This window comes from Rhamphochromis sp. 'chilingali' (assembly GCF_963969265.1).
Source record: "Rhamphochromis sp. 'chilingali' genome assembly, chromosome: 6".
In the NCBI taxonomy this organism is placed as follows: Eukaryota; Metazoa; Chordata; class Actinopteri; order Cichliformes; family Cichlidae; genus Rhamphochromis; species Rhamphochromis sp. 'chilingali'.
This window is the reverse complement of record NC_137933.1, coordinates 23,636,723-23,919,707: the sequence shown is the minus strand read 5'-3', so window position 1 is coordinate 23,919,707 and position 282,985 is coordinate 23,636,723. Positions and strand designations below refer to the sequence as shown.

Genomic DNA, 282,985 nt, shown 5'->3' with positions numbered 1-282,985 from the left:
CGCCCTCTGTGGAAATGTTTGTCCGCTGCAAAAGGCAGGTAAATGGATGTCATGTTTGTACTTTAGGCTATGGACTCTCAGTGTGCTGTGCATCTTTATAAAGTTTGAAATAATCCAAGAGGACAATAAAAATGTCGGATATTAAGAGTAAACGAGAGGATGACACTGAGATGCAAGCAGAGAAAAGAAGCGTTAAATTTACGCCAAAAGGTTTGGATTTGTATATAAAGACATGCCAAGAAAAGCGCAGTTCAATGTGTAAGCAAGCATCTAAGTACATGGGGAAATTTTCCGCTTTAATGACCTCACATGAAAACGTTAAGGAAGTGTCTTCTGAATTTGGGAAGTTTATTAAATGCTATCAAGATGCAAACGCTTTGCAAGAATCCTTTTTAAGTTTGCCACTGCCAGAAGATGAAGTGAAAAGGCAAGTTGCACATTTTCAGTCGAAGGTGACAGCATTCTCTGTTTTTATGGACAAAGTAAAGGTTTGGTTGCAGGAGGCGGGCGAGCCGTATACTGAACAAAACAATACTGTTCGCAATGATAAAGCTGTTGAAAGTTTGGATGAAATAAAACCTGAAGACAGTGTCTCTAATATCTCAAGTGTAAAACCACCTTCAAAAACCTTGTCACAGCAAAGTCGAATTTCATCAACATCTTCCGCATGCATTAAAGCTGCGGCTGACAAGGCAGAGCTCATGGAGCGACTGGCTGCATTAAAGAAAAAACATCCTATCGAAGCGCAAGAGGAAAAACTGAGAAAAGAAAAGGAGACATTATCCTTGGAAACAGAGCTGGCAGTCACTAATGCAAAGCTTCGTGTCTTAAAAATAAATTCAGTTTGTAGCTCTGAGCATTCTGATGGAATGAACTCTTATTTTGAAAGAGGGCACGTACAAGAAGCGCCTAGTTTAAATCCCTGTGCCGATACATTTGTTCCAACATCAAGAGATTACTCTGGTATAAATTCTGCATCTGAATCACAAGTAATCGTACCTAGACAAAGTCAAACCCAACATCAGGTTGATGATTCAGCTCAAGTGACGCAGCAAACACAGCCTCAGTCTCCTACTTTGACTGGGAACTGCACGAAGGAGATTGTAAATATTATGCAAAAACAAAATGACATCACTACTTTGCTTGTAAAACAAAACTTATCTTCTGTCCTCCCCGCCAGAAACATCCCTGTGTTTGATGGAGACCCTTTACAGTACAGATCATTTATGAATGCCTTTGAAAATGGAGTGGAAGTTAAAACTGATAACTGGAGCGACTGTCTGCATTTTTTTAGAGCAGTTCACTAGGGGGCAGCCTAGAGATTTGGTGCATAGTTGTCAGCATTTACCTCCTGAGCAGGGCTATTCCACAGCTAAAGATCTTCTTGAAGAACATTTTGGGAACGAAAATAAAATTGCCTCTGCATATATGGAGAGGATTGTGAGTTGGGTACCTATTAAAAGTGAGGATGTGAAAGGTCTACAGTCATTCTCTCTTTTTCTTCAAGGATGTTCGAATCTAATGCAGCAAGTTGTTTATATGAAGGAGTTGGATTTGCCCTCAAATATGAGAATGGTTGTTATGAAACTTCCATACAAATTGAGGGAAAAATGGAGAGTTGTTGCCTATGAACTGCAGGAACAAAATGGTTACAGAGCAGTGTTCACTGATCTGGTTGCCTTTATAATAAAACAGGTAAAAGTAGCATCAGATCCAGTGTTTGGCAACATCCAAGACTCACAATCTGGAAGCAGCTTTAAAGCTTCAAGTTCTACCAAGCAAAGGAGAAAAGGAAGTAGTTTTGCCACTAATGTCAGTACAGTGCCAGGAATCAAAGCTCAATCAACTGGAAGCAGAACAACTTCCGTTGTTCTGCGTAGTTGTTTGTTTTGTTCACACAGCAACCATTTACTAGAGAATTGTAAGCAGTTTAAAGCTAAAACGCATCAGGATAAGTTGACTTTTATCAAGGAAAGGGGAATTTGTTTTGGTTGTTTAAAAGTTGGTCACACAAGCAAAGACTGTAGGAGTCGTTTGGATTGCGACGTGTGTCACCAAAGGCACCCAGGGGTTCTTCATATAGAGCGAAAGGATCCAGGTGCGTCTTCGGAACAAACTCAACAGAGGACAAACTCTAATGTCAACTTTTCAACTGCAACCACTCAGACATGTGGGTATATTGGGGCTGGTCATGAAGTTGATGCAATTTTTTCTATAGTTCCAGTTCAAGTTAAGAGCCAAAAGAGTAATAAAATTGTGCAAACTTATGCGTTTTTGGATCCTGGAAGTTCAGGTACATTCTGTACAGAAACTTTGGCAAAAAGGCTGAATGTAAAAGGTAAAAAGACCAATATCTTTTTGAGAACAATGAGTCAAGATAGGATTGTTAGTACACAAGTTCTGTCTGGTTTGGAAGTGTCTGGTTTGGAAGCAAATGATTTCATGCCATTGCCAGATGTTTTGACTCAAAAGACTATGCCAGTTTTTACAGTTAATATTCCCCAGCAAAGCGACATCGATCAGTGGCCTCATCTTAAACCTGTTAAACTGTACAACGTTAATGCAGATGTGGAGCTACTGATAGGCACTGATGCTTCCAATGTTTTGGAGCCATGGAAGGTGATAAACAGTGTGGGAGGTGGACCTTATGCTGTAAAAACAAAAGTTGGCTGGGTCATAAATGGTCCCCTGCGCACTGGAAGTAACAGTGGAAATAAAACCAACTGCACTGCTGTAACAGCCAATAGGATTTCCGTTGAGGGTCTTGAAGACATGTTGATTAAACAGTACAATCATGATTTTAATGAAAGATCATCAGCGGAGCAGACTGAAATGTCTAGAGAAGATCTGTGTTTCATGGATATTGTTAGTAGTTCAATAAAGCTTATTGGAAATCATTATCACATTGATTTGCCTTTCAGGAGAGAAGGTTCCAGTTTGCCAAATAACCTCTGTGTCGCGGAGCAGCGTCTCCAGAGTCTCAGACGGAGATTTGAAAAGGATACTCATTATAAGGATGAATACACTAAATGTGTAAACAACATGCTTGAACGAGGATATGCCGAGTTTGTGCCTGTAGATGAGTTGCACAAAGATGATGGAAAGGTGTGGTACATCCCTCATCATGGAGTGTATCATCCCACAAAGGGCAAATTAAGAGTTGTATTTGACTGTGGAACAACTTATAAAGGAGCATCATTGAACAGTCAGCTTCTACAGGGACCTGATCTCACAAACTCGCTGGTTGGGGTTCTGATCAGATTTAGACAAGAGCCTGTTGCATTAATGGCGGACATTGATTCCATGTTTCACCAAGTGCACGTCTCAGAAAAACATGTCAACTTTCTCCGTTTCCTGTGGTGGCAACATGGCAACACTTCAAGGTCTGCACAGGAATGCAGGATGAAAGTGCATTTGTTTGGAGCTGTATCTTCGCCAAGTTGTGCAAATTGTGCATTATCATCTGCAGTTCTCTGTAGAGCATAACAGTTTCCAGCTGAAGTGGTTGATACAGTCAAAAGAAACTTTTATGTGGATGATTGTTGTGATATTTTGATACCATGATAGCATTTACAGGATATTGTTTTATAGTTGATATCATACATGAAACTGTTACTCAATAAGGCCCATTTACTAGTTGTTTTTCTCTTTCTCTCTGACCCAAGAATTGATGTGTAAGAATCACAGGCTGGTACCCCAAGGTCGAAAATACCACAGAGACGAGACCACTTCCTTACTCCCATCCTCCCTTCTTTATCTCTTAGAAAAAGGCTCGTTAAAGGCCAGGTGGTTTGTTTCAGAATTCACTAATGAAAGAACTCTGTATTCTATGTCTAGGAGTGTATTTTGCTGGGATGATCATAAATTGTAGCTGAACTGATAAACTACACAAAGGATACTTCTTTGCTCACAAGGCAGGAAGACGTTTCCTTATTTGGTCTGTACTGGTTTGAACTGAGAACTTGCTGACACACGAACCTTTTTTTCCTCTATATAAGCTGTTATGTACTAAATAAACCTTTGAGTCGATTGGGAAGGCAACCTAAAGCAGTCTCTGTTTTCTTGTTCTCCCAAGCTGCTCCCGAGCTCGTACTAACACGCTGAATGGCATACCTGAGTGTTACTTTAAATAATTAGGAATCTTAGAAGGAAAGGACAGAACTCTGCTTATCGCTCGTGCCTTGGAGGGAAAACCGGGATGGACATTTTTTTTCCTTCAATGATTGTTTGAAATCTGTTGCTTCAGAAGAGGAGGCAGTGCACATGGTGAAGAGGCTTTCAAAATGGATCAGCAACAGTCGCACAGTGCTCATGTCAATCCCAGAGGAAAGAAGAGCAAAGGAAATTAAGGATCTGGATTTGGACACAGATCAACTTCCAGTTGAGAGAGCACTGGGTTTACAGTGGTGCATAGCAACAGACAAGTTCCAGTTCAGAACCTCCCTGCAGGACCGTCCAACAACCAGAAGGGGCATTTTGTCTGTGGTCAGCTCACTGTATGATCCTTTGGGAATCTTGTCTCCCTTCAGTATGCCAGCTAAACTGTTGCTACAAGAGCTTTGCCGACAAAATTTGAAGTGGGATGAAGTTATTCCCCACTCTCTTTCCCAGCGGTGGCGTGATTGGCTGGAGGATCTCCAGCTGATTTCAAAGTTTAAAGTGGAACGTTGCATTAAACCAAATTGCTTTGGAAGACCAGGCACAACTTCATCATTTTTCTGATGCAAGTCAAGATGGGTATGGAACGGTGTCATATTTAAAGTTGGAAAAGAATAACGTCACGCATGTTGCTTTTATCCTGGGAAAGGCTAGAGTTGCTCCTCTCAAGCAAACTACAATTCCCAGGTTGGAATTGACGGCTGCAGTTCTTGCAGTTCGGGTGGACAGGCTTCTGCAAAAGGAGCTGCAAGTCAGGTTGGAAAAATCAGTTTTTTGGACTGATAGCACAACAGTACTGAAATACATCTCCAATGAAACCAGAAGATTCAATACTTTTGTTGCAAACAGAATTGCTGTTATTCGGGAAGCAACAGATGTGAATCAGTGGAGATACGTTTCTTCTAAGGAGAATCCTGCAGATGACGCATCCAGAGGTATGAGAGCTGGGGATCTCCTCAAATGTAGGAGATGGATAAAAGGGCCAGAATTTCTCTATGAGTCAGAAAAGGAATGGCCTAAACTGGATGTGGAGTACAGTGTAATTTCTGCAGATGACCCAGAGGTCAAAAGGGACCTGACAATGAATGCCATTGTGAGAGAATTACAAAATCCTACCAGCTATTTTATCCTCTACTTCTCGTCTTGGGCAAAACTTAAAATCTCTGTAGCCTGGCTTTTAAAGATGAAAGAGGTCTTGGTGTTGTTGGCACAGAAGAGGAAAGAGTTGCTTGCTGCAGGTTTGAATAAGAATGATCCGGAAGGTCAGAAAGAAGTGGAGATAAGAATGGAAAGATTTAAGACCACTTTGAAGAAAGGAAATCTCACTCCAGAAGACTTGGCAAAGGCAGAACAAGCTATTCTTCAATATGCACAACAACAGAAATTTACGACTGAAATGGCTTTAATCCGCAATGGCCTCAAAGGAGTCTCTAAGGGAAATTGGCTCTACAAACTTGATCCAGTGTTGGATGCAGGAATCCTCAGAGTGGGTGGCCGATTGAATAAAGCAGCCATGCCTATGGAATTAAAGCATCCTGTAATTTTGACAAAAGATATGCATGTGTCAACACTGATTTTACGCCATATCCATCAAAGGTTGGGACATGCAGGAAGAGCACACATGTTGTCAAAACTAAGACAAAATTACTGGATATTAAATGCAAATTCTGCTGCCAGGAAAATTATCTCTCGTTGTATCACGTGTAGACGCAACAGAGGAAAGTTTGTTGAACAAAAGATGGCGGATCTGCCTGAAGAGAGAGTCCTGCCAGACATAGCTCCATTCACAAATGTTGGAGTGGACTATTTTGGACCTATAAGTGTTAAAAGAGGACGAAGTCTCCTTAAAAGGTATGGAGTTCTTTTTACCTGTTTCACCAGTCGTGCAGTACATCTGGAGATTGCATGTACACTTGATACAGACTCTTGTATAAATGCTGTGAGGAGGTTCATCTGTAGACGAGGCCCAGTTACGACCATCAGATCTGATAATGCTACAAATTTTGTTGGGGCGAATCGAGAGTTGAAAGAAAGTTTGACTGAGCTGGACCATGCCAAAATTCAAAAGGCTTTTGTTCAGGATGGCATGAAATGGAACTTCAACATTCCAGCAGCCTCTCACCAAGGTGGTGTGTGGGAGCGTCTCATTCGTTCAATAAAGAATATTTTAGCCTCAGTTCTTAAGGAGCAAGTTCTGGATGATGAAGGACTCCACACAGTCTTCTGTGAGGTTGAAGCTATAATGAACGACAGACCCATTACTAAAGTTTCAGATGACTCAAATGATCTTGAAGCACTGACACCCAATCACTTGTTGTTGCTGAAAAATAAACCAGTTTTTCCACCAGGACTGTTTCATCCAAGTGATTTGCATGTCAGGAAAAGGTGGAAACAGGTACAGTACATGGCAGAGTTGTTCTGGAAGAGATGGCTTTCTGAGTACCTACCTTTGATGCAAGAAAGACAAAAATGGATGAGGACTAAAAGATGTCTTATACCTGGAGATGTTGTTTTAATTGCAGACGCTACAGCTCCAAGAGGATCATGGATGATGGCGAAAGTCTTAAATGTAAACCAGGATGCAAAAGGCTTGGTGCGTTCTGTGAGACTACAAACAAGGACCAGTGTTTTGGAAAGGCCAGTGACAAAACTTATTTTGCTACTGGAAGCCTCATCGTGAAGAAAATCATCAATGAAAATTAAGGATTTGTTTAAGGGAATAGCTCCTCCTTTTGGGACTTTAAAGTAATTGTGATAGTATGCACAATTAGGGGCCGGAGTGTTGGAGCTATTTGTTCTTTATTTTTTATTATTTTGAAATTAGTTAAAGTTTGTTAGTTTATTTATATTTTGGGGTTTATTTGTTGGTTAATATTTTGTTTTAAATGATTTGTTTTGTTTGTTGTTATTTTGTTAAATTAGTCAGTAAGAGCTGTAGGGCCATTTTGTTTCTATAAATAAAGAGACTGGTATAGGACCAGCATGCATTTGGGGTGGGCCTATGGTTTTTTTTTTTTTTTTTTTTTTTTTTTTTTACCAGAGCAGGAGAAGCAGTAGGAAGGATCTTGTTATTGCTTGCCAAATGGATAAATAAACCAAAACTCTCAACTAAAAGGTTTGGACAATGGACTTCTTTTGCCTGCGTACGAAATATTACCTCAGTGCAGCAGTGGCTTGTGGACTTTAAGTTGTGGGACGTTTGATCATTCAAAAGTAAAGGAATTGCCACTACAATTAATAATCTAAATGACATAATAAAAGTGCTATGAATGCATTTCTGTTATAAGCTTTGAGTATCATGCTAAATAAAGTTAAGCAGTTGCGTTGAAAAAAACAAAGAGGAAAAACTAGGGCACGGTCGGTCGCCTAAGTTCTCTCTGTGTCTCATGGGAGTTGTAGTCCATAAGTGGTGCACTTGATGAACGCAAAAATAATTGTTGTTTAAAACTTTAACATGACAGGTTTATACGTGTTTACTATCGCACACAGTAGCAAATATCCATTTAGCAGAGGATAAAGCCAGAGTACCTTCCTGTCGCCTTCCAGCTTTTCGGAAACTTTAATGAAAGACGATCTCGGAGTGGAGTGGAGCCCGGAAGCAGGGCGGGACCTCTGCTCTGTATAAACATGGCCGTTAAATCCTTTACAGCGTCAGGTACTGCGTTTGGCTGAATTAGTTAGACTTTGAGGAAGTCGGTAAGGTTAACTAAAACTGTAACAGGTGTAAAGAAAATGTAGACACGCAGCCAGTGCGTCTTATCTTTTTTTTTCCCTTAGTTTTTTTTTCTGTGCATGGGAGCGATATTTATAAACTTGATATAGTACTTTAAGCTAGCTAGCTAACACCGAGCTAACGCCGACGTCTCAGCGTCAACTTCTGTCAACTTTGTTCTGCCAGCCAGCCTCATCTGCTACTTGACTACTTCACAAAATGAAGGACTGCCGTCGCTTGCCCACAGTGTCTCAATGAATGTTTTACACACGGATATCTTGGATTTGCTCAGCTAAGGGCTGACCTAGAAACTTTCTCCAAGATTTTCCCTTGGATAGTTTTTATTATATTATTTTTAATATTACTGGCAGCAGGATATCGTTTGCCAGGCGTCCGTTTGGGAACGTAAATTACATAAACAATGTTTCCTGCCAAAGTCACGAAACCGACCTTCAAGTGTTATCTCCCTCCTGCTCAGGTATGTACGGGCTCATGATCGATAATGGTACAGCATATTTTGGTTAGCGCAGTAATTGCCTGGGTTGATTAACACTTTGTTAACTTGCTGTTCTACGTGTTTGCGCATTGTCAGATAAGTAACACATGAATTGCACATTAAGCATCCATGCCAGCGGAGGTATCTTCTTTCTGCAGCACCATCGTACCATAAAATAGGGAAGCACTTCACCACATTGCTTTTGCTTTACGGTTATATATGTCAAGTGAAGTGGCACAAGCAAAGGAAAAAAAGCCCCCCACCCATTTCTCGTATAAATTCGAGAAATGAAACCTTTAACAAACATACAGCTAATGTGCCACCATTTTGAAAAAGAGAAATAATTACCCAGCGGTTGGGCGTCTCATGTTTTGCCTACAGGTGTATGCAGCTCTAGACAGAGGGTAAGTGTTTGCTTACAGTCGCTGGCGGAGCAACCCAAATAAAACCAGTGCTTGTCTGAGAAAGGCCAACACAAACATTGTACAAGGGTTTTAAAGTGTTTTGTATCTGTGTGACTTAAAAAAAAGTCGCTGTTTTCAAGTACATAATAAGGATGGCTGTGCTCTTTTGATTACCGAGCTGGTGATGATAGTGTTTTTGTGTATCTTGATTATTTAAAACTGGGCATTTCACATTTTGGGTGAGGCTAGAAGTGATGCACTTAACAATAAAACTTCAGCAGGATGGCAGTTCTTCATCAAGTTGTACTGAGTTGTTGTTGTTGTGGGGTGTGTGTGGGTTTTTTTTTTTTTTTTTTTTTTTTAAAGTAAGGTTTTGATCATTTTTTAAAAAAAAAAACTTTTTAAATTTTGCTTTGTCAAGCATTTAAGCGCAGGGATCACCAAATGTTAGTTTTAAAATAAAACCATAACTGTGTATAATATGAGTATAAGCAGTAACATGTAGAAATTTTAGCCCAACGTGTAAAAGTAATTCCTGCAGCTGAAACTTAGTGTTTTAACCTCACATCCATTTACTCAATCTCAAAGAGTAGAGTTTTACTTTAAGCACACAGCCGTCCCGATACTAACAGACTGTCACAGCATCACAGGAAAGTTTTTAATAAGCATTTGCTGACAGCTGTACATGCTTGGTACCTAATTTTGTAAGCAGCAAAAATTAGGCAATGGTATTGTTACCTGGGGCATGCTGATGGTGTTTATGAAACAGTAATTTGCCAAAACAGCAACAGGATGTTCAGCTTGAATGCTAGGAGAGCACAGATTAATTTAAACTATGATTTGCGGGGTTCGGACATTGTAATAACACATTTGACCGGCAGGTTTTACTCTCTTACAGTGTAAAGATGCATAATTTTAATTGTTTATTAACTAATTAACTGTAGAGCTGGTAAATGACTAACTAAGATGTGGTGTATGTGTGTGTCTGTCTCCAGACTGATGTGAAGAATACAGTTGAAAAACCTCTTAAAAAGTTGGAGGCAAAGTTGCTTTCAGGTAAGTTTTTTTTTTTTTTTCTGCATTAGAATAGTTGTCACTAAAATTTGTTTGATCACAGAGAAGTTAGTTTTCATGTTTACACGGTGTCTCATATTTTGCATTCATGAGTTGTGTGCTGTGTATAATCTGTGAATGAGCAGTTTTTCATTAACTAAAACGTTTTGTGCTTGGTTACAGAGGTTTACTGCTTTAAGCAGAGAGCAGGCAGAATTATCTAATAGTTATGCCTGATTATTTTTCTTAGTGACTTCAGAAATGTGAAATAGTTGGTCCAAAATGAATGAAAAATGAATGGTTTTGTTTCAATAGATGCAGATGAAAGAGACATTTTATCAAAAGCAGCTATTCTATTTCAGTTCACAGTACAAATTGATACCTTGGGTGTCTGTGAGAACTGAGCATAAGGTTCATGAAATGGAGAACTAGAATGAATGTTTCTGCTTTTTATTTTTTGTTTTATTCTAGTAAACTATTTGCAACACAGGGTCGGTGGTGCATTTCCTTAGACGGCTATCTAGTGTCAAAGTCTCAATACTTGACTATTAAAGTTTGTACAATGCCCACCGCAGACTGACTTACTGGTAATGGCTCCAGGCAGTTTTTTTTTTGCACATAGACTGTATATAAAAGACTGCCCCTCTTCTGGGTCTGAAAAGGGAAGGCGTTGTAGAAATGTCCTAAACTTGCAACCTGGTTGCTAGGAAACAAGATGACATACTACATGTGCAATGAAAGTTTTAATGAAGTCTTACTGTGCTTGTTCTTGTTTTTATCACAAGTGGGTCATTTTAGCCTTTTGGCACGTGGTTGATAGGCGATACGATTGTATCATAACATCTAGTCAACTGCACTGCAGCAGGTGCTCTGGCAGAAATTCCTCTTCATAACTATTTATAAACGTCACCCGAATGGTGTTTTGTCCTCTGTCAACATTTTTTTGTTAACAGGAAACAACAGCCTTTAAACTTAGAAGCTAAAGTGGATTCAGCTTAGGAATCTCAACCGTTCAAGATGTGCCTACTGATGCAAATATTATCATTACAATGGCAGACTGTAGTTGTATCATTAACTGAAACAGCAGGAAAGCCTTTAGTTTAGTAGTTTCAGTATTATCTGGGAGCTTGTGAGCCTTGTGGAAATGGCTTGTCATGCTCTTTGTATAATATACTGTAAACTGAGCCTAATTTTGGTTGCAAGTTTTACTGTTTTGTTTTTTTTAATGAAGTTCTTCAGAGCTACTGTTTTTCATTTTCAGTCATGTGACATGTAAAATTGTAGTTTAATAAAGTGTAGGCTAATTTAGGTCACAAGTAAGATGACAGATTTAACTAACCTGATGTACTAGTTAGGAGGTAAGTGTGGTATTGCCTGAAGGCTGTTGGTTATTTCCCTTTTTGAATTGTGAGCAAGACAGACTAACAGGTTACATGATTAGCTTCCCTATTTTTAACTGTGCATTCTCAGTTGACTCCTCTGAGGCAGGGCTTTGAATTCGCCTCTAAAGAACTCCACCCTCTGTAACAGTTCTCATCTTTTTAAAATTTGCAGACCAACCTTTTATAGCCGGATTCACGTGAAGGTACAAAGTCTGCATTGCTCATGTAAATGGTGTATGAAAAACGCTGACCCATTTAGATATGGGAGAACTGAGGGTTACCGTCTCACTTGTTTTTTGCAGACATTTAAGAGGTGTGTGGAGAGAATTGGCTTTTAGCGCCAGCTTTTTAAATTGTTTAGTGTTTGCTTTAGAAGCACATCCTTTTGCAGTCATACATGAGAAACGTGATCAGATATGCAAGAGTGATCTCAGTATCTTGTTGGCTCAACTAATGTACTTTCTAAGGAAAGTACCCCAATGCTTGCTGTGTTTTTGTTTTTTTTTTAATCATCGTTTGTAAAAACGTAAAGAAAATTGATGGAGATGGAGACATCCTTTTGAGTATGAAGACATTTGCCCCTCCAAAATCCAGCGGTGGAGGGCCTGAGTTAACTCGAGTTCCATCAGTCATTGGGTCTAACCCTGATCTAAAACGTTAGTTTCTCATAAAGCATAATAATGTTAAGTATTTCTTTCTTGTACTCTTCCTTCCAGTATTATGAAGTACAATTAACCTTGTTAGACTGGGTGGACTTGCTTTTTAAATCTGATGTGACATCATTGTTAAAGCATGCAAAGACTTGTAAAAACGCAGATACTTTATTAAAGTCTTTACTTAGTAAGAAGTTAATAGCATTATTATAGCATTACTGCTGTCTACTTATTAGTTTGCGGTAAAGTTTGTGGGATTATTTTTAATTGATGTGTATCAGCATGCATTGGTGTACTTTGCAAGCTGTGACTATTTTCCTTCTGCACTGTCAGCAAAACCCAGATCTGAGCTACTGCTTCACCATCCATCTTAACATATCAAGTAGCAGTAGATGGGGAAAGTAGCTGCAAGAAATTGTAATGATTTTTATTTATACAAGAGCTATCATGCACGCACAGGCAAAAGAAAATGCACTCTCTGGATATTGTTTATAATTTACAATATATCACATGAGTACGGCTGTGAATAGAGTTTTCAGGTACTCGTCTTGATTAAAGTCCATGTTTTTATGACTCACCTGTGTCTGCGTATACTTCAAAGTCAGCATTGTTTGACTTGTGATATGATTGTTTCATTTTCCCTCTTCTCTAATTTATCTAGGTCAGCTTAAGTATTCAGGCTTCTTTGCTTTCCTTTGTCCTCCTCTGATGGCCATTCATAATTTAACTTAAAGGTTGTGTGGAAATTTTTTTGCAGTGTTAATCTTTCCCAGTATAAGAAGCATAGAAAATGATTGTGTAATTAAAATTTTAAGCAAGGTCTGCATGTATAATTATAAGTTCAAGAGATGGTATATGCAATTATGGAGTATGCATTTTGTCCAGAAAAGTATTCTGTCAGAATTTACTGTTTATGAATGTATGTAAATATAAAGCATAAATAAAACAGTTTGATGCTGTATTGTAGGGCTGCTCGATTATGGCAAAAATGATAATCACGATTATTTTCACTGAAATTGAGATCTCGATTATTTGACGATATTTATTTAACCCTTTAAGACCTACTATAGAACCAAGTCCGCCAGAGCTTATATTATTTTTTTTTTTTACATGTTGTAGTGCCATTTGTGGGAGCATTTCAAGTTGCTATGCAACTGTTATAGCCCATATTTTAAATAATATGTATGCATTAAGTCCATAGTAACTACATTAATTGCAAAAAAGTGCAATAAACTAAAAAAAAAATTGAAAATCGTTTTTGTTTTTTACATATATTTCTACTTGGAGAAATTTAAGGGTTTATCCCTCAAAACTTTAAATACAAAAAAGTTGCAAAAAATAGTTTACAACAACAGGAAATTTATTTTGAGTGTCTTCATAGTTTTATTTTGGAGATACAGCAATTTTTATATACTGCAGGAAAAACAAAAACAATCCTATGATGCAAATTTGCAAAGAAAACAGCAGGTGCATCAAAATAAACTATTTCCAGCAGTGCAATTCGAGTTCTAAGCATCACAGAAACTATTCAGAAAGGTCAAACATGACCAGTATAGGCTTTTAAGGCCTACGAGTAAAAAAACTACAATTTCCGCGAAAATGACGTCACTTCCGGTTTCGGCCAGGAAATGGCGGATATGCGGTAGTTCGTGCTGACGACTGTTTCAATGTGGGAAGTGTTACGAACAGCTGATCGGATCGGCAAAGCGTGTTTCTGGAATATTGTGTTTTTGTTCCTGCAAGCGCTTTTTATGCAGTTTTTGTAAAGCTTTATGTGGAAGGAAACCGTGACCGAGGACAAGCTGATGGCATCAGATGTAAGTACAACTCCTCCGGGTTATTGCGCTAGCTTACACGGTTCAGGTTCTACAGGGATTTAAAAATAGTTACGCAAAACGGAGCATGCTGCTCTGACCGGCTTTAAAGGGTTAACAATGACTTTAAAAAATAATATAAAATAGTGTGCAACACCACTGAAGTTTTTTTTTTTTTAAACTCTCTTTTCAACCAACAGCAGTCACTCTCCTCTCCAAATAACTTCTGCTTAGCTTTCCGAGCTTCCCTTGGGTCCTCTTAATCAGCGGTCTCCAACCTTTTTTGCGCCACGGACGGTTTATGCCCGACAATATTTTCACGCACCGGCCTTTAAGGTGTCGCGGATAAATGAGGGAGGGGCTAATAATCGGCTCAGTCATTTTTAATGATCGTTGAAAGCCCAGATCGTAATCGTGATTAAAATTCGATTAATTGAGCAGCCCTACTGTATTGCAACATGATACCTTTCTAAATTGATGTCAGTATAGTGGAAATACACAAGCTGTTTTTTGGACTTCCTTTGAGTTTCCAATTTTTGTTTTCTACTTGTTTCTTTGAATTGCAGCAATAACCTTTGGATTTACACTGGTCTTTTTGCTCATTTATTTGTCACTAGGTGAGATAGTAGTTAATGAGGTGAACTTTGTGAGGAAATGTATCAGCACTGAAAACAACCAAGAAGGCCTTTGGGGGAAGCTGATATGTACCAACTTTAAGGTGTCCTTCATTCCTCAGGACACTTCACCAAAGCAGGTATTTGAGTGGATTTCTTAGTAGCAGTTAAGCTATTTAGAGGAAAAATAGTGTGAAAATTCATTTTTGAGGTTCTTAAGAGCACCTAATGTTCGTTTGTCTTTTGTTTTTTGTTTTTTAAGGGGGGCAAATTTCAATTATATATTTGGATGTGATATATGTTAGTATCGCCAGCACCATGCTGCAGAATAGATTGAATACTGTTACTTTACAGCCTTCTTTCAAAGAGGAAGGAAAACTCGTGTACTTTCCTGCTCTACATTGTCAGTGATATCGCACAAGAAGTGAGAGAACAGACGTCATTTCCACCTATGTGGCAGATTGGCGACTTGATAAGAAAATGGAACTTGATCATTGCTTAGTCTGGGAAAGTTAACTCAATATATCAAACAGCCTTTTAAGACCGTTTTCAGTTAGTTTTGGGGGCTAATACATTTTCTGCAACACATCAAACCTACTTTTTTGTTTTTCTCCTTTCACTACAGAAGTCCACGTTGTCCCACCTGCTGCTCGGAGAGCATGACATCCCCCTGACCTGTCTGGAGCAAGTAGTAACAGGTATCTCATTACAATTCCAAATTTTAGGGAAAGAATTTTAAGGAAAAGCTTTGATATTTTTTTTTTTTTTCATTTCTTTTCTTAATGTTTGTGAGGAAAATATTCTTGGAATTCCTTGAGCCCAAATGAAATGTCTTGAAATCCCATTAGAGCACAGAATGTGAAATTTATTAATGATGTTAGGCCATCATTTTGTGCATTTGGCAACTGTGTGGTCACAAACACAGAAGCTTTGCCCACTCATTGTATAGGAGCACCTAGTGTCATTCCCTTTTTCCTGGTCAGTGATCTGATAGCAAATGATCTCATGGCTAATGCAGTGTTTAGCAACAATGCTACCCAGCTTAGGATTAGCTTTGTTTATATATCTCACTGCAGTCCATTGCTGACACTGTGAGGGTGTCTGTCCAGAACAAGGTTTATTGTGTTATGAGGGTTTGTTTTACCCAGCTTGTTTTTGAGCTGTATGACCTCGGCATCTAAGGACACTATCACTGTGGGACAAGAGCAAATATAAGGGCATCGGGAATAAAATAAGACCTTAATGCTGGTTCACTTATAAAATCAAATACTGGTATAAAATTAACTGCAGACATGCACTGTGATAGATGTGACAAAATGCTGTCAGCAGCACCGATGGTACAACAACACAGCGTCCCAGCACTACCCACAGGGCAGCCAAATAAAAATATCTGAATAAAATACAAATCTGAGCAGTTAAAAAGAAAGAGATGCATATATTTAATGAAATCTGGTCTTTTGTCATTATTTAATCTGAATATTGTGTCAAATCATTGTGATTTGCTCGACCCTGTTCCTCTTGTCATTATGCCATCAGTGTCATCATGCGGCAATATAAAGTAGTGACTTTAATAAGTTAGGTTGCTAAGGAAAGTAGTTCAAACGGCTTACATGGTGCTGTTGTATTATAGGAGAATGAGTACTATTAGAATCCAACTAAAGTTAGCATGCCCAGCTAATCAGGCTAAATTGTTTTAACCATGTTTGTTAGGTTCTTCATAAGAATCTAGTGAAATAAGCACAGTAGAACTCCATAACAATTACTTAAATCAAAGAGGCAGCAACAGAGACAGGAGAGAATGGGGCCAAAGTTTACCAAGTATCAAGTGGTGTCCTTCATTAGCAGTACACTCCACAGAATAGTAAATTTTTGGAAATTCAGTCATCAAAAATTTGTTTTCTTTTTAAGTTTTGTGTTTATTCCTTTCAGTGAATGATACAAAGGGAAAGAAGAAAGTATTGGGCTCCAACCAGAAGCTGAAGTTCAACCCCACTGAGCTCATACTGTACTGCAAAGACTTGCGCATGATACGGTTCTGTTTTGAAGAAGCTGGACCTGAAAGTGCCAGAAAGGTCAGTGAAACAGAAACATCTGCATGCTTTGAGTCAGAATGCCCATTTAAGCTGTTTAGGAGACTTTACTGGGTACATAATGCTAGTTTAGACCCCACACTGACATGTGACCCAAAAGTTTGATATAGTGGATTGAGGTCTGGGGACTACGTGGGCCTTTTGTCTGCAGAAAGGGCATGTTTTATTGTGGGTACATCGTGGTCAACATTAGGACTTGGCTAGGATGTGGCATCTAAATGAAGCTTGGTTGATGCTGTGGGGCCTGAATGGTGTCAAGAGAAATGTCTCCCTCATCATTACACCCCTACCCTCAACTGGGATTGTTCATACAATGCAGGGTTGAATCACACATATTAAAAAAAAAAAAAAAAAAAATTCTGATTGTACTATCTGTCACAGAGACTCATTGGACCAGGTACCAGGTTTTGTTTGAAAGGATTTTAGGACCCCCCCCCCCCCCCCCCCCCCCCCCCCCAGTATTATTTTCATGAAGAGTGATGGACATGGGGATCTTGGGAATTTTGGCAATTGTAACATGGTTAAACATTTAAAGAGTTAATAAGCATTTGAACAGGGTACCTAATGAGACACTCTTAGTATTTATTTTCTCAGAGCAAACAGGAAATTGTGGGTGGATATTTGAAGTGCTAATAAATTATATACAGTAACCAAACAGGATATTGAAACTACTATTAAACTATGATAATACTGAACAACTGTGCATCATATCAGTGATATGTTGGTAGTGACGGTAGCAGCATTAAGAAAATGAGCAATGGCTACCTCATTTCCCACATTCACCATTTTCACCAAAGTTTACTGCAAGTAAAACTTTGACTTGTCACATTAATGTAGGTGTCAGATTTAAACAGTTGTTCTTTAATCATAGCCTTTAATCTTTAATCATAGTTCTATTCTTTAATCAAGCCTATAAATGTATGCCTTGTATCTGAATAACTATTTAGAAATAACCTTTTGGTTTTCTAGTCTTCGATTTAAACGTTGGTTATTGTTGACCAAACGTTTTCTTTCCCATACTGACTACATACCCACATTAAGTTTCAAGTTATGACCACATCCTCTGTGACAGCAATATTTATATTAGACCAGGTTTTCTGTGTTTCTTTGTCAGCCTCCGTTAGAATAGGAACTTCTCAATTAGCATATTTGCTGAAGGTACAATACGAAAGGACCCTGAGAACAATACTCAGTCAAAGCAGAGGAAGCAGAATTTGATCCTGATTGTAGGAACGACTGGCAGTGTAACTCTGACTCATCTCCTGCACAGAGAACAGATGGTTCATTATTGATGCCCAGCTCATTTAGTAGAGCTACAGTTTGGTAGGCACCAAGTAGGCCCAGAAGCACAGTTGTGGAAATATACATGTTCTGTTTAAGGTTGATTATGTATAGAGCACTAAAATTAAAAATGTCTCCCCTCCTGCACTCCTTGTGAGCTTATTTATGGACACCATGTATGTAATTACAGCGTAAAACAGGACTCGGTTCTTTTTCTGACATATGGAATTATGCCAGCCTATAATGGCCCATTTTGCCATAGGAAATTACAGAGTGTGGAGCAGCCTTTGTATCCGCACACACACACACACACACACGAGGACAGACGCACGCACTTGTTCTGTGCCCTCTAGTATCATTCACAGCTTTAGCTCTGAATGACTTGCTTTGTATGACTAAAGTTGAGCCTCACAGAGATTCAGCTCTGAACTCAGAGCACTAGAATGTGTGTTAGACATTTTCTACCCCAGGGTTGACTGCTTGTGTTGCTATTATTTAAAAAAAACATGCCTCTGAGTTAATGTTAGCACTTGGATAAACCTGGACTGGGAAGTTATGATGAAACCTAATCTGCCTTGACAATATTTATTATACCTCTCACTTCTACTTCTTTTGTACTGCATATCCCATAGTACTTAGTAGTTCTCTTTTTTAATTATAGGTTTGCCTGGCTATTGCCCACTACTCTCATCCAGCTGATCTTCAACTGCTGTTTGGCTTTGAGTATCAAGGACGGCGATACCATGAATCTAAAGGTAACGCCTGTGGATTGCTATAGTTCTTTCACTGTTTGTAAAAGACCTGCCATATTATTTGAAAGTGATAAATGTTTTAATTCCATGTATAAATAAGTGTATATGTTTTTTGTTTTGTTTTTCTCTCAGAGGAACGAGTCAATGGTTCCACCCCGAGAGGATTACAGACCCCCATTTTTGACCGTTCCTCTGATTGGGATCGGGAAATCAAGAGAACGAATGCTTCAGAGTGGAGAGTGTGCTCCATCAACCAGAGTTATACCGTCTCATCAAGGTTTTTATTTCATGCATTCAGTCCTACTTGTTACAAACTTCTTTTAAAATCATTTTTTTGATGACATGTGACATAATGTGCCTTTTCCACACTATATTGAGGTACCTGACAAGAAAAACAAAAACTAACATGTCAGTCTGGTTTTGACAAAACAGTCTATTCATCTCAGTTCAGCAGCATTATCGCCAGAGATGGTTTCAAAGCATAGACAGTATATGGTCGTAGCCAGAGTGATATTGCCCTTTAGTAAGCCTGGAGAAGAGCGTCTTCACTGTTGTCATCTTGGTAGTTTTGTAATAGGACATGACGACAAAGGAGTGGCTCTGACTTGCACTGGCTAAAAACTTAGTTTACATGTCCTGAGACTGGAAAATCCTCCCTTTTGACTCTGTGATTTTTCAAAATGAACTTCATGTTTTATTCAGTATAACTGGAGACTAGCCATTGAGTTGTCAAGAAAGTTTTCAAGATCACAGAGGAAGGGAGCCAAATTCTGTTTTCAGTCAACTATTATAAAATCTAGTCTTTTAACCAAAGGAGTCGCCCCCTGGTGTTCATTACAGAGGATCAACTATTCACCAAGACAAACACACAACATGGGCCTGAAATAATCCAAAGCGATAGCAAAACAGTTCCAGTCCTTACAAGCTTTCACATTTATACTATACTACTTGAGAAATTTAATAGACCACCTGTCATAAAACCAAGAAAAATAATTTATTTAAAAGTAAGAATGACATTGTTGTTTATTTGGCAATTGACAGACTGAAGTCCCATTTTTATACCCAGATTTAAGCCAGCACGCTGGACTTCTCTGCAGAGTCATCAAGTGTAATATTCAACCACTAAAACTAATTTTTCTTTTCAGAAATATGGGTAAATAATTGTAATTTGTCATCTAAAAAGTGCTTCACCTTTTTCTGCTTCTTTATAAAACTGTAAATGACATAATTCAAGTATATAACAATAATTGTAGTTTAACATTAAAAATATGATTTTAATAAAAGGGCTTGCACATATCGGTTGATTAGAAACATAAACAAATATTTTGAGATGTTGTTTTTTTCCAATACTATTAATTTAGGGCATCTGTGCCATATACCTTTATTAGATGGTGGTCTAATAAATTTGTTAACCACTTATACCTTTTATTATTATTATTTTTTTCACTCTGTTTTGGGTTAGTGTCTTAGTTGTTATTTACTTAATCCGCTTTAAATGAAGTCTTGTGTTTGTTTCATGTGTTAACACCAGTCTCTCTCTCTCTCTTTTTTTTTTTTTCTTTTTTCTTTTCTAGTCTTCCAGAGCACATTGTAGTCCCGTCATCTCTGACAGATCAAGATCTGATGCAGTATGCATTATCATTCACTGATCGTCGCATCCCTGTGAGCATCTACACTCTAACAGAGCGCACGTTTATCGGAAGTCTCCAATAAACGTTATGCTTCCAAATATAATTTCCATTTAGGTCATTATTTAACCTGCAGTGTCTTTTTTTCAGACAAAGCGCAGGCCCACCAATGGAGTTATCCCACTTATTGTTTAATTTAACTGATCAGAGCCTCACTATTACTTTGTTACTGATCAGTGACTGTTTAATTAATGTCTGTTTTTTGCAGATGTGGTGCTGGAGTCACTCCAATGGGAGTGCTCTTGTCCGGATGGCCAGCTTAACTGATCCATTACAGCTAAAGAAGACTGAGCAGAAGTAAGACTATTCAGATTCAGAACCTAAATTGAAAATGATTTTTTTTTTTTTTAATAACTCTAGCAGATTTTCAGCTCTCAGTCCATTAAGAAAGTGCTACTTTAGGAGAAGGAAATACAAGTCTGAACATTCAGTTTCTGCTCAGGTTTTTGATATTTAAATTGTTTACATTAGTCAAGTGTGCATCTTGTCATCACTGTCTGTGGTGTTGTGTTGTAGAATCTTTGCCGCTATCACAAAAAGCCACCCACAGCGCAATGAACCGTTTAGATCGGATCTGGACAAGAGTCTGCCTTCTATCCTGGACATCCAGAGCGCATTTGTTAAACTGAGGCAGATATGTATCCTAGGTGAGCTCCACTGCAGCTTATAAAAGCAGTGTAATTCAATGCTCTGCTGAAAAAATGCAGGAGACTTAATGGCATTGGCGTGTACAGTTTTATACATATAAACGTACTAATGTTTTTTATTGTGCAGATCCGTTTGAGGAGTCTGAGGAGAGGTGGCTTTCAACCATTGAAAACTCTCGATGGCTTGAATATGTCAGGTATGTAAACAAGCTGACAGTGCATGACTGTGCATTGTAAACTCAAGAGGGTCATATAAAATTTTAAAGGGACAAATTTAAAGTGCGCCATAAGGCTGCATGTTTGTAGAGTCACAGTTAAATCTAGAATATAGGATTAAAAGGTGCTTTTTAAAATGATTTCTTTACACTTTCATGTTTGCACAGGATTATTTAGATGCAGAAAAGACTAAAGGTATGATAACGGTTGACAATAAATATCAATGCAGTTAACATGTTTGTTTCTTTTGTGACCAAAGGGCCTTTTTAAAACACTCTGCTGAGATGGTCTATCACTTAGAGGGAGGGAATTCCTCTGTCATTCTTCAAGGTAAACTCTTTTTGAGCCTTATTTTGTAGTCTTCACTCCTGCATGTGGAGTTATGTTTTTCGATCATTTATTATATTACAGCTAAGTTTTTCTTAAAATGTACAATAATATGCATTTAATGTATCAGTGCCACATAAGAGTCTGTGACTTATTACTCCTTTGTTCTGCACCTGCACAGAAGAGGAAGACCGAGACCTAAACTGTGTAGTATCCGCATTGATGCAGCTCATGTTGGACCCTCGCTATCGCAGCCTCATTGGCTTTCAGAGTTTGGTGCAGAAGGAGTGGGTGATGGCTGGCCATCGCTTCTTGGACAGATGCAACCACTTGAAGAAAAATGACAAAGAGGAGGTACTTGATTAATGTAATTTAAATTAATCCAACTATTCAAGAGATGTGACTTGACACCCCTGCTTCCTGCATCTGGTTTTTTTTTTTTTTTTTTGTTTGTTTTATGGGTAAAGTCCCCACTGTTCCTGTTGTTCCTGGACTGCGTGTGGCAGATTATGAACCAGTACCCAGCAGCATTTGAGTTCACAGAGACCTATCTGACAGTACTGAGTGACAGCATGTGGATCCCACTGTTCAGTACTTTCCTGTTCAGTTCATCCAAGCAGCGTGCCCAGCACTTGATGGTGAGGGATAGATTAATGTTTATGTATGCACTTGCTCTGGATAAATGTAATCATCAGTGGAAATGCCATAATGAGCAGTAAATGCAACTGTGTGTATGTTTGTGAGAGAGGTCTGTCTGTGGAAAAAATAAATAAATGAAGAGGAATAATGAATTGGAAATGAATAGAAAAGAAGGAAAGCATAACTTGAGGATGTGTCACTGAATGCTTCAGACTGTAATTTCCTTCTGTGCGTGCCAGATAATTGACAGGAAAGAGTACAACAAAAAGAGAGGATAACATTTAACTTGTGGTCAAGACAAAAGCAAGTTGTGGACCTTTCTTTTCTTTTTTTCTCCTTCTTACTTTCATGTATTGAAACTGTTCCGCTTTGGAAGCTGCTTTTTATAGAGTATAGTAGTTCTTATTACGTACAGAGTCACAGGGTAACATTGTCTTTACTCTGCAGGACTTTGCCAAGCACAAAGCCATCCCTCAAGGAGAAGACCAGGTTGTGTATTTCCCTCCAGTTTGGGAGTGGTCACAGCAGTTCTCAACTAAAGATCAAACCCTCTTTAACAACCCCATGTATGTAGGCAAAGGAGCTGCCTGTGTTCAGAACGGTGAAGTGAAAACCTTCAAACGCAAGGTACGCAAAGCACTGAGGTTCACCAGTTTTCAGGATTCGAATTAGCACATTTACATGTGCATGCTCTCTCTCTCTCTCTCTCTCCCCCCCCCCCCCCCTCCCTCCCTCCTTTTTTTTAAACTGTCGTTAAGAGGTTGACATCTTAAGATTTTTAAAGTGGCAATTTTCTGACAGTCAGATTGTAATTACAGAATTCCTGTCATTTGAAGGGAAAGTTTCACAGAACTCAAAGAATGCAAATACAGTAGTCTCTCTTCCACTTATCTCTTATTTATAGAAGTCAAAGGACATGTAGGTAAATTTGTATCGAGTCACCTTTGTCCTCTGAAATATCTGTAGTAAATGTACAGAAGGTGGATTATTAAACAGAAAATATACATTTTAAATTGTCATTTTTAGAGTCTTTGCAGTACAGCCTGTCACAGAGAGAGTCAAAATAGTCTAATTCTCAGTGTTTCCTCTTTTTGTAGCAGAAAGCCTACAGTTCCACATTACGAGGGACGCCCACAAATCTGCGTAATGGGGTAAAGGGTGGGGAGGAGTCCCTGACCCGACGAAGCTCTCTAGCTAACGAGTTGAAGTCTGAGCTGACACCAGTGAAAGACTTAAGTCCATCTGAGCGCTTCTTCAAGGACTGGTTCTCTCGACCCGCTGACCTGCAGGGCCTGCTGATTCCCTTTCTCATGCCCTCTCATATGGCTTTTTGGAAGCTCTTCTTTCTCCGTTGGGTTCCTGAAGCCTGCATCTCCAAAGGAGGCCCAGTCACCACCTACCACAAGCTCTCCCAGCTGGTTGATGAAATTGAGATACTGCAGAGCCAACTCAGGCAATATAAGGGAACCAGTCCAGGCAACACACCACTCACCAGCTCAGGTGGAAACCCTACAGACCAACGGAGGATGTATTTTCAAGCCAGTTCTCCTGATGACCCCTCTACACCTCCAGAATGCCTTACATCTTCCTTTCCTTTCACCCCAACGGGCAACCTTTCCCGCCGCACTGTCCAAGGGACTCCCATTAGCAAATTTCTGAATGGTGCAAGGATCTGGCTCTCAACAGAGACTCTTGCTAATGACACCGTCTGAGGACGTAGGACTCACTTTTTTGAGCCTAGTACAGGTTTTTCTAACAACTAATCATCTTATTTTCTCTTACCTCTTTCTTAAATACCAAGAACTAAACTTAGAATTAGAAATATATGCCATTTTGGACTTATACTGAATTATTTATAAGCTAGAACTTGCGCCATTGATGCTGCATCCAAATCTGAGGTAATTTCTAGAGTAATGTCTGTAGCACTGAAAAATACAGTTGAGGAATTCAGTCTTGTAAGCACATCATTATTGGCCTTACCATGAGCTCTTGTATGACTGTGAAAGATCATAACTTTTAAGATGGATGTATTTTTATTTTTTGTCATCCATCTACTTAAAGAGTGCTTTTTAATACACCTTTTCTGACATTTACCTCTGATTTACTGTATGTTTTAAAGCAATAATGGAATGAGATATATTTGTGATAGTGCTATGAGTTAAATTGTTATTTCTTTGAATTCTTATTGGTCAATAAGACGTCTCACTGAAATGGAGTAATGTTATATGAACTTTAAAGAAAAATTGCCCATTTAGTGTTGCAGCAGCAATGATGCTTTTCACTGAACACTGACTTCCAAGTAGTCAAGTTGCTTGTGCCTTCATGGAGATTTAATTGAAGATTATTTTTTTTAATTTATATTTCAGAAAGAGGAACAGAAAATAATACTGCTAACATGTATTATGCGTCAAAAAAAGATCTGCCTTGGTTGAATGTAATGGTTTTTTTGTTTTGTTTTTCCTCTTGCACAAACTTACTGCTGTTTGCTACAAGTGCCCATATTTTAAGGGTTGTTTTTGTTTTCGGGTTTTTGCGATTGGTAGCAAATGGTGTGATTTCAGGGTCTAACTGTAGATTAACTCTATTTTTTTTTTTTTTTTTGAAGCAGCAATAAGGACCTGTATTTTTAGTCTGCGGGGAAATGGAGCTGTGAGGACTTCAATCTGTGGTAGATATTTCCTCTTTTCTTACGAAGCAGCTTTATTAAACTTAGAGGCCTTCTGGTAAGGCACCAAGGAGAAATTCTTCAGAATAATAGTAGCTGAATGGTAATTTTTTTTTTTTCTTTCTTCAAAGTAAAGGGATGGACAGATGCTATGACTCAATCCAGTCCCTAGTTTGGTAAATGATGAATCAGATATCAGGCACGGAGTCCAAGCATTCAGAGAGCATGACACAGTTTCAGGGCAGCACATTAGCAAGAAGTCATCTGGTTACTGCAAAGCCTCATAAATGCATGTGCCTGTAATTTTGACTTTGCAGGGTTCAGTTGTAGAGAATGAAAAGTTTAAAAGCATGAACTGCACACACTGTTCAGCATACTGTATCCTTCCTCATTTCTCTTGATACATTTACTCTGCAGAGACTAATGGCAGCATTCGAAAACAAGAACTGAAGATGTAGTGCTAAACATGCCCCGCTGTTCTTTGTGCAACTGTGTGCTGTCTTGGCAAGTTTGGGGAAAATGTCATCATCAATGGCATCAGTAAAAGATCACTGTGTAATTCCTCTTTAAAATGTTAAAATGCCGTTTATTGTCAAACCCTTTGTCATTCGCAGTGGTCCTGCGATGCTGGATTGATCAGTTTCCAGTGATATGAGGGTTTTATTCTGCAATAACTAGTTCAGGTGTTTCTGTAGTGTATAATGTGAGTGCAAAACTGCTCTCCCAACTGCTATTAATTGCACAGTTTACTCAGTATATAGGATAGATTTGTTAAATATAATTTTTGGCAAATATTATAAATATTGTATATGCTTGAAAATTTCCAATTAATATTTTTGATTAATGGTACTAAATAACTTTTATCCTTGATTTAGTCTCTATATTTTATGAAGAGATATTTATATGCTGTGTTATTTTTCCACTAATTCACAATGTTGCACTCTGCTGTAAGTGTATGATGACCGTGCTTCTTCTGTGGCACCGTTTGATATCGATTAACAGCAGATGTATTTATTCAGATATGCAAATGTTCTCTAAGAGGGATGGAGCAGCTGCTGGACGTCCTCTGTGCCTTTTTTTTGTTTGTTTGTTTGTTTGTTTTTTGGGAAGATTGACCATTTTTGTAACTTTGTTCTAAATCTGTCGGCTTATCTTAGTTTTCTAAAACCTGTTGATTTGTACCAATTGTGTAAATTTAGTTAAATTTGGAGGTACTGCACTGAAGCTTTTTTTTTTCATAACAGAAAATACAGCTCAAATATGTACTAGTAACCAATCATTACATAAGTTTGCAAATGAAACTGTGTTCTGGCTTTTCTATGACATGTTCATGACAATAATATGTCTTTATCACAGCTAATTTGAAAGTATTTGTTGTGGCATGAAAATTACCAAGTTGATATTCATGGGGAAAAAATCCATTAATGCAAAATGAGGAAAACAAACCATTCCCCCCCCCCCCCCCCCCCCCCCCCCCCAAACAAACACCTGCTGGTTACCAATGGACACAAAAACTTTGAGTCCTCAAGTAGAATAAAAAAGAGCTGCCTAAGAGCCAGCGCATTTACCATCCTCGGTATGGTGTCATTAGTTATACATGGATTTTAAAGACTTTATCTTAGTAGGATACATTCATAGATTTGTTATAAACCCTTTTAACATTATTTGTTTATTTTATTTATTTATTTATTTAGGACAGTGCATGTTAATGAACATAAATGTAAAAAAAAAAAAAATTACATGAATGTAAACATACCAGATTATAGCCAAGGGCTAATTTCCATCTGTTGTCCTTAAGCATAAAAATAGACATAATAATTCATAAAAATTCATCATTCATTCATAATACATTGTTGATCAACTGTTGATCAACAGATAGCAGAGGTCAAACACATTAGGTTGTCAAATAACATTATTTTATGTAGCACTAATTACACTACACTTAATAGCATGTTGACATGGAGGCATTACATTTTTGTGTACTTCCGTAACAATGAAACTAGTGTGTGAAATGGCACAGCTGGAATACAAAAGGAGAAACTATATCTGAGATTGAGACCAAGCCTTTTAAGGAGGCTGCACTTCAGCTTAAGTGTCTCTCTTTAATCTTGGCTGAGGTTTTCCTGCAAGAGCATAACTCTGATTACCCAGAGTGCCCTTTGACAGTGGCTCAGAATAAAATTGCTGATTACAACAGGTGAGGTGCAGTAGTGGTTAGTTTAGTGTCACTAATGCTGCTGTTACGCAGCTCCAGAACTTTTCTCAGATGGGTTTTTTTGTTCAGTAATGTTGTCTGGACCCGGAGTTGTGGTAGGAGATAGTCAGAGAACTTATAATCATCATGGAATTTCTTAGAGAATATCTGCAAAACCAAACTTGTTGATAGAAGTATAACCTGGTGAATAGCTGGTTTGACTGATGATTCTGAGCCTTATTTTTTTATCTAAAGGAGACCACTGAAGTTAATTTGGAAAAAGCTTGGAAAACAAATCCCAAATGCATGCCTTGGAACCTTTTAGATGATTGCAGAGTAATGAGAATTGCTTTTAGATGGACATCAGTCAACCACACTACAAAACCAAAACAATGGATAACCAATGGATCTTATGAGATACCCTCATTGACTACTAAAAAAACAAAATTTGCAGGATAAGAAGCAAAAAAAAGTCAACATTGTTGTCAGTTTTGCATGATGTGCAGGATCAAAGGGGCCCTGAAGTAGCACTGTTGTTACTGATTTCATTGTTACAGGCTGTCGGCTGATTGTTGAAACATTACACAAACTTCTAAGATGAGCTTAGGCTAGTGTGTTACAAAGTTTCTTTTTTTTTGAAAATACAAATTTGCTTGCTTTTATAGAGCATACATTCTTTCAGTTCATAGAAGTAAAAACACTGGTATAACTACCAGCATCAACAAGAGTTCTGCTCCACTGTATCATCTCACTGACAGATGCCACGGTAAGTCAGCTGTGTGCAATGTAAGGGAACTGGAAATATCACCGCTTGCGTGTGAGCTTTACCTTTGAAGAAATGTCTGAAAAACATTTCTTCTTAGAGTCTGTAAAGGCCTTGTGCTGGGGCTGGCACCTTTCAGATGTTTCCAGCCAATGTGGACACACCTGCATATTTTTACTCTACAGTCACATGCCTTTTGTTTAACTCAAAGGTGGATTATCAACAAGGCAACACTTTCTGGTTTTCAGAACCTCCATGTTCGCTGTTTGTCAGTTCAGAGAATTTGCTCTTTTCATGTAAAAGCAAAGCCTTTGTTCATATTTTTTTTTCAGTCAAATCAGCATCTGCAGAGGAGATGACACAAAAAAAAAAAACTGCAGATCGTCATTTCAGGACAACAGGATTATGTACTGCTACTGTTTTTGAAATGAAACGGCTATTTTACTGCATCAAATGATTAAAGGTACCAAAACAAACGTATGAAGCATAAGCATTTAACTATTAATATACATAGGCTATAAAAATGACTAAAATTAATGGAGGGTTTCTGATGCTACAGAAAATATGAAGTTACTACCCAATTGTAAATTCTATTTGGTGCATGTCTTCAGCTCCCCCTGCTGTGTGACACTTCGTATTGTACATTTAATTAATTTATACCGAGGTTATTAGAGTTCACGACACCCAAATTAAATAGTAAGTGGGTATGAAAAAAACTGAAAATCCCAAAAACTAGACGTTACAAAAACATGTATTTATATAAATGACTGAAATAAGACACACCAGCATGCAGGAAATGTATTTAGTTTTTCTCAATTTGATCACATCTGTGAAAAATGGCTGGAATTGATTCACATGTTTACTGAGATTGGGATGTCTATATGACTGTAGATAAAATAGTATATTGTATACTATACCGGTTTTGACCCTGTCAGATTGTACCCCTTATAATATAACAATATAACTTCAGTCATATCTCTGTAAAAACTAAAGCTAAGGCAGACACTGATCAAAACAAAGCAATAACAAACAAAATGAAATGAAAATAACTGATACTAATATCTATATGTGCAATAAAGTGAATGAACGCCATGTTTTTTGGCTTTGATGTGTTGTGTTATTGCTGTTATTTTGAAAAAACTGGAAAAAATCTGCCAGAAAAGCAATTGTGAGTATCTGTTCGCGCAGCATTAAAAGTAATATTATATTTTTCATGTGCAAGTAGGATAAAAACTTCGTTCTGCTGGTAGTAGTGCACGCCTAATCTAAGGGAGTAAACGTAGTGACGTCATTGTTGAGCGCCTCTGCTGGCCTTCGAAATGGGCTCGACTCCTGAGCCTTGATTACTTCAATTGTCCCCTCCGAATATCAACTTTTTAATAAAGAAACTCCTGTTCGCGATGACATTTGGAGGTATGTGTGCAGGTCGAGACGAAGCACGGGCGTTTATTAGAGGCTCCCCGCGCGCTGCCATCGTAGTTATGAGCTGATGTGAGTCGAGCAGGGCTGGAGTCAGTTCATTTAGCTTTAGCCGTGGGGCTAACTAGCCTGAACCTCTGGGCTGATGCACAGTGATAAATTATAGCGATAGGCGTCGTGGCCTCGTATAACATTAGCTACCATTTAAACTCGTCGGCTACGCTTGGTGTTGCACTGCGAAGTGTCACACTGTCACTTCTTTCTCCTTAAAAGTAGGAATTCTAGTAGCTAGCTAACTTTAGCTAAGTCAGCTAACGGTAAACAAATTTCCCTGGAGTGTAGCGATAACAGGAAGAAAACTCTTGACTTGTTACAGCATTAGTTGAAGAGATGTTTCTAGATGAAAATTCACATTGTTTCCCGTATAGTCATGCTGAAAGAAGTCTGGATTCTGGACTTTGATTTATTTATTTATTTTTAAATATAAGCTTTTTCAAATTAAGTGTGTGCTAAATTAGCAAATGTGCCTTTTAGGAGCTGTCCAAAAAAATCTGTCAGCATGTTTTAATCTCTTTAGAATGGGGTTGTGTTTGTATAGTAAACAAGCTGATATGCATTGCAACAGTTATATTTCCAACTTTATTACTACTCAAGTAGACATGGAACAGCTTGAATGTTTACTGGAGGGGGGCAGGGAGTGTGTGAATTGGATGTATTGCACTTAATTGCAGTGGTTTTATTGTATTAAAATGTGACTGTAAAAAGTAGTTAATATAAAAAAATGCTAAATTTTTGAAAATGGGGCATTAAATTACATTTTGTCTGTGTGTAATAAACAGTAATGAGTATTCATGTGTTAGTACTATGTATGTATATATATGTCAAGCAGCTTAAGGGTTTGTTTTCCCAGTCAAATGGTTTATTTTTGCTTCTACAGATAGACATGATCAAAGATGATTAACAAAATTCTGCTCTTAGATCAGCATAGCTGTACCTTTCAAAGTGGACTAATTTTTGCCCATTTCTAGCTCCATATTTTCTTTTACGATTCTACTACAGTAACTTTGAATAATTCAAAGTTATGCTAACTGAACTTGTCAAACAGAGATAAGAGCAGAAAAATCTGTTTGAAATCAAGAGTTTTGGGTAGTCTGAAGCCTGAGATTTTTTTTGGTTGTACTCAAACTGATCCTTTTCTTTCACCTGAGATCAAGTACAATTACGCATACATTCAAAAACAGGCTCAAAAACTTTTTATTCAGACATTGTTTTATCATATTTTGCCGTTTTTACTTCCTGAATGCATTGCAAACCTGTACTGGGATTTTATTTATTTATTTTTTGTCTTCTGTGTTGAGCACATTGAGTTTGCATATAATAAATGTGCTATATAAATAAAATTGCCATTGCCACAGCAAATACCCTAACCTGGTTGTGTTTAATATGCACATTGTGACTTTACTAGTATATATGAATGACCAAAAAAAGGAAACCATAAGAGGTTTGCTTTAGTGCTTTCTTTCTGTGGTTGAGGGTAAACTAACACAACTTGTGGCCGACCATAAAGCCTAAAAATCAAAGTTTTAAGCACTGATGCAATGAGACAGTATTATGTGTCTTATTTTATTGTATTTTTCTTTTCAGGTAGTTTGGTAGATGAGGTGAACCAGGTGATTTCAGAACTGGTTCCTGTGCGGGCTGACTGGCTTGCAAGTTTCAGTTCCTGTGCAGTACAATAAAGCTACTGGCTTTGTCTGAGGATAGCAATGAAACCAGCTCAGGAGCGTAATCAGGAGTGCCTGCCTCCTAAGAAAAGGGATCTCCCAATAAGTAACAGCAGCAGTGGAGCTGGAGGGACAGTGGGAGGTGGGGTTCCAGTCGGAGGGGCTAACAGCGGAGCTGGCAGTGCTGCTGGTGGTATTGCAGAAGAGGAAGTGGTTTCCATCCAGAATTGTGGAGCCAGCAGTGAAACTCAGGGAGGGACCCCCTCTGGAGAGTGGCTGCGAGCTCAGCCAGGGCTTCATTATGGAGTGGATAATTCTGACAGCATACCGGCAGTGCCCGTTGACCAGTACAGTATGCTCTACAAAGTGGCCCTTCCATCTGCTACCTACTCACCTACCAGTTTACACCCAGTGTTAAGCCACATTTCTCCAGCCTATACTGTACACTCTCCCCTCCTGCAGCATCATCCTGGCATTCCCTATCCCCCTCTTGGTTATGCACAGATCCCTCATTCTTCTCTCCAGTTTGTCAGTTCCCCTTATGCAGCAGTACCTTACGCGCTCCCCCCTGGTTTTGTCCCAGGATCATTAATCTCTCCCTCAGGGACCATCCCGCAGCCCCATGCTGTGTCCCACCTTGTTCCCTACCCATCTGTCATACAAGAAGGTGTTGTTTCTCCACCTCCTCAGGCCCAGGTGGCTGCTCATACCTTTGCCAAAGTTGCAGCTTCCAGTGGTGTCCCACTGATGCTGCCCTCAGAGCAAGCTGCCCAGCAGCACCTTGGTACTGTTGGAGTCCTGCCTGCAACAGAGCTTAGCTCCCGAGGGATGCCCATCTTCTGCCACCCTCAGGGAGCAAGGGGTGCCACTGCTGTCAGAGACTGCCACAGTTCCCAGCAGGAGAATGAATTGGAGGTGAATGGAGGGGACAAAGAGCAGGGAGCCAGAGAGGTTGTACCAGACTCGGTCTACACTGCCAGAAATGCACGTCTACCACAGGTTGCATCCAGCTCAGCATCACAGGAGCACAGCCAAGACAAAGTCCTGCAGAACCGAAGACTGGAAGAGAGAAGTTCTCCTGGTCAGCGCAGCACTCCGGACAGTGACCTGGAGGTGAGACACACTGATGGCTTTCTAACGTACCCTCTAACAGTGAAATGGTGATTTAATGCCTCTTTACAAGTTAATGCACAAAGAATAAACCAAAGTTAACAGTTAAATAAGAAGAGCCAGGAGTGATATAAGACGGTGTGTGACATTGTTCCATGTTACAGCTTAAGTTTTGTGTTTTACATGTACACTGAAGGGAAGCGTCACCTGATGCAAAGAAAATCTCACATTTGAACATGGCAAGCAGAGCATGACCAATAGAGAACACTTGAAGGGTCTAGAAATGATGTCCATGCAGATCAAACCATTTTACAGCCTTTCTGTAAAAGAAGTCAGAGGGAGCTCTATGGTGTCTGTCTTTTCTGACATCAGTTAAAAAATAATAATTTTGTGGTTGTTGTCTGGCCTGAAATCTCTTGTTGGAGAGGTTGAAGATTTAGGAACTCAATAATTAAAAGCCACTCATATTTTACACATTTGGTTTCTTCAGGCTGCTGTGAGGAAGCGTACCAAAAGCCATTTTTAAGTTGTTCTGTGAAATTAAGTTGTTCAAATAACTACTCATTTATTTATTCAACTCTCAGGTGCAGCAGGTGGTTGGGCGTTTGGTTTCCTCTAACCAAAGTGGTATCGGAGCACGGAAAGAGGTCTCCTTTGCTCCCTTGAACCTCTCTCAGGGTGGCCACAGAGCCAGAGATGTCCACGGAGAGAGTCCAGGTGTAATTTCCAGCCGAACGGCGTATGCGGCGCAGAACGCGAGTTACAGTGATCACAGAGTCACCGCCCTCCAGCAGCAAGCAGGACAGCCAGGCCACGCTGTCATGCTTGCCAATGGGCAACCGGTACTTATTCCCTTGGAGTGTCATCCGCATCAGCAACCACAGCAACACTACCCGGGACAGGCTAATGATGCCTCAGCCAGCCATGCCTCTACCACACTGGCCTCCCCTAGCCCAAGCTTTAAAGCCTCTGATTCTTCAGCCAGAGTGTGCCTCTCTGAAAGGGTGGAGCCAATCACAGCTCAGCAGCAGCCTCTCCCGCAGCCTCCAGTCCAGCCTACAGCAGATGCGACTCAGGCCTTAACTTCAAGCCTTGCTCCCGCACCGGCTTCTTGCAACCCATCGCACTTCATGAAGGGGGCAATTATTCAGCTGGCTACTGGGGAGCTGAAGCGTGTGGAGGACCTGCAGACTCAGGATTTTGTGCGTAGCGCCGAAGTGAGCGGAGGGCTTAAAATCGACTCAAGCTTGGTGATGGACATCCGCGCCAGCCAGCAGAGACCCGGCCTGGTTTCACTTCATTTTACTGTGGGGGAGCAGCAGAGCAAAGTGACCATCGACGTGCCCCCGGAGCACCCCTTCTTTGTCTTTGGCCAGGGATGGTCATCTTGCAGCCCCGAACGCACGGCCCAGCTCTACGGCTTGGCCTGCCATCATCTACAAGTTGGTGACATGTGTGTGTCCATCACCCTGCAGCAGCAGCAGCAGCAGCCACCGCTTCCTCCACAACAACAGAAGCAACCACAGCACCATCATTCACAAACGCAACAACAACAGAACCTGTCCAGGACTATAAGCAAAGCCAATGCTATATCAGGACCTGGTCACCAGCTAATGGGGCCTCCAGCCCCTCAGCAGTCACGGCCACCATCTCATTTCAGGTTGGACCGCATTCACAGAGAAAGACAGAAGGATGGAGAGAAAGATTTGGCCGATAAAGAGGAAGCCACACAGCTCGGGGCTGTAGGCCGCACTGAGTCGCCCATCAGACCAAGTAGGACCTCAGGAGAGCATCCAAGGAGCCAGAGCAGTTACCACTTGCACACAGAAGGCTCTGCTTTTGCAGAGGCAGGGATGGGAGCAATGCAGGCTGCAGTAGGTGCCTCACAGAGACGCTGGTCCTCGCCTGGCCTCCGAAGATACAATATGAAGGGAGACGAAGGGCCACGCCCTCAGATAATCAGCTCCAGCCACACAAGGCCTTCTTTCATCCCACAGGAGGTCAAACTGTCCATTGAGGGGCGCTCTAATGCAGGGAAGTAGCATCACATTTGGTAGCAACTATAGATGAGACTGCCACAAGTAAGAATGAGTCTGACAAGGAGAGAAAGAGGGAAAAAAAGAGTGTGAATGTATCCTCAGAATGTTTGAGATTTTGCACACCTAAAATATACAAAAAAATGACCAGATCCTTGTCTGTCTGGTGAGAAGTTTGATTTTGTTCGAATGCCACTCAGCCAAAAGATGCAGACCTTTCGGTCTCTAGCCAGCTGAGTTCATGGCGACGGGGCGGGGGGGGCATGAAAAGTGGAGCAGAAAGTATGTAGCTGAAGAAATGCCTACCATAGAGTCCTTATACGCTGCATTTCTCTTCCTCCCTCCCTCCTCCGTCTCCACTTCCTCTTAACCATACTTGGAGGTTTCCATTGCATTCAAATCACTCTAGCTTCCTTTTTGACCAGACCGTCTCTTCAGAAGAACACAGACTACAGAAAAATAATATACGTGTATCGCAGTGAAACTACCAACCCTGCAAATCGTGATCTATTAAAAAGATCACCGCCAGGGATCTTTAATCTGCTTCACTGCTAAGATCCTATTTCTATGAAAAGCACCCCCCCCCCCCCCCCCAAAAAATAAAAAATAAAAAAAATAGAGTAGAATTGCAGACATCAGCAGCTCCTTTGGTGATGTTGGCACTGTTGATGCTTTCATCAGTGTATGTTACATTATGCTTCTCCTGCAGGAGTCTGAAACCTCTGCTGTCAGCAGAGATACTCTCTCCCCTCTCTCGTTTCTGCAAAGATCTCGTCTCAGGCCAAGTGTGGCATGTCCCACTTGTCTTACACTGAAATAGCGATAAATCAATCAGCTTGTTTGTTCAGCAATCAATTTCTCCTTCTCCAAAAGCCATTCACCATCATACTCTCAGATTTAGGTTGATGGCCCCAACGTAGATTTACAGAAATAATAAGCGATGTCACGCATTCCACTATTAACTTTCCCCCATGTAGGAATCATTTTACTTCTGAATCATTTTACTTCTCTCCTCACTTCCTCATCACCCAAACTGGTCGAGACAGATGGCCACGCCCCTCAGCTGGGTATTGTCAGGCTTCTTCTCGCTACTGTCACCAAGTCCTTGCTCATAGGAATTTGTTGCATGACCTTTTACATTAGTTAAATGATTTAATTTCCCTTCCAAAGTCATGGCCTCCTCTCCTCACTTTACCTCAGAGCTTTCACAACCAGACTGGGGAATTTAGTTTTCTCTTGTGAACTTTGTAATTAAGGAGGAGGCACCGCCTGGTCATCACTAAAGCCACCTGTGGGAATGAGCCAGCAAGTTGTTTCTCTTTTTGCTTCGCTGGCTGCACTGCCACCTACAGCCCAGGAGTCCGGAGTTGGAGGGTGTAGTAGTTTTTTGTGTATATGAGTGGGGCCGTGATGTTCTAAACTTGACTTGCTCAGTAACCAGATTAAAGCAATAGTTATTTTTATGCTATGTGGCTTTACTGATCCGTATTGCCCTCTCCCAGGAACTTCTTGTGGGGTGTGGTAAATCTCGATAAATGTGCAGTGTGAGATCTCACCCTCTCATCCCTTGACTCTTAAAGGCGATGCACTCTTTTTAATGCTCATTTTCATTAATTTAGCAATCCTGCACAAACAAAGCCTTTGGAAACTTTCTCAAGAAGTCATTGTCCAAACATGGATTTTTCACTTCACTGATATTTTTTAATTTTTTTTTAATGGATTTACTGAAGTGCACATCCAAGAGATGCCCGGCTCTAATGAAATCACAATCATCATCAACTTCTTTTTTTTACCTTTTAAAGTGTACGTTTTGCATTGATACTAGGCTGTCTTTATTCCAGTGGTTCCTAAGATTGTCTTGTGTTGCACATAGCAGATGTCACATTTATTTCATACTGACCTTTAAATAGGAATCACAGTACAGTAGTTTATTTTTTTAATGAAGGGAATAGGTTTAAAGTATTGTTGTTGGGGTTTTGTGGCGAGAGGAAAAAAAACTGACTTGCGTTTCTAAATCTGTTTACAAATTAGCCGACATAAATGCTGCAGTTTCTTCCTTTTGTCTTTCTTACAGGAGAAAAAAAAAAGAATCAAAAAAGGGTGTAATTAAAAATAAGTGCAATTAGACCATACATAAAATCGTAGTCAGACGACATTCCTCATTCAGACATTCCCATCAAAAAGTACTTCTTTTGCCATAGATATCTGGACTTACCTTTGGCAAGTTACTTAGGAATATTTCATGTATCTTTTAAATTCGACGTGCTCTGACAGCAGCATCAGTTGTGTGGTTGTTATTGTCATGTGTGCTGTTATGGACTAGTTTGTTTGTGAGGTCCAGACACTGTTGTGTGTTTCCCTTATATCCTCGTGATTCACTGAACTTCTATCAGCAGATAGAAGGGGTCATGAGATTGAGCCTGAGCAGTTTTAAAGGATGGGTTCACATTTTTCTTTCTCTCATGCACACATATTACTTATTCCTCCTATCCATTCTTGCTTGTATAAAGATTCCCTCTCAAAGCTACAGCGGTCTTTCAATGCAGTGTTGTGGAATAGTAATATTGGGCTTCAGGAGTCATATGGCAAAGTCGCACATTAAAATAACTTTTAGACGTTTAAAATGTAACAGTCGTGCCATATCTATAAAAATAATACTTTAGTTTATTGCGTGTGCAGTTTCTTTCCAAAAAGTATTAACAATTGTAGGGATGTGGAAAACAAAATCTGTAACTATAACTGTTAGACAGTTATTTGATATTTTCAAGTGTGTATTAATAATATGTCAGTATTTCTTTTCTTTCTTTAAAAAAAAAAAAAAATCATGGTTATCCTAACACCCGCATATCATGCTTGTTGGAGATACACATTGTGATTTGTGAAAGTCAGACTCCTGAAGACGCCAAGTTGTGGAGAATGATGAAAGAGTGAGACTGTGGGTGCACGCGGTAGAGATGAGCGTCTTCTAAAGAGTGCTGGGGCTCAGCCTTTAGAGACAGGGTGAGGAGTTTGGTTTTTTAGAAAGGGCACAGAGTAGAGCTGCTACTCATCGACGCTGAAAGGACGAAGTTCAGGTTGTTCGGACATGTGGTCAAGATGTCTCCTGCATTCTTGGTAAGGTCCAGGTGTGTCCTACTCGGAAAACCCTTACTGTCCTTCCAGAAGAGCTGGCCATGGAGAGCCAAGTCTGGATGTCTCTGTTTCGCCTGCTGCCCTCACATCCCACTTAAATGTCAGTGTAGGCCTGAAATGAACCTTTTTACAGCCGGTGTGGACAGGAGGAAAGATTTCAACTAATAACTGTCAAACTTGATATGGACAGGTTAGTCAAACTAGCAAACATGTGAACCCAGACTTTTTTTTTTATATCTGATCATCTGATTGGAGTTTTTCATCCTGTAAGCAATATACACAATACCTGAAAACATTTCACGTAGTCTTCTCTATGCAGTAACCTCAGTATTGTACCCTTCATTGTCTTAACTCTGAAGCAGCGGGGCAGGTCGGCGGATGCAGTCGTTCCACGCTGATTTTTGCTTTAAATTACTCTTCTAATAGGAATCTAAGCAGTGTTTTGCTTTACCACTTTGTATTTTATGCTCAGTGATTCTCATCGATGTTTATTGTCCTGCGACGCCACACACTTTGCCAAATAGCAATGCATTCGTCCTGCATTACCATGGCGCGATTGCTGCTTCTGCATTATGTGTAAGGTCAGGATTCAATTGACGACATTTAAATGGTGCGAGCAGTGCCACCTGTGACTTTTTTCTTTTCCCCCTCTGCTTTTGGGAAGTATCCACTCAAATAAAGATGTCTAATGATCCACATCACTGATCGTCTGTTGCTGTAAGTAATTGCACTAAATGTCCTCCTTTACAGTGTTTGAAATCTGTTGGTAGTTTGAAGAGTTTCAAAATGTAAAGCACACAAAAAAATCACGGAGAAATCACAGGTTGTGCGTTTCTGTAGATAGCTGTATTTTTTGTATAGATAGCTTCGATGATGCTTGTCGTTAATGCCTTAAATTCTGCTTTGTACAATATGTGAAATTGAAACGATGCTCCAGGTAGGCTCAGCGTCCCAGTTTCAGGTTGAATAAGAGTGAATCAGAAATGACAAACATTCATATTTCGATGTCTCAAAGGTTGACTGTGGGCTTTCTTTGGGACATGAACTCTGCAACGTTTTGGTTTGGTTTCATTTTTCTTTTTAAACACATTTCTTATTCCGTTTTTAATAGATTCTTTAGGCTCATATTTAACATTCAGATCCTTTTTTTTTTTTTTCCAGTATGTGGGAATGGAAAGGAGGCTTTTCTCTGCACTTTTTTTGTACACAAGACAGCAAAAGGAGGGCAATCTATTAATTCCTCACATGCATAGACAGATGCACAGTTGTTTTTATTGTTGTTGCACAGAAATTGTAGGGTTTTTTTTTTTTTCTTTCCTCCTTAGAAATTAATGGGTGGTGTTTGGTGTTTTGTGCTCTGACAGTCTGAACAGCAGAGGCGGGTTTGGATAAGTGAGAAAGGCTGCATAAAGCCAAAACTTTTCTATCGGTGGTAATGTGACTATTTTTTTTTCTCTTCAATGTTTTGTGGCGTTGCTCGATGGGATTTCTATGTGAACTACTTCCTGTTGATCCAGTATTGCAAAGGTGAATTTAGGACGGTTTTGGTGCCGCTGATGTCGAATTAAATCAGGAGAAATGAGAACGGTTAAAAGTTTTAAAAAGTCTGTGTATTTTCAGATATGACTTTGTACTATTTTTTTTTCCTTCTGCACACGGTGACACTGCTTTTTATGTGACGCATAACTAAAAACAAAACAAAAAACAGCATCTTTTTAAATGCCTAAATCTGCAAAAATATATGCAATTATGTAAATGTAACATTCAATCCTCAAGTATAATCCAGGTTGTATGAACTTTGTATAGTGAGTTTTAATATCGTATGGCCGTACCAATATGTATTGATCTTAATCAGAAGCCTTAGAGTTGTCGGCCCAAAGTGCTCCCTTAGAATATCCTACACCTACCTGACTTTAACAAAGCATTACTATCTCTATTTTGTTGCGTTTTTATTTGTATCCTTTTTGAATAAAATAGATTTGTACTGTATATTTGTACCTCTCTGTGAACTACTTAGAGCGTTTTTTTTGTTTGTTTGTTTTGATTTGTTTTGCTGTTTTAATTCTATGTACTTTAAGGACACAAAGATATTGTATTTTTATTGTTACAGCTAACTTGGAGACATTGCATTTATCATGTTTGTTAAGTAAACACAATATAATATATATATATAAATATATATACAAATATAAATATAAACAATTATCCAACTTGTGTGCTGTGATTCTTAGTCCTGTTGTGCATTTATTATTTTAGAGAAACTGGTGGCTTCAGTTTCTTTATTGTAGGTTCTATACACCTACAATAGTATATAAAAGATCTTCTCAGGATTATACGGTATATATATATATATAGTCCTTTTGGTGAAAAAATGCTTTTAATTATAGTTGTGGTCAGAGGTTTACACGCACTCATCCCATCATGGCCATGAATGTTATGGTAACTCGTGGCTTTTTTTTTTTTAAACTGTTCTTTTTTCAGAGCATACAGCTTTCATGACCAGCTTTAAGAAGTGGGTGCACACTGGTTCTACACAAGCTACACCCACTTTAGAGGGAGGTTATTTTATCTACTTTATATTTTGCTGCTTGTGAATAACCCATTTTACAAGTTGATTGTCACATCTTGACCTGTAATGTATAGCTGGTAAATATAGTAGTATACAATAAGAGCTGCTGAACAAAAGTGCTCATGTCACATTGTTACACAGTGTTAGTGTAACCCGTTCATGCGTTACGCCTGTTGTTCTGCGTTGTGTTCTGGCGTGAAAGTAAGAGGCAGGAGACAGTACTGAGTCTTTGGCTCTTTACTGCACATCTGCAACACAGAAATATGCGTTCGATCTGTGTGTGTCATGCGACTGCCAGTACACCTCTCCTCCGGCCATGCTGAAAGGAGCTGAGCCTGCAGCTTCATTAATGTACATTAATGTAATGAATCAAATACAACAAATTGTTTTAAAACATTAACTTAAGCTCTCAAAAACAAAAAGCACAAAATAAATAATATGTCACTGAAAAAACATCAAAACAACTTATAAGAACAATAAATGAAAGACTGCATCTCCAAAACATAAGAACATCTCCATACCTGCAACACAGAAATATGCGTTCGATCTGTGTGTGTCATGCGACTGCCAGTACACCTCTCCTCCGGCCATGCTGAAAGGAGCTGTGACCGGGGCACACATGCACGCGCCTACGTCACCACGCAGCGCACACATGCACATGAACGCACACAGACTCGGATCACACAGGTAGGAGAGTGAGATGCAAAAATGACATATTTAATCCAAAAAAAAGAAAGTGTTTTGGGTGAAATTCACAAGTATTTAACACATATGTTACATTAGCTTAGTTTTATATGTGTTATAAGCCAAATTGTATAAAATGTATCAATTTACTTTCAGTAAATGGAAACATTCAGAAGATACACGTCTGTACACAGCTGTCCAAAGTAAAATGCACACAGGTAACTCTATTATGTAATCTAGTTATTTGGGATTTGAGCGCATTTGGTACTTGCACTGGTTACCTCACATAGTATATCACAATAGGTCCTGAAATTTGTTTCTCCTTTTATTATGTCTGTTATTTTGCAGGACATTTCTTGTTTGTGTTTCATCATTTCCTGATGGTCTTGGGGAGTATATCATAGCTGGCTATTTTGATGTCGGCGTCAACTACTACCCTGTCCACCATAATGTTTATGAATTTCAGTCTAAGCGTGCATGGTGCCCACTAAAGTCCTGAGTTGTTATGAGGATACGTGCGTAGACCTACATTTTTTAAGTTTGGCACTCAGTGATGATCTCACTCTGTGCTTAAAGTTTAAGCTATTAACCTTTACAACTATTAGCACTTACAGACAATTTAGAATTGCCAATTAACCCAGTGTATCTAAAAATAGGGGTCAGGTTCTCCTGGGAGGACAAAGCCACTTCAGCTAAAACAATGAATGACCAGGGTGGTAATGCAGCGAGTTTAAGTTGAACTAATGATTCATGTATAAACACAATTTGCAGGTGAGATTGTGCTTTTACTTTAGTTTGATTCTTGAAACCTAAATGCTTCCCCTTGTTAATGATTAATGAAGACAATGGGCTGCAGGGGCTCAAGGTTTGGAAACAACAGAACTGATCTTATGCAGTGCTTTGTAGGAAAAAAAAAACAATGCAAAAAATGTAAACAATGCTGCAAACCAACATTATAATAAATTCAATGTTTATTTCCACATTCTTATCCAGGTTTCGTCACGGTCTGTACATCTGTTATTCCAGTAACAGAGGATGGCGTCCCCCAAAGTGCCATCCAGTCAGAATGCATTGATATCACAACTAGCATGTTGTCATTAGCAGTTTAGCTCATTCATTTGGCCTTGATCAGAAAGACTTCTTTTGTAAACATGGACATTGAGAGAAAATCCTGATAGAATATAGAAAGGCCAACATCTTGAAACATTTTTCGATTAAACTGTAAAAAACAGGCAGGCATAAACAAACAGAACACAAGCTCATGTTGAACCATTCTAGGACGAGTGCAGTTTCAGGACATGCAGTGTTTTTACCTAATCCACACTGAGAGAGCGCTGCTGCCAAAGAACAGCGCCACGTCAGAGTCCACAGAACTTCCTTTCAACTAGTAAGTGAAGTTGTAGGACAAACAGGGTCACAGCAATTTCAAAGAGCAACCTCTGAGAATACCCAGTATTCATATTCTGAGAGAAAGAGACGACACCTGAAGCCTTTGTTGAGAACACTGATCTGCCCTTGGTAGAGTGTATAATGAGAAGGATGGCAGTGAAACCCTGTTGCTTTTTGTGCTGAACTAGGAAGAGGAAACATCTCTCAAAAAAAGACAAAAATGTCTCTACTAAAAGTCCCAAAACTGCCTAAAACTGTTCTGTTTGCATGACAGGTCTACAAATGATTCTTATGGGCTGGGGTGCCGTATCCAGGCCCTGAGCCCTCTGAGTTAAACTGCCTGAGTAGCTGAACTGTTTGCTTTGAAGTCTGTTTAAAATTGAGGTCGCATTCTGCATAGTTTCAGTGAAAAGTGAATTAATTTCCTTTAATAAATAACATCTGTTGCATAGAGGTTTGATGCACTCCTAGAAAAAAGCCTCTGAGGATAAAACCAAAACTCCCTTTAATTTTTTGGTCTTTTGTTTTTTCTTCATTAAACCTGCTGGAACTAACAGCCAGGTGGGTTGCGGCTCGTCTAGGAGTGACTCAAACAGAACCGCTGCTCGTTCTTCTTTAAAGAGTACTTCTGAAACTGCTCATTTGACACTGTTAAATGTTTCCATCTGGATAAGCAAAGACAAGAAGTGGAGGTAACAGGCAGGAAATTAAACAAGGGTTATCCAACCATGGCCTCTAATTTTAACATTTTGTAAATCAACAAAACACCTCAAAACACTTTTACAAGAAAAAAAAAACAGATATATATATATATATTCACATCATATTGCATAAATATGTGCTGGAATGAGGTTAATGAATCTCCTGGTATGGGCTGTATGTGCCGTGAAGTTAGCCCCAGTGCTCAGTAACAGATGAAGGAAACAAACAAAAAAAGTGTTTAGAACAATTTCCACTTGTCATGTGACTCCATAAAAGTGACTTGCAGATATAAAACATAATTTAAGTGGTACTGTTTACACATCTTGAAGGTACTGCAGCCTTACAATACATGTGGATGCTACACAAATTGCACAAAGCAGAGGTTGCATTATCTATGTACGATTTCCCGTATGACGGTAAAAACCCACCATGTCGGAACCCGCTCATGAGGAAAACAAATGCATCTTTTAGGGCAGAATTCAAGTAATGCGACAAATTCTGAGGTCAACGGGTAACATGTTGTGTACTGTTTCTTTGCAACCACTTACAGGAATAGAATATTCCTCAATGCAATGAGCCCAAACATATAAGAGGTAACTAATGTATTTTACAGTACAATAACAGCAGCACAGACTTTATGACTTTACTTTTTTGTTGTTTTTTAAGAGCCAGAGAAAACCTCTGTAAAAGAAAGTCAAAATATAAATGACATTGGCAAAAATGTTCGGAGCGTAAAGACGCGAGAGTCGTATCTTGGCAAAGAGAATATACAAAGGTGGACTGCATTGAGATGTAAAACTCAGAAATAAGAGGAATGTAGCTCAACACTGAACACGTTCAATAGGACATTCATTCAAACTTTATGTCAGAATCTATAACGCCTCTTGTTTTTAAAATCACTTGTGAATGTGTGTGTCCTATTAAAGTGCCTGAATGATCAATACAAACATAACAATGTAAAGAAAACAAACAAAAATGACCTGCATCCTCGGTAGTAGTGTACAGTACATATAGAGCTTTGGAAGCTTGGAGTTGGAACGCAGTAAGCCACAGGACAGAGGGCGCGTCCACGGCGCCAGCTGAGGTAGTAGTTTGACTGAACACGAACTTCCCAGGGACCCATGGTAGCAGCTTGAAGAGAGGTGTAGCTACCTGGAAATCAGAGTCACTGGGCTGGCGGAGTGGACCAGAAAGGAGAGGGGACTGTGGCTACAAAGTCCCCTCTCCTGTCACTGAAGGTCCATGTGCAAATGATTTTTTTTTGTCCCCTCAAAGGAAGTGTAACTGCTCCTATGAGTATGAACTGTGTTAAATCTGCTAGTCCACTGACGCAACAGATAAAATCTCTTTACAACATGCTCTTATGTCATCATCCATACAATAAGAAACATTCTCATCCCTGTTCCCAAGGTTTTCTAGGCTGTTTAAAAAAAGACGTTGAAGAAGTTTTTGTTGTATTTAACAAAGCAGCTTGTGTGCGAAGCTGTTCGACGCAGATCGAGCTGAGAGGAAACCAGCTAGGAATGGTTCTCTGTGAACAGGCAGCCTGATGGCGCAGTGCAGAGGTTAATGATGCTGCGAGAAGCCAACTGGATTCTGCCCTCACCCGATTGGCCTGGACCCACTAGGGCAGCTTCATGAATAGACCATTATCAATGGAGGGGACAGGCATAGGGCAGGGAAACTGGAAGAGACTCATGTCTGCTGTGAGGGCAGCCATGGCTGCAGGATCGTGCTCTATCTGTGTCCTCAGAGCAGGGTCAATCTTGTCCAGCCGTCGCTTGATCCTCTTTGCCTCCCTCTCGCGGATCAGCCTGGCCTGCCTCTTCTCTGGTGTCTCGTTGGCCCTCTTTAATCGCATGGCCTCCCTGTCCCTCTGCAGCCTGCGTGCCCGCTGCTCCTCCGTTTCCTGCATCCTCTGCATGCGCTTGGCCTCGCGGTCCCGCAGCCGCCTCAGCTCCCTCTCTTCTTCTGTCTCACACGCCCGCTTGTTCTTCTTTGCCGTGCGCTCACGCTCCAGACGCTGCAGTCGGGCCTCCAAGGGCTCGTTCTTCCGACGCAGAGCCCATTTTCGCATCGGTGACTGGGCCGCCACTAGCTGCTGATAAGCCACGCAGCTGTTGCACACCAGCAGCACTCCGGCAGGATACACTGGCATAGGGCTCAGGATATCAGGGATAGGAGGAAGGCCTGAAGAGGAGGAGTTGAGTGCATCAGGGATTGAGGCGAGGGATGGCCCTTCAGAGAGGAGACTATCGGGCAGTGAGGGAAATGCGGGTCCCTGGTCTGTGCACGGTCCTGATCCTGGCCCAGGGCCATGACATGGTCTGGGGCCTTGACACTGGCTTGAGATATGACCCTGCCCTTGGCAGGAACGTTGGGCTTGACATAGGTTGGGATTGGGGTTAGTTGCTTGACACGGGCAAGGACCCTGACACGAACTGGGACTAGGGCCCAGTCCATGGCAAGAGTCAGTGCAGGGGCCCGGGCTGCTCATGGGGCTGCTCGAGAGGGACTGGGACATGGAACTGGTGTCCCTTCCCCCAGTAAAATCCATCCTAGTTGTGTCGAGGACTTCTTTAAGCTTCTCCCTACGACAGGAAACATGAATCAGGTAAACATCCTTTTTTTTTTTCTTTTTTTTTCTTTTTTTTTTAAGTGGTCTGGACTCTTCCAGGGAAGCATTAGATCCCTGATAGAAAGCTTGCTCCTGTCTAAATCTTTAATGTGGGGATCATAGAGCCTTTCACTTGAGGTCTCCTAGACGAGATTTGTTTCCTGTTAAAAATAAACGTATTCATTTTATACTGCGTCTAAGTAAAATGCTTTTAGCTCTCTCACCGTCACTATAAACTAACTTTCATCTGAGTTTTGAACAGCTGGTGGGGTTTCTGTGCACACAGCCACAGCGTGCCTGAGATCACGATATCTGTGATATACTCTCTCGCTTACGTTACACAGAGACAAGAGCAGGAGGAAAAAAAAACACTAAACTATCTGAAACTAAGTGTTCAGAGCAGTCTGAAATCCGAGATTTCACCCCGCAGGGATTTTTTTCCACCAGCCTGCAACAAAGGCTTCATACATCAGACTGACAGGCATTGTTTTTGCCTTGAATTTTTGTTAGCCTGGCTCGTATGGTCACATATTTTAGGCAACAGTAAAATTTAGCTTCTGTCAAGCTGCGATGAGTTACATGACTTGAAACCACTTTGCTGCAATGGGAAGAGATGACTGATTCCATGTTAGTCGTTTCCCAAACCTTTTTGCTTCAGAGAGGAATAAGGGCCATGCGTCAAATGAACTCTGGCTAGCTCTCTGGAGAGAAGTTTAACAGGCTGTTAACAGCCTCAGAGGAGGTGACTGTTCAGAAAACACTGGTTGCCAGATGCTGGTTATGTTACTTTATTGTAGCTGGCTGGAACAACATGAAACAGCTTTTCCACGTACATCTAAGATACACCTTTTTTTGTCTCTCTTTAGAATAACAAGTATTTATGTTTTATTTTTCCAAACTTAGCAGCAAATGCTTCTGCCAACTGTAATGCTTCATGACTTTTCTCTTCTCTCCTTTTCATCACTTCACACTGCTTCTCCTTCTACAATGCGTCCTGACCTTGTCAGTGCTGTTTAAATTAGAAATGTAATGGTAGTTGCTAAGCAACACGCAAGTTTATTTCCATTAAATCTGTCATTGCAGTACTAATTTTATTCATCCCTCATGCTCTGCATTCTGTCTAATCCCACACTTGGAAAACCATTGCTCTTTCTCATTCTATTATAATGTATTAAAGAGAAAATGTGACTTCTTTTTACTCAATTTATATTTTCAAAGGTTCGACAAAAGAAAAGGTTTGTCTTTAAAAAAAAAAAGAAAAAAAGTAGCATGCAGTTTTTTATGTTTCTACATTACACTCCTGCCAGAATCAATTTTTAGATACTAGAAAAATTAAAAGGCCTCATTTTAAATAGCTCATCCTTCTGAATCAGTGGTGTCTTTTCACCTTGTCATAAAGGGACCACATATGAGATATTGTTTTAAAATTTTTTAAGATAAATGACATAATTAAATAATAAGCACTAAATAAACACAGAAACTTCAGGACCCAGTTAGTATAATTTTATCACAACATCTATATTCAATCTGCATTTAAGACCTGAGATGAGAGCTACAGCAGAGATGAGCTCAACCTGTTAAAGTTGTTGGTGTCTGTGAAGCGTGCACCACAGACAGCGCAGTTGGAGAGGCGGTCCTCGGAGTGGATGAGAAGATGGCGTCCAAGTGAGCCGGGCGAACTCAGGGCTCGCCCACACACTGGGCACACATAGCTCTTGGTGTTGCTCATCATAGTCGTGTGCTGTTACAAGACAGCAAACAGAGATGAGAAAAGCAGCAAACTTAAAAGATATAATAACTTTGTATTGCAGGCGATTATCAGTTTGCAATATGTTTGCAAAAGAAAAAAATAACAAAGGAAATATACATTTAAAATATTATGAACTTGAAAAGTAAAATTATAATATTTAAATTCATGTCTGCAACAGTTATAATTGATGCTGTGGTTGTTATGCATGGTAGTATAAATGCAAACAGCATACAGAGTTTAAAAAACAAAACTATGCAGCTATATGACAAAGTAGACAGATTGCAGAGCAGATAGGCTGCTGCCACACGGCTTTGAAAATTGCATTTCTTTTTTTGGTTCTGTACTAGATCGGGGCAGGTGAGACGATGTTATTCTCACCTGGTAGACATGGGAGATGAGCTTATCTGGGCTGCTGAAATCCAGCGGGCAGAGAGGACAAACAAAGTTGTTGCTGTGCTCTCCCCCTTCCTCGCTCTCCTGAGGAAAGTCAAGAACCATTTAAACTCGTTTCAGAAGCACATTAACACTACATTCAAATGATTTTACACCTACATCTTACAGTTGTAAATCACAAATCTGAATTCTGAGTTATTTATTAAATTAAGATTTCCAATTTGTATGATGGCAGTTAAAACGTAAAAGAGGCCTTGTTTTGGTCTGAAGCATTTTCACAAGTGGATGAAGATGTGTTGAGTGTATGACTGAGCAAAATTCCCACAAGTCCCGGTGACTCACTGACAGTGACATCACACTGTGTGCTGAGACAGATGTGACTCACAGAACATTTTCAAACAGAAGGTGCAGGCAGAAAACATATTGGTTGGACCTGGGGGTGTCTAATAACTCAAAGGGCACTTTTGAATAAAAATATTGGGCCAGACCTCTTCATCTTTGAATCCAGGTGTTCTCGAACCATTGCACAGGTCTAAAAAAATCAAACAGCCATATGGTCTGCCTTTACAAACATTTGTGAAAAAATGGTTTGCTCTCTGAATTCATGTGTGTTGCTGTAAAATGACGCCAGCGTTGCGAGGACAAGTCCGTTCATGAAATTTCTTCCCTCACAAACAGTCACGATCAGCTGTAAGCTGTATTATTGCAAAGTGGAAGCTTTTAGGAACCACAGCAACTCATCTGTGAATGTGACAGATCATGTAAAGTTACAGAGCAGTGCATAAAATTCACCAACGCTCTGCTGATTCAGTAACTGCATGTGGTTTCATGGCATGGGTTTCCATGGCTCCTGTAAATGTACTAAGTAGGTAGCCCACTACTCCCCCCACACTTTTACTATATTAGTGATGTCTTTTAACTGATTATTTATCATTTTCACTTTTATCTTTTCAAAGTAATAAAACAAAAATGTCAAAAGTTTATTATGTTAATTGTTATTTTGCATACAAATAGAAAGATTTTGGTGAAATATCACTACTTCCTTTCCGGTTATCTCAGGAGAAATATCTGCAATATTCTCTAGCACAGCACATTAGCTTTAAATTCACAGATGCATGAACCTAATTAAACATCATAAAACTGGAGCAGATGACAGGGTGGGCATCTAGATGCAAATTACGGTTCACATTGACTTGTTTTTCATGCACGACTGATGGATGAGAGTTGATAAATTCTTCTCACGCCTACCAACTCGTTTATAAACCACATATTTCATAATCAAACAGATGCAGGGCAGATACTTGTCTTCATTTTTTTTTTTTAATCTCTGTCGTGTTTTGTTTGTGTGTTTATTCCACACCACAACGTTACCAGTATGGTCTCTTCTAGTGTAATGCATAAGTTGTGTTCAAACTAATTGATGATGTGCCAAGAAGTTGTTTTCAAAGACGTACACAGTGAGAAATAGATAAAATTATTTTTCCAGTTATGAGAACCTTACCACAACCTTTGTGCGTGTTCCTTTTTTGTATTTGTTAGAATGAAATAAACATTATTGCCATTCAAAGCACCATCATAACAAACACTGGAGTGAAGGTGTCTAAATTAGCAGCCCTCTCACCTCTTTGACTCCTGCTCCTTGTAGGAGACACTGCGTTCTCTTGGTGGTCATGTGGTCGTCAGCAGAGGTGTTGGAGGACGAGTCTTCGCCGTGGTTTTCTGGGTCACTATCGCTGTCTTCTATGGAGGCAAACACAGCCCTATCAATACGGACAGACAACAAAACACAGGGCAGGGCTTATTCTCACTAACACCCCTCATTCCAAGGACATTCCTACAGAGTCCAACAGTCCTTCCCTGACCCTTCCCTCCATCCTGTACCTGAGAAGCTATCCTGCCCTTGGACTTCCTGGGAGTTGTTGCTGCAGCATTCACTGTCCTCTGTGAATTCGTCTCTGCCATCCATGTTAATAGTGTGCTGGAGTCCTGTGATGGTTGAAGTGTGGAATGGCCCTGAAGATAGAAAGACAGTAGAAGGACCGTCGGTAAGATTCTTGAAAAGTTGACTTTCTCACTTGTGGTACATGTAGAAAAAGCCAACAAGCTCTTTCAAACTAGGCTTCAAGACAAGACTGGAGTTGACCTTCTCATAGTCTTGAGACACAACCATAAGACCCGTCATGCCAGTATTAACAACATGTTGGAAATGGACACCAACAGAAACTGTACTACAGGCTAAATCAGCACTCCATCCTTCTAAGATTGGGAGCTACATTCAGCAAAGGAGAGTAGGAGTGGGCCTGTTTCCAGATAGACCCTTGTGGAACAAAGGAAAATGGCGAAAGCTGGTAGTTTTAGAACTCCAGTGGCAGGAGGCGGCTGCAAGATTTGCTAATCTTAGAAGCCCAACAGCAAAAGTGGATGAAGTGGGAAATATTGAATAAAGGGACAATCAACTGGAAACGCACTCAGGCACATCATGACTTTAATTAAAGTGAGCCTTTGTCAAGGCAGGTATACTCAGAGACACAACCAGGTGCTGAAGTCTCTGTCTATCAATGCCAAAAGAGCAGCACCACTGCCACTTTAAGAACAATGACAAAAATACCCTCCATCACTGACCAGGAAGACTTTTGAAGGAGGTTGTTACTAGAAAATGTTCTTTGATACAGGTCAACAGCTTATAATCCCATCAGAAATAGTTGCTTCTGCCCAAAGACCAGATCTGGTACTTTGGTCCACCACTCTCTGTATTGTCTACTTTATAGAACTAAAAGTACCATGGGAAAAAGCTGTGACACACTCAGCTGAAATCAGATGCAGAGCATTGAGGCTGGATAGCAACAGTTTAGCATTCCACAGTTAAACTTATTAAACACTTGGAGATGCACAGCCAAACCCTATGCCACCACCTTCAAGGTGATTCCAGGGAGTGCTTAGCGCTGCAGTCAATGGCTGTGGATGGGGAGGAAAGACCCCAGCTGTGCGCCAAGATGTTAGGGACAAACACCCACATCTGATTCGCCTGTGGTGGACCTGCCCCGGTACAGGGTGTACAGGGAGTGCAGAATTATTAGGCAAATGAGTATTTTGTCCACATCATCCTCTTCATGCATGTTGTCTTACTCCAAGCTGTATAGGCTCGAAAGCCTACTGCCAATTAAGCATATTAGGTGATGTGCATCTCTGTAATGAGAAGGGGTGTGGTCTAATGACATCAACACCCTATATCAGGTGTGCATAATTATTAGGCAACGTCCTTTCCTTTGGCAAAATGGGTCAAAAGAAGGACTTGACAGGCTCAGAAAAGTCAAAAATGGTGAGATATCTTGCAGAGGGATGCAGCAGTCTCAAAATTGCAAAGCTTCTGAAGCGTGATCATCGAACAATCAAGCGTTTCATTCAAAATAGTCAACAGGGTCGCAAGAAGCGTGTGGAAAAACCAAGGCGCAAAATAACTGCCCATGAACTGAGAAAAGTCAAGCGTGCAGCTGCCAAGATGCCACTTGCCACCAGTTTGGCCATATTTCAGAGCTGCAACATCACTGGAGTGCCCAAAAGCACAAGGTGTGCAATACTCGGAGACATGGCCAAGGTAAGAAAGGCTGAAAGACGACCACCACTGAACAAGACACACAAGCTGAAACGTCAAGACTGGGCCAAGAAATATGTCAAGACTGGTTTTTCTAAGGTTTTATGGACTGATGAAATGAGAGTGAGTCTTGATGGGCCAGATGGATGGGCCCGTGGCTGGATTGGTAAAGGGCAGAGAGCTCCAGTCCGACTCAGATGCCAGCAAGGTGGAGGTGGAGTACTGGTTTGGGCTGGTATCATCAAAGATGAGCTTGTGGGGCCTTTTCGGGTTGAGGATGGAGTCAAGCTCAACTCCCAGTCCTACTGCCAGTTTCTGGAAGACACCTTCTTCAAGCAGTGGTACAGGAAGAAGTCTGCATCCTTCAAGAAAAACATGATTTTCATGCAGGACAATGCTCCATCACACGCGTCCAAGTACTCCACAGCGTGGCTGGCAAGAAAGGGTATAAAAGAAGAAAAACTAATGACATGGCCACCTTGTTCACCTGATCTGAACCCCATTGAGAACCTGTGGTCCATCATCAAATGTGAGATTTACAAGGAGGGAAAACAGTACACCTCTCTGAACAGTGTCTGGGAGGCTGTGGTTGCTGCTGCACGCAATGTTGATGGTGAACAGATCAAAACACTGACAGAATCCATGGATGGCAGGCTTTTGAGTGTCCTTGCAAAGAAAGGTGGCTATATTGGTCGCTGATTTGTTTTTGTTTTGTTTTTGATTGTCAGAAATGTATATTTGTGAATGTGGAGATGTTATATTGGTTTCACTGGTAAAAATAAATAATTGAAATGGGTATATATTTGTTTTTTGTTAAGTTGCCTAATAATTATGCACAGTAATAGTCACCTGCACAGATATCCCCCTAAAATAGCTAAAACTAAAAACAAACTAAAAACTACTTCCAAAAACATTCAGCTTTGATATTAATGAGTTTTTTGGGTTCATTGAGAACATGGTTGTTGTTCAATAATAAAATTATTCCTCAAAAATACAACTTGCCTAATAATTCTGCACTCCCTGTATTGTAAGCAAAAAGTCACAACACCTAAAGATGCTGAGAAATACAAATGAGGATGTGTCCCTAACATATCCTGGACATTGATAGAACAATAATCTTATACAGAGGACAACTACTACCATCTGGTTCTATGCGTCAAAATCTTGGGCCATAATAGTGTGCCTTAATAGTACTGCAGGTATACTTTTTGTGCAGTTAAATATTAAAAAGCCATGACTGACAGTCACTGGCCTTCAGCCTGACTGCAGCTGTTGTTGGAAGGAGTTAAAAATGCCAACATGTTGCCAAGGAAGCTAAAGAGGCACCTGGAATCCTGACATAACTTCAGAGAGAAATCTCCACTTCAGCAGATGCTGGATCAGAACCAGGGACAACAAGACTGCCTGTTGGATTGTGTATGACAGAATCTGATGAGTTTAGTGCAGCCTATAGTGAAGCACAAAAAGAACTGAAGGCTTTTTGCTCAAAAATATCTTCATCTGACTGCACAATCAGAAGAACTGATGATATTCCAAATGAGGCTTCTTTTATAGGTATACCTTGAAATTTTGTCCTGCCTTGGGCACAAAAAGAAAACGATTCTGAGCAACTGTCTCTACCCATACATTGTACCCGGCATATGAAAGCTTTATCTCCATAGCAACTTCATTACAGCATCCGCTACTGTAGTGTATCACAAGAAGGTATAAATCTTTAAATCTTTTAATAGAAGTGGTTTCACCTATTGCTGAAGTTCCATGGTTTGATCACACTTAATGTGGATCACGCCATCCAATTACAATTAAAAAATCTTGAGATTATTGCAGAAATATAACACGCTAATGAAAACAAAACCTATAATCAGAGCAAAACTGATAGAAAGCTGTCCCAGAGAGTAAATTATTGAAACCATTCTACCTTTTTCTTAGCACTCTGGGGGCGCGATCAGCTTGAGAAGAACTTCTTAGCAGATTCATCTGGTTTTATATGACCTATACAACAAGCAGCAGGATTCATACAAAAGCAGCGAGACAAGCCCAGTTGCATATATGCATGCACATTTACTTCATTTGCATCCCAACCCCCACTATTTTTACACACATATACAATCACAGATACATGCTAGCTGTTCCGACAGCCATGCTGCAGTCCCACGGGGGTAGCAGCCTGCACTGTTATCCTCCAGCTAACTGCCTAGCTGCTCCGTTTCTCTCTCTCTCCTTCAGTACCACCCACACACTGAACAGCCTGGCTCGCCCTCTGTCCTCCCAGCTTATATATGGAGCTCTGTCTACTTCTATATCTTTACCATCAGCTCCGAGGGGGAGGATAAAGCTTTGCACCATGACAGCCCATATGTAGCTCATTTCACTTGCCGCGATGCCACACTTTATTGTACACAGCGGCCCTTTTTGGCTGCAGGATGCGATGCAATCCCTTCACTTTTCTTCTTATTACACTGGACTCCGCAAACGCTCATTCAACTGCCAGCACTGCTCCTTTGGATGCAGTCTTGGTGAAAACTCCTCTGGCATTCACACATAGGAACATCACCACTTGAGATAGCGAAAATTAATGATAGCTTAAAATCCAATTTTCTTCCCTTGTGTGCTCCCTCTCCATTTACACAGATCAGAAGATGGGAGAGAGAGATCCTGACTTCAGTTACCTGAGACTGGCAGAAGTAATTACAGCATTCATCACAATCCTGAGGTACTGTGCACGGTGCACAGACACACACTTTCTCTTTTATTGTGTGTGTGAGCAAGACAGAAGTATAATCTTAAAGCTAGTCATTTGGCTACTTGTGAGAAGTTGGTATGTGAACACAGTTTGGGCACTTTTCCCACAGAAATCCAAGCATTCGTTAGAGTGGGTCCGAGTATTGAACTGTGAACTACTACAACAGGCTGGCTTCTCGGCACATAGCCAATGATTGATGTGTGAGAGATACCCATCCCCCCACCGCTACGGTTCTGTCTGTACATCTGTCTCTCCTTGCTCCCCCCCGCCGCCACCATCACCACTACCCACCCTCCTCGCTCCCTCAGTCTCTAGCACTGCGATGTTATCTCTGAGTCTGTGTGTCTGTAGGCAGGAGGTGACGCAGTGTCTGACTGAATCCAGACAAAGAGACAAACTCATCAGCCAAGAGACACACACAAGAGGGAGAGGGCTGGTTGGGGGTTGGGGGGGGGGGGGGGGCAGGCCGGGGGTGGTAGGGTGACGGAGGGGTAGCGCGCAAAACAAAACAGACAAAAGACAGAATGCCAAAACTCTACTCAAACACAGAGCAATGGGGGTCCTGTTGAATTCAAAGGCCCCTCCTTCTCCTTTTCAGCAGCCATCCCCTCCAAAAATGCACACATGCAGACACACAACACTGTCTGAATCTGCAGAAGTACTGGGGCCCCCCCCTCTTACGTCCACAGACTTTCTGGAGAACAAGGACGGTGGGCCAGACATCGGATCAGTTCTCACCACGAATAACCTACATGTTTAGATTAGGATTTTGCTTCAACTACAAGACTGACAAACACCTTGTAGCCACACGAGACTCAAAGTTGGATTCATAACAGCCCCCCCACCTGAGAACTCAATTTCATAGTTGGATCAACAATACATATATAATGTGAAATATTCTGAAATAACACCTTATTTGTTATAATTAATACTAATAAAGGTTTTCAGAACTTCTACATTTAGGTACAGAAAAATTATGAAACCAAAGCCTCACATATACTGTTACACAAATATACTGTACTTCCCTGACAGGCATCCACTTGACACCACGAGGGTATGCACCACCACCTCCAAACAAAATACTTTTATGTAATGCATAAAAATCTTGAGTATTGTTGTACATCAAACTTAACAGCTAGACAGACACCGCTGTTGTATCATTGTCTGGAATTCCCTGTGTGTGTGTTTGTGTGTGTGTGTGTGTGCGTACTACTGAGTGTGTGCATTTGTGTGTGTGTGTGAGCATGTGCATGTGTGTCAGCCCGCCTGCCTGTCAGACTGTCTCCCTGCCTGTCTGGTCTGTCAGTCTGTCTGGTCTGACCCACTCAAAGGGGACAGCTCTTTGAATGCAATTCATACCTCACAAGAAAAGACAGGTAAAACAAATCATGGTGAGGAAGAATGAAAGTTGGTGTGCAAAAGGTGTCCTTCTGCACTCACAAGAATTTAAAAAACAAACAACATATTATACAACAGTCTTGGGGCCTCCTGAGGCCTTTCGCTCACTCTCAAAGGTGTTTCAGAGCAACAAATGAGCTCATTAGCTCACAGGGATGACTGCGGTCTGCAGCAAGTGTGAGATGCATTTCTCCAGAAGTTTAAACAAACTCTTTAGAAAGGAGGGTCGCAGCATACTTCAGTAGATTACACTGGGCAATCCCCTTCAGTGGACAAAAACTAGCTTAAGATAAGAGGTCAGCAGGGTAAGCACTGACAAGAGCATCCTGGTAGAAGATGAGTCACCAACAAAATATCTACATTAGAGGGTCTCCCAAGAGCTCCTGAGATCTGCTTCAATAAATTTATCTGTGCTTTATAAAAATATGACACTATTTTAAAATAGAATTTGGTCAACAAATGTCAGTAATCCAGTCAGTATGCATTACACTGTAAGCGACCAGTAAGCCCAAGGTCCCTTCTTTAAATGGAAGAAATTACTATTTAGCTAAAAAATTATTTAACAGATGAGCAGCAAACCATCACATATAAACAACAGAAACCAGATGTTTGTTTATTCAGATGACTGCTTACCATTAAAATAAAATCTTAATTAAAATCTGGGATGGAAAACTAAGATGTTGAACAGAATTAGAAAGTAAGCATGAAAAGTGTTTGTGTAGTAGAAAAATATTAGACGTATCATTCAATAAGGGAAGAAAGGGGAAATAACAGAAACACTCTTGCATACAACACAAGGGAAGTCTTTCTGCTTGTGTGCTCAGTAATGCTCTCCTGCAATCTTGTCCTAAATCTGAGCTGTCAGAGAAAACTGAATCAAGTGCACGCATAGCTACTGTTTGTACAAGCTGAAACCTCTGTCCCTTCTGTTCATGGTTTAGTCATAGGTGGGGGGTTTTTTGTTTTGTTTTTTTAAATGCCTCATACTTTTTTTTTTTTTAAAAGAGCAGATAACTGACAAAAATAACATCTCAAAACTGAAACCAGAAACATGGTTAGCCACAAGCCTTGATACCTAAATTAACTGAAAGATTCTTTCACACAACATTTCTAGTCAATATAAGCTTGTCGGCCTTAAAGGAGAGATATTTATAAAAAATATTTTAAGCCTGTAATCAGCACCAACAAGTAATAAGCTCCACTATTAAAATACAAGTGATAGTGGCTACTTAAATTATTTTTAAAAATGTACCAGGAGTGTGCTCTTTCACATATTATGTAACACATTCAGTTATTTGTCATTACATGCTGCAATAGTGTAGCTTGCATTGTTATAAGCTTGTGTACCTGTATGTGTGTGAGTACTTTGGCAGGTGTTTGTCTGTCTGTGGGTAGCTTGTTGTTGTGATTTGGCACTGTATAAATAAAATTGAACTGAAGTGAAAGACAGTGCCAACAACAGTACTAATCACACACACAAAACTTTACAGATGAGATCTAAATGAGGCCGAGTTTGAGATTGTGTGTGGTGCGGCGAGTATTTGCATTAAAGTGTAGTAATGCCTTCTGATCACCAGACAAGGTTTTTCCTGGCTCAAAATTGGCCTTTTGGGGATGACGCCACATACAGGTAAGGTGAGAGTATTGGGTATCTTACATATCTTAGTTATTTTTAAACAACTGATAAATGAAAAAGCGAGTCGGGTTAAAGACTAAATTTAACCCTACATAAAAACTGACTGATAGTTTTATCACTGTGCGAGTGGTTTTTCTGTGGTGTGGTAAACACTAAAATTATGCTGGAAAAACCTTGCAAGATGGTCACTATTGATTTTCTAGTCTGTTGAGTGCATCTGACCTGAGCTTGCTCTCACTGCATTTATTGCCCATTTTATGCCCGTTTCTTTTGTTTTCATATACCTGTAAATAATAACTGTGGTCAAGTGGGACCGCACTAAGATTGGATCAAAGTGGCTGCATCACCCGTCAACACGCTGGCATTAAGTATGCATGGTTATTACTGCATTATTACCAAGCATGATAGAGTAGCTATTATTGGTTTCTACTTGTGATTCTGTGTGTGTCATCATGGTAAAATGTACCATAGAGATACCTCAAACTGAATTTCGAAAATGCTGACAGTTGTTTGTATATGTGTCTGTGGGCAAATTTTTCCAGTGCAGTAATGTCACAAAAGCTGTAAGGCGCTGACACAAAACATTACATATCTGTATTCTTCAGCGAAATAACGGTTAAGTCAGAAGATGGGTGTGGTCCAACTCATGAGTGCTGAATACTTAGTACTAATGAGTCTAAATGTCAGTATTCTGGCATGTGTCACAACTTGTGTGATCCCACTGCAAGATGGTCTCTAGTTATAGGGCTCATGGGCTGGATCACACAAGTTTACCAGCTTGGCATCAACTACAAACCTGCCACATTTCATGGCTTTATCTGTTATTTTGGCAAAACCTGTTCCCAAATATACACATTTTGGCACATTCCAAAAAGGTTTTTACCTTCAATACAAAGAAAAGTCACCAGGACTGTAATATTTAAAAACCCCCAAAAAAACCCAGTAGTCTTGGTAAATGGGGGTTGATTTACTCAAACTTAAAATACATGTTTGTTTATCAAATAATCAAAGAATTCTGATAAGGAAGTTACCACTCTTTGCATTGGCTCTATGTGGACCAATCACACTTACAGCCACCTCACAAAATCCAACTTCCACCCATGAAAAAACAAACAAACCCAAAACTCAATGCATGCACAAAAGCACCTGCCAAAATACTCAAAACTAATTCTGTGGTAGTTCCTGCAACAGTAGGTGTCCTGGGACTGCATTTTAAAACTATGATACACATGCATATCTTTTTGGACAATCTTCATAGAGTTAAAATACTCCCTAACCCCTTACCCTCACATTAACCATCACAATTAAAGTGCTAACCCTAACCTACCTCTACCTCAAAAAATAAATAAATAAAAACAAAAAACAACTTTTGAACCCCAAACTGCCTTTTGCCTAATTCCTGGTTCTTTAAAAGCTGTCTGGCAACACAAATATCATTAGTTACGATGTTTATATCCTACAAATATAGATAAAACAAACAAACAAACACACACGGAGAGAGAGAAAACTCACAATGCTTGCCTCGCAGCGTGATCATGTCAACCGACCCAAGTATACACGGATAGCGCAAGTGTCATCAATAAAACTCGTGAAATAGTAAGAGAGACAATACCTGAAATACCTACAGTTAACTTTGAAGGGGTTGGTCTGTTTTCGCCTGGACATATTACTGCCCAAACCGGTTGGAAAAATTGAAAAAAAGAAAAGAAAAAAAGAATATCCTAACCCCGGACGGTCCAAGTATGTTCAGAGGGAGCAGATGATGAAGAAAATAATAATATAAAAAAATCAAATCGTTTAGATCAGAAACTGGGTCGTTTTCGGAGATTAAAAAATAAAAAAACGGGCACATTTAAGAGTCACATTCTTGCGGTCTTTTTTGTTGTTGTCTTTTTTAAAAGCCCCTTCTTCAGCCGATTATCGGGTTAAGACGATGTCCAAGCCCGGACAGAGAGACTCCGAGCAGCTCCGAGCTGCTCCGATCCCGATCCGCTGGCACCCGCGCACAACTGCAGCGCAGCACGAGCTCAGCTGATATCTAAACGTAAAAGGAATGAAGCTAACGTCGAACAGCATTGTGGGATGTGTAGGGACGCAGGGGAGTTCAAGTGAAAGATACTATGCTGCATTCAGGTCGTGTGGGAGAAAAAAACCCGACCATGTTCAAATATCAATTTAAAGTAAGTAAATTTCTGTGGGCGGTTTTGACGAAGCAATGATTCCTATTTAACTTCATAAGCTCTGTAACTATAACCTGACAATGACACCTCAACTAATAACTAATAAATATCCATCCAAGGACTACTCAGCACATCACATCCCCAATAAACACTATCATAAGAACTCACCTACGCATCTGAAATCTACCGAAAATAAATGAATAAATAGATAGATAAATAAAACATAAAAACAAACCCATAATCTGAAAGGACCTTGAAGGATTAATGTGTCAAATCATATTCTTAGGTTAAATTATTGTTCTAATCATATTCTTGTATTATGAATATTGTTATTAAATAGAAAGGGGAAATTAATGTTCAAGCAATTATTTTGCACTTACACATTTGATAAGTCAGTTACACTTTTGAGTTCATGTTGCCATTAGACAAAGAGTACAAACACAACATACAACGGGATGCTGCATCCTGTCACAGTGACAAAGTAAACTTTTTTTCCTGCTGTATGGCCAAATGAAGAAACTGACAACATACAGAAGCCTTCTAGAGTGATTCTGGACAACCAAATTTAAAAAAGAAAAGTACAGTATGCAACAAATAAATAGCACATCTTTAGATTTACAACAAACAAAAAACTAAACTGAAAACTGCAACGACTCAGTTCTGTTTAGTACAGATATACACTCAGTATTTCTGTAACTTACATTATACAATATAAGTCTTTTGTTTTACACAATGAAATTATGTGAGAGCGGCAGTCCAGGGAGTGTGCTAGGGCCTCATAGGAGAATTTTTACAATAAATACACACATAAAAAAATATATTCAATTTGGCATTTTTCGATTAACAGGGATATATTTTTAAGATTACCACTAAAGTGTATAGATAAACCTATAGGATAGAGGTACTTTTATAGGCTAAATAAAATGATCATCCAGTCCTTCACTTTCCTTGAGTGAAGTGTGTGTGTGTGTGTGTGTGTGTGTGTGTGTGTGTGTGGGGGGGGGGGGGGGGGGGCAGTTGTAGCCTATCCCAGTCAGAGTCAGGGTATACCATGGACAAGCTGCCAATCTATTGCAGGGCTAACCCATAGAGACAACTATTCAAACTCATATTCACACTTGAAGCTAATTTAGGATCACCAGTTAATCTAACCCCATGCATGTCTTTGACCTGTGGGAGGAAGTTAAGAGTTTTCGGAGAGTGAACCCACCATACAGATGTGGAAAGAACATCCAGAAAGGCCTCAGACTGAATTTAAACCAAGAAGCTTCTTGCTGTGAGGCGACAGTGCTATTTCAAATAATTAAAAAAAATACATGAACATTTACTTTTTATTATGCATATATTTTTTATTCTAAAATGCACAGAGATGCCTCCACTGATTGGACACTGACAAAGCTGAGAGTATTTTTCTGTTACAAAAGCCTTACTATTTCTGAGCCTCTCGCACAGTTTGTGATACCTTTGTGCTCCCTTTAGCCATAATAGGAAGAAAAAGTAGTGCTACAATTGATCATGACACTTGTAATTTCATTTTCAACTCTCTTTCTAACTGCATATCCTACAGTCAACACTAGATGTCGCTACAAACCGTTGGACTGTCAATGTCATAACATTGCATGTAGTCGTCATCACTGACTGCCACGAGTAAACTGACCGCAGCACCACATTGACCGGGTGAAAATGTACTCTTCCGCACGCTCGAGCAAAAATATGCCATCTCAACATAATAATCTCGTCAGGTCATGAAATCGCCTTTGTGAGGCAAGTGGCAGATGACACACATTCAGACGCAAACGGCACGTCACGTTATGCACTGTTATTTAGATATCCAGTCAGTGAGTACAACGGGATAACATCAGCTAGCTGGCTAATGATAACAAGCCTAACGTTAGCCCATTATAGTTACTGTGAGAACGATGGAAGCGAACAAGCCACACAGCAATTAGTAAATGATAAGAAAGGGTTGAGTACAGTCACCTACCTACATCTCCCATCATAATGAAGACATAATTCAACTATTACCCATGTTGTCCAGTGAACATATGAGGCAGGAGTCTCGAGTAAGGGGCACAGACTGTGATTAAGTCCTCCCGTACAGCTAACGTTACTGTACGCTGATGATAAACATGAGCTCTTCTTTCGCGAACCCCTTGCGATCTGTCAGTGTAACCCTCCGCCTGCGGTAGATGTGCTGAGGCTGGAGTAGCCACCATTTTGCATGTCTAGTGTGTTCCTCCCTCCATTGCTAATAGAGACGATTCCAGTCATTTTCTGGCATCATTACGGCTAGTAAGTACATCCTAGCAACAATATGTCGGCATAAATTTGGGAAAATGGCTTTGCCTGTGAGTAGTTGTCCGCGGTTTGACTGTATTTACGTTGACAACTGTCACTGTGGCGCTGCATAGGAAGTCGCAGCCCTTAGTGCACCGGGGCTGTGCTAAGTTAGCTAGCATGTTTAGCATAGTTATAGTCTTGCTGCACTAGGGATGTGTAGCTCAGCAGTATGCTGTGTCCACTAAATCAAAGTCATCAAGGCAACGCGCAGTGACAATGTATTATTTCCTGTCTTTCTAACTAGCGGGCACAAGTTGCATTTAATTCAGAGAGTATTCGGTTAAGGTAATGAAGAAGCAAGCTAATGGTCAGGTGGCTACGTTAGCTTGATAATCCAAATGCCTCAAGAAGGCCTAAACTGCATTATGTCCTGATCAATCGGCGATCAGAGCCAGGTGTAATGGCCTGCCTCTGATTGTATACAGCTGATGATGTAAACTTTAATGTAATACAGCGCCAGCTAAGATGAAGCTACTCCTGTAGTGTCATCATGATATCTTGCCCTTTTAAGATGCTACTAAATTAGCTAGTTGTTAGCTGGCTCTTCAGAGGTGTGATTTGCGTTTTCTAAGTCATATTAAACATGTGACACTTCACGGCGTGGTTATTAATACAGTTAGACTTTCCTAATATGTAACCAACTGTAAGCGTTTAATCCATAAGTTAGCGTTTAATTGAAATACCAAGGAAGCTAACGATAGCTAGCTTGGTGTTCTGAGGACGTGGACTTGGGTTTTTGTCCAGTTTCGTGAGATGGTTAATTAGTGTTGACAAGCTGTTAAATGAGAAGGAAATACCTAGACACGCGCTTTTTTGTTTTTATAACTGCGTTATCAACGTCCGAGTTTAATTCATTTTCCAGGATCACTTTACATGTAAGTGTTAAGGAAGTCAGGTGCAAGTAGGAAGTGAGCAAATGAGGTGACGTACAGTATGGGTGATTTCTCTACGGGTTTTGACAGGAGCTGTAAATTACGCCTCCACAAGCTTAGGTCGAAGTAAGCTCTTCAGGTCCACTGTTTGTGGCACCGACACACAAAACCAGTCTTGATAAACTACAAGCCAAGTGTATTGCAACGCCTTTGACGCGCAGTTTACTTTATCTGTATGCTTGACGTGGGCTTTCGAGGGATTCCGGACCAACTGTACTGATACGTTTGAAGGCCTAATGAAAATCAACCTGTTAAATGTATAATTTTACTTTCCTCACAGTCAAGTCACACGCAGTACTGTAGATTCCAGCCATATTCAGTTCCTACTGGCTTCACTTTATAAAACTAAATATGCAGTATGTTGTCCTGCATTACCTTTTCTGTTCACATGTATTGTCTGTTATATGGGGTAGATTATTGTTATTAGCTGTAGTTAGGTGAGAGTTAATGATAAAAAGTCATATTTAGTTGTAGCAAAGGAATAGCCAGGATGCATTATTATAGAACGGCGCATAATGTTGTGCTTGAAACATGCAGTTATGACCTTAATTAAAAACATTTAACCTTTACCTCTAATGGCAGTGATGCCATGCATAAAATGCACTCGAGCAGGTGCATTATAAGCAGGGTTAGCGTGCATTAATCACACAGCACTGAAACAACTTAACATGATCACTGTGTCTGCATATCAGTGCCCCACACAATGTGAAATCAGATAGCTCCAGGCTTTGCCTCAGGGCTATTTAAGATCTTTTGGTTTGGTTTCCAGTTTAGGATTCATTTTGACTCCACATCAATGTCATTTGGCCAACCTAAGTACTGAGTGAGTTAGCACTGTCTCTGTATCTTGTTTGGACAGAAACTGATTAGTCTTTATGGTTTTACCCTAAGTAAATAGCCGCACAAACTTAGTGATAAATAAGGTACTGTAAATGCCATTTGTTATTTTGTCTTTTTTCCTCCTCATTTTAGCATTGGGGTTGTTGCACATTTTGCCTCTGATTAGTTTTGAGCAGGAAAAGCTTACCAAAGACCCGTTCTAAGCAGGGCTAGTTTCCAGCAGGCTTTGTCAATTTGCAGGCTGACAAAGCTAAATTAAGAAGTGCTTAGCTTAACTGACTCCAACTGATGGTGAAGGCACACGCAGACCTTTGTAGATCTCCTGTGTACCTTCAGAGTCTCTGAACTTAAAGTTGATCTCATTATTGGCTCTTTGATGGCTCTTTTGATCCTCAGTCAAAAAAAAGCAATTTCTCTATTTTCAGTGTTGTCTTCAGCAGGTTAAGATTTTTTAAGTGGTAGAAGAAAGGCGTGGTAGCTGCAACAGTAAAATGACTATTTGGAGTTGCACATAGATGTAGAAATCGGCAGGCTTTTTGATCTGTCTGATCTCTGCATGTTTGCTAAGAGAGGAAAACAAAATCTGGAAAACCATAAAGGTCTGGAGTGAGTACATGTAAAACACCCGACAGAATATTTTGACTATTACGAGTGCTTCTTCCCCATACACAAGTACGGTACTCAACATTTGAATGTGCACATAGGAACCAAGGTGTAAATGTAATCCATGTCAAAGCTGATACTCACGTTTGAACTTCAGTGTTTAGTTATTTGTAGCTCTGTAAAGCCGAGCATCTATAGTTGGTTATAAAAGAAGCAGTAGAATAGTCTGTGTTGGTATTATTTAATTTAGAACGTCTTGATGTCTAGCTGAATGGTGAGAGGAAGAAAAAAAACAAAAACCCTATGCAGTCTGCCAAAGTTTGCCAGTCACAGCTCTGTATATGGTTCTTTTTGGAGCTGTCTGACCTTTTTGTCTACTTTAAATGTGCAGTTCTTTAAAAAAGGGAAAAAAGACAGCATAAATGGATGTTACATCATGCTTTCTATTTCTACCCATACAGTGCTTGTGGCATTTAGGAATATAATCTAAAACCACAAAAAAAAAAAAAAAAAGTGGTTCTTTGTGTCTCGACAGGGTGACTGCTCCCTGTGGTAAATGGGAAGTGTTACGTGCTTTTTAACCTGTTGCTGGTTGTCAGGCTCTTTGAAAACAGATTTGGGTTAGCTCTTCTATGAATGTTTCAGTGTATGCAAAACATGTCAGCAGATGCATGCGATAACTCATAGTGTTAGGCTTTTATATGGTCTGAGGAGTGTAAAAATGTCCAAAGCAATCTGGATGCAGTATAACAGCTGTTCTTCTTGTATATAAATATTATCAGGGTTTATCCTAGCTCGAAATGGGCCTTTGAGGGGTTGTTGCCTTACAAAATAGAAGTTGCTCCATTTTCTTGTTATTTCTGGTTATTTGGTAAAGGAAAAAACAAAGTGTTGTTTAGTGAATTAAGCCTCCCGAAACTCATTTAAGGCCAAAAACCTTTGATAAGAACAGAAACAATTTTACAAAATTTGGTCTTTGTAGTGAGGAACAATAAAGTGAACTAAAAGCTGTCGCTCGACAAGTGTTGAACAAGCTTGCTTCCCCACCGCAGTTTCACATTCATCTGTGGATGAGAAGGCAAACTACACTGTTCATCTGAAGGCAATGTCAGTAATTTGCAATTAAAATTGATATTTTGTTTGTAGAAGAATGTGCTGCTGTTTTGCAACTGCAAGAATGTGAAACTGTAATTTAATCAGCTCTCAGCAGTGGCTGGATTTACGTTCTTTAATGTGTACACATTTGATTATGAGCACAGCAAGAGTCGGGGAGCCATGATTAATGGAGCCCAACACTGGGTCCATTCAGTGCAGGTAATTTAAACGGTGTTAAGATGAACAGTAAGTCTCTGGCTTTATTAAAGTGTGGCCTTGCCTGACCACCCTTCCTATTCTTCTTTGATCAAAGTGAATTCTTAGATTGTCCACAAGCCACCACCTTACTCAGCAAAGGATGTTCTCATTCCTCGTGTGTGTGTGTGTGTGTGTGTGTGTGTGTGTGTGTGTGTGTGTGTGTCCTTATTTCCTTCAGACTGGCATAATTTCAGAGGATTTCCTTTGATCCCACAAGTGTTAGCGTTAATAACGAAATGTTAAGGAGTTTTTTCCGCCCCTCTTTATTCATTCAGATGAAAAAAATCTAGCTTCTGCTGAATACTGGCCAATGTAATCAGGTATATTGTAGACAGATGTAAAGTTTGTATTTGGTTACATAAAAGCCTGTTCTAAACAGTCAGAGATTGTACATTTCTTGTTACACTGACAACATATGATTTCCATAAGACATGACAGAGCTGTTGTGGATAAATCAGAGGCTTGATTTCATTATGTGTTCGTGTAATGATTTAATAGAGCCACACGGTTGATCTGTTTTTCTTGTTTCATACAGTGTCACTTATGGTTCATTAAGATGTTTGAGGAGGACAAAAGTCAAAAACTCAAAAGCAAATATTTATCGTGACAGCAGTAATTGCCTCTGAGGGATAAATTCTCTCTTGACTACAAAATGAATAAAAAAATATGTTAAATTACTGTGTGTCACTGTTTTATAAAACTTCTTTTTTTCCTGCTAGTATGAGATTGTTTATGAAACAAAAATATAATCATTTTTGTTTTGTGAATGTTATTAAAATCCTTGTGCTTATCAAGATCGGCTATTTCCAAAGTCAAGAGTGCTGTGGCCCACTTAAAAACCAGCCGATCTCAAATCTTCAAAAACAAGCGAAAGGGTGTTGGCTGTAAATTGGTAATGCTAACCAGTCATATGCAGGCCAATGTGTGACAAACCTACCACTTGGACACAAACTTAAGTGCAACTTAAATTAATTCACTTACTTATACTGCAGTCCACCTGCAGTGCCTTCACAGCCTAGCAGCGGTCCCTGGTCCACACTTTGGGAATCGCTGATCTAGACAATAAAACCAAGGAAAGCCTGTGACTTCTAACCATCTTTTTACTGTATGCTACTCGGTTAAGGTCGTAGACATTATTTTATAAAGCACTAATCGATGCAGTCGCACATTTAGAGGACTGACAGGCTCATTAAACTTGCTGTTCTCACCTTCTGCAACAGCGGTGCACACCAAAAGTGACGTCATCTGCTGGCGCGAACCGTCCTTTTGTGTTTTGGCCGGTCATGCACCTCTGTTTCTGTAGCTTCAGGGTTGAAAACACGAATTTACGATCATGTGGGTTTTTTGTTTGTTTGTTTGTTTGTTTTTTTAGTATAATATTGTATCTGTACAGAAGTTTGTTTACAGATTATACTGAGGGAAATGTTGTATCAGTTTGAATGAGGCTTTCAAAGAGACCGTGAGGAAAATGAGTTTGTCTTGAAAAAAACTTTGGAGCAAAAGAAGGAAAAACTCAGATTTCTTTTTTCCAGATTTTGACAACTTCTCCTGAACCAGTGCTGATGTGAAGGTTATGTCTGAAAAACAGGAGTGGTGCCTCAGTGCATGCCTCTGGCAACACGTATTGTATGTGGAATATTGCATTACTCATGCCCTCAGTGCTGGTATAAATTGTATGGAACTGTGGCGAAGTCACTGTTTGTGTGCAACACAACCAATACGTGAGATTGTTCCTGAAAAATGTTGTGGATCTGCTAGGCCATCAGCTCTTTGCTCTGGTTCATATGTCAGAGTGCATTATGTTCCCACTTCAGCACTGCATAGCTGGAGTTGGATAGAGTTATGGCTTTGCTCATCAAGTAATTACCATAATTTCTGTTGCAGTAGCAGCTTAATTATGTCCTGCATCCTACTACATAAAAGCTTTCCATTAGATGGGAGACAAAATGTACCTATTGCTCAGTAAAACACCACAATTAATAACTTTCCAGTTTATTTGACAGTTAAAATTAAGGTGGATGTTAGAAATGTGTGGTCATTAGTTAAATTACCTGAATAAACCTAGTTAAAAACTTGGTTTTTAACTTAAATATTCTCTAAAATGTTATTGTGTTAAATTCAATTTGGCTGAGCATATTTTGCAAGCCTCCCGTCTGCTCCAACAACCTGACATTTGCTGGGCTGCATATTAAATAAATTTAACTGACTTTGCTCTCAGTCTCTGTGCTGTAGTAATCATTAAACCCCGGTCATTTAAGATAATTTACTCACTGGTACAGACCGGAATAGCTCTCTCCTAACATGTTAAAAAAATCTCAGACCCTGCCAACGAAACGGTGTTCTGTGTTTGTATAAAATGAAAGTAGACTTGATAAAGTATGGATAATATCCGGGTGAGTTTCCTCTAGAGGATGGCAAAAGCTTCCCCGAGGTTTGTTGCATTGGCTCACAGCTTTCTTGTAATATTCATATTAGTGCTAGATTTGCCTCATCGAAGAGTTCATTTAACATGCAGTTTGCAATTCATGTTTTCATCTTTGTAGCTCTTGGATCTGTTTTGGTAAAGTGTAGTTTCGGGTAATTGGTAGATGCAAACACATAAAAGTTGATTTTCAAGCAAGCATGTGCCTTCATAAATATTTAAACATCTTTCTGTAGCTTGTGTTTGCTTAGAAGCTTCTGTGCGCAAGGATTGAATTTCACCATTTCTTCTTTGCCTTTGCATTTTTATTTTTTTTAAAAGATCTAAACAAAAGAGACAGTTTCCACCTAAAGTCAAATCTTACACAACATTGATTTTTTTTAATTAGTCTGTTTTACTGGAAAACTGACAAATACTTTTTATTCCTAAAAACATAAAATCCTTTTGTTATTCTTGCTACCCAAGTAAAATTTATGATTGTAGTTTCAGCGAACATTTTAGGAAGTGAAGTCTAGACTGTTGATTGGTACCTGTAAAACCTACATTTCTGCCTACATGCACAGCAGCTAAAACCCTTTCTTGGTTTCTAGTATACGTTGTCATATTTTAGGTAAAAAAAGTGACATACCATGCTGCAGACTGGAGAGTTCTATATTTGTCTTAAATTTCAGAATTGTAGCTTTTCTCCATTAGTGAAGTCTGTCCTGATGCCAACTGGTTTCCTTTCTTTGTGTTTTCCAGAGAATGCCAGCTCCGATCAGACTGCGGGAGCTGATCCGGACTATCCGGACAGCACGGACCCAGGCAGAGGAGCGTGAGATGATCCAGAAAGAGTGTGCTGCTATCCGCTCGTCCTTTAGAGAGGAAGACAATACGTACCGTTGCAGAAATGTCGCAAAGTTGCTTTATATGCACATGTTGGGCTACCCAGCGCACTTTGGACAGGTATGTTTGGTTATGTTGGGGGGGGGGGCAGTATGTATACAAAGGAGTTTTAAGTTTGCACCTCTGAATAGTTTGATGATGCGGTTTTTTTCCTTTTAGTTGGAGTGTCTGAAGCTGATTGCATCCCAGAAGTTCACTGACAAACGAATAGGTTATTTGGGAGCTATGCTGCTTTTGGACGAGAGGCAGGATGTCCATCTCCTAATGACAAATTGCATTAAGAAGTAAGTGGAGGCTACACTGGGTTAAGACACGCACACTTAAATTTAAAAAAAAAAAAATTTTTTAGTCCAGTACTTAAAATATGAGTTTATGGTCCCCTGAACACAGTTGAAAACCTTCTTCATCGACTTCTTCATAGTCTTCATAAGATTGTGAAGTATTCATATGCTCCTCTCTGGTATAGCATATAAAGTGACTCTTTGTTTCCGTGACTTATTTGACTCTCTTCTCCCACACCAGTGATTTGAATCACAGCACACAGTATGTCCAGGGCCTGGCGTTGTGTACTTTAGGCTGCATGGGTTCTTCAGAAATGTGTCGTGACCTGGCAGGAGAGGTCGAGAAGCTGCTTAAAACGTCCAACTCCTACTTAAGGAAAAAGGTGAGCTTTACTCTTGTCATGTTTTAATTATCTACTACTACTACTTTATTAATGTGTTGGGGGTGAAAGGTAGGTATGTGTGCTGAGCACTTAACACCACACCCAACACTTAAAAAAAAAAAAGGAGAGATTGTGTGAACGGCTTCAGCATATCTTATTTAAATATTTGTATATTTGTCTACAGGCGGCATTGTGCGCCGTACATGTCATCAGGAAGGTCCCAGAACTCATGGAAATGTTCCTTCCAGCAACAAAAAACCTGCTGAGCGAGAAGAACCACGGTAAGTGTAAATGGTTTGTCGGGATGCAGTTGCTGGCTCATGGGGAAATGCGGTTGTCCTGCACAAAAACGGAGTGTGTCCTCTTTCCTGCCACTCATATTGGTCTGTTCATAACAGCTGGGCAGCTGATGCCCTTTCTCTGTTGTCCTTTGCAGAGGGTGGTGGAATTAATGAGTCTGTCAGATACTCCAGGGGCTTGTGTGTTATAGCATACAGAGGATATATCAAAGGAAAAGTTGTTTTGGCTTTTTTTGTTGTTGTTGTTGTTTTTCTAACCCTTGTGTTGTCCTCGGGTCAAAAATGACCCGTAGGTGTATGGCAAACAAGTGTATGGGAATCCCGAGGACAGATAAAATAAGTTGTTCTTAACATTTTGTGGCAGTGCAGTAATGTTTGCTTCTCATTATGCAGTTGTATTTTTATTTTATAAGTTACTGCTCTGTATTGCAAGATAGATTTCTACATACACAAAGCAATGTCAGGTATTGGTACTGTGGACTTTCCTATGCAACCACAATCATGCATATCGTTAACAGACCATGTGTCTGAATGTTGCCAGCACCCAGTCAAATCGATAATGTGACCAAGTTTCTAACTTTCAACATTTATTTTTATAATGTGACATATTTACAACTGTGTGGCTTGAAAACACAGCTGCCACTGCTTTCCACTGATGTCCTTAAGATTAGTTTTCAGCCTTGTAGCAATAATATAAGGTCACAAGGGAATGATTAGCCTGTTGGATATATTCAAGTCAGAGGCATGGTGCTGTCACCTGTTACAGTTACCATATATGGCATATTTTTCTGACTTGAGTCTCTGTGTGACTGCTCACTGTCCATCAAAGTGTTTAAATACTGATTTGTTTTGTTTTTTGTAGTAACAAATGGGTGATTCATAGAGCAAAACAACTCACGCTAGCATTTTCCTTGAAAGTGGTGTCATCCTGTCATCGTTTGGTCCCCCAGGTGTTCTCCATACATCAGTTGTCCTCCTCACTGAGATGTGTGAAAGAAGTCCTGACATGCTGGCCCACTTCAGAAAGGTACAGATTATTTTTTAAAGGACCTTAAAGAAGTTACTTATGCACTTGTCTTAAGGCCTACGTCACATTTCATTCTTCCTTTGCCTACACTTTTTCTTTTGTTGTAGCTAAGCTAGATAAGCATTTTAACTGTTTGAGAGGTTTCCTCGACATTCAGAGTATGTCTTAGTCTTTTTATCTCCTACCACTGTCTTTTCCTCTTGTATTTCAACTGCTACCAACTGTACCTTTCCCTCTCTAGGTGTAACAAAACTATGCCAGAGACCTCACTCCTCATGCTCATGATCTGAACATTATTTTTAAGCTCTCTGAAAGTGAATGATTTCCAGTTTTCCCCTCCCTAACATCTACCTCATATTTTTTCTGTCATTTGTCTTTGTTACAATTCCTGCATTGTGTTAGAATGAGAAGGTAAGAGTACATTCTGATCTCATAGCTGGTGCATGCTGTAAATAGTAATCACTCCTCACAGTCACCTCAAATGTAATCAGATTTGTGTTCAGTAATGTCATGTTGTGTTTTAATTTAGAAATCTTTTAATTTCTTTAACTTGTACGGTGATCATTACTGTCGGTGTTTTTGAATCTTATAAAGAGTTCTTGGTCCATTTGTCAGATACATTTCTCACTATTGTTTTGAATGTTTTTGAATTTTTTTGCCAAATAAGCCACTCATTTGATCAGTGTCTATTTAGAGGCAGTCAGGTTGGTGTGTTTCCACGTAATTGCCACGGGTGTTGTCACCAGTGAACAATGTTTTCACTAAATATCACTGTGAAAAGGCTTGGAAGCTTATTTTGTGACATCAGTAACTTTCTTAGCTATTTTTGACTTTTGAGAAAGAGTTTGGCAAAAGTTGCACTGGGATGTCATGTTAAGGACAAACTCAGTCTTCTATTTAAAATTTCCTTTTAATATCCTACTCTGATTTGGATTTGCTTTTTTCTTGTCGTACCTTCTGCAAAAAAAGATCTTGTCAAGTGAAATGGCCTGGAAAGCTTGATGTAGCAAAGCAGCATGAAAATAAAATTGGAAAGCAAAAAGTTCTTCTGTCATCTCAGAACTGTTAACTGTTATTTACATGCTGCAAGCTTCTCACCTTAATTTTTAAGAATATACAACAACTGGGCTTGCATGCACTGTACTGCTAAACAAATTTTTGTCTATATAACTTCTGTTCCTTAAAGGATACGAATGAGGTAAAACACACAAAGTATGGGATATCACACCGCCACATGTCCTGGCTGAAGATACCTTTATTCACGGCAGATCAGTGATACCAAACTGTCATCACAGTCAGCCCTCAGTTCTTATGCTCTTCACCTTACTAAGAACACCAAGTCAGGAGAGCCAGCTACTGCTAGTTAACTTTGCTGTCTGCCGACTTGAAGTTGGCTTAACCGCCTCTGTTGGTTTTGGCTATCACTGTACAGTTGGTGTTGTAAGCTGCCCGTGTAGTGCTAATTTCGAGTTTCCCTGTGAAGCAGTTTTTTGCCTCTTGCACAAATTTTAGTTCTTCCTGCACATCAATTTAAGTTCTGGCTTCCCTCCAGTGAAACACAAAAGTAAATGTATCCCATCCCTATTACACTAATAGGCATGGTTGAAAATGGTACCCAGTTTTCTGATTTAGTGCTGTGTAAGATGCCAAACTATTTCCCAAACTGTCATGCTTTGATGGCCAGTTGTTTTTTGTTTGTTTTTAAAGCCCTGAAAAACTGAAACTATGTAGGATAGATGATATTAATGTGATGGGAAGTTTCCTGCTTTAATGCACTTTATGTTAGAATTAATTTAAACTAGTGCTACTACTCTTTGCTTAGCCATGCTCAAAATCATAGCAGTGTGTATGCAGAGTTTCTTTTTCTCTCGAAGCCAGATGTTCTAACCCAATACATTTGTACAGTCAAGTTTTTGATTTCACAATCTCAATTAGTCACACACGTTTTAACCATATTGCTCTGCATCAATAAACAAGAATCCCAACCCCTTTTGCATTGCATAAGAACTTGCTGCTTTAACTGAGAAATCGTTAACTTCAAACATTAATAGTAGTGTTACACACATTAATGATTGAAAGAATCATATTTCAGAGAGTTTAACAAAATATTGTGACACCTCTTCTCGTTTTTTGTAGCTTGTTCCACAGTTGGTGAGAATCCTGAAGAACCTAATAATGTCTGGATACTCTCCTGAGCATGATGTGTCAGGCATAAGTGACCCTTTCCTGCAGGTAAATCTCACTTTTTTCATTATACAATTACCCGGTACAACAGTTAACCATCATTAGAATTTAGACTCACTGCACTCTTTATTAGGTACACCTGGCTAGTATCAGGTTGGAGCTCTTTTGACTTCAGAACTGTCTTAATTCTTCATTGGACATATTCAACAACGTGAGTGTGGTCATAAAGGGACGGGCGTGGCCAGCAAAAATGAGGGAATCCTGTTAGGATTCCCTCCCCTGGTGTTTTTTTTTTGTTTGTTTTTGTTTTTGTTTTTTTGTTTGTCTTTGTCTTGCTTCTGTAGCCCATCTGCTTCAAGGTTTGACATATTCAGAGGTCATTGGTGTACTTGGTATCTGAAACAAGTGGTTATTTGAATTACTGTTGCCTGACATGTCTGGCCATTCTCCTCTGAACTCTGGTATCAGCAAGACGTTTTTACCTAGAGAATTGTAGCTCACTGGATTTTCAGTTTTAAAAAAATCTTTCTCTGTAAATCCTTGGGAAGTTTGTGTGGGGAAATCTGAGTAGAGCAGTTGCTAAAATACTCTGCCTGGCTGGCACCAGCAAGCAGGTTTATAGTTATTTCTTCCTCATTCTCACACTTGGTATGAATTTCAGCAGGTTGTCTTGACCACAGATGCATTGAGTTGCTGCCAATGATTGGCTGTTGAGAGAAAATGGCAGCAAGCAAGGAGCGGCTTGTGAGTAACAATAAAGTAAATCACATTTGACAGGACTGCTGCTTCTTCTTTTTCTTAGGTGCGGATATTGAGACTACTGCGAATTTTAGGCAAGGGTGATGACGACTCCAGTGAAGCAATGAATGACATTCTTGCGCAGGTTGGAATTGGAAAAAATATTGCTTAGATTTAAGTCCTCACATATTAAGTGTTGTTCTGACAAATCCACGGTCTGTATACTTGCAGGTTGCTACAAACACAGAGACGAGTAAAAATGTAGGCAATGCAATCCTGTACGAGACTGTACTGACTATAATGGACATCAAGTCTGAAAGTGGACTGAGGGTGAGTTCATTTTAGGAAAAGGTTATGAGAATCTTTTTGAAAATTTTAACTCATCTGAATGCTTGTTTCTTTCTTACAGGTCTTGGCCATTAACATATTAGGTCGCTTCCTTCTTAACAATGACAAAAATATAAGGTAAATAAATTGCCTGGAGTATTTCACCTTGAAGCCATCGATTTTATCTAAAGTTTGATTAAAACCTGTCGACATTTCTTTAATCAACTTCAGATATGTGGCATTGACATCTCTACTAAAGACCGTACAAACGGACCACAATGCAGTGCAGAGACATCGGAGCACCATTGTGGATTGTTTAAAAGACCTGGACGTGTCCATCAAGAGGTGATTCACGGTGCTACACATAACTTAACATGTCATGCTGTTTTGGGGGTTTTTTGCCTTTTTTTTTTTCTGACCCTCGTCTGTTTTTCATTACTGTGTAGACGTGCAATGGAACTGAGCTTTGCGCTTGTGAACGGCAACAACATTAGAGGCATGATGAAAGAGCTGCTCTACTTCCTGGACTCCTGTGACCCTGAATTCAAAGCAGACTGTGCATCAGGAGTGTTTCTAGCTGCTGAGAAGTATGACACTGATACAGACTTCACCACACTTTACAAGTTTAGCCACTGCTACTTTGTTGAAGTGTAAAACACATGCTGGCTGACCTTGTCATGTTCAAGGTTGTTAAAGTTTTCTGGGTTTCACTTTCTCTTTTTTTGTGTGTGTTTTCTGTACTTTAAGCATGAAAGGTTCTGGTTTGGTACTACTTGGTACAAGTTAAATGTATCTATATGAATTAGAAAATCTAGTATATATCTTTCTTTTTATGGCCAGCACAGAAATGCTGTATGATGATACAATGAGTGATCCATCGTCTGACAGACTTTGTTGACACCTTTATTCTCTGACAGCATTTATCTCCTAGCAGTCGACGCTCTTCTGAATTTAATACATTTACATTTTTAGTCCATTGCTGGGCCTAATGGGTGTATTGTTTATCTTACAGATATGCTCCTTCAAAAAGATGGCACATAGACACCATTATGAGAGTCCTGACAACCGTAAGTAAAATACACAAAACTCTAATCCCTAAAAAGTCCTTTGATTGTTGTTTAGTTCACTAGTAGTTTGTTCGCGTTTCTCATTGATGTTTCTGCTCATCCTTCCAGGCAGGGAGCTACGTGCGAGACGACTCCGTTCCTAACCTCATCCAGCTCATCACAAACAGCGTGGAGATGCACGCCTACACAGTACAGAGACTTTACAAAGCTCTGCTGGATGACATCTCACAGGTTCGTCTCCGTGTTTGTAGCAACCTGCAAGTTCTCGCAGCATTTCTTGTTTGGGTCATGCTTAGATTTGTGATGTCTCCATATTTTTTTATTTATTAATTTTTTTGTAGCATACATTAATAGAATGTATTACATAACAAAACTTTGGTATTTCAAACTAGTGTGAGAGGGTGATTTCTATTTCTGTGTTGTGTAGCAACCTCTAGTGCAGGTAGCATCCTGGTGCATAGGAGAGTATGGGGACCTGCTTGTGTCTGGGCAGTGTGAAGAGGAGGAGCCAATCCAGGTACACAAACATCTCAAGAGCATATACAAAAACAAGATTTAAGATGATATAACCTGCTCATGAGATTTTCTGTTTTCCTCTTTTCTTTTTGAACAAAGGTGACTGAGGATGAGGTTCTGGACGTGCTGGAAGGCCTCCTGGTGTCCAACCTGTCCACACCTGTGACCCGGGGTTACGCCCTTACAGCTATCATGAAGCTGTCTACTCGCTTCACTAGTGTAAAGTGAGTAATGGCTTTTTAAACTTACAGTGGCTAAGTCTTTCTTTTGACTTACTGTCACATGATCTTAAGATGGTTACATGTGTTATTCAGTGCAGCATTTCCTTTGAGACAGTTTGAAGGGGTTTTCAGTGGGCCCTAAATATATGAGTGTTTATTATTGGTAATAAGAAATAATAAGACATAGCGTCATAATACATAAAGCACTTGTGTCTCACTTTTTAAGCTCGAGTGTGTTTGAAAAACAATCCATGTTTTGAAAATAATAATAAAATGAAGTAAGAAATAAAGTTTGTGTAATAACCAGCTCTACCTTCACTTTTTGTTTCAGTCGAATCAAGAAGGTGGTCTCGATATATGGCAGTAGCATCGATGTGGAGCTTCAGCAGAGAGCTGTGGAGTACAATGCGCTTTTCAAGAAATACGACCATATGAGGTGAAACTACTTTACTAGGGAATTACTCATATCTGTGACGGGCACATTGTAGCACTGAGTAGATTTAAGGGCGGGGAAAGAAAAGGGAAAAAAAAAAGCTCAAGTGGTTGAGTTTGGTCTGTCTTTTGTCCTTGTTTGTTCCCTGACAATAGGCCAGCTCTCTTAGAGCGAATGCCCATTATGGAGAAAACTGCTTCTAATGGCCCCACAGAGATTGTACAGACTAATGGGGAGGCTGAGCCGTCTGTTGTGGAAGCAAAACATCCACCACCCGTCACCCAGCCAACCAACCAGGTAAGAACTGTTTTCAGCCTTTATATTATCACGAAAAACACACGTCTGTAGTCAAATGAACAATTAACAGGATAGATCTATTTGTCTTAAGTTTCTTTAAGAAACCATATTTTTATTGAATTTAGAACCAGCTTCATTTAAGTCTGTTGATGAGTATTTTATTTTTGTAGTATCATTAAAAATGGTATACATGTACTTATCATGTTAATGTCTTGTCCCCATTCCACAGGCTAATGATTTATTAGACTTGCTGGGTGGTCACGATGTGGTGCCGGTAATTCAGACCACGGTGCCCACTAAGCCAGCTTCAGCAGGAGGAGAGCTGCTTGATCTACTGGGTGACCTCTCACTTAGTGGTAGAGTACTCTGTTTACACATTTATTACACCCTTTATTTATTTATTTTTTTAAGAGCCTGCTATAAAACTTGAGTTTGACTTTTTGTTTAATGAACTAGAAATTGCACTTGCAGTGATTACAGCAGTACTTGAAAAGTAAAGCAGATACCCAAAATGTTGGACCATGTATATCAGCATTCTCACTTGCCACTTTTATTCCAGCTATGTTTCTAAAGTTATGATTTTTCTGTGATTGTGTGACTGGATAATAATAATAATCATGTTAATTCTGAACACAACACATGCTCAGTAATGCTGCAATGCCCCCTTAAACCCCTTGAAAATGACACATCAGTAATCTCTGCATATCATCATTCTGTGTCCATGTCCTCTTAAACCCTCGTATGTTGCTTCCTCCTTCCCAGGCGGTCCAGCCCCTGCTCCTGCAACCTCAGTGCCCTCTTCCCAACCCGCTTTCCTCTTGGATGGCCTCACCTCACCGCCCCTTTTTAATGACATTGCAGCTGCAGGTGAGAGTATGTTTCTCACCTTGACCATCCACTGCCACATATACACAATTTTATGACACAATCCTTACATAATACAGCACTTGGTCATTTTTTTTTTTTTCTGGACTTACCCAACCTGTGAAGCGTTAGTACTTTAACATCTACATTTTTTAATCATCTGCTCTCTGTATAGGTATCCCTCCTATGACGGCGTACAACAAGAATGGCCTGAAAATAGACTTTACATTTGAGAGAGCTAACCCCAACCCCAACATCGCGGTTATCACTATCCACGCATCCAACTCGACAGAAGCAGACATGACCGATTTTGTTTTTCAGGCTGCAGTACCAAAGGTGAGCAGCCCAACACGGGTATTATGTGACGAAAGTGTAGTTAATTCCTAATCACGACAGTGTTCGTTTTCATTTAGCTCCATTATGTAAATGGGTTTCCACTGACATTAGGCTTATTCAGTAACTCACAGTGCCAATAATGTGCTTGTTCTGTAGGCTGAACCTGCATGAATGTTGTAAATATTGGATCTGTAAGCTGGAAACACTGAGCAGTCAGTGCTAGTGGGAATTAATTATTAATAGACTTGCAGTGTCTTTGGTATGCTGTTTTTCTCTGTTATCCGCAGTACTCTCAACTAGTTGTGTTTAATTATTATTTAATGCAGGAATGCTTATTTTTTTCAGATCACATGACACATTGCTGTTAGTACTTTAATTAATATTTATGTTGTGGTAACTGTTGCTGTTACTGGATCTTTAGTAACTGCCCTGTGGTCTCTTGTTTACCTGATTTATCTTCAAACTTCTCAACTCTTCAAATAGTATTTTTCCATAGTAATGGGCTTTTAAAACAATACTGTTAGTTTCATGGGGAAATGTACAGTTTTTATATTCTAATGTTGACGTTCCTATGAGTGTAATTTAAGTGAAGTCTCACTATGCGCTCTTGTTTTTGTAGTCTTAAAGTAATATCCGGTTATGTTGATTTAAATAAAACCAGGGTTTCTGCCCGCATACTGCAAAGGGGGGGGCCTAGTGGGTGTAAGTTGACCACCCACCTTGCATATGTGCCATGGAATATTTTACAGTCATCTTATCTAATGAATAAATTTGATAAAGTGGTGATGAGTGGCTTCGAGTGACCATCGATCAGTTGCTGTCTAGTGTCCGTATTTTAAGCTGCTCTTATGACCCCAATTCTTCTGTGGTATCATTAAATTTTCATCTAACTCGCCGTCCCCTCTCTGTTTGTCAGACATTCCAGCTGCAGCTCCTTTCCCCTAGCAGTAATGTCGTCCCAACACTTAACCAGGGAACTGTCACACAGGTCATCAGAGTACTCAACCCACAGAAGGTGAGTTTCTTTTTCTCAGATTGTAATGAATACATATTTGTTTTTGTTTTTTCTTTTTGTCCTCATGAGGAGTTTCCTTTTTTATAAATCCATCCACCCCTCCCAAATTTCAGCAACAACTACGAATGAGGATCAAGCTGACGTACACCCACAAAGGCTCGGCTGTGCAAGACCTGGCTGAGGTTAATAACTTCCCCCCTCAGTCCTGGCAGTGATGAGCTGCTCCTGTTGCTCTCAAAAGCCCCAAGCAAGGGAACTATGAAAACGATTTTCCTTTCACCTCCCACCTTTCTTCCAACGGCCCCCCGTGACATCAGTGCAGACAGCTGCCCTCAAGTTGCATGGGGAGCAGCAAAGCATTGAATACAGGAGAAAAATGCAGATGTTACGAAGACCCTATTGACTATTGACATCACACGAATAATTGGGTAAACATATCAATCAATGAACTTTTCTTATTTGTTTTTCTTAATTGGTTTCCTGATCTCTTTGATTAGTATGTTTCTCTCACACACACCCTTTGCCCGGCACCGACATCACCCACAAAAGCACACACGCACACCATTCACTGTGGTACACTTTACTTCTCTAGTCACTGTAGAAGAAAAGTGTTGCCCACTAATAAGCACTGCAGTAACCATAGTTTTATTTGGACTTGCAGGTGGAAACCCTGCTCCCTTGATACTTATGATTGGCTTTGCATTTGGGTGTTTTACCTATGAACCTTCAATCCTACAAAGGCAGCAGGAAAAAAAAAGCTTTGAAAGGTCTATTCAGTGCAGTCACACACTTGTTGGGTAACCTCGTTTTTGATCCGCCACATCATGAGTGATATAACTTGTCAGAGTTGTATTCATTTTGAATTACATTAATTTGCTTAAAGCATGTTTGAGCATCGTTAGGATCACAATCACACCTGGACTTCGTCTTTTCCGACTCTGACTGTAGGCCTCTTTATCCTATGTTTCTATAGGGAATCGTCTGCGTTAGTTTGTCACATTAAGAACAAACAGATCCAAGATGCTCACTTTGATCACCTGTGGCTAATTTCATAGAACCTACTCAGCTCTTATCTCATCTGTAGTAAAGCAGCAGCTTTTAGATCAACGTAAAACATTCAACTGTTCATTGCTTTGCTTCGTCTGAGGGTGTTCATTCGTTAGAGTGGATATAATCCAGGCCTAAAAATTGATCTGATAATAAGTTTGTGTTTTTAAACTCTTCCTGCATCTGTGTCCCGAGTCTAGATGAGTTACATTTCAGATTTATTTATCCTGGTTGAACGTGGTCACCATGCACATACATGTAAATTAAGCTTGTTATGAATGTAGTTACATGCACTGAATGCTTTTATTTCCCCTTAATTCTTTTTTTTCATGTCTTCTTTGATGGGGATGCTCATCTTACTGGCACTATTTGTGTGAAAGTCTGTTTATCTCTGCAGTAATTTGACTTAATTTATGCCTGATATCAAAGTGATGTGCCTTTCTGACTTAGCTAGATAAAAGCCCCTGAATTTATTGAGTTCTGTATGAGCTTTGTTTGTAAGTCTGCTTGTGTGATGGTCCTGTTTTCAATCTGAGGGGGTAAATGGTCCCGGTGGATTAGAATGGGTATGTCACTTGATTTGATTTAGCCTTTTCACTGCTTAGTCTAATGACGAGTTAAAAATCAGTCACCCCCAAATCAGTCTCATGAGCTCACGAGGATGTCAGCAGTAATGTTTTTCTAGTTTTGACACATATGTATTTTAATCTTCTTGGTTGTTTCTTTACAGTGTGGCAGATTTCTCCCCCCCCCCCCCCCCCCCCCCCCCCATTAAAATACCTGATGGATGATGATGACTAAACAAACAAAAACAAAGATAATGGCAGCTAATAGATGTAAACTTTTCTTAAGCTGGCATCGAGGTTTCAGGTGTTTTTTGCAAACTATTAATGTACAAATATCACTACAACGCCCCCTTTTAAGTCAACAAAAATTAAAATGTGACTTTGAATCACATACTGGGACAGGTTCTTCTTTGGTGACTGTTTGTTTGATGATTGGAGTATGATTTCTTTGCTCTCGTCCTCTCCAAATCAGAATTCTGACCATGCTGTTGGGGACGGTAACCTTAATACCTCACAATGCTCTTTCTTTCTGTTAACCTTCAGTGGCAGTATATTGACATCTTGCTTAGTCACGAGTTAGAATCCAGGGGGAGCATCTGCATGAGAGAAACTAACAGTAGTTTGTGCATCTCATTACTTAACCTTAGCAGCCCTGTGACGATGCTGTGCTGATATCTTCATCAGGCTGTGTAATTATTTTCACTATGCTTCACTGTCTTCTAACTTCTGTGACCAAATCAGAGAGACTATTAGCTTTGGAAATATTTTTGAGCTATGATATGTGTATATGGAGAAAATAATTTCAGTTTAACTTTTTTTCTTCTTTTCTGTTGTTGACAAATGCTATATTGGCTTTTTTTCTGTACATATTGAGGGCTTTTACAATTTTTGTCTCTTGTACTATCTTTCATCCTTTTTTTTAGATGCCATTTTCTAAAAGAAAATTCCAATTATTCACAATGTATATTGTCTAAATAGATCTAGTCAACATTAGTCTATTAAGACTTCCCTGTATCATCACTCATTCATTGTAAAAGGTATTTGATCTGCTGCCTGTACATTGTATATAGTTGTAAAACGAACGCTGATCAGATTAAATAAAACCCACATGAAGACTTAAAAAGATTAGCTAGAAAGTATAATTGTATGCATATATGTACAAAAAGAATCTTAAGAAGGATGCAATTGACATGCTGATGATTTACTATTTGTCATGCTTCATTCATGATGTCGTCTTTTCTTTTACGATGATACTTTGAGTCATTGGGCCACATGATGGGGTTCCTTTTTTTTTTTTTTTTTTTTTGGATGTTGGGGGGAAAAAAGGGTTAAATCTGTCCTAACAGATGTTGTATGGGTGATGTACTACTGAGAAACCTAAGCACAGTGCTGCACAGAGGCAGCAGCAGAAATGGCACCCTGCTCCATCTGCTTCTCTGCCCCTCAAACACCTCATGTACCCGTGGCTTCCTGTGGAAGAGCAGCGGCTTATTTACCAAGAAGCTGCTCTTCCTTCTGGCCTTATGTGCACTCTTTGACAATTCACCTCTATTAAACGCTTTTCAATCTGCAAATTGTTTTGTGAAATGAAGCCCCCCCCTCTTTCTTCATTATTCTGGTGTGTGATCTCTCTTAGCTGCCTGGTTGTCTTTTTGTTTTTGCATCTTCCCAAACAGTCAAGGCCCTTATCAGTGCCACACAAAGGGGTTTTTCAGCTCACCACGATGGATATTTTGTGCGCTCGCTGTATTCAGAACAACACAGTGCTTTCTTTTGGGTCCTTTTTTTAGTCCATTATAGCATGGCACAACTTTCAGTAAACGCTTTGTGATCTCCAATATACCAGTTAAAGAGAAAACGATCTGGGTCCTTGCTATTCTAAACCAGACTTTAAGTGGCTGTAAATCAAGGCAGGACATGATGAACAGCAGTGGGTGGATTCTTTTTGTCTGAGTCTTTATAATTTTGTTTTTAATCCATTTCTGCTGTTGAAGAACTAAAACAAAACTGGGGCAGAGGGGAAAAAGCCTGTGTAGCTGGCTAATAACCACAAGGGGGAGCTGTGCAAAATGGAAGGCTGAAGGGATGGGAAAGGAAGTTTGATACTCCTACTGTTCCTGAATGTTTTTGTGTTGTTTGTATTGTCTTACTCAACCAGTATGTACCCTTGTCCGTCACATTAGATGGTTTATTTTGATGATTCAGTCATTCATGCTGTTTAAAACCTACAAATGGAAATGAACCCAACATAAGTGCTTTGGACACTGTAACTGTAAAAGGAAGAGAAGAAATGGAATCAAGTACTCATCAGAGGTGTGTGTGTGTGTGTGTGTGTGTGTGTGTGTGTGTGTGTGTGAGAGAGAGAGAGAGAGAGAAAGAGTCATGCCCGAGAGGATGTGATGGTGTGCGACATGTCTTCTGTCTACATAGGACATGATTTGTGGCTGCAATTGCTTTCAGCTTCTGAGCTGCATGTGAAAACCAGTGTAAATAACACCATTTCTACTCTCGATCTAAGACTCTTTTTGAAGTGCTAGAAAAGTTCCAATTATACAAATCTGTCACACCACCTTCATGGGTCAGTACTAACATGTACAATAAGGAGTTGTTGAAATAGTGCTCACATTGCTCTCGATGTTTTTAAAGCATCTGTTATTTGGTTTATTGATTATTGCTTTTTTTGTTCGTTTTGTTTTTTGGATTTTTTTTTTTTTTTGTTGTTGTTGGGGTGAATTCAGTGTGCAAAGGGCTTGGGAAAGCGTCTGAATTGCCACCACGTTCATGAACTTCCCCTGTTGAATTAAAAAAAAAAAAAAAAAAATGCATCTGCTGTATTTTGAAAACCAAATCTGTACACGCACACACCCGAACTCCTGACCTGCCCTGACTGAAAACAAAACTGTATCTGATTAGTTGGGGGAGGGTGAAGGCATGAGGTTCACTTTTGACTCGTATGAACTGTTATCACAGTTCTGTGGCTTCAAGGTGAGTGTGAATGTCAGACTGAAAATATAAAAGGATGACTAAAGATGAAGAGTTGTAAACTATTAAATGGGATATTTTCAATTTATGCTGTGTATTGTCTTTGGGTTGGAGAAAATGATCAAGCGAATAAAAAGTCAAAAATCTACACGAGCTACGGTAGTTTTCTTTTGTGCTTTGGGGTCTTGTGTGTAAGAGTCTACTGAAAAGAAATGCTGGGCTTAAATTATTCATTTAATATTTATACCAAGGATGGATCATTTCTAATTGTTTTATGTCCTGTTTATCAAATGTTGAAAACTGGGATAAGAATGAGATATAAATAGAAATGAGTTTATTGCTATTATAATCACCTAGATTTTAAAAATGTTTTGTGCTGTTAATATCGACTCAAAGTATGAGTGGATCTGTGAGTGCTATGTATCTGTTTTTAATCGGCATTTAATAACCATGACTGGACCTGGGATAAAATTAAACTGACCTTTATGATATAGAGGGGAGATTTAAGAAAGCGCCAAAAGGTATGTTTCTAATGTTTCAGGATCCTGGCATTTGTGCCTTATTGTGAGGGAGTTCTACAAAATGAAAAGTAAATTGTAAGGCATTCAGAATTGAAGTTCTAGATTAGTCAGCATATAACACTTGGATTTGTGGCCCCTTGAGTAAATTGCTTACTCAAACCCTCTGGCCAAAATGAAGCGTCTACTGCACAGTTTCTAAATGATTGCAATCAAGTGAAATGATCATAAAGGTGTCAAAGAGCAATCTAAAAAGGTATGGGAGTCATTTATCTATCATCATTTCTTAGGTTCATATAGTAAGACAAGAAGATCAGGTTATTTGCTTTAGAAATGACTTTAACTGTAAAAAAAAAATAATAAAAATGTGTCTGAAGAGAAGCCTTGTTTTGTTTCCGGTTTTCAGAAATTTTCTCCTTGTTGACTGGGTACTTTTCACTCACGATTTAGTCACGTGAAAGGGTTTTCACAGGACTCCAGGCTGCCTAATGAAAATCTAAATGCACAGTTACTCCCTCCATAGGAATTAAGAGTGTAAGTAGCAGGCAGGTGCTGCTAGCATTTGATCAGTGTGATCTGGAACATTCAGGTGTGTGACGATGCTACAGTCTTGCCAGGAATGTGTATCACTTCAAATTCACTCGAAAGTCAGACTCTGTGATGCTCAGGGAAATTGTAAAACAAAAACAAACAAAAAAAACCCAAGACCAGCATCTCAGACTCTACCTGCCTCAGTCAGCATGATAAATGATGAAGTCCAGGACAGTAGTTCATCACAGAAGAGAAAGCCTCTTCTCTTTAAGGAGGGCATGACGCCACACTTTAGATTTGCAAAGTTGCATCTGAACAAAAGTGTGTGGTTATAATGCACAGTGCAGTGTTTGGTGAAAAACAGATGCAACATATCAGCACAAACACCTCTCATCAAATATCAAGCACGGCGGTGGAGGGATGATGATCCGGGCATGTTCTGTAGTTGCAGGACCCGGGTAACCTGCTGACAGAGATTTAGTCAATTCCTCTCAATGCCACAGTATTCTAGAGTCAACTACAAGGCTATCCGTCTGGCGGCCAAAGCTTTGCTAAAACTGGGTCATGCAACATGGCAGCACAGCAGTGAATGTACAGCAGAAGGGCTGAAAAAGAAAAGAATCAAGGTGTTGCAATGATCCAGTAAAGTTCAGACCTCAATAAGATTAAAATGCTGTGACTGGAGCTTAACGCTGTGCAAAAATGAATGCCAGCAAACGTTAACGATGTGCTGTGGATATTCAGGAAACCTCAATAGCTATGTGTGATAAGGTTCAATCTAAACCCACCCATCCATCAAATCAACCTTTTCCACTTACCCAATTCAGGGTCGCGGGGGAGATGCAGGATATCCCAGCAGTCACAGAGCGACAGGCCGGTCACACCCAAAGTCACGCGCAAAAACCGTAATGTTTGTGACACAGCTCAGAACAACTGCTTTTAAACACAGACTGTAAACCCATCACGAGACACTACAAAAACATGAACCCATGTCTGACACACCCAACAGATAAATGCATTTTTAAACATTTTCTCCCTATTTACTTAACGATAATGAAAAAAAAAGTTTTATCCACAGACTAATAAGAGCCTTTCTTTCTCCCCTCTCATTGAATAGGTGCAGCAGAGGGTTAACGCTTAATGACACGCCCTGCAAACACCTCTCGTGTTTTTATGACTGCATCAAGTGGGAAAACTTGCCTCATCATTATTATGAAGCATCCCCTTCAGAAAGGCCTATTGGCTGCTGAATAATAAATACCCTGAGCCCGCCCATTTCATGTTTATTGATCAGCTCTCCGGGGCCTATCTGACAGCAGTCAGATGAGTCGGGATATGGCGTCGCTGCACCGACACAGGATGAATTTTCACCTCTCCGTGGGAATTTACAAGTCGCGCGCCGGGACATCGCTTGCTTTTTGTCGCCGTTAAAAGGGATCACACATGGCGATGGAGGACGAGGACAATAACGCGGAGGTCGCTGCGACCAACGTCCGAACGGGCATCAAGAGAGGAGGTGATGTCGGAGATAACGGGGCTTGCATAGACAGGCAGCCGGACACGGTGGTCCACCAGGCGGGGCTGAACCAGACTGCGGGTCGCGGCAGCCGCAGTGGTCCCGGAGCTCACGCTGCGACGGGGATCCGAGTGCTAAAGGCAGGTCATAACCAGAGGGAGCAGCCGGGGGGGATTTAAAGTGATCGACAACTGTCATGTCAAGGTGGTTACATCGCAGTAGGTGCTCGGAACAGGGCAAAGTGCATCCACAGATACGCGCGCATCCTTCCCAGCAGTGTTATGTAAATGCTGTGATATCGCGTCTAATTGATAATTGATCCGAGGCAGTCAGGAATGCACCGGAGCCGGTAACAGCGGCAGACCACACACTACAGGCACTCATAGCTCGCATATACCCAGGCCCGCTGCTGAACAGTTTTCTTAGAAATTTTTAGGGGAAGACATGATGAGTAATGACACGCAAGTCCCCAAAGCAAGAGACACGCGCGTACATACAGAGAACCTCAGCTCTGGTATTTCATTTAGACTGTGAGTATTAAACGTTTATTATATTTAAAAGAGGTATTTGAGGATTTGCAATGAAATAGGTAATAAGTATTAAACACCTTGATGTTTGCACCCAGAGCATTAGTTTCTACCTGCCTGTCAGCATCAATACAGAAAGGTGAGTAAGTGAATTCTTTTCACAGTTATAGGTCTCAGATATAGATTAAAGTAGAGGTACTTCCTTCTGAGTCCGGACAGCTTGTTCAGTCACATTCCCACAGTGACACACATCCATACTGGGGAGGTGCCCAGGACATCTGTAGTCCAGTGGGGTGATTCCACAGCTTCATCAGACACACCTTCACAGCTGCGGACAAAGAAGACATCTGCACTTTACTTTCTCTGTGACCTCTTCGTTTAAATCAACCGTTCGCCTGATCACAGCCTTAGCTCTCTAACCTCTGGAGCAATGCTGCTCCAGGTATGATCCATTGTGTGGATGTTTATTCTTGACCTTGAGAATAGAGGCTTATATAGGATGCGACTTTGTTACCGTAAAGAAAGAGTCTAAGAAAAGAAACAAATTAAGCCGTCTGTTGGGCATTAAATGAGAGGATTTGCCAAGTAATTCATCAGATTAATCAAGATAAAATTACCGTTATTTTAACAGGAAATCAGTCATTAAATCAGTTATTGAGTAACAGTACCAAATACTGAGAAACTGTGGCCAATGCTGTTCAAAAACCCTACCAAAAACGATCAGTTATCACACTTTTTACTCTCAGGCTTATCGAACATGGAAGCCAGTGCAGGCTGAAGATGACATCATTTAAAAACAACAGCAATGATACCTGTTTGTCACCAGAACGGATGCTCTCCAGACCTTTGATATGTTTCTTTGTACTGATTAGATCTAAATGCATCCCACGTGATAAACTCCAGCCTCACCAAGAACTGCTGTTACTGATATTTTATCGTTCAGGAGAGGATTATTCTTCATTGATGTCTGTTTAAGAGTAACATTAGGCTACTCCACATCCGGCTAATGTCATCACGGGCGATTAGTGAAAATAATGGTGCTGTGGTTTCTCTTCAGCAGTCACACCGTCCACCCTCAATGCGAACGAATAAACTTTAATGGTTGACTTTAGTTTAGGGAAGAGCGAACATTTCTATGAAGATTATCCAATTGGTAACTACCAGTGCAAATTGATTTGTGGCTGGATTAAACCCCCAGCACGTCTGGGAGAGTGTGTAGTTCATCTTGAACCACTCTCTGTTTCCTCAGATGCCCTTTGGCTTTCATGCTATGTTTTTGATTACAATCTGTGTGTGAGAAAGACTAATATTCTGTGTTTTTCTGTGTTAGCAGCGCAACATGAAGCGGAACGGGAGTCGAAGCTGCGTGACGAGAAAAACCAGGTTTGGATCACGAGAGCGGGACTGGCTGAAAGGGGACACCCAGCGGGGCTGTGTGTGTCTGTATGGGGGAACAGTAGACCCTCAGCCACCTGCCTCTGGCACACAGGCCTCCTCCACCCCTCAGACAGACCTGCAGTTGGTGCTCTGCTCCACCAGTACCACAGTGGAGGAGCTGTGCGCTCAGAAGAAAGGACACGCACTTTACGTTCAACTGCACGGAGACCTAGTGAGGTAAATTTAAATCATGTCGAATCATGGTGACAAAGTTGCATTCAGCAACTGCAGAGTAAAGAGAGTTCAGTCCACATCAGCTACTCAAGATGGGGCCAACACATGCATCAGGCATCCAACAGCTTCATTAAATAAATACCAATTAATCATGTTAAGAAAATAAGAGACAAATCAAAGCACAAGAAGAATTATGCAAATATAAGCACGTGAAATGGGAGCTTGCTAAAAATGTATAATACAATCTCATCCTCAGTTAATGCAAAGAAGGTAAACACACCACTGAGCACTTGCTGCAGTTGCCCTATCATCCCGCACTCCCACAGCTCCCCACCAAGGATACGCTCAGGGAACATGTCTCTACGCCTCTCACCACTGTACAAGACATGCGTAGACCGAAATAGTAATTGATGATCTGTGAAAGGATGAAAAGCTGGTTCACTAGTCCGTGACCAGGAAGAATTCAGTTCCTTGTTTGCTTCCCTTGGAAAACCTACGTGAAGACATAAAGGAGCCTAAAACGAGAGCTCAGCTGTACAGCTTAAGCCTGAATGAGTTATGGCTCATTCTGTCTGAGCGCTTCTGTCTGTTCAATTTTTTTAAATGAATAAGAAAGAGCAAAATCTTATAAAAAATGTGGGGAACCAGCAAAGTGCCAACAGATGCATTTAGAGCAAAGAGTTGTGAATGATTGTGTTAGTAAGCAATAACTGGTGGGAGATGGTGCCACAGATGTGCTGCAGAGATTATGCTGGAAACATGACTGGAGGTCGGTAATCACCTCACATGCTGTTAGCCAATAGTAGCATATGAAACAATGTCTTTATATCTTTGCTGACTGAGAGCTGCAGGCACTGGAGACGGATGCAGAGTGGTAATAAATGAAAGGCTTTTGGTAAGCCTGTGGATGGGCCCTGTTGGTTCAGTTTATACTCCAGCAGTAAAGCAGTCTGGTCTGCCAGTGAGTATGACTGAGTGGATTTAAATGTAATATTAAAGTCTTCAACTTCCAAAAAGAAAAGAAAAGAAAAACAGGATAATGGCGAGTTAGGAGAACTGCATAAATAATTAAAAAAAACATAAATTGTACAAACTGGCAGCACATACGGTAAAGACAAGTTAAATGTATTATGTGCATATGAACTCCAGTAATGTTTGTCCTCAAACGGTCCTTTAGTAATATATTTTCTCATCCCTATTTTATGACCTTTTGGATGAACCTTCTGTGCATAAAAAGGCTTCATTACTTTGATAATAGATGCATTCGTTCTATAAATGGTTATGTGAAGCATACGACGCAGCTGTGAGCTATGCGGCTTTTCCTGTTGATTTTCTTTTTAGAGCATGTAGTTACGTGCTGCTTACAGGAAGGCACGTTCGGGGCTCTTTCCTGCTTGCATTTTCAGTTCAACAAAATCCCTTTACAGATAAATTTACTGAGGCAGTAGAGTTGATGGAGGACTTTCATCCTGTTGTTCATCCCCTTTTGGACCACTTATGTCTGTCAGCGTCACAGTGCAAACAGGGTGAGCGAAGCAGTCTAGTGTTCTTTTTCCCAGCAAGAGGCTTTTCCATCCATGAGAGTTTCCAGGACAGATGGGATATGCAATCCCTTCAACATGTTCTGGGTATAACCGGAGTTTCCAGAACATTTCCAAAGAGATGATCCCACACATCTTAACTGGCTTATTTCCAGTAAGTTAGTAGCTGCATACCAAAGACCTCCTTTATCAGTGAGCTCACTCAGAAATGTAAAATAAGCTGGATCTAGTAGCTCAACTCAGTCCTGAGGATAAGTGATACAGGGCCATTATCTTGAAGTTAAAATCTTGATTAATCGAAAGGCTTCCTGATCAAGGGAAATGGTAAAAACTGTCCTAATCTAGCAGCAGAAGAAGGCAGAAGGAAATTTTTGGTAATACTGCCCTGCAATAGCTAAACAGCCCTTTGGTGGAGTGGTTAGCACTGTTGCCACACAGCCAGAAGGTTTTCTGTCACTCTCTGTAAGGTCTGTGGTGGTCTTGCAACCGGTCTATTGTGTAAATGGACTGGTTCTTATCTTGCACTCTTCTACTCGAGCACTCAATATGTCTCACCCATTCATACAAGCACTTTCTTCTACCTAAGTTCTTTCTATCTAACATTCAAGTTGACACATTTGACTGATTTTCATTTCAAACAAAACACAGTTCAAGAATAGCAACTAATTAATATGTTTGCACATTTCGGTTTATTCCTTTTTGTGCTAACGACTAATTTTTTGTTGCTGGTGTTTATAGTTAAAACTGAAGGCTTGATCAGTTATTTTAGTTTTATTTTTAGGCAGCCACATAAACGTACATGAAAAAAGATACCAACTTATAATGTAAAATATCGAAAGATGAAGCAATACAAGGCTTTTTTTAGTTTTTAAAAACGCACGTGTATCCGTACCATTGTGTTTTTAGGAGGCCCAGTTAACTTCTCATATATCTATGAAATACTGGGTATGTCTGCACTAAATCAAGAACCCACCATGATAGTTGGCTGCATAACTTTCCACGAGGACAGATGAACCCGCTGGGCACCATTTGACAGAGATTCAGCTTCTTGCTGCACTGGCCAAAGTGGGAAGATTTGTGAATAAATGAGGCATATCAGTGTGAAGTGTGAATGGTCAATAGGGACTGCCACTCATCATCACTCTGCCTGCTGGAAGCTGCCTAAATCCTGCTTTTAGATGTTGATGTCACAGCTGTCTAAAATCAACCAAGATGATTCTGCAAATCTTCCAGGCGGAGTGAGGTAAAGTCATGTCCTCAGGCATGGGTACTGTGCTCTAGCTGTTGTTAAGAATCTTTTGAAATTCAAGCACTTTTCTGTCTCGTTTATTCTAAATGTTAGTATTTAATCACATTTCTTCCCCCCTGTAAGTCTTCCTGTTGACAGATACTGAAAAAGATCTGTGTTTAGCTCTTTATGAGCTGGCAGATTGACCCGTCTTAAAAAAATAAAACAGTTTTCAGAAGTGAGAGACTAAGTGATCATAAATTAACTCTAAGCTTTTGTTTTAGATTGAAAGTGAAAGCTGGATTTGCAGCTGCTATTGTGCTTTCGGGGCTTCCTTCACTCAGCTCGACAGTGGGCATTTATGTGAAAGGTTGCTTCTATTAGTATTCATCCTGTTAGGCTTCAGTGACTAACAGAGAGCTGAGAGATTTACAGATGAATTCAAACTCATGGTTTAAGAGTGAAATATCTAATATCATTTTCATTCATTTCAACAAACTTACCGTAATGTCGAAATAAAAACCCCTAATGGCTATGTTTTAATGATAAGAAAGATACTAAAGGTGCCTCTTCTCGGAAATTCATTTTTAAATATTTGTGCAGACCTAAAGCATTGCTGCAGCAGATGGTGTACCCATGACACTGCGTGATTTTGCAAGAATGCATCTTCTTTTTTAGTTTGTGTTAAAACAAGAAACAAAATCCTAACTGTGGTGCTGACTCTGGCAGGAGTGCTTTTTTAGCTTGGTCTGGTGCCCCGTTTAACCTGGATCGTGGCATTTGTTGGCGGGAAGCTTTTACTTTTATAATCTGTTTCATCTGAGATTCTGTGAGGTGTATTTTATAATTGTTGCTGTCGCTGTCACACCTCTTCATCTTCTTGCCTTCGGTCCCGCAGGAGGCTGGATCCCTCTGAGCGTCCGCTCCAGATGGTGTATGACTACTTGGCGTCAATGGGCTATGCAGACCCTGTACGAGTGCAGCAAGAAGCCGCCAACTCAGACCTCAGCTGTTTGATCCGTTTCTACAGTGGTGAGTACTCATCAGCAGCGGCAATCAGCCCTTGGTTTCACTTTCTGCTGCTGCTGACTGGAATCTGGCATGTGCTTCGAGTTTTCCTCTGCACACAGACCTGAGGGCCCAGAAACATTCTTAGAACGCTCCAAAAAATGGTTTCGCCACATCCTCTGGCGAGTGTGTACGATTGGATTAAGTGAGAGAGGTTGTTTTAGGGCTCTCTGAGTTTGTTGCTTCTGAAGCTGCCTCCAGTCTTCAGTACAGTCTAAGATAAACACGTCAGTCATGGCCTCATGATGGATTACTGACCATCATTCATCCTGTGGTGTTGTATGCTTCATTGACCTGAGGTCTGGAGTGACTAAGTGTCCCTGTGTCTTTGTGATTAATGCGGCACCAGAATGGATGCGACTCTGGAGAAACCAGTGACGAATTTGTGAACGCATCTAAGCGCTGCTCACCTAAAACCTCTCTCAGTCTTCCCGTTTGAAGGCTGCTCTATTAATACTCATACAGTAGTTGCAGTTAGGGATTTTCCTTTTAGCATAAATGGTGATTGGTGTGCTATAATGAGTTTCAACCAGCGGATGTTCCCGCTGAGTCAGTGGAACTTAAGCTTGGGCTTTGAACTGCTCACGTATCCAGAGAAAGAGCAAGACTGGGTAAACCACAGTGTCTAAAGGGTTCACATGCACTTCCTCCCACATCAGGCACATAGCTCTCCTCAGAGTGAAGTGCAGGACTGCTGTAGTGACTGAAATACACTCTACAGACAAACGTAATCTGCTCTGTATGGAAGTTCTGCGGTTGATGAGTGACAGATGAGGAAAGTTAAACAAATCAAACTCACCATGAAGTCTTAGCAACAGATATAATTAGTTTGTGATGCATGTGAAACAGAATGGTGACGCCCAGTTTTCTTTTATCCTAAAAATGTTTAGAACACCATTAATAATTATTGTGATGCTTTTAACGGTTTCGATGCCCCGTGGAAAAAAATCGATATTTTGAGTCCTAGACCTTTTATTGTATATAGTTTCAGTTTGATAATCAGCCCTCAGATCAGGATATTTAAGCTGTACATTTTTTTTCTTTTGCTAGCTTCTTTTTAAATGATGTTGGGGTTTTTTTAGCTGACGGATCTTAAGATCACTCTGGCCTGAGTCTTATTGGTAGTCCTCATGTGTCCAGAGGCCCACTGTTGTTTTCTTCTTGTCAACATGAGAACTGGTCAGATCTTGGCTACTATCAGCAATCAGGCCACACTGGGTAGAGTCTAGCCAGGCCCCTTGGAGACTTCCTGCCTCCTTTTGTCGACTCATGGGAAAAGAGAACCAGGGACAAGACATGACTGGTTTTCAGGCTCGTTTAATGCCCAGTACAGGCCAAGAGGACAACTTGATTTGGCCGTGAAATACCTGCTAAACTGCTAAAGTGACAGCTGGTAATAAAGCTTTGAGTTTGTTGTGGGGACACAAATGATGTCAGCAAATGACAGATATCTATAAAATGGGCAAGTCACCTCTTGTGTTCACGTACAGGTTTCTTATGAAGAATTAAAATAACTTAAGTAGCAAGCTTTACCGTTGCATTTAATTCTTTGGCTGGTAACAGAGAACCCTGTCTTTTTATTTTAACTCACAGCACAGGTGCAGAGATTTAATCAGACCAACTCATCTTTTCTAATTTACGTAATTTAAAATTAACCACTTTTTTCACCAATTTTTCAACTAGCTAAAAAGTCAGCTTTTTAAAATGTTAAACTTTTAAGTAACTTTTTGTTTTAGTGCTGTAGCATTTTTATTGTGAAGCGCTTTGTGATCTAGAAAAGTGTAAATAAAATGTTTTTCTTTTTTACTTTAAATTCTTTTAACTTCAGGAAACTCCACTGCAGTTAAGTGAGTGAACACATGAAATTTCACTCAATTCATTAGAGTTTTGTTCTAAAAGGCAAAACTTGCATACTTCCCATGATGCATTTCTAGAAAGTTCAAACTCTTCAGGGATTATGCCTTTTTTTGTAAGAAAGACATGATGGAAAGTTGCCGTATACCTTTTAATATGTTCACATTATGTTACAGTCACACTAGGGAAAACATTGGTTGGAGCAAACGGTTACTTCGAAGGCGAGACCAGTCACAGTTGCTGTGACTTTGCTGTGTCAAGATGGCAATAAAGACAAGCGACAAGGCAATCAGACAGGAATGATGACGTGTCTGAGTTGTACTCATTGATTGGCTCAGACTGTTGCAATGTGTTGCGAGTAGGTCTGCATTTATGAAGTACACAGCAATTATTTGCCAGCCTTTGCCAGTCAAGGCAGTCAGTCTGAGTCAGACCATGTCTGTCTGGAGATTGGTTGCCTCTCTCAGCTGTCTTGCAATCGAAAGGGGTTGTGCAAAGGTTGAGTGTGCTACGCCCTCAAGCATTGGGCAACCCCTTTTGAATACCTGGTGTTTGCAACTACTTGTCATCCAGCAAATGCTTAAAAGATTAATGCAGCTATGATTTTTAGCTACTTGTACAGAGGGTGCTATCTTGTTTATCCTCTAGTGCGACGAGAGTAAAAATTATTTTTGTCCATTGTGAAAGCGGTTCTGTCTGTTACGGGGTTTAGGATTGAAATGCATTGAATTCAGCCCCCATCCCCATAGACTTGGCTTATACAGCAGTTTATGTAACTGTCACTGGGAGCAGCGTCACTGGTCGTCTCTGTACTGACTCTGCAGGTTTAAACTGAGAAAAGTAAATCAAGTCTGGAACAGTGTGCAGGTTCAATTCAATGGCTTAATGTAACTTAACTTAATAATTTCTTCTTTTTTTCTTTTTCTTCTTCTTTTGGCTGCTCCGTTAAGGGCTCACTACAGCAGATCACCTGCCTCCATCTCACCCAATGCCAAGCATCCTCCTCTGTGACACCAGCCGTCTGCATGTCCTTCCTAACCACACCCATGAATCTATGTGCTCTTCTTCTTTTTCCTTCTGCATGGCAGCTCCATTTTCAGCATCCTTCATCCAGTATATCCACTATCCCTTATTTGCACATGTCCAATCAATCTCAGACTTTGCCTCTCTGACTTTGTCTCCAAGCTGCTCGACCTGATCTGTTCCTCTGACCTACTCATTTCTAATCTTGTCCATTTTGCTCACTCCAAATTAAAAATCTTAACACTCACTACGGCCTTGTAAAACATCTCTTTCAACCTTGCTGCTATCCTTCTGTCAAAAATCACCCCTGATGCTTATCTCCACCCACACCACCCTGCCATGACTCCCCCAACGTGCACTGTCTGTTGCTTTGAATGGTTGACCGCATTTATATTTCTCATTTCTCCTTGCATCCTTACTGTAACTAGCTTTGCAATGTCTCAACTCATGAGGACTTTAACTTATCAAATCAAGCTGAGAGCAACTTACTCACATTTTTAAGGCAGTATGCACAAAACTCAAGTTAAGACAAAAAGTAAAAAAAACCTCAAACAAACCAAACAACAACAAAAAAAAAAGTTACAGCGTCGATGGCCTTGTGTGTCTTCCTCCAGGTGTCTGTTTGCCTAACAACCGTTGTTGTGGTAACGATCTGACTAAGCAGATGAGTGAAACTGTGATCCATCAGTAAAGACTACAGCTGCTACAAGACCACCTAATGTGGTACACTGAGCGTGCCAGCTGTACGCTCTGCACAGTCTGCATTACTGGACCTTACTGGCTCTGAATCTGAGAGCGTTTGTAATGGAAACTCCCCCAAAACCACGTTTATTAAAGATTGTCTCACCATGCAGATCGCTTTGGTTTTATGAGCCCAGGATCATCATCACAAACCAGGGGAGGTGGGCTTTTGTTTATAATGTTCACGGTATTAAAATGGCACAGTAAAGACCTCAGCAGCACATCTTTCCACAGAAGCCTCGAATAATCCACATATGACCTTCTTAATGATTCCTGAAAACTGATAAAAGAAAAGATGCTCTGTTAAGTTTCGCTGAACTGCCCTTGTAAAATTGTTTCTATGAGCTTGCTCTTTTTTTGATATTAGTTATGTCTTCAGGCTTGTTCAGATCATTCAAAAGAATCTGTGGGACAGTGTGAGAAGTATTCATCTCAGACTGTCTCACAGGCATACAAACGGTGGATCATGGTTACGAGAATGCCGACTTTCTATAATAAGACAGTGGTGCGAATACATGTGCGTTTCTACCTACGCACTGCCACGTGAGTTTCATTTCTAACCACAGGGCTTTACAGCCTGATTTTCTTTTTTCTCAAGCCACCAAAGAGGTTCAAAGTGCAATGCAGCAGGTAATTTATTAAACTTTACTCTCCTCTTATATGTTCAGGAAACTCATCTGGGACCTTCTTTCTCCACACCCACTGTACACACACACACACACATACACGCACACCCTTCAGCTGTGTTGCATGGATGAAATTAAAACAAACATGGACAGGGGAGTAAACTTTTCTAAATACTGACTTAATAAAAAACACTTCTAGTGAAAACAACCGCAGAGACCTGAGGGCCAGCGGATCTTTGTGTCAGCCTGTGCAGCTGCAGCGCAGATGAAGCTGGCTGTAAGCTCTGGCGTTCATGCCCCGGGCTGTGTTCCACCTCTGTCTGCGTGATCTTTTACGTCTTTGAGAAAGGCGGCTTGTAGCTGCTGTCCACAGTTCACATAAGGCCCGCTGTCAGGATCAGACCTGAGGGAAATAAATCTGCTTCACAGGGAAATTAATCAGAGTCAGCTCACCTTATAAGTTGTTGGTTTGACTAATGCTGACTTTCTGATGGAATTTAAACCCAAATTAAGTTTGTGGACATCCTGAACTGGTGTGTGAAGGTTTGAGACATTTTGCGGTGTGAAAGAAGGGAATAAATTGTTTGCCCTGACAAAAATAAGAGAAACAGTCGGACTGAGGCTTAAGAAAAAATTTAATTCTGTTCAGATCCAAGTTTACACAGACTTGCCCCGAGCGACAAAGCTCTTGCCAGCTCCTCATAAACATGCTGTTTCTGAGATGAAGTTCTGGTCCTCCCAAGATTTTCTCTTTCCCATTTTAAACCTGCAGACGTCCGTCATCCTAGACTCATGGCGAGTTTTTAAGAGAGACGGCTTACTGAGGGAGAAACACCAGTTTAATCTTCTGTTTTAAAGTCATCTGTATTCAAAGGCGGCATTCAGCTGCGTGTCTTCCACTGGTTTTCTGCACAGTTGCTCTATTTGATGTCAGGAGTTAAACTCTTGCTCAAAGTTTAACGAACAGTTATTTTAAATTGAGATAAACACAGACCACCTAGAGGAGGTATCTGTGTGGTGGGCTGAATTAGAATTTTCTGCCAAAAAGAGCTTGCTGTTCTGAGTCAAATCAGACCGTGTTTCCGCCTCCACTGACCCCCTACTGCATGCTAATGCAATCTATGCGATCTTGAGCAAGACAAAAAAGCTCTGGGATACAGGGAGTATTGTATTCGGCGGTTGCCTTGAAATGATCCAACATGTGGACAAAAACTGATTTTAAAACAATAGAAAGAACCAAGATGAGGAACCTACACACTAAAACTCCTGGTAGAGTTTTTCTCCTTGGAAAGAACAGACACTTTTGCCTGGTTTGGACCCTTGTCCTTTCTTCAGTGATGAATCATCTACAGGCTACTTTGTTCTTTAATCATTAGGCCTACAAAACATTAGAGAACAGTATAAATGTTCATCAGTTTCCTAGAACCAATAATAATACCAGCTCATAAGTATGTAGATATTCCAGTTTTATTCTCTTTTAAGGATCTGCACTCTGTGTGTTTCCAATCGTCTGCTGTCCAGTTTTGTTGAGCCTGTGTGAACTGAGAACTGCTGCTTCCTGGATATTTTCTGTTGTTCAGACCATTCTCTGTAAAAGAGATGGTTGTGTGGGAAAATCCAAGTAGATTAGCAGTTTCTGAAATACTCAGAGCAGCGCGTCTGGCACCAACAACCATGCCATGTTCAAAGTTACTTAAATACCTTTCTTCCCCATTCTGATGCTAAGTTTGGACTTCACAGGTCGTGTTGATCATGTCTGCAGGTGTAAATCCACTGCATTGCTGTTTAGAGATTTTTAATGAGCAGTTGAAAAGGTGTACCTAATTAAGTGGCTTGTAAGTGCATACTGGCTTCAGTTTTCCCCAAATAGCTCTCTGGATCTTTCTAGACTTCCTCCCTTGTTTCCATATATATTCTTTTAATAATCAAATCACCTTCTATATTATACATTCGTGTCTCTCACTTCCCCTTTTGTTCCTTTCTGTTTGTCACCTCATTCCTTTGTTTATCTATCCATTTTTATTTTTCAGTGGAAAATTAATTTGACTCTTTACTCATCGGGCTTGGCATACTGTGATATAAACGTATTCCTTAAAGAATTTAGAGTTAGTGTTAATGTTGTGCGTATTGGCAACTTTTCTATATTGGATCTGAAGTGAGATATCACTAAATTTGCTGTGCGAAGGTCTCAGCCACACTTCTGAGAAATCACACATTCCACTCTCTGGTCTGTCACTTGTCCCTGAGGTTTGGCAGCCTCCCACCCGGAGGACGTTTGACACCGGTTGATGATTAGTTTGAAGGCAGCTGTCTGCAGCCCTGCTCCTTGAGAAAACAGTGTTGCGCAACATGTTACGACCGTGTCATCCACCCCCTCTGGAGCCACGGGGAAACGGTCAGCATTTTTGTCGTGAGAGGGATGGGATTGATTTGGAGGGAGACATCATAAGGGCTTACATACTCACACTTTGATTTTGAACAACCTGTTTCCTTAGCAACTGATCGCCCCGCAGACCTTTGGGGATAGCATGTGTGTTTCTTTTATTTTAGAAGTTGGCTCTTTATGGCTAGGAGATGTTTTATATTGCGTTTGGACAGTGCCGTGACTTTGTATGCCTGGACACCTGCACGTTCGCACCATGAATGCACACATTTGTATTCATAATTTGGGCGCTTTTCTCATTGATAACTCCCACAGTTAACTAATTTAATCAAGGCACTTTGATTTTCCTTTGTAAGCCCAATGTGCTCTTGCAGCGAGCAAGCACGATGATTCTCACACAGATCCACAGATAATTATAATTCTTTCTCAGATGATTAGTGTTACTGAGAAAAATTTGATTTGGGAAAAAAATGTGATGATACACAAGAAAATGGTGAGGGGGTGACAATATTATCAGGGATGAAACCACATTTTCCTGGTTTTAGGGCTGTTTTGGAATTCTGTCTTTTACTAGAGACGGGCGTATGTGTTACCATCCTGCATGCGGTGCTCTTATAAAGGTTTGCCATGAAATTACCACAAATGGGCCTTAACAAAGCCGGATATAGAGCGTGGTTGTTTCTGGTGATGTGCTGCGAAGGCTGTGAGGGCATCCTGTCGGTCTGTGTCAGTTTGTATCGAGCTGATTTGTGCACTGCAGAGGGATGATGTTTTTCTTAATTGCGAGTTTTAATCTGAAGCTCTGGGAACACAGAGTAACTAAAGCAGAGTGTGACTCGACATTTTCCTGCCACAGGCGGCAAGAAAAAGCACTTATCTACAGTCCAGCTGTTTTTCCCCCTTTTAGATACCTCCATTGTACCCGTCATCGACCCCGTGAGGTTTTTGTGTCTCTAATTTTCTCTCTGAGTGAGGGACACCCAAGGATCAGGAGCTGCTATTGATCTGCCAGCGAGCCAATTTGTTGTCAGAAGCACTTGGCTTGTTCATTATCAGTTTTCCTTGGCGAAGAAAAACATGAGGGGGCTCTCATTTCGTTTAGATGCCCTTGTGAAGCGGAAGGGGAGGTGGAGAATGAAAACAAGTTAGACGTGAAGCGAGAGCGAGAGAGAGCGAAAGCAGATTGCCAACGAGAGCCTCCGAGTGGGAGGCAGCATAAGTTGGTTCGAGGAAAATTTAACAACAGAGGACAGGAGGCTGAGGCAGTGTCTCCTCTGTGCTTGTTTGACCTGCTATTAACCTGAGTGTACTTGGCAGAGACGGCAGCACTGCTGTCTGATGTATCCTTCAGCAATGGCCAGCTAAGACTACCTGTAGTGCAACTTGGCATAATTAAACTGAGCAGAGTGGAGTTAAATGTGACAAAACCCTGACTCATTCATCAATATGACTGATGCCTCTTATATGTTGGGTTGGCAGCAGGGAGTAGAGAGAAACCTTTCCAACTGAGCTGAACAGAAGAGCTCTAATATGGCTTTAATTTAATAGATGCTTAATAATGGAGTTTAAAGTTTAAACTCTCTTCTGATTAGTGGAAGAACAAATGAATTATTTTTCAGTAAGCACAGTCCTAAGCACTGATGTAAGACCATTTCTTGGAATAGCTATACTGTGGAGCTGACTAACGGACAGGTGATATCATCATGACCTTCGAGTACTTATGTGACTTCATTTTCTGGAACCTTTGTCTAATGCGTAACTGCAAAACATTTGCAATTAATTAGCTCAATTTGCTTATCTCAGCAGTGGCTTTGGGTTTATTTGCATTAGATCGATTGCTGCAGATTTGCACTAACATCTGTGCGTGGGCTTTCTCTCCCAGAGCGTCCAGTGAATGCGGACCAGCAGGAGCGGACCTTGCTGAAAGGCGTGTTCAGCGTCAGGAAGGGCAAGACTCAGCTGCACAAGTGGGCCGAGCGGCAGGTCATTCTCTGTGGCACCTGTTTGATCGTGGCCTCTGTGAAAGACAGCCTCACCGGGAAGATGCACATCCTGCCCCTGGTGGGGGGAAAGGTGAGAGTTCAGGGTTTAGAGCTTTGACAGCCTGAAAGGGTGGTAAGCTTTCACTTTCTCCAGGGCGGAGGACATGCTCCAAGCTGTGCCATAACACTCTTCAACAACACAGCTGGGTTGGTCGTCTGGATAAAGTTAAAAAGATGACATGCCTGCAGAACCGTGTCATGAAAAGTTCTCAGCCAACAGAGAATGCAAGATCCTCTTACTCAAAGATTAGCAAAGCTGCACACTAAAGCGCAAAATACATAAAAAATCGGTGTGTTTGTGTTTGAGCTGATAAAACTTCAGTGGCACACTCTGTATCTCCACGTGAAACCATAGACTGTATATAAAAGATGGAAATCATCGGTTGGCAGCTTGGTGGTTTGAAACTGCAAATGTAGAGCGAGTGGTGGCTCGGCTCGAAAAACCGAAGGGCACTGCACACTTTTCAGTCACACACCTGCTACTGTGTATTCCTTCTGAACTTTTAATAATGTCTTTGTTACGGACGCTAAGACCCTAAACTCACCAGAAAAAAAAAGTTTTTCCTGAGGTTGGCATCAAGTGAGCGAAAAAGGGTCATTTTCCTATAAGCCTCTACACAACCAGGCATAATTTGGAAATCTTAGTATCTCCCCCTGTTGGCCATTAGAAGGAATGCAGGATTTAAAGGACTTCCACATTGGCAAGTTTTAGATCTTGAATGAATTCTCTACTAGCATAGCAGAATCAGTGTTGCTCTTGGAGTTGCATTGTGGCTAATGTGTATCCCAGGTTTTCTTTTTATTTTCTTTTTCCAGTTGTGCTGAATGAGTCCACTAGTGTCACAGAAATACAGAGTTAAATGCTTTTGCGCTATCGCTGCAGTCTTTGTGGCCTCCAGCTAATGTTTTATCCAAGTTGACCAGATTTAAACATGTTATCTAAGGTTTTTTTTGGAAATGTCAAAATCAGAATCACTGAATGTAGCAGACAAAAACACACTAAAAGAAACAAACACAAAATCACCACAAATTAAATATGTCTGTTCAGTGTTCCTGATCTCATCTCTGTGTTGTCTTTGTGTCGAGGTGGAGGAGGTGAAGCGGAGGCAGCACTGTCTGATGTTCAGCTCAGCCGGGTCTCAGGCCCAGACATACTTTGTCAACTTTGACACACTTGCAGACTATCAGCGATGGCACCGGCAGGCGTCAAAGGTAAGTCAAAGGCGAGCGCGTCTCACTATCTGTACATTAAACATTCACTAGCTGGGACCACATCCTCACTTTAGGTTTGACGGCATTTCTAGTAGGTAATGGCAGATGGCGTGAACATGAATTGAGGCTGCGGTTTGGGGAAGACCTCAGATGGGACTGGCGGGCCTTGCAGAGGAGAGGGAGGGTGGGAAAATGAGAACAAATGGGGAAAGGGGGGGGGTCATATGTAGATATATAGAACCAGAAGGGGCGTGTGTGGAGGTGGTCCCACTCTTGAAATACAGATTAATTATCTCCTGTGTTTTTTTTAAACTTAAATCAGAATGTCTGTGAGTCAGATGATGTGAAATGAATGTATTTTTGTATTTGTGTGATATACAATAAATCTATGGGCCTTTCAGAGACTTCTAAGAGCTCTTCAAAAAGAAAATCATTGTCTCTGCACTGCGCAGATTGCTTTGTCTCTAATATCCTAATTAATGTCTGTTGTGCTGCGGCTCCTTCTTGGAGCTGAACAGCCTCTGTGAGAGCCTCCACAGAGGCTGAGCCAACATACAATTAGCCATGGAAGGAGAAAGCCAACAGAAATAAAGAAAATCCAATTAGCTGCAGATTCATGCTAAGTCCAAGATCTCTTTCTTTCACGGTGGTATGGATTACTGGGTTAGACGAGCCTGTTAGCGAACTGTATTTTAGCTGAGTATTAGACTAGAGGTTTCTATGGAGACTGCAGTTGATGGCCGATGAAGGTTTTTGGTGGATTTGGGCCGACGTTTATGCTACATCGCTTAAATCAGAAGCCTGTGTACGAGGCTAACGGTCAGGGAGTGCATTTTTGCTTTCTTAATTAGCACTTCTGGATATCTTGGAAGTCAGACTGTAAAAAAAAAGCATTTGCATTTTACAACAATCACATTAACAATGAAAATTCAGTGTTTGTCAGATGTTAATTGCTGCAAAAGAAACTCACATCATCTTAGGCACTTCGATTGTTGAGCGTTTAGCTATTTGAAGAACATTTCTTTATATTTTGGTTCCAAAGAGACAGACTTTCTTCTAATTTTTTACAAATCGTCTTAAGCAATAGCCCTCCAGGCTTTATGTATGTATGTATATATATCAAATAAAATATCAAAACTGATAACATAGCAGCTAAAATGCAGTTTTAGTCACTCAAAAGTAATGTCCAAGTCTGTGGAGATTTTAATCAAGTCCAGCCTGACTGGACTAGATATTTCTCAAGAAATGGCTTTTACTTTTATAGATGCCATTAACACATTTTACAGAATCTCAATGAAATATTAAACTGTGATGTTGTAACTCAAGCTGTGATCGGCTGTGCTAGTGGCCCAAGTGCTCCAGTTTCTCAGCTTTGCAGGAAACTTTGTGTCACGTTGATTAAGGACTGAACTACCCATCATACCTAAACTGACATATCTTTGCTGTGTTTCATCGTTTCAGTGTTGAAGTACAAAGCAAATAATTCAAAACAGCAAAATCTGTCCCGACCTTCCAATTCGATCTCAGAGTGTCGCATCACTGATTTTTTTTTTTTTTTGAAGGAACAGAGGGCATCTGTCCTGTGAGTTGTTTTGTGGGAGAAGAGCAGTTTCGTCTTTATCAGCCAGTGATGTGATGCCATGCTTGACTGAGCAGCCATCCCATTTTCTGCGTAGCTGCACAGTGTGCAGCTCTGGAGCTAATGGGGGAGATGATTGTCAGAGTAGACTGACTTAGCACTGCTACATAGCCTGGACTGATGGCCAGCATGTAAACTATAGTCTCCCAGGTCTGTGAGGGGAAAAAAAAATCCAGTGACAAACAGCAGTAAAATCCCAACTCTAGATGCAATCACACCCTCCCTGGTGCTTAAAATTTATGTGGAAAAAGTTTCACAACAGCACTGCAAACTGGACAGGATCACAAGGCGTCAGCAACTCTATAAAATCACTGTCATGTGAGCAGGTAGAATGTAGGAGTCAGCAAATGGAACTAAACTCAAAATCAGAGCTTCGTTGCAAAAAAGGCAAATACAAAACTAAACAATAACAGGACATAATGAGAACTGACAGGCAGAAGATTTCACCTACAATGAGGGAGAAGCAAACAATGTGTACAGAGGAGGGTGATTCAGAGAAGTGGACGCACATGGGAACATAGCTGAACTGAATCATAACTAACGAGACAGGGAAGGCAAACCTGAACCGTCTCTCACGCAGGACTGGTGACTATCAAAATAAAACAGGAAGAAACACACACTAAGACTCAGACTAGGACACATAATCAGACATTAACAGTAAGGGATAAACACGGGGACAGGACAAGTATTAATTAGACAAGACAGGGAATGCAGACAAAACGCAGTGAGATCAGACAGACACGGGAATGTGACCGGGGAGACAGAAAGGATAACAAAACACAGAGACATGACTGGGACAGACAGGGCATGAAAGGGGCGCTCACATAATGAAGAAATAGAAATAACAAACTCGGATGCACTAGAGAATGCAAATTTCAGGGCTAACTATTACAAAACTTGAATATAAACAATTCATAAATTTAAAGGAACGGGTAAAGAATCAAGAACAAACTCAAACCTCACACACACACGCATGACGATCAGTTTCCTGAAAAAAAGAAAAGAAAAGAAAGACAACCATGATGATGGTAAGCTTAAAGACAGGGCTGTTATATAGACAGCATAAGCCAGAGGTGTCAATTGTAAGGCCTTGGCACCAGTATCTGAATTGCTTTGGAAAATGTCTCCCAGACCTCCCCCATGGACATTTATATTACACCAACTAAGTAAGAGATAAGTAATGGAAAAGATTTAAATGACAGAAAAGTTGTTGTTTTTTTCTCTTTTTTTAAATTTGTTTGTTTTTATTACAGTGTGTCCAAAGTTAGAAAGAAAAAAACAGAAACTGACATTTTTTGCTAAGTTTTATAGAACCTACAGGACAGTCTCGGCATCGAGCTCCCAGAACTTTTCTGTAATTATTCACAATTATTTCTTATAGTTAAAGCCCAAACAGTCATGCTGACAGATTACTTTCTTCATTTACTAGCGCAGTGTCTTCCTATTGTGTAGAAAAACGACATGCTGTTGTAATTACGTGACTTTTTTAATACTAAGATAACCCTAGGATTAAATTTGCAGTTAAACATCTGTACAGTGACAGAACGGGGAGTTTCACTGGTCTGTGGGCTGTGTTTGCCCCGTGATATAAAGACATTTTGACATCCAATGCATAAGCTGTACCTAACATACTGCAAATCATCATGCTTTTGGTTAATAAGATCAGACTTTAACTGGTTATTCTGTTACTGTTTTAACTGTTGCTTTCCTAGAAACTTCTTGTACTGGAATGTGGGAAACTATCTGAGTTAATTCTTGATGAGGCAGCTCGGTAGTGCCGATACGGAAGTCAGTGGAACTCAGTTTTTGTCATATATCATAAAGCTGAGCACAACTCACTACTTGACCCTTGACTTTTAAATAGACGACAAACACGTAGCTAATATGTTGTTCTAAAATGAATCATCAGATGTGAGCTCGTAGCTCTCATTTTTAGAAATGTTGCCTGACAGTTGTAGCTGTGGTTGCACCATGTCATGCTTATTTTAATGTAAAAATATTCGACATAGCCAAGTTTGCATGTAAGAGTGATGCTTTAGGTACATGAATTGTAACTCGGTGTTAACTCAGTCTGCTTGTGTCTGCATGCGTGTTTAGGTGGTGTCTCAGACGGTAAGCCTAGTGGACTTGTCCTGCTACAGTCTGGAAGCAGTGCCTGAATATCTGTTTTACAGTCAGGACATTACCCATCTCAACTTGCGACACAACTTCATGAGCCTGCAGGGACCTGGAGGCCTGCTCAACCTCCCCAGGTAACCACATGAAATCAAATGAAACATCTTTGCAAGAAAGAGATGGTATTACATCGTCCTGTGGCTGGAGAGCACGCTATCATATCCGTATGGTGCTAAGTATCTGTCTCGCTGAACTATGCCTTGGCCACTGCATTGAATCCCCAGTGCTTGTTATTTTGATGGCCGGGGCTTTGGAAAGCTTTTATCAGTAAAACCTTTTAAACTTGACAGTCGCCGTCCCTTCGTTACTTTTTAGGATGGAAATTAGTTATTTAATAATATCACAAAATATTTTGTTGTTTGTTCACTAATTATGTGCTTTATTAGATAGTCTCTTTAAAATTTTAATAATAATTCATTGATTACTATGTTTTTCACTCTAGTTATTTTCCAGTTAGTCTGCTGTTTCAGTGTTACTGTGAGCATATGTTGCACATCTCTTTGTTATCACACATTTAATGATCCCCACTCATTTATGTCATATCTGTGGCTCCGTATGTGTGGCTTTCATTACATAGGGCATGAATTTAGGTGTATGTCCTTGCTCCTTGGAGCTGAGCCTGTTTAAACAAGCTGAGGTCATTAGCACATTGCTATAAATTGTGACTCAACCCGCTTTAGTTTCTGTTGAATGCCTGGTTGAATGGGTGTTAGTGTACTGAATGCATGCTGTTATAAAAAGATTCTTTTCTGCAGCTTACTAAGAAGACTGGTTTCTATTTCACTGCTCTTCTTGATGTTGTCTTTAGAATAAAGTTGGTGAGCAATTGTGGTGGACAGGCTGACAGATGAGGTCAGGCAGGAGTCTCTGAGGACTATGATGTTCGCAGACGTAACTACAGAGAGCAGGTGGAAGAGAGCCCGGAGAGGTGGAGTTAAGCTCTGAAGAGAAGAGGAATGAAAGTCAATAGACACAAGACAGAATACATGTGTGAGAGAGATGGGGTCAAAGATCCAAAGCTATGGACAGTACAGAAGAGAGGAAAAGAAGTAACTGCAGGCAGGGTGGAGTGGGTGGAGACGAGCATCAGATGTGATTAGTGACAGAAGGATAGTAGCAAGAGTGAAAAGGATGATGTACAACGCCGTAGTGACACCTGCTGTGATATACAGTTTAGAAGCTGTTGCACAGATGGAGGTGGAGTTGAAGATGGCAGAGATTGGAAACGAATTAATCAGAGGGAAAGCTTAGGTTGAAAAGTTTCAAGATAGAGTTAAAGAGTCAATCCTGAGATTGTTTGGACATGTGCAGAGGATGGATAGTGGATACACTGGACAAAGGAAACTGAAGATGGAGCTGCCAGGCAGGAGGAAAAGCAGAAGAGCACAGAGGAAGTTCATGAATGTAGTGAAGAAGGACATTCAGAGGGTTGGTGTGATAGGAGAGGACGCTAGGGATAAGGTGAGATAGCGCTAGACGATCTGCTGTAGCAAGCCTTAAAGGCGGCAGCCGAAAGAAGAAGGAGAAGAATATTACATGTGAATAATGTTGTGACTCATGACAACACTCCCAGCATCTGGGGTGCAAAATGGGAGGTGAAAATTAGTAATCAAGATAGAATTTCTAGTTGTGACCACAGGGTGTGATTATATGTTTTAATCAACAAATGCACATGAAGAGAGAAATGAAAATCACATTTATGTGTTGTATGCAAAGCAGGCCTGGCCACTCTAAACTGAGATATCAACTGTTAATATCAGGGAAGTGATAGGAGCGATTTAAATACATATATGTGTGTGTGTGTATTTAAATCGCTCCTATCAGTTATGAATACTGTTCTTTGTTGCCTGAAACAGGCATAACATGGTGAAGCCTGAAGCAGCATTACAAAATATTACAGAACTCCTACCGTGCAGCACACGTCCAACAATGTTCACCAGACTATTGAGAAGTGCTGTTCAGCCTCTGCTGGAGGGTGGACAACATGGATTTAAACTATTTTTACTGCTCTTTCACCACAGTGTGCTGAACCAGTCATCCACTGAAGGCAACAACGATGACAAAAGCAGAACCACAAATAAACATTTACCTCTCGTACTTTAACTTGCATGATTTGATCGCTGTTTTGTTCCAGACATAAAGCCCATCTGTGTTCTTTTTTATATCGACCAGTTTAAACTTTTTTGAGAGCAGTATGTCTGTGATACATGACAGTGGTGAATTCAAACACAGTTTGATGGCCTTGATGGTGTTCATTCCTGATATACTTTTTTTTTTTTTTGCAAATGCAGATAATGTAAATCGTAAACAAAGTGAGCCCGTAGACTTCACATTCAGTTTTTTCTTTTGTCAGGTTTTCTCAGCTGAAGAGCCTGAACTTATCTCATAACCGTCTGGGTGTGTTCCCCGAGTGTGTGTGCGAGATCCTCACCCTAACTGAACTCAACCTCTCCTGTAACAGTCTCCACGCCATCCCTCTACAGATAGGCAACCTTCAAAGGTTTGGCACACGTCAATTGCACACAGTGCGTACATTGCATAGGTACACTTTGTTGAGATATCAGTTGATAGCAGCACAGACAAAAGATGTTAGAAATGTCAGTTAGATGCCAGAGTTGCAAAATAAATAAAAGGCGCATTAAATTATATTTTTCGAAAAGGATGCAATAATTATTTTTTGCCAGTCGCCATTGTGGTTTGTACTTTTAATCCACTATACACATAATGAGGGAATAAGGGAGTTGAAAAGGACAGAACATTTTGTTATGCACTCTGATAAAATAAAGCTAAATCATGCAGCATTTCCTAGGTCGCTGTGCAATAGATAATGGCTACAAATACAAATTGTTGTGAGCAGATATTTTGTCCGCTCTCTAAAGTAAAAGAAAGCAAAGGACTGTTTTGTCCCTTTCTTTCTCTTAGCCTGCAGACGCTGTCTTTGGATGGAAACCACCTCAGCTCCCTGCCTGATGAGATGGGTGGCCTGTTTCAGCTCAACAGCCTGGGGCTTTCCTTTAACAGCTTCTCTCACGTCCCTGCTGTGCTGGAGAGATTGAGTGTAGTTGACAAGCTGGCTATGGCTGGGAACAGAGTGGAGAGTCTGGATTTGTGCACTCTGGTCAGAATGAGCCACCTGAAAAACATTGACCTCCGGTAAGAGGCCAGTGAGGAACAAACAGCTCTCAGCATCTGCGCTTCCCTTTGACTCATTCCACTCTGTCATATCCTTCTCTGCTTGGTCTTCTGCTCAGCCATATGTTATTGAATAGAATAATGCTGGATCAGGATATAATATTTAAAAGGATCCTACTAATGACTGTCATTCTTTCAGTGCCTACAAAGAGAGGTGGCAGGTGGAGAATAATTCTGTGCTGCCAATTAGCTACAAGTTCCTCTTTTGTCTCTTTCTCCATTAAATGTCCTGAACTTCAGCCAGGGCTGCATTCACCGAAGCCTTACCTATTTCTTTAACAAATGTTCATAGATGGCACATTTCCTCTGAATAAATGCAGTGTCCAATTTAACACCAGGGAGCTGTCCAGAATTGTACTTTTCACTGCACTGCAGCACTAAACGTTTTTAGATGTGCAGTGCCCTGAAGAAAATATTTGCTCCCTCCCTGATTTCTTAGTTGTTTTGCATACGTGTCATATTTCATTAATACACAAATTAACCTGAGTAAATGCAAAATGTAGTTTTTAAATTAAGATTTTCGTTATTAGGGGAAACAAGCCAAACAAACCTACTCGACCTTATGTCAAACATTAATTGCCCCCTAAACCTAATAACTGGTTGTGCCACTCTTGGCAGCAAGAACTGCAGCCAAGCATTTGCAGTAGGTGGCAATTAATCTTTCATATTGCTGTACAGGAATTTTGGTCCGCTCTTCTTTGCAGAATTGTTTTAATTCAGCCACACTGAAGGCTTTTTGATCACAGCCGGCCTTTTTACGGTCCTGTAAAAGCATCTCAATCACATTTAAATGATCTCAAACAGACTTTGACTAGACCACTCCACCAATCCTTGATTTTCTTTCTTTTTTTGAGTCATTCAGAGTTAGAGTTGCAACCACCACCATGTTTCACTGTTGGTATGATGTTCTTTTTTATAAAATGCTGTTGTGGCATGGTGGTTAATCTAGTAGGGTAGATAGGATAGAGGAGGACAAACACACAGATTAGAGTACCTGTAACTGTTGCAGAACATGATCAAAGCTGCCTGGGTTATCGCAAAAAAATTCCCTGGTGCCTGATATCACGCTCAGAGAAAAGGCAAAGGAGCAACCTGGATCGGCAGGGAGAGAGAGGGAGAGAGACAGAGAGTGTTGGAGCAGGGAGAGTAACCCATCTGGTTACACTGTGAGAAGTTTTATGCCAAATGTAACGGGACTCAAACCTTCCAAAAAGTTCCACTTTTCTCTCATTAGTCCACAGAATATTTTCCCAACGTCTTGGGGATCATCAAGATGTTTTTTGACAAATGTGAGACCAAAGACCGAATCTTTGTGTAGTTTTTAGGTGGCAGTTTTGCCCAGTCCCTTTCTTATTGTTTAAGCGTGGACTCTGACCTTAACCGAAGCAAGTGCCACCTGCAGTTCTGTAGATGGCTCTTTCGTGACCACCTGGATGGGTCGTCGATATGCAAATTTTGGTAGGCCGGCCACTCCTGAAAAGGTTTATCTCTCTTTCAAGTTTTCTCTATTTGTGGATAATTGCTCTTACTGTGGTTCACTGGAATCCCAAACCCTTAAAAATGGCTTTAAAGCACATTCCAGACTGATAAATGTCACTGACTTGTATCTAAGCTGTATTTTTACATCATGGTATGATATGTTGCTTTTTAAGGTGTTTTAGGCTACTACTTCTCAGACAGGAAGTCTGAAATCAAGAAATCACTCTATTGAAGAAAAATCTTTTGAAAAAAATCATGTTAATCACACTTAATTCATGATTCAGTGCTTGTTAGTTTTCACAGAGGGTGAGGTAGGTTTGGATAGTTTTTTCCCCTTAATATCTGAAATCTTAATTCAAAAACTGCACTTTGTATTTACTTGCGTTATGTTTATCTGATATTACAATTTGTTTGATGATCTGAAACATGTAGGTGTGGCAAATATTAAAAAACTAAGCAATAAGGAAGGGGGGGGGGGGTACTTTTCATGACACTGTACCTGTACTGTGAATGTGAGAACGCAAATCATCAACATAGTTGGATCTGACATTAAGTGGCCTTTAACCTGCCAGCTCCCTATCACATGGCTGACTGAGCCTGCGCGAGGCTAGCACAGGAAATTGTCCAATAAATTTAAGCGAGTGAGTGGGTGTCATGTGTCCTACCTCCTGCGTGCTCTATCCTGGAAGCGCAGTTCATTTCCAGCAGGATGCATTTGAAGTAAACTATCTCCTGCTGTGTGATATACTGTAGTATGTGAGTAAGGGAAAATATGTCTGTGAAGGTTCTCAGTCATCCAGGTCATCGTAGTCTTTGCAAGTTTTCTTTGCAAGCTCTTTTGACTGAGTAAGGGAAACTTCTGACAGTGTCCTGAATTGATTATCCTGACATTGTTCCACTCTGTATATGCCAGCCTCTAAGCAGTTCACAAATAAACAATATGTCATATGGAGGGACGGCAAAGAGAGGACCTGACTGCAAGATGCAGAGCCTGACGAGGCAGAAAACAAAATGAGCCTTTATTGACCAAAATCAAAAACATGAAAACACAAAGTCCAGAGGAATAAAAAAATAAATAAAAAGAATATGGAAAGATATAAGGCACAAGAGACTGACAAAGGGCAAAGAGAAAAACACAACTATATGAAAACAGAGGGATGATTATACAAGGCAGCACAGTGAGAAAGAACTCTGCACCGTACAAGTGGGGTGTCTTGCTCAAGGGGACCTCCATGGCTGGTAAACTGGGATAAAAAAACATGCTAATTTTTCTTGTGGTGCGAAGATTAAGCTGGCAACCATTCCTCCAACCACAGCAAGATAATTTCTCAACCTTGTGAGTTAAGTTGTGGTGTGCAGGCTATATTTATAAGGATAGCTGTGGTGAATTTATGCTGGCAGCTCTCATGAAAGATGGATGAGCTACTAAAGAGCATGTATCTGAGTACAGTGATGTACCGTGCACTCCTGAAATCAGAATGTATTTCCTTTTTGTTTCACTATGTGAGGAAGGTGTTTTTAAACGTATTACCGGCATCAAAGGTTGTGATATGATATTTTAAAAGATAAACTGATTTGGGACAGCCCTAAAAATCATGCCGCTTGCATACAAAATCCTTTTTTCTGTGCTCTGTTCTCTCTGTTAAATATAGGCTGAATGGATTGCGGTGGGTGAAAAGTGAGAATCTAGAGGTAGTGAGCCAGGTGACCCAGCTGGACTTGCGGGACAACTGCTTAGAATCGCTAGACCTCGGCTCTGTGTGCAACCTGGAGACTCTGCACTGCCAACGCAACCAGCTGGGGACACTCACACTCAGCGGTTTCACACTGCGCATGCTTCATGCCAGCAGCAACCGTGAGTCAAATAGAGCGTCAAGTAGCTGCTATTAATGCATCACTGGCTATTTGTCTGTATGTTCCTGCCCTTCCCTCCACTGTTACATGCATCATGTAAGTGCACGTAGGAATGGTCCAGATGTTTGGTTGATGATTGCTGCCTTTATCTGCCTACAGGCCTTACAACAGTCAACATCTATCCAGTCCCTAACCAGCTGACGCACATGGACCTATCACAGTGAGTTCTGGCTGGGAATAAGAAGTGGCTACAGAGACGCTGATGTCTAAAAATAGTATCTTTGTCTTTGTGCTCATTAATCTAGTTCTGCTCAGTGTTTATGTGGTTGTAAATCAACATGAATACTGAAATAGATCATTATCACCCAACAACCTCCAAACATATTCTGTGTACTTATATAACTGTTAAAGGATTTGGAGTTACAATATTTATGGAAAATTTATGGGACTTGGAGGAATGTAATCATCGCTTTGGTTTATTTTTTATCATGTCGGCAAAGGCAGCTGAAGCCCCTTTGCAGCATATTCTCATCCTTTCAGCTGTTAGAGTCACTTTGCCTGTAGGGATTAAATAATAGCTGGACAGATAAATGAGTAAAAGATGCGCAAATCTGAGAAATCTCTTTTAAGGTCACGAACCTTTCAAACTTTGAAATAGGCCAGTGGTTAAATAAGCTGTCTTGTGTTTTTGCCAGTGTGAGAAACATCTGCACAATTTCTTTCTACCAAACATCTATCCCCAACTGCACGCGCTAATTGTTTTTGTTAAAGTACAGATCATTTGCAGGGCTAAATAGCCCTGGAGAATATCGGTTTGGCCTGACCAACTGCTCAGTTCGTGTGTGTGTTTCTGTGTGTGTGTGTGTGTTGAGACAGGAACCTCTTGGAGTATCTTCCAGACTGGGTGTGTGACTGCAGAAAAATTGAGATGCTGGACATTACACGTAACCTCCTGTCGGAGCTTCCTTCCAGGTTATGAACCTTTTTTAAACATTTTTGCACAAATTGAATTTATTCCGCCTGTCGTTTAATAAACAGCTGCCTAAAATCCTTAATAATGAGATATGATTTTAAACATTCTTTCTAACTACTCGCATGAATGCCAGCTGGTGCAGATAAAGACCATTTTTTACAGTAGTGAAAATGTGGTGTGAGGTTTTCTTGTGTCTGTGTGTTTTGGCTGCAACATTAAAACGTGGCCATCTTATAGTGCCTGGCTCAGAGTACCCTCATTCACTGCCAGGCTCTAGTATTTGTATCAGACAACAGTGAATGAATCAGAAAAGACTTTTGAAAACTGGATGCTGCTCCCCTGTCTTTTGTACGCACTCATAACTTTGTTGCTGGTATCTGGGGGAAAAGCGATTGTGCTAGTTTGTATGGGCAGGTAAACTGTAGGTCAGTAGGTCACTGATAGATTGGTGAGGGCTACCCACCACCCGCAAAGTTTCATAAGTGCTTTTTCTTTTCCTGATCTTGCTCTGTGATGTGTCTTCTGGCCTCCAGCAGACTGCTTAACAGCTTGAGTTTGAGGAAGCTGCTGACGGGATACAATCGCTTGCAAAGAGTGCCTGAACTCCTTGACCATGTCCCTCTGGAAGCCCTGGACCTCCAGCACAACATGCTAGCTGAGCTTCCAGAGAGTCTGTTTCTGAAGGCCTTAAAGTAAGTCTGAATCGCTGTACTCTCTCCTTCTTTTTTCAGTGGCCTTTTTGACTTTTTCGTGTTATCATTTGTGTCCTTTATCAGCTGGCTCGCCTGCTTCGAAACTTTTATTGGCAGTGACTTCCCTGTTGTGTTGCAGTGGACAGTCATTGTACTACAGCTCATTGTTTTGGGAATGAAGTGGAGATTATAGGAAGAGATTGTGGTCAAGATCAGTGGAGCATTCCACACCATAACTGGAGATTCATTTTCTCTCCTGTTTCCTGTGTGGTAAATCTTTTAACACCCATTAGCAGTTCAAATGGTCTAATGCACTTTACTGTCTCTATTGCCGAGATGTAATGGGAGTGACTACTTTGTGCATTATGTGTTTCCTGAGAGCGATGTTAGGAGGGTTATTTTTATTCCAAATAAAATAGGTTACAGAATACTAGCTACCCATCTGAAAAATGCAATGTAATGTAACCGTTTATTCAAAACATGTACTGTAATGTAACTTATTAAATTTAATGATCTTTTTTTATTACTTAGCTACTTACTTATTACTTACTTAATTTTTGATACCATGGTGTAGTGGCTAACATATTTGACTTACACAAAAAAGATCCCTGTTATGGGACCAGAGCCTCAGGGGATCACAAACTACTGGACTCCTGGTACTGGTCCCAAGCCTGGATTAATGGGAGGGGTGTGTTTTGAAGGGCATCCAGTGTAAAATCTGTAACAGATCAAACTGACGATCTGCTGTGGCCGTCCCTTGGGAAATAAAGGAGAAGATGGCCTAATCTTTCTTTATTGCTTTATTAAATGTTATGAACTGGGCAATAAAGAAATTACTCTGTAGGCTGTAGGTGTTTCTTCAGGTTTGGTAGAATGATAGAAATTTGATTGCTGGTAAACAAACTTTAGCGTATAAAGTTATGTTTTTATCCCTTAGCCATAAATGACCGATGGGGTATTGTCACCACCCTCCCGGGCAGGCGGTGCGGACACCCAAGTTTGTCCATGCCATAACTCGAGAACGAGGCGACTTAGAATTTTGAAATTCATGCCATAGGTGTGTCTGCTTAAAATGTCACACAAGTTCAGGTAAACTTTCTGAAATTACCAAGGATTTTCTCATTTATAGCATAATAATCTACTAGGAGGCTGACAGGTAGCACTGGCAGCCTCCAGTATTTTATTTTTGTAAAAGTTCAGAATGAAAGCAGCACTGAAAATCGATAACAAAGTAACAGAGGTGGCCCAAATGTATAGAACAACTCCTTGTAAGCCATCGTACCTTTTATGGGTTTTTTCTCCAACTACTTAGTGACCCAGAATATCCAGAAATACGCAACCAGGTCAAAAAGAGTCACATTTTAGCTTATCCATCCCATTTGTTGTACTCTGAGCACGTGCTCATTAAGAAGGTAAAGGGTTTTGATGCAGTAGTCTCCAGATCCAAGACGATTTTCTCCTATGGAGACAACCTTAACCTCACGGATGTTACTCATTTGTAATTAAAAGCATTTTAAACAGTGTATATAGTTTAATTAGGTTTCTCAGTAACTAACTGAACACAACTCCATTTAATTTTTTATTTAACTATGTTAAACATAAAAAAAGCCAGACCTCCAAATAAGCTGTAAACTTTATCGTGGTGTGTATGAGCTGGAGAGCTGTCAGTGCACGCCAGTAATGTCTGAGGCTGGTTTATAACAACAGCGTGATGAGATTCACTCCTCACTGGGTCAGAGGGACAAGTTTTATTACTTTACAGTACATGATAAACACAGAAAATGACTTGACACCAATTACATAACAACCACTGGAGCTCATATTACTGGCCCACTTTAATGCGCAGGGTCAATGAAATGCAAATCAATGCTCCACCCGCAAGAATAAATTAGAAGAAGGCTTTTTATGTTAGAAAATATGGAAGCTCCTAAAATCTCTATAATTCTTTAAATGCAGATTTCAGACGCCTCAGTCGTCTTCATTTCGTTGCAGAAGCTGAGGCCACCTGGAATATTATTTAATTTGCAGTTAAACATGTTTCATCGCAAACAGGGTGAAAATGTGTCGTAATCAAATTCAATTTGCACCCGGCCTCCCAAACACCAGCAGACTGAGCTCGCTTCACTTTCACTGAAATATACCCTGTCAAGTATATTCAATATGAGAATCATGCGATGTTACTGATACCGTTTATCAGCCATCAACAGTCTTCAAAACCTTTTAGCTTGAACATCAGCTGCGGTAAACGGGATTTGAATGGGTGGGTGCGTTCCTCAGATGCACTGCTGATTACTTGAGCTGTTGTGTTAATTGTTTTTCTGTTTGTCTTCTCTTACAGCCTGAAATACTTAAACGTGTCAGCCAATGCCTTGGAAAGCATTCCGCCGAGCAGCCAATCAGAGGAGAGCCTCAGCACACTCCAGGAGCTCTACCTGACGGAGAACAACCTGAGCGAGAATTGTGGCGCTCTGCTGATCGGACACCAGAACCTGCGGATCCTCCACATTGCCTACAACCAGTTACTCTCATTCCCTGCCAGGTGAGTTCTCCTGCCTTCTGTGTGTCTTAACTATTAGTTTAAACCAAGGTGCAAATTGAACCCTTTTAAGCACCCACAAAATACTTTATGAGGATCAACAAAATGTGTGGTGCTTCTTTAGGGTTACTGTGCAGTTAAAGAAGTTATTATTAAGAATAATTACTGAAGCATTACTTGCATTATAAATTCAATGTAAGTTTTTCCCGTTTCAGCCCAGCTGTTATTGTTTCATGTTTGTGTCTTTAGTAAGCTAAGTAAGCTGGAACTGCTGGAGGAGCTAAATTTAAGCGGCAACAATCTAAAAACAATACCCTCCACTGTGTCCAGCTGTAAGAGACTGCACACCCTCATAGCACACTCGAACCACATCAGCGTCTTTCCAGAGATCCTCAACCTCCCTGAGATCAAGGTCAGGCCTGTTGCAGTTTTCTTTGTGTCACATGATCAACTTTAAGCGTGTTTCGGCTCACCTGGTTTTGCATCTCTTTAGCTTGTCGATCTAAGCTGCAATGAGCTCACTGAGATCCAGCTGCCCGATTCCCTGCCTGCCACTTTACAAGAGCTGGACCTGACAGGCAACAGCAGCCTGATGCTGGAACACAAAACCCTCAATCTCTTCAGGTGAGGCGCAGCACCCAATACTGAACTTCTTGTCACATAGGGGCACACAATAAAGGTGTACAGTGCACTCTAGTGTATTTCTTTTTTTCTCTTTTATTTTTAGCCACATCACCACCCTGAAATTAGACCAGAAATCTACCACAACAGCAGGAGACTCTCTGAGCGCCTCCAGTCCTTGGAAGCATGGCTACTCTGAAATGAGCGGGCAAAGGAACAAGTGTGTACAGATCTTCTCTGTTTTGTGTTTTTCTTCTATAACTGTGTTATAGGGTTGTCTTTTTTTTTAATATCAATTTAATCATTACCTGTTGCTGGAATCATTTATTTTTAACAATAATTCATATAGTGTTGGCTTATAATTTATTTACCTTTCATACAGTGAAACTATAACACTGTTTGCCTCAGCCCATCTTAAGAGTTTGGGCCCAGCCAAGCAACAGCACAGTTTCTTGATCTTAAAATATGCACATCTGTTTCTTTCCACTGTTGAGTTTCACATTGTTTTTGTGTGGATGCAGTTTTCATCGATTCCTTGTTTTCACTGCACTGCCATAAGCCCACGCAGTGCAATTTTCTAATGCAGTGGCAACTGAAGGCCGCTGGTTAATTTCTCAGTCTCTACATTGAACATAATGTCTTCTCATTTAAATGCACAGTTTAAATATTTTACACTTTGTTTTTATTCTCAGTACTTGATCATTTCTTAGACCGCCTGTCATATTTAAGAAACACATAGTGACAGATTAACTTTTACAGAAACAATAAATAATGTTGGTAATTACAAACACTGTTCATTCATTGCCATAGATTTATCAGTGGTGTTGTGATAAATATGCTGAGCGCTGTACATTTTACACAGCGTGGCGAAGTTTTGTGGATGGATGTGCTAAATCTATTATTGTGCGTCTTTTGTTGGGGACAGGTTGTGTGTGTCTGTGCTGGCTGTAGACCACTTCAGAGACAGCGTGGAAGCATGCTATGGTATCTTTGACGGAGACCGCAACGAGGAAGTGCCTCGCCTGTTGCAGTGCACTATGGGAGACGTGCTGTGCGAGGAGCTGCAGCACTCTAGTGTTGACAGTGTGTATATGTGCAACACTTTCCTCACCTCACACAGGTAACATGTTGTTCTGTGTAACTGTTTTTCATTATCAATACCTGGCTTTTACTTGCATTCACTGACTGTAAGAGTTTGTTTTTGTCGTTTGCCGATTGGTGGGGGCACAGGAAACTTGGTATGGCCGGTCAGAAGCTGGGTGCATCTGGCCTGCTGTGTTACATCCACCATGAGACTTCAGATCCAGGAGCATCCTTTAGCCTTACTGTGGCCAATGTGGGTACCTGCCAAGCCGTGCTGTGCCGAAATGGACAACCTGTACCTCTCTCTAAGGTTTACAGTTTGGAGAACTGCACTGAGGAAATGGAGCGGGTTAAAGTCAGTAAAGCCATTATTACAGAGGTAATGCCTATGTTGGTTTTCAGCTGTTAAATGGGAGCAATTGCACATAGCCTCTAATCTAGTGTTAATATGCTCTGTCATATTCCACTGTGTAAACATTATGAGGCTATACGCTCTGCTGCAGTTCTAATGGCGCTTCTGTTTTGTAGGATAACAAAGTGAGTGGAGTGACATGCTGCTCTCGCCTGTTGGGCTGCTCTTATCTGTCTCCCTGGGTGCTTCCAAAGCCCTGGGTGCACACTGAGCCGCTTTGTTCCCAGGATGAGTTCTTGATCCTGGGGAATCGAGCCCTGTTTGAGCGAGTTTCCTACCAGGAGGCTGTTTGCACCGTGCAGGCTGTCCGGGATCCCCGTGCTGCTGCTAAGAAGTTGTGTTCACTTGCCCAAAGTTACGGTTGCAAGGACAACATCGGCGCTGTCGTGGTGTCCCTGCACATTGGTGAGGACAGCTGCACATGTGAGCCGCCGGTCACCACCACCGAGCCACGGGGCCCTGCTCCTGTTCCTGCGCCTGTGATCCCGGGCCCTAGCGACCCAGCCACCAACCTCTCCTCCAGCAGTGGCATTGTCACTGAGTTCAGCAGTGAGACATCAGCTTCAGAGATCGGCAGCGAAGCGGGGTCCACCGCTTCAGATGAACACCCGTCCTCTGGCACTGTGACCCGCCCAGAGAGACGCTGTAGCCTACACCCCGCTACCACACTGTGCGGCATCATGGTGCCAGGCTCAGGTGGGACCGGACCCCACCCAGGTCTATTCCAGCAGCAGCCGTCCAGCACCACATTCTCAAGTAACCAGTCGGACAATGGCTTGGACAGTGATGATGAAGCTCCACTCGAGGGTGTCATCTCCAATGGCAGCAAATTAGAAGTGGAAGTAGACATTCACTGTTGTGCTTTTCAGCTGCGGTCGGGGCCCCATGAGAGCTCCAAAGACTTGGACTTTGAAAAACGAGGCTTTGACCATCCCGGTGGTAAAATGCGCAGACAGAACAGCGTGGTGGTTTCTGCTACAAACGGCTGCTTGCTTGCTGTATGTGGGAGAGAGATTGCTGACCTTAAGAAATCTCCCTCCACATCCAGCCTGTTTGGGAAGAAGTTGTCCAATGGTTCTGTGGTAGCCCCTGAAGACAGTCACAACCTAATTGAGGTTGCCCTAGAGGCTCCCAAGAAAAAGTCTGGCTATTTCACAGCTCCAGCACAGCAGGACCCAGAGGACCAGCTGATTGTGCCTCCTAGTCTGGAGCAGGAAGTCAGGGAGCAGCTACGAGGCCAGAGCCCTCTAGTCTCAGGCCCCTCTGCACCAACCACACCCTCCTCCTTAAAAGATCCGGTGTGGGATCATCCACACCCCCCAGCATTTCCATCCAGCCTGGTTCCAGGTCCAGGCCCGACTCCTATCCTACAACAGGAGGTTTATGATACCGCCCTCTAAGGGGGAGGATTTCTGTGATTGTGCCATTCTGGGACAGAAGAGTTTTCTCATACACGAGGGAAAGTCCAGTGAAAGTTGCCAATTCAGATACTTTGTGAGAACGAGACAAACCTGTGGCATCTTAATGGTCACTAAATAATGCCTTTTAACGTGAGGTCAAAAAAAGTGTACGGTCTGAGTATCTGAGAGAACAAAAGCAAAAAAAAAAAAGATTTCAGTTTGTAACAGAACATTGTGAAACAGAAAGCTGGCTGTATTAGACAAAGAACAAGCCTGACCTGAAATTGGATACCTCGAGTGTTTGAACTCGTCAGCAGCATTTCCCTTTACTTGGAAAGCAAAGCAATCTGGAGGGTGTGCAAGAGATCATGTCAGATCTTTTCTCCAGGAGCTCCGTTGTCTCTCAGATCCTGGAGGGAAGTACTATGACGGAAACATGAAAAAGTGCCTACTACAGAAGACACAGCCTAGAGCTCCCTACATCCTGGCTGTGTTTCAGAGACGTGAGTTTGATAGTTGAATTTGCAGGATGGATAGTGTCTCTAAGAGACCGGGACTGGCACAGCTTCGGCTCTCCTCCTCCTCCTCCACCTGTGGCTTACGAAGGAAATCAGAGAGTCTAAATGCTTATAATACACACAGATCTGAAAACAACACAACTGCATTTTCATTGTGTCTGTTTTTTATCGTTAGCATTTCCACACCATATATAAAGAATTGTCTATCACTCCTACATAGTAAAGTACAAACTCACATCTAGCGGGTGGCCGATGTGATGTGCTTACACTGCTGACATTAAGACTGAATATTTTTTCTATGTAGAGCAATGCAATATCAAAGTCATTTAGTTCTAAAGCAAGAGGCAATTGGTAGAGGTTAACAACTGTTACTGCAGTATATTCTGTGACAATGCATTATAGAATGAGCTCCTTAAAACATTCATAGGAAGATAAAAGATTCATTTGAATTTAGTCAGTTTTATGGTCACTGGATAGTGGACTGGACAAATGAGCTAAGACACAAAACTGAAGTATTACATATTGTAAGGCCAAGAGATATAAAATCAGGATTTGTACTGCATGTGTGAAAATATCCCCTCTGGTACTTACATTTTAGTATATCTGAATTTTGGAGGCTGCTTCTGCTTCTGCTTTTTAAAATTTGACACCATCAGTCCATCCTGTCCCTTGAGGCAGATTTCATTATTGATGTTTTTACTTTGCAAAATGTTTTAAATCTTACCTCTATAATGCACTACACATACATCCAGGTGAGGTTTGGCGTGTGGTGTTTAGACCCTTAAGAGAACTGAAACCCTATTCTCTTGCATTTTTTTCAGTCATCTATTATACACCATAGATATGTGTGCAACTGACAAAAACAAAATGCAGGAAGGACTGCCTTATCACTGTGTTATCTGAAAAACTACATTAAAAGCATTGGCATATCATTTAATTAGCTTTCTCGGTAGAATAAATTGACTTGGTGAAGGAACAAGTTACAGCACCTGTATGTTTTACTAAAAACATAAAAACATTGAGATTTGCTGCCTGTGTATTGATGACATATCACAAAAGGAAGAGCTTGATGTAGCTTTTTACTTGGGCACATTTATGTCCACACGCCTTTGTAATCATATGGCTACTTTAGTTGCGGCTACACACAGTTAATGTACAAATATTATGAGTGTCGCAGCAGTAAAAGGTGCCCAAATAAGAATGCACTATTTCAGTCCCTTCCATTAAGAATAAGTACAACCACTGGACACTTTGTTAGGTACACCTATTCAGCTGTTCATTAACAAAAATATCTAACTAGCCAATCACATGGCAGCAACTCAAAGCATTTAGATGTGTAGACCTCATCAAGACGACCTGCTTAAGTTTAAAGCGAGCATCAGAATCGGGGAAGAAAGGTCATTTCAGTGACTTTAAATGCAGTGTTGCTGTTGGTGCCAGACGGGATGGTACGAATATTCCAGAAACTGCTGATTTGAGATTTTCCCAGACAGCCACCTTTAAAGTTTATAGAGAATGGTCTGAAAAAGAGAAAATATCCAGTGAGTGGCAGTTCTCTGTGGAAAAATTCCTTGTTGATGTCAGAGGTTAGGCGAGAATGGGCAGACTTCTTTGAGCTTATAGGTAAACAGCAGTACCCCAAATAACCACAGATTACAACCAACATATGAAGAAGAGCACCTCTGACTGCATGACACATTGAACCTTTAAGAAGATCCACCTTGGGTGACATTACTGTGAGCTAAGAACAAGTTGTGTTAGCTCCCCAAACATGCACAACAAAAGAAGGGAAAACGTTGCCTTGTTTGATGAGTCTTGATTTCTGTGGCAACATTCAAGTGGGAGTGTCAGAATTTGATGTAAATGGCATGAAAGGATGGGTTCATCCTACCTCGCATAAACAGTTAAGTCTACTGCTGGTGGTGTAAGGGTGTGGGAGGTATTATTTCTTCATAGTTAATACCCATGGAGATTTGTTTAAACACCACAGTCTACCTGAGTCTTGTTGCTGACCATGTCCAACCCTTTATGAGTACATTGTACGAATCTTCTGATGGCTGCTTTCAGAAAGATAACGTCAATTCCTTCAAACTGGTTTCTTGAACATGTCAATGAGTTACTTTACTCAAATGGCCTCCACAGTCACCAGATCTCAATCTAATGGAGCAGCTTTGGGATGTGGTGAACAGGAGGTTCACATCATGTGCGCTTGACAAATCTGCAGCTACTGTATGATGCTATCATGCTAACGTGGAGCAAGATCTCTGAGGAATGTTTCAAGCACCTTGCTGAGTCTATGCTATGAAGAATTAAGGCAGTTCTGAATGCAAAAGGGGGTCTAACTCAATGCTTCAGCAGTGCACATCATTCATGTTTTTTAAATATATAGTCAACTCTATTGTCATATATATGACAGAAAAAATACATTATTGTTTAAACTGTCAGTTATATGTTCTGCAGCCTTGGAAACCTCACATTGTCCAGTCCTGAACCTCCCCGCATTGTGCCAAAAGAGGAAGCAACTCTGCAGAGCTGCTGTGGCTAAGAGAAGGCCAAAGTTGGGTAATTGCTCTTGTCAGTGATTACTACAATAGATTTTTATTTTTTCTGGTTGCCACTACATGTTGGAAGGAACTACACAGCCGTTGTACATTCAGACCTTTCAGTGTTCTCTTTTAGCCTTAATGTAACACTACTCAGTATTTTGAAGCGAGGAGCTTTTTGTTTCTTTCCGTTGATGTTCTGTCTGTGAATGAGGTCTTTGGCTCCATGTGAACGAGTGAGAAGTCAGTGATGATGCCTTAAATGCTGTGTGGGTATGAATTCCTCCTTGTTTTATCTCCTGAAAAGAATATACACTGTCAAAAGCACCTTGTACATAGAATATAATAGTAATATCCAGAGTTATGTATATTTAATTTTATTATATAATTTTTTTTTAGCATAGTGTTCTAAGGTTATTGTGGCTTCCCTCAGCCAAGTGCATCATCTTTTGTCTATGACGACACTGACAATAAAGTTAATTTACAATATTTTTAAGTCTTATTAACATCACAAAGATATTTTTTTCATTCAAAGTATTTTTGTTTGTCACCACTTAGAGTTTTGTTACTATCTTAACTTATATTTAAATATTTTAAATTAACACCACAAAACTACATAAACTAACACTATCTTCCTGCATTGCTTTTACTCTGTGTAAATATAAGTTAATGAAAATCAGGACATACAGTTATTATCCACATGTAGGAGTCTGAGATCATATTTAGATGCATCGGTACTGTCCGTATTCTGCTTTTTCAGAATTCAAGAACTAATTTTAACTCCCAAATGCTTTTTTTTTAAATATCTAAAATTACAAATAGCAAATCCAGTTTTGTGATAAAGATAATCATTTTATTCCTGTCACTTTATTGATCAGTCCTTGCTGGGTCTGACATGCCAAACACATTGGACTCTGTGGTTCTGTCTGTGCCTAGACCTCCACAATTGGAGCCCACACATAGTGCCACACATCTGGATTACTGGCAGTGGAACACTGACGGGCACTGCAGGTGTAAATGCCACGTGGAGAGCTAAGCTAGCCTATGATTGTGAATGTTACTGATACATATCTGAAATGTTAATGAAGTCTGGAGAGGAGAAACTGAACTTTCTATAAGGTTTCATATCCCACAGTGGTAAAATCCCTTGTAAAATATGCAAAGTGTACATATATACCTGTATATCAGAGCGTCAATTTCCCATCACCTTTAACTATACGACTCATGTTTCAATATGTCTGATAATGAATATTGGCTGGTGTGTGTGTATAATGTTTGTGGAGGTTGTGTTTGTAATTTGCATTGTGTTGCTTTTTTTTATGTCCCTTTGGCACTTTGGCAGTGTGGTTTTATGAGTTTGCCCCCAGCTGCCATGTCAGGCTGGGACTGTACTGCATTGCTATATTTAGTGCTCTTTAAACTAACTGGCTCCTTTTGCTTTATAACATTTGTACCGTTGTTGTACATTCATGCGTTCAGTCTGTCTTTTGGTTGATACCATGTATTCACCCTCTGTCCGGTATAATATACTCACAAAATAGAAGTACATTTGGATAATGATCCATCGGTAATCAGTGTGCATGTACATAAGCAGATTGTATGCACAGAGGGAAGATGGAGGGGTACATTGCATTGGCTTAAAATATTCCCTTTAATTCTTTAGTGGAAGGGGCTCGCGAGCTCAATACTCATGCAGTTAAATGCATTTGTACACAAAGTAGAGGGTAAGTGCATTTGTTAGGCTGCAATTTCAGTGTTTTTATTTTAACCTTCTTCTTTTGTTAACTATTCGGTATAATTTCTCTTTGCACATCATAACAAGCTCCCTGTGCATCTGTGTTGCAAAATGTCTGTGTTTGTGTGTAGATAAAAGCTTTAGCGCACACGTGCTGTAAGTGTATGCATGTCTGTGTGAAACAATGGATCGACTGTAATTCTGTGTGAATATGGTGAATGAAACCGATCAGAGATGCTCCATTTGTTTAAAATGTGACCAAAGTAGCCATTGTTTAATCTCACTATTCCTTTATGCATATTGTTTTCAAGAAATGCTTGAATATTTCTTTTCCTGAATGCCAAGAAAGTGATGTTTATTTTTGTACTTTTTTTTTCATGCAAATTAATATTTCCCTTTTTTGCTACAGAATTTAAAGTCATTGGGCTTATAAAGAAATCTGTCACCCATTATGGTACTATTGATGGTACTATAACTGTATTTATTGTTGAAAGCATGCTCTAAATATAAGGCTACAGGGAAAAAAACATAGAATACATACAAAATGTGATTTATTTGTACAAAAGGGAGCATATCCGATATTTTTAGGTTTTTATTCGAGCATGCAGATTACTGCTACAAATTTAGTTTTTTTTAAGAATCATTAAGAAGATTAATTATTTAGGAAAAGAACTAACAATGGGCACTTTTGTGGTTTGTCAGAAAGAATTGTATGTTCTTGAACACTGAGAGTGGAAGGTGGTTATTTTATTTTAAATGCTGCTATCATTAGTTTTCAGCAGACAGGCTGGTTTTTGTTTCGTTTTTAACTTTAAGCCAAGTAGCAATAAAACTTTTTACTGTGAATTTTTTTGTTTTTGTCCAGTGTCAACTTTACTTATCATTATTAACGGTTATATCAACCCATCCATCCATCGTCTTCCACGTATCCAGTTCAGGGTGTTTATTTCAACCCAATAAAAAACAAAATCACTTTAAAATTTCTTACATTCTTAGAATTATTAGCATCCTTGCATTTTTTATATGTAATCTCACCCCTTAATCCATGCCCAAAAGGGCAGGTTATGCGGTTATCGCTGATGTGTTGTCCTGTTCAATACTCAGATCAAGAAAATAAATGAGAAGAAACAGTGACCGCTGCTGTGGAATTATATGTAATGTTTTAACTTTGTAAATTCCTAATCACAGTAGATCCCATCTGTTGGTGAAGCTCAGAGTTATGAGTTATCCTAAGCTCAGGTAAAGTGGTTGACAAATTCTGAGAATAAATTTTAATTAAAAATAAGTATATCTCTTGTGAGTGCTATAAGAAGAACAGAGTGTGTGTCTTTCTCAGACTTATGTGTGTGTGTGTGTGTTTTAAATCAACACATTAAGTTAAAAGAAAAGGGAAAAAAAAAACCCAAAGCCATCAGAAAAGCTTTAAAACTATAACAAGAAACCATGTGACACTCAACTCCATTTCCTTTTAAAATGTCAAAGACATTTGTTTTCAGGAAGTCAGTTCAGCCTGTTTCAGCCATCTCTTTCACAGATAAATGCAATGACAGATGACCATGTAATATTATACTATTTTGGTAGTTTATTATAACTACAACATCATAGAAAATATGAAAGATGTGGTAAACAGGTATAAAGAATAAAAAAGATTAGGTGTGTATAAAACACTATCAAGGCATAAAAATGTATAAAACAGCTTATATACAAGTAACACCTAATGAGAGTGACAAGAAAAAAAAGTCTTGTCAAAGTGATTTTTTTTTCTCACTCCTACTTTTGTTCACTTGTGAATAAAAAAAGGAAAGGCAGCTTAAAAATTATCATCCTGGTTTGTTCTTTGCTTTTTCAGCTCCCGCACTGACCTGAAAGCTCTGATAGCTAACACTGCACCAAAGATGAAAACAACCACCCCCATGACCCCAAACAGTCCCTCTGCAATGTCTGCACCATTATACTTGCAATCAAACCCTTGGTGCCCTTTGCTCTTGTACATCTGCTCCCTCTCCTTACAGATGGGGTTGTCATAGGTTTCCTTCAGCTTGATAAAATAGATGGCAATTCCTGGGATGTACCCCAGACCGATCAGGAAACTCAGCACAGCCTCAACCAGCAGCACAGGAGGACACCGGAAAGGGACTCTGAAAATCCCCAGGCCCAGCATGGCAAAAGCGTAGATCATTAAAATTCCACCAGCCGCCATGGTGAAGATGTACGGAGGCCGCTTAAGCTCATGGAAGAGCCGGTCTAGCTCCTGCACTCTCTTTGCATCGGCTCCAGTGAAGGCACTGGCACCACCGTAGTAATAAGTGTATAATCCACCGAGGCTGGCCAGGTCACGGTAACCCCCATTGTTGCTGTAAGGCACCCCGGCACAGATTATGATAAGCAGGTTCACAAACACCTCTGCAAGCTGGCAGATACCTGGAGACAAAGATTTATGGCTTTTTAAGAAAAAGATATTTTCAAATTGGGGATTTTGACTTTTGCCTTAAAATAATTGTTTAAAGAAACTTATTTTCACATTACATTAAACAACAGAATAAATAAATAAATACTAACTGTTCCAATGCAGCATTTAAAAATAATTTACTATTGTGCTATATTTTCAAATTTTTGCACTATCCTCTCGTTATCATATAATTTACATCCCTGAATGCATTTTAGGGATATTTCAAAAAAATTGTAGCTTGCATGTAATGTTTCACAGAAGAAATTAAAACCAAATATACTTGCCTCTGCTGGTTAATATGTATCTGAAATTGTAAAGCGCTGGCTTCGGTTGTGGTTCGTAATACTCCATCTCAGAGAGATCCCCTGAAGTCTCTCTGGGCCTGTAAGGAAAGTAAAATGTTTTTAAATAATTTATTTTGCTACAGGTTTATGTAATTTTAGGTCAAAACATTGCAGAGTTAAATATGATCTTCGGGCTTTATGAAGGTTTAGTGAATGCAGACCATGTTTAGAACTACATTTACCGTCTTGAGGTTCCTTCATGTCTGTGAGAGGCAGTTGTCATATCCCTCTGTCTGTTTTCTCCGGCCCTCCTGTCACCTGCAGTGCCCCTCTCCTCGGCGTCATACCCAGAGTAGTCTCGATTGTGCGTGTAGCGCTTATCCCCGCTTTTGCCGTCACCACTCTGATCGCGTCTTCCCCTCTCTGGCATCTTCCTGTGCCAACATAATACAATTATAGACCTGTATCTTGTTTATTTTACAGCCTGTCATAAACAAAGTGGGTAGTTGGCTTTTATCCACGACGCACTGCAAGCAATAAAGCAGCATGGGGGATAACTTAAAAAAATGTCTCGATGAGGTAGAAGTTTCTTCATTAATGAAGCAGCTTATCAAAAGCTGGTGATAACTTGAGGCACTGTAAACGTCTGTGAATTATGATTTTTATCCGTTTCATGATATCTTATCTCAACATGAGAAAACAGAGCGTTCTTCCAAGTTGCTCATTCGCAACGTCCTCCCTGTTGTAAAGTTCGTCCCTGTTGCAAATTCACGTTAGCTTAATTAGTTGCGCGTTTGTGAATGATACAAATATATAATGCCTGTGTTTCATACCTTCAGATACTGTTCTTTGTACGGTCTTGTTTTCTGTTATGGCCAGAAGATCATTCACCTGTCACGGCTTCCTGTTTGAGATTACCTTCTTCCCTCACCTGTATTGTGCCACGCCCACTAGTTTGGGTATTGTCCTGCACTGTCGAAGGCATTACTCATTTAAAAGGCACATGGGGTTGATTGCATGTAGTTGCTGCTGTTTATTTCACTGTTTTGACTGTATTTATGCAGCTTAAATCACCAAGGTTCATAAAAAACAACAAAAATGTGCTTAAAATAAAACGTTTATTTTTATTTAACTTTCAAAAAGAAAAAGAAAAAAAAAATTGCGATTCACGTCCAACCTGAAGTGAGAACACACACCGCGCATGCGCTCATACTTGTAAGTTCATAACATTATTTTTAGCATTTCCGCCGAGGCATTCACAGATTTCAGAATAAATGCCTCGAGTTCTTAACTTGCTCTGCAATCTGTAATTATAGGTAACATATTCTTCCGTGCATTTCTTTAAGACATGACCACGAGACAATTGGAGAATTTTCATGTAATTAAAAGCTGAATATTTAGTGCTGTTAAATGGAATTTAGGTTTATTTATTTAGCACCAATTCAATATGATAGTTGTTTCAAAGCAGTTTGTACTGTAACGTAAAGACCTTACAGTATTCTAGAAATAAACCCCAACAATTGAACAACCTAATATGAACAAGCACTTTGCGATGGTAGGAAAGAAAAACTCATTTTTAACTGAAAGAAACCTCCAGCAGAACCAGGCTCAGTGAGGTTCAACCATCCACCATGACCAGTAGTGGGGGATTGAAAAGATAAAGGAAGAAAGATAAAAGAAAAGAGAGCATAGAGAGACAAGAAAAAACACAGACTAGAGGAGGGAAGACGTGATTGGAGAAGAAGTCCTCAGTACACCACAGTGTATTACTTGAAGTTTTACAGCAGTCTGAGCATATTGCAGCATGAATAAGTGATGGATCAGAGTCATCTTACCCAGGCCTTTTCCTTATCATCTATAAGCTTTGTTGAAACAAATGTTTTGAGTCTAATATTAAAACTGCAGAGACTCTCTAGAACCTCTAGAAACCACAAATAATCCTGTAGTCTTAGAGGGTGGTGTGATGTTGGGATAATATGGTACTATGCGGTCATTAAGATCTGATATGATATGATATGATATGATATAGCTGTGATGAACACAAGCAAGATAACCTATCAGTGAGCGTAAACCATCAGCAATCATAATATCACTTACAAACTGAAGCTACACTGAATGTGATTTTTTTCACAATACCTTGAAACCTTTGCAGGATCTTGGAGTGCAATTTTATATTCTATTATATTTTATTTAGTGTTTATTTATTTTTCAGTTGAGTTTAATTTTGGTTACTATCCACACTGGGTTTTGTTCGTTCGGTTCATTTACTGTCTAAATGCTGAAACTTTGTAAATATAAAGGCAATCATCTGCACCCCGTAATTTATTTCTATTAAATTTTCGAGTATTGTTAATATTAATATTGTTATCATTGCAAGTAGTAGTATTAGTACTAAAAGTATTAATGAAGCCTTTTTATTATGAAATCTTAGAATCAGCACTCACCGGAAGTATTTGGCGTTACTCCCTGAGCTCACGCTGCCGTTACAACCGACCGCGCGCTGCTCTGGCTAGCAAGCAAGGAAGATGCTAGACAGAAATGGCGGTGACGGCAAGGCGAACAGCATGAAGTGCTGATGCATTACATAGATCAAAACGTTCGACTGGCAGGACACCGTTGGGCAAATGACAATGACGTCGAAATAGACCACCTTTTGTAGCTGTCAGTAGAAACCTACAACACCTTTCCGGGGGATTCTTCATCTGGTCAGCGGAGGACAGAAAACCTCACCGGGAGCATGGCTTCTTACAGCAACCAGGTAGCTAGCTAGCTAGCTGGCTATCATTAGCCTCCAAAACAACTCGTGCAGTCTCTTATTTTTGGACTTCAGATCGCTCTTTGATTCTGCACCATTTTGACCAAAGCTAACGCCACACAATAATTAAATTTTGGTCAGTTGTGTGTTGTTATTTTAAACATTTGGCCTGTCGTGTCATTGAACTGCTGAAGTACTAAAAAGTGCTTGCTAATGCCCCCCCTAAGCCTCATTGGAATACCACCAGCATGGTAACGTGAGCTAACAGGCCCCAGGTCCTTCCATTCAAATGAACCAGCAGTACTTTCCGTCGCAGTTCTTGGGGCGATGACAACCGCTTTTAATTAAACGACACGAAAACTTGCTCAAACAAATGTTCGTGATACTTCGAAGTTATATTCCACAAATGTCATGTAATATTTCTTAGAGAAAAGTGACCGAAAACTGCTGCGTGTATGCATGGCCCACCTGCTCAGTGCTGCCACAGGCCTGCTGCCATATCTTATTTTTATAACTACCAGTAAGTTATTGGTTTTCTCGGGGTAGTCAGAAAGCATAATAACGGTCTAGTGGAATATTTTGCATGCGATCACTTGGCGTTTATAAGTGTTTCTGGAGCGGTGTAACGTTTTCGTGCTGCTCGTTTAGCTTCTAGTATGCTAACTGTTTTGCACAGGTGGTGTGCTTAGACTTTGCGGTCTGTCCGCTAGCTAGTTAGCTAAATACACATTCGACAGTGTGGGCCTTCGTTGATAGCGAAGAGTTACTTGATATGGAAACAATGAGGATCAGGGTTGAGCGTGCACGCTGCTTACAGAGCCACCGTCCACGTGACTGAGCTTGGATTGGAGGTAACCTAACAAGTTTGGTGTTATTTCTGGAAAAGCTAGCTGTCATGTTGGAAGGCCCATTTTGAGGTCTAGTTTTACATGAAGAAACATGCCAGGTCTCTAGTCTACTAGTAAGAGACTCAATTAAAGTTTAGAGAAGAAAAAGCTCATATAGTAAAAATTAATCAGAAATGGAGTCAAGTGAAGTGTTCAGTTCTAACTTTTTTTCAGGAAACGGAACCTGGCTAACCACTGTAGTAAGGGAAATCTGCTGTACTAAAGTAATTCTGCATGCTTTCAACTTTCTTCCTGGCTTCCAAATTGAGCGTTTCTATTGGTTCACTCTTTATTAAAGTGAAAGTTTCAGGGGAAAGCCGGCTGAACATCCCCCCCCCCCCCCCCCTTTTTTTTTAATTTACATGTCAATATTTGGTGAAATAAATTCTCATAACTGAACTGACTGATACAGAGTTGCATAGTATTTTTTTGGTTTTTGTTAGTATGAATAGCATAGAGTGAATAGTAATGCATGGAAGCTTTCACAAACACTCTAAATTAGTGTTTTCCAGACTGTGCTCCACAGCAACGGTAACCCAGCAGATCTGGAGCATCATCAACTATTTCATTGGGTCTGCTTTCCTGTTTGTCACCACTTTTACTCTGTTACAAAACCCCTCATTTTAATAGCCATCCCTCTGTAAAGTAGTCACAGAAGGCAGGCGACTGAAAGGTTTGCTGTTGATTTATTGCTGAGTAAAAATACTAACACTGGGGCTAAAATTGGTCGATAAACAGGTGAGGCAGTAAAAGACATATGAGCACCAGAAGGGACATCGGTCTTCTGAGTAGAAGTTTAGCAAACAGGTAATTCTGGAAATGCTTATCAATTCTTCTGCACTGGGAGATAAAGGCAGATAGTGTTCTGCTTGTGGTAAGTCATCTTGTTAATGCATAATCTACCAAATGTGACACTTCAAATTAACATACCATTATTGCTCCTTTATTGTAGCTTATTGGCAAAGTTGAACCCTAGTTTGAAAACTAGTTAAAGTATTTCAGTGATTATATTTTATTTTTTGGGGTGGTAATTTTATTTGGGATTGTATTGGTTTTTGGTTTAGTTTAATAACCTCTAAGATTTAAAAAAGAGACATTTAAATTACATGAATATTTAAACCTTTTATTCCGATAGTCCTGTTATGATAGTCTGTCAAAAAAGTGTATTTTACCACTGTCAATGTAGACATCTGAGTCAAGGTTTTCTAAAGTTGTCTTGACCACAAAAAGCCTTACATCTCTGCTGAAATACCATCATTAACCTTAAGCTGTAGTTCAGGGGTATAGGCACGGTAGCATTTATTGCTTGTGTAAGTACGACATGTTATAACACCATAAAGATCTTTACACAGTGATGGCTATTTTTCATTTCTGAACACGGGAGCTGTATTTATCTCCTCTCCTTGTATCAGCAAGGCTGTGTAACCAATGGCCTTCCCTTTATATCTTACTCATTGACTGTTAGAGATTAAAAAAAGCTGTAAAGAAGTTTAAGTATAAACCACATCAGCTTTGTTACTGAGGGATTCTAGTAGTTTGATCCCTGTTTTGAAATTGGCATGTGTCCCATTATAGATGTGAAAACTGAAAACACAAAGAAACACAAAGAAATCCATGATTGGGAAACAGGAAATTGTAAATTAATCCAATTTAAAGCAAAACAAAAAGAAAATGCCAGCTGTGAAGATTAGTTATCAGAGTAACTTTACTTTTATCAACAACTATTGGCCGATCTACATGATTATGTGACATAGTGATAGCAGAGGGCCATTTATCAGCAAATTATTTAGTCCACTGTTATTAGTTCAATTGAGACTAAAGATTAGAAACTCTTCTCAATGTGACACATTAAAAATGTAGCAGCATCAAACTTTAAGCATCCTAAAAATGAATGTAAAAATAAATCTGCACCTTAAAAACATTTATCACTCAGTGAGTTTAGCTGCCATTAATCTGGAACTTGTCCTTGGGATGATTAATATCGGGGGCCCACAGGATTAAATTGTTCTTCTAGTATCATTGTTTCATCTTCCAATGGGAATCAGAATGTTCAAATAAGTCCTCATATTAATTAAAAGGGAATATGTGCCTGTGTTATGGCTTAGTCTGCTGAATCAATTTTCTGATACAGCAAAATTGAAAGTGTTCGCACATTTATGAGCAGTTGCTTTTGGCTGAGAGCAGACGAAATGGAAATGATTGTAACGCCGTTATTTGTCCCAATTTTTAATAATTTTAATGGTTTGTAATTGTTGCCACCCTTTTACTACATCACACTACCAGGCAGGCACAGGCATGCTCGGCAAACTCATTGAAAAACTAGTCTGACCTTATTTGTACTGGCACTGCAGCATTTTTATGTTCAGCCAAGTTGCCCATTAATAACTCCGCAGATCAGTTTAGGTAAACAAGCCTGTGCTTAGAATAAAACAAGATTGTTTGCGCGACATCAGTTTTAGAATTGTCGTAGTACATATCTGTATATTTCACAGCACTGACATAATTTTAAATTTGTGAACCACACTATCGCTAATAGTCAGTCACCAATAGTGAAACTCACTAAAGTCTATAAATCACCTTATCTTTCTAGTCTTATTCTTACTTATGACTACTTATTCTTCTTACTTCTTATTCTTGGCTCTTTCTTGTTTGTGTGATGTCGTCATTAAATTGTGCTAAAATCATACAGATGGCTAATTTGTTGTAATCCGCAGTCCAAACAATCAGCAAGGGAAGCTTAGTGTGGTACGTGTGGCATGCCTGCAGAAAGGAGCAAAGGGACATTCTTTCTGTTGTGATTGTATTAGCCATCCTGAGGCCGCTGGATCATTGCTGGCTGTTTGTCGCTTGTAGTGCCATTTCAGCAATGTGGGCCCTCGCGTGGGGCCTCGTTTGCAAAAAGTTATATATGCTTGAGCTGCAGTTTCTTTTCTCTGTGACTACCCTTTCACGTTCCACTGTTTATTGCACCGAAAAGATTAACAGCATGGCTAGTGAGTCCATTTTACCTTTTTTAAGTTGTGCATGTGGGCCCTTCAGTGGCTCAGTGTTTTTTTTGGGTTTTTTTTTTTTTTCCTCTCAAGGTATAACGCACAATTATAGTTGATGTCGTGGTGATTCTGTGGAAAATTAATTAATAACACTGTAAGCAACATCAGAAAACAGCAGTGTAGTAAAAACATGACAAATAATGTCGGTTTTTATACAGTCTGCCTAAACGTCATCAGAGGGTGCATGACGAAGCGCTGCGTGAAGATTTTTAAGCGTTCTAATTCATTTTGCCTGCATCCACTACACATAATATGAACCCCTACTACCATAGACCTGGCTTCATTTGAAGCTGGTTGTAGTGTGTGCAATGAGTAATATTGTAGTTTGATTGTTTTTGGCTAATCTAATAAAATGAGTTAACTTTGAAGTCTTAATTTCAAGTTCATATATGCAGCTTTCCATAAGTGCTGGCTGAGCAGCTGACTACTCATTTAAGTCTAGCTGGTTGCTTTATTAAAATTTCAAAATAATAAACTTCTAACAGTTTTAATTTTGCAATGCATATATACATTTTTTGATACCTGAAATATCAACTTCAAAAACAATTCGAAGATGATCATAGATTTTATGTTAGTGCCACCTCCTCGTGTCCTGTGTGTGTGCGCTTGACTGATGAATGTTTAATGGCATGTAGCGTCTTGAACTGATGGAACCTACCTCACTACAAGTGTTAATTTGGTAAACACGGGTGACACAAGTTGTTGATTATAACAAGGTCTGTCGGTCAGTCTGAGAGGTAGGGATGGGAATCAAGAACCAGTTTTTGTAGAAAACTGGTTCCCAGCAGTCAATTTCCTTGAAATTGTTAGTCTGCTTGCCTATCAATAGTGCTTATCCATTCTTGCACTCGCACTACAATCGGCTGATTTCAGTTTGTGTGTTATAGATGCAAAATAGCGATGGTAGTGACTTTCAAAATGGAGCCGGTGAAAATGGAATGACAATTGATAAATGAATCGATTGATAAGTGATATTGATAACGGAATCGGAATGGCTAAATTCTCATCAGTTCATATGCCGTCAGTGATGGATTCTTTCCTCTGCTCTCTGTTTCACCATGTCTGTGTGTGTCAAAGCAGAAGCAACTAACTCAGCTACACTAATAAGTAAAGTGAAGATACCATTATATAAGGGGAGTGGGTGGTATAGGTGGAAAAGTAGGTAAAATATGTTTAATTCAAATCCCAGTAATCTTGTGTCACCTCAAAGCTACACATGTGTTAAAAGCAGTCCGTGAAGTTACATCAGAGGCCTGCTTTGGCTTGGTTTAAGTACAACAATGCTTTTTATGATGCCTAACGGTTAACACAAAGCATTCTTTTGAATGCTTTGTGTTAACAAACTGACAAACCTACTTCACCTAGATAAAACAGGTCTAGATTCAGAGCTGTTTGTGCTCATGGTTTATGTATAACACTGCATGACTCATCAGTTTGCACAGGTTAGCATTGTAAATTGAATGAGTGATGAAGGACTGCTGTATGTGTCCCAATACCTAGATTCTGAAATGACGGCACCTTATGATTGCATTCCAGTTATGAGGTTGAATGACCTGTCTACAGTGAACACTGCTTAAAAATGTTCCCCATGATTTTATATTTTATACTAATGAATAATCTGAAAGTTCTTGATTGTTTTTAACTTTTTATTTTATTTTATAGTGTATTTTATTCCATTGTCTTTCCTTTTCAGTTAATGGTTGTATTAATTTTGTTCCCACAGTACATCTTTGGGGAATTCAGCCCTGATGAGATCAATCAGTTTTTTGTGACTCCACGATGTTATGTTGAGGTAAGCAGATTGGTCCAGAAAAAGCCGTAGCGGTCATTATTCCATTAATAAGTCATTATTAAATTAAAGAGAAAGAATTAAATTTATTTTTGTAGTAGTCGTGTTGGCCTCGTCAGGATATCCTCTCAATGGAAACAGCAAGGTTCCTGGAGAAATATAATTCAAATAAATTTGCTTATCAGCCCTAATAGTCCAAAATCAGGGCTTCAGGATTACTGAAATTGACCATTGAGCCAAAATGCATATATCTGGTAAATGGTAATTCTACACTTGACAATGGTCTTAAGATATCAGTCATGTCTATTTTAAGTATTACTTTTGTGGTTACCTGCTGGGTCTTTATCACAACTTATATTTTCTCTCTCTTTGCAGCTTCCTCCGTTCAATGACAAAGTCCAGTGTGTCACTCAGTCTTCTGGTATGTACTTCTTACATAAGCTAATTTCCTATATTTTATTTTTTTAATTATTCAAAATACATCAAAATACTCTAAAGTAGACATGGGCTGACTGTTCTCCTGCTCTTAGTTGGCATCAAGTTGTTTTTCACAGCAGGACTAAATGTATGGCTGAAGCCCAGGTATAGCTGATCTGGCTGGCCTTGCAGGAAGATGCTTTTCCTGTCATTTATTTGTATTTTTTTTATACATTTGTGCAATATTGTTTGAAACGGTTTATAAATTCCACTAAATCTTGACCCTCCCCACCACCTTTTTTTTCTTTTTCTTTTTTTTGCCCACCAAACTCAAAAATGTTAGAGCAGCCACCTTTCTTTCAAATAGTACCTATATGCACATGACAATTGCCTTACCTTGATTTGTATTGATTATTTAGGATCTTACTGCACTCCTGCTGTACCTTTTATTATGGAGTCTATGGGACTGCAGGTTTGCGGTGAGTTGAGGAGTCTGATACCCTCTTGTACGTTTGCTGTAAAACTGAAAATCCAGGTTTCAAAAACTGGTGGCTTTCTAAACTTTTTGCCTGTATTCTTTCTCTTGCCTGTTGGTAAAACCTATATAGCTTTGCATGCTTAAGGTACTGCGAAGTATCTTATCTTTTCTTGCATATAATACATTTTCACTACTGTAGGTCTCCGTTACAATAAAATTGAATTGCATTTTAATGACTTACCAATCACGGCTTATTTACTAAGGGCATAGAGATGATTTTATGCGGTTGCTAACATGTGTGTACATGTTTATTCTTAAGTTGAGGTTTCACTGCTGAATGCATTTTACAGTAATGAAGTGCAATTTCAGTAACACTAACACTAACAGATTCCTCTCATCTCAGTAGAGGGAGTACCTTGTGTTTCAGTGCCCTCTTACCTTCTGCAGGGGATCAGAGATTACATTTGGTTGGCCAATCAGCTGTGTCATGATGACTTGGATGATTTTTTTCTTTCATATTTGCACTTGCTAATGTTTCACCTTTGCACTTTGCACCTCTCGCTGCATAATAACTTACAGTTCAAACTGCTGTGTGACACATTTTGTCCAAAAATTAACTTATAAAAACTGATGTATTTGTTTTACATTGTTCTGTATTGCTGAAGTTTCCAACACTTAAAAATGCTGTTAAAAATATTCAGGAAGTAAGGATTATTGATGCGTGTCTGCAGTCAGTTAAGCCAGACTTCCTTTCTATTGACTACCTTTGGTTATCAACCGTATTGTATCCCTTTGTAATCTTTTTTTAATGTGATTTTAGACACTTGTTAAATCGCATGTCATTGCCTAAATAAAAAACAAACAAACAAAAACATTTTAATTAAATCTTCAAGAATGATTGAGAAAAATGGTATCTCAAATTGTCAGCAAAATAAACTTGGCTTATAATAAACCATTAGTTAAAACTATTGATTGTCAACTTGACATTGAATGTTTTTTTTGTAGCAGTTTAACTTGAATAGTTTCAACAGAATATTGATAACATCTGGCCACTGACCACACAGGATTGTGCCAAAAATGTTTTTTATTTATTTTTAGTTTATTGGGGGTTTTTTTCCCCTTCAAATCAGAATCATAAGTAAGTGAAAGAAGTTTTATCCATAAGACTATATTGTCCTTCCCAGACCCAATTTTAAGTGTTGAATCACCCCACTTCTGGAATTTATGTGAGACCAGAAGGAATTTGGTTTGGATTGGACAGCAGTAGTTGTCAAAAATAGGTCTAGAAGAATTTCTTTTTGTTGGTATCTTTGATCCTGTCAGAGCTCCCACGACCCCTTGAGTAACAGTTTGCTTGTTCAGGAAAAAGGATTTTATGTGACGTTCTGCAGCAAAGTCAGATACCACAGCCTGGTTTTAATATGTAGGAATTAATCTAAACAGTGCTCTGTATTTCTAATTGACTGAAATATTATCTGCAGGAGAAGACTATCAGCACATTGAGTTTGGTGTTGACGAGGTGATGGATTCCAAGGCTGTTGGGGGCAACGATCCTTTATACAAGGTGTCGAGTACCCTAAACCCACAGGCTCCTGAGTTCATCCTGGGCTGCCAGCCGGCCCAGAAAGCTCAACAGACGGCTTCTCCAGCAGCTGATGTCCCTGACGGGGCACACTTCAACTCACTGGACGGACCTGACTCGGAGGCCTCAGCCCTGGACAATCACCAGCCGTGCCCGGACATGGACGGACTCCCTGGCAGCCTGGGACAGAGAGAGCGAAAGAAAAAGAAAAAACGACCGCCTGGGTACTACAATTACCTGGAACCGTCAACTGGCAGCAACAGCAGCAGCACCAGTACAGCGGATGGGACACCTGTGACAGCACTGGTGAACGGACATGCACTCAGTGGCCCACACCACAGTACTGAGGATGTGGACAGTAAGGCATTGTCAGGGGCTGAACTTTCCACCCCGGGACCCGCCTCCACAGCAACACCAACAGCTGCTGTGGCAGCAGCCAAGTGTGCCCCCACATCCACTGCCAATCAGAGGACTAGTGATAGCCCTGATGACTCTTCTTTGGACTTAGCAAGTGGAGCTGCCTCTTTATCAGATGGCAACAATGCCACTTCCCCCTGTTCATCCTCCTCTCAAAGCAGAGGGATGACAGAGGGACCAAGGACTGCAGATCAGCAGCCAGATCATTTGGCTCCACAGAGCCCTGAACTTTCAGATACTCCACATAGCCCCCTCTCCAAATCACCTCTTCCTACTTCAGCTGCTGTCATCTCTGTCATCACTTCCATTACGACTACTGAACTAGAGGGAGGAGAGATGGCAGACAATGGGGTGGCAAATGGGCTAGCAGAGTCTACCACTCCTGTCAGTGTAGATGGACACAAAGAGGACATTGAGAGTGGGGACCAGGTTCAGCAGGTCATCCCAGAGTCAGCTGCCCAGTCAGTAGTGACAGAGCAGGCACATTCACCTGCCACTCCAGCTGCACCTACTGCTAATCTTCCGAAATCCTGGGCTAGCCTCTTTCACAATTCCAAGCCTCTACCTGGTGGCCCTCAGGCATTTGTGGAGGTAAAGAATGTTGTGGAAGCAGTATCTCCCTCTGTCGCTGTGCCAGAGCAGCCTGAGAAAGTTGGGGAAGTAAAAGAAGGCCCTGTCCATGTATCTGAGGATCCTATGGCCCCTAAACTTGCAGGTATTTTATAAAGAAGCTGATAATTTACCTTCTAAAAACATTCCACCATTACTACTTTTTAATTTGGTGTAAGTTTATAACTTATTTTTTTGCAAAAAGTATATTCTGCGAAATTCAATCCATCCCACTTGGTGGCAGTGTTGAGGTGATTGTACTGTTCATACTTGCATATCTAACAGAATAAGCTTTTAAAATTGGGATCACTGGAAAGAGTAGGGTATATTTTAAAAAAGAGATACATTTTTGCAGCTCATTATACTGATGGTATGGTAAGTTTGAGATGCACAGATTTCTCACTGACAGCTTACTTTAAAGAGAAGTTAAGGGACTGTTGCATTCATTTTCAAGAAATGACCACTAGATGGTAGTGCTACATGCAGGATGGCTATCCGATTTTATTTATTGTTTAAATCATTCCAGTTATTCCTATCAGAGCTGCAGTATGGGTATAAATGATCAACTGCAAGGAGCTGAGATGTGACACCTCATGAATACTTTGTTTTTTTACTTAAGGAAATGAGATAATGATTCAAGATGAGTCACAGCCTCAGATTTCACACAGTGAAACAGCATCTTGAAATGTGTTATTGATCGGAACAGTCTGATTTTACAAGCTGGTAGACAGAATGAAAAATGCAAAATATTGTGTTGTTTCTTGTCCTCAAATCGTATTCAGTGTTTTGCTCTTAACAGTGGTGTGCTGATTGTTTTCTGGGGAGATGAACCTAATTACACTACATTTTGTGGTTGTTGTCACAGAAGGTTACGGGAACTTACCAGGCTTAATTAGTTTGTCCTCTCTGACACTGGTTTGAGGTAGAATTTAAACACAATCCTGTGAAAGTTCACATATTCAACACACTGTCTCTCTTCTAAGGTACCCTTCAGATATTATGTCTCCCTTCAGATAAAACTTTCTCATTTCGCGTAGCGTGACAGCGATCAATCTTTGCCATTTTTTTAGGGAGTAGTTATTCTAGAAGTGTGCAGAAGTACACACAATGCAAGTATGGCACATCATAGCAAAGAAGGTAGGCTATAATTATTAATGCATTTACTGTAAGATGGAAATGTATACTCGCTGTTGAGTAGCGGGCATGTTGGTTTCTAAGCACGTTAATTTAAATGTGTTTATTTGATGGTGTTTAGTCTTGAACTTAAACAACCAGACTAGCTTGAAATACACCAGTTTGGAGCCACAGACTAGCTGTTTGTATATATAAAAGTGATTGATTGAAATGGACCAAAAAGAAAAAATAATCTATCCATGTATATATATTCTTTAGCACTGCAGCAAACTATCTTTTTTTCCTGCCTTTTCTTTATATGCAAGTTTCTTGGATACTTCACACTTGTGTGCATATCACTGTTCAAAAGTAGTTAGAGGTTGGTAAAATCAGAAAAGTAGACCATAATCAGACATGAAACAGTGTCCATTTCTACACTGTAAATATGTATATATTGGAAAAATATAATACCCATAGGAAAAAGCTGTTAAAGGGTTGCTGTCTGTGACTGACATGATAAATGAGATGCGATTAACTGACATTTAGTTTTAATTGTAACTTAAAAGTGAGCTCAGTGGTTTGACTTGTTATGAAAATGGAGACAATACCAATTTGTAAAGAAGTAACAATGATTGTACTTATGATTTATTTGTTCTGTCTAAATGTGCATTTGCCTCTGTTCCTTTAGTCTCAGCCAAATTGATGTTTTTTGTTCTTATTTGTGTGAAACTATGAAACTATTCCCACGTTACCATGGAAGCTGTCTTTTTGAATGACAGTCTTCCTTCCTAGGCGTGGTACAGCAAGACCTTGGTCTTATTCATTCAGTCTCTTATGCTGTTGCCATTTGAGGCAGGAATAGACGAAGAAACAATTGTTTTGATGTATCGCTATGACACATACTTTTTTCATTGTCACAGCTGTGCGAAGCTACCTGTTTAAGAATATTGTGTTTTCTTTGAATCCCCAGAACTTATTGAGAATGTGAAGTTGATACATAAACCAGTGTCTTTGCAGCCGAGAGGACTGATCAACAAGGGAAACTGGTGCTATATCAACGCTGTATCCTTTTCATGCTTCATATTTTATTGTTCTTTTGATTTTAACTACTTGGTTGTTAGTTTCTTGATGTTACATTGTTATTAAGCCAAATGGCCCAAGTCTCAGGGCACGTGTGCCACTGTAAAAATATTACTTGGTTGTAACGTTGTTTCAAAACCTTTATAGGGCCTGCTCGTTTGATGGCATTTAGATTGCTAACAACTTAGTTATTTTGAGGTATATCTGGTTCATTTGATATCTTAACATCAGTCGCGTGTAAATGTGATAAGATATTGCTGACAACAATGCTGTGATTTTGGTGTCTGTTTCTTTGTTTAGTGTTGGGATTTTTTTTCTCTCAAACTGGTGGAAAATTTGAGACTTTTCCCACGTGTATTTTAACTAATTGAATGCAAAAGACGTCTCAATTTTAAGACTTTTAAAGACCACCGGGGATTTCCTCAGTTTAAAACTTAATCACACATTTGCATCAAATGCAGATATCTTTAAGTAGCTTGTCATAATACCTTTCCTACACATCATTTTTCATCTTGACTCTGAACACACAGACTCTACAGGCCCTGATTGCCTGCCCTCCCATGTATCACCTGATGAAGTCCATTCCTCTGCACAATGAAACGCAGAGACCATGCACCTCCACACCCATGATAGACAACTTGTAAGTAGCATTTCTACAAGTTTATATCTTTTTATTAAAAAGCATCAGCCATACAGACATCGCAGTTGTTTGTGTCTCTCAGTGTAAGACTGGTGAACGAGTTCAACAATATGCCCGTGCCATCTAAAGCCAAACAGCAGGGTAAGATATTAACACAGCATGCCCAAAGATATTTGCGTCATTTCCTGTTGGCGTCACTGATGATTTAAGATTCCTAACTGTGTTTACAGCTGTTGGAGATAAGGTCACAAAAGACATCCGACCTGGTGCACCTTTTGAACCAACTTACATTTACAAACTCCTCACTCTCATCAAATCAAGTCTTTCTGAGAAGGTAAACCACGGTGTCAGCTTTATATAAACACTGCAAATCAGCATGTAAGGGTGTTTTTGTTTTTAAATAACAGTTTAAATGTACTTCTTGTGGGACAGACAGTGCCCACGGGAGGTTTTGTTGTATTTAAGAAACATTTTAGCAGGACATAACTTATTTCCTATTTAACATTCAACCTGCTGATTCAAGTCTGAATTGGTTTTAATTAAGAAAAGAACTCTGATGCACTGTAGGAGATGGTTATCTTCGATATTTAATGAGGCTTCCTTTCATCCTGCCTCTTACTGTGTGCATGCTTTCTTTCTGTTTACCTCAGTGAATGAGTTTGCTTTTTTTTTTTTTTTTAATGTCTGCAAGATTTTTATTTGACTTTAGGCATTCTTTGAAGAGTTAATGTGGCTGATGTCCTTATGCTTTAATCTCAGGGTCGACAAGAGGACGCGGAGGAGTATCTTGGGTTCACGCTCAATGGATTGCATGAGGAGATGCTAGCATTGAAGAAACTAATCTCGCCTCAGGAAGAGAGTAAGTAACTTGTCTATGAATAGCATATGCCAGGTTAAGTCTAAGCATGCTTTGCCCTTTTTTGCTTATGTTATCTTTAGAGTAACTTCCCTAGTGTTGGCCTAAATTAATTCTAAATAGAAACAAAAAGCTAGTATTGCAGCATATTAAATCATTTCCCTCTTTTCCTTTTTCTATTTTTTTTTTATTATAAGCTGAAATCATTTTAATTGACTCTTGCCAAAATGGAAAAATGGCTCAGAGGGAAACTTCACATCCAGCTTGGTCTGGGCAGAGCTGCTGCTACTGAGAGCCTGAAGTGCCTGAGTGAAGCTGTGGACATATTCTCATGCCTTCATCATTAGACCAAACATTATAACAATTCTGATAACTTTACAACCAAAGGCCAAAGGACTGCTAGCTAAGCTTTGACATGGAAATTGTTCCAGAGTTTACAGTAAACCCTTTTGGCCGTTTTTACAAAACGCAGCCAAAGCGAAGGCTTATTTAATGTGTTGTTAGTTTGCTGGCAGCCACCCATATGCGGGGGTGTTTTTCACAGGTATTGTGGAGCTCTTCCCATCACAGAATGAATTAATGACTGTTGATATAGCACTTTTATTTATTTTTATTTTGAAAGGAGCACTGGCAATTGTCCAGCAAATGAGAATCTACTCAAATGAGAGCCAATCAATCCAAAACTTATAGCCCTGTAGTTCAGAATGGAAGATATTTGTACTTATCTCAGTTAAGACGGCTCAGTTTTAGAAGAGATTTTGCTTTCATGCACTTTAAAGATCAAATAGCTGTTCTTCAGAGTGGTTTACATTTATTTATGTTTTTTTTAACAGAAGCTCTCACACCTAATGGGCCAGAGTCCGAGCCAGGTGTGGAGGAGGATGGTGCTGATAAGGAGGAGGAAGGTAGTGAGGATGAGTGGGAGCAAGTGGGTCCCCGAAACAAGACTTCAATCACTCGCCAAGCTGACTTTGTCCGCACACCCATAACTGATATCTTTGGTGGACACATCAGGTACATGCCAGATTGCTGTGAAACCCTCTGTATAGGAAGAAGTTCTGATTAAACTTAATAATGTTGCATTGTCTTGCTTCCTGTTATACACCAATCAAAAATTTGTATCGGCTCCATCTGCGAGTCCTCAGCTGGTTACTGGGTTAAAGATTTTGACCTCGTTTCATGGTGACATCACAAATTAGTCATCCACCCCCAGTTTTTTCCAGCTCTTCTCCAGCACGCACCACAGCACTTCAGAATGGCAGCCCATGTGGGTCAGTGCGGTCAAAAGTCTCGACAGCATGACGTGGGGCAACCATCCACAAACAAAGGTCTTAACTTTCAGACAAATTGCAAAGTTAAGAATCTGCGGCTGTTGCCTGACTAAATAATATGTTCTGCAAGGTTCTGGTCTGGCACGGTGATGGTGTACGCTGGTTGCACAGTGTTTTAAATGTCCTTAAGGATTTTTTTCTCCGAAATGGTTGTGAGAGAAACTGAATATAGGCATGTGTTTACAGAGTGGTGGGTATGCCCACAGAGCTTGGCTATAACCCATCTACTCCTTTTAAACCGCTGTTCAGAGAAATTGGTTTGACTTGGGGAATTACAGCAGTAATCATTAGTAGATTATCATCTTTCTTGAATTTAAAGGTTTAATTAAATGACTTGCATGATTATAGTGAAAGCTGTAAACTGCAAAACAAACTGAATCCCTCTGAGTAGTTTTAACAGGAATTTCAGAAAGTGGTTAGAAAGTGCATCATAATGTATTTGAGCTGATTGTGTTATGTTGTATGTTTTGACTACTGAGAGGTAATATTATTAAAAATCTTGCTGGTATTGGTTTACAGTTCTAACAACTGGCTGGTTTGCTTCTTTCTTAGATCGGTGGTGTATCAGCAAAACTCTAAAGAGTCGGCCACTCTGCAGCCATTCTTTACCCTGCAGCTGGACATCCAGTCAGACAAGATCCGCACTGTCCAGGAAGCTCTCGAAACCTTGGTGGCTCGAGAGTCAGTCCAGGGCTACACTTCTAAAACCAAGCAAGAGGTATTAGAAAAGTAAACTTTGATGACATGTTTCAGTTCAGATCGGTGTTGCGTTGCAGTTTTGTGATCTCGAATTCCATTTTTTTCCCCTTTCTTTTTTTTCTTAATGTTTTTTCTGACTTTAACAGATCACACAAAATAACGTGATTTTGTGTAGTAATTTATTTTTGGAATTGATGTTTAGATGAAGAGTGATGTTGGGTACACACTGTAGAACACAACATCACTGATTTCATCACACATATTGTAATCATTGCCTTGAACCATGGTATAGACCCAACAACAACTAAAGGAGGAGGAAAACTTCAGGGATCGGTGCAACAGTGCTGTGTTAGAACATCAGGCTAGAAGAACTGGTGCAGGAACATCTGCTCCACAGCTGTATAATAAGCATTTTTTTTGGGGGGGGGGATCTTACGTTGGTCTTTTTGTCCTGAAATGTTACTTTGGTACTTCTAAAAGCCAGAGAATATAAAAACACTAGTTGCTTCTTTGAACGTCTTAGCTGATTTTATTTCCAGCAAAATGTTAAAGCCTTGCTTTGTGTTCACTTTTTTTGACAAATTTTATTTCTACAGTTAGTTTTGTAACTGTGAAACTGTATTATTTAATGTGCATGGTAAATTCTGCGACTGCTCACTGTTCTCGCTGTTGCTTTCAGATTGAGATAAGCCGAAGGGTTACTCTAGAAGAGCTGCCCCCTGTGCTGGTACTCCATCTCAAGAGATTTGTTTTTGAAAAGTCTGGAGGCTGCCAGAAACTGACAAAGAATATTGATTACCCCGTTGACTTGGAAATCAGCAAAGGTATGGCTCGATCAACACTCCACTGAGGTGTCAGTGTCATTGCAAGGCCTTTAATTCGATTTACCTAGTCTATATATGTGTCAGTGTTATACTTGGTTCATGAACAGCCCACAGTGCCTTTAAGAGTTGATCCAGATAATTGGTGTGCACCATAACAAAGCAGACTGGCAAAAGTTGAGAAGTGTATATTGTTTTTGTTTTTTGTTTCAAGCTTTTCGAATTAATGTTAAAAAAATGTGGTTTTTAAAGTGATATTGAGTTTAATACTGTGCTGTAGTCAAATATGCCACAAGTGAATGTGATAAAATTGAGCTTACAGCTGCAGTTTATACCATCAAATTATGACATTTCAACTTCTTGATTTGACAGAAATTGTGCAAACTCAGATGTGTTTCCAAGTGACTCTTCAGACCTCACTGCTTGTTAATTACAGCAACATCAGCATGATTTTCATTAAAGGCTGTCAAATTTCACATTGCAACAGTAAAACATGGTGCAGAACGTTCTGTGTTTTTTAGTCCTGGTTTAAGCAGTCATTAAAAACATCATGGTCTAATTAGTGGATTTTCTTTCAGATCTTTTGTCCTCTGGAGTGCGAAGCAAAGTTGTGAAAGGCCAAAGAACTTACAGGCTCTTTGCAGGTTTGTGTTTTGTTAATTTGGGCCATATTGTTTTTATATCTGCTGCATAATGTTGTAATTAAGCTTTATTTTATACTCTGTTGTCACTCTGGGAGTTAGTAATTCGTTGTGATGCGATTCCACTGACCACAAAATGACAATGCTGCCAAGGGTGAAAAAAGATTGCTGTTCTGTCTTGTTGAACCTCAGCTGGTTCTTTCATTTCACGCCAGGAAATTATTTTGGATAGTAATACAAAAAACACAAACATCACTCAGCTCAAGCAAAAGCCACATTAAACATCCTGTTTTATTTTCAAGCAATATACAAAATACAAAATATGAAAAATGCACAAACAACTGTCAATAACAAGCTCGAGCTTGGAATGGTTTGAGTTCTGCTTTATCCCTAATATGTCAGAGAAATAGATTTAGTGATTAGGATATCAGGAACATAGTCATGTTAAAAAAATTCAAAGGTCATATCAGGGAACAAAGTCATCTTCCTTAGCGGGTTTTAAAATTGGGTAAATACAGCCTCAACAACATAATTTCACACAGTGTCATTTTTTTAGTTAATTAAAGTCAAGCCAAAAATTCAGGAGTGAAGCTTAAATACATCTTTACTGCTTTCAAAGGAATTAAGAGGGTAAATAGCAGCCAGGTGCAACTGATCATTGGCAACACCTCAGTAAAAGCAGACATTTTGGCAGTTTGCTGGTCTGCAGCATTCAGGCGCGTGTTTGTAAAATACCACAATCTTGGGAGTGGGTGTTCCAACGAATTCACCCCAAGGCCTGGCTGGGTATTTCTCAGAAACTGCAGGTTACCCAAGAGTTAAATCATTTGTAGTTAGCATGTTAAAACTGAACAAGTATGACTGGTTTGGAAGGTTTGCCAACAGAACGCCTCTTCTCTCTATAAAGAGCGTGGCAGAACAGCTTAGGTTTGCAAAGTTGCATCTGAACAAACCACAACACCTCTGGAACAATGTCCTTTGGACAGATGAGACCAAATTAGAGATGTTTGACCACAATGCACGGCACCACGTCACTGAGTGGACCAAGAACTGATTCCTGTGTCTTCCAAAGTATTCTAGAATCAAATGTTAGGCCATCTGACAACCAGAGGACTCCTAGATTAGGCGATGCAACAGGATAATGTTCCCAACCACAGCAGCAAATCTACAATAATGACTGAAAAATAAGAGAATCGGTGTTCTAGTGTTCCAGTCAAAGAACAGGCCTGAACCCCATTGAAATGTTGTGTGATGTGACCTTGAGAGCTGTGCATAAATGAATGCCCGCAAACCTAAATGAACCAAAGCAAACACAATTCCCAACCATGTGAGAGAATGAAGCTGACACATAAAGCTGCTTATGCATTTTTGGTTTATTTATTCTTAAATATATGAGGAGACATTGTAATATGTACTGTAGGTATAGTGTATTCTTTACGCTACACCAATGTGCTGATCACCTGATCTTTACTGGCTTGCTTTTACTTAAGAATTGCTGGCACTACAGTGCCCAACATTGAGGTCATGGATGAGTAATACCTTAAATAAAATTTTCCACTTTTCTCCAACTTCACCAGTTGTGTATCACCATGGAAACAGTGCGACAGGCGGTCATTACACCACGGATGTCTTCCACATCGGTCTTAACGGCTGGCTGCGCATTGACGACCAGACAGTGAAGGTCATCAACCAGTACCAGGTGGTGAAGCAGACTGCAGAGCGCACCGCCTACCTGCTGTACTACCGTCGCGTCGACCTGCTGTAGACACACACGCACATCCCAACGTACATGCAAGATACCCTGAATATATTCACAAACACACACAGAACATGCATCCTCAATGCACTCGTTGACAGTACATCTACACACGACACAGACACACAAAACTAATGAACAGGAACACTGCCTAACTTGTTCTCTTGCAAGATTTTCCTCTTCTTCCCTCCTGTCCCCGCTTTCCTGAGAACCAGCTTTTCCAACACCTTTTTCCTCGTCTCCTTTTTTTCTTCTCCTTTTCTTAAGAAGAGAGGCAAGCTGCATTCACAAAGATTTCCCTGTGACTGCTCTCTTCTCTGTGCACCACTGCTGTGTTTTGAGTTCCTCTTTTTTTGATTTATTTTTAAAGCAGCAAGGAAGGACTGTTGAATAGGCAGATTGGGGTTGCAGGTTAGGACCTGAGACTCACCTCTGACTGAGCCCACAGCTCGGCTCAAACAGTGGACTCACTCATGCAAGAAAAACTATCCACCACGGGCTGCAAATGGACTATCAGTGTTTGCCTTTTTAGTTAAGGGGGAACTGTCGGCCTAGTGAATTTGCAGCAGTTTAAAAGCCTGTTAATTGCCCTCGTGCACTGAAAAGGCCCAGCACCAGCATTATCACAAGTCTCTCCTCCCAAGGCCAGGTTTCTTCTTTGCCACCACCACAACCACCACCAACTCCTTCTCCTCCGTTTTGTCACTTTTATGATGCTTTTTAAGTCTACTGGAGCCATCAAAAACATCGGGGGGCGGGAAGTGAGTTGGGAATGGGAACTGAACGTTTTTGTTGTTTTTGAGGTCCTTCTTATGTTATTCGGGTTTAGATTTAGGGGGTAAAAGAAAAAATATCTACAAAATATTAATGAGCTTTAGAACTTAATAAGCTTCTGTGCACAAAATATAAACTGATTGATTACAAGTACAGTAAAATGCATAATTTACCAATATTTAGATTCAAATGTAAAGGAAAAAAGTCTAAGGTCTAGCTGACTGAATGCCTGTTTGGGTTCTGAAGGAATGTGCCTGTGTTTTTTTTTTTTTTTTTGTTTTGTTTTGTTTTGTTCTTTTAAGACTCAGTTCTTACACTGGAGAAGTGGCAGCCAGTTAAGACAGATCCCACTGCAAACCCCACCCTTGTACATTTTCTTCTCCTATCATGATTTTTAATTGTTTGTCTTTTCTTATGTAAAGGTTCCATCTGTGTACTGGTGGCTTATCAGTGTAGTTTTGAGCCACACCATCTTCCTTAACCCCCAACTTAGCAGAAAGCAGGGGGGCTGCCTTAGGTTCATTGTGTGACGTTTTTCCACTCAGTGTACGAGTCTAACCCTAATCAGGCAGCGACTGCAAGTCTAATGTAGGTGAAGAGTAAAGGGAATGTACCTGACACCTGTGTATTTACTCTTTTGTGGCTCCGTGGCTCCTCACAGTGGAGGGAGGAAAACTGAGTGTTGCGGGGAAGTTGGACAACATCTGTGCTAAGCTCTGCATAAAGACCCCAGGCATGCACATAAAAGGAGCTAGTGTTTGCTTTTGTTGAAGATGATTTTATTTTCTGTTGATGATTTCACTTATTGTGATGATTTTTGTTTATGTCACTAAAAAAAATGTTAGGTTTATTTCTTTTCTGTTTTTCTTCGTCATTGATCATTTATCGGATGTCCTAATGCTCTTGCTCCCTTCAGAACAATATGCTTGCATTTAAGTTGGTTTGAAAAGAAATTACAGCGGCTAAAGCACAACAAATAAAATTGAACTAGTTCTTTGCTTGAATTTTATTTCAATTTATGTCATGGGTTTTTTTTTTGTTTGTTTGTTTTGCTCAAGGCCCATTTTATTCCAACCACCATTGTCAGTATCTCAGTATTAACACAGCAGCACAAGTATTTTCACATGATTTTATACAATAAGAACTGGGGACATAGGCGAGATAGTGGTTAACCATTTCCCTGCCTCTGATCAAAGAAAAGCTGCAGTGTAATGACATTTCTTTTCTTTTCTTTTAAGAGCTTTGTGTGAATTTAATAAGTCTCTTGAAATGGGAATCAATGAGAAAGTTGGTTCCTATCTTTAAATTAAAGTTTAGTAACATAGTAACATTTTTCAAAATTACACACTAGATTTAAAGTATTTTAGCATCGTTACGTGGTGAAAATATTGATTAAAGTTCCTTGTAGGTTTTCAAATCAGAAGCCTTCCCCACGTGAAACCAAAGGTCAACATTATATATAGGCCCTACAGCCTACCATTCACTTTATATCCTACCATTTTTCATTCAGTCTCGTTGCCATTTGTCATCACAGTCCGCTGATCGTCACACACAGGGAATGGCATGCTGCTTAGATAGTCAGTACATCCTAAAATCTGGTTCAGTCTTGCCGCTGGCTTCGTAGTCATTTCTGCACACATTGTGACATTGTTGATTTGCATTCTTTCTTTTCCCTTTTTAAAGAATGTTTGGATGATGGGACTTTAGAACAGATGGCTTATGCTTTCAGTTGTATAGTTTTTATCTCGGTCTCAGATGGCTGGTCAGGAAATGTGCTGGTGAAATGCTTCAATGATGTCTTTCTTTCAGTATGTGCTCCTAACTCTAATGTCTGCTGGGAACTGTTGGGATATTATTGACATAAAAAAAATCTATACTGTCTTTTAATTTCAAGCCTCCAGCATCTATTTTGTTTATTGTTCAAATAAAGGATTGTGCAAAAAGCAGTTTGCTAATCAAGTGTAGTCTAAAGACTACCTGGCTTCATTATCCGCTGAAAACCTTTGCAGCCTCTACTCCGCGGCCTGGCTTACAGAAACATGTGCACAATAAACTGAAACAACAAACAAACCCAAAATGATCCACAGAGTCTTGGTCTACCACACATGCTTTAATTGGTCTCTTGTTTCTGTATGTCAACATGTACTATGTGTAGTATTTGTAGTATGTTATATCTCCCCCTCCTGTGGTCTCACTGGCAGCCTCAGTGCTCTTTAAGGCCATGGCTGCTCTCGCCTCCGTTTGGTTTAATGGGAAGCAGACCTATCATTGAAAAATTTGCAGTGTAAGGGTTTTCTGCCCTTTAGTGTTCTTTACTATTTATTCCTTTCTTACTATAGCTCACTCCTCTACTGCAATGTGGCTTTACTGTGAAATTTACAGTGGAGTGTAGTATTTTTCTTGTTAACGTTAGAAGGCTACTTTAAGATCTTCCCTATTATAGCCTGAAAAGAAAATGTCACGTTGGAACATCTACAGACAGACCACCTTTACTAACAAAGAGGCTCTCTCAACTGTTTCAGGAATGATGTCGTGGCCTGCTCCTACCTATGGTTTGTTTTTGTTTTTTGATTTTAAAACTAGGGCCTATTTTTCAACAGCAAGTATTGCACCATTCACTACCAGATCTTAAGTGCAAGAATGCATGGAACTGGTTCAGCACCACATGTTATTTTCTGTAATGTGAGAATATTGTTGGGCCAAGGTGACGGAAGCAACAGGAATTAGTGATTATTCTGAGTCTCTTTAGGCAACAAAGTCAAACCACATGTAGTGGAGCAGTTGAGTTTTACCACACAAACAACTAAACTGTTAACTACAGCGAGGCACATGTTTTGGTAGACAGAAGAACCATTTAAACACTTCAAGCTGCAAACACTACAGGACACGTGGTACTACTGCTACTTTCAGCTACTCCCTTTTAAGGGTTATCACAGCAGATCATCTGCCTCCATCCTGCACTACAACCATGAACCTTCTCTTAAGTCTTCCTCTTTAACTGCTGCCTGGCAGCTCCATCTTCAACATGCTTAGTTCAATATATCCCCACTCTGCACACACCCAGACCAACTTAACCTTGCTTTTTTGTCCCTAAATATCTCATCTTGAGCTGTCCCTCTGATGTACTCATTTGTAATCTGGTCTGTCTTCATTTCAGCCACCTTCCCCTCTGAACTGTATGTCATAGCAGGTCCTTTGTAAGTCTCCCCATTCTCTCTTGCCATCTTTCTGTCACAAGTCACCCTTGACACTTTTCTCCACCTGCTGCACAATAGCTGTACTGCTTTCCTCACCTCTCTGCCCTTTGGTTCGGATAGTTGACCCCGGGTATGTAAACTCATGCGCTATCACTCCCTACATTCCTACCTCTACATTGAACCCTTCTGTCACTGCTACTGCACACCTTACCATTGTCTGTTTCTTGTACATGCACCACCATCGCATACTCTGTCACTCCTGACTCCCTCATGCAGCACCACAGTTCGTCTCTTGGCACCTTATCACATGCTTTCTTTAGATCCAGAGAGATGGTGCAACTCCTGACCCACCTCTATGCTTCTACATTAATGCGGGCGATCGTGGCTCAAGAGTTGGGCTCTTGTAATCGGAAGGTTGCCGGTTCGAGCCCCGGCTCCGACAGTCTCGGTCGTTGTGTCCTTGGGCAAGACACTTCACCCGTTGCCTACTGGTGGTGGTCAGAGGGCCCGGTGGCCTCGCCTCTGTCAGTGCGCCCCAGGGTGGCTGTGGCTACACTGTAGCTTGCCATCATCAGTGTGTGAATGGGTGGATGATTGTGTATAGTGTAAAGCGCTATACAAATACAGACCATTTACCATAATGCTCTCAAAGCAAACGTTACATCTGTAGTGCTCTTTCTCAGCATAAAGCCATAGTGCTGCTTGCTGATCGTCACCTCTTCTTAACCCATCTTCAACAACTTTCCTGTCTTCATGTTATAACTCAAACGCTATCCATCTGTAGTTACTAAAGCCCTGCACATCACTCTTGTTCTTGAAAATCGATTCCACTAAAGGTCTTGCCTCGGGTGTCAGGTCACGTTCCAAGATTGTATTAAATATTATGGTAAAAAACAGTACTCTGCCCTCTCTGCTGGACATCTCTGTGTATCTGCAGGTACAGTGATCATGGCCATGAATGTCATGGTAATTTTAGGCTTTTAATTAATTAATTTTTTAATGACTCTTTTTCCACTTTGGATCGATTATACAGCATAAATCTTTAACTACATAAAAAAAAGGCTTTAATCTATTTTGATTCTTATATACATTGTGGTAAAACGATTCAAATCCACCTCTAAACCTCCTGGCATTGCTTCCCTTCCACCTGGTCTCCTGCTCACACAGTATATCTATCTTCCAGTCATAGTTCCTCTTAAAGTTCCCACTCTCACCTCCACACTCCTGCTTTTCCTTCTTTCTAGCTGCCTCTGAATACACCTTCTGCCTCTCCTCTTCTATTGACTTTGGCAAACAATAGCACAGTTTTGAGTGGCACCCTGTTGGCCAACAGCACTGGGTTATTAACCCAGGCCCAGACCGATCACATTTTTGATGATTCCCGTGTTTGATTTGGCAAGGATTTTATGCTAGATGCCCTCCCTGATGCAACCCTTCCCATTCACCCGGAGCAGCACTAAGAGTATACTGGCTTGTGGCCCCCTGTGGCTGGGTTTATATAAAAGTTAACAAGGATCATAATAATACACTTAAAGGTCCAGCTGCCATTTCTCAAATGCCTTGGGTGCAAGCTGCAATTTGCAATGCAAGATTAGTTTCTTACTGTTCAGAATGTGCACTTAAGGATATCCATGACTTCAAAATGTAAGAGCACAATGCTCTGTGACTCCATTATTAAAAGCCCCGCCGAGGGTCACACTGGGCTCTTCAAGGAGACTCTGACTTTTTCCCTTTAATATTTACCTCCAGACTGTCGCTTATCTACTTTTCTGATATGATTAAATCTGTTGTCAAGAATCAAAAATCTCTTTAAAAGCTTCAAATTGGCCAGTTTGTATTTCCTGATAGACTCTCACAGGTCAGTTTGTTAGTTAGCTGCACGTGTAGAATCAGTCAATAACATGACAGCAGCTCACTGCATTTAGACATCTAGACAAGGTCAAGATGACCTACTGAAGTTCAGTGGATTTATGTCTGCATTAAATCAATGCCATAGATTGTAACTGCACCCTTCTAAAACCCTGTACTATAACCTATGCTATAACCTTATGTGTGCCTCCATCCAGTTGGTGGTTGGTTTCCTGTCTTGTATTAACATTTCAGGCTAGTTGTGGTGGTGTCATAGCGTGGCACAGTTTGGCTCCTTCAGTATCAAATGAGCATCATTCTGATACCATACCCAATCTGAGTATGCTGGCCCTATAGTGCATCCATCTTTTGATGCCTACTTCCAGCAGGATACTGTGCCATATAACAAAGCTTGAATCATGGTAAATGGTAAACGGCCTGTATTTGTATATTGCTTTACTAGTCCCTAAGGACCCCAAAGCGCTATAGGCATCTCACACTTCCTGAATATCCTATTCAAATGACCTCCACTGTTACCAGCTCTTAGTCCAGTAGAGCACCTTTGTGATGTGGTGGAATGGGAGATTGACATCATGTCATATGATTTTATTCCACAAAGAAGAAATGCAGTTCTGGAGGCAGAAAAGACTACAACCTGGTAGTCGGAAAGTGTAACTAATGACCTGCCAAGTGAGTGTATAGTACACATTTGGGACACAGGTAAAAACAACACTGTGCTTCTGCTCTTACTCTAATGTTTATTTGAAATTTAGTAACCTTGAACGAGGTACATGGCATCCTTCAATAAAGATGTTACAAACCTCTAAAGCTTCAGTAAAAAGGCTTCTCCGCACCTAATTCCTGTGTTAGTGCTCACAGTTTACTAATCTTTCCCTCAGTACTTGTGATTTTATGCATTTCCTGTTCCATTACAATCCACCCACTGGCTAGTTTTTATAATCGGCCCCGTGTACCATATGGTTTCTTCATTCACTCTCCCCCAGTTTTTCCTCCTCTTTTACTGCTTCGTGTTTAGAGGTTCACTTGCTCTCAGTTCCCTTCTCAGGAAGGTAAACAACATGGCAACCAGAATTTCAAGGATGTCTGTCCAAACAAACTGTCCTGTCACAGTTGTATGTCACGGATGGTGGTTCCTCCTTGATCTTTACAAAAAGGAAACTTGTTTTCCACCCGCTAATGCTTATATACTACCCAAGTAAACAAGAAGGGGATGTTTGAGTTGTGCAATCCTTCTGTTGTCTTCAACTGAGACTAATGCAGAGTTGAGAGTTTCCAGTTTCCATTTGGCCCGGAATGAATAATATATATCAAGGTTAATGGACCCGTGTAATGAATAACATTTCTGAGAAGTAAGTTATTGTACCTCAACATCTGTAACAAGTCATCAAGGATGGGTTATCTATATCATTACTCTGTCAACAAGTGGCTACAGCACACAACATAGATAAATCCCAAAGGAGTCCCGCTGACTAAATGTAAAACAGAAAAGTACAAATCTGTTAAGCCATTAGGTTTATCTGAAGTATCTGTGCATAAAGAGTTCAAGGAGAGTGACGGTGGCACCATAAAGACAAAAGAAGGGGAGCAGTTTTAAAACAATCTGAAATATACAAATCACAAAGCTCTTGTCCTAAATATTTTAGCCATTAATGTATTCAATGCCTCTGCTCTGCAACGGCACACAAAACAAGTGTTACAAAGCCAGATGGCATTATCCTTACTCCTATCACACGGGCATACAGCTGTGTTATTAGTTTAAAGTCTGGAGTAGTAAGCAGCAAAATATTTGTTAAATAAAACACTCGAATGTATCAGAGATCACACAACCAGAAACTGCTCATCCTCATCTGCTGAGATAAGTATATTTGACACATTAAAGGGGAAACACTTGCCTGTTCTTAGATAATAAGAAATCTGGATACTATTAAATGTTACCTCATATTTACACCGATTGTGATCAAAACCACAATAAGATTCAAATCCGGAATACCAACGATGATAATATCATGAAATCTTATGCAACATGATCGAATATTCACGCTTATTCCCGGCACATGGATGGATTTATGTTTGACTAATCAGTCCGTAACGATTAGTCAGCAAGGTCAAGAACTGAATGAGGTCAGAGCTATTGTGTCATTTTACTGACCTTATCTGCTCGATGCAGCTTGTATTTATATAATTCTATTTTATAGTTCCTTAAAAATGAATAAATGTATTTATTTTCAAAATCTGGATCACAATTCTCTCGAAGCAAGATTTTCCTCATTGAAAACTGGTCTGACGTCCTGTGTAAATATGAAACGTCTCTTACATTTTGTCAGAGAATACTTTATTAGTAATGAAGCCCATCAAGTATGAGCATCACTAAAAGCATCTCTGCAGGGTATGATGGCCAGACTTCCTGTTAAACATGTATTTAAGAAAACAAAAGAAAGCAATAATAAGAAGAAGTTCAGAGCCTGTGCTGGCAGAGACCGTGTGGGAAGAGAATTTGTCTGGGGATTTAGTTTGCTGGCATGCCCTCTGAGTGCCACGCTCTTGTACGTATCTGGTATATTTCAGAATAAAAATCAAGTATACGATGGAATAAAATCTAAACTATTTGGGTCATAACACAGCTAGAACACTGCAGGGTCAGTAAGGCGATATGGCAGCATCATACCATGAAGCCGCTTTTCAGGGCAGACGATTCGTGTTTTCTCATGCAAGCTCACAAAGCCTCCTTCCTTCCTCTTCATTCTCATCCAAATGACGCAAATTATAGGAAGTGCTTTTTTACAGATAAAACCTTCTTAAAAGCTCTACCCTTTGATGTGGCTGCAATTCAGATGAAGCTGATATGTTTCCTACAATTGGCCTTCAGGCCTCCATCTGATCTGGCTGAGATGGTTTTACATGTTCATGTTAAACTGACAATCCAAGACGATGCCATTCAGATTTTACAATCACAAGAAATTACAGATCCTAAATGGGTTGTAAATAATTTATTTTTAAATTATGAGTCCCCACATGTAAGTGCAAGTCAGGATGTAGGACGGCATTCATACTTGCACTTGATAGCCATTGTTAGTTATAAACAGTTTGACCTAAAATAGTGTTTTTTCACCAACAAGGTGATTTCCAGATACATGTTAGCTGAAAATCTGGCATATCCTTGGCGTTCTGTGCCATGAAAAAAATGAGGAAACTGTCAAGTAGAGGACACAAGAAGGGTCTAAAGATTTATCTGGCTCGTCATGATTTGGTGCTCTGTTTTTGCCAATATTGCTCGGGATCTTGTCAAAACTGATGTAATTATAAACACAGAAAAGTAACATAAGATTTTGTTCAACATGTAAAACCATCTGGATTGTATCTGATTGACAGTGGTTTAATTTTTGAGTATGGCAATGATCCCAAGAACACTGCCACTGCAGTAAAAACATAGATGGATAGAAAAACACACATGGATCACTAGGAGCCATGGATTGGCCTCCCCAGAGCCCGGACCTCAGCATTACTGAAGTAGTGTAGGATCATCTTGACAAAGAACAAAAGGCAGCCAAGAAAAAGAATCCAAGAAGAACTTTGAGTGTCCTTCAAGAAGCCTGGAGAACTATTCCTGAAGACTACTTAAAGAAATTACAAGAAAGCTAGCCTGAGAGCGTCCAGGCTGTGCCGAAAGGTGGCCACACCAAAGATTGACATTCAAGCACTTACGAAACGCACATGCGTCTTATATACTTTATTTCCATGGTTGTTTACACGTTTTTCAGCAAATCGCTTCACCGATTCCCAATTTTCCTTTCAAAATATAACAAAATCGAGAGTGGCTCAAGATTTTTGCGCAGAGCTGTAAGTCATGAGATAAATTATCCTCACAATGACCTGATGGCTCTTTTAAATGGTAGCAGCACTATTTGTTTTGTCTTTTAATAACAGTGAATTACCGGCATTTATATGCAAATTATGACCGAACAGAAAATACTTCCAGCCAATGGACAGTGGTGGATGAACTAATCCAGAAAGCATCGGCAAATTATTTATTAACCATCACAAATCCAATAATTACAACTTATCGATCCTCGTGTGTGGTCTCGAGTTATAATAATGACCCTGGAATTGGCGTCGGCATAAAAAGTTTGTCCTTTAATTTCGTCATGTTTGTTATAACTGCTGATGGTCCACTTATGCGCTTGTTTCTTCTGAAGCGTTTTTTCTTATCTAAGCCAAACGTAAATGACTCATTATAATCCCACCGCCTGCCGCTGGCTGTTTTGACAGACCGCTGATTTACAATATTTGTAAATGTCCTCCTGACATTAGTCTGCGCACTGTGCGCTCTGTGTGCCAAGAACATAGTCTGCTTAAGGGAAGCTGGCGAGTGGGGAGAGACACTAATTTTTTCCTCTGGTCCTAAGGGGTCTCCTTCTCTATATAAGGCTCTCAGAGTTCTCAGGAGTTACACAGTCTCTATGTTCCCCGGGAACACCACCAATAGCAGCAGCCTGCTCCTCTCATAAGAGAATTAACAGCTTTCCGGCGCTCAGAGGAAGCTGCACCGAAAATACTCAATCTACTGGATACTAACAAAGAAACAGAGAGGTGAGCACGCTTTCTTTCTTTCTTTCTTTCTTTCTTTCTTTCTTTCTTTCTTTCTTTCTTTCTTTCTTTCTTTCTTTCTTTCTTTCTTTCTTTCTCCGAAACAACCCGTACTTTATAATGCACATTCTCTGCAACAGCAGGAAAGGCAGAACTGCCCACCTGGTGAGATTTGCTGCAGATTTATTCATGCACTCACATCGCGATATAAACTTCTGACACATTGTAACTCTGATGTTAGCAAGACACCGGTCTTCAGTGTCTGCAGCCCGGAAAGTGCCGTAGCATGATGGAAACCCTATGTGCAGGAAGTAACCTTATGAGCAAAGCATTTTAAGTGTATTTGGAGGTTATCGATATGATCAAAAGATTATATTTCATTTATGGAAGCCTATATTTTAGAGTTCTGGGACCAGGATATAACAGAAGAAATAACTTACTTAATGATGACCTTTAAGGTTTCTGAAGAAGAAGAAGAAAAAAAAAAGCCCAAACCCCCAAAACAATAAAATGAAATTTAAAAAAGTAATTGCAAATTACAAAAATTTCAAGTAACTGCAAAAAGTTATATAAATGATAGAATCTACATTATGGCACGTGTTTTTGTTTACATTCAGCCTTGTGGTGAGCTGGAGATGAGGTCAGTCCGTCTTTGGATCAGATAGGAGCTCCAGAAGTTGAAAAAGGAGTCAAGTTTACATAGACGAGATGTCGATACGTACGTGCGTTCAGGTTTTCTCCTCTGTCTGTCACTCTGGTATCGAATTCATGAGAGCCTTGAGAAGGGCCCAGACAGAGAAGCTGGTAGAGGTTCAGTGTGAAGACGGGGCACAGGGAAAGAAGAAGGGTGTGGCGGCTGGGCTGCCTGTTGGCTCACAGTTCCCTGAGCTGGCACAGCATGTTGACACAGAGCCGATGCCAGACCTCAGGCTGCATCTCCAGCCAAAGGGAAAGAGGTGAAGGGATTCAAGGATAAGAGCAACCAGTGCAAGCTGGTTTATTTTTCATTTCTTCTCTGATCACCCTGACTGACTGCTCTTCTCTCTTTCTAGAAGTTTATGACTTAGGGATATTTGGTTTAGCTTTAGTTTTGGACGTCTTGCCTCCACCTTGTTGCCTTTCGGAGCGAGGTCAGGTAAAGAGTCAGTTACACAATATTATGAACCTTCCTAATATGTGTGAGGAATGCAGTGTTTTGCCTAATGAGAGCTGAGTGAGAAGTTGTCAGCTTGAACTCAGGTCCCCCTCAGCAGATCTCACTGTGCTGCTTGGCTTGGCTAAAATAACTGGAGTGATACAGGATGGATGTTGTATATAATTAAGGTGCACTAGGTCCAGGTGGGTTATGTACACAGACTTTTTCATACATTTTTAGTCATGAATATAAAACTAATTTATTAGGGACACTTTATGTCATATTAATGTTTATGGTCAAATAATTGAGGTTGTTATGAATAAGACAGATCCTTGTACATTAAGACTGAGGTCACTAAAAATGATCATTTAAGCATTTAATGTCACAATATGTTACAAGCTGATCATGTACACTTCACAGTGTCTGAAAAGGAAACAAAATGCCTCAAATAATCAGCAATTTATCAGATAAATCTAATGGAAGTTTATGATTATAATTTTGTTCATGCTATATGAGAGTGGTTGATTGAACTCCGTGGCCAATATCTGTTTCATACACCTTTCAGTATATTTTATGGCACTGCAAATAAACAAAAACACCTTCATAACCTCAAAAAAATGAACATTGAAGTATTTCTTTTATGCTTTGGCCTAAATAAAACCAAGCATTCAGAAGCTTCTCAAAGAAATGTTGTTATTGCAGGGCAGTTATTTTGGATTGCATCAGAGTCTATTGGCCCAAATAGTAAAACAGTCATAAGATGGCCAAAAGCCGAACTTACACAAAGCAGAACTGCAGAGAAAAAAAGTCCACCTTTGAGTTAGGAAATTTTATTTTACTGCTCCTCCCCATCACCAAACACTCTTCATCAGTAGGAGTTATAACACATAGCAATGCAAAGGGAATATTGAAGAGTTATCAACTAAAAACAACCTGAAGGAGAGACAGATATTAAAGAAGAGTCTTGCTGTGCAGTCGTTTCTAGGTGTGTGCATTTATTTTGCAACTTTATTAGAAGAAGTGCCTCCTATATTAGTTAAGTGTGGGAAGTGTGTGTGCCCATATTTTGTAATCTGGTCATTTTCTTGAATCACAGAGGAAGGAAACCATCATTGAATCGTCATTTCCACCCTGCAGATTTTATCTGGAACTGTGAAAGGAGCCTCTCTATATCCACAAGCTGCTGTCTAGTCCTAAAGTATAAACTACGCAGCTCAAGTGTCAGGATGACCTGCGCTACAGTGACCTGGCCCCTTGTCCTCGTCCTCGTGCTGTTGTGCATCAGAGACTCGGCTTCCCTCTTCCTGCCAGACTCCAGTGAGCTCAGGAAGCTACTGAGCCGCTATGAGGAGGAAGCAGAGCAGAAAGGCACCAGCAACACAGCTGGTAACAGGACCCGCCGAGCCATCCTCTGGTCAGACCGTGAGGAGATCCTGCAGCTGCACAACAAGCTGAGGGGTGGGGTTTACCCCACCGCTTCAAACATGGAATACATGGTAAGATTATTGACCTATTTCAGTATTATCATGCAGATAAAGCTAACCTTTTACTTTACCCTGGAAAAAAACTGTTATACTTATTTCTTGCACTTGATTTTTTTATTTGCTTTACTTGAGTGGTTTTGCAGAATTCACAGTTCAGTCTTACATTTATTTACCTTATATTGAACCTTCTTCAGCTCATCAGTTTAATCACTGTGTGAAACAAGCTTCTCTTTATGCCAACCTTCATGTTTTTGGCTTTACCTTGCAAACACAGGAGTTGAACAGTAGGTGGGCGGGGCTTCTGTGCTCACAGTCAGGTTGTGCCTGAGATCACGATATAAGGAATATCTCCTCTAAGTGACATCACAAAGAGCCATAGTAAGAGAAGCAGATCTTTTACCATGTATCATCATATATATGATATATATACTCAAATGATATGAACACAGGATTATATATAATATATATAATGATATATAAACATAGCAGCTTCTCAGGTAATTTTCATCTGTCAGCAGCACCAATGAGGTTGGTAATCAGGGTTTTAGTTGACGTACAAAAAGTGGTGTTGCCGTAATAAAAACAATCGTTTCTCTCTGCTGGAAACATGTAGTCAAGATGTTGAACTACTGCCAGCCTGCTGTGCCACGCTTTTATGGGGAGGATAATAATGCTGACTCTGTCCTACCTGCAAACAGCTCAGCACATGCGGCTTGGTTAAAAGAGGAAGGAGAATAAGGCTGGAAAAGGGAAACTTAAGGGACCGCATGGCACATTAATACATAAAGTAGGAGAGGGATTATTGTGGAGACAAAAATAAGCTTATTGAAAACCACGTGCTCCATAAAGTTGAGAGAAGCAGTGGTGGCCTGTGTGTCTCTGGAGTGTGGTTACACTGTGAAGGAAAATGTCTGCAGACTGTCTTTGCTCTCTCAAATTCCAGCGAACAGGCAGTGGATGTGTTTGTGTTAGTGTAAGGGTGTTTGGAGTTACAGTGCTGTCTGTGTGTGCATGTGTTAGCGACCACCAAAAGGCTGGAAATTTACTGAAGGGATGTACTTTGAGGGGCCATGGTGTATGGAGTGTTCAGTCACTTCACAGTGCCCCCTCCAAAGTGGGAGTCAGGTATCTTCTCTGTTTTCCACCCTCTTGTCCACTGCTATAATAAATCCCACTGAGGAAATTTGGATAATTCAGCTGTGATTGCTGGAGATTTGTAGTGGACCAAGGCCAGGTGCTAGGAGCTCCGCTCAAATGTCACCATCTAAGGATATTGTTGTACTTGTGTGCGGCTTAGTTTCAGCTTAATGGGAGAGAAGGAAGTGCAAGAGCAGAAGAGCAGGTTGAGGGAAGGAAAGCATAGTGTGGATTGCACTTGATACAGCAGGTGATGAATGATTGTTTTCTTATATGCATGCAGATTTGGGATGATGAGTTGGAGCGATCTGCCACTCAGTGGGCAGAGGAGTGTCAGTGGGACCATGGACCTCAGGACCTGCTCATGTCTATTGGACAAAACCTGGCAGTTCACTGGGGCAGGTGAGACACATTCTTATTAAATATGAATATTTTATTGCTTTATTTTGGAAAATGACTTTTTTTCAAAATCTGAGAAAAAAAATCATTGGACCTTATCCTCTTCTGTACTTTGTAGATTATTTGTTAGACATTTGTAGGAATGCGACCACCTTTGATGTTGAATAACCATCTAACTGATGTCATGGATGTTTTTTTTATGTCCATTTGAGATGTGTGGACGTCCTTGTTAGAATTTCTGGCAAGAGAAAGTTCATCTAAATGTGTATATAATGTATATATTAAACAAAATAAGGTAAGTTCACTACACAACAAATAAACTGGAATTTAGATGTAAAAACTGTAAATGGCTAAAAAAAATTTTTTTTAGTGATGCTAGACATCTGTTGACAACCATGTACTGACCACATTGCATTGCTGTTCAAAAAACAAAACAAAGCAATGAATTCCTTCTTTGCAATAGTCAAAACTTTATTTCTCACTTTGTAAGAGCGTGAGGAGGCTTGTGTTCTACATGCGTTCATTCACCTTATTGTGACCAGTTTTGATGAAGGGGATAACACCTGGTTTTCAGCCATGTTTGCTGGGTAATTTGTATTAAGCAAAATACAGATAAAAGACTTTAATCAGTGGACGTAAGGCTGTTAATCAACATGGCCATGCCCCCTAATATTAAGTCCCAAACAAGTGAGTTATAATCCCACTCCTCCTCTCAACTGTGCAGTTTTCGTTTTAAGTTAAACCAAAAAGGGCTTGTATGAGTTTGTAAGAATTCAAATTTCATAGCTAAAGTTGGGTCTCAGCCCTTTAAGGTGGCTGCTTGATCAACAGGAGTTTTAAACATGCTCTAGGACTAGCACGGTGGAATTGTTAGTCAGTCAGTCCACCATTTTTAGCCCAGAATAAAAAATCTGAGCAGCTACTATATGGATTAAGAGCAACTTTATTTCCACTGCTCCTTTAAGCAGATTTGCAATCATTTTTCTGAAGGCTATAAATCTGAACTTTAACTGAGTGGCAGTTTTCTTGTAGCTTTTTTGTACCAAGTGACTCCTAAACGTCCTTATAAGAGATTATCATCAACTCTAAGCAAAAGTGATGAATGTTGTACTTGAGCTACTTAAACTATAACAAAAGTGTCAGTGCATGAACCATAGGTATTGCTAGTCCTTGTTCATATGGAGTCTGATATGAATGAGGTTGTGTGTGTGTGTCCAAGTGGACATCAGACAGTAGGCCTCTGTGTTTAATAGTGTATGGCTATCGCAGCAGGTGCCCTTCCAGGAATCTGCCCTCATTCTCACAAACCCATTCCCCCTTCCTACTCCCTTCTTTTCTTCCTGTGCCAAAAAACCCTGATGCGGAGTCATTTTTTCACTCCCCCTCTGCTCTCCATTTATAAGCTCTGCACGTTTCAACACCGTAAAAAGAGATGTTTATAATAGGAGCTAGAATTGATTTGTTAAACTGGGAAGCTGTGTTTAGCTTTGCTCTAATTCTTTTTGTTGTTGTCTTTTAGCTTGATTTGATTCCCTCTGTTATGGAGGGAACAGACTGCTGTTCCGTGTGCCAGGTTATATTCAGACTCATCATTTGAGGACAAAAGGGTTAGAGCAAGGGTAGAGCAAGGCAGGTTCATGTAGTTTCTCAAGTCTAGCCAAAGCACCTGGCAGATACCCCAGATGTTTCCCTTTTGCCCCTGGTACCCTGTGACTGAGCCTACTGTCTGTTGTGTGTGTGTGTGTGTGTGTGTGTGTGTGTGTGTGTGTGTGTGTGTGTGTGTGTGTGTGTGTGTGTGTGTGTGTGTGTGTGTGTGTATCCTACAGATACCGTTCACCTTCCTCCCACGTCCAATCCTGGTACGATGAAGTGAAGGACTACTCCTACCCCTACCCTCATGAGTGCAATCCCTGGTGTCCAGAACATTGCTCTGGGCCAATGTGCACTCATTACACCCAGGTGAGACAAATACAAGAAAAAGGTTTGTCATCTTTGTTTGAAGCCCACAATTAACTCTGCATAGCATAACACAACTGAATCTCTGACTTAAGTGTTGGTGGTCAAGTCAGAATGTGGGTAATGTTGGCACCATATTTGGACAAGTAAAAAGAATACATGAAATTTCCACTGCACCATCTGCTGCATTGGGAGTCTGACAGTTTAAATTTAAGCTGGTGGACTGCTCTTTTAAGAAATCCCTGAGCAGTAACTTATAAACCTGCTCTTAACTTGATCAATTACTACAAGAACCTGCAAAGTTTGATAACTTGATGCAAATAATTCAAGAGAAGGGACAGAAAAAAGTTTGTTTTTTTTAAAAAAAAGAAAAAAAAAAGAAAGAAAGACGCTCAAAAGAAACAGGAATGAATGAGCCTGCCTCATCCTTCCCCAGACATTACTTTGTGGATGTTGGGATGAGTTTACAGAAACATTTAGACTCCTCCCTGAAACCTGATTGCTGCCATCTGGTAGTCATTTTCATCCCACCAGACATGCCACACCGTTTGACCTGGATTCTTTTGAAGATGTTGCAGAGTGGGCAATGCCAAGTCTGAGCATCACCACCTTTTCTCTGTAAGTGCCGATACACGTGCAGTCCAGGCAGTCAAACCACATTTTAATCGCACTGTCCTGGATTACCAGCACTCACCAGCTGACTCACTGCTTCCACTGAACATTCCTGAAGGGGGAGAGTGCACGTTTGGGAGGAAAGCTTGGAGACGCTTTCGAATATGATGTCTTGTATTCCCTGTCAAATGGCACATCATTCATCTGCAACACCACTGCAGGAGCTTTCCGTTTCGTGAGCTGCGTTATTTTACTGTGGACAGTTCTGGGGCTTGGAGAATTTCTTTCCAAGTTAAGATATTAAAAACTGACATTTCCTCCTTCTAACTGGATGATGAAAATACTCCCGGTTGTGTCACAGAGGGCAAACTGGGTTCACGTGATGACCACGTGACTGAAGAAGAATAACAGAACAGGCAGTCTTGGAAATCCCAAAGGCCTCATTAGTTATAACTGCCTAAATAGGTGCTTCCTCTGGAATGATGGTGGACCTATCGGTTGTGAGGAAAGAGAGGCAACAAATCTAGGTTACGAGATCGACTGTTTACTTTTCTGTGTGTCCTTTCGGAAATTGTACGTGCTAATGTTTGCCATTTACTTTCCCCTCCCCTTTTACAGCTGGTGTGGGCAACTACTAACCGAGTGGGCTGCGCTGTGCACGTGTGCCCAAGGATGAACGTGTGGGGAGAAATATGGGAGAATTCTGTTTACCTTGTGTGCAACTATTCCCCAAAGTAAGATCAGTATTCCTCCATGCTGTACTGATCGTTAACACCTCTGGTCTCCAGGCTCTTGTTTACATACCTTCTCCTTACAGGGCTCACAAAAGCTGCATTTTGAGTTGTTAATATAGTTGTACTGTAGATAAGAAACACTAGCTGTCCAAAGCATTCATATGACATATTGTTGCCATTAAAATTCCTCCAGAAGTCAGAGTAAAAATAGTAATTATGAGGTACGGGGAAAGAAAATAAGAGCAGAGTAGGAGTTTGTTTTCTAGACAGCCTATGAGATGTAATTGCCTTAGAGACAAAGAGGAGTGTTTTTGCTACAAGGTCACGAACCCAGTGACGTTGACTCATGGTTAATTTCCACCTTACTCAAGACGCCCATTGTTCAAAATTTCTGCAGGGGCAACTGGATCGGAGAGGCTCCATACCAGCATGGCCGACCTTGTTCCCAGTGCCCTCCAAGCTATGGAGGAGGATGCAGAAATAACCTTTGCTACAAAGGTGAGCGAACCCACGCGATTTTCCCTCAGTCATTTTAACATTAAACTGGTTACCAAGCTGAACCCTATCTGTCCTTTTACAGACTCTCAGCAGCCAGAGATTGAAGACATGAATGAGGTGGAGAAGCCTCAGGTCCCACTGCCACCTCGTACCACTGCCAGACCTAAAACTATTGCTCCAAAGAAACCTGTGTCCAGACCCTCCAGTCCCAAGAACACTAATCCCAGGACAACGCCTTCAAAAGCTCCCAGCAGCACTTTTCTTGGTAGCTATAGCAACTGTATACCTATCAAAATCATCATGAATTTTAATATTTTACACTTTTTAATATGTTTTTTTCCCTTGCAGCTCACAATATTAAGTGTGAGACAAGACTGCGAGATAAATGCCGTGGCTCAACCTGCAGCAGGTGAGGTTATTTCAGTGTGTTTTAATGTAAAATTAGTTTAAGATTTGCAAATAAGATAACACAGTTTGCAGTATCCATGCACTGTGGTGGCCAACTTGCTTTCTGACTCTGCAGATACAACTGTCCTGCTAACTGTGTGCAAAAGAAAGGAAAAGTTTGGGGAACTGTCACTTATGATGTGGTGAGTCTGTCCTGTATGAAGCAAACTTACTGCATCATGCAGCAGTTTATAATGGGACCGTAAACGTGGTTTAGTCTGGTTTCACACTGGACGACAACATATAAGGCACTAAATAATATCTCATATGTATCCTGTATGTAAAATAGGCTTCAGGACATCCAAGTATTAGGTTTTTCCTAAAATTCCGGTTTTATCATTTATCCTAATCTAATGAGTGTTGTTTTCACATTTTTTAAATTCTTTTCTCGCATTATGGAACTGTTTTGATTTGGTATTTGATTTGTAAATAAGAGCTTTGCTATTTTTACAGGATTTTCACCCAGCGTTTGTTTTTCATTGTTTCAGCAATCAAGTATTTGCCGAGCTGCTATCCATCATGGTGTGATTGACAACAACGGAGGACTAATCGATATCTCCAGAATGGATAAGTTACCATTCTTTGTCAGATCTACAAAGAATGGCATTGAGTCTCTCAGGTAGATATATGTACTCTGAAGGGAACATATAGGAAACAAATGTGCCTGCTTCTGTGACTAACACAATGAAATAATTTGGTTTCGGAAGACTTTACAGGTTTCTAAATTTGATGTGTTTTACAGTAAATATAAAGCTGGAAATGCCTTCACAGTGGCCAGAGTGAAAGGTAAGTGAAGCATTTCTTTTGTTCGGAGGAGCTTTGAGTCACGATTGTGTGCTGATTTGCATTATTTTCAGATATATATTAGAGTTTTAAGTGATTTTCTTTTCTCTCTCTCTGTGACAGAAATGACAGCTGATTGTTACACCACAGTGGCTGAAATCTGCCCTTACAAAGAACCAAACTCACACTGTCCAAGGTGTCACCACACATCCAACATTTGATTACTCAAAAACAGCTTTTTACTACAACAGTAGATGACATATTTAATGCTTGTCCTCTCAGATAAAAAGTAAATTAAAGTAAATGGACACTTGGTGTTTGTATTAGTTATTTACATTATTGTACAAAGGTTCTGAGACACCCCACATTTCTTTATATTTTGCTAGGAAAATGGGAAATAGTTTCTTGAAACTTGTGCAAACATACATAGAAACATGGTGTAAAGGGCTAAAATAGAGTTTGTACAATTCTGATGAGCTGCAAAATCAAAATTTGGTACGAGCACCTTCATTCTTCAGCATACATTAATAGTTTAACAAACAATAAATATATCCCCCTGAAGATTGTCGGGTAAAAGGACATAACTGAAAATCAAGAACAAGAACAAACAAGTCTGGCTCCTTGGAAGCGAAATATGAAGAAGGGTGGGAGGGGTGGCCCAAGACTTTTGCACAGCACTGTATGCATAGCAAATAAATAGTTTCGAATTTAATATAATGCAGTTGAAAATAAAATGTAAATGTTTGTCTTTTTGCCAACTACATCCGTTAACTGAGAATATAGGAATGCTAAATGAAAGTGCTAAAATATTACCACTTATTGAAGAAACCCTCCCATAGCAAAACATCTTTCTATGACTCTTGTCTGTCAGATTTATACTCAAGTGCAATTTGTTTCTCAGAGTCTTCTGTCCAGAGAACTGCAAGGCTCAGCCCTCATACTGGTCGCCTGTTATTGGAAACAAGATTTACACAGATGTAAGTAACACTAGCTTCCAATCTGTATCTTCTGAATTAAGGGGCAATAAACCACAATCAAGTAAACGTATGTGTTTCAGTTTGTGCAACTAATACACAACCTACCTGCTGGTGTGTACTTTTATGTGCTTTTAAAGTGTATGTTTTATTCCAATAATGCTAGGATGGTAGGAATAAAAAATAAATAAAAAAAATTAGCTGATTGTTTATTATAACTTGTTGGCCTCCTCAGCAAAAACGGGGAGATGTCTGAATGATTATGTCTGCGTGATTATGTTGCATGGCCATGAACAACAGCTGAATCATAGGATCATGGAGAATTGGAGTAATGAAATGACAAACCGGAGAATGTCTTTGACTCTATAGGGCTTTACCACTCAAGCATTATCTCAAACTAAGTGCCTCTTTTTCACTGAAGAAGACACAGAAAGAAATACTCCTAGGAAGACTGGTTTAGAATATCTCTCTGAAGTGACTTAAAAAGATGTTTACAGTGGAGAGGACACTGTAAAGTGCCCTTCAGACTAAACATATCAGATGTAAAATGTAAAAGCTTTTATGTTACTTTCGAAGTTTATTTTAGAGCTGCTAATCTGTGAATTCACATGAGGTCAATGCTGGGTTTAAAGAGCTTAACCACTGATGAAACTGACTCTTAACCAGATCACAGGTTCTCTGAGGTCCTGAAACAAGCACACTTGACTCATAACAAATGCCCAGCACCCAGGAATGCTTTGCAATCTGAGGCACCCACATCTGTTTCCACAGTGGTGTATAAGCTGAATGTTGGTTAAACATGAGGCATAAACTGTCTGGTTACAATCTCTGGTAGGGTGTATGGACAGTCTGATCTATGTTTGGAGTAGAAATGATTGATTGTACTCCAAACTGTTGATAAGAGCTCATGGTCTGTTTTGCTGGAGCCATGCTTCTGGCTCAAACTCTACTCCTTGAGTGTGTGTGTGTGTGTGTGTGTGTGTGTGTGTGTGTGTGTGTGTGTGTGTGTGTGTGTGTGTGTGGTTGCTGACGTCTTTCTGTAAAATATATTTCATGCTGTATTAAACAATTATTAAACTGAAGTAATGTTTGCACAGTGAAAAAGTGGTTTTCCATCTTTTTAAATCCTCTCTCAAGTTCACCATATCTTCTCTTCACAGAACTCCAGCATTTGCAAAGCGGCCATCCATGCAGGCGTAATCAAACCCAATGGCGGTTTTGTTGATGTTTTGCCTCTGGACAAGAGAAAGAGCTACACAGGAGTTCTGAAAAATGGCATCCAATCTGAAAGGTACTGCTCCACAGGGATTTTGGAGATTACTATTATTCCTGACAACTATGTTTAAAATGTAGCCCTTTAAACAAGCAATTGCCAACAGTGAGGAGTAAAAACTCCTTTTAACAGGAAGAACGCTTCGGCAGATCCAGGCTCTGTTAGGGGCAGCCATCTGCCACTACTAGTTGGAGGTCAGGGGGGAAGTTAGGATAGCAAAAAGGCACACCGTGGGAGAGAGAGGCAGAGTTTAGTTATTAAACGAAATATAGCAATGGTGTATAAACACATAGAGAGGGAAAACACATGAGTAAAGAAGAAAAGGTCAGTGGATCAAGGGAAGCCCCAGCAGCATCAGTAACTCAAGGGAGGATTCAGAGACACCTGTTCCATCTCAAACTATATGCTTTATCAAAAAGGGACATTTTATTTCTCTTTTAGGAGGAGTTAATTTAATAAAAATCAAATTAAAGTTAATCGAAGGTGGAGTTTTATATCAAATTTTGTATAAAGTGTAGTCACCAAAAAGTCAAATGCAACTGAAATAAAAACCAGAAGCTTGCTGAAATTTAGACAAGTAAACTGTCCAAGAGAGTCTGAAATAGAACAAGGCACTTTTAGCTGCTCCCTTATTTCGAATGGATGGACACTGGATGCTTTTCCTGATACAACTCTTTCATTTCTCCAGGTTTAGGACCAGACCTGAGATTACATTAGCTCGTGACCCCTTGAGACTGGGTTTGTGTCTCCTCCCAGTCTCAAACTGGGGATCTGTCGTGTTTAAGGTGAATGTGTTAACCATTACACCTTGGAGCTGTAAAAGAGACTATAAAATATGCCAGAGAAAAGTGCTTTTATTCACTATACCCTATCTTGATTTATGTGCACTGTAATACTGCAAGTAGTGGGTTCCCTTCATGCACACTATGCTTCTCAAATCAGTCTCACATCTGTGGCCGGCTCCAGTGGACTAAGCTCAGGCAAAGAAGCCCTTGTGGCCAGTTCTAGTGGCATATGGGGTTGTAAGAGTAATGGTGTGGTTTGGTGTGTGGACGGCCCACACATGGGACCTTTGCTTACTTTACTCAGGCATTTCAATTGAGTGTGCAAAGTGCTGAATGGTCAAAAGCATGCCAAGTCTTATTCTCTGAAATCTAATGCAGAGCTGTGAAGGTTTCACTCGGGGCATTCGGATAGGAGGTCAGTAGATGGCTGAGAGAAAGTCTGTGCCATGTGCCAACATCATGGCAGGGTGGGCAGCTTGGATTACTGGGGAAGTAATCACATCCTATCCAATTACTCGAGGCTGGAAATGCTGTCAGCCACTTAGAGTGCTTTCCTATATGGACAATTATTTGTGATTAGATACCAGTTGCACTGGCCTATCATGATTATGTAGCATGGCAAGACTTTGAGATATTTCCGCTAATGAACAAATTACAGCCGTCCAGTTCAACACATGAGGTAATTGGAAGATTCAGTCACAGAAATATAAATACAATGAGTGATTCTGCAAATGTGTCCTTTCCTCCTAAATGTATCATGTGCACCATGACTGTGTGCTTTTGATGGCTCTGATTGGTTGAGGAACTGGAGGGGTCTCATTTGACTTAAAGGAGCACACAAACTCACGGGAAAGCAAGATTATTCCACATTTGCTCCTTCACCTTTGATCAGGCTTCTGAAATTTGCTTCTCAGAATTTTGAAAGAACATACTTTTTCATGGTGTAGTGATAAAATTAACACTTTTTTGTCATGTCCATTTGCAGCAGAAGCAACATGGAGGGAGGATCCTTCCGAGTCTTTACTGTGAGGCAGTGAGACTTAAGTTCAGTAACCTGAAGACCAACAGAGTCACCTCAGCTGCTCTCGAAGAGAAGAAAGTGCCCATAGCTTTGATGCCATGGCTGTTTGTCTGTCCCATCTGACTGACAGAAACTTTCCCCACTCAGTTAACAAACAGTAGTCATACAGTAAAATTCATCCACTCATCCAACACATTGATAGTCCTTCATGTTCCTTCATCTTTTCTTAGACTTACATAATCTGTGAATACAGAATTTTTTTTTTAATTATATTATATAAAATGCATTGAACAGCTGGTGCTGGAAGTTTTGAGTTAGACTTGTGTTACAAAAAGCAATATGTTTACATTGGTGTTCTTATTACAAGTGTTATTTGTTTTTCATACACAGGAATGTATCCAGATCACACTGTATTTAATCATTGTGTACAGAATATATTATATTTTGTTTTTTTTTAAAGAAATAATAACATGTTTAAGTTCTAGCCATTTAAAAAATATATAGCCCTCTTCTTCATCATTGCTTTTCTAATTCTTAGCAGCGAAGTCCAAGTTTAGTGTGAGCAAAGATGTTTTGCTGGGTTTTTTTGACCAGAAATTTTGAAGCACAAATATTCTGCGAAATGAATGTGTATAAAGGCAGCAGGCACTGCTGGAGAGAAGTAATATTTTCCTTAAGAAGACTAGTGTTGCTTCAGTGCCTGCCATGTGGATGGAGAGCCGGTGTAGGTGAGACAGTTTGTGCACTTATAATAATAAGTAGTAACATCCCAATTTATATTTATTAACTGCTCAGTGCTTTCTTCTTTTCTTTGTTTCTAATAAATACATTTCATGAAAATGCAAAATGCTCCCCCCCTTCCCACGTGAGACCGTTGAATGTGTTGCATGTTTCAGGTACAAAGAGTGCTTTTTGTTCAGAGACTGGACCACGTTGTGAAGGTTTGACACTAACACTGTGCAGAACACACAGGAGACAAGTGTAATATCTCTCACCATAGTGGATTAAAGCACGGTTGTGTTTGGTCAGGTCTGATTAATAGTTTTGCTCTTCATTTAGCTCTGTGATATAATTTTACATGCACAGACATGAGGGAATGATACTCAGTAGAAACGAATGAAATAAATGTAAAGTCCATTTTGTGTAGAAGTGCTGCCCTCCTGCAAAACACACCCAACATCATAGTCCCATTTAGCCCGTTTAACCTACCTGCTGGTTTTCTTCTTTTCCAACTTCCTGTCTCTTTATCCTACCTCAGTCCTATCGCTGTGCTTAGTATTTAGATCTTTTCTATGTGGGAATTTTGTGGAAAACGCTAAAGGTTTTGTAAAGTTGTGGGATCTGTAAATACTAAGATTTTTGTTTTTGAATCATCTTTATACAGTAAGATTAAAATTAAGTAATTGTGTGAATTTGTTTCAATTGTCTTGGATGTATTGCGTTTATACAGGTTTAGGGTGCCTTCTATACTTTTTGCACAGTTTGAAAATCGAGTGTCTTACAAATCCCAGTGTACACAATTCTTTTTTTCTTTTAAATTAAAAAGTCTTGTCAAATATGATATTTTAGAAATCATTACGCATCATGGGTGTTATTTTGTGATTTTTTTTTCGTGTGTTTGTGAGCAATAATATTTGAAGAATGAGCCGCTTTACTAAGTAAAGGATAATATCCATATCCAGAAAAGTGAAGCAACCCTTAGCTTACTCTTAGCTACATAAGGTCCTGACTTCATGACCATGAAATGTTACAAGTCTGGCTTTAACTGGTGTCCACAGTAACGTGGTTGAAACCAATGCCTGTGCAGATTGCAAAAAAATGTATTTTAATAAGATCTTGTAACTGTATTAAATGTACTTTGGCCTCAATGTTGGACTAAAATCTGTGTGACATGAATTATGAATGAAATTTAGATCCAGGCCACCCAGGATTTGTCCATTATCTTTGGAAAAATATAACTGACCATGTTCACAACCTGGCTCTGCTTCTTGTGGGCACAAGCATAATGGGCGGAGCTGAGCAACACAAATAGGGATCACTTCTCACGGACTTACACATAATCTGCCAATAGGGTCTTAATAATACAGGAAAGAAGAAAGAAAGAAAGAAGTCTGTCTGCATGACTATAATATCATCATCCTGTAATTCCAATTAAAAAATCAAGGCCAAAGGTCATGTGTTATTTATGATTGGGGTAAAGGTGGCTGAATGGAGAAAGAGGGAAAAAACAATCTTGTAAGCAATAATAACTCCTCATAAGCCCAGGGGTTATATGAGAGGCAGATGTTCAGTTTCAGTTAAGCCCTCGTTGGACAGGACCCTGACTATCCTACTGATAAACAGCTGCAACTGGCTTGTGTGATGACTGTTTTACTCCCATTGTCAATGGAGATAAAGATTTGTACTCACCCAGTAAATCCCCTGTCTGCTAAGGAAAAAAGATTCCTGGTTTCAGACCAACTTTATGTTTTCTTGTGCTCAAGAAGTACTTTGCAAACAGGCTGTTTTGTTGCATCACAAAGGATTCCTAGGGTAAAAGCAGAAGAATCTCATTTGTTTGTTGCCGCAGACATTAAGACTGTCAGGGTCCTGGGACTGGGCGACCCAGGATCCCTGAGCAGTTATGTATTATATTATTATTATTATTATTATATGTATTTTGGTATTGCTGCTGCTCTCCTCCATGATTGTAGATGTGAGTGTGTGTGTTTATGTCTGCGGGGATGCTTGGAGGATGGAGCTCAGCCACCTGCAGGCCTGAGGGGTGTGGCCCTGCGGAAGGACTGGCCACACCCGAAGCCACACACCTGCCGCTGATCAGGGCTCGTCGGGGGAGCTACTTAGAGTCTTGGAGCTCCCACCGACGCGGGATCATTGCTTGGGACTCCACGTTAGTTACCCAGTTTAGGTTTTGGTCGTGTAGTGTATGCCTGCCATTGTTCAGTGTCCTGACTACTGCCGCTATTGTTTCCCGCAGGAGGAGCGTGGAAGGCTTAAGGAGCAGCGAGCACCGGGAGTGCAGACACGGGAGCAGAGAGCACTTGGAGGACACGACACGGGAGTCTGGGGAAAAACACGGGGATTTATTGTTGTTTGATATCACCCTCTGTAAATAAACGCACTGCTTGAACTTTGAGCTCCGCGCCTGGGTCCTCCTTCCCCACATCCCCACGGTCTGCCCTCCAGACCGTGACAGAATGATCACGCCACTTATGGACCCAGCGGTCTCCGAGGAGAGGCTCAGGAGGGAAATTATGGACAAAGTGTACCGCATGTGTGACTTATGGTGGGAGAAGCCTGCGGAAGGTTTGCGTCACGCCGTGGAGAGGCGGCTGCAGGAGATGCTTTTTAAATTCCCCTGGCTGGTGGACTCCCTTAATGCGGTGGTCCTGGACTTCCTACTTTCCACCCTCCACCTCCACTCTCCTCCTCAGGCTGCCCACCAGCTCGGACAGCTGGTGGATTCACTGCCTGAGACGCCGGCCCCGACGCCGACACGGAAACGACGTTCGCGCCGCCAGCGTTCCTCACCGCAGCTAAATCCACAGACATCTCAACAGCCGGCTGTGGTGAGTCATATGGACAATTCATCGTCACTCACCTCAACTGTTTACTCTGGGGCTATGTTTATACGGTCAGCTGCCCAGCCGGTAGCCAAAGCGCAGCCCGCGGCCCAGCTGGTCGCTGTACCTCAGCCTATCGCCCGGCTAGTGATCCAGCCGTCACCTGCTGAATCATCCCCCGCGACATCTACCTCACCGCTTACCGTTTCATCCTGTTCACCATCCACATCACACGCTCAGCCATCTTCTCCACCAGCAGCAGCCTCCATTCCACTGCCCACTCCAGCGGCCTTGTCCGGAGAGAGCGACCTCACCCGCGTCCAACGCCTGATGGACTGGGTAACTCACACCACCAACGCAAGGGCAGGAGTGGTGGGGTTAAACGCCATCGAGGCAATCCTGGAGGGAAACCCCTACCTCGGCCAGCTCAAGGGAGTTTCCGCCTGCCTTTGCACCCTGCGTAAAGCCCGGGGGGTAGTGCAAGCTCGGGAAACCTCAGACTTCGTCCAGCTGCAGCAGGAGCTCAGCATGCCCGAGCAGGAGCTCAGCGAGCCGGAGGAGCCCGCACCGCCAGCTGAGGAGCTCAGCGAGCAGGAGGAGCTCGGCATGCCCGAGCAGGAGCTCAGTGAGCCGGAGGAGCCCGCACCGCCAGCTGAGGAGCTCAGCGAGCAGGAGGAGCTCGGCATGCCCGAGCAGGAGCTCAGCGAGCCGGAGGAGCCCGCACCGCCAGCTGAGGAGCTCAGCGAGCCGGAGGAGCCCGCACCGCCAGCTGAGGAGCTCAGCGAGCCGGAGGAGCCCGCACCGCCAGCTGAGGAGCTCAGCGAGCTGGAGGAGCCCGCACCGCCAGCTGAGGAGCTCAGCGAGCCGGAGGAGCTCGGCATGCCCGAGCAGGAGCTCAGTGAGCCGGAGGAGCCCGCATCGCCAGCTGTGGAGCTCAGCATGCCCGAGCAGGAGCTCGGCGAGCCGGAGGAGCCCGCTCTGCCAGCTGAGGAGCTCAGCGAGCCGGAGGAGGAGCTCTCGCTGCCGGCCGAGGAGGAGCTCTCGCTGCCGGCCGAGGAGGAGCTCTCGCTGCCGGCCGAGGAGGTCAGCGGACCGGAGGGACCTCCACGTCTAGCGCGGCCTCCTCGCCGTCCACGTCCGGTGCGTCCACGTCAGCGATCGGCGCGTCATGGATCTGTTGCCACGCCTCGCTGTTGCTCACCGGAGCAGCGACGTTGCCATCGGACCCGTGGCAGGCCCCCTGAACTGTTTTGCTGCTGCCGCCGGACCCGGGGCCGTCCGCCGGAGCTGCTACGTCGCCGCCGTTGGGCTCGAGGTAGGCCCCCTGAACTCTCTTGTTGTGTTGATGGGCCGCCTGTGACTGTTTGTGGCGTCTTTTCGTTTTCTTTTTGCACCGCTGCGGGATGCGCGGTCTGACTCTGAGACTGTGGACTGGGTCGGTTTGTTGTTTTGTTGTTTTTGCTTGTTTTGGTTCTGGCCCTCCGTCCTGGTTCCCCCAGCCGCCCGCCCTGGGTTGGTTGTGCTATTTTTTTTGTTTTGGTTTTGGGGTCGTCGGGAGCCGACCCTTAGAGGGGGGGTACTGTCAGGGTCCTGGGACTGGGCGACCCAGGATCCCTGAGCAGTTATGTATTGTAACGTTCACAAGAACCAGACGGTTGGGTCTCAGTTTGTCCGTTTATTCGGCACATCAGCAAGCGGGTTGCTAACTCAGGGGAGAGCGCCCTCGTGCTACACCTCTCTTCAGCCTGGCACCCACACAACACAGAACCCAGGTCCCCCCTCCCCTTCCTCCACACCACCCTCCCTACTTCCTGCAGCACAACCAAACATGAATCTTAAAAGAACAACAACAGTGTGCAAAGATAACCAACATGTGCAATAACACTTAACCATCGTTACACTGCCCCCCCAGCAATAAGTTCCTCGTCCCCGAGGGAACGACACAGTCTCTGAGGCGGGGTGGTAGCCTACGTTCCCTCCTTGACCTCCTGAGCCCCTGAGGTGGGCGCGGAGCGTCGGGGCTTTGGGGTGAAGAGTCCGAGGGAGGGGAACGCAGCCCCGGTCGGGGGCCCCTCTGAGCAGGGTCATGGACGCTCTGTACACGTCCCTCTGGAAAGGAGGGGAGGGACTGCCCTCTGTAGGGGGCCATCCGGTCTCTGTGCAGCGCTACTATCCTCCCCCTAGGAGGCAACTGCACCCTGTAAACAACCTCCCCCACTCGCTCTAGGACGCTGCAAGGCCCCACCCAGCTGCTATCCAGTTTAGGACACCGTCCCTTCTTTCTCTTTGGGCTGTAGACCCACACCAGCTCCCCAGCACGGAAGTGCCTCCCCTTAGTGGTGATGTCATAATTCCTCTTTTGGCGCAGGCCTGCCTTCGCCAGCTGCTCCCGGGCGTAGGAATGTGCAGAATCCAGCCGGTCCTGCAGCTTCCTTGCGTAGTCCCGGCCTGGTGGTGCTTCTGGCGCGTCCGGGGGCTTCCCAAAAGCCAACTCTGCAGGAGTTCTCAGCTCTCTCCCTAACATGAGCAGGGCAGGCGTACATTGGGTGGAGTCTTGCACTGCCGACCTGTAGGCCATGAGGATAAGGGGAAGATGGTAGTCCCAGTCCCGTTGGTGTTCTGAGGTAAGGATGGCTAGCTGCTGGGCCAGCGTCCTGTTAAACCTTTCCACCAGTCCATCGCTTTGGGGGTGAAGTGGGGTGGTGCGGGTCTTCTTGATCCCAAGGCGTTCACACATGGCAGCAAATACCTTGGACTCAAAGTTACGCCCCTGGTCACTGTGGAGGGTCTCTGCTGTTCCAAAGCGGCTGAACATCCCCTCCACTAATACATCAGCGACAGTCTCAGCCTCCTGATCTGGGATGGCGTATGCTTCCGGCCACTTGGTAAAATAGTCCATGGCCACAAGAACATAGCAGTTTCCTCTGTCTGTGCGAGGAAATGGGCCCATGACGTCCACAGCTACTCGCTCCATTGGAGCCCCTGCTGGTTGCTGCTGAAGCTGAGCCCGGGACTGGTCCTGTGGCCCTTTGTGTGAGGAACATGCATCACAGCTCCGGCAAAAGTCCTCCACATCCCTCCGCTGTTGACCCCAGTAATAGCCCTGGCGGAGGCGGCGGAGAGTCTTAGAGACCCCAAAGTGGCCGGAGCCAGTGCTCCCATGGCAGGCTTCCAGCACCGCTGACCTCAGCGACCTTGGCACCACAACCTGCCACCTCTCCTCCCCCGTGGCAGGATCCTTCCAGGCACGCTCCAACACCCCCTCCTTCAGCCTGAGAGCTGCAAACTTGGCCCATAGCCCCCTGGTACAGATGGAAAACCCAGTGACCTCATCCCAAAGGGGTTGCTCCCCCTTCTCCAGCCACTGCAGGACCGGCAGCAGGTCTGTGTCTTGTTCCTGCCGTGCCCTCCACTCCGCTGCATCCACCACCAGAAGAGCCCTGCAGGCGAGCTGTGCTGCTCCGTCTATTGTCGTGAGTTCCCGCTCTATTTCCTCTCGCTTCTCACAGTAACGGCAGCCAGCTGCAGCACATGGGCGGCGAGAGAGGGCGTCTGCGTTAGAATGGTGCGTCCCTGCTCTGTGCTCCACAGTGAAATTGAAGGCTTGGAGCTCCTCCAGCCAGCGAGCCACCTGTCCCTCTGGCTCCCTGAAAGACATCAGCCACTGAAGGGCAGCATGATCAGTTCTGATAACAAATGCTGTGCCGCACAGGTAGTACTTAAAGTGTCTCACCCCTGCCACCACAGCCAGCAGCTCTCGTCGTGTGACACAGTAGCGCCGCTCACTCCTGTTCAGGACCCGACTGAAGTACGCCACCACCTTCTCACCTTCCGGCCCAACCTGCGACAACACAGCTCCCAGCCCCACATTACTTGCGTCAGTGTCCAGGACAAAAGGCAGGGTGGGGTCAGGGGGGGCGAGGACTGGGGACTCTGTCAGCGATTTGCGGAGGGTGTTGAACGCCTGCTGACAGTCCTGGGTCCAGATGAAGTCACGGTCCTTCTGCAGCAGGTGGAAGAGTGGTGCGGCTATGGAGGAAAAGCCCTTCACAAACCTCCTGTAATAAGACGCCAGTCCTAGGAAGCTTTTGAGCTGTTTCTGGTCTGCTGGTGTGGGCCACTCGGTAATGGTGTGAATTTTTTCCTCCAAAGTGCTGATGCCCTCACGACCCAGCTTGTGGCCCAGAAACTCCACCTCCCTCCTCATGAAGTGGCACTTGTCGGGATGCAGCTTCAGGCCTGCAGCCGCCACCCTCTCCAACACTTGTCTCAGGGCATCCAGGGCAGCATCAAAGGAGCTCCCGTGCACTAGAAGATCATCCAGGTAAACCAGACACCGTTGCCGTGGGACGCCAGTCAGCACACTGTCCATAAGCCTCTCGAAGGTCGCAGGAGCGTTGCAAAGACCAAAGCTCAGGACTTTGAACTGCCATAGTCCCCTGTTAGTGCAGAAGGCTGTCTTCGGTCTGGATTCCGGGGACAGTGGCACCTGCCAGTAGCCACTCCGCAGGTCCAGGGTGGAGAACCAGGAGGACCCGGCTACTAAGTCGAGAGACTCATCAATCCTGGGAAGGGGGTAAGAGTCCTTCTTCGTCACTTTGTTGAGTGGTCTGTAGTCCACACAGAAACGCATCCTAGGACTTTTTTTCTTAGGCACCATCACCACCGCGGAGGCCCACGGGCTATCAGATGGTTCTATGATGCCCGCCTTCATCATTTCACACAACTCTCTGTCTGCAGCCTCCTGATGAGCCAGGGGCAGGCGGCGGGGGCGCACTTTAATAGGCTGGGCATCCCCGGTCTCAATGACGTGCTCTACCAAGTGTGTCAAGCCAACATCACTTTCTTTCAGGGCAAAAATGTCACTAAACTCTTTTAGTACCTGCCATAGACTCTCTTGCTGCTGTGGAGTCAGCCCCTCACAGTTCTTTGACCAGATACTCCTCACTGCTGAGAGCCTCTCCTCCTCCTCCGCTCGCTGTTCTGCTGGCGGGTCTGCAGGGGTCTCTGCGGTGGAGGTGGACGCCGCGGCAGATGCTGTGCAGACCGGGGGGGGAATAAGCGGCACCTTCTTCCCATCAGGGAGTGCGAGGAAGCCTTTGCCTAAGTCCAGTACACCACCAATGGCTCGTAAAAAATCCAGCCCAAGGATGCAGGCGTCCTGCACGTCAGCCACCCAGGCAGCATAAGACACACCGAGGTCCCCCACCTTGAACTGGAACACTCCCCTCCCTCTCATTGGGGCCAGATCACCGGTCACAGTCTTAAGTTGCACATTAGTCGGTTGCACAGCAGCTCCGGGTGGGACAACATCGGGTCGGACCAGCGTTGCATTGGACCCCGTGTCCAGCAGGGCCGTACAGGACACCCCCGCAATCGTCACTGGAACATGGCAAAAGCCGCCAACCTGGGTCCAGCCCACAGCGATGGCCGCACCAGGTGGGGGTGGCGGTGGAGTGGGGATGTCGTTCTCCCAGGCCCGTGTACTCCCGCCTACACGGGCCCATGGGCGTTTCCCTGAACCGCTGCAAGCTTGGGGCACTGCCTGATGAGGTGTCCGACTTGTCCACATCCCCAGCAGCTCTGCGGTCGGCGGTGTGGGCCAGCCCGAGGGGAAGGCGACTGCAGCGAAGCTGCCTGCACCAAACTGCACAGGCCCGCTGGCGTCTCCGTCTGTTCCACAGGTGCTGACACAGCCCTCACCACGTGTGCGTCATCAGCGCCCCCAGAGGATCCCGCAAGCATCTCCCTCTCCAACGCTAGCTCCAGGGCTGCACTGAGTGTGGCCGGACGAGCAAGCTGAGTTTGCATACGGAGCTCTTTAGGGCTCAGGGCCTGCAGGAACTGGTCCCGAGCTAACTCCGCCTGCACTGATGGTGGCATGCTGTCATACGCCCTCCGGCAAAGGCACTCGACTTCATGGGCCAAAATGCGGAGGGGCTCACCTGGCAATCTGCGTCTGTTGTGGAACTCCGACCTCAGCAGCACTGGTTGGTTATACTGCCCGAAGCGCCTCTGAAGTGCTCCGACCAGAGCATTATAATCTCCCCTCTGCTCCTCGGTTAGCAGCAGCAGGCATGCAGCTGCATCCTCACACAGGCACAAAGCCAACTGGAGAGCTTTATGTTCCTCAGACCAGCCAGCTGCAACAGCTAACAGCTCGAACTGTGCGATAAACACTTCCCATGGCGTCTTGCCGCTGAACTTAGGCGTTTTTATATGCGCTGCAGCTTGCTGGGCGCCGCCATGTTTGTTTACATCACGTGACGGCGCGCCAAGCGAGGTCGACTCCTTCCCGCCGGAATCGCGGCCGCTGTGCGAACAGTTCCCGAGCCTAGTCAAACCTGGAGAAAATCCAGCCTCGGCAGACAGCCGCAGCGCCGTTTCCCTCACTCCATGGGCGGGCGAGCGCGGACGAACCTCCCTCTCCTCCGTCTCCTTCTTAATCCTGCCCGGCAACATCCTCGTCTCGTAACGGCAAGCGTCGCCAGCAACAGGGTGTCGGGCGTTCTGGGGTTCTTTTTTCTTTCTTCACTTCTGACACCAATGTAACGTTCACAAGAACCAGACGGTTGGGTCTCAGTTTGTCCGTTTATTCGGCACATCAGCAAGCGGGTTGCTAACTCAGGGGAGAGCGCCCTCGTGCTACACCTCTCTTCAGCCTGGCACCCACACAACACAGAACCCAGGTCCCCCCTCCCCTTCCTCCACACCACCCTCCCTACTTCCTGCAGCACAACCAAACATGAATCTTAAAAGAACAACAACAGTGTGCAAAGATAACCAACATGTGCAATAACACTTAACCATCGTTACAGTATTATATTATTATTATTATTATTATTATTATATGTATTTTGGTATTGCTGCTGCTCTCCTCCATGATTGTAGATGTGAGTGTGTGTGTTTATGTCTGCGGGGATGCTTGGAGGATGGAGCTCAGCCACCTGCAGGCCTGAGGGGTGTGGCCCTGCGGAAGGACTGGCCACACCCGAAGCCACACACCTGCCGCTGATCAGGGCTCGTCGGGGGAGCTACTTAGAGTCTTGGAGCTCCCACCGACGCGGGATCATTGCTTGGGACTCCACGTTAGTTACCCAGTTTAGGTTTTGGTCGTGTAGTGTATGCCTGCCATTGTTCAGTGTCCTGACTACTGCCGCTATTGTTTCCCGCAGGAGGAGCGTGGAAGGCTTAAGGAGCAGCGAGCACCGGGAGTGCAGACATGGGAGCAGAGAGCAATTGGAGGACACGACACGGGAGTCTGGGGAAAAACACGGGGATTTATTGTTGTTTGATATCACCCTCTGTAAATAAACGCACTGCTTGAACTTTGAGCTCCGCGCCTGGGTCCTCCTTCCCCACATCCCCACGGTCTGCCCTCCAGACCGTGACAAAGACCCCTGAAGGGTTAAAACTCACAAATACACTCTATTTTCCTCGTACAGATGTACAAACAGTGCACATTACTTTCTGCCTCTACTGGCATCTTCTCTTGTGTTGCGATTTTGTAACTAACCGACTCTAGTAAACTTTATCAGCATCAGTATCATCATTTTAAGCTCCAGTTTAAATCTTGAGTCTTCCATAAGACAAGAAGTGGGGTACACCCTGGATAGGTCGCCAATCTGTCACAGGGTCAAGACAAAGAGACAGACCACCTTTCACAGCTAGGGGCAATTTAAAGTCACCAGTTAACCTAACCCACTAACTGCATGTCTTTGGACTGTGGAAGGAAGCCAGAGTTCCCAGAGAGAAGTCACGCAGACATGGGGAGAACATGCAAACTCTACACAGAAAGTGTAGAGAGTAAATAGAGTGGACCACTGAAAGAAAACAAAAAAAACAAAAAAAAAACAGTTTCGACTATCTCCTTAGAAATAAGCTACGTCTTTGGGCTACATGTGACACAGCAGCAATAATATTATTTTCCCAACTGGTGAAACATCTAAATTCTTCAGACACTTAAAAAAAGAGGTCAAGGACTATAAATCCAAGAGTTTTTAAAAATGCTTTCAAGAGTGTTTTGAAAAAAGAGGGCCAAAATAGCCGGCGACAGTGAGCATCTGCCTCACTCGTGTAAAACAGTGTTTCAAGTTTTACATTAGAGACATGTAACCTATGCAGAACTTTACACTGATTTATCAATTTACTGACACTGTAAACATTTTCGTGGCTCAAGAGTTGGGAGTTCGCCTTGTAATCGGAAGGTTGCTGGTTCGAGCCCCGGCTTGGACAGTCTCAGTCGTTGTGTCCTTGGGCAAGACACTTCACCTGTTGCCTACTGGTGGTGGTCAGAGGGCCCGGTGGCGCCAGTGTCCGGCAGCCTCGCCTCTGTCAGTGCGCCCCAGGGTGGCTGTGGCTACAATGTAGCTTGCCATCACCTGTGTGTGAATGGGTGGATGACTGGATATGTAAAGCGCTTTGGGGTCCTTAGGGACTAGTAAAGCGCTATATAAATACAGGCCATTTACCATTTTTGATTGAGACTGCTACGTTTATCGATGCCTATAAAATTAATTCTGCTGACACAGATAATCCTTTTTCCCTTTTTCTGAAGCAGCAGCATTTGTGCTTTTGGGATTGTTACTGTTTAAATGTCATGGATGCGCTGTCACAACGACAGACATTCATGATTGTTTATTAATTCTGATGATTTTTAAATCATACAGTAAGCTGACTTTTGTGTTTTTGACAAAGCTTTGACTCAGCTTTGCATGAAATGCTGTCTGACATGTAGCACTCATACAGTAGGTGCTGCTGAAGTCTGAAACACAGAGAGAACTGCTTTGTGCTTTCATTTGCAATTTTAGATGATTACAGTGTAACAACTTTGTGTGTGGCCATGCTAACCGAATATTGACAATTTTATTATTGGGGTTTTGGAAGGAAAGACGAGAGCTTATTCCAAGTATAGTCTGTATATACCGCAAAGGACCTCCCAGCAGTATTTTGATCGTTGGAGAAAAATTTGTTGTACAACTCAAATTATGTGATTGTGATGTTAGGTTTCTGGTCAAAACAAGTGCCAAAAGAGACAAAGCTGAGTTTATGCTTATTAATCACAAGATTGCTCTGAGATTTGTAGAAACAAATGGAGGAAGAGGGCTTTACCAAATCTATTTAAAGGGAGTATGTGGACTTTGTTTCGGCCCCGGCAGAATCGAATGTTTGCTTACATGATTAATTTATTACTTATCTACATTTTAAGGTTCCAGTACAACAAAGGATTAGATTCCTAACTACTGATTATCACTATTCTGCAATAGTAGATACATAATTTTTCCCCTTTTTGTGTCGTTTATTTGGCGGCCTCCAACTCATTTTGCTGTCTACCAACCATTGTACCTGCTGTCTTACTTCCCTTTCGTAATAATTTGTAAGCATCATCCATACACACTGTGCTACAGCAGCTATCCTCTGCATCCAGCCTCACACCGGCACCTGCGCCTCCCACAGCCAACAAAACGACATCTATAAGGACCCATGAAGGTCCACTTTGTTCTGGCTGTCTGGAGATCCTGATGAATGGCAACGCTAGCTGCTCCACTAGTTTGACACCAAGGTTTGGTTTTTTTTTCATGTTGGAGAGACTTTCATCCTTTTACCTCATCAATGATTGGTCCAAATTTTCATAAAGCCTATTCATTCATTAATATTCCTCATCTGGTAACAGTCACGGTTACCAGATGATGAATAGTAATAGTTTTAGCTATCATCTGTCCTTTCCTCTAAAAACAGGTGGACAGTTGCGGTCGTCAGTTAATTATCTTGACAATTTCTGCTTGGATTGCTGAGATATTTATGCAGACATTAATCTTCTTCACATGATGAACTGAAATTCCTCTGGAAACTCACTCGGTACCAATCTCAAAAGCCACAGCTTGAATTTTGGTTAGGTTTGGTTTTTGACCAAATCCTTTTCTATTTGACATCAGCTTTAGCTAATATGTGTTAGCATTCTAATACCATAAAGGAAAACATCATAGTTGTAGTCCATCAGAATTACATTTAACAAAATATTAGGCACGCACAAAGTGATAGCAGAGAATCTGCTCAGACGTGGACTCTCTGTTATGGTTATGGTAAGAAAACCATTTGAGTTAGACAAGCAGGGATTCACTACAGCTGAAGAATAAAGTTAAAGCTTGGTGCTTGGGCTTTGAGCTTATTGCTCTCTGCAGACATAGATACAAAAACTGCAGAGTGATAAGTAAACAGTTGCTCGTTAACCTGTGGTTATGGAGGTGTTGAAGCAACACTGACATATCTGATGGAGTCATGAGAAGTTTGGAGCTGAAACTGATGGCTGAAAAAAGGGAGTGTTTGGTATTACGTGAGATGAGCGATGTGTGATATATGGGCATGATGCATGCGGATCGAGTTGTCTGTCTGAAGCAGTCTGAAGGCGTTGCTCCATTTACTCTGTCAGATAGGACGAATAGTCTGATGTTTAAGTGACATCCAGCACAGATGCAGCCAAACCACACACGGAAATTCATGTGATGACGCGCTGCTAAGTAATGTATCCCCCTTGCTGTTTTTTTTGGTTGGGCTCTCTTTGTTTTTTCTCGGCATGAGAGCCAGCGTAGTGAATCCCTGGCTGGGTTCCCCAGGGAACCAGTTTGAATTCTAGTCCAGAAGGAGGCAAACCCAGGCCCGAGAACAAAGGCTGTTTGTCAGTGAGATGATGATAAGTCTGTGGTGATGGTGTGTAGTCAACCAATGTGGACTGGAACAGTTAAAGCTTCACGCCATGGGTAGCTCTATAAGCCCCATGTATTGGGCTGAAATGACAGGACCTCAGTGATGTCTGTGTTGACAGACACATAGACAGTTTTTCTTTCTCACTCGTGACGCACTTTTACTCTTGGAAGAGTGCGCCGAAGATTTAGAGCCCACTGATCAAACAATGTTGTGCGCACATGCTTATGCCTCATTCAGCAGTATGGGTTTTGTGGTGTAGACCATAATCAGTGCTGTTTTGAAAGAACACTTTAGTCCATCTCAAAGTATTGATACAGGGAGTGCAGAATTATTAGGCAAATGAGTATTTTGTCCACATCATCCTCTTCATGCATGTTGTCTTACTCCAAGCTGTATAGGCTCGAAAGCCTACTACCAATTAAGCATATTAGGTGATGTGCATCTCTGTAATGAGAAGGGGTGTGGTCTAATGACATCAACACCCTATATCAGGTGTGCATAATTATTAGGCAACGTCCTTTCCTTTGGCAAAATGGGTCAAAAGAAGGACTTGACAGGCTCAGAAAAGTCAAAAATAGTGAGATATCTTGCAGCGGGATGCAGCAGTCTCAAAATTGCAAAGCTTCTGAAGCGTGATCATCGAACAATCAAGCGTTTCATTCAAAATAGTCAACAGATTCGCAAGAAGCGTGTGGAAAAACCAAGGCGCAAAATAACTGCCCATGAACTGAGAAAAGTCAAGCGTGCAGCTGCCAAGATGCCACTTGCCACCAGTTTGGCCATATTTCAGAGCTGCAACATCACTGGAGTGCCCAAAAGCACAAGGTGTGCAATACTCAGAGACATGGCCAAGGTAAGAAAGGCTGAAAGACGACCACCACTGAACAAGATACACAAGCTGAAACGTCAAGACTGGGCCAAGAAATATCTCAAGACTGGTTTTTCTAAGGTTTTATGGACTGATGAAATGAGAGTGAGTCTTGATGGGCCAGATGGATGGGCCCGTGGCTGGATTGGTAAAGGGCAGAGAGCTCCAGTCCGACTCAGACGCCAGCAAGGTGGAGGTGGAGTACTGATTTGGGCTGGTATCATCAAAGATGAGCTTGTGGGGCCTTTTCGGGTTGAGGATGGAGTCAAGCTCAACTCCCAGTCCTACTGCCAGTTCCTGGAAGACACCTTCTTCAAGCAGTGGTACAGGAAGAAGTCTGCATCCTTCAAGAAAAACATGATTTCCATGCAGGACAATGCTCCATCACACGCGTCCAAGTACTCCACAGCGTGGCTGGCAAGAAAGGGTATAAAAGAAGAACAACTAATGACATGGCCACCTTGTTCACCTGATCTGAACCCCATTGAGAACCTGTGGTCCATCATCAAATGTGAGATTTACAAGGAGGGAAAACAGTACACCTCTCTGAACAGTGTCTGGGAGGCTGTGGTTGCTGCTGCACGCAATGTTGATGGTGAACAGATCAAAACACTGACAGAATCCATGGATGGCAGGCTTTTGAGTGTCCTTGCAAAGAAAGGTGGCTATATTGGTCGCTGATTTGTTTTTGTTTTGTTTTTGAATGTCAGAAATGTATATTTGTGAATGTGGAGATGTTATATTGGTTTCACTGGTAAAAATAAATAATTGAAATGGGTATATATTTGTTTTTTGTTAAGTTGCCTAATAATTATGCACAGTAATAGTCACCTGCACACACAGATATCCCCCTAAAATAGCTAAAACTAAAAACAAACTAAAAACTACCAAAAACATTCAGCTTTGATATTAATGAGTTTTTTGGGTTCATTGAGTTCATTGGTTGTTGTTCAATAATAAAATTATTCCTCAAAAATACAACTTGCCTAATAATTCTGCACTCTCTGTATATGCAAATGTGCAATGACTAAGAAAAAGATGATCTTGAAGTTGTCTTGCTCAAACTCCTCTCCAGCAGACTGGTCAACCAACGTTTGGGCACACAGAATAACAACCTTCAAAACACAATGCCGCTCAGTGATTCTGTCTCCCAGGAAGAGTTCAAAGCTCTGATAAAAAAAAAAATAGTGTAACTGTAGAGTTCAAATGCAACCCCTAAACCAGATCATTTATAAATTATTAATACGTTGTTTATTTTGGTGTGTTAATTTTTACCCCATGTATGCAGTTATCATAGCTGATTTTAAGATTTTAAGTATACATAACAAAACTTAAAGATAAAAGCAATAATACATTCTAGCCTTCTGAAAACTGAGAATTTGGCCCAAAATCATCCTTTACATCATAAAATTCATAAACATAATACTGAAAACAAGGACCCAAGTAGTTCTAAATGTTGAAGTTTAATAAAAGACCTTCTCTGCACATCACCACTCAAAACAATTCCCATTATTCCAATATTGGTCCAATAAAATGCTGTGAAAGTATTACACAATCCTGCTGTTAGTAAAACAGTGTAAAGACAGTGTTTTATAGATTTCATCACAAAAGGATATTTTGAGCCTCAGAGTCAGGTTTTGTTTACCAGCATCACACAGTGGACACATAATCACATGCTACTAATGGACCCCTGCTCCTTTTGTAACTCTTCCCCTTGCTGTTATCCAGCCAGTTTGGTGAACATATGAATTCAATGAGTGCGTTGGCACTTTCTTCTGAGAGGAGCAGCGAGACAAGTGGAAAGTTACTCAGAAGTAAACAAGACTTGAGGCCAGTGTTATTATCTGTTTAAACAGCTCTATTCTCAGTAAGTGTGCAAAAGAACACAACCAGTGTTTCACAGAAGAGCAGGAAGGAATCGGTCAACCTCTGGTTTGCTCAAGTGTTCTTTGAGAGGCTCCGAGAGTTTGGATGAAACTGACCTTCGCCTTCTGTGTTCTCCTAGTCTGTCCAGTCATTGGCAGCAATGATAAAAGAACACATAAACACTTCCCCCGCTGTAAATACAGAAGCGAAACTGGGTGTAGGGTGAGCTGAAAGCAATTATTTATTTTGTGAAAATTAAATGGAAACAAAATTCTAAATACGCTGGATATGTTATTTACACAACTGCAGTTGCACATCACTGGTAAGGGATCTAATGAGCTTCCTGTAGTGCAGCAAGTATGAGAAAAACTTCCACCGCCAGATGAATTTAAGTCACAAAATTGTAATTGCAACATATTAGGAGCAGCGCACGCTTAAATATCACTACCTTAAGCTGAATATGTGATCTTAGGGTTACTTTCAGTTCAATATTATTTTATTTTATGCAACTCCACTGCTGCCCAGCTATGTGAAGGAACGTACAGGTGGTGATAAATCTCCACTCTAGCACCTCTTGCATTTGTCAGGCTCTTTTTACGAGTGGAAGACAAAAGGACTTTGATGAGCTAGAGTAGCTCTTACTCCACCGGAAAAGGAAAAGTATCCCCACAATCATTTGACCTTTTACGATTCAGAGAAAAATGAATCTCCTACCTCTAACTAACCTCAGCCTAGTGCAGAGGCCATACTTATAGGGCGCTCAGTAAAGTACACAATGCAGATGTAATGGATCCATCACACTTGACAGCAGGACTCCAAGCAGATTAAATAACAGATGTGCTGTGCATTGCATTAATATACATTCTTGGTGTTGGCACATGGATACCCTTGTTCTTTATGTACTTGATAAAATCAGATCAAGTTTCCACTCCAGATATGGCACATTGAGAACAAACTGCTCAGACCTCCACCGCACAAGTTGATAGCAACATACAGAGACACTATTTACACACATATTTGATTTGGCAGTTATTTATTTATTTTTAAGGATTTGTGTCTTATCCTGGCCTCAAACCCTGGATCTTTTGTTTAATCAGGCTAATGTGCAAAACACTACACTATCCTTTGTTTTCTATGCTATATACAGCACGAGTTTTACCTCTAACTAGGCCTAACACTACGAGAGTCAGTCACTTATGATGCATGTAAATCCTCCAGTGGTGCAACATTGTAAATAACTCTAATGCCAGTCCTGCTTCATTAATAGTGCTTTGGACAGAGCGGAATCAACAGAATCTCAGAGAAAGCCCTGAGGCCACGTTTCCCATGTAACTGATGTCAGCAGGCAGTTTGCGCTAATGTTGGCAGTGTCTATTCATGCCAAGACAAATGTCAGCTGAGGCCTCACTGTCCAGGTCCCAGCTTGTGGTAGTGAGTTTATTATATTAGACTCTGAAAATCCCTTCTAAGCTGCCTCGTGCCCAGTGGAACTGTATGGGGCTCTGGGAAAGGTTGGGTTCCCAGACAGAAAAGGCCGTGTTGCTCATTGGTGGCCTTTTCCATGATTGTAGGGCGCTGCCAAGAAATTATTATTTTTTTGTTGGTAGTGTATTTAAGAGTTATCTCATTTTGTTATAGACTGTAAAATTCTCCTGTTCTTGTTTGGGAGTCACCAGGAAATGTTTTTGGTATGTTTTCTATTTTTAGCTTATACTTTAGTATTACACATTAGCTTCAGACAGCTTGATTAATGTATGTTGGATTTGCTTTGCTTTGTGTAATTATGCACGATTTTGTTTGAACAGTTTTCACTCTATAGGAATGTTTTCTCTAGTTGTATCTGGACTTTACTTAACATGCACGTGAGTCCTCCATTATGTTATCATGGTATAAAACACAAACCAGAAATGTTTTTTTTTCCGTTCTGTATTTTATGGTCACAAATTATTATAGTAGGTTCATTGCTCTGTTTGCAAGTGAACTACGTATGGGTGTTGAGACAACCATACGTAGGGAGATAGTGGGGTTTTGGGAATGAACTTACTAAAAAATTCCAAAGCCAGGAGTTGTAATTTGGGACTGTTGGTCAAAGTGGAACAGTACTGTTTGGAGTGAGTGAAAAGCATTAAAAGGAGAAAAATCTGTTGATGAAAATGCAACACAATCCTGACAATGCACATCAGCTTCATTGATTTGATAAGTGTGAGCTGAGGTGCTTTGCTGGAACTCATGACTTGCATCTTTGGGGAGGTTTATGCTGCATATTTTGTTTCTCAACACACAAAATTCACCTAAGTCTATGTCTATGTGAATTAATTATAACTAACAAACAAACAAAAACATTAAGCTGAATGCATAACAACCACTGGTTCTATTTCTTATATGGAAAATATTTCAGGGTTGAGGTTATGATGATTCCTCTATGTGCAGTTTTTGCTTTCTAGATTCAGTGAGTCATGTAGGAAAAGTAGTTCTCCTGATTCTGGGGGTAGACGAGAACTTTAGGGCAGTGATGGCGTAAATTAAAAAATACAAACACACGAAAACAATAATTAAAAAATTGAAAAAGTTGAGAAATCTGAAATAATTAATCCCCAGCTGCAGAGTATGTTTGTTGCACTTGGACACCACTGCCCAGAAGAAAGTGGGTATGTCCTTAAAGATGATGACCAGAAGCCTCACGAGACTGTAGTCACAGTGATAAGAGTTTATAAACAATGTGGAAATATAGGCCATGCTTGCTGTTCTTCATCTAATTTTCAAACACTGTCAGATACATTTCTTTCTGTTTTTAGTATGGCTGATATTGTCCCATAATTTATCCGCTCCTGTTCTTTGAGCCTCTCCTCTTTAAGTTACATGTTTTCAAGCTTCTATAAGCCATCTCCTCATTTTTGTTCTACCACCATCAATGCCCCGACTCTGGAGGAAGTCCAGTCTCTGCCTCTTGCAATTCACTACTATAATTTACTGGACAACATAGAATGTTTTGTAATTTTCCCTCTGTACTTTGAATCACTTGAATTAAAGACTTTCAGCTTTAATTCAAATGATTTTATAAAAATTCTGCATGAACTGTTTAGAAATTACAGACATTTTTACACACAGTCTCCTATTTTCAGAGGCACAGCCCTGTACACTTCCCAGTTCATCCTGCTGCTTCCATAAAGACTAGTTATGATGTTCCACTGCCAACCAAACATGCGCATGTTTGACATGAGGCATACTTCAGATCATGAGCTCGTTCTGTACTTCTCCATACTTTCCTCCTCCCATCATTCTGGTACAAGTTAATATTGCTTCCATCTGTCCAAAGAACCGTGCAGGCTCTTAGATGTTTTCTGGCAAAGTCTAATTTGGCCTTGTTTTCGAGTGTTTTGCACCTTCATGTAAACCCTCTGTATTTACAGTAATGAAAGCTTCCTGTGATGGTAGACTTTGTTATGCCGACCTCCTTGTGATTGTTTAAATGTTGTGAAATTGTTTTTCTTAACCATGCAGTACTACTTATGGCGTTGTATAAGTAATACTGAATTGAATTGAAACAAATACTTTTATCTAGGATGTCACTCTACACAGCAAATCCAGCATGTCCAAATTAACACTGTCGGATTTGATTTCAACACTATTAAAGTGTCTATATGGGTCCACACCAGAGAGTGTTAATTTAACTCTTTTTGGAGAGTTGGTACGTTAACTCTGATTTAGTGTTAAACACCAAATCTGTCTGGAGTTGATAATTTAACACTTGGTGTTAAGAGTTTATATATTAACTCTCAAAGAGTATTTTAGTTTAACTACGTAAGAGTTATCTTCTAATTCATTCTAAAAAGCGGGAATTTTACTGTTCTGAACTTCTAGAAATTTCTTTTGGAAATAAACATTTACTAAAAAGATGCAATGGTTTTTGAAAAACATTTATTCTGAACTGTGCACCCCAATTCAAAACATTTTCTGAAAGATGTAACAGTATACATGTTCTCACTTTCATTAGAATTTTGTTTATCAAAAGGTCTGACATGGTAAATGCAAATAACAGCATTCTCATCACTTATTTCTTCAATACAATATGCATGTCCTTCATTCATCCCTTTGTGGAACTTCAACGCACTTCTGCTCTCCCCCATATTCCATCTTCACAAGCATATCCTGTGTGGAGATTGAATAAAAATTAGTTGACACTAATTAATGGCACAAATAATCCAGTAAACAATTGCAGCACAGTAAAAAAAAAAGGAATCCTCTTTGAGCCATTACTTGTGTAAAGTATTTTCCCAAAAGACAAAGACACAGGCAACAGGTAATACTGAACTAAATGTAAAACCTCAACCTTTTTAATTTTTACCTAAACCGTGTGCACAAAACTCTGGAGGGATCTATGCTAACGTAGAATCCAGTCAGGACGTCAGCTACTGCTGTTTGCTCGTTGTTGTTTTTTTTATGGGCGATCGTTTTCAGGCTTCAAGTAGCACCATTACACCAACATTTCACATTCTACACATTGTTTTAGGTGTATTTGACCAAAAGTTTGACTCAAAATTCACATGCAAGCTTTTTTTCAAGGCTGTGGTATTTGCCCGCAAACAACAATACCTTTCAGCTAGCTAAAACAGAATATTATGCTATCAGCGAGCAACATGGCTAATGCCTTTCACACAGCTTTGTCTCAACTTCAAAGAGCCACAGAAGTAAAAGCTAATAACAATTGAAACAATCTTTGAAAAAAATGACTTACCAAGCATGGCAAACAACTCAAATATGTAGAGCAAAATGTTCTGAAACAGCTTCACTTCAGCTTCGATTGGAGCCGTGCTGGGGGCGGAGTCTGTGAATTTACTCTGTTGGTGTCATAGCCCCTCTAGGAGTTCAGAGTTAAGAGGTCAAGAGTTAATGTTTCCATTGTAACACCTCCAGATTTGACAGAGAAACACTCATTTTTAACACTCGATTTTAACTACTATCATTTTACACCTCAGAGTTACATTAAAAGAATGTGACTCTGCTTAGAGTAAAATTAACTCTACTTTTGCAAGGAGACTATTAACACCAAAAAATTTAACACTTTTGAATTTGCTGTGTAGGATGCTGCTTCCTGCTGGAGCATACTGGTCACTATATTTTGCACTATATTTTGCTCCGAATTCCAAAGGATTTCTCCAGATTTCAACTATTGTCCAAAATGGCCTTGGACAAATATAAAGGTAGAAAAGAGTCATGTCATCTGGGAGCTCAAAAAGTTTTCTTTTTCAACTTGTTTAATCTCAAATCCTCTTAGCGTAACCATTACGCTGGATGCTAGTTTGAAAAAGGAAACAAACCTTTTGGGTACTTCTAATTTATAGCACACCTCTGTTTCTGAGTAACATGTGTGCTTAATTTTCTGCACACTTTTACTAACTAGACTGTCTGCAAACAGGTTTTTAGCTTTGTCTTGTTATTATATCAACCCTTGGCACTAAATGTACCAGAGATAAATAGTTAAAACTGTGGAAAACTAATAAAAAACAAGCATTTTAGCCACACACATGCTAATTTGAGACACAGATGACAAACACGTTTTTCTGCTTACGTTGTCCCACTTTGTCTGTGTTATTCAGTGTTTCTCATCGTCTTCGTGCATTTTCCTTTCCATTGCCACACAGCTGTACTTAATTCCAGGAAAACGCACATAGCTTTTATTTACAGCTAGCAACTCTTGTGCAGTTGTAGATGTGTTGTATCGCAGTCCAACCCCCACCCACCCTTTCTCCTAAGTGTATTATGTAAAGTAGACAATAAAAACGGTTTCATAACAGGTTGCTTTTTTGCCTCCTCAGTGCTTAATTATGAATTTCTGCTTAAAATACTATAATAATTTTACGCTGTATGCTTTTAGATGACTTAATTTGAATAGTAAAAGACTACCAATGCTGCTTCTGTTTTATTTTGAAGTCCCTTTTGTAGCACGGGCGCTACTGCCTTTTCAAAAAAATATAAAAACAAATTGTTCCGAAAGTCAGTCGAAACACTGGCCTGAATTCAAAACAAAATGAAAACGCAATAATAATATACGCCCAATCTAAGCAGAGCGGTCGTTAAACAAATATGATTTCACCGCACGACAATAAAATGTGTTCGAACAGAAGACACGGATGATGACTCTTCTGACAGTTTAAGCTGTTGGATGGTCCCCAGCTTGAGAGCCACATGGAAACATACATCTTACAAAACACTTGGTTTTGTGGAAATTCCACACAAGACAAAATGTCCTTTTCTTCCTTATGTGGTACATTATGTACCAAAAAGTGCACTTTCCCCATTTGTAATGTTAATATTTACCAGGTTACTGAATCTTAAAATATTAACACTTTCACAAAAGTAGTGCAAACAGATAAATCTCGAGTTGACCTCATTTTGTATTATTTATATTGCTAGAAAACCTGCTGTCTTTTAAAAGGTCAGAGACGTGGTTCCAGGTTTGAGCCAGATGTTGCTCTGAGTTCAGAAAAAGTGCTAGAGAAGACTGAGACGAAGTGAGCTGCAGTTTATAAAGTCTTGCTTTTCTGCTATTTTCCTTGTTATGTGTCCAAAAATCATTGGTAAATCTCAGGCTGGCTTCAAACTGAAAGGAGGCAGGTCGTGGAATCAAGTTTTACACTGTGCATATTTGTTTAGGGAAAGAGGTATCAGAGGTGAACTAGATTTAAAGGTTATTGCAGGATATTTGCTACAGGAAGGCAAAGAAACTTTCACAGAAACTTTAATCATTTGCCTTAATTTATTACTACCCAACATTTTAACTGTATAAACGAACGCATTTCTGAAGATCTGTCTTTTAGTACTTATTGTAATGTCTTTCAGAATGTGCATTAGCTCCAGCAAATGAGTGTATCATGTAAATTTATGTCTTGGATTAAGAAGGCTTCTAATCTGGTCACTGGCAGTGGTGTCTTGAAAGTCAGTTATGACAGAGAGAGGATTAAAGTCATCAGGCATACAGATGGAGAACAGACATCATGCAGGCAAACAAGCCGTGAAGTTGCTGGATCCTGTATGTGAATTGCATCATATAAAGCATCATAAAGTCTAGACGCATAAATAACACATGAATGACTCACTAATAGATCCTAGCAGGGTAATTCCATCTCAAATCAACCAATTTTCAGAACACTTCCTGCTCAGCTATCTCCATTTTTGTTACAATGTTTATAGCACAGTGTTTGAACATATATAATACGTGCTGTGAAATTTTAGCTTCATATATCAACTACTTTTCAAGATATATTTTTTTGAAAAACTGTCACTTTTTGCAGCAATGTTTGAACATTAATATATCACAGAATATTAGGATAAAAGCCTGAAATCTTCACCAGTTGTTCTTACCATCAAAATTAATCAGGATCTGTAGTTTGGGACAGAAGCATCAAAAATTGCCGGACTATTGGATTGTTAAGAAATGAAGATGAATAAAAGTCCAGCATTTCAGCACACACAGTAATAAAAAAACAAACAAACATTAAATTGCAAAAGCCAGTTAGGTCTGATTTATCTGAGACACAATGACCCAGTAGTAAGTCACACACACACACACACACACACACACACACACACACACACACACACACACACACACACACACACACACACACACACACACACACACACACACACACACACACACTTTGCAATTGTTTTATTAATTCTTTTCACATGTTGCACTTGCTTCTTTGCACTTGAAAAACCCAGCCTGCGAGGGGTTACTAAATGCATCACAAATGCGCAAGTCTGTTGCACAACTTTAGTGCTCTCCCACTGTCTCTCTATCTCTCTCTCGCTGTAGTGCTCTGGTATGAAGACAAGAAAACCAAAACATGGCTGTGCTTTCTTCCCGAGAACACAGCTGTTCTTGAGTCGGTACATAACCATAAAATTTTTAATTCTCGATGTCTCACATCTGACTTTCAAGACGTCACCTGTCAATTACCAGATTCTTAAACCAAGATATAAGTACATGTACATGATACACTGATTACTGGAAACTAATGCACACCATGGAAGACATTACTCAACAAAGAACACGTGGACGATTAGACCTGTGCTTCTGTGTCCTTCTTCACAGTGGAAAAACCCAAATTATGAGCCTATGTGGCAGTTTTGGTTCTTACTGTGTAAGCAGGGGATTTCAAGGATTGCCTGCATCACAGTGGCCAACAGCCAGTCGTGTTGCTTCTCACTCAACTTTCAACTTTTCATTTTTTTTACTCAATCGCAAGTCTTTCTCTTTGTATTTTTGTGTGTACTATGTGGATTGCCCTAATTTGGATGTGCATTTTATTCAAGTGGCCAAACTTCAGCATTGTGGAGCTCTTGGGAGGTACACAGAGGAGAAACCAAACACATGTCTCTGCCTTGTCCTAGCAAACACAGCTGTTACTGCGTCCCCACGTCACCCCTCGCCGTCTGAACTCGTTTGCCCAGAATTCCCCTGGCCAAACAAACCAAGCAGGTCAACACAGAAGTAGCAGCCAGTTTATACTGAAAATGTGCTAAACAAGCATTCATTCAGGACTCAAAGGCAACACAAGTAAGTGCTGCCTTCTGCAAGTACTGTGCCTCATAAGTTTTAACAGGAATATCAATGTAATATGTTGTAATTAACTGGGTATAAACACAACAGAGTTCACCTTTTGTTTCTGCAGTTTGTCGTGTATTCATGATAGAATTAATAATTCCCTGTAAGGGTTTACACATGGCTATTTATGAGGTCTGTAGTTGTTGTTCTACATTTTAGGTATATAGTATGTTCACATTTTATTTAGGTAAGGTTAGGTCATTAGACAGACTGGGTATGTTTATAGCACCTATTTCAAAGCAAGTATTTTACAATCGGTATAAAAGGGTGTTTTACACGCACTGTTTCACATGAGAAAACTAGATAAAAGTGCTATAACAATCTTGTAAGTGGGAAAGGCCAATGTTATTGGTTTGTCTTTTTGTGCATTGGCCTCTGATGATCTATATTGTCTAATAAACAGCAGACACACTGAGTTTTTGTATAACGCCTTTGTGTAGATGAATGATTTTCTCAGTTGCTCAGGACTATGAGACTTCCATCTGTGTGGCTGTTTTCAAGTTTTTAGCCTGGAGGGGAAATCTAGAAGACTGTGGATCTGGGCCTTTGCTGTGAGTGGTTATTTAAAGTGACCTTTTCTCGGGTTATCAAAACTACATAAATCATCAATCTTTCAGAGAAAGCATGCCGTGGCCTGTGTTCCATAACTTCTACAGAACAAACACGTTTTTTGGGCAATCTTTAAATCCATTGTACTGTGGTGTCAGCAGTCATGTTTCCTTCCTTTCTATTATTGTGAATTTTGGACCAGTAAGCCTTCTTCGTCATTTTTAAGAACCTTGTGAAAATTATACATTCAACACAGAGCCGTGACTCAAAATGATATCGATAAGGTGGATTTGAGGACATTTTTCTTTTCCAAAATACACTAAGCAGAGACCTTGTGCAGCATTAGGAAGAATCCATTCTATTTATAGTTGTACTTAAACAACTGATCAAAGACTGGCACACTATTAAACTCTGGATTTATGGTGACACTGCAATTTTTGTCTGTCTCCGTTAGTTAAATAATCTAAAGTTTACTGGGCAGTAGAGTACAGTTATATAACTTTGTAAGAGTATTAAAAACAGACCAGATCCTTTTTTTTTCTTCCTCGGTGCTACATTCCAGGGATGGATGAACCTTTGTTCTGTTTGGATTTAATTTCAAGAAAGAAGGGTTAAAAAACAAAACAAATGAAAAAAAAATACAACATTTTCCCTTCAAGAAGGACGCAGCAGGAATCACTTTTACTTCAAAGCAAGAGTGTTTTGTTTTTTTGTTTGGTTGTTGTTGTTTTTTTAACAACAGAATAATTTAAGTGAACATTCAGCTCTACCTGTTCCTTCAGGATCCCTGATTGAAATTAAAGCAAGAGCAGCTGTCTGTACAGCTATATTTAGGTTGAACAGCTTCAAACACATAATACAAAGAAGTCTGCTGTCTGTTCATCCTACCTGAGGGGGGCAGAAAAAACATCTGGGCGGTGGACCCACTGGTCTGGATAGAAAGACACATGCAGCTTTGCCTTAATGGGAAACAGACGTGTTTATTTTTGGATGTATACGTAGAAATTCTCCCACCTGTGATGCAAAAGCAATACTATTGGTAGCAAAAAGGACTATCTGTTATCCATGATGGTAGTATATAATAATGGCAAATGACTAGAAATAGTGGCAAAGGCACACTTCAGTACAAGACAGAAATAGAAATGTAAGGCAACGATAGTGTAGGTTTTATTTAAGTTAAGGTGATTTTTTTTTAGTTGTTTGAAGTTAGTAAGATGGAGAGTATGGGAGCTAAATGGAAAATCACACAAGCGATCTTCAGGGTATAAGCGGCAGCAGGTCTGAAACTCACTGGTCAACAGATCAAACCAACAGTCACCTTAGTGTAATGGACGTACTTTACAGTGTTTGGGAGAAAATCCCAACAATTAAATTATGAGCAAGCACTTTACTACGATGGGAAGGAAAAACTTCCTTTTAACAGAAGGAAACACTCCAGTAGGACCTGGATCAGGGCAAGGCAACCATCTGCCATGACCAGCTGAGGGGTGTGGGGAAAAGAGAAAAGAAGAAAGACACAAGGAAAGAAAGAGCACAGACAGTCAACATTCTGCAGAGCTATGTAAACATGTAGGGAGTGAAAGGAGGTGAGTGGAGGAGAAGTGCGCAGTGCATCACAGTATATTACATGAAATCTTGCAGCACTTAGAGACTAGTGCAGCAATATTAAGGGTTTGTTCAGGGTCAACTGATCTAGTCTTAACTATAAGCTTTATCAAAAAAGTGTTGCTACCTGCAATTGATAAGTATGTACTTAGTGTTTTAAGTAATACAGTGGCTGATCCACTATTTCTGTTTCGTCTCTTTTATGTTTTCTTGGTCTCTTGGCTATAGAACCCAAAACTGTTACGTAGACCAACATTTAGCAACTTTACAAGATTGAGTAAAACAAAGCCTTTCAGTTGCAGCTTTTTTTTTTCCACCATGAGCTGTTCTTGTCATTGACTAAGCAAAATATAACTCTTGTAATACAGAAATGAGTATATCTTAAAATAAGATGAATGCCATATTTTCAGATGTTTTTTATTTTTTATTTTTAAAAAGATGCATAGTATCCACATCAAATTTTAATGGTTTCTTCTTTTGCACATACCACTCGGACATTATGCAGAGTTCCTCCAGAAAATCAATGCTACTTTAGTACTGTTTTTCTCGAAGGATGTCAACCATGAGGTGGAGATTTAGCATCAATCTGTGGAGTTTGAAACTTTTTTAGAATACTAACAATCTGTAATCATGTGTTTGTCTTTAAACTATGGGGTTTACCACAAGAGTTTCTCAGTCTTTCTTTTATTCTTTTCACAAATCCGAGTTTAACTTACTTTAACTTACTTAACTCTGTGTACTATTCTTTTGTTCCAAATGGTACAGGTCATCAAATTTTGGAAATTCGTGTGGTTTCAATAAAAACTTTAGAACTTGAATGGCTGAAGGTATGATCGTTAACATGTCTTGGTTTGCTGATATTATCGTTTCCCTTCTTTTTTCTGAATTCCTGGCACAACCAAATATTACTGTGTCATAATCAAGCCCTTTATGCCCTTTAAGAGGGCGATTCAACACAGGACAATATTTGTACAGCAGAAATCCAAGAAGCTCCAACAAATTTGTGACTCTCCTACATGAAAAGCAGACAGCTGATCTTTGATGTAGAAACTAAAGAGGTTAAATATTGTTTTTAAAAGAACATTTAGCAGAGACAAAAAAAAGCCCTGCCTCTGGACTCCCTCCACTGTGAATGTAAGGGATGACACTGACAACTGAGAGCAAGTATTCAGCTTTTAACACTTCAGCATCACTTCGCTCTCTGCTGAGCTTGACAGATCAATAGACTGCCTCACAGCAGGCCCTTGGGAAGTAAAAAGACATCACAGCAGTGTCACTGCTTACCTTTTTACAGTGACAATGAAACCCGAGTATGACAAGGACCCCAATTTGGCAGCTATCTTGTGTTCCCGTTTAAAAGCCTAATTAACTGTTTGATTGGCTGTGAGAGTCAGTGCTGGGCGAGTATGTGAAAAATGAACAATCAGGTTCTAATTATTTGTCAGTTCAAATAGATATGATTGCGTAATTACAGTCCCTAACCTGAACCCTTCAAAGATGAACGCTGTGACAGAGTCTGTTTGGGAAACTCAAGTTTATTTAGCCTATATTCAGTGAAGCAGTCCTGCTGGCACCGTATATTATTAAAAGTACCTGAGTCTGACTTAAGAGTTGTGTTGCTGCACAGAAAGCTTTTCAGAAAAAATGCCCATTTGAAGATTTTTCCACTGGTCTTTTTGTTTCCAAATATCCTCCCATACATGATAAAACTGTTTCTCAATTCTCCCACACGTGCTGATTGGTGAATGTAGGTCAACACAGATAAATTTGAAACCTCAGATTTTGTAATCACTTCATGTTGTTTACATTTATTCTTTTTTTTAACTTCAGGAAAAGTTTGTGGAAAGTTGCTGGACAATCATTTTGTTTGTTGTTTTTTTCAGGGCAATAGAGAAAGAGTCAACTACACTATCTATTGATTCAGCCATCAAAAAAGGTCTTTCTTTAGACAGAACGTTTTTGTTTTTTTTCACAAAAAAACCCTTTCTTTAACTTTCCTTTAATTTTCTGTGCTCTACCATTAAAATAAACAAGCAGGAAAATGTATTTATTTAAGTTAGAAAAGTTAGAAAAAGGACTTTTTTTTAAATCGTAAATTTACAGTTCTTTTAGTGTATTTATTCTTTTTCTTCTGCGTCAAACATGTGGTTGGGGCATACTTTCTGTGCCAAACACTGTTCTGCATTTGCTGTAAAGGAAATAGAAACTTCCAGAAAATTTCCAGGGTCTTTGCTGAAGAAGCAATTCTTTTTCTCGAATTACACCAAACCACATTAAAGTTACATATTGTTTTATATACTTCTTCCAAAACTGATGATTCTTAGTTAAGAATAGGCTAATATGTCACCGACCTGATGTTGTCTTAAAAGACAACATCTAAGTATTTAATTTTATAGGAAAGCACATGTGGTAGATATTCAGGACAATGGACCTAACAGTCAATACTATGTTTAGATTATACATACTGCTGTGAGTATTGCTGTCCATGCCTCCATGGTAGAGGAGAGGATGGATTTCTTTGTGGGGATGAAGGTAACAAAACAATGAGGGTAGCAAGAAAGAAGAAACGGGTTGCAGACCATAATTTTGCCACTGAGTTTTACTGCTGAGCCTCTAAGCTTCAGTGCTGTTGAGCCCTCATTACTCATCACATCAAACCTTTCTAATAACAACCTTCACTGCTCATCTAAGTGAATTCTTTCAGGAACAGGTACAACAGGTATCTGGTTGATGGTGATAACTGTTTTTATTTAAAATATTCTTTTTTTTTCCTTTAGGCAATATTCTGTTACGTTTGCGCTCCTTGCAGTGATTTGACAGTGGGGATTACACTCCTTTAATTATTTCCGCTGCAAATTGTTGACACCATTAGTCAAGGCTTTCATTTGGGATAAAACAATAGCCCCACAGCTCCAACTAATATGTTCAAGCACTGGCTTTTTGTGCCCTCTGCTGACAGATGATGGATTTTGCATTTCAGCTTTCTACGTATTATGCTATAATTTGTTAGCAATTAGTTAACCATACTTACTGTAGTGTGTGCCTTAGCTTTCTTTTGCACTCATCATTACAAAGTGTTGCATGTCATTATTCCAATTTTTCATGAGTTCCTGTATAAAATATAAACTTTATATTTTTTGTTGTTTCTCAGATAACAATAACATTATTTTCTCAGTAGTCATTCATAATTGCATGTGTGTAGCTTATGTATGTATGCAGCTGAGTGTGAGTATTAGTATGTTTGCTGGTTCGAACTTGTAAAATTTCCCGGTTTCTTCAGTTAAGTTGTTTTTCAAGGGGTTTCTTGGTGTGGACAGGTGCCTTCGGTATGTTGTGGGCACGCTGGCAGACTTTCCATGTCTGTACACCTCAGTGCCAGTCTATGTGGGCAGCAAGGAAGCCACTTGTAGGAGCTGTGTGAGATACAAAAATTTAATGGCACACGAGGATTCAGTGCATATCAGTTATTTTCCGTTTCAGCTTCAGGTGTTACCCATTAAATGCTGATTTAAATACGCTTCTTTTTCTGATGTCGTAAAACCGCTAAAAGTAGGAAGATCTGCTACGTCGTTACTAAAAAGCTATAACTTCCAAATCAAAGTTTCTCAAATAAGCTGTTACATTAGCAGTGATGGTTTGATCAGTCAATACTCACCCATTGAAGCATGACAGATCACAGATGGGAAGGTTGCAGGTGAAGCATTCAGGTCATTCTGCTGGTCTTGAGTAGGGTCATTTCCTGCAGGCACAGGACAAACTGAAGCACACAGTAAGAGTGACAGAAAATAAACACTGAAAATACAAAATTGCAAAGTTAGTGTAAATATATACTGCTGCGTATTGGAAATGACTCAGCTTCAAGTTTGATGTCAGTTGAAGCTCACTTTAGACTTCTTGTACATTTCCTTTAACTAAACACAGCAGCAGATTGTTGTACCTGTACAGACTCCTTGTCCCGTTTCAGTTCCCTCCCCTAGTAACATTTCCTGCAGCAGGCTGTCCATTTTGGCCTCGCCAAGCAGCTGTGCTAAGTGAAGAGTCTCAACCATCTGCCAGGCCACACTCTGCAGGGGAGGCAGGATCAGCAGGAGTTCCCCAAACCTTCCTCGCTGCTCACATGTTGCTTCTTCTAAGAGAAGATGGGCCTGGAAACGGAGATGTCGAACCACCTGAGGACTCTTCAGTCCCGAACAGTCTGCATTACATAAGGTAAGAAAGTCTTATGTAAATATAATATTGTATAAGGGAACCACTTAAATAAATGCACTTTGGTCAAATTTAATCTAAGCATGGGTAACCATAAGTTTAAAATGTAAATGAAAGAAGAAAAGAAACAATAAGACAATGATAAAAATAATATCAACAATCCTCACAGAATGAAATGCACTGAATAAGAACTGACCAACTGATCATCATGAAGACAAACCAGAATCCTGTTAGAACAATGTTTTGTAGATAGATTATGTGAAATATGATTTTTTAGTCTAAATAAGAACTATTCTGTTTGAAGCATGAAAAAACAGACATTGTTGATTAGGCCTGCCTTTCAGTGTCTGGGCCAGCACAGCTCTCCTTAATTAATGCAGCAATGAATTCTGAGTTATGCAATCACTATTTTACAGAAGATATCTATCTGTGGACTGAATCTACACGCACAGTAGGTGGTGCAGAAAGACAACAAACGTCAGGATGGTGTTCAAGTGCTGAAACCCAATAGAAGTTGAAGCTAGTTGGACTTGTGTGAGAGTCTGTTGACGTTTTACGGTAATAATTATCCAGAAATATAGCAAATTCACAAACTTTTTCTCCAGTTGAATGTTATCTATTTGACAGGTGTGATTACTTATACAAGGCTAATTTTGTATAATTAGGGGAAAGGCGTGATGGGAGTGTTTCAAGTGCAAATGAAAAAATAGGGCTGAATGAACTATATGTGGATAATTGAAATCAAACCTAGAATATGACTGATTATATTCATCTCTGTCTTGGACAGAGATGAATATGTTTGCCAGTTCAGACCGTTTGGACCTCCGGTCTATCCCTACCACAACAGGTAAATGGGGAATGAAGTTAAGCAGGCAGCCTCTCTGCCTGACTGCCAAGAATGCCACCACATCCTGATATTAGAAAATCTCTCTGAAATGTACTGAACTCAGACCGCTCAGACTAAACTATAGCTGAAATTGGCAAGAACAATAAACCAAGAGAGAACATAAAAAAATCAGCCTTTTTTCAGTGCAATAGAAAAGGGCAAACAGAAATCAACCTCATTCACCTTCTCACATGCTGACTGAACTAACCTGGGGCAAAGAAGACAATCGTCCGGAGGCAAGCAAACTCTTTGTCTGTGATGACCAGCTCTCTGAGAGGTTTGACCAGCTCCTCTTGAATTCTGAATGCCACTCTGGATATCTCTACTTCTGCACCTCTCGGTGGAATCACAAAGTCATTACCTAGTCAATTAAGAAAAAGATAGTCATTCACGTCCAAGAAGTTTAAGTGTGAAGTTCAGGCTACAATGCACAAAATACTACAGAGAACACATCTGTCCTACCAAGAAGAATGACATTATTGTAAGGCAGTGAGCGTCTTGCTACCCCTAAGATAAGATGTTCTGCAGAGTGGGTTCGTAGAAGGGTTACCTGCAAGCACACATACACGGGTTTCACATAATATAAAGAGTCAAACTTGGCATGGACAGATATATCTTAGCTGTTTAGTATAAAAGGTTCATTCCTCTTTGTACCCTGTCATCTATTGGAAGGCTACAAAACTCTGGGATGTGTTTAGCCCATTCCACCAGCAGGAGGAGTTGCTGCTTCATGGACTCGAACACCTCTCCCACACCTGCTGTCTTCTTGGTGGTGATGTCATGGCTCCTAGGAGAGAGAAGTGCTGGGAACTGAAAGAAACAAAGTATAATCTGAATTCACAGTAAACAGGTACCATGGATGTAAACCTTAGTGTATGTGCGCGATTAAGGAGATAAACCACAAACATTCTTTTTTTTTTAAATGGATCAGTTGGACCACATAACAATCCATTTCAGAATTCCTGCATTGCTGTAATTAGTGTACCAACCGTCTCTCTATGCTGCAGTAAACCCTGATAACAAACACTTGCAGTCTTACATGGTGTCCTACTGAGTTTCTTATTATACTATGTAAAAGCAGACAATGCCAAGTCCTATTTTCTTACATGTACAACAAGAGAAATCACTCTAAGAGACACTGTCTGACGTGACATTGTGCTACTTAAAACTTGCTTGAAGACTGCCTGATAACAAATGCTAAAGCACACCAACTCTTATGCTTTGTAACATCACATTACTTCTTCATATTAGCCATTGTGTCAACACAGTTTGTTACATAGCACTTAACAAATTACAGGTATAAGAAGTGTTATCGACTACACCCTTTTTTGCACACTTCATCCAATTTGGATATTAGTCTCCATTTAAAGTGTAACAATTATAACAGACTTTAAAAAAATGAATTTAGATAACTGCTGTTTTAAAAACAGCACATCGGCTCAAATATCATGCAAATGCACATGAGTGGGCCGCCTGTGGCTCAAGTGTTAGTGGCTGCCCTCTAATCATGAGATGCACCCAAACGGTCCTTCAAATAAATGCTTTCTGTAACTGCTGTAAGGTTAAAAGACGGCTCATAAGTGCAGGGCAGTTAAGAAGAATCACTTTGTTCAGTAGCTGTGTGCTCTAACATCTTTTTGCGGTCTTGCATTTATTTGACTTCAGATTAATCTTTAATACTTAAGGATCAAAACTATTTTCCTTTTCTGTTAAATTTAGTTAACTTTTTGGCTTACTGCGAACCAAAATGAATTCATTAAAATCATGTAACCTTAGAATTTTTCATCTCTTAGCTTTATTTAAATCATTTCTAAAATGATTTTAAAAAAGTGGTATACACATTAAAAAAGGATTAATTTCTGCCAAAGAACATAACATCTAAGACCAGTAGTGTGTTACCTGCTGAACAGTGGTCTCTGCCTGCAGCAGCACACTGATGGACAAAGTGCCCACTGTCTGCTCCTTGGCTCTCTGACTGTTGATGCAGTCTCTCTCATTCTGAACAGCTGGACATTAAAGAGAGGAAAGAACCATCAGGCAAGCTTCTTGGCATCTCCGCACATTAGTCCTGCACTTGACTGTTTTTTTTACTCGCCTCCTCAGCAAATACATCCCGAAAGAAATGCCCTACTCTTCATCTCAACAGAGTCCCTCTATCCCCCGTGACACTGAAGCTGCTGTTTATGGCTATATTAGCCACGCCAAATGCTGCATACTCGGGAAATGTGGCACAAATTGGATAAAAATAAAATTCTCCGGGAGCCTCTTTAAGTTTCCTTCTGTTTGCATATTTAAGTGTCTCTATTCCAGGATTTAAAGGAGTATCGAGTGAGTAAATGTTACATTCCTTAATATGAAATAACTGAGAGGATGATGAAATGTGATATGAATGGGTGCACAATTATGTTTCATATAATGCTGGCAACATCCTACTCAAGGTTTATCACTGGTAAGTATAAAGTTGCAGAAGAGGAAGTATGGGGAACCAATAAGAAGTATGTAGTACATCTAAATGTAAACCTGGTGACGTTAATATTTTAATCCAGCCGTGTAGACTTTCTTCGGTTTGATGTGCTTTAATGTGACATTTTGTTTTTGACAGCTTCTTACATTTGCTACTGACAGTAACAGTTGATGTGGAGGCTTGGGCGCTCGCTGATTAAGATTATATTTTGAAGGGAAGATGTCATCACATGTTGTTGACCCATCCGCAAGTGTCATTAGAAACACGGCAATCTGGATGGCCTCAGACTAATTCTAAAATGGCTCTACAAAGTCAGACAACACAACCAAGTGTCAGAGTAATCAGTCATCAGAGGTGTCCTCTCAGCAACCAATCTGGAGCACATTAATCAAACTAAAGGAGGAAAAGGAGCAGCAGCAGCACCAGCAGGGTCCCTCTGTACTTCACTGACATGGTGCTGCATGACAATGTCACAAATGAGCCTTCTGTGGAACATAAATTAAGTTTAGTTTTGGAGTAAACAGTTACACGGCTTACTTGGAGGTCGAGTACAAAATAACACGATACTGGAGACTTGTTCAATATTTTTACTCATCCGTTCCCACAACAGCTGTACTTGAAAGTGTTATTAGAACATGTTATGCAAATCAGGCAAATTAATGAAATACACGTTTAAAAGCACACCGCTGGCCGTGACTTCAAAGGGTTGTGAGCAACTGCTGTCCAGAAAAATGGAGAGCAAATATTTGGCCGTGCTCAGCTGTGTTAATTATTCATGTGAAACGAGGCTCCTTTGATTGCATCGCTTTCTCCTTGCTTCTCAGTAGGAGTCGATAAAAGATAAAGCCAACGATAGACACGGTCCACGTAAACACACCTGGAAATTGACACTGACACGTTCACTGTTTCTCAAGAAAGATTTTTTTTTTCCGCTTTTTTTGATGAAGTGATATTGATTGTTTTATTTTTCACTGAAGTAGACAGGTTTAAATGTAAAAGTACAGAGCAAAATGTGAGGTCCTGGATATTCTCAATAAGGTACAGCTGAACCTTTTTAGGTAGGTTGTTATAGCTAAGTGCATTTTTTTTTTCAAATTAAAGACTAAAAGAAAGTTTTATTACACAAAAAAGAAAATCTTAACTCTAACCTTCCTTTCTCATTCCGGCCTTGAAACACTTTCGTAGTCTGCAATAGCGGCACTGGTTCCTCTTGTCTTTGTCCACAATGCATTGCCTATCGAACCTGAAACGAATGCGTCGTATTGCATAAGAACTTCATCTCAAGCACAAACAGTTCAGTCTTGAACTGTTTCAGAGAATTTACGCCGCTAACGTTGCACTGAATGGTTAATCTGCAGGTTTAAAGTGAGCAGCAGAGGTCAAGTAAGGCTCCATTATTCATTTTTTTAAATTTGCTAGTTATGTACTTTCTGAATATAAATGTTATAGCTCAAAGTATGTTAAACCATTGAACCAAAGACTTCATTTTAATATTTTGGTGATTTGTTTTAGGTATAGAAAAATTGTTATGCTTTGTACAGCAATCAGCTGGCCCTATGATAGTACTCACCTACAGCTGTAAGTGTGGTTGTTGCGAATGCTCCTCCTGAAGAAGCCCTTGCAGCCATCGCAACTGGGTGCACCGTAATGTTTACCTGTGGCTCTGTCTGCACATATGAAGCATTGCGTCTTTGCGCCATCGGCCCCTGACAGGGATGAGGAGGATGCTGACACTACTGAACCTATGGGACAGCAGAAAATATTCAGATAATATGCCTGCGAGGAAAGGTTTGACTAGCCGTCCACTGTAAGAAAGTGGGATTCTCTATGAACCTTTTTAGCTGGTCACAAACGAATAAGTAAATATCTCTGAGCTGCTTCTAAACAACACAAACAGAAAGATGGCCATACTCCAAAGAACCTCCACTTTGATAGGAACAAACTTGTGATGTGATACAGAGGATCTTTTATGATCTTGTTTTCAGTGGTGGGTTACAACTAAAATGTTTTCACCTGAATCTAAATGTTCCAGCTTAAAGCATGTTAAACCACTTATTACTGCATTACATTATTGTTGCATGTAAATCTGTGAATGAAAGCTACATTCAAAAAATGATGTTACCTAAACTAAACACCGATCAAGTAAGTTACCGATAGAGATGTTTTACTTGGAAAGAAAGAAAACACAATTTTGCCTTGACCTTTCTTCCCCCCCATTACATTAGAGTGAAAACTACACTGAAAACCACCTTGTGTCTACCACACTGTTATGTTGCATTTCACCTCCATGTCTGTCCAGACCTTACCTTTGACCTCTTGGAGATAAATTGTGCAAGAGTCAGGATTGCAGAATGTACCTTTAAGGCATTTTTTGAGAAGCAGTGTTATAAGTTGGAGAGGCTTTTCCTGTCTCTGAGCTTCTGTTTCCATTTGCGTTTTAACTCAAATTGTGACTGAGGGCAGGCTACATGTGATAAAACAGTCACCATCCAACTGGCTGGTGTAAGGTGAGTAAGTGTGTAATAAACAAGAAGCAGTCTGGAAAACAAGCATTAGTGTGGTTGTGCGTTTCTGGCTATCATCTTATGTTACAAATATCACCATTTCATTATCTTTTCATATTAGACATGTATGTGATATTTTTGTCACAATTAGCTAACCAAGTCTTGAATTCTGCCAAAAAGTATTTTATGAGGTCACGTAGAATATTTTGACCAACTCCGATCAGCTCATCCTTGATTCATTTTAGGATTGTAGCTTCTGATTACCATCTATTTAAGTTGTAACTGTACTCTGCTTTCTAATTATGTTACACTTCCATCTAACCCATTAACAGAAACACGTAATGAATCATATTTCACCTCCGTGAAAATAATACCTTTGTACACAGAGATGAATTTGCAGAAAGGTGCTGATTATGCACTTTTGAACCCCTCAGAATCATCTTCGCACTGCTTCATAGCTGGAACAGTGTGAGGATAATAAAAGCAGGGTTATAGGTAATGATATCAGCTGTATATGAATGGCATGGACCCCTAAGGAACACTGTACCCATGAGTAAAAGGTAATTCCCCATTTAATTAAAGCAGTTTAGAAGCCAGTTAAGAACCAAAGTCCACTACTCTCCTCTGGCTAATTTTACACTGGGCACTCAGCCTCCCACCGTGTTGCTCTAAACTGCATCTTACCCCTCTTGTTGCAGGACTGTCTCGCTTTAAAAGCACTGACCATCAAATATGGTGTAATATTCCTGCACTAATGCACATATTTTACATGCCCCCAGCTATAATGTCTGTAAATTGCACACTTAGTTTAGGCAGATGAAGCAGCTAGGGATTTTCAATTTAACAAGGAAATGCTTTCTGTGGCCAAAGATCAGCTAGATTGAATTAAGAGATTAGAATACATTTGCCTCGCAGTTATCTGGATTTAAAGAGCAGCCTAGTAGTGAAGCTTCTTCATTTAAATTGGCAAGGAAAGGGGCTGATTCAGCTCAACAGAGTCCTAATTAGAATGACAATAGATCAGAATGTAAACTGATGTAGACCTATGGAAAAAGTAATCTGCAACTATTTTGATAATTTATGCCTTATACATAAACATTTTTATGCAACAATGCCCGATATGGACTATGGACTTGGACCTTGGACCCTGTGAAACTGTGGCATTTCACACTTGGACGTAATTTCAAGTATTAAAATAAGGTTAGCTGGACTAATTAATAAAAAACAAAAACAAAAACTAGATCCCCAAAGTGATGCATTTTCAAAGCAGATCTCTTTTTAATATTCAGTTATGCAGTTTCAGTATCTTTTGGTGTGACAGTGGACAACACTCTGAAGATCGTTACTTGTAATCAAGAGCAATTTAGGTGAAAGCTCATCATACCTGTTTTATTTGCTCGTAGAGGAACCAGCATCATGTTGTTTAACAGTTTAGTCTCTGTGCTGCCATGAGTGCACTCCAGTTTAAGGATAGTCCCAGTAAGCTTCATGGTCTCTGGACTCTGTGAAGGGTTTCTGAGATATGCAAAGCTCCAGCAGTGTCAATTTTAACTTCCAGGTCATGCATTCGGCTTAGTTCTCATCCCTCACAAGTTTCCCGTGTGTGGCTCCAATTCTTTTCGTTCCCACTATTGTTTGAAAGCTTTTGTCTTTGTGCTCTTGAGCCACTCTACAGGTATTAATCTTCTTTAAAATGTCACTTGTAACATTCTTGTGGTGTGCTGAAAAGCTTGCACCATGACGGTCCTCTCAAGTAACCTGTCATTGACTCAAATTGGGTCGTTGTCCGTTTGCTTTTTTTCTTATCTGTATCTGCAAAGCATATCGAGGGGAAAGGTCAGAGACAAACTTGGCTCACTGTGACGAGCACAAATAGATAAGACCAGTGTTAGTTAGATGTTAAAAATATAAATGTCTTGCTCTTTTTCTTCTTTTTATTATTTATTTATCTAGCTTTATTAGGAAGATAAATGTGATCAAATAAAGACAAAGAAATCCAAAGACTACATGCTGGGATGTCTTTCATTGATTTTAGGAAAGGTATTCTCTTAGCTTGGACAATCAATATGCCACTGAAGAGTGATGTAGCATAAACAAACAGAATGGGAGACTGTTGAGAAGAGTACGGGCCATGCCTGATTAACCTTTTGTTTTAATTTTTGAGGTAAGTAATACAAGACGGTGCCACATTGCAGGGGGCACAAGTGACATTTATTTACGGAGGATCGCTGTTTTTGTCTCCCTTCTACTGATAGAAGGTATTTTATTTGCTTGATAGAGACAGACATCCCTCTTTTGTTCACCTTTTCACATAAGCAGACTATTGTATATTTGGTCTTATTGATCAGTGCTGAAATCCTCAGGTTATCTGTACAAAAGTGCAAAATCCGAGGTTGTCTCTTCATTCACTGCGGTTGCTTCAGAAAATGCCATTACAGCTCAGGGAAAAAAAACAAAACGCAAAAAGCAAACCGTAGCTTGATGTATACTTCATGTATGCTTGATGTATACTTGCTACTTTTAAAAGCAAGATAACTGACCTGTTTGAAAAAAAAAACTGATGTTGATTTTGGCTCTTTTTGTTGCTTCTGAAAATATAGCTCCGATTAAAAATCAGAGATGCTCTGTTTGTTGTAAGATTCAAAAGGATGGAAGTATACCTGTGGTGTAAGACTTTAGGATAGACATTCACAGTCTAAACTCTGTATGATCTGAGATACAAAGAGAGCACATATACCACGATGTGTGATTTTAGACTTCAGGTATTCAAGTCAGGGTGTGTTAAGGGACAGAATTCTAAAAATGTGAAAGACAGGGAGAAAGGTGAGCATCGTCACACAATTTTTTACAAATTATAACAAATTATATGTCAGACCACATATGAGCTTCCCCAGTACCGATATCCATCATACTTTGGTGTAATGGGATTTCCTGGGTGAGTAGCACTCCCTCCTTCAATGTCATGCTAGGCCGTGGGTCAGACCTCCCCTGGCAGTGGCTCACACACTCAAGCTTTGCTTAGGTGATTGATTGATCATAAAACCCCCAAAGCCATAAGTGGACTACAGAATGGGTTTCTATGGCTTGTGGGTTTCTAACATAGAAGGGTTAAAAATGAGTTGTGAATATTGATTGTCTACCCTTTCCATCACTGATAAGCAGGATAGTGAAAATTATGTGCAAAATATGTGCAAAATACTTTTGATCAGCTCTTGGTCATTAAATGTTTAATAAATTAAATTTTTTTAATTTTCTTCCTCCTATCTGTGTAGGCCATGTTATTCCCCTAAGATTGGAAAGTTTGTCACTCAGAAGAAAAGACGGTTTTTCTAAGCCCACTAGGGGGAGACAGAGTACACTACATCTGGCCAGAGCTTTGCTTTGCAGGAGCCAAAGCTTGGAAAAGGACAAGATCAAAATGTTTGTTGCACATCTACTCAAGATTTACTTTCTTTGATCCTAAACACCAACAAGCGTCATCATGCACACGACTAACATTCCAGCTGTAACATCAGCTGGTGCATTACAATATAAGACTATTTGACCAGTTATACAAAGTAGAAAAGAAAGACGATTTATACACTTCAATCATTACCACAGTTTTGATGCTTCAGTTACAGAAGACAACCTAAATTTATTCTATGGTGTCTCAGCTCTTATTGATATAAACACTACAGAAAACCCTGGCAGAAAACTTGCAGAAAGCTCTAACTATAAAACTTTAATATGAAGTAGATACAGGAAGGCTAAGACCTTGTTAAGGATTACTATTTCTATTATATTGACACAACAATCTAAAATAACATTAGATTTTTATACAGCTTTATGTTTTGCAAAATTAAATAAATATATCAAAGCTTGCAATGTGTTTTGGGGTTTCATAACAGAAAACAGATTTAAAGACAGAAGCAAGCCTATAAGGACTTGGACAGGCATAAACTCAGAGCAATCTCAATTGTCCAGCCTTTTTTCAGGCTCTATGTCCTGACCCTGGCCCATCTCATCTCTGGGCTACTACCAACTCCAAGTTCGAACCTAATTCATTTCAATAATTTATACATTTCCAGAATTACAGCAAAAATAAAATAAAGAAGTGCTGTACAACACCACGCAGGGAAACCTTTAATAAAAACATAAAATATTCTACAAATAGATGCTCTTTAGATAAGAGCATCTCTCCGTGGAGCATTACTCGGGTCCAAACAAGGTCTGACACATTTGTCTCAGTGAATTTGATTAATAAAGCTAGATCTCCAATCTCAACATGAATACCAATTCAATAATAAGCCCTCAGCCTTTGGAGTTTCATTCAAAACTAGAGGAAAGTAAAACAAAGCAGCAAAAATTGGTCATAAAAACATGGTAAGCCCATGATTTAGTGGGGCGATAAAGAGTGGAAAGGTGGTCATTCATCATGGAGGCTAGCTCACCAGGAGAGAGCCTGTCAGAGACACCACTAGGTCTGGGAGGCATTTTGAGAGAGAAAGAGCCTCCGGTTGGCCCTTCAACCTGTTTGTTTCAATGTCTTTTCCAGACAGACACATACAGACTTTACACGGGTGACGAGCACTTTGTCTTTGCAGCTCCATTGTCACAGTATTCCTGAGGGATGGGTGTTGTTAGCTGAAAAGGAGGGTGAAACTTTAGAAGGCTTACAGCTGCAGGACCCTTTGATGGGAACAGGAAAAGCTTTATTGGACTTTTTATTGTAACAATGTCAGGGGTTATGATGTTTCAGTGAATTGCAAAAGGCTCTGAATAAAGCTTGTGCCATGAGACCCTTATGGCCAATTGAATAACACAAGTTAAAAATAAGTAATTTTTAACATAACTTTTAGTTTTAAGGTTAAAAACCTACCCAAAATAGCCATCTATTTATGAAACACAGACGTTGTTTGACATGGAAACTTAAAGTGGTGTCCAATGCAATAGATGCATATAAAACGTTTCATGAAACTGTGGTAAGTTGTTCATATTCTTGTTAGCTGAAGCGATTTGGCTAATAAGTTTGTTTATAGTTAAATTATAATTTGTTGTACATTTTTGCCCTGATGAGTAAAGTAACTTGTTTTTTGTGTACTTGTTTCTTGTAAAGAATAAGTCTTGTTTCAGGAGAATCGTCACTTCCGGCTGTCGCCTGTAGTTTTTTGCTCGGAAAGGAATGAAAAAAGTGGACGGAGAAGGTTTTCAGTCATTAAGATGCCAGAACGATGTCCTCAAAACACAAGTACGTTGTCCTAATGTTAAAGAGACTACGGAAATGTTAAGAGTTGGGCTTTAAGTCAGGGAAAAGGATGCTAAAAGTCAGCTATGACAGTATGCCCGTTACTGGAGTGTGAAAACCACCGACCTACTAAATCATTGTTAACCATTAAATGTCTGCAAAAGCCAGAAAAATGGTACACCTTAGCCAACACTGAAGTATTTAAGTTAAAAACAAGTAGAATTTAAGATTAAAGCGCTTAAGATAGCTAGATAGTCGCAGGGCTGCAACTGTTAATGTTACACATAACTAGCTTCCAACTTCCGGTAGTTTGTCTAAATTATCTCCATAACTGACACTGTATTGTTTTCTCTTACCCTGACCCTACAGTATCACCTAGCATTCAAAGTAGGGTTAGAAAATAAAGCTAACATATAAAGTGCAGCAGTATCCCATGTTTGTTTTGAAAAAGCAAATCGGCACCATTTACATGATGACTACCTAGCCATGTAAATAATATTTTGTGAGTAAAAATATGTAAAAAGGGTCAGTAATTATATTTATTTATTTTTTGTAATCATACTTCATAGGCATTAATTAATGAAGGCACTGTGTCCTGCTTCATATGTGGCCTAGCAGTAATGCTAAATGCTTCATGAAACTTTGAGCATGAAGCTGCATATCGAGACATCTTTAGTTCATTGTTTTAGTGAATTTGTGTCATAGAAAAAAACAGTAATCACTAAATAGGACTGTAACCGTGCAACACCATTAACTGATTTATAGCTGTTGATAGGTAAAAACTAAGTAGCCTGCCACCCCTGCTTAAAAAAGAAAGAAAGAATTAAATAAATCACAAAACACATTATACACCAGTCAGACACAGCATTAAAACTAATATTGTATAGGTCCATCTTCTGCTGCCACAACAGCTTTGCTCCCCGTAGGCTTACTAGCCACATACAGTGGGGCAAAAAAGTATTTAGTCAGCCACCGATTGTGCAAGTTCCCCCACCTAAAATGATGACAGAGGTCAGTAATTTGCACCAGAGGTACACTTCAACTGTGAGAGACAGAATGTGAAAAAAAAATCCATGAATCCACATGGTAGGATTTGTAAAGAATTTATTCGTAAATCAGGGTGGAAAATAAGTATTTGGTCAATAACAAAAATACAACTCAATACTTTGTAACATAACCTTTGTTGGCAATAACAGAGGTCAAACGTTTACTATAGGTCTTTACCAGGTTTGCACACACAGTAGCTGGTATTTTGGCCCATTCCTCCATGCAGATCTTCTCGAGAGCAGTGATGTTTTGGGGCTGTCGCCGAGCAACACGGACTTTCAACTCCCGCCACAGATTTTCTATGGGGTTGAGGTCTGGAGACTGGCTAGGCCACTCCAGGACTTTCAAATGCTTCTTACGGAGCCACTCCTTTTTTGCCCGGGCGGTGTGTTTTGGATCATTGTCATGTTGGAAGACCCAGCCTCGTTTCATCTTCAAAGTTCTCACTGATGGAAGGAGGTTTTGGCTCAAAATCTCACGATACATGGCCCCATTCATTCTGTCCTTAACACGGATCAGTCGTCCTGTCCCCTTGGCAGAAAAACAGCCCCATAGCATGATGTTTCCACCCCCATGCTTCACAGTAGGTATGGTGTTCTTGGGATGTAACTCAGTATTCTTCTTCCTCCAAACACGACGAGTTGAGTTTATACCAAAAAGTTCTACTTTGGTTTCATCTGACCACATGACATTCTCCCAATCCTCTGCTGTATCATCCATGTGCTCTCTGGCAAACTTCAGACGGGCCTGGACATGCACTGGCTTCAGCAGCGGAACACGTCTGGCACTGCGGGATTTGATTCCCTGCCGTTGTAGTGTGTTACTGATGGTGACCTTTGTTACTTTGGTCCCAGCTCTCTGCAGGTCATTCACCAGGTCCCCCCGTGTGGTTCTGGGATCTTTGCTCACCGTTCTCATGATCATTTTGACCCCACGGGATGAGATCTTGCGTGGAGCCCCAGATCGAGGGAGATTATCAGTGGTCTTGTATGTCTTCCATTTTCTGATGATTGCTCCCACAGTTGATTTTTTCACACCAAGCTGCTTGCCTATTGTAGATTCACTCTTCCCAGTCTGGTGCAGGTCTACAATACTTTTCCTGGTGTCCTTCGAAAGCTCTTTGGTCTTGGCCATGGCGGAGTTTGGAGTCTGACTGTTTGAGGCTGTGGACAGGTGTCTTTTATACAGATGATGAGTTCAAACAGGTGCCATTCATACAGGTAACGAGTGGGGGACAGAAAAGCTTCTTACAGAAGACGTTACAGGTCTGTGAGAGCCAGAGATTTTCCTTGTTTGAGGTGACCAAATACTTATTTTCCACCCTAATTTACGAATAAATTCTTTACAAATCCTACCATGTGAATTCATGGATTTTTTTTTCACATTCTGTCTCTCACAGTTGAAGTGTACCTCTGGTGCAAATTACTGACCTCTGTCATCATTTTAAGTGGGGGAACTTGCACAATCGGTGGCTGACTAAATACTTTTTTGCCCCACTGTAGTTCAGGGGGACTCTTCCAGACCTCTGAACAAAGTGTTGTATCAGCCACCAATGCATTAGCAGTAGATCCTTTATCAGGTCCTTTTAGGTAGCGAGGTGGGGCTTCATGGATCAGACTTGTTTTTCCTGCACATCCTATAGATGTTTTATTGGGCTGAAATTTGGGGGATTTGGAGTCTAAGTCAACAACTTTTACTCTTTGTCATGTTTCTCAACCCATTCCTGAACTATTTTGCAGTGTGTCAGTGTCCATTACCCTGCTGAAAGAGGCCAGCGCCATCAGGGAATACCTCTGCCATGAACAGGAGTGCAACAGTGTTTATGTGGTTGGTATGTATCAAAGTGCATGTATTTGTAGCAGAGCACATCACACTGACTCGCTTCATTCCAGCAGTGCGTCCAACTTCCATATGTAATGATCAAACCACGTGACAAAAAAAAGGCCACCATCCTCCGCTGCTGGTCTAATTCTGACACTGTGTCCCCCTTTGTAGACCTTCTGGACCATGATTAGGCTCAAGACGGGATCAGACCCGTTTGATCCGCTCTGTATTCTGTATCGATCATACCAGCATGAAGATTTTCGCTGAGTACAGTAGCTCTCCTGTGGGAGTGGGACACACATGTGTGTGAAGTGCACAAACACCCAAATGTTACTCTTACTAATGACTGATATAATAACGGTCTCATTCCAAAGCCATGTGCATTAACATGGTGGTGGTGCATCCACAAAGTTGGCCATATAATATGTTATAGGTGGAAATTTGGCAGGTGCACAGATTTCAAAGCCATTCAAAACAATTTTGATTCTGACCTTTATGAATAAAATTGACTTGACTTATTCTCTACTGTTGGCTTATGAAAGCCAGTTGAAGCTGCTCAGACGGGTCTTTCTTGGTGTCTTCATCAGAACAATATTTACAGTTTACAACTTTTTCAAGTAAATAAATTACATCAGTATTAAATACTTGTTTAAGCAGCCATTCTTTTGGAAATCATTTTAATGCCCCCACTGTCTAAAGTACATGAACTCTCCATCCATCCATCCATTTTCTGCTGCTTGTCTGGGTCTGGGTTGTGGGGCAGCCATCTAAACAAAGAAGCTGAGACCTCCTTCTCCCCAGCCACTTCCTCCAGCTTAACCAGTGAGGCACTGAGGGATATAATATCTCCAGCCTTTCCTGGGTCTGCTCCCTGCTTCCTTCCAGGTAGAATATGTCTGGAACGTCTCATTCATTTTGCATCCTACTGAGATGCCCAAACCACCTCGACTGGTTCAGTTTGATGTGGAGTTCTGCTCTTGAGTCCCTCCCAAAAGCCCAAACTCCTCATCCTGTCTGTAAGAGAGAGTCCAGACACCCTTCGGAGGAAGCTCATTTCTGCTGTATCTGCAGTTACATTTTTTCAGTTACTAACCACAGCTCATAGCCATAGATGAGGGCAGGAATGTCGATGCTTCAGCAGCAGCTTGAGTGAGAGCAGCTATGTGTATGTATCCATTGCGAGTTCAGCCGACAGTAACCAGTTAGCATAATCGGTAGAACATCCCAAGCACCAGCAGATAACTTCTTGTAAAACAAGAATACAGATGTAGCTACATCGCACATCTGAGTTGTATCTATCATTTTAAACTAACCTTGGCAAGAAGTCAGATGACTATATATCCTAAAGTGTTTTAAAAATCTCCATCTCGGGGAATAGTCATGGCACTCAACCACTTTTCAAAACTTTTGCTTTCAAGTCAACCCCTTTTAATTTTTTTGTGAGTGTTATAGAATCAAATTAGCACTTTATGCACACTTTATGCACATGAATCACAACCATGACACGATTATTACCGGCTTATGTTTCATTTTTAGAGCTGCTAGCAGCAGTGAAGTGAGTTTTGACATCAAAGCCAAGTGTTTCAGTCTGCTAGCTCTTAAATCAGTGTTGTTATAGTGAATGCGTCCTTATGTGATATTCTTCAAAGGTCATGATGTCACTATGACCTTGAGATTTTGAAAGTCTTGAAGTGCTGTTGATTAAGTAACGTAAGATGTGGGTTGAACAGACTACTGTTAACAGGAGTTCAAGAATGGCTTAAGTGGAGAGCCTCTTTTCTTGTCAGAATTAATAAAGCAAGTCTTTGTGTGTATTCCTTTAGAGCCGCTTTTCTGTGCCACCCATCTGTTTTAAGGTCCTTCCTTGTTTTGTTAAAAGGAAATCCAGAATTTTAAAAAAGTGTTAGTGCTCAGTGTATCAGGTTTAAGAACAGTTTGAAGCAGTGCCTCTACGTTTTTGCCATTTCTAAAGCGTCAGTGGAGAAAATGCCATTTATTTACTTGACTTTACTTAACTTTGGAGATTTTTTCTGAAAATAGTCTTTCTTTGTTTTAAGATCTGAGAACTGCAAGAATAATAACATAAAGAGTGCTGTGAAAAATGTTTAAAAACCTCCCCTTTTTCCAAGCTCCTCTGTGAGCCAGCATTTTAATTAAAAGCACTTGTTCCTAAACCTGTGCTTAATATTTCCCATTAGTCACATTTGAGGGATTACAGACGGCACCAATGCAAATCAAAGATTAGATGGAAAATGCAGATGTGTGAACAGTGCGGCTCATTTTATAGCTATCATAGCTCTTTAGTCATTTCAAAAAAAAAAAAATTAACTGGCAGTGACAAGGTTCCCTTTTCACTTACAAATAAAGATGACAATCTTCTGAAAGAGAAATGTCTGGAAGAGATTTCTTGGTTGGTCAGCAGGGGAGGTCCTCAAGGAAGCCATGAGATTTCACTGAAAACATATCCTTTTCAATCATATTATAAGCACTATGCAATAAATCCTCAAAGGATTTTATATTAACTTCATTAGAATGGAAGATGACATGATCTTCTTTTGTGACTATGGCTCTTTTTTTTCCACAGAGACATTTTCATTTCTTTACTGTGGACATGTCACAGTGGAAAAATCATAGATGTAAAAAAAAAAAGCAATTTACTGCAACAGAACAAAGCCATTGTTATTATTATCAGAAACACCCAGGTTTTTGTTATTGTGATGAGTCAAAGTATCTGCTGGGAAAAAGACTCATTATGTTGAATCTAAATGTACCTAATTACATGACACTGCATATAAAGGGTTATTTTGATTGGACAGTAAAAAAGTGTGGTGAGCAGCGCTTTGATTATCCATCTGGTTGGTGTGCAACTTTCCCATGGATCACAAACGCTGTAACATTTGCCCTGCACGTTTTGTATTCTTTAGCTTGTCTTTATGCATTGTAAATCGTTTGTGACCGCTGATACAAGGTTAGCACCCCTGTCAATCAACCCTTGCTTAGCGTCTTCATCAGATTGTGCAGAAATGTCTCAGGACAGAAAAAAAGTGCAAGACTGGATAGCCTCTGCCCTCTTCTTCATTTCCTGCTGCCCTCTGCTCAAATATCATATCCACACGTGGATATGGGTTAGTGTTTTTGAAAAGCATACTTTAATTAGGTGCCGCTTGTGCCTTGGGTTTATATATATATGTAAAAATGTGCTCTGTGTTTGATCTGTTAGAGAAATGTAGCTTTTAATCCTGCCTCCTACAGTGGTGTATCAGCAGTGTGTTTCAGCATTTAAAATGCACTGATGACTATTATTCAGAGCAGATAACCCCCTTTTTTTTGCTTGGGTTCTTTTTGAGAGACTAGGGAAGAAGTGACGGATGGACAGATGCACTGCATGTCTAGAGGAAGGGAAAGCAATGATCAGCAAGGAGTTTGGCCGATGCCCAATGCGACTATTAAGAATTGTCACCGATAACAACAAACACTGCATGAATTATATCGTTGCACTGGCATTTACAATCACATCTTTGCTTTTGCCCTTTCTTTCTGTTTGTGAATTAGCACCCTGTCAGCTCTCCAGCACATTTCCAGAGTGGGAAGAGTAAGGGAAGGGAGAGAGAAAAGGAGAAATGACTGTGCAAGCATTTTAAAAACAGGTATAAAAGTGATTTTTTTTTCCTTTTTTGCTGTTCGAGGTTTTTGGCATATTTATGGAGTGTTACTGTAGAAGCGGCCCATTTAAGGCTATTTGCAGAAAGCGCACATTGTTCACATCAAGCTCAGAAAAGCTGAAGGCACAGCCATGTGATCGTGACCTCGCCGCTGAGAGCCAAATTGCACGAGGCAGATGGGATTCAACATTTGTGAGAGCTCTCTACAATTAATAAAAGAATCACGTTAGGAAAATAAATTTAAAAATGTAGGAGCGTTATTTCTCTTAAAGCTTTGTGTTAAGGAGCCTAAGGCGTGCGCGCGCACACACACACACATACACATACACAATTCTGAACTGGAGAGGCATGCTATCGTGCCATTGCTTAATCTGTCAAAACATCCACCTCAGTAAGACGGAAGAGAGAGAGAATAGATGTTAAAAAGTTGTGTGTGTACGAATGATCAAATATTTTACTCTTATCCCTGCTGGGCTCCCTAACGATTTTTAGGGATGATTGTGAATGTGTAATAGTGCCTTCATCATCGTATTATCTTGAATCACATTACCTTCAGTACACAGTGTTCAATAGCATTTCTCTTTTTCTTCCTGAAAGATAAAACACTCCACCACAAGCGTTTTATTGTGAAAACAATACTGAGGAACCAACATTTGACGTACCTTCTGGGAAAAACACTTGTTTTTCTTTTTATATTTAAAGGTATAATTAAAAAGAAAAGCTTCATACAAAAATAAAACAAACATAGTTACCCATTGATTCCAAAGTGATATCTTCTGTGCAGTATCTGTGGGATTGTTACAATGGAAAGCTAGAGGCCTGTATTGTCCTGACTTCAGAAATGTAACCACTGACTCTTGGGGCTGAGTCAGACGAAAATGTGGTGTGCTTTTACTCTGCTCAGCCAAATGTGAAATAAATAAAAAGAAAGGAAAATGGCTGCTCTCTTGGCTGTACCCTTGGTCCCTTGCTCTTTGTTAAAACCATATCTCTGTTGCTCCATTGCCCCCAGCTACATTAAATCCCATTAAATTCACCTTCATTAAAGCAGTCCTCTCTACTCCTTGCAGCAGCCCTGGTGCGGGCCTCTCAAGGACAGAGCAGTAATGAGGGTGGACTGGATTTAACCTTGAAGAGCACAGGTTTTCATTTCCAAATCAATAACTTATGGTTCAAAACTGCCACTAGATCCAGGCTATAATTTTCTAGCATTAATTGTGTGGATTATGTTTCTTCAGCAGCGAGAAGGTATTTAGCTTTAAGCTGCAGTGTAGAGATTGCATTTATCATTACTTTCCCCCCCTTTTTTTTACAGCAGGAACTGACAGCTTGCACATTTTCTATATCACTGAGTTCGTGTGCATATACACTTTGGTGCACAGATGGGATGACTTAAGGAGTTTGTATTTCAAAGAGTCTGTATGAGTGTTAGTAATTAGACTCTTGGTATTTTTTTTGTTTTGTTTTTTTACAGTAAGACCAAGCAGAGGGCAGAAGGCTGGAATTTTTCTCCTGCCTCAATCCGGTATTGCAGTTAATGTGTCATCATTCGCTGGAAAGAGGTCGAAGTATAAGAAATCTCCTTTACAGCCATGTAAGACAAGTTTTGACAGTCACCTGCTGTCAGAAGAAGCAGGAAAGTGTGAATTATGGATGAAAAAATTAACAGTTAGATGATAGGCAGGCAGCAGGGATATGGAGAAAAAAAACGTCTGACCTACTGTAAAAGAATTGAAATTGTTTCAGCCCCTGTCATTCTCTGCGTTTTAGTGGGGCATTCTCTGTAGTGGAGTTTCCTGTCATTGTCATACGACTGTATGGAAAGCATTAACTTGTCCTGCGGTGATAATTTCTGCCCGACATGTTCTTTATATGAAATATCAGATCTTTTCATAAAATAGGGAGGGCTGAGGCTGTGGTGATCACTGGAGCTTAATTTTTTAATCAACTTCTCTTTTAAATGAAGCTTTATTAAATTACAAACTCACACAGTGGGAGTAGGACACCGGCTGAGATGGACCAGTGTTAAAAAAAAAAGATAATGTGTGATAATTAAATAATGTTAATAAAAACCCTTTGCTATCATAGACTGAGAAGAATGAGAAGGGGACAATACCCGGTAGCTATTTCATGGTTCTCTTTTCTTTCGTTCGTTCTCATTATGGTCTCAGGAAATTTACCATGTAAAATTATGAAAAGAAGAAAGGGATGCAATGTCTGTGAGATATTGACAGATGGCAAATGGAGACACAATTGCATTCATTTTTTCTTGCGCTTATATTCCAGCTGTATACACAGAAATTAAAGGTACTCATTGTTGCTGCTCAGCCAAAGAAAATGGGATTTGACTGCATTTTGTTTGAGCTTTGACAGCTTAAAGGTCAGAGAAGTCAAAATACGCTGCATTTTGGTATCACAAAATGAGTAAAACACCAATTATCTTGAATAATTTTGCAATGTAAAATTGTGTTTTTTGTGGATCAGTTCACACCATGTAGCGTTAACTGATGACACCCTAGTCCTGACCCTTGCTGTCACCCTAACTGCTTAAAAAAATAACCTGAAAATGAGTTGACATGACACGAGAACCAGAAGAATTACAAAGACAAATGAAAAAAAGAAAGTATGAATATGAGAAAATATGGCCATTTTTTGTTCCAAGATGACATAACACTTCATGTAGCGTGATATATTTCATGTTTAAAATGTTTTGTGATTGGCACAAACACCGTCTGTCACTATGCACAGGTACATCTTCATCTGCAGACTTCGGTATCAGAGAGAAATTCTTTGCTAAGCTTGGTGGGGCATCATTACTCCATTTTGATAATAGGATTACTAAAAAAATACACTTCTTCAAAGAGACAACAGTACCATTGTGAGGATCCTGAATGCTGACATCAAATGTACTAGCATTAAGTAACATTTGATGTTGGAATCTAGTTATAAATATTTTGAGGAATGCCAAGAATATGGTTTTTTAGTTGTATTAAATGAGTTAATGAGACAGTTGATGAGACACATATTCAAGTAAAGTCAGCAGAAGAGGTAGTCAACAAACCTACTAAATGTACTTCCTCATTAAAGTTTTATTTCCTGTTGAGCAAATTGAAAATGTTAATGGGGTTTTATCATATTGAAGTAGAATTGATTATATCGTCTAGTAATATCTACTGGACAGCAGCGATGAAACACAGAGCTACAGTTCCTTTAGTGGCCACTTGAGGCAGGCTCTGTAAACTTAATCTACAAAGACTTCCATGTTAAAATGCACAACTGTACAGCATTAAAAAGCATGTTTATAGCATGCTACACAACAGTTTTACCCTATATGGTTAGTTTCCTCCTAAATGATGATTCTGCTGGGCGTCATTCTTTTTTTATCCATCCAGGTAAAGTTAGAGCAGTGGCCACTCTTATGTATGACACGGGTAGCTGTACTTTCTTGGTGTCTGCTAGGCCTCACAGGAAGTAATTGGACTCACTGAACTAGACCTTTCCACTGTGTTTGTGCTGTTGATGCATTTTGGAGCATTTTTAATGGATCGCCAGACAAATAATAGTTTTCTGGGCAGCACGGCCTTTGTAAGTAGTTTGTTTTTCAGTTTTGGTGAGTGAAATTCTAGTATTTTCTTTTAGTCCATTTAGTCTTTTACTTATCAGTGATAATTAGGTATATGTGTCTGTGCCTCGGCCTATTAGTGTGGCTTGCTAATCAACTTTGCTGCCATTATCTGATAACTAGCACTCCGGCCTTTTGTACAAATGTGGTATCTTCTCTTTCCATAAAAACAACACAGCAGTAGGTTTCAAAGTAAATCTTTGACGTCACTCTATGTCCGTCTTTTCTAGAATTTGAGGCAGCAATTCATAATGTGAGCTGTTTGCTCCACATCATAATGCTCCTCTTTTCACTTTTTTTAATGGGAAAATTATACTTGAAGATTGAACCGGCTCTTGAGGAAGCCCACGGCCCCAGTGGGTGTCGATCAGACCAGTCAGTGAAGAAAAGATGTGCATTGTTTTCAGCTGGTAACACTAATTTAAAGAATCTGGTTACTGCAGATTTCTTTTTCTTCCAATTCTCCCCAGCCAGCATAAAGAACTTATATATGCTGCAACTTTAAACTCTCTTCTGCTGCATCTTCTTTTCTGCCTCCCCTCACACATTGTTAACTGATTATTTTAGTCTTTAAACACCATGAACTTAAGGGTTCGGGATCAAGAAAATAGTGTTTGGGGCTAAAAAAACAAACAAAAACAGGCCAGATCAGCAAGGTTGTTATTGAAAATGAACAGTTACTGTTTGTGGATCTAATTAAAGAACTGATTTGTTCTTAATGTGTGGATAATTGCTGGGGTCACACTTGTCTTCTTTTGCAAAATATGAGCTAGCTGCTTCCTCTTTGTTTGACAGCTTTTGTCTCATGCTTCCTGATAAGTAGGATTTACTATATCCTGCTCTGTGAAGTTGTGTGTTTTAGTCTCTACACAAAATGTCTTTGGCCTGCTTGCTTTGTTTGACTATTGGCTTTAACATTTTGCACAGCTGTCGCTGACATTTTGGAGGGCCTTATGATTATTTATAGTCTCTTAACAGGTCCCACATTGTGCTGTGGGTTATTTCTATAATATATTGTCTCAGTTACAGTTCTGTGTTTTTACTTAGTCTCAGAGTCGCAGAAATTGAACTGATGAGGAGTTTGTGGGAGAAAGACATTTTCTCTCCTGTTTAAATATTCTTTTAAAGTGGTTTATTTTTTGGTAAAATTCCTAAAGGTAGAGTTTACTTCTATTCTTTTGAATTCTCGTTTTTCAGCCGCGTATAAGTTATTATATGTGCTGTTTTGTTGGTAGGTTTGGTGGCTTTAGTAATGCTTGAGATTTTGTTTCTCCAGCCTTAACACTGGGTATCACTTGTGGGACAAGACAGGTATAGGAATACTGTAGGTGGGTGTAGCATGGTATGCTGAGCCCAAACCTGGAATTTTCACTGTCACAAAGTAAGTTTTTTTTAACTAAAGTAAAGACGCTTTAGCCATGAACTCTCTAGTAGTAGCCAGGCCTTCTTTCCTAATCGGCCCAAAAAAACCCCTAAAATCCCAATCAGATGGTATCAAATGTTCTTTTTTTATTCTAGTCTTTTTCCATTGGGGTGTGTGCACACTGCCATTCTCATAGAGCGCACTGGATTAACAAAATGTGAACATCTCTGAAAAAAACAGAAGCTTTGGACGTTTTCTTAGGGGTAAAACATCAGCAGTGATCTTAGAGAAACAAGTATTGCAGCCGTCATCAATATGGGGGAGTTATAAGTCCATTTCCAAACAATTTGAAGTCCATCATTCTACAGTGAAAAAGATTATTCACAAGTGGAAAACATTCAAGACAGCTGCCAGTCTTCCCATCAGTAACCGTCCCAGCAAATTTATCCCAAGGTCAGACCATGCTGTGCTCAGAGAAACTGCATAAAACCCAAGAGCTACATCTCAAGAGTCCACAGTCCTTAAATATTAAATATTAAAATATTAAATTTAATGTGAAACATTAAAGTTCATGACAGCACAGTTAGAAGAACTGTGATCAAGTAGGGCTTGTTTGGAAGGGCTAGTAGAAAATCTCTTCTACCCAAACAGAACATGGCAGCACAGCTTAGGTTTGAAAAGTTGTGTTTGGAACAGCGTGCTTTGAAGAGACAAGACAAAATGGGCCATAAAGCACATCTCCACATTTGTCAAAAACGAGACACAGCATATTGGCACTAACACCTGATATCACCTGTCAACCACAGCGGTGGAGGCGTGATGATCTGGGCTGGTTTTGCAGCCACGTGACCTGGGCATCATGTAGTCACTATACCAAAGTATTCTAGAGTCAAATATGAGGCCATCTATCTTACAGCTAAAGGTTGGGTCATGCCAGAGGACAATGTTTCCAAGCACAGCAGCAGATCTACAACACAACGGCTAAAAAGAAAAGAATCAAGGTGTTGCAATGGCCAAGACAAAGTCTAGAAATACTGTTGTGAGACCTAAACGTGGCTGCGCATAAACGAATGCCCACAAACCTCAGTGAATTGAAGCAAAGTTATAACGAAGAGTGGGCCAGAATTCCTCCACATTGATACGAGAGACTAATAAAGACATACAGAAAACGCTTACTTCAACGTCTTTACTACGAAGGTAATAAAGGTAGCTTCTGTATCATGGGGTGTCCTTAGTGTTTCACGCTCTGCTTTTTACACTTTTTAGAACATGGTCAGTACTAGATGATTTTTTTTGTCATATTCTGATACATAAAAACTCAGAACTGATAGAAAATATGCTTTATTTTCCACGTTTTTGCATCTCCGCACTGATTTAAAGACTGACAAGAAAAATCCTACAATTTGCATGTTTTTAGTTCAAATGTTTACATAAAAAAGGTGTCTTACACAGAGACATCTACTTTGATGCAAACAAAAACATCTTCGGTACTGCACATGTGTGATCATCAGCGCGTCTCTAAACTGAACCCGAAACATTTGTCTAGTTTTTTTTTTGTCGTCATGAAAGTGTCATGTTGTACAGTCCCCAAGTAGTTTTCTGTCGGCCCCCAGTTTTGACTCAGTTAAGTCAAAGTTGGCAAGTCACCAGGAAACCTTATACTTTTTCATGCCCATAAAGAAAATAAAAACAGGTTTGGTGGACATAGAGCAACCGGTTCACTCATTCTTTGGAAGCATGACATCTAACGTCAGTCTCAAAATCTTTGGATGGACTTCAAAGCTGAAAATATGGGAAATCTTATTTCAGCACCTAATATTGTGCTTATAGTCACCACAGAGCGTGTAGTTGGACTAATTCAGTTAGCCCAAACCTCTTCCAGCCAAGGCTCTTGAAGTTTTACACTTGTTGTGAAATTGGAAACACTTTTATGTCAGTCTGTCTATCAAACTTTATAATGCTCTGATTTCTAACCCACTGGCAGTGTCTTTTAATTAGATTATACCGGAGGAATAACCAGAGTTCAAAATGCCAATTTATGTCCCAGACTGTGTAAAATTTGTTGTTACACTGCCGCCAAACAGAGCAGGTAAGAGCTGACAAGGTCCTCAGGCAAGGAGCAGCTGACTGTTCCTTAAGAGTTTCTCTCTCTCTTTCTCTCTTTTTACTTCCCTCTTCCCTTTTTGCAGTCAGACATTAGAGGCATGGGGGATAAATAAACATGTTATTCAAGAGCCCGACAATCAAAGTAAAATACAGACATTTTTGTGCAGATGATGCCTCCAGGGTAGTGTTTTCTATAGAGAACGTTGATGTTGGCAAGCAGTGAAAGCATGTCTAGTGCACTGCTGCATATTGAAAGTAACAGCGTGTGAGTTCACTGAGACATTAATGCTGATTTGTGACTTAGCAAGAGGTCATCCAAGAGTCTACGGCGAGGTAGAAAAAAATATTTTTTAACAGATCTGCGTTAATTGTGATTGTAAAAAAGTTCAAAGTTCATATGAAAATACTAAAACTAGAGCTGGCATTGCGCAAAAAGTTTTTATAACACTTTATTTTAGATGCAGTGTGTTATACATTTATACCTTATAATGGAAATACTAAGCCTGTGCTTCAAAAATATAGCCATGGAAGCAGCAAAGTCAGCATCTGTAAGTAATTAGAGCTGGCCCAGAAATGGCCTGGGATTCAAAGTAAACATGGATGGTTTCCACAATCAACAAACATTTACAAATGCAGAAGAAGGAAGCTACTGAATTTGTGAAGAATGTGCACTGGGAATGGAAAGCATAGAAGCATGAAGCCAGCAGATGTTGAAAATTAAATACATGTGGCATGTGGCTAACAGGACTGTGAGCTTACTCTTCTGATGGTGGAGCTCAGAGTTCCTGAGGGCTAGAGGACAGCTGCTCTGTGTTAATACTTACAGGTTTACATCCAGCCAGCCATAGCTAACATTTTTTGAGTCCATTGCTGTTAGGAGAGGCGGACTTTGTGCATATATATATGTATATATATATACATATACACCCTGCTACTGTTGTTAGTAGTCATACATAAATCAGGTTTAATTCCCTAGAATTGGTCAGGAGTCTGATTTGATTGACTTTAATGGTTGGATAATACCAAACTCTTATAGACTTAAAGTCACAGAGAGCTCTGATTCTTTTGGGCAGTGCTTCACTGTAGAAAGACCAACTGGTGCTACTTTAGATTGCTGAATTATATATAATTGAAAAAAAGAATTTGATACTTGTTGGTGTCCTGAGTTAGGCGGTACTACGAGGGAAATAATGAGGTAGACACATTCTTTGAAGTGTAAAGCATTATATTGCATATTTGTGGCTTACATACAAAGGAGGATCTTTATTGTGTGTTCTATGGAGATGTTTAAAGACTAATTTGAAAAATTCTTTGTATATATTTTTTTCTTTACAGCCTTAACTTCCTTAAAATAAAACATATTGTCATATATTTATATTCAAGGGCTTTTAAATATAAACTGGTTGGGACTCAAACCGTGGAATACATGGTGCTAAGTCTGCCTTTGTGTGGCATTCCTTAACTAAATATTAGGTCACAGGCTGGCAAGAGTGAATGTGGTTCTTTCTTCACCTGTTTTTAATGAAACTGTACAGTGTTTATTGGAAATAGCATCAGACTCTGACTTTCTTGGCTGTTTGGCTGTTGCAGTGGAAACATGTCACTGGTGTTTAAAATAGTCGTGTCATAAATTATTTGCACTAATCTGTTCAGGTATTCGTTCTGACTCATGAAGAAGTCAGTAATTCTCAGCTGGAATGGGCAGACTTTGCTTTCCACAGCAACGCCAGCAGGAACAGCTTCAAGGAAATTAAGTTTAACGTGTGCCTTTATGTTTGCCCCATTGCATGTAGGAAGTAAGTGTTGCTTTCGCTGGAAAAGAAAGTGCTTAATTTTAAAAAAACAACAAAAAACGAAAACATAATGTGCCCTTTCATTTCACTTTTTTAAAACAGCCCTGTTATTCTGGACTCAGGCCGTATTATTTACCCAGGGAATTCTCTCACGTCATCTTGGTGGCTGTTTATGTTCCCCCCTCTGCTAACCCCACAGCTGCATGTGACACTATCCACTCTGCCATAGCTCGGCTACAGACTCAGCACCCGAGTGCCTTTATTGTGATCTCGGGTGACTTCAACCATGTATCACTGGACAATACACTACCAACATTCAAACAATATGTGGACTGTCCCACCAGGGGAGAGAAAACTTTAGACTTACTGTATGCTAACGTCAAGGATGCATACAGCTCCTCCTCCCTCCCCCCACTTGGTAGGTCAGATCATAACCTGATTCACCTCACCCCCCGCTATGTGCCAATTGTGAGGAGGGAACCTGTGACCACCAGCACTGTTAGGAGGTGGTCAGAGGAGGCAATAGCGGAACTACAGGGCTGTTTCGAAGTGACCGACTGGGAAACACTCTGTGAGCCTCACGCCGAGGACATCAATGGGCTTACTGAGTGTATCACAGACTACATAACTTTCTGCACCGACTCCATTGTTCCAGCTCAGACTGTTCATTGTTACCCAAATAACAAGCCGTGGGTGACTAAGGACATCAAAGCCCTCCTCAACAACAAGAAGAGGGCTTTCAGAGGGGGCAACAAAGAGGAGGTGAGGAAGGTCCAGGTGTTACTAAAGGACAAGATCAGAGAGGCTAAGGACAATTACAGGAGGAAGCTGGAGTGGAAACTCCAGCAGAACAGCATGAGAGAGGTGTGGAGGGGCATGAAGACCATCACTGGATTCAGGCCAACCAACAGCAGGGGAGCTGAGGGAGGTGAGAATAGAGCCGACGAGTTGAATCTGTTTTTCAATAGATTCGACACCACAGTGTCTGCTCCCACCCCCACAACCTCACCTGCAGTCAGCCTGGAATCCAGAGCCACACCACTGTGCCAGCCTCTCTCTTCACATGTTGCCTCCTGTGAGATTCCTGACACCCCTCCCCCACCCATCACCTTCACTCAATACCAGGTTGAGATGCAAATGAGGAGACTTCACTCAGGCAAGTCTGCTGGACCAGACGGAGTGAGTCCCCTTGTCCTCAAGACCTGTGCCCCCCAGCTGTGTGGAGTCTTTCATAAACTGTTTATGCTGAGTCTGAGTCTGCAGAGGGTCCCGGTGATGTGGAAGACATCATGCCTCGTCCCTGTACCAAAGACGCCTCGTCCCAGTGGCCCCCAGGATTACAGGCCCGTGGCACTGACCTCCCACATCATGAAGACCCTGGAAAGGCTCATCCTGGACCAGCTGCGACCCATAGTAAGACCACATCTGGATCCCCTTCAGTTCGCTTATCAGCCTCGTCTCGGAACAGAGGACGCCATCATCTACCTGCTCAATCGTGTCTACACCCATCTGGACCAGCCGGCGAGCACTGTGAGGGTCATGTTTTTTGACTTTTCCAGTGCTTTCAACACCATCAGGCCGACCCTCCTGGGTGATAAGTTAGCAGCGATGCAGGTGGATGCTTCTCTGGTGTCCTGGATTGTTGATTACCTGACAGGAAGACCACAATATGTACGTCTCCCACAGTGTGTGTCTGACAAGGTGATTAGCAACACAGGGGCACCACAGGGGACTGTCCTCTCCCCCTTCCTCTTCACCCTCTACACCACAGACTTCAGCCACTGCACAGAGACCTGCCATCTTCAGAAGTTTTCTGATGACTCTGCGGTGGTTGGATGCATCAGCAGGGATGATGAGACAGAGTACCGGGCTGTGGTCGACTCCTTTGTCACGTGGTGTGAGCAGAATCATCTGCAGCTCAACGTGGCAAAGACCAAGGAACTGATCGTGGACTTCAGGAAGACCAGGAAACACTTGACCCCTGTTTCAATCCAGGGGGTCAGTGTTGACATTGTGGAGGACTATAAATACCTTGGAGTACACATTGACAATAAACTGGACTGGGCTAAAAACACCACAGCACTTTACAGGAAGGGCCAGAGTCGTCTCTATTTTTTGAGGCGACTGAGGTCCTTCAACATCTGCCAGAAAATGCTGAGGATTTTCTATGAGTCTGTGGTGGCCAGTGCGATCCTCTATGCTGTTGCATGCTGGGGGAGCAGGCTGAGGGTCGCAGATGCCAACAGACTTAATAAACTGATCCGTAAGGCCAGCAATGTTGTGGGGATGGAGCTGGACTCCCTCAAGGTGGTGTCGGAGAGGCGGATGCTGTCCAAGATAAAGACAATGTTGGATAACACCTCCCACCCACTCCATGACATGTTGGTCAGTCACAGGAGCTCGTTCAGTGAGAGACTGAGATTACTGAAAAGCACCACTGAACGACACAGGAAATCATTCCTGCCTGTGGCCATCTCCCTGTACAACGCATCCACTTAACACACTGTTTGCTGCTACAACTACACATGTTTCTTTTCCAAATATTTATTTATAAGTGACTTATGTATGTATGTATGTATGTATATATATGTATATATTGTACTATTCTTAGTTAGCGTATTGTCTGTCTTGTCTTAATGTTGGTTTAAAATGGAGCACTGTAACAAAAAATAATTTCCCCCAGGGATCAATAAAGTATTCTGATTCTGATTCTGATTCTGATATTCTTTAAAGTCGTGGTTCAGTTTTTCTGTTTGTACTGTATGAAATTTTCTTGGAATGCCTCAAAGAATGAAGTCTTTACATATTAGTAGAATCTGGTATTGTTATATGTTGATGATAGAAAAACACACATGAATAGACCACTTACTGATAGAGGGAAGAAGAATTTTCATATATATACTGGATGTTTTTCTTTCTTTCTTTAGGTATACGGGATAATTCTCAGCACTTTTATGTTGAAATGACCAATAACAACTAAAGGAATGTTAGTTCATTTTTGCCTTGTGTACAGTCTCTGATTAAAAGTACTTCATCTCAACACTTCATATTGGAGGGTAAAAACCCTCAGTGCTACTGAATGAACTTAAACTTAAATACAATGCAAACTGTAATGTTAAAAATCTCAACATATTGTAATGTTGTTTTTAGTATAATTGTTTTTTAGTTCTATTAAAATATTCACATGAAACATATTTTGTAGGCAACGGACATGATTATTGGCAGATTATTTGTATCCCACTTTTGCCACTTTTGTGCTATTGACCAATCACGTCTTAGCAGGATTTGGTAAACATTGGTATTCAGGTAAACAATCCATGCAGAGATGAAAAAAGGATAACTATAGAATACAGTCAGCTTCCATCTGACAACAGTTAATTTTTTTAAAACTTATGAATGAACAGAAACAAAAATCCCTGAAAAATTGGCAAGGCTAAGTTATCAGACTAATGGATTGTTTCCTTATTGTTTTGACCGTAGATAACAGTGTTTGGCTAACCCCAAGATTGAATTTTCCAGCTAATGTTCTACATGTAAGGATAAGGTAACAATTAACATTACATGGTCTAACTTTACTGAAACTTAAATACATTGAGAAAAACTCCCACAATGCTCTGCTACTTCAAAAATGTTGTTTTTGTTTTTAAACGAGAGACCCCTAGTGGCAGAAATGTCATACTGCGCATTTAAGTCGCAATTGTTGTCATCTCTAAATAAACCCCTGACATCGTACTGTTATTGTTGGTAGTTTGCTTTTTGTGCTTTGTATGAGGTGTTCACTGAACAGAGAAAAGCTTTTCCCTTAAAAATTCAAAAGTTCTAAATTATAGTGATGATACTGGAAAATAAAATTTAAAAATGATTAAAAATATTCCCTTTAAGGCTTCTGTTAACAGATATTAGGTTAAACTTGAATGACTGCCCGTAACACTTAAGTTGCAGTTTAATTCATGTCTGTTCAGACCCATAATACATCTAGTGAAGAGTTTAATGGAATTTAATAGGTGGGCACCAACAATGTGCACCATTAACTCAGTATCCCATCAAATGTGAAATATAGTCACAATTCCCCCTTCTGTTCATGAGTTACAGCACTGAATAATCTCCAGAAAAATGTCTCTGCAGAACGATGTGAATTTGATCTTTGCCCTTGATATGAAAATCCATCATTTCATAATTTTTTCCTGCTGGGAATTTGAGTGAAATTTTGCCGTAACTAAACATCTGAATTCATGACTTTGTTTTATTAGGTCACAGCGACCTTCGCCCTTGATCATCAAAATATGATTTTTTCCTCCAAGTCCAGGTGAATGCTTGGGCCATTTTTTTCAGATATTTCCTCCTAGCATTCAAGAAATGTTGCATTCATAACATAAGCACAAAAGGGTAGTCTCACTCTCTCCAAGGCCCAGGGCCGTAACAGAAGAATGAGACGGATGTCCGTACAGACAAATGGACAGAAAACATAATGCTTCCTGCCACAGCTGTTGCTGGCACGGAGGCATAAAAAACCACCTCGTCGCTTCTCTCACCCCTGATATCTCTGCCCTGTATAACCAGGTGCGCCTGTTCAGTCAACCCACTCACAGGCACAGTTTGGAGAGTTTGTTATTACTTAATTACTGCTGTCAGCCCCCATCATGGTTTAACGTGAAAGTTTGCAGCTGTTTTCCTTCTCTCCATATTTCTTTGTTTTTCTGGCCATACCTTTTCCCCCCACTCTGTACAGTGGCCTTGTGCTGGTGAAGCTACTTCAGTGTTGAGTACTTTACTGTCGTGTTGATCCAGACTTGGACCAACCACGGGTTTTTTAATATTTCTTTGAAGATGCAGTCAAAAAGTCCCACACTCTACAATACACTAAAGGGAGAAAGTTCTGAAGTGTCTCATTTTGTAGGCTTCTATTGTAGATTTTTATTTTATTTAAAGATGTGGCTAGATGTGATGGATAAGAAGGGGCATATTCACCCCATCTACCCCCCTGTGGATTTAGTGATAGGAAGATATACATTATGTATTTCCTGTTAAATCACTTTTAAATGCAGTGGTAGTAGGGTTGGGCAAATGGTCAAATCTCCATTTAAAGGAGTGATGTTTTTTTGTGGCCAAGGGGATGTTGGACAAAGTTGAAGCCCTCCTTTTCCCTGGAGGTGGGCTAAGATCATTAGTTTTAGTTTTTGAAGTGTTTGGCCTTTTGATGTTCCTATGTTCTCTTTAGGCACCCTGGCCTGAAGGATATTTAATATCACTCCTACAAATTTCCAGTTAGGAATAATTTGAACTGAGCATCTGTCAAAGAAACAGCCATTTAAATACATTGGTCATGGTTAAAGAGGCATAAAATGAAGCCAGATTAGACAGAGCACCTTTCTCTGAAGGTTGGATCTGTGTGAGTGTGGGCCAAACTGGGGCACAGGGACCCAGCAAAACTGCCTATGCTTCCAGTTCATTAAATATAACTATCAAACACCGGTGGGATTTATACTCTCCCCTGGCTGCCCTCCTCGTGATCAGCCATGCTTGTTTCTTCTGCCACTCTGGCATGATGGGGATTGTCTTAGGGTCTCAGTTACTTGATATTTTATTTATAAATGTTCAGGGGAGTTGGGACTAGATTATATTTCTCTCTGTCTTTGATGCTCTGAATAACAGGGGACTGGCGTATTTCTTCACTTCAAACATTCGCCTTACGTTTCCACTAGGGTGTGCAGGAGAACCTTTATCAGTGGAGGGAATCTTAGATTATGTGTTATCGCCAAGAGAATCATGAAAGAGCATGCATTATGTCCTTCGAAAGAAACTGTCTGTACTTATGACAACCCACTGCCCCCCAAAATATCCTTTTCCCCCTTTAATGTAAGACAGAAGCATTGTCACTCTGTTTAGATGATAATTTACAAAAAAACTCATAAAGGTGTTTTAATTGATGCCAATTTAATTATTTTGATACAGTGTGTAGACCTGTTGAAGCATTTTGTAACGGTTTTAAATGATATGTTGTGCTTATAGCTACTTTTGCTATTTTCAGTAGCATTGTTTTATTGACAGTAGAATAATTACAATGCTTAAAAATGTGCTTCCAGTAAATGCGCTTTTAATATGCTTACATAAACAATACCAAAACTGGAGAGAAAGTTTGTCAGATTTGTGGGAAACCTTTTAAAATCCATAGCGCATGCTCCATATACCCAGTTCTCCCATTACTCTTTGGTCTAGGTGTCTGGAAAGAAAGACAAGTTGCTTATGTTTTAAGGGGAAAAAACACATTAGTTCCACATTTATTTAAAAAAGAAACAGCAAAAAAAGGGAAAAGGTTAAAGAAAGTCTGCTGCACGAGGGACTCTGGGGAGTGTTAGAGGGGCACCCGTCTCTTTCTTCTTGCCTTTCAAAGTTTTTAGTGCTCTTTTGCCATAATGTGTTGATTAACTGCATTATCTGACCCTCCTCTCTTTTTGCATACGCTATATTCATACAGGCTTCTCTTTTCAATTTATAAGCACTAAATAAATAAATAATAAAAACAAAATACATTTTTGTAATCTAGCCTTTGGCTTTGACACCCACTATGATTTTTCCTATAAAGCATATATGAGATATGCCATACTTGGACCTAATCTGGACATGAAGAAAAAAACATTTTGACATTACATTTTTATGAGGACACAGTGGGCAATCCATAATCTGTCTCCTCTTTACAGCCCGCTAAGCAGTGTACAACTTCAAGACTTTTCCTCCTCCTTGACATGGTTGCCCTTATTCTATCACGCAACAGCTCGACGCAATTAACCCTAAGAAGGTTCATTTAAAAATTAGGTAAGCTCCAAGTGTTAATTGTCTAAAAATAGTTATCTCCATTGTAAATAGATCACCTAAGGTCTTAACTAATCACTAATGAATAGTGTGTGAAAATTCTAATCTTGTACCAAAATGACATTAATCATATGTCAAATGATGTTTTTAATCAGTTTAATCTCCTGCTGGTGGGTTTTTTAATGCCTAAACTTGGGAAACTTTCTAGAACAGATTTAAAAAAAAAGGTTGTTTTTTTCTTTTTCAGTCTGTGTGCAGATTTTCAAAACTATTTTCTACTTTTATGCCATCCTTAATAAGAATTATTTAATATGAATCAGTGAACTCATAAGTGTTTTTTTTTTCAAGTCTGGATAAAACACAAATTCTCTCCACTATATGAGGTAATGCATCAACTCTGCAGGAAAGAAGTTAAAGCAGGTGGTAGTTAAAAAAAACCCACCCTTACAGATCTGGTGGCAAGTGGCCATTGCAAAGTTAATTGTGGGTTGCTGAGATCTGGAGTGACCAAAATGACAATAAAGCTTAGTAAATCTACTATTTGGGTTGAGCAGGACTCAGTTATTTGTGCAGAAGGGGAGAATTTTCAGTGTACTTGATGTGAGAGGGGCTGTGCTGCCACTGCACACTTTAGGGTTTGATTGGGTGTTAAATAACTAGATAACAGGCAGTAGTTAAACGATGTGAAGTTGTAACTTTATCCTCTTTACCTTGGTTTGTCCTGATGGTGGGAGGAGACAGTGTTGGAGGTGAATGTGCTGTAAGTGTGGGACTGCTGTGGAATAGGCTGTCAGGCTTCATTAGCCCAAGCCATCTCTATCTCAGGAGGAATGTGGCCAGTGGTTTAAAACCAATTTCCATTACCTGCCTTCATTTTATTAACTTCCGTACCATTACCAGAGAGCTTCCCTTTGACACTTGTTCCTCCTCACTGTCTTGTACTTCTAAGAGATCCCTATGGGAGCAAGGTTGTGAAGCCTCACTTATCCTGTACTCTGTGTTCCCTTTAATCGCCAAGAACGGCGTCTCCACCCTCTGCAGGCTTGTGCCAGTGTGTCATGTGTATCGCCGGTTCAGATGATAGGGCACCTAGATGAACCTACATGTACAGTGAATCAAGCATCCAACCCCAAATCCCGTAGCCCCCGAGGCTCGGGCAGTAAGGTCCAAACAAGTCTGAACCTACTTTCAATTCTCACTAATTCCTGAATTTTGAGTGAGGCTGTAAAGAAATAATTCTGTGCGCGCATGTGGTGTGTGGCAAATAGTAACCGTGATATATCTAGTGCATGACAACAGCCCACCAGCACTGATTAGATCTGCTGGGAGTGTTTGTCCATGAATAAGACAGGCTGCACCCTAAGTGAAGAAGAGGAGTATGAGGCTTGTAAGACACCCTTCTTCATGACTGCCACTTGGGAGCACAGGGAAATGGAGGAGGAGGTGAAAGGCCAGGTGTCTGCCACAGAATTTAATTAGAAAAACTGGATGCTTTGTCCTCTGTTAAGTTGCTTCAGGCATTCTTTAATTGCCCCATTCCCAATTTCTTCCAGCAGTCCCTTTTCTAAAGTTCATTAGTATTCATCTTGCAGGAGCATTTGAATGTTGATTTCAAGGATTTTTTTTTACCTCACTCTATTTTAAATTCTTTTTTTAAAACTTGTGTACATTGAAATATATTTGCAATAGCTCCTTTCCAAAACTTGTTCTCTATTAGATTCTCCACTTGAAGCCACTTTAACTTACGTGATGAGATCAGTAATTGGCTGGTATGATTAATTTCCTTCTTATTAAAAGCTCATAGCTAATGTTTTGGAAAGTAACCAGATAGATTAAGACATGGGGGAAAAGAACAGGCACTCAGAGAGTCCTAGACCTGAGAAGCTCGATGAGAAGGTTCTGCTAATTGAACAAATGAAAGCATTTTTGTGATTTTTCTCCTTTCTTAAATTATTAGAATTAAGTGTGTCTGATGGATAACTCAACCACAGGGTTACTCTGATGGATATGTAAATAATTGCATGATGCCACTTTAGAAGCACCACATTTCTGCTTTTTTTCCTGAGCTTGATGTTCTGAGGATGAATAGTAATAGCAAGTGAATGGAAATTATCAAGATGCATTTTTTTGTGAACTCAAGAGAATGTTTGGTATGAGAAACATATGTCTTCTTCCATGCCTGTTTTTTAACAGCTGCAGTAAGCCTGATTTTACTTAAAGAAAGATTTTATGATCAATCAGAGTTTGATTTAGCATTTAATAAGCAGTTGTCAACTTGTATTACTCATATTATATATTTATAATGTAAAAATGCTTATAAGAGAAAATATTTCTCTGCCCCTGAGTTTTATCTGAACTGTTTTACGCAGCATTTGAGAGGAGAAAGGTGATATGAACACGAGCCATAACACTGACCATCATTAATTAAAACTGTAATCAGGAAAATGAGACTTACAGGGATTTTTCCTCAAAGGAAAGGAAATAAATGAGGACTTCTGTGTCCTGAAACAAGGTTTAATGAACAAAAATCTAGTTCAGCTGCTTTTAAACTACAGTAAAGCGCAAAATCCTCCCTGGCAAGTTACCGACCTCTCCACGTACCTCACGGCATTTTCAGAGGTTATGCCTCCTCCAGCATACGCATATCTTACCTGCACTGCAAACTGCATACGCACATATACCGAGACAGTCTGCCCTGCAATATAATATCCGGTTTATCTAGTTGCTGGGAATAGTTAAATCCTTCATGGGGGAAGCACTCTGTTGGTAGGATTACCTCAGTATTCGTCCACCTTTTCTCTCCTTATTATCACTTTTTTCCCCCCCAACAGGCAAGTTTAAGGCCAGTGTTTTAATGTTCAGCTCTATTCAATCCCCAGCTTTTCCACTGGATATAATATTTATTTTTTGGTTAATCACTTAAGTATCACGCTGAGCTCAGTATCTTCAGTAGTTGGTAGCAGCATTATATGTATGATGGGTGAATGTCAGGGCATAAACATACTTTTTATGTACACGGCATAAAAAAAGTTTTCAAAGTAAATTTTCCTTTTCAAACATTCTTGGCGGATGGCTGCAGTCTGTCAGTTTCAGCTGGTCTGGCTGGCACATGTTGAATGCCTCTTTTGTACTTGGAGTTGGAACAAGCATCTTACTGAATATGAAAATTGTGTCAGAAAATACAAAAATGGGGAATAATGAAATATAAAATCTGTGCTGTGGCTGTTTTCTTCTTCTCTCTTTTTTGTGTGCTTATATTTTTTTTATTAGCTTTTTCCACAGCTTTGGTCCCCCCTGCGTGCTTCACTTAAGAGTGGACTCTGTACCTGCTGTTTTAAAGGTTCATTTTGAACTTACAACTAAGGCGGACACCGGAGGAACCCTGCCTTTGATTGATTGTTGAGACCATTGATCTAATTTTGAAACCTTTGAATTTCTCCTCTACATCCATTCATTTTTTGTAAGGAGTGGAATAAAACTAATTTCCTTGTGCCTCATGCAGTGCTTCACTCTCCAAAGTGGGGAAACAGAGCGAATAAATAAATAAATAAACCTAAGAAACAGGTCCTTCACAGTGGCACAGAGATTTTTATAGACTGGATCAATTAAATTTGTCGTGTTTGGAACGATGGGACTCCGTAACTCAATAAGAAGTAATGTGGTTGAAAATGCCTCTCACTGTGTGGCCATTAGGTGAGAGAATGTTACCATATGAGTTTTAATATGCGAGTATTACTGAGGTATAAGACTGGTCTGAGCCAATTAGAATCAAGAGCAGCCTAGAAAACGGAGATGTGGGTGGGCATCCTGGGCTACCAAGTCCTGCTGCGACGGCGAGAGAGACAGACATAGAGAGAGAGAGAGAGAAAGGGAGAGATGGAGGACTTCACAGCCAGGGCTTGATGGAAACCAGTAGTGCTTCAAAAAGTAGAGCAGAGACACTGGCTTTTACTTTTTGCACAACAGAACAAGCCATGAGTAACTGGCACACTTAATGCACTCAGTCTTTTAATAATACCCCCAGCTATGAAATGTTTTTTCCCTCCTGATAAGCATTTATATTACAAAAAACCCCATTTCTTTGTGAGTAGATACATTTAATCTTACCTAAATGAGTATACACTGCATAAAACGCTTGCAGTTTATAATCAGTTTGAAGATAATATGCATTTTTCAGCAGTATGTTGTTTTATGAAACAATTTTACTAATGATGAACAAATAAGAAGTAATAGTAAATGTGTAAATATTGTCCTTGTTATAAATAGTGCAGTTTTTTTTTTAATTTTTGATGTGCTCTTTTAAGAGCTTTATTATATTCTGAGTGTGTGCAAACTGTATCAAACAGTGCTGAGTTGAGAGGTGGCTGTATAAAGGCTCAATTCACAGTGGTGGGAAAACAGAACTAATGACTTGTTCTGTGTTTTCTTCCACTAATTACAAATGTATTTCTTGCTCAAGGACGCTTTGAGATGTGGACAGACCGAACTGGGGATCTAGCTACCGACTGTGACATGTCAATGCTCCCATCATTGCGTACCTCACTGGCTGTGTGAGCTGGTATATGCACATATTTGCATATATATTACTGCCTTTCTTTTATTTTGCAGAATTATTTTATAGTTTGTGCAGGATTACATTTCTACTGCCTTTTGCCAGTCGGCACTTACATTAAGCTGGCCGAACCATCAGTTACTTCCTAAGAAGTGATGTTCCCCAAAGACTTTAGGAAAAGTATTCTGTGGTTTGATGAGACAAAAGGTGTTTATTCTTGTTTGAGTCCTGTTACATCTGCATAAAACTAAAACAGCATTTCATAGTAAAAAACATCACACCAAACATGGTGGTGATAGTGTGGTGGTCTGGGGCTGCTTAGCTGCTTCAGGACCTAGAGACTGGCTGAAATTGCTGGAAACAGAAAATCCTGAAGGAAAATGCCCAGCCATCAATTTGTGCCCTGAAGCTCAAGTGTATTTGGGTTATGCAGCAGGACAATGGTCCGAAACATAAGCAAGTCCACTTCTGAATGGCTCAAAAAAAAAAAAAAGGTTTTATGGTGGCATAGTCAAAGTCTTAAAGACCTAAATCAGATTGAAATGCATTGACAGGCCGTTCATGCTCAAAAACCCTCCACTGTTGCTGAATTAAAACAATTCTGCAAAGCAGAGGGGTTAAAATTACTCCACAGCGTGAAAGACTCATTGCCAAATAAAACAAACGACTGACTGCATTTCTCTCTGCCAATGGTGGCACAACCAGTAACTAGGTTTGAAAAGCTTTTCTCCTGTAACAAATGAAATCATCATTTAAAAACAGCATTTTATATTAACTCAGGTTGTGTTTGACTAAAATTCAAATTTGTTTGATGATCTGAAACACGTAAGTGTGAAAAAACGTAAGAAATCCGGGAGGGGGCAAATGCTTTTTCATGGCACTGTAAGTGAGACTGTCTTCATTTTCATATATTGGTTTCTAAACTACTCTACCAAAAACTGTAAAAGTGTAGCTCCTTAAAATCCTCCTTTCAATGATCTTCTTTTTTCCTGACAGTCAAGCAGTCATTCCTTTTGCGTGTGTTAGTGCGTGTGCGTGAGTGTGTGAGAAAAAAACATTCCCTATCAGTGAACTCAGATGTGTCACTTTCTATGTCGGGGAAGGATGGAAACACAGAGTGCCTCAGGACATTGTAACAAACTCCCTTGTGCCACCAGCCCCCCCGACACAATTACCCACTCATGTCTAATTGGCATTTGAGGCTTCTCTGCTTGATCGACCATGGCCACATCAGCATGAAGTGGCAGGGCAGCGCTTGCCAAACTGTGACTTAACTGGTATCACGCTTTGTTACTCTTGAAGCTACTTACATAATTTGTTGATGTAAATTTACTCTGCCTAATTAACATCGTCAGCCTCTCATTTAATGCGAACAGACGTGAGATGCAGCCAGTCCCTGGTGTTACTGTCCGTTTTGCTGATTTCTGAGGAGTAGCGCATAGGCCTGTCTGCGGGCTGTTGTGCAGGAATCTATGTGACTTGGGTGATCTCAGTCTTTTGCTCAGTATATGCGTAACTTACCCCTGGTGTGCGCACTTGAGAGATAGGAGTGAGCAGGAATCAAACTTTCCAAGAGTGTTTTGGATTAAAAAATTAACTTCATCCCAGTTGTTGGCTGATCGAAACTGAACACTTAACTTCAGAGGGGCTTAGACGGTGGTATAAGGATACGTCTCTGGCTGACAAGGCTAGCTTTGTGATATTTAATCTTTTTTTTTTAAATATTGGCCTAACCTCATAGTGGTGCCATCCAGTGAAGATCGGAAAGTTATTTAAAAGTTACCAATCGAGGGAAAATGCAGACTGTATACAGATTGCGTTTGTCCAGTTGTGAGCGAAATTACTTTTACTGTTATTTCAGGCATCAACATCTAGAAGTTACAACAGTAGTTTTTGTACTGTTGTGTGGTGGATGGCTGATGATTGGCTTTCATGGAGTGGTTGATACTTAAGCAAGAGCTGCGGCTGGGCAGAACTAGACTGATATGTACCAATCCACCCGCTCATTCAGTCAGTCAGGTTATTAGATCAGACTGGTGTTTTGTGATGGTGGCAGGGTCAGTGAGCATCTCATTCGCATACCTCCCACCTCACCCTGCTCCCTCCGCTCCCGCTCATGCATTTGCTTCTCTACCGCACTGCAGGGTAATCAGGACAGCGACACTTTATGAGAGAGGGGACGACAAAAGGATTTACACACAAAGCCTGACAGAGGAATAGATTTCATTTGCCTCCAGTGTTTGAAGCTGACTGCATAGGAACTAAAGTTAAAAGAAATAAAGTTTGAGAACCTTAAGTTTAGTATAATTGTTTAAATGCATTTATTTCATGCAATTTAAATTTCATCTCTAGGAAAAGCTGTAGAGAAATACAATGACCATTATAACAACATACTTGAAAAAATCTATAATTAATTTCAGATAATAGCAATGTTTTGTTTTTCAATTGCCTTACGTTGCGTCTTATGAGTCACATGAATGTAACTCTATTTGGTTTAATCCCAAAGTTCAGTGTTTCCAGCTCCAAGGTTGCGTGTGTGCAATCAGCATATTGCCAAGTAAAGGTTAAGAATACGTGTTGGGACACTGGTGGCAGTCTGAAAAAGTAAGTCTCGAATTAGAGGGGCGAGTATTAAAATATTGATAACGCCTCTCTGTGTCCATTGCTAGCCCATTTATTATTCATTCTACCTTGAAGGTAGCATGCAAGATGACCCCTTTTCATTCAGTCCTCTGCTTGCTAACTCCTGGTTTCATAAAAAGCGATTTGTGGATTATTCTTTTATGGTACTCCAAGCAGTTTTTAATTGAAATGCACTTAATCTTGATCTAAGTTCACAAATATATGGCTATTTGTTTTTTAGCAGATTCACTTGTCACATTGATTATTTGGATTCCTCTTAAGGTAAAATCCACAAGACTATATCAGGGATCCAAGTTGACTTTGTCTGAACTCACAGAATTATTTCAGATTGCCAGCAACTCTCCCAAATGATTCATATTTCATAGGGAGCATATTTACCAGAGCTTTCTTGAAGATCTCTGCAGGGCTTCTTCACAGACTTTGGTCAGTAATAAACAGGAATCCCCCCCGAGGGTAAAGCTTATAGGTGCTGTTTATGTTGACCAATGGAGCCACAGCCTGGAAACCGGAGGGGTAGCGCTGTTAGGATTGAAGCAGGTGGGTTCTGTGCTTCAAAGACCAAAAGATAATCTTGTGAAAAAATCTAAAGCCAGGCTCCAAAATGTGCTGAACATCTACGAGCGTCTGCTCACAAAGACACAAGGCTCATCGTGTGGTTTGAGCCAGCCCAGGAATGCTTTGATGCCACTGATCTCCTAACTTTTGTTAGTTTATTTGACCAAGTTTTTATGTATAATATGTATTCCAAATGCCAGCTCTTCTTTAAAGAACTTAAAGGAAATCCTGAAGAAATAACCTTGGAGTTGAGGGCTTGTGCTAAAGCATCAGTTGATTCAAAGGCTCTGCTGTAAAGTCGTCCACAACACAGAGGGAAAAGTACCAGGTCAATCGCTCGATAAATTGTAGCAAAAACCAATACCACATAAGCACCTGGGATATCTTTTAATCAGGTTTATTTTTTATATTTAATTTTTCTGAGCAGAATGATAATGTACAGGTATTGGCAGGCATGTTATCTTACATTTTAAAGTGATTTCAAATAATATGCTACAAATAGTAAACACTGTAATAAAGATGTGATTCATTATTTTAGATTAAGTTAGCGCAGGTAAGTGAAGCACATTGTTTGCTTTTGCTGCTACAACAAAGAAAGTCATGTGTCTACAGTATTCAATATTTATCACAGACCTTTACTTAGCAAATGTGGTGCTATATGTGTTTTGGGAATGGTAATAGTATTTCTTTTTAATTTAGTGATATGCAGCTGATAATTTGATAATAATTTGTTGTGCTTTGATGATATATGGTCCTGAATCTGTGACCCAATCATTTGATAATCGTGTCTGTATAGAGATTAAAGTCACTAAAAGGCTCTCTTGTCACTTATATTGACCTGAAAAACTCAAAATCGAATGATGTGAGGTTTGGTGTGGTGTGTTTGCTGATATTCTTTCACCATTTTGAACTTTCTCGCTTTACTCTCTGCATTTATCAAACTTATTTGAACCGAAACAGAAGACATTCAATTTTTTTATCAGCTATAAGGTGAAGATTCAGAACAGGCCTGAACATGCAGTACATTTATGCTTAGTTTATGTAAATGCACATCTATCTGCAATTCCAGCAGTATAAAAACTTCAGCAATTTCAGTTTTGGACCGTTGTCTGTCTGTGACCCATTAAATCTTAGCTGGTGGAATACACAGTTCAGTCTTTATGGCAAGGTGATTTCCACTGGAGATGGCTCTGTTTACATAATTATAAGAGCAGAATGGATAGGCTGGACGAGGGAGCGGAGGAAACAAGTTGATTTTATTTTTCAATTTGGTGTTCATCAACATTTTCAATTAAACCTACATTTTATCACAATCTTTGTGGGATGAGGCTCGCTGCATGCATGTACTTCGTGTGATGTACACATATACTCTTTGGCAATATGAATCATGGGCTCTCTTCTGCTTGTTGAAGCAACACGTCTCTTTGTTTTAAAGTGTTCTCTCTGAAGTGGTCTTCAAATAGGAACACAATAACACAAAATAGATGTAAAGTAATAAAGGAAATGGCCTCCAAGGTTCCATCTTAGTTCATAAAGCATTTTCTTTTTGTGGACAGTGATTGTGTTCTTTTTGCCTGCAGAGGGGGATGTTGTTCTGGTCATGAGCTCATGTCCTGTGTTTTAGGCAGCAATCTGCTTGCTCACTAGCTGCTCTGTTTTTATTCCAGTGTGCATGCTTATTTTTTGATTTCACTTCTGAAGCACGCTGTGAAAACATGCGATTCTCTGGGTGTTTTGGTGCCGTTTTCCCTTTTCAGCTGCTCTTTCTGCAAGTTCTCACATTCATCGGCATACCAACATGTTGCGGATCTATTACATCTGTTTACAGAACTTAACTGCATTGTTCCTGATGCATTATGCACGGGATCTACACAGAAGTTTTTCTCCGCAGCCGCAAGGACACTATTTTGTCTAAAGTTAAAAGTAGGTTATTTTAATTATGAAAAGACTCATTTGAAAAAATAAGGAAATGAGGATTTAATTGATTAATTCAATTTTGTAAATCCGTGTAGGTAAAAAAGCCACTCAGCAGAGTGGTGCATGAAACGAGTCCATAAATATGAGAAATAGTTGAGGTTGAAGAATAGGCTACAGAGGTGGGAGATGAGATAGCGGTGGTTCAGATGCCCCCCCCCCCCCCCCCACACACACACACACACACACACACACACACTCGGTGCCGGTTGTCAGAAGGAGCGAAGTAGCCATTTTGTGGCGAGTGCGGTGGTGCGGTAGAGATGAGATGGTTAACACCCTTCTGCAGTATACCCACCCTCCACTCTCTCTCTCTCCCTCTAATTTTCTGTCTCCCCCTCTTTCGTTTCCCTGCTCTTCGCTCAGTCGACTATGAAGACACTTCATCTTTCCTGACAGTATGACCACTGCTGCATGTTCTGATGCGTTCAGCATACCTTCATTCCTTCATAAATAAATCAAAGAAATGACTTTTTCTTTCTCTTTCTCTCACATGTTCCTTTATCTCTCCCTTCACTGTGCCTGCTATCTCGAGGAGTCGCTGGAAAACGGGAAATGGTGTACCGGTGGATTTCCTGTGCGCCTTCTCTCTTTCACCGCTCCCACTGCACGTGCAGGATCATCACCCTCCAATCCCCTTTTACATTATCTCAAAGGAAAGGAATTATTTTTACTCCACGACGATACTCAGTTCTTCTGACATTATCTGCTTTAATTTTAATTTAAATGTCATGGATGTGATGGGTTTTCTTAATTAATGTGCGCACATATGCTAAATACAAACTTGCATAATAGAAACAAAGTAGGCCTAGGCAATTTTTTCTCTATTTGGAGGGGGCTTGTGGTAATGTTGTGACATAGGGACTATACAAATAGACTCGACCTTTTTCGTTATTCATTGGAGCGCTCAAAAAAACACACACACACCAGCCAACAAGCACATGTGTACATTTGTGGGGCTGCAGATTACATGAACAGGAGGGGTAAGGATGGATGGATGAAGGAGAAGGGGGGAGGGGGGGGTAGAAAAAGCTTGTCAAGAACCCCCACCCCCCCCACTGACTACCAGTTACCCAGTCCCTCCACCCCTTCCTGTAATCTCCACTCCTCCACGGGTAGTCTCAAACCTTGTGTTCGTCCACCACCAACCAATTACCTGGCAACCCTGCCCTTATCCCCAGCACAGGCGTGATGCTGCTGCATGATGGGGTTTTTGTATATTGAATTCCATCTCCTGGTGAGATAAAGGGTGTAGGAACAGGGCTCTGCCGCTGTGCTAGATAAGTGTTTCTCACAAACCGTTCCTCACTGCTTCTTCTGACACTGATTGTGCAGAAAAGAGACATTGGGGATGGCAGGGGGGAAAAGGGGTGTGGGTGGAGGGAGGTTGCAGCGAGATGGGACCCAATTTCAGTATGATTTTCCTCTTGTTTTTAATTTGTTATAAAGGAGCTCACAGAGTGAAGTTGGATTCAGCTCCTAAATACCTTCCTGTTTCATTCTTGGAAAGTCTGTGTGTTTCTATTGAGATCAATATTCAAATAGCAAGAGAATTTTTTTCTCTGGCAACTCTTCTTCTCATTGTAGACTTACCAAACACCAGATATTACTCTGTGGATCGATAGTTTATCTTCATTTGGGATGGCTATTCAATCTGCAGAGGTGACAGTTATGGGTTGAACAGCTCTGTGGAGTATCAGCTTTTATTCAGCTTCATCCCTTCTCTCTCAGTCCTATTTGTAAGCTGTCCTGAGAAGTGTCCCTTGGTGCCCATGGCCTGAGCCAGGCCCATGTATCTGTCTTTGTCTGTCCCACTGCAGGGAACCACACACTCATTGGTTGTCCTGGGGAACAATGTAAGTGATGGACCACCATTCATACATCAAACCTGCAAGGCGTTTGACAGTGCAGGACAGAAACATTGAAAATAATGACCAGAGCAATATGTATCACAGGTTAAAAATAGAGTGCTGCAGGGAAGTGCTGGCAAAGTTGAAGCTGGGCTCTCTTCTGTGTGACCCGCCCAACCCTGACCCTCCCACTGTTTTAGAGGTTAATGGAAGCTGCCTTGAGCGCTGAAGAAAAGATGTTTCCAGTTAGCTAGAATGAGTGATATTCAACTACTTGGACACTAATATGCTTCAATTGAATTTCTCCCTTTGTCAGAGGGGAGTCTGTCCTGCCGTGGACCCTCCCTCACAGCTGTGCCCTTGCCTCTCTCAGCTCAACCAGCACTATGCAAGCCCCAAAGGTCAAGTGTGTGGAGTCAAGTTTAACCTGAAACCAGACAGAGTAAGGGGGAGCAGCCAAGGGCTGAGGTCACTACTGTGCAGCATATTGCTCAGTACCAGTCTGCATGTTTGTATTTATCTATTTATCTGTCATCTTTTGCAGGCGATGTTTTGTGTGGATGTATGTCTGTCTTATGTGAACCAGGTGGTATTGCAGTAACAGCTCATTGAGGACTAACTGCACAATGTATCTTCAGATAATTTACCAATGCTAAATAACCCTGGCCGTGTTTTAAAAACCGTGCTCACACACCGCGGCCCTCTTTTGTAGCTGTGTGGCATTATTTTCTAGTCTGTCGCTGATGAAATCAAATCGCAGCCATGCAGGAAGCAAAATCTAATCACATGGGTTAACTGAAATGTCTTTGAGATACATTCCGATGCTACGTGTGAACTTCAATCTGTCTCAGCTGTATGTAGACACATTGTCTGGATACAAAGTACTGGGCCTGAGCAGTGCCTATGTACAAGGCTATCCTATTGCTTTCACATGCTTGGGGACTTAAATGAGTTTGTATTGCTCTCCTGTTTTAGTTTTGTAAGTTTCTTGTGGATCTCTGAATCTGTTCATGTACATAAACATCTGCATCTCTCTCTCACTCACTTTCTCTCTCACACACACACAGCATGAGTCAGCCCACACCTGGAACAGATAAAAGGTCTTTGATGTTTGCAGGGCTATCCTGAGGTCAGTGAGTGCTGCTGTTGAGAGCTAGTTTTACTAGGAGAAAGTGGAGCTGGAGAAGAAATGAAAAGAAACCATATATATCCAGGTGTTGCAGAGTTTTGGAGCTTTTATTAGTTGCAATTCCTTCCTTGATTCCTTATTCCACCACTGTAGCGGTAATCGCTTAGCATTATATCTTGCCTATCTGTTGCATAGTTGTCTTTTGTGCAAGAAGATGGAAAGCGGTCTTGGTGCTTTTTGAAGTATGAACAGCTTGGTGTGGTAAATTAATGTCTGTTTTTTATCCAGTTTAATGTTTCGGTCTTGTGGCAGACATTTATTATAAGATAGCCTTTGCTTGTATTTTTTAGCATTTGTTACAGGTATTAAGCCTACCTATAATAACCTTTATCCTCAAGGCAAAATTCCATGCCTGTCAATCTTGCCATTGCTGAACACCGGAAACGTAATAAACAAAGCATAAACACAAACAGGCATATAGTTTACAAAGTAGCACCTACAGCTCCGACGTCATCTGATCCAGAACACATCTGGAAGTTTAACTACTGTATCCTATGTTCTAATACAAGAAAACTGTACTTTTAAAGAGTTTGAATAACATTTGTATTTAATCATGTGGAACCTAAGCAGTTACTTTTGCTTTCTGGCACTGTCATGCCTATGCATGATAGATTTTTTTTTTGTTGCATTGGAGCTTAACTTAATTTTAGCTGATGTTTAAAATGAAAACATTTCTGAAGGAGTTGCAGACTAGAACTGTGATTTCTTTGTATGAAACCCAGGGAATCATGTGTGCATCATCCCTTATTTTACAGTTATAGTGTTTATATAGGGAAAGTAATACGCCTTCTAAATAAACTTAGAAATGTTTTTCTTACATGCCTGTTTGAATTTGAATGCCATAGCTGTAGGTATACATTCCTTTTGTGCTGGGGAAACCGCCGTTAATATAGTTGTTTGCGTGCACGCTTTAATGTGTGTGAATAAAATGGTTGAACTGAGCTCTCCATGTCCAGTTTCAGAAGAGAGAGCAAGAGTGGGCCGTGACACCCGTGTCCCTGTAAAGTTTCCGGTGCAGGTGTAATTCCCTGTAAAACGCCCTATAATTTACTGCCCTTTGGGAGCACGCTGTCTCAGGGTGTGAAAATCAATAGGATGGCGGAGAGGGATTGGGCACGGTGTCTATGCTCAGCCACACTATGGCAGCAGTTAGGGTAATTCTGTAATGGCAGGGGATGAGGTTCAACCTATCTAACGGTCTATCTGAAGCAGATAAATGTTTTACAACACCATCGTTTAACCCTTCCTACCCACTGCACCCTGCCCCCAACTTCTCCCATTGCGCTACCCAGGGAGCACCCTTAGAGCTGAGGTGCAGAGTGTGGTGATGGTGTTAGTGTTCGAGCGTATGCATTTGTGCGTACGAGGTTCACCCCCTTGTCTCCCTGGGTGTGCATTCCAACTCTTAATGCTCTATAACCTTGTAAAGATAGCCTGAGGCATTTTAGCATGTAGCCTATCTTCATAACCCCCCAGTTGTTTCAGAGGTAAGCCATGTGGAAAACATGCATTGAATCTTACAAGATGCTGCATGTATAATGTAGCGTGGAGCAGGTCATGTAAGCCAATCTAATCCTAATTTTATGCACCTTGAAATCGCAGAGTGGGTAATTTTTATATCTTATATATTAACAAATGTCATCACAGAAGACTTGAGCTAATGAAGAAGGAGTGGGATCATGGAGGACAGCTCTAGATAAGAATGTATAAGAATGTAGCACTATTGACGAAGCTTTCTTCCCAGTAAAAGAAAAAGCGAGACCTTGATGTGAATGAGAGTGAGTGCGATGGTAGAGAAATGGCTGAAGAGGGAGATCCCACGCAGACCTACAGCCCAGTCTGCATGACGCGTCTCAGCTTCAGCAGGGACACGCAATTCACTCTGTCAGAGCAGAGCGGAGAGATCTCATTGTGCCTGCCTGGATTGGCACCAGCAGCAATCACTTGTTTCTGATTTATTAGATAGCCAAGGAAATTAATTTTGTTCCAAAATGCATGGTCGGAAATTAGATGGTGAAATTGTGTGAAAGAATCAGTGATTGTTTCCCCCCTCCCTGCTATCCCTCCAGAGGTACTGATAACTGCTGATCCCTGTGACACCATTAATGAAAAACTTATTCAGATTCAGGGGAAAAAAGCCTATCTTCAGTGATGTTGTAATTAACTTGGCTATCTCTACAGCCTTTAACGTGATTTGAACCAGCCATTAACTTTCCCCCAAAAAGCTGTCCGCTCGCGCTCAGGTCATGGCTGGCTATGGACCTTAGGAAGTTCTGCCCTCCATTCTACTTCCTGTTCACATGTCCGGTGCTTCATAGAGGAAAAAGTGATACGCACACCAGCATTAGCTATCTGGAGTGGTTCAATATATCATTCATGCTATCACATCACTGCCACTCTTTAAAAAAACCCAAAAAACTCTTTTGGTCGATGCTATCAACGATTAGCCGTGCCTTAAAAAGTAGGTGATGTTTCAGTAAGTAATACAGGGGATTCATGTTTGATTGTGCCTTTTTATTGCATTCTAGTAATAGTTTCACATTGTTTGGCCTTGTGGTCACACTTAATCGCACCATGTCCATAGATGGTCACATTCATTATCTGCCACAGTGCGTATCAGTAGCTTATTGCTAATGCAATCTCAGTGTGATATGATTGACTGTGGAGAATGCTGTGCAAAATAAGCCATGTTTACACTAAAGTTAAAATTGAAAGGAATTACTTTATGATGATGCTGTTTGTGTTTAGTTCTTTTCGAGGGCTGTATCTTGAAGATCTGTATGCATACTCAAATGATGGCCACAATTTCCTTTAAAGGGTTTGCACAATAAATGAGTACGTATTATAACCGGGCTCTAACGGTATATTAGCTTAATGTCTATCACAGTTTCTTTTTGATTCAAAAGGTTTGTGTACATTTTTCCCTACTCATTATCGTAAAAGCAGCAAGAAATGCAGAAAAAAAGCTGCTATATCCTCCTTACCTTTTTCTTGCCATCAGCTAGCTAAAAATGCCAGTATATTCACATTATCACCTCTCTCTTTAGTGCTTAGGAAGCTTTTGTGGCTGAATACAAATACATATAAAAGGCCAGTCAAGCTTTTTTATTTGGACCACTTAGCTGTGAAAACAGTGACAGACAGCCACGAGCACTTGAAGCCATAGAAAACTTCCAGCATCGTGCAACTACGGTGTAAATTCGCACTAATTCCAGCTGGATGTTTGATAATTCACTCTTATTTCCCTGTGCGTTTCTCTCTGCTACACTATCCTCACCATTTCCCCCTCCACCAAGTCTCTTCCTACATTTTCTTAGGATTGAATGTAAATTGGTAAAACACTGATCAGAACTTATTACAAAATGGAGCCTTGCTTAGAGAAAGAAATGGTGCATCACTATGAGTGTGTAGATGGGAGGGGCTGGGGGAGCCTGAATGTGGGCCGGAATTGATGGTGGGTGGGGCTGCTCGGGGTGTACATGCATGTGTGTGTGTGTGTGTGTACGCGTCTGGAGGGGGGATTCTATAACAGTGATGGGAAAATTAGATTTTTTTTTTCATGCGGTGAAGAGAAGGAGGATGGAGGGCAGTTACGGGGTTCAGTAATGGCACCTCACCATATTTTATGTATGTACAGATGGAAGAAAATGAAAATGTTTTCTCAATAGGTTTGTGCCATGCAATTTCTTTCAGCTGTTATGTGAGTGCCTGTGTGTGTTTGTGTGTATGTGTACCCCCCTGTCTGCATTTAACCCCCCCTCCACCCCCTTTTATCTTTTACTTTTTGTTTCTGGCACATCCCCAAGGTTATATCATGTCTGGACATCTAGTCGGGCCAAGTCTTAATGCTGAATATGTTGTGCCCCTCATCCCCAAACATCACACTATTTATTCTTCACCTGCAATTACATATTCAAGTCTTTGTCCAGTGTCTACTGCACACCCTGCTGTGATAAATGAACGTGACCTTGGGAAATAGATAAAGGTTGAAAACAATGATCCCACTTTTTATGAAATCATTTTCTCCCGCGTTTCCCGTTTTCAGCGGGTAACGTGCATCACTCTCCCGCCCGTTTCTAATAAAGGTTTGCATTTAAACATTTCAGCTACATTGAAGTGAAACTGAGGCGCAGGCTACAGATGTGAGTCATTATGGGTAATTTGGGCAGTTAAGTCTCTTGTCCCTTGACCTAAAGGTATTATTTCTGGAGCTTGTCAATAATAATAAAAAAGGACAAGCTCCCTTCTCGCCGTTGCCTCTTTGGTTTTCTGAATGATTTGATTTTCAGTCATTTTGCATGCATGCATCTGTATGTCTGTTTGTGGCTGCTCTGACAAACTGCTTTGGATGCAACATAATAGATTCTTCTGGCAGATTTGGCAACCGCCATGGCAAATGAAGTCATTTGAATCTGTCAGAGCTCAGCATTGTAATATTTCAGTAAATATGGGCAGTTTCAGAGTGAAAGCAGTTCTAACAATAGACAGAGACTCTGTTTTTGACCTTTTGTTGATGGGAGTGCTCTCTTCTCAACCTCTTCACTCAAAGCAGACAGCAGTACTCGTGCCTAGCCAGTAGATGGTGTGCCTCGTTTAGGTTTTCTCAGTTCTCACTCACTGAACCTTGCTTGCTCACCCGTGACTTGTGAAAGCGCTCTGGGGTAGGCCTCCCTAACCTATCATCCAGCACCCCCTCAACACCCCTCTGAGCACCCCTTCCATTTCTGCCATCTCCCCCCTCTCTCTCCATCCAGGGGGCAGAGTCACTGAGGTGGCAGTTCTAACAAGCTGCCGGGGACCGCACTGCTCAAATGAGCCAAATCAAAGAGAAAAGGGGGAGTGGGATAGGTAGCGCCATGAACCCCCTGCAGAGAACAACCATTCTGATGAATATGAAATGAATTTGTATTGCTTGACATGATAAGCCCAAGGATAACCCTATGCTCAGTTGACATCTTTACCATGACATTAAAAGATGCACAAGAAAACATCAACAATAACAACAACAAAAATTACGATAGCAACAACTGGACAACTAGCCGTGAACTGTTTGCAGGCTGATTTTCGAACAGCATCACTGGAGAATCGGTGAATTGCAAATTAACAGGATGCAGACGTCTCTTTTGTTGCAGACAAGTTGAAGTGTCTAACCTTCCAGTGCGTGTTTATGTCCTTTCTGAAAAGGACACAGAACAGGTGGATGACGTAGATATTACAAAACCACTAAGCTTTTTTAGATTCATTGACTGGTGGACTGGCATTAATAAGAGAGCACTGCTGTATCATTTTCTGTTTCTCTGTCAAGTTGCCGTCCTCTCTTCCCCTCCTGTCTTCATTCTTCATTCTCTCTGCACCTCCCTGACTTCTCATTTCATTTTGTGGTGCAGTTGCCATCCTTCTGCATCTTGCATCTCTCCTGGGATGTCTTCTTGGGGCCTGTGTTGTCGGTGATGAAATGGCGTCTGGTCAGTCCACAAAAAAAAAAAGAGGAAAAAAAAAAAACAGGCTCATGGAAGAAAAAATACCACATTGTGTCCTCCCCCATCATGCAGCTTTAGTCTGTCACTTCCTCAGCATGTTATTCAAACATGTGTGAGTGACCATGCACACGCGCACACACACATGCGCACACACTCATGCGGATGCTGCACACTTCATTTAACACATACACTACAGACAGAGGACTTTATGGTTTTCTTAAAGCTAGAAAACAAGGAAGTGCACAGAAATCGTAAAAGCCCGTGTTATCATTTATGTTCACAAATGCTTCTGGCATGGAAGAGGAACCATTGAAATTGCTCATCCAAGAGAAGGGAATAGGAAACGTGTATAATAATGTGAATGGTAATGCTTTAGTTTTATGCCCCTATTTCGGCTGTATGCGAGCCCAGAACCTAGATTTGACAGTGATTTCACAATTTCTAAAATGAAATGCGTACAGAAATAACAATTTCAGAAATATTTTCTCTTATTTTTCCCTTTTGGTGTTTTTGTCTTTTTTTCTAGACTTTTTTGGGGTTTAAAGAATTACACACTGAATACTGCTTCACCTGCAGTACTCGGCTTTTTATCCGCTGCAAGATTTTATTTTAGTAGATTCCTATCACAAAAAAGCCTGCGTAGTTGTCTAAAAGTAATGGAACCTGCTTGTGTATGCAGCGCCTGCTGAAAGTCAGTAGGATGCTCGATAATGCTAGGACTTAAGTGTTTCTTGGTGCCATTAGTGTTATTCAGATGTGTAAATGTTGGATTTAAGGGGTTTCAAAAGAATAAAGATATGGATGGCAATTATTTATGGAATATATATATATGTATATATATGTACTAGAGAGAGAGAGACCATCAACACTCTTTATTCATAAATACAATAACATTTTAATAGGAAAATCCAGAGCAGTGTTATGTAATAGTTTTTCTCCTCTTCTTGTTTACAGACTGATGTCATGTAGTAGAAGAATGATGGATGCATGTACCTCTCTGTAACTTACACCTTGGCTTATTACCTCTGCCAAAGAGGTGGAGCCTTGATTTCTCTGTCTGTCAGCATTGCATTCAAATCAACAGGAAGGTTTTAGCAAGGAAACCTGTTGGAGAGGTTGCGCATTAATGAAAACTGTTGGTCTGGAGATCTCTTCTAGTTCAAATTGTGGGCCTGAGAATATGAATGAGTTGCTGTTGGTTTCACGGGGGACACGAGAGTCACTGCACTGTGGCTAAAGTTTAGCATCCACATCAGAATAACGAGCTCATGCTTTGTATAGGCGTCCATTTCTACTCTGTCAGATTTACATTTGTCATCTCACTTATACTTCAGAATCGTTGAGAAATTTTTGTTATAAGACAGGAAGTTTTCCTTGAAGGAGCAACATGTGGTGAGGTACTCGATCATTAACAGTAAGCTGTCATTCAGAGCAGCGGAGCAGAAGTACAGCACATTGTTGATGCTCTGGTCCTGGCTTGTATGTCATTTCCTCGGTGCTTATGTGAGCATTGTCTTCAGACTAAACGCTGGGGGTATTTTTGCTTTTACTTTTCCTGAGTGGACACAATAAAAGCAATTTCTCTATAAAGTCACTCAAACATGGAGTAAACGGACAAAAGGGATTGAAGAAATCTGGGCCACAGCAGAATCCAGCCTGCCCCTCTGCTAACCTCCTCTCAAACAAACACAGCAGCCATTTCCTCCTTCTGTCCCTGGAGCCCCTCGCTTCTTGCTGCACCACCAATTTGGGCGGCTGCAGCACAGGTGTTGTGACGTGTGCCATTTTTACCCTGTTTCATAACGTAGGAAAACATGCTGTTTTCTCAAGTGTTTCAAATGGTTTATATAATACTGTGTATGCAGTTTTTCTAAATTTGCTTTCTGAAGTGACTGATTGAAGAATTTAGGTAAAGAAAGCAGGTATTCAGAGTTTACAATTTATTTTATTTTTTTATTATTTTGTAATAGATTATATTTCAAATCAAATATGTAAAAGCATATTACAAATGAAAATCAAAGCAGTAAAATATTTATATTCATATATTCAAAATGTACTTAAAGAATAAAAAAAAAATGTTTATACAATTTAAAAACCCATAATCCTTCACATCCTTGCTGTCTGCTTTTGTATTTTGCTTTACAGTTTATTTAAACCTTTCTGTGGAGCTTCCCGTTGCTCGGTCTGATGTTGTATTTTATGTGGAGATGCATCTGGTAGGAATCAGTTGACCCCGCTGAGGGAGCTGAAAGTGAAAGAGGCTGTTATGCTTTAGTACTGGCCGAACTGCAAAAGTCACAGCCCGATCAGGCTAAATCCCTGGCGTGTCTGCAAAGTCAAGCATGATGGAATCGTTGCCGTGCTGTACCGAACAGAGAAAGCCCTCGCCGAAGTAAAAACATATTTCTGTGTTGTCTAATTTTGGTTAGTTTAAACAATTTCCAAAATGTCACAAATGTTCGTTACCGTAATTCTTTTTTACATTTCTTGATATGCTGAAATATATTTTTCACAGTTTTATTTTCATGCAGATATTACCTGTGGATTATTTTTAATATCATTTTCTTAGTGTATCCTTATTTATTTTGGTTTTCTCCATAATTTTACCAAAAAATACAAAATGAAACAGAAATAAAACTAAATGTTAAATTTTTAAAATATAATTTAACTAAGTAATTTAAACGCATTTAATTAAATTAAATATAATTTAATTCTATTTTATAAATTGCATGAGTACAGTGCAGAACAGGTAGTTTTAATAAATAATTAATTTTAATAAAAAACATATTTCTTTCAATGCTCTAAGTGTAAAGTATAATGTTTTGTGTGTGTTTCGCCCTGATATGGCTGAGGTATTTAAGTTTTAGGGACAAAAGGGACAGGGAGGTGTGTTTATTTATTCTTTATTCTCCTCTCTTTCCATCTCCTGACATATCTGTATGGCTCATCTTCCCGTCTCTTCTTTGAATAGAAGTAAAAGAAAAAAGAGAGAGAAAGGTTCATTTTTTTTGAATCCGCCTCTCGCCTTACCATTTTCATCAGCTGCTCTGATAGCCATGAATCTTGTCACTCATGTTTTTCATCAACTCATGTTCACGGAGCGTGTGGCGACTCCTGGAGATGGCCGCTGAAGCGAATGCAATGGTCAGAGAGTCACAAACCAAGCTTGTGAATAACACAAACGCACACATCGACAGTATCCCCGGCTCCCCGTGATGATGCTTTGGATGTGTACTAACATACAAAAAGCAACGGCAGAAACAGAAATAAAACATGGCAGGAAAACGTCTACGTGTCTGTGAATTACACGTACATCTCTTTGAGGTGAATCCGAACAGACAACAAACTGGAACACTGTGTACAGTTGACAAAAACACGTCTTTGCGTGGACTTTGGTTTTTCACTGGCGAAATGTTTTGTAAGACATGCAGGATTTTGGTAGGAGGAAAACCATGTTTTCTTGTGAATGCCGGTAAAGAGAGCAGAAAACAAGAGAGCAGAGTGCACACTGTAATGTTTCCTGGTGGTTCGATTCTCAGATGGCAGGAGCCAGTTACTATCACTGGGTTTTCCCCTCTGCATCTGGGCTCTGCTGCTTATCAGCTCAGCTGTAGTTGTTTTCATATGTGAGCCATGTTTCTTTTGGTGCATTTTTTTCTGCCTTCTAGATTCTTTGTTCTTTCAACCTGAACTTGACATTGTTTTCCCTGCTTATGTTCAAGGCTGGAATGATTGGCTATGACAAAAGGGGTATCTTCCTCCATCCTCAAAAAAGAGTGATGGCCTCTCAGACAGCTGTCATTTACCATTAGCCATGCACTGTTCACCTCAACTAATTTTTATTCCTTATAGTTTTTCCCTTTGCTTGTAATGTTTTCCTTTAAAGGTAACATAAAGCACATCTTATGTTCTTTCCCCTAAACCCACAAATGACTCTATGAATTAAAAAATCACTTGTTCTCATGGCGTTAATTGTGATTTAATTGCCCTAATTACTTCATTATCTCCTTCATGATTAAGATAATTAGCTTGGTGTTAAGTACAGTGACTTTTATCTGTAAGACAGGAAGAATTCCCCTTGATTAGTTAATGAGATTAATTAAATGAAGTGATACACCAGGTATAATAATTGTGCAAATTCCCACCTGCAATTCCACTTTCACGCCATTAATGAAAAATCACTGTAAATGAAGACATGCATGTGTTTCCATCTGGTAATTAATTAGAAATGACGGCCCTCACAGTTTAAATGTGAAATGTGGATAATTTTATGTGTTCTTTAAGTCTTTTTAACTGAAACAGATGCCACTGTGTCATATATATATATATATATATATTTTATTACATAAAATGTTCTTTCAGAATAAGGTCAATCAATGATAACATTTCTCTGGCTTTGGATTTGATACAGAGAAAGATTTTTTTAAATCTTTTTTTTTTCAACTTCATACATTTTATAGATGTCTTTGCTCGCTTTTGACTTTGCATCTCTTAAATTGTAATTACTTGTTAAGCGTGGGATGGAGTTTGAAAAGTGACCTAATATCAGTCTCCCTGATGAGTTTGGAATAGATATTAGGCCTGTTTCACAGAAACTGTAGCTTGAATAAGGTCAGCATGCGTTGAATAAAGCTGAATCAATCAGCCTGGTTAGTCTTTAATGGAATTTAACCATTGAGAACATAACAGCCGAAGTTTAATACGGGATGCAGCTGGAAAATCTAACAGTGTGCTGAAAATCAGAAGATGTCTGGCAGCCTCGTCTGTCTATGTCTGTGTTCCCATATCTTTACTTTCTCCATCCTCTGTGTCTTTCTCTCTCTGTGTCTGCAGTCAGAGGGTAGAGTCAGTTTTACTGTCACTACCTGTGAAATTGTATTCCACGAAGATGGATGCTTTCTCTTATATTCATGACATCCAGCAAAGCACAGTCACCTCCAAAACTGTTTAATATGGATGCCGTGGAGGCGGACACATATACACATACACACGCAAACACAACACATGCATGCACGCACAAACGCATGGACATAGTGCTCCTGTGCGCTTGCACCCTCGCCACACACACACACACACACACACACACACACACACACACACACACACACACACACACACACACACACACACACACACACACACACACACACACACTTTTTGCCCCAAAGACAATGCATGGCTGGTGTTTTGCTCCTGCTGATGATGAAGAGTGGTAGTGACAGTGCTGCTCTCAGTAGGGTTGATGCATTACAACACAGTGCTGCCATGTTGCGTAAATTCTCTGTCTCTCCTCATTGAGAACATGGAGGCTTCTCATCTAGCCTGGTACACCAGTGCACTTTAGCTTCTCTACTCCCCTATTGTTCCATCGCTGGAGTTTCATAAGGACCGTCACTCTGTGTAGGCTAGTCATTCACTTCGCCTATTGTCTTTTGTGTGGGTATTTTTTTCCCCTGGCTGAGTGGCAGTCCAACATTGTACTTAACTCACCTGTACCCACCTCCCTTCACTCTTAGGGGAGAAACCATGCAGAGTAATCAGCGCGGTGGGGGAGGAGGGGTGCGGTCTGTGGGTCAAGAGGCCAGAGGAGACTCACAGTTGAGGGTTTTGCGGGCTGCAGCTGCAGAAATACACAAGATTAATAAAACAACACTGTGCACAGGATAGGAGTCTGAGGCTACCAACAGACCCTCTCTCCCCTCCCTTTTCACTTTAACCCTCCCTTCACTCTTAAAGCCCTGCCTTAATATAACCAAGACATGGAACCCCATGAGTACTGGGGGTGGGGTGGGGGGCATCGTTATATTTCTTTTGGGCTTTGTTTTCCCTCTCAGCGCAGTAGTACAGTAGTGAGCCAGCACCCTTCCCCTGCCTGCTTGAGGCCAGCGGGGTCTTCCAAGGTTCCTCCTCACTATGTTCTCTGCGCCGTCTGAACCCTCTAGTATTTTCTTTTGACAACCTGATACAACAGGACAATGAGACGCAGCTCTTTGCATGTACAGGGATACAAAAATACACAACGCAGTGCACTCTTTTAGGAATATCTCCACAGAGAGGCTCCTTGAACAGTCAGTGTTGTTGCATTTCATTCTCTGCGAGCCTGTTTGGTTGAGCTGTGTTGTAGAACTAAACTTAGGCACCATGCAATAGCTGCAGGTTGTATGGAGTTTCTACACCTCGTTCTTTGGTGTGGGGGAGGAGAGGAATCACAGGCTCTGTAGAAATGGGGGTTCTGCTCAGAGGTTCAGAGGAGAGGTTTTGTGTAATCCTATGCTAAATTCAGCATCAGATCTTTTGGGGAGCTGTGTAAAACCAGTATGTTTTTCTTGTCTTTACTTTCCCTGCACACCTAAAAAATGATGATAGCACATGGCTTTTCAGCTATCTCACCCTGAAGGCAAAATGTACAAGGCTGCTAGGCGGCGTTACCTCTTCCTCTTCCTAGAGACAGCTAACCCCCTCAAAGGATGCTGATGTCTGGAGAGGGAATGCCTATGAGCAGAAATTGGGAAGAAGGAAGGAGGTTTTGGTGTAGGGTGGGGGTAAAATGGGGTTTTGGGGGTGGGGGTGAATAAAAGGGAAAGGAGGGAGGGAATATGTGTTTGATTCACAGCAAAAAAAAAAAAAAAAGTCAATTCGGTCCCCCTGTTCTTTGTAGAACATTTAGCTTTGACCCTCCCTTGCTTTCTCTACTCCCTCCCACCACCACCACCCCCCCAACTCATGCACACACAGACACACAGGGTCCAGCAGATCTGCGGGATATTACACCAGCGAGCCTTTTCTATCTTCTGCACAGAGATGCATGCTTCTTAATATATATCTTCACCGTATAGTGTGTATATGTCCACACTGTTGCAACAGGCAGACACTGAGGGAGGAGAGAGGGAAATAGGGAGAGAGAGTGACAGGAAGAGAGTGAGGGAGGAAGAGAGAGAGGTAGGGTGAAAATCAGACTGAAATAGGAAAAGGGAGGGGGAGAGCTTTATATGTTGGTTTCATGTTTATGATGCAGAGAAATATATCAATTTACTTTTTTTGAGAAAGAAAAATAAGGGTAAAGGATAGAATCAGAATATTTCTCATATTTCTGGTGAACTAGTCAGCATAACTGCATCCAAAGCCCTGACCAGATCTCTACTTGTGCTGAGCAGACTGGAGGCGACCCGGGGTAAGTTATGGGCTTTTTTCTTTCTCTCCCTCTCTGCGCTGCTGATTACGATGCTGCTGATTGATTGGTTAGAGGCTGTGGATTATCACGGGCCGCTCGTCACCAGGTACCTGATGATGAGAGAAGAGAGAGACGAGAGGAGAGGAGGAGAAGGGGAGGGGGGGGGGGGAGAGAGGAAGGAGGGGTGGAAATTAGATGAGCACGGCCAATGCTCACATCACCAGATCTCACTAACTCTCCTTCTGATTTCTGTTTACTCTGCCGTTGCACATTTGTATACAGCATGTGCAAAAATTGATTTTGTGCATTTGTGTGTATTTGTGTATCATCTGGATGTGCATGTGTGGTCTCAGCCAGCACACGTTTGCAGCCCGGCTGCCTTTCCTTAGTCAAGCCGGCGTGTGCTGATGAGGCCGTGGGGAGGGGTTTTGCTGATGAGGGAAAGCCAGAGGGGCTTTTTTTTTTGTGAATATGCAGATGAGGGGCATGTGTAAATGGGAGGAGGCTCGACGTAAGTGTGTGCCACACGCTTTACTGTTTATATGTTCTCCATAGGGAGCCTGATCCTCAACAGATTGCCAGCGTTTGGTGTGATCTCGCTGCTGCTTTGTTTGGGGCATTCACTGACAAAGATATAGAAAAGAAAAGAGAGGAGCCGGTGAGGGGGAAACGAGAGGGGGGAAAAAATGGATAGAAAAATACAGTTAAAGAGAAAGAGGGAAAAAAATGGTGGAGCAGCTTCGGGGCATATTTTCACCCCATTGACAAGACGTGATGATTGCTGTTTTGCCCCCCTCCCCCTCCCACCCCCTTTACCTCCCCAGACGTTTTTCTAATCCATTTGCATGTCAAAGCAGCGGAGGCCACTGTGCAGATTAGTATGAGATGACATAATGATGTAATGAATTAAATGCTCCTGTTTAAGCCCTGCACTTTGCTTTCGTGGGAGGCATGGACAGTGGGATAAGGAAACAAACAAGAAAGGAATAAGTAAGGCTAAGACGCTGGCAAGCACAGAGTTCACAGTTTATAAGTCATTTTACAAATGAATACTGAAATAGCATTTTATGCTTGATTTGACCTACAACCGCTCCTGTGTTTTCAGTGATTTTAATCATGATTGCATCAAATTAGATGCATGCATACCTTTGCCTTTTACCATCTGTACAAATCCAGTGTTTACCATTAACATAACAAATCAGATATTATATTATATTTATTTGTGGGGATTTTTATATAATATAATGTAACAAATTAATGTAAACTTAAGACATGTTTGTTTTAAAAATTATTTTTAAAGCCTATTGACCTATTAGTTTCCTTTTTGGATGCGGCTCAGTGTCTTTGAAAGTCTATGTTTGAAGAGTTGCGCAGAGATTGTGTGGGGGAAAAAAAGAAAAGAAAGATTCACATTTTTTCTTGAAAATTGTCGAGGATCTCATATTCTCCCCTCTCTACTCGGCTTATTTGTTCTTTTTTTCATGGTAAGTTTGCAGCATTTTAACGTTTACAATTTAGTTTAAAATATAAACTCTGAATGTGTGTGTGTGTGTTTTTATTTTTTTACCAAGTCTCGTTGTAAATTGTTATGGCCTTCAACACAGAGCACTAAAATAACTGTGTGTGGCAACAGCAAAGGCGTATGGAGTATATGATCGATTGAAGCGCTGGCTGAAGCAGTGTTTTTATGAAGCCGAAAAGCTCTGAGACACGACACCTGGGTCTCTTAGGAGAAACACCTACTGTGTGACAGAAGCTGGAGTGTGTCACTCTTGTCATCTCCCACCACAGAAATGACTGGGACACCCCAGCACACACACACATGCACACACGTGGACACACACACACACACACACCTCAGTCACCTGTAGCAATTTGGGATAGCTCTCTTATTGTGGGTAAGGTCAGTATGGGGGCTTGTTTAGGAGATAGATATGTCCCTCATCTCGACAAACTTTGTATTATTCACAGTACCTTACTTCTCTCCGCAGCTATCGATTTGCTACACAGATTCAGTTTTGCTTTACTTTTCTATTTGTTCATGATTTGGTTCTTCCCCCAGTGGAAGAATTGACTGGATTGACACCAGAATCCATACTTAATGAAGACATCATGATGGGTGGAATATTTATAGAATTTGTAGAGTTATTTACACATAATATAATTGATGGAATTATTGAAGCAATATTGATTTGGTGTAGATTTGAAATCATTTCTGGACAAAAAATTGTATTTGCGGCCGCTCGTAGGAAAAGCGAGAACCAATACACGTACTGTTGCACTTGGAAAGAGAAGAGAACATTTATAAATGTATTCTTTTCTAGTTTATGATTAGCAAACCCCAGAATGGCCCTGGAGCCGTGTCCAGGCGGGTGTGGCCGCGTGGAGTCAGCTGGCTGGTGTGGGAGGAGGGGGGGTAATGAGTATGCACTGTGACAGCTGGGATAAAGTGTATGGATGTGTTTGGTGGGAGTAATCAGCTGCCGACCATGGGGTGCAATAGGGTGATGTGAGGCTTTATGACTGCCGAGCTTGCACACACACACACACACACACACACACACACACACACACACGGATGGACGCAGAGGTCCGTTGGGACTGTATGCTTCACCTCACCCTTGTGCTGCTCAACATATCATGGGCTTCACAGCTAGCTTCTCCTTCAGTAAAAAATATATTTTCAATGTTGGCTTTCAAAGCTCGATGAAAATTAGATTTTTGGGGGAGTGGGGTGTTGTAAACATATTTTAATTTTGAGGAAAAAATATATCAAAAAATAATCATCAGAAAATAAATCACTTAATTCAGATAAATAAAGCTGTATTCTGTGAATTAGGAGTATTTGGTTGTTAAACAGCACGCCCAGGAAAATATTGAATATGTGGTATTTTAAACAAATGCTTTTCCAATATTGCAGAAGAAAATGAATAATGTGGCATCATATATTTCTCGTGGTGGTGTTGTATAATTGCATTACTGAACAGATTTGCTTTGTTACAAACCACATCTCAATTGAAGTTTTTGGAGCCTGTGGCTACAGTGCTTTACAAATAATTGATATAAAGTAGGCCCTCCTCGCCAGTGAAATTGAACACACTAATAAATGCATAAAGAGAAAATAAATATTGATCACCCAGTACATGAGAATGGGATAGTTTTGATTTGATTCGTACAGTTTGCTGCATGTGAGTATTGGTGGTAGTGGGGAGCATAGACGTGTGTTTGTTTGACCATCTGGATGTTTGTGGTTGCCTCTCTACAAATGTGCAGCTGTAATTCTAAGCTGGATATGTCTGTGGTCTATAAATATTATGTCGGTCTTTGAGAAAGGTGAAAAGATGCCAGTGTTGGTCTCTGTTTTAGCTTTTGGCTTCACTTCTCTCTGTGTGTGTGTTTGTGTGTAAAGTGAAAGTTGGATTAAATGTGTGGGAGTTGGAGCCCTTGCCTTGAACTCCTGGCCCTGTCACTCTGGGCTGCAGTTTTCCACAGATCTTCCATGTTCTCTATAGTCAATGAGGAGGATAGGCGGGAAAGAGGATTATTGGTATTGATCTACCCAGGGGGATCATTAGGCATCACTATCAATTCACAGCTCCTAGCACACAGCACCGGCCTGCACAGACATTGCCAATTTGTCCCTATTAGAGAACCCAGTTTCTGGGTGTCTGCTGTGAAAGGCAGCTCAGGCCGCACTGGAGAACAGCCAGCTAGGGCCTGGTTTGGGCCTGACCATGGTGAGTTTGGCTGCACTTGATGATGAAACAATAGGCTGGCTGAGATATTTGAATATGCAATAGACACCTTTTCTCTCTCTTTCCCGTATTTTGCATTAAGATGTCTGTGACTAAAAATGTTTATTTAGGGAAACAAAAGAAAAAAGATTTTTTTAGACTCACACATTCCACTTCCTGTCAGTAGCTTTTTCTACATCCCCATATTATTTACCAAGAGGTAATTGGCACTGTAATAGAATACTTCAGTGAGGCTTATCCAGCCTGGCCCACTTATCTGTGTAAGCTGGCTGTTCTGGGGACTAAAGCTGCTAGATCCGTTGTCGCTGACTTTAACCCTCTCTGCTCAAGTCAGGTGTGCAGGGAGCTGCACTGCTGATTGCTACTGCATACCATGATGGGTGGTAGATGCCAGCAGGCAGCTCTCAGTTCACTTCAGTTTAAAGATACAGCCACTCCTCTCTTTCTCCCGCTCTCTCTCGTCTTTTACATTCAATTTATTGGGCACTAGGTTAGTTTACCACATGGCTTTACACCAGCAAAATTTTAACATTATTATTTAAAATGTAACACAATTTATTACAATAAGTGGAGAGAATTAAAAAAACAATAATTGGCTTTTCTTCACAACTGAAAAAGTACCTGACATTATATTTTGTGTTAATTTTATGTAAATAACTAGTCTGGTGTACATATAGTGTCGAAGAGTGTTCAGAAAGAAAGGGCTGTTTTTTTTAATATCCTAAAAATAAAGACACTAATTTGGATACATATTGGATTTTTTTTTTTTTAAATTTCACTGTATTTATTTAATGTGTTTTAGTGTGTCTCAGCCTCACTCCCAAGGAGTGAGCCAGACAAACCTTGCAGTCAACCATGCGGGTCAGTGAACAGCAGGTGTTTTTTTTCTCACGCCCCTTGACTCCTTCCCCGGCCTCTGTAGCTGCAACTTAACAAAAACACACATGCAGAAAGCCATCGCTTCCCACATTAACTGCCCTCTCCCTGCAGTCGAATACAGCTTGGAGACACTATACTCATAGTATATTAAGGAATATGCTGTGACAGACAAATGTGTCTGACTTTGTAAACAGTGCCAGGGTTAGTAAAGACTGTTCCATTTCACATTGTGGTCTATTAGAGGGTGAGCTGGGTGTGAAGGACATCTTACAGATCTTTTAAGTGCTCTAATAAATCATCTTGAGGACATTCAAAATTCATCAGTGCTAGCTCTTTGCCCTCTGTCTTCCTGAAACGTTGGTCAGACAGCCTTTACGCATGAGCACACTCACTGCAAGCGGTTCTCCAGGGGAGCAACACATTGGTCCTAAACCTGACTTTTTGCATGTGGAAATCAAAAACTCGCTGGTAATGACTTCAGTCTGGGTAATGTGTGGGGGTCCTTTCGAGCTGCGATTCCCCAGGCGCAGCGGTCCTTTCACACTTCCTCATTCACAGGCGATTCATAGGACTCTGCAGCTCTATCATGCTGGGTCAACGACCACACAAATGTCATATGGAGCCAGCTCTGTTTTAACCAGCCCCATTCAGTCAGCCACACTTCATCAAATATAAAAGCAAAGGAAATATTTGTAAGATTAAATCATCAGGAAGTGATCATCATGAACCAGTGTGTGACAGAAAGTTTTTTTTAGTATTAGCATTAAATTGCATGAAGACCACAAAAGAAATAAAAGACTCAAACTGATGATCTAATTGCTGCTTTGTTAAGCTTCAGCAGCAGTGTCGTGGAGCCACCAAGAGAGGGCAGTATGGCCTGCCTAAGAGCATGGCTAGCAGCTGCAATTCATGGTTGGAACATTGTGATCACCTGACATTTGCTTGGTTTGTTATATGCCTAGATGACATGCAGACATCACCGTCCTTTTTTCTTTTTTCATGGTGGCGTGGAGAAACTCTCTGATCTTCTCTCCAGCATGCACGCCTTTGCTATAGGTTTTGGTTAATTTCCTCTCAGTTCACTTTTAAAGGGAGCGTTTCCTAGTAGAAGGAATATATTGTGCTTGAGAAGTCAACCCATTATTTGCTTCATCTTATAAATAATAATACTCTCTTAGAATGTTATTAGAAGCCAAAGCAGAGGGACATTTGTTAAATTAAACCGACTACATGGTCAAGCGCCATTTTGTTCCTATCCTTTGTGTTTTTATGAGGCACTGGAGGCAGACTGTCTGGGAGTAATCAGATAAAAACAGGAATCATTCATGATCCTTAAAAATGTACAAATGAAAAATAAACAGATTGCACAGAGGCAGTGGGAGTGACGTGTGCTTCTCTTTTTTTATGGTTTTTACCCAGAGGGCCAGTCATTGGTGGATCTCACTGGTAGAATTTCAGCATCACATCTCAATGTGCATTTGTGTCGTCTTGTATGTTTTGTTATCTGAGGATGTAAGAATGTGTATGTGCATTTTCTGAGGGGTGATGGGAGAGGCTTAGTGTGTGCAAGCGAAGGAAGAAAAGGAGAGAAAAAGAACGGAGAGATGGATGAGGGCAGTTCGGGGGCCCTGGGTGTTTTAATTATCCACCACTCTGTCGTTGGGTCAGAGCTCGCTATCTCTTCCTGGCTTTATCCCTGTCTCATGATTTGAGCAGTACTTTTATCCCTAAGCCTTCAGCTCCTCTGGCCAAACAAAGAAAAAAGGGAGGGCAAAGAAGGGGTTTTACAGCAGTAACTATGCCACATTTACCATTAATATCCCTCAATCTCCTCTTTTTTTATGTAGTGCAGAGCAGAGTAACCTCAATAAAGTGACCCCAGTGAGGCCTGGTGGTGTATGAATATGGCTGTTGGGATAGAAGATCCTCTTGCACTAGGTCAGAGCCGGTCTAGCTCTTCTCAAAAGCTGAAGCTAAGTGCTGGCAGCCTCCTAAACAAGTGAGGTGAAGGAGCACATTTTTTTTTATCTCCTTTCTCCCTTCACTCTTTCATTCGGCCTTTTTTTTTTTTTGCAAGAAGAGATCATCGAAATGCCAAGCGTTCCAGGAACGCTGTTCGTCTGATAACACTATTGGCTGAAGAATGGCTACTGTGGATGGACACAGTGGTCACATGACCTTGCTGTAGAATTTCCCCGAAGCGGAAGCATTTACACATCCACCAAAGAATCGGGGTCGATTACGCTGTCTTTGAGCGTACAGACAAACTCGCACCAACTGAATGCAGTTTTACTTTCAGTGAGAATTTTACTTTCTCATTTTAACTGTTGCATTATTTCCTGTAAATTTTGAACATGCTTCTTTTTAGCCACAAAGAAAAATGGTGTTCCTTTTGTTGGAAATTAACCGAACGTTTTCTAAAATTCTGTGGTAAAAAGAAAAACATGATAATTTGCTTTTTGTGTCGCAATTATTCTTGGTATTCTTTATAAATTTTGTCATTTTTAAAATCGTATTCACCAAAATATATTAAAGGAGGAGAGCGATTTAGTGTGGAAAAAAACATCACCAGACAGAAAGCCATTTTTTTCCCTTTTACTGTTCATATATTGTTTATCCAAAAAACAAACAACAAAGGCAGAAAGTAAATGTATTTCTTAGGACGCGCACAGAAGCTTGTGTGTGTATACTGTATATATCGCAGATGCTTATGTGTTAGTCTGTAATTTCTGGACTGTACTATATCTCCATGACAACATGGTTTTGATGTGGGTTCCCTTCCTGACATTTCCCTGTTTGGGAAGGCTTGTGAATTGCATTGCCTCTCCTTCAGTCAGCATGTCACATGAAAAAAAAAAAAAAAGGTGTTTGGGGGTGGTGGGTGAATGGGGTGGGGAGGGGTACATAGGGGGGGCAGTATGAGGAATCTAATGGGCGTCTGGTCTGATTGTCCTCAGCCGTGGCAGTAGAGACAAAGCAGATGAATTGTGCAATGGATTCGAAGAGATTGGAGACAAGTGCATGTCAGCAGCTCCTCCATCTCTCCTCCTTTCCTCCCCCCATCCTCCAGGATCCCTCCCTCTCCATCTCTCCTCTCTTTTTGTCTGACATCCTGAAAAAAACAGGCATGACAGCAGTGCTCCGCTTGAGCAAAACATTAAAAACAAAATGCAATCCTCACCCATTTTGCTTTTATATTAGATATTCAGGCAGACACTCAGTGTGTTGGGCCCATATTAATTGTGAAACTCTGCATGACGAATTTTCACAATATTAATCACTGAGCAAACATCAAGGACATTTTGATTCATGCTGTCTGAAGTGCTAGAAATAAATGACAGCATTTATACAAAACACATTTAAAGATAAAGGCACTTATCTAATCATCTTAAAAGAGGCACGCTGGGCTGGAATCTGATAGACTTTTTCCCTGAATGTTTTTGTCTCTCATTCTCCTGATTTCTGCCCCTTTTTTTTCTTTTTCTTTTTTTTTTTGTTGCTAGGATGGAAGTGGGGGGTAGGGATGCGGATTTGGTGGGGGACACTGTATCTTTCTCCATCTTGAGTAAATGTCTAGCCAGTGTGTCTGGCGAGTATCTATCTTTTCCACCGGACACTAACCTCCAGGAAACGTTGCTCGTCAGCAGCCCCACTGCTTCCGTCCTGAAGCTGGTCACAGAGCAGCCATGCTTTGCATTTTCACTCGATCGTTTCTGAACCCTGGCAGGAAAAACAAAACAAAAGTGAGAAATCCACTGTCTTTTTCACACAAGTTTCTGGTCAGTGTCTTAGAGTCAGTGACTGATTTGTTTGCAGTACAGTCCGGGACTGTAAGTGTGAGGCTCCCCTATATTAAGCATGCTTATGTATTTTAAACAGCTGCTTTGAACTTCCAAAGAGGAAGGGATCTGCGAGGTATGGCATTTCTTTCTACAAAACAGGTGTAGTCATTTAGTGTCCTTTTATTTATTTATTATTTCTCTCTCTCTTATTTATAGCTATATATCTATATGTCTCTCTTTCTCTCTCTACATATATATACATATATATATATATAATATGTACGATAAAACAAAACACATTAAAGCAAAAGTAATCTCAGGAGTGGAGAAACTTTAATTTGTTTAATTTGTTATGTCTTAGAAAAAATAACCCATTATTAAGATAAATGGACCCAATACATTTTCATTTCTGTCAAGTGGCCACCTTGACAGTACTGGTCTGCCAGCTTTTGTTTTGTGTTGACTGCATTTATTATTCATCTTTACATCAGTCTGTATTTTAATATGAATAATGGAAGAGGTATCAGAGAAAGAAGAGGGATGTGAGAGAGGGGTGCCACACAGCATGTGTCCTTGGCTGTTCTCTGCTCCAGCACTCCTCAGAGTGGAGCAGGTGGGGGGTGGAGGGGCGGGGGGTTAGAGGAAGAGAAGGTTTGTTGGGCCCCGAGTCTTGCTGTGTCTGGTGCAGGGCCAGGATTCTGGGTCCTGCTCTCTTTGTCTTTCTCTCTCTCTCTCTGTCCCTCCTCTCCACCTCCTCCTGCCTGCTTACCTGGCTGGCTCTCTTGTCGGATTTAATAACAGTGTATAAATCAAAAGCCTCCTGTCAGCCACACAGCCTTCATTAAATTCAAATGGGGAACGGGTCTCTTTGGATCCAATTTTAATAAAACCAGGTAATCAAATATGGGTTTAAAATTGGGTCATCATTTCACAGCCGCACAGAAGTCTGATCGCCATTGGTTTCTTGTACACACATTTACCATTTCAGTGAAGAAGCCCTCACTTATACATATAGAGTATACAGTAAATATTTTCTCCAAGGGCAACTATATATTGTTTTCTTTTTATGCACACACAATGAAAACTTACTAACTTATTGCATTCTTTTCAGTCCAAGAACTTCATCATCAAAGCGTTTTACGTTTCTTTGTGCAGTTTGTAATGACATTGTGATTTTTTTTTAATATGAGCAAAATATACATCGGTGAAAGTAGTTTATCTTCCCTGAATGCAGTTAACAGAAAAAAAGAGATAAATCTCATCAAAGGTGTATTAAATTGTCATTGTTACTGAGCCTTTAGATAATTCACAGAAATTCAATTTGGCTCAAGATTTTCAGTTTTTATAGCTTTCTAATCAAAACATGCCTGACCACGTCACACATATGTATATGTACAGTGTGTTGCAGCTGGGCCAAAGATCAGTGTTCTTACTGTATAGAGTGATTATATCATCTATATGAGGTATCACGATTCACTGAAAGATAAATTAAGCTTTCAGGGTGATCCCCCCCCCCCCCCCCCCCCCCCAAAAAAAATAAAATAAAATAAATAAAAATAAATAAATAAATAAAGTTTAATTGTGCCCAGTTACTTGTAAGAACTGCATGTGATGAATGCGTCAGTGCTAGCTATCTCCTTTTTTAATGGTGGTGCCTTCAGACCTTGTCTACATGTTTTCGATATCTGATGTTTGATGTGTTGATGTTTATAGGTTTGCACATCAGCTTTTTTATTTTTTCATTATGACTATAAATAAGGATATAAATCATTGTGCATGTGCAGAAATGTAAGAAAAACGAAGGACTTCTGTCCTTTATCAGGTGCTTTGCACATGTGTTTTGATGATCAATAGTTGGGAAAACATGCATCATGCAGCTTGCGAGCAGAAGAGGGCACTATGAGTCGCTGCTGTGCATTCTCTGTCCCTCTCTTTCATTCTGTGTCCATCTCATCTCACTTTGTTTTGCCTCCCTCTGTTTTTTTGTAACAATTCACCATATATGTGTACTTCAAAGCCAAAAGCCACTTTATGTCTGAAAAAAAGGAGGGAATATGTAGGATCATAGTTAGAACACATTCTTTAAAACCACAGGTGGAAATTATGAAAAAGCTACAAATACCATTTTCTGCACAGACCACTGCTTCATCTGCTTTGTTTAACCTTATGCATGTAGTATAAGGTGCAATAGCACTCCCTTTAGTGAACGATATTAACGTGTTTATAGTTTTACATACAAAGTTACAAAAAAAATGCCCCAACAACTATATCTGTTGTTGTGCAATTTTATATTTTATGTAAATACTGATTTAAGTACATAATCACATTTTTTGTACTTAACAATACTGTAAGTGGCTATGCTTTCTATATTTCTTTTATGTCCAAGATCCCTCCCTTTAAGCGTTCCAGCCACACCTTTGTTAGAGGAAGACAATCACAGTCGGTCCCGGAATTATTTTTCCTCCTCAAAAGCCGTCATGGCCGCTCTACCTGAGCATTGTGTCCTCTACAGGCAGGTCAGAGGAGTTCCCATCGCCCCCTGGTGTGTTTCCCTCTTGCCTCTGTTCTTCCTGCCTCCCTTCCTGTTGCCATCGTGGCCTGCCATGTTAGTGCTGGCTCCCGCTGCTCAGCCCTCTCCTTCAATAAATCTTCATATGTGTTGGAGGGAAGGTGGAGGGTACAGACAACAATAAACACCGGTACTCTCCATCAAAGGGTTATCTGGCTTTCACAGGCGCACTGACAGACTGCTCTCTGACACGGAGCAGAGGCCAAGTGCCATGGCTCAGATGGGGAAGGGAGGCCAAGATTTGAAGAAAGGAAAGTGATTCATTTACACGCCTAAAAAAAAAAATCTTCAAAAAGTTCAAGCATCAAGAGAAAAGAACTGATGTCAAAACAAAGTTTGAATGATTAAGTCGCCAAAGATTCATGAGTCCCCATAGTCTTCCATGCATAGCACCCCCTTTACTGCATTTCTTTCTCACTTTTGTCTATCTTAATATTAAAATAGTAAATCTGCAATTTGGCTCTGAGTATGAGTATGCTTATTCGTCTGATTTTAAACAAATAGACTCAATCTTCTTGCAGCGTTTCAGAAGAAACTGTGTTTTATGAACGGTATATATTTTTTTGTGTGTCGAGTTGCAGGGCCCTATTCTTCAGTGCCATATTAGTGTGTCAGCGAGGCCTGCATGTTATGAATTACCAGCCCCAAATTTTGCAACTTAAAAAGTGGGAATGAGAGTAAACCTTTTGTTTATGTCACCTATCATCTTGAAATATTTACCACTCTACGCCTCTCAGCTCCGTGTCTCCCTCCAGTGTGATAAAAGGTTGCTGGCTCCCAGTCTTAACCCCTTCTTGCTTCGTCCCATCTCCAGCTCCATCTGTGCTGAGAACAGACATCATATAAACCTCATCTTTCTGCTCAAACCTGCTGCCTCCATTTTTTTTTTCTTTCTTTCTTTCCCGCAGGAAGTAGTTTATTCAGGCTGGTTCCTTTGGGAATCATATAAGCATTTGACCAGGTGTCTGTGACACTTTTCAGTATTTTATTTCAGAGCATGTTTGTGTGTTTAGTTGTGTATTTGAGTTATTATATGTTTGACTACTTAGTTCGAGGAGAAACAATACACGTTTGTACTTTTGCACTTTGTATGTATGTGTGGTAGGGTATGGGTGAAAAGACAGAGAGAGAGAAAGAAAAGGAAATGAAATTCAATGCTGAATGAATTATGGAGTATGTATCGTTACCTACTGCGTGTTGTTCTGAGCGTGCAAGAGAATGGAATTCATGTGCGGAAGGTGCAGAAATAAAAACAGAAAAGCTGCAGTGTGTTTTAGACGGAGTGCCATGTACTGTATGAATTGCCTGCGGTTGCCTTGCAGGACTGATACCTCTGAAATCCACTATTTCTCTCCATTCGCTTTCAACAAAAAACATGTCCCCCAGCTAAGGTGCACATTCACTGTTTTACCACCACTTTTTCAAGAGAAAACAAAACTGTGCGGAGTAACAGCCAGATACTGGTTTTGTAAAGATGTATCGCAGTGCTTTCTAAGGTAGATTGGCATTGTGCGAGAGTCCCCTTCCATGCACCGCTTTTCACTGTGAGGGGCTAGCTGGTGAGATCAGAATTACTGAAAATTACTGCTGTTGTGTTGCTTTGTTACGTAAAATGATTGTTTCATCAAACGCGGTACTTGTCGTTCTAGGAAATGCTAATCAAAAGACAAGTGAGCCTACAGTAGAAGAAGAAAAAGCATCCTCTATTTTTGATTTACTTTTTTTTTTGTTATTGACATGAATTCTAATAGGCTTAGCTACATGTGTTGCACAGGATAGATCTTACTGAGTTTGATCTTTTTATTAAATTATTTTTTTGTTTTCCAGTTTGAATAAATGGAAATCAGTGCTTACAGGAAAGTTTATAATAATAAAAACCTACTGTCAAATAAATGGAAATCTTTGGTGAGTAGTTCAAGATCCCTAGTTTTGTATTGCTCAATAATATGCATAATTCTAAAAGGCAATTCTTCCTGTTCTACACATTGCACTCACCTCTGTCCTTGTCTTTTACTTTGTCTTTGTCTTCTACCTCTTCTGTTTACTCCACTTTCACCTAATCTTTCTGTTTGGACATACCTCAAGTATTCTCAGTTGCATTGAACAGTGAAACGACTCTCCTCTCTGCCATCCTTGTTTTCAAGTCCCATCCAGATTTTTTTTCTTTTTACTATTGGATTGGGGGTGGGGGGTGGGGGGTGGGGGGGGGGGGGGGGGGTGTAGGCCTGATGTGGGGGTTATGTTAGGAGGGGTGATCATAAATATTAGGAGCTGCATGGAGACAAAGAGGCTAAAATGGAAAGGCTTGGCTGGACGAGGGGACCTGGCCATGTCATGTACCCCAGTCATTTTTCTTGTGCGCTTAGAACTCAGTCAGGGGTTTAATTGGAATCCAGACTTCAAAGAAACCCTCGGCCCATCCAGCAGCACCCCATCCCACCTCCACCCCTGCACTAACTCCCCTGGCTGGATCCACTCACGTCCACAGCACATACACACAGACCGTGACCACTACAATATCAGAGAGAGCATCACCATGCACGACCCCGGCTGAAATTGACTTTGCTCATATTTTCACAAGATGTTTTGGTGTGGTGCATGGATTTGTGTGGTCCTTGGTTGTGCTCCTATTTGCACATACCCATTTTTGTTGTGCTTTATAAAAGTTGCATACACTTTATATATTTTGTTTGTTTGGCAATGATTAAACCCAGATATAATATATAAAATCAGAATAAACAGAAGTTGACATAATATATATGTATATATAATTTTCCTATTGCTGTGTAAAAGAAAAGAATCCGCTTGTGTGGAATATGAATGAAATATGAATGTCACCATATTTCAAGAAATCTACAATAGCAAAAATACATACTATGTATTGGTACTAAAAACTTAAAACATCTCAAATAGTTTAGAATTGTTAACAGGTAAATACATTTTGTTGTACAGTTTCCTCCACAAGCCATCGAACAAAACTTTTACTATGCTGAATGACTGTTTTTCATCTAGTGGGCACACACTGGTATGTTATTTTACTCTTTTAAATGATTGTCTATGTTATTTCTACACTGAATTGTCTGGCATTTATGCCATTATTACAGGAATTAAAAATATGCTGTATATGACTCAGAATTAAAGTGAGAGAAAGTTAACTTTGTAATAGGCAAAGCCAGAAAAAAATGGGTGAGATAAAATGTCTGTTGTATAGTAATTAATATTGGAGCAGCAGGGGTTGATGGGTATTAATATTCACCTATGTAATTAAGACTTATGCATGGTCCTTTGGAGTTTCAGTAGGCCTTGTTAGCACTGTGTGGAAGACCTTTCTAAATCCTTACCTGTAAGATAATATGTTTCAAAGCTGTAATTATGAGTAGGGAAAGAGGACCTATTTTCAGACCTCTAACAAATCACTTTTTCCGTTACACCTGGTTAAGGTGTTAATGACTCCTTGTCTTGTTAATTTTTTCCATTTGAATTATGAAACAACTTGGGTGAATGGGTGAAGTTTTAGTAGAATTGCATAGAAAAAACAAGTATTCAGTTTAAAAACTATTGTGGCTTTAATAAAGGTGAGGAGGAAAAGGTGCTTTTTCAAAAATGGATTAGCAAGTTCCAAAATAGGTAAATACAAGAAGTAAATGTGTGATTAGAAGCACAATTTGGATAATATTACTGAAATTGTGGATAGCTTTCATTATTTCATTTAAGGAAAATAAAAAATAAATTAATGGGCAAATATTGGTTTACGTTTTGTTACGCCTTCACAGCCTCATTTTTTATTAAACTACCTCATTTATACTTATTTTGTGAAATTGTGACATTTTAATGAGGTCATTTTACTTGCTGTAACATTTTCTTTCGAGGACTAGCTGTTCAGTTTTGACCTGCCATATCATAGTTTACAGTTGACTGTGTAAATGAATTCAGGCAGATCAGTTTAATGCAAGAGCCATACTAACAGCTGGTGGTAGTGATGATGATGACTGTGTTGTTTAAAAGAAAACAAAGAGGTCTTTTCTACTATCCAGCTGTCTTGCTCAAAAAAAAAAGAAAGAAAAGAAATGTATGGCTGTCTTGAAGAGAAGCGTGGGCTCTGAATGACTAATAGAGCTGCTCATACAGAATGGTTTGTAATGGAGGTGTTAATGACCATGTTGCTTAAAGGTTACTTCTGAGTGCTGTTTTCTTTCTCCCTCACGTCAACACCTTTATGCTCCCACCAACGTGTTCACTTTGTTTCCTATTATCTTCCCCTTTTCCAGCGCAACCTCGAGTGTAACTGCAGCATCCAGAAGATCAAGGGATGACAGAATCTGAAAAGAATAAAGAAATATATATATAAAAAAAAGATAATGAGAGAGAAAGAGAGACACGAGACTATAAGGGGAGAAAAAGGTGCTAAATAACAGAGGTCTCCGCCCAGCGGGATTTTGACTTGAAGGGACTCGGACACCGGTCAGCGGTGCTGTTAGCGCAACTGACACCTATAGATGCATAGAACAAAACACACAGATTCCTGTTGCCTGTGGATTCCAAAGTGGGTGAAATTTGGGGGAAGAAGGGGTAGGAAAGAGAAAAGGGGAGGAATTTTTTGAGAAGTGTGGAGTCGGTGGTTATTTGGGGTGTACATAGAGAGGGGGTGCTAGTGAATGGGTGTGTATGTATGGGTGGCTAGGTGGAGGGGTGGTAGGTTTTTTTTGGTAATTGCATCTCAACATCCCATTGTCAGTGGGCTCAGTGGTAGGTCTAATTTGGGAGCAGAGGTTGTTGTGCTTTGCACCCTGGCAGACCAGACTATTGTCATATGTAGCGGAGCAGGGGGCTCTGCAGCACTTTCATGCTGGGTCTTTATCGAAGAAACAGGTGCACGTTTGGGTAAATAGACATCGTTTTCAAGAAGATGGCGAACATTTGCATAAACTGATGTCCTTACCTGAAAACAGGTGAATGACTGTTCATATATATGTCCTGGGTCCTGGTGGACTCGGCATGAGAGATCATACATGTACAGCTGTCATATAGGGTGTAAATTAAGGCAATTAAATGGTGATCGTTTCTTCTCATATGATCGCTATTGCACTTTTTGTTCCGATTTTCATATTTGTTCAAATCCTAGTCAGTCTATAAATATTCTACCCACCTTCACGGTTACCTGATAAGGTTTCTTTGTATATTGTTAGTTGTTTACAAATTTACAAAAAACAATGAAGAATGAGCAAGTTGCAGACATGTCTGTTGCCCTTTTTATGTAGACACACTGGAAAACATTTCGTCTTTGACCCAGTAAAGAATATGAGTCTTAACAGATTTGAAACTAGTCATCTGAACTGCAGCGAAAAGAGCAAAAAAAAATGGAACTCTTGGCAGCATTTTTAGCTAAACAATTGGTTTGGATAAAGAGCCTACCATTACAGCATGCTTCCAAAAAGGAGCATGTCATTACTGTGCACCATGTAGTAATATGCACTCAATGAATGGCGATGAAGACCTCAGTAGTTGGAAGAACAATTAGTGACAATTACCAGTGGGAGTCCTCATTTTAAGGTGCTCAACGACTCATGTACTATACTTTAGAAAGGTTTGTAGAACCTAGTTAGCCAAAGAGAGTCAAACACTGAGTCTGTCCACACAGTACATGGCTCAGCAATGTGGACCCTGTGGATAATTCTGATAATTTCGTACAAAAGTTCCAGTGGCAGAAAAAAAGCATACTATGCATATAAATGTTTTCCTCCGAAGTTGGTTTGAATACATGATTTGAGTCTATTAAGCATAAAGTGAAGCACTGTTTCCAACTTTTTGCAAACCTTTGCTGATTTGGAATGAAGGACTACACCCTACTATTAGGATGCTGTAATTTAAAGTCTAAAATAACACACACACACACACACACACACACACACACACACACACACACACACACACCATTGTATCTCCCTACATCATCTGGGTTGATAACAGACCTTAGTGCAAAGAGAGAGGAGATAGAACATGACCACAGAGAGAGCAGCTTTGCTAAACAGCCCACTCCTTCTTCACCTGCATGTTACACCTGGTTCAAACATCATGCTTCCCTACTTCATCACTGTGGATAAAACTACAGTCTATATATATACTGACTGAGCTCATTTAAATGCTGTCTTTTATAAATGTCAAGGAGAATATTTCACAACACAGAATCTTCAAACCATAAATCTGTCTCAATCACACCTATGGTGGTATTTAAATAAAACGAATAGCATGGCTACCAGCATCACAGTGAAATTATATTTGTTTGGCCTTTTTCTAGGGTGTTTTAAAGGGTACGCTATTACAGCCGATGCAGAAAATTGAGTAGTGTATATATATATATTTAAATTTCAATGACATAAGTATAAGCACAATTAATATATGTCGCATTAAACAGCACCCTTGGAAATATGAAACAAAGCACGTATATCTACGAACTTTGGAATTCTAGGTAATAAAGCAAGACTTGGCTATAAATGTTACAATGATTTGCAAGACTTCAGAATAGAAAGGTGAACCTCCTGATCATTTGTGTAAGCGCAGGTAACAAAATGTTTGGTTGAAGTTTTGAAGGACTTGTCAAATATTAATAAAGCCACACCACAACTTGAAACATAAGTGCATATTTGTGAAAATGTACCTTAAAACAAGTTTAACAACCTTAAATTGTTCATCCCACACATATTGGTTGTTAAATACAATTTTCTTTCAGATCTGCACATATTTTTGCTCTTGCATCCTTAGACAAATGAAGCTGCTGTGAATGTTTCTATAGGTACAAATTTGTATACAAACTATGTTAAGAAAGAAAAATGCTGGACTATCATTCAACCAAAAGCATTAGTGATCATTAATGCCTAAACATGACTGCAAATATTTTAGCCGCTATCTGTGTTTATTGCATTACTAGAGGAAATACTAGAGGAAAAATATATGACGTTCACTGTCAAACAGTATTTTTGTATTGACACATATCTCAAAAATCATTGCATTGTATATATTCCATTGTACTGATAAAATCTGTTATTCAGACATTACACCAGCCTAAGTTTTATAGAGGACACAATAAGCAAAAAACATACCAACCGTTCAATTATCCTTTACTTTCTGCTTGGTTTTATATTTGCTGGTGGTGTTTCTTTTGTGAAACTCCACCCATCTTCAAGCGTACTTGAAAAGCAAAAGGTGGGAGGAGCGTGCCTGCCTGCTGGAAGGGTCAGGGGAAGAAGCAGGACGGTATCAATACAGAACAACCGATTCACTTACAGCAGCCTGTGTGGAGGTGGGTTGCAAAGCGGCCTGCAGAATGGCTGATGTCATGCACCCATGTTCTGTATGTTTGAAGATATGTCTTTTGCATGATCTAGTTACATTTCAAGTAGATGTTGAAAGTAAAACAAAAAGTGCAGACACAGTTATTCTATGTGCTTGTGTTGTGTGCTGAGGCATCCTTTGTGCACCCTCCTGAAACGCCAGGCTGAGCCCGTCAGACTGTGACACAGGAGGGCAATCTGCTCCTCCTGTGGTTTTGTGTGGTAACAACCTCCATGCTTCAGACTTCTACCAAGGGGATTAGGCCTACCAGTGGGGAGAAGCAGAGTGGAAGCCTGTGTTCCTAACATTGTAGTGATCCTCTCTGCTGGTGACTATTGTGGGATACCTTTTTCACCCACTGAAGCTGCACTCCAAATTGTAGCCTCCAAACTACCTGTGCCTCGCAAGGAAATCTCTTACAAAGTACTTGTAGCTTTTATTCTCACTTTTATTGCGCCATAAAAGTGTCTCTGAAGTCTGTCGATCACTTTATATAAAGGGTTCGCTGTAGTTCACTTAAACCTCCTTGTCCTCTGTCTCTATCTTTACATTATTTTGTTCTGATCAATACCTGCATTTCTTTGCACCTTATTAGGAATGTGATTGTAAGTTTAGAATGAAAGTGTTTAAGTGCCGAATCCACAAACGCAGAGAGAGTAAAGAAATGCTGTGCCAGCCCTCCTGCAACAAAGGCTCCATGTTCTATAAAAACCTTAATTGGTCTGTTAAACATTAGACTGTAATCTCATGTGGTGAGCCTGGAGAGATCTGTAAACACCCTGTATGTGGTGTTTCTCTCCACCCTCTCCTCTGCTTCTTTTCCCCTTACACCACACCAAAACAGACCCATGTGTTGATTTCAAGGCCTGAAACTGGATTATGGAGTTTACTATCTTTTTTAGGTATTAAAGATCTCAATAAAATAATGTTTGGAAATTTATTTATTTATTTATTTATTTTAATTGGTCCTTCTGTTAGCCGTAGGACCCTAAAACAGAGGTGTTCTGCTCTTTATTTCAGAGCCAGTTAAAGGGTAGCAGACATCAGGTTGCATGTAATAGTCACCTTCCTAACATGTGGCACAAAAGTTAATTTTATTGGGCCAAAGCATGAAGATGTAGGTCAGTTGAAGGACAACATGGAGAAAGCAGAAAAACATCACCCGCATAATGTGAAAGCTGTCTGGTTTTAGGTCAATCAGTTTTCTTCGGTACACCCCCATTTCTCTGCTCATTCACTCACAGACTCAGTGGAGCCAATCATCACGGAGTGGGAACACAAAGGGGTCATTGTTTATTAACTTTTCAGCAATGTACTTTACAAAATAGTTAGCAACATACCGTGCTACGGTGAAAACACTGCTTGACTGCACCACTGTCTACACCTCTTTATACTTTGCTGCATGTCCTGTCGACAGTGTTAAGAATATCGTAAACAATGGTTTTATCAACATATCTAAATTATTCAAAGCAGTTTTCGTATCAGTGCATATTGAACAACACATACGCTAAAACTGATGTATAGATTAGTTCAAACAATAAATACATTTCAATTCAATTCCATATATATATAGTGCCAAATCACAATAACCGTTTGCCTCAAGGCGCTTTATATTCTAAGGTAAATACCCTATAATAATACAAATAAAACAGAGAAAACCCCAGCAATCATGTGACCATCCTATTAGTAAACCTCCAGCAGACTCAGGCTTAGGGAGAGGTGGCCATCTGTTGGTTTAGGGGAGAAAGATGGGACAAAGAAGGAAAATAGATTGCATTTTTTTTTTACCTGTATTGTAGTTAGCAGGAATCCGACATTGGTGAAATGGAAGCAAGATTTTCCATACTGTGCCATTAGATTTTTAGGGAGGGTAGCACTGCACTCAATATTAGTCCAAAATAGCATTTTTTTAATGAAACTGAAGTCGTAGGCATTAATTTTGCTGGTGAAACAAACAGCAGTCACTGGATGCTGGAGTGAGATCTTTCAGTTTAAATAATAGGTGGCATCCTATCTCACGGCTCCACCCTGCAGTCCTACCTAGTAGTGCACATGCAGACACACACGAAGTATCTGCATGTCTTCTGATACGTGCAGTATAGCTTTGTTGTTGTTGTTGTTTTTATTTGGCAAGGTGAACCCCCTTTGTGAATTTCACACTGCATAGAAAATGATTGCTGTGACACTTTCGTGAAAAATTTGTCATAATATGGAAAGAACATAATTGCCAAGCTGAAAACTGATGCACTTTTTTATTATTGCTCTTGAGGGTTTTCTTCTAAAGCCGGTGAGGTGGTGTCCTATTCTGTTATTACACCCAGAGAGCTGATAGCTAATGTAGATACATGCTGATAGAGGAGGTTTATCACAACACAGCACAGCCGCACTGATGGCTGCACTCTCCCAGAGGGTAGAGGTGCTTATTATGCATCCCATACTATACAACGGCACAGTGTTTGCTCATAAAAGCCCAGTCTGGATAACGATGCTTGAACACTCACTCTCATCTGATTTCATCTAAAGACTAATGATGAGTTTGCCTTCTAACTTCATTTCCTCTAGACATCACAGGGCAGCTGCATTTTTTTTTAGTGTTTTTAAGTGTTATAAAACATGTGGACGAAATGTCTGAGGTACATTGGTGAAATGAGGCAACACAAGTCCAGTTTTTCCAGTGGATGGAATTAATTCTTTAAATTAACACAGAGTAGCTGTGTCTTTTCCCCCCTTCCTCTTCTTATTCTTCCACTTCCTGTATTTAGAAGAGCCCATGCAAACATGTTACAGCTAGTTACAAAAAATCTCAACTAG

At 40.6% G+C, this 282,985-nt stretch overlaps 9 protein-coding genes and 1 long non-coding RNA gene across 22 annotated transcripts; 6 read left to right on the top strand and 4 right to left on the bottom strand.

The window, feature by feature from the left end:
• The first annotated feature begins 7,256 nt into the window (after positions 1-7,256).
• mtmr10 (myotubularin related protein 10) lies at positions 7,257-25,841 on the top strand. Of its 2 annotated transcripts, none has more exons than XM_080885845.1 (16): positions 7,257-8,348; positions 9,766-9,826; positions 14,290-14,426; positions 14,912-14,984; positions 16,216-16,358; positions 18,319-18,412; positions 18,542-18,686; positions 19,984-20,071; positions 20,306-20,394; positions 20,614-20,744; positions 20,872-20,941; positions 21,220-21,290; positions 21,469-21,641; positions 21,755-21,925; positions 22,374-22,553; positions 23,027-25,841. In XM_080885845.1, the coding sequence occupies exons 1-16, from the start codon at positions 8,292-8,294 to the stop codon at positions 23,636-23,638; spliced, it is 2,295 nt and encodes a 764-aa protein (XP_080741971.1). In that variant the 5' UTR covers positions 7,257-8,291; the 3' UTR covers positions 23,639-25,841. The 2 variants fall into 2 exon arrangements, with proteins under 2 accessions (XP_080741971.1, XP_080741970.1); XM_080885844.1 differs by having other exon boundaries at positions 7,260-8,348; positions 23,024-25,841.
• A 3,000-nt stretch (positions 25,842-28,841) lies between these two features.
• On the top strand, positions 28,842-34,824 carry atxn1l (ataxin 1-like). The gene is made up of 3 exons (XM_080885312.1): positions 28,842-28,961; positions 30,612-31,804; positions 32,386-34,824. Exons 2-3 carry the CDS (start codon positions 30,734-30,736, stop codon positions 33,841-33,843), a joined length of 2,529 nt encoding a protein of 842 aa, XP_080741438.1. The 5' UTR covers positions 28,842-28,961; positions 30,612-30,733; the 3' UTR covers positions 33,844-34,824.
• Positions 34,825-41,193: 6,369 nt separating this feature from the next.
• znf821 (zinc finger protein 821) lies at positions 41,194-60,780 on the bottom strand. 8 transcript variants are annotated; one of them, XM_080885269.1, is made up of 6 exons: positions 60,648-60,780; positions 48,955-49,086; positions 48,695-48,813; positions 47,059-47,157; positions 46,505-46,671; positions 41,194-44,904 (listed from the first exon to the last, which is right to left on the bottom strand). In XM_080885269.1, exons 1-6 carry the CDS (start codon positions 60,649-60,651, stop codon positions 43,938-43,940), a joined length of 1,488 nt encoding a protein of 495 aa, XP_080741395.1. In that variant the 5' UTR covers positions 60,652-60,780; the 3' UTR covers positions 41,194-43,937. The 8 variants fall into 8 exon arrangements, with proteins under 8 accessions (XP_080741395.1, XP_080741394.1, XP_080741396.1 ...); XM_080885268.1 differs by having other exon boundaries at positions 60,607-60,742; XM_080885270.1 differs by lacking the exon at positions 60,648-60,780 and adding an exon at positions 58,055-58,472.
• A 5-nt stretch (positions 60,781-60,785) lies between these two features.
• On the top strand, positions 60,786-82,726 carry ap1g1 (adaptor related protein complex 1 subunit gamma 1). Its single transcript, XM_080885264.1, has 23 exons — positions 60,786-60,914; positions 67,854-68,057; positions 68,157-68,281; positions 68,520-68,661; positions 68,846-68,942; positions 69,911-69,987; positions 72,124-72,219; positions 72,974-73,054; positions 73,141-73,239; positions 73,319-73,374; positions 73,468-73,581; positions 73,683-73,823; positions 74,249-74,303; positions 74,412-74,534; positions 74,731-74,820; positions 74,919-75,043; positions 75,372-75,476; positions 75,629-75,770; positions 76,000-76,126; positions 76,533-76,637; positions 76,810-76,970; positions 77,887-77,985; positions 78,099-82,726. Exons 2-23 carry the CDS (start codon positions 67,857-67,859, stop codon positions 78,198-78,200), a joined length of 2,463 nt encoding a protein of 820 aa, XP_080741390.1. The 5' UTR covers positions 60,786-60,914; positions 67,854-67,856; the 3' UTR covers positions 78,201-82,726.
• Positions 82,727-84,966: 2,240 nt separating this feature from the next.
• Positions 84,967-125,262, top strand: phlpp2 (PH domain and leucine rich repeat protein phosphatase 2). Its single transcript, XM_080884454.1, has 19 exons — positions 84,967-85,285; positions 87,003-87,286; positions 90,951-91,084; positions 99,630-99,820; positions 100,876-101,001; positions 104,738-104,892; positions 107,169-107,315; positions 107,738-107,968; positions 111,139-111,341; positions 111,500-111,560; positions 112,217-112,312; positions 112,850-113,005; positions 115,344-115,544; positions 115,791-115,953; positions 116,035-116,165; positions 116,269-116,382; positions 117,088-117,282; positions 117,393-117,624; positions 117,774-125,262. Exons 1-19 carry the CDS (start codon positions 85,073-85,075, stop codon positions 119,055-119,057), a joined length of 4,317 nt encoding a protein of 1,438 aa, XP_080740580.1. The 5' UTR covers positions 84,967-85,072; the 3' UTR covers positions 119,058-125,262.
• Positions 125,263-125,457: 195 nt separating this feature from the next.
• On the bottom strand, positions 125,458-127,519 carry marveld3 (MARVEL domain containing 3). 2 transcript variants are annotated; one of them, XM_080884456.1, is made up of 4 exons: positions 127,420-127,476; positions 126,829-127,016; positions 126,587-126,684; positions 125,458-126,274 (listed from the first exon to the last, which is right to left on the bottom strand). In XM_080884456.1, the coding sequence occupies exons 2-4, from the start codon at positions 127,014-127,016 to the stop codon at positions 125,664-125,666; spliced, it is 897 nt and encodes a 298-aa protein (XP_080740582.1). In that variant the 5' UTR covers positions 127,420-127,476; the 3' UTR covers positions 125,458-125,663. The 2 variants fall into 2 exon arrangements, with proteins under 2 accessions (XP_080740582.1, XP_080740581.1); XM_080884455.1 differs by having other exon boundaries at positions 125,460-126,274; positions 126,829-127,020; positions 127,420-127,519.
• A 1,544-nt stretch (positions 127,520-129,063) lies between these two features.
• On the top strand, positions 129,064-150,245 carry usp10 (ubiquitin specific peptidase 10). 2 transcript variants are annotated; one of them, XM_080884180.1, is made up of 15 exons: positions 129,064-129,344; positions 135,002-135,070; positions 135,443-135,488; positions 135,904-135,963; positions 137,444-138,676; positions 140,654-140,745; positions 141,294-141,403; positions 141,486-141,544; positions 141,634-141,737; positions 142,163-142,262; positions 143,093-143,273; positions 144,143-144,308; positions 144,969-145,113; positions 145,689-145,754; positions 147,329-150,245. In XM_080884180.1, exons 1-15 carry the CDS (start codon positions 129,324-129,326, stop codon positions 147,514-147,516), a joined length of 2,640 nt encoding a protein of 879 aa, XP_080740306.1. In that variant the 5' UTR covers positions 129,064-129,323; the 3' UTR covers positions 147,517-150,245. The 2 variants fall into 2 exon arrangements, with proteins under 2 accessions (XP_080740306.1, XP_080740307.1); XM_080884181.1 differs by lacking the exon at positions 135,904-135,963.
• A 7,552-nt stretch (positions 150,246-157,797) lies between these two features.
• crispld2 (cysteine-rich secretory protein LCCL domain containing 2) lies at positions 157,798-173,027 on the top strand. 2 transcript variants are annotated; one of them, XM_080885361.1, is made up of 15 exons: positions 157,798-157,934; positions 160,204-160,562; positions 161,971-162,089; positions 163,913-164,045; positions 165,273-165,388; positions 165,786-165,886; positions 165,969-166,151; positions 166,235-166,295; positions 166,410-166,476; positions 166,822-166,952; positions 167,076-167,119; positions 167,240-167,312; positions 168,018-168,093; positions 169,251-169,381; positions 171,134-173,027. In XM_080885361.1, the coding sequence occupies exons 2-15, from the start codon at positions 160,293-160,295 to the stop codon at positions 171,183-171,185; spliced, it is 1,557 nt and encodes a 518-aa protein (XP_080741487.1). In that variant the 5' UTR covers positions 157,798-157,934; positions 160,204-160,292; the 3' UTR covers positions 171,186-173,027. The 2 variants fall into 2 exon arrangements, with proteins under 2 accessions (XP_080741487.1, XP_080741488.1); XM_080885362.1 differs by having other exon boundaries at positions 157,813-157,934; positions 160,163-160,562.
• Positions 173,028-192,071: 19,044 nt separating this feature from the next.
• Positions 192,072-193,239, bottom strand: LOC308398493. Its single transcript, XR_013971958.1, has 2 exons — positions 192,906-193,239; positions 192,072-192,319 (listed from the first exon to the last, which is right to left on the bottom strand). It is a non-coding gene; the product is annotated as an uncharacterized lncRNA (long non-coding RNA).
• Positions 193,240-200,862: 7,623 nt separating this feature from the next.
• hnf4b (hepatic nuclear factor 4, beta) lies at positions 200,863-210,688 on the bottom strand. Of its 2 annotated transcripts, none has more exons than XM_080884766.1 (10): positions 210,380-210,688; positions 208,062-208,233; positions 207,640-207,734; positions 205,927-206,033; positions 204,682-204,837; positions 204,490-204,577; positions 204,236-204,388; positions 202,873-203,130; positions 202,591-202,692; positions 200,863-202,348 (listed from the first exon to the last, which is right to left on the bottom strand). In XM_080884766.1, the coding sequence occupies exons 1-10, from the start codon at positions 210,483-210,485 to the stop codon at positions 202,305-202,307; spliced, it is 1,281 nt and encodes a 426-aa protein (XP_080740892.1). In that variant the 5' UTR covers positions 210,486-210,688; the 3' UTR covers positions 200,863-202,304. The 2 variants fall into 2 exon arrangements, with proteins under 2 accessions (XP_080740892.1, XP_080740893.1); XM_080884767.1 differs by having other exon boundaries at positions 202,591-202,674.
• Between the last annotated feature and the right edge of the window lie 72,297 nt (positions 210,689-282,985).

Excerpts from the sequence above, each read along its gene's own strand:
- mtmr10 (XM_080885844.1), top strand. The coding sequence starts at position 8,292 with ATGTTTCCTGCCAAAGTCACGAAACCGACCTTCAAGTGTTATCTCCCT. Across the intron at positions 18,687-19,983 it reads AGTTATACCGTCTCATCAAG|TCTTCCAGAGCACATTGTAG; the intron begins GTTTTTATTTCA and ends TTTCTTTTCTAG. Across the intron at positions 22,554-23,023 it reads TGAAAACCTTCAAACGCAAG|CAGAAAGCCTACAGTTCCAC; the intron begins GTACGCAAAGCA and ends CTCTTTTTGTAG.
- atxn1l (XM_080885312.1), top strand. The coding sequence starts at position 30,734 with ATGAAACCAGCTCAGGAGCGTAATCAGGAGTGCCTGCCTCCTAAGAAA. Across the intron at positions 31,805-32,385 it reads CTCCGGACAGTGACCTGGAG|GTGCAGCAGGTGGTTGGGCG; the intron begins GTGAGACACACT and ends TTCAACTCTCAG.
- znf821 (XM_080885265.1), bottom strand. The coding sequence starts at position 58,107 with ATGTCCAGGCGAAAACAGACCAACCCCTTCAAAGTTAACT. Across the intron at positions 48,814-48,954 it reads AGGGCAGGATAGCTTCTCAG|AAGACAGCGATAGTGACCCA; the intron begins GTACAGGATGGA and ends TTGCCTCCATAG. Across the intron at positions 47,158-48,694 it reads AAGGAGCAGGAGTCAAAGAG|GAGAGCGAGGAAGGGGGAGA; the intron begins GTGAGAGGGCTG and ends GACTTTCCTCAG.
- ap1g1 (XM_080885264.1), top strand. The coding sequence starts at position 67,857 with ATGCCAGCTCCGATCAGACTGCGGGAGCTGATCCGGACTATCCGGACA. Across the intron at positions 68,282-68,519 it reads ATGACAAATTGCATTAAGAA|TGATTTGAATCACAGCACAC; the intron begins GTAAGTGGAGGC and ends CTCCCACACCAG. Across the intron at positions 69,988-72,123 it reads TGCTGGCCCACTTCAGAAAG|CTTGTTCCACAGTTGGTGAG; the intron begins GTACAGATTATT and ends CGTTTTTTGTAG.
- phlpp2 (XM_080884454.1), top strand. The coding sequence starts at position 85,073 with ATGGCGATGGAGGACGAGGACAATAACGCGGAGGTCGCTGCGACCAAC. Across the intron at positions 99,821-100,875 it reads TGCCCCTGGTGGGGGGAAAG|GTGGAGGAGGTGAAGCGGAG; the intron begins GTGAGAGTTCAG and ends CTTTGTGTCGAG. Across the intron at positions 111,561-112,216 it reads ACGCACATGGACCTATCACA|GAACCTCTTGGAGTATCTTC; the intron begins GTGAGTTCTGGC and ends GTGTTGAGACAG.
- marveld3 (XM_080884455.1), bottom strand. The coding sequence starts at position 127,016 with ATGCCAGAGAGGGGAAGACGCGATCAGAGTGGTGACGGCAAAAGCGGG. Across the intron at positions 126,685-126,828 it reads CATGAAGGAACCTCAAGACG|GCCCAGAGAGACTTCAGGGG; the intron begins GTAAATGTAGTT and ends CTTTCCTTACAG. Across the intron at positions 126,275-126,586 it reads ATACATATTAACCAGCAGAG|GTATCTGCCAGCTTGCAGAG; the intron begins GCAAGTATATTT and ends CTTTGTCTCCAG.
- usp10 (XM_080884180.1), top strand. The coding sequence starts at position 129,324 with ATGGCTTCTTACAGCAACCAG. Across the intron at positions 141,738-142,162 it reads AATCAAGTCTTTCTGAGAAG|GGTCGACAAGAGGACGCGGA; the intron begins GTAAACCACGGT and ends CTTTAATCTCAG. Across the intron at positions 143,274-144,142 it reads ATCTTTGGTGGACACATCAG|ATCGGTGGTGTATCAGCAAA; the intron begins GTACATGCCAGA and ends CTTCTTTCTTAG.
- crispld2 (XM_080885361.1), top strand. The coding sequence starts at position 160,293 with ATGACCTGCGCTACAGTGACCTGGCCCCTTGTCCTCGTCCTCGTGCTG. Across the intron at positions 165,389-165,785 it reads GTGTGCAACTATTCCCCAAA|GGGCAACTGGATCGGAGAGG; the intron begins GTAAGATCAGTA and ends AAATTTCTGCAG. Across the intron at positions 169,382-171,133 it reads AATGGCATCCAATCTGAAAG|CAGAAGCAACATGGAGGGAG; the intron begins GTACTGCTCCAC and ends GTCCATTTGCAG.
- hnf4b (XM_080884766.1), bottom strand. The coding sequence starts at position 210,485 with ATGAAGCTTACTGGGACTATCCTTAAACTGGAGTGCACTCATGGCAGC. Across the intron at positions 207,735-208,061 it reads AACCACACTTACAGCTGTAG|GTTCGATAGGCAATGCATTG; the intron begins GTGAGTACTATC and ends CATTCGTTTCAG. Across the intron at positions 204,838-205,926 it reads CAGAGACCACTGTTCAGCAG|TTCCCAGCACTTCTCTCTCC; the intron begins GTAACACACTAC and ends TGTTTCTTTCAG.